We start from the raw sequence: 288,358 nt of genomic DNA on the forward strand, positions 1-288,358 counted from the left end.
TATGAAACGCTGTAAAACAAACTTATTGTTTTTACTTGGAAGAAAACACCACCCAGGGCTGGAGCCTGTGCCGGCTACCGCAGGGCGAGAGGCGGGGTGCACCTAGACGGGTAACCAGGCTGTCAGGAGCTAACACAGACGGACGACCGTTCACTCACACAGTCCACGTAGAATCACCAGGTATCCTAAACGCTTTGGACTGTGAGAGGAAGCCGGAGTACCTGGAGATAACTTCCACACAGAAAAGCTCAGAGGATTCAAACCCACATCCTAAACATTATTACACTAACTGAAATTTAAAATAAAAAATAACAAAGGATCATTTTTAAATGAAATATTTCTAATACTATTAGTGATATGTAAGAACAGCACCGCAGGTTGTAGGTTTTGTGAGATGTAATTACTGTAATTTAACGTATTTAAATGTGTTTCGTCGCTGTGGTTGTTGACTTCAACTACAGCTGTGAGTGTGTCAATTACACAGTTACCCACACAGTTCATGTTACTGGCGTTTCTCGTGTTTGCGTTGATGCTCTTATTGCGAAAAGCTCAAACCGGATACATTTCTCGGCCGTTGCTCGCTTGTAGTGGCGGTATGAAAAATGGCCATCGTCAGATTCGGTGAACTATCGGACCCTTTTCACTTAAACGGTCCGTCTCATTAACAAAGCGCGACAGCGAGCAATGCGAGTCGGAGCGGCGACCGGCCCAAACCGGAGCTAGCCGGCGGTAGTTAGCATGTTCCCCGGCCGCTGGAGCGGCTCTGTGTCCGGCTGAAGCAGATGGGAGCCGCGGTGAAATCAAGCAAAAGGCGGAAGACTGCGTATCAACAGACACGGCTACAGCTAACTGTTCGCTCCGACATGCAGGAAAACGGAAACCGACAGTGCAGGTAAACACGCCCGGGCTCTCAGCAGGCTGCTAGCGGCGTCAGCTGGAGCCTGCTGCCCGCTGCAAGCAGCGGAGCGTCGGCTAGCACAGCGCGGAGCGGCGGGGCTAGCTAACGTTAGCGGGAGGATGTTCAGTGAGGACAGGGGAGATTCGTAGAGCTCTAACATGTTTACGTGTGTGCTGGGCAGGAAGTACACCGAGTGCGAGCCGAGCCCCCACACCGCCGAGGCAAGGTACTGAGTACTGCAATCAGTGCTGAGCAGAAGTATCAGAAGTACCTTCCCTGCAGGAAATGTATCTCTGACTGAAGTAGTACTGGTAACGGTTTGTAAACCGGTCCCCAAACTAAGGCCTGGGCCCCTCTGAAGGGTCACCAGGGATCATACGATGATTAATAAGAAAACAAAGGAGGACTTTGGACTAATCAATGATCCCGATCTGAAGCTATCAGCTGTTTACAGCTGTTTCAAAGGAATAAAGCACAGACCTAATTAAGTAGAGGCTACAGTCAAAGTAGGGCAGCAACAAGTGCAAATATTTACCTCAGAAATGCAGTACAGCAGCAGTATAAGATTAGGATATACTGCAGTAAAAGTTTATTTAGGTCTGCCACTGTACCAGACGCATCTCCAGGGTGCACAGTAGCAAAGTTACACTGGCTTTGGTGGAAAACTCCTTTTATTCTTTTATATCTCCCTGATGTCCCACAGTGAGCTGTAGGGTTAGTGGTCAGAGTTGTTACTCATGGAAAGGATCCTGTGATCATCCCCCACACTGGCACTATTTTAATTATGATGTTGTTGTTGTTGTTGTTTTGTTTACAGTATTTAAAATCACGTGTGGTTTTCTGCATACTCTGCATTATTGCCCCTAAATCCACGGCTGAAAGGAAAATGAAATCTTTAGGGTCACCATGTTTCTGCCCAAACAAAGTCAGGCAGCTAGGAGCCTGACATAAACAAACAGAAGAAGAAGCCATCAGCTGACACTGACTCAGGCTCCTCCCCTTTCACCGATGTTAGTAAAAAAACGAATTAAACCAAAACTGGGACTATTGGCAACTTCTGATTTTATTAACAGTTAATAAACAAAACTGTAGAAAGCAGCTGAGGAGACAGACCCAACCAAGACAGCTTCAACACCTCTGAGTTTGTTTGTGTACGGGGGACGGCGGGTTAATTAAGTGGTAATAGAAACACAGTCACGTGGTCAGTAACACCTGATATGTAATATGACAGAATAATGATAAAGACTTTAGGAGTTAAATTTATCATCTAAAGGATCCTGCTGTCATACACCAAAGCTGTCTGTAGCTGTAGTTATGAAGGTTTATGTGACTAAACTATTTAACGCTCATACATTTGCTGTTTATGCCCAAAATATTCGTTTAAGTAATTATTGCTGTCGTCAGTGTAAGCTAAAGCCTCGTTAAATTATATAATCCAGCAGTTTGCAAAGTTGGACAGACCATGTCAGCGTAGGCTGGCCGTACTTTTCACCATAGCTTACAGGACAATGTGCTGCCGTCTTCCTGACCTGCAACTCGGAGCAACAGAAAGATTATTTGTTGTTGTTTTTTGTGTGTCTGTTTTTTTTTGTTTTTTTTTTTTTGTATCCTCTGAGAATCAGACTGATTTCTGCGGCGTGACACTGTTTGTGTTGCCCTCGTTGCCCTGTGGCTACCATGAGCAGTTGCTCTTCTGAGACAGGCTAGTTAACTAGTCAGAGCTGCGGAATAACGAGCTGTCGCCCTCCATCTTTGCTGTAAACGGACATTTTTTTGTGTGATGTGTTAACAAATGGATCGTTGAGTTTACGATACTGAGCGTGGTCGTGATCAAGCAATCATAGGAAGGGATTCACTGATGGTGCTGGAACAGTTTAATAACTGATTTCATCAGCATGAACGTGTTTCAGCATTTACAGCATAATAATTGCACAGTTCATTTAAAAACATGTTACTTCACTGTATACAAAGCCTCTGACAGACAAGAGCGATGAAGGAGGATGAAGGTGGAGCGACCCGTACGTGATAATTTAACCCTTTAAGACCTACCATAGAACCAAGTCCGCCAGAGCTTATATTATCCGGTTGTTCAGTGATGACGCGACGAATCCTACTTCCGGGCCTAAAGTAGTCTGCGTTTAATATGGCTTTTGTGTTGTTAACATGTTTAATGTTTTGTATTTTCTTCTATTTGATCTCAAAAAGCTCCTAAAACAGTCAGCGACCACTGTTGACCTCCCTCGGCTTTTATTACCGCTAATCATTTATTTAAGCTCAGTTTTTAAAACCTTACGATGTAACTACAGCCCAGCCCATGCAGCAGTATATGAATGACTAACCTCGTATTGTGGATGGATTATCTCAGTTGTTCTCCTGGCTGAAGTTTGGTCCTTTTACAGCATCCTGCCATGCGATTACATTTGTTCCTGACCACCGAGAACACTCACGTTAACTTTTATCGAGTGGAAAAAAAGTTAGCTTGTTTATATTATGCTAACATAGCTGTGTCGCTAGCGGTCACGTAGCAAATCATTATATACCAGCTAGCCCAACTTCAGTAACCCTACAAACGTCACTGCTGTTTAGTTTTCTGTCTTCATTTATGCTGGAAGTGATAACAGAGCTGTACGTTTGAATTTGTTTCCAAAACCCCGCAGTCAGGACATGCTATATTGTATTTAGATAGAAGCTAGCGAGCTAACTCCCTGCTAACTTCTAACTCCGTTAAATGTCATAAATTCTGTTTTCATGGATGCCTGGATGTTAAACTCAATTGTTACACCTGGTAGAGCAGAACGCTGATCATTTTATTAAAGATGAAAGACTTTAGACAGTTTTTCAACTCTCAGTAATCCCATAGTGATCGTTTGATATATGGACCTGCAGCGGAGTTTAGACCCAGACACGGCTAGTGACGTCAGACTGAACAACCGGATATTTTTTACATGCTGTGGAGCCATTTTCGGGAGCATTTCAAGTTGCTATACATCAATACAACTGTTATAGCCCAAATTCTAATAATATGTATGCATTAAGTCCATAGTAACTACATAAAATGCAAAAAAGTGCAATAAACTACAAAAAATTGGAAATCGTTTTTGTTTTTTTTACATATATTTCTACTTGGAGAAATTTTAAATACAAAAAGTTGCAAACAGTAGTTTACAACAACAGGAAATTTATTTTGAGTGTCTTCATAGTTTTATTTTTGTGATACACCAATTTTTATATACTGCAGAAAAAATGAAAAACAATCCTATGATGCAAATTTGCAAAGAAAACAGCATCAAAATAAACTATTTCCAGCAGTGCAATTTGAGTTCTAAGCATCCCAGCAAGTATTCAGAAAAGCATAAAGTCAAACATGACTTTTAAAAACACCAGTATAGGCTTTTAAGGCCTACAAGTAAAAAACTACATTTTCCGCGAAAATGACGTCACTTCCAGTTTCGGGCAGGTAATGGCGGACATGCGATAGTTCGCACTGACGTCTTTTCCAATGTAGGAAGTGTTACGAACAGCTGATCGGATCGGCAAAGCGTGTTTCTGGAATATTATGTTTTGTTCCTGCAAGTGCTTTTTATGCAATTTTTGCAAAGCTTTATGTGGAAGGAAACTGTGACCGAGGACAAGCTGATGGCATAAGATGTAAGTACAACTCCTCTGGTTTCATATGCAAAAAAATTACTGCGCTAGCTTACAGGTTCAGGTTCTACAGGGTTTTAAAAGTAGTTATGCAAAACGGAGCGTGCCCGCTCCGACCGGCTTTAAAGGGTTAACTGCTGATGTTTGATCTTAAAGAACAGGTGGCGTGATCGTGGGGATGTGCTCTGAGTAATGATGCATTTCTGTGCCACAGGGTTTAAAGACAGCGAAGGGAACATTTCGACTGGTGACCTCCTCCTTTATGGAGCCACGACAGGACGGCTTGAACTGAGTCGGCTCCAACACTCGGCTGAACGCGGCGCTCACCCAAACTCAGGATGGCGAGCAGGAGGAAGTCCACCATCCCCTGCATGGTTCCTCCCCGAGAAACTGTGGACTCGGACCAGGAGATGGAGGATGTAACAGGCGCGGCGGATCCAGAGGACAGCAACGGCGCGGCAACTGTCTCCTCAGAGGCTTCCGGCCTGCTGGAGGAGCGAGGAGAGGAGGCCGACGGCAGGCGTGAGGTCGCGGCGTCGGACCCCTACCTGGACTTGAATGCAGCGGAGGGAGGCTACGAGTGCAAATACTGCAGCTTCCAGACGTCGGAGCTCAACCTGTTCACCATGCACGTGGACACGGAGCATCCCGACGTCGTCCTCAACACCTCCTATGTCTGCATGGAGTGTGACTACCACACCAAGAGGTACCACGCTCACACCACCTGACAGGAAGTGCGTTTATTTAAAAAGAAATGTGAAAGATTAAGAGCCAAAACAGTCCAGATCCAGGCCCTGAAGGCAGGTTAGAGTAACTGATAACACCCAACACACCAACACGTGTCAAAGTTCATCATCTTCAGACAGAAAAACGCCAACAGAGCGATTATGGCTCCACTCGTCCATTTTTAACGTTTCATTTTTAAACCTCCTGTAAATGCACAGCAGCAGTCCTTGTCCCAGCAAGCAGAAGGAAACAAAACTTTCATTCACTTCCTTAAAAAAACACACAAACACAGCAGAAAGAGCGATTTTTAATCTCAACAAAGAGACGATTAAAGAAATCACTGTTTTAATCCCTAATTTCAGGGCTGAAAGCTGCTACTCAGTGACGTTTACGCCAAGATGTAAAAATGATCTGTAACTGAGCATCAACACTGTGGACTTTACCATAGTTTGAGTTCTGAATCTCCTTTTTTGCTTTATTTACCCATGATCCTCTGCTTCCAGCTACGACACGCTGCTGGCCCACAACGCTCGGCTGCACCCGGGCGAGGACAACTTCACGCGGACGATGGTGAAGCGCAACAACGAGACCATCTTCCAGCAGACGGTGAACGACCTGACCTTCGACGGCAGCTTCGTCAAAGTGGAGGAGGACGAGGCGGAGGAGACGGCGCGCAGAGGCATCGCCTTCAGCAAGACGCCCATCATGAGGAACAAGAGCCGAGCTGAGCCCAAGAAGTTCACCGCCGCGCACAAGATGGCCGTCGACGATGTCATCAAAGTGGAAAGCGACGACGAGGATGACGACAAGGAGCCGCCTGCGCTGTCGCCCGCGCCGACGGCCCCCGCTACCGTCGCCCCTCGCCTCATCCCCATCACCGCGCCGCTGCAGGTCCAGGCCGTGCCGCAGAGCATCGTGGTGAACAGCCCCAACGTGCTGCAGATTAAAGGCGGGGCCTCCCCCGCTGGTGGCGGCGTGCTGCCTCCGGGGACGCTGGCGCAGGTTCTGTCAGCCCTGCAGAGCCAGCAGAACAGCACGCAGACGCAGCTCCTCATCCCCATCAGCAGCATCCCCACCTACAACGCAGCCATGGACAACAACGTCCTGCTGGTCAGCGCCTACAACAGGTAAGCACACCTGAGGTACACCTGAGGGGCGCCGCACACGTGGAACCGCCCACTGATTTTAGCTTTTTGTATATTTAATCACTGTCAGACAGTTGGCTCGCTCTTATTTTGAAAGGCCAGCTGTCGCTCATGCTTTATCTTATTTTACTGCACTTCTCTGTGCACCTGATGATATGAAAACCGACCCGCCCGGTTACTACACCCGCATTTACTGCATCAGTCAAAGCTGGATGGAGGCTGGGTGGTAGCACAGACGGGTGGAGGTTACTGCTTTGCTCCACGAGCACACAGACGTGTTTCTTGGTGTGTAATCCCGCTGCCGTTTCAGTGTGCGTGCTTTTTGTGTCGCAGGTTTCCGTATCCCTCGGTGTCGGAGATCGTGGGCCTTTCGTCACAGACCAAGTTCAGCGAGGAGCAGATCAAAGTCTGGTTTTCTGCTCAGAGGCTCAAACACGGAGTCAGCTGGACGCCGGAGGAGGTGGGTGCTTCAGCAGACGCTCACACGCAGACTGACCGGCTGCAGTTAAACTTCCCGTCACGTCTGATGTTGTTCCAGTTACCACGCGAGAGTCTAATTTGATCAAATATCCTGAGTTTGTGTGCGAGCAGCCTGAAAGGCCACCAGAGGCTTCAAACTGAAAGTGGATTTTGCAGCAGAGGCTGTTCAGCAGTTTGTTTCAACGTGTCGCTGATGCTGCGTCTCCGGGTCCATCTGCAGTCAGCGTCAGCGACACGTTTCCTTCACAGTTTACAGATGAATCCTGGTAAAAGGAAGAATCTGCTCCTATGTCAGATTTACTCTCAGAGAAAAGCATCAGGAAACATTATTGTGCTGTTGAGTGTCACACTGTGTGAGTAGAAACTACATCATTAACTTCTTCCTGGGTCATTAAAAAAAGTGCTTGAGCACAAACGTGGTCCAGTTTTTAAGAACTGCAGTTATGAGTGTTTATTAACTGCTGCCAGACTCGTCAGGTCGCTTTATAAAACAGGTTTTTACAGGCCGTCACCGCCTCACTGATCACGTGACTCCCGGTCAGATTGTGTTGTGGCTGATGATGATGATTGTGGTTCAGTTTCCTGACAGGAAGTCGTTCTGGTTGTTTCGTAGATGTAGAATAAGTCTGTGGCTCTGAGGAAGCCTGAGGCAGGAACTTGAGCAGTTCTGAGAAACATCTTCACTGCAGCATCTAAACAATAACTCCCACAACTTTAATAACTTTAGAAAGTCGGTGATGTCACACCTTACCTTTGACCTTCTACTGCTCCTCTCTGCAGGTGGAGGAGGCGCGGAGGAAGAAGTTTAACGGCACAGTGCAGACCATCCCTCAGACCATCACAGTCATCCCCGCTAACATCGCTGCCACCACAAACGGCCTGCAGAACATCTTCCAGACGTGTCAGATCGTCGGTCAGCCGGGCCTCGTCCTCACTCAGGTGGCCGGGAACAGCGGCGCGGTCCCCGTCGCCTCTCCCATCACGCTGACGGTCGCGGGTGTCCCCGGCAGCCAGCCCAAAGCCGCCGAGCCGTCTACGTCCGAATCGAACGCCGAGATGTCGTCTTTGTCGGCCGGCGTGTCGCTCGGTCTGGACTCGACCACAAGCAAGCCGAAGAAGTCCAAAGAGCAGCTGGCAGAGCTGAAGGCGAGCTACAGCCGGCGGCAGTTCGCCACCGAGGCGGAGATCTCGCGCCTCATGCAGGTCACCAAACTCTCCAAGCGAGCGATAAAGAAGTGGTTCAGCGACACGCGCTACAACCAGAGGAACTCCAAGGACCACCACAGCCTGCTGCTGACGCAGGCCACGCCTGGCAGAGCCGCGGCCGGCGGCGGCCGAGGAGGAAGGAGCGGCGGCGGTGGCATCAGCATCAACGATAGCAACAACAGCGACAACACCTCCACCATCGTCATCGACTCCAGCGACGACGCCAGCGACTCCTCGCCGACCTCGGCCGGCGCTCCAGGCTCAGCCGGGTCCTCCAGCGACCTCCGCATTAAATTCCGCCACGCCTTCCCCGACTTCACGCCGCAGAAGTTCAAGGAAAAGACTCCGGAGCAGCTGCTCGTGCTGGAGGCCAGCTTCCAGAAGTCGGACACGCCCTCAGACGAGGAGCTGAGCCGGCTGCGGGCGGAGACAAAGCTGACGAGGCGCGAGGTAGACGCCTGGTTCACGGAGAGGAGGAAAATACCGTCGGCGGGTCAGTCGAAGGACAGCGACGCAGAGGGAGACGACGAGAAGGCGAAACCGGCTGCCGCGCCTTCGCCCTCGGCTCAGGAACGACAGGGCACGCCTCCCATCAGCAGGAAGTTGGTGAAGAAGACGCCGGAGCAGCTGCACATCCTGAAGAAGGCCTTCGTCCACTCGCAGTGGCCGACGCCTGAGGAGTACGACCAGATGGCGAAGGAGAGCGGGCTGCCGAGGACGTACATCGTAAACTGGTTCGGAGACACGCGCTACGCCTGCAAGAACAGCAACCTGAAGTGGTACTACCTCTACCAGAGCGGCAAGGTGCGCGCGCAGGAAACCTTTTTTGTGATGTAACACAAACGCCACGCTTCATCTCCTGGTAACATCTGACGTTTTTTTTTCTTGTTCCAGGTGGACGAGGCGTTGAACGGCGGCGCAAAGAGCCAGAAGAAGTCAAGGAAGCGTTTCCGTGGTTGGTCCAGGAGGACGCGCCGGCCGTATCCCTGCAAGCGCTCTCCACAGGGCGGCGACGGTGCCATCAAGGTGCGTTTTTAGAAAAAAAAGAAAAATTCCTACTCGGCTGGCCATCGTTAGGCGAGAGGCGGTACAACAGCCTGTCTCTGAACTGCTGGAGAGCAGCTGGAGAACTCGAGTATTCAGCTGGATTTTAGCAGGTCGTCTGCCAACCAGGGCGCTGGTTCGATCCCCGGATCGTCCACATTTCACAGTCCAGCCTCTCCTGGACTCATTGTGTAGCAAATGTGAGGATTACAAGTGACTGAAGGTGATCTTTGTTCCTCCTGCAGGTGAAGTCCGGTAAGGCTTTTCTGAAGGAGTACTACCTCAAGCACCGAGCCCTGAGCGAGAAGGACCTGGACGAGCTGGTGGCAAAGTCCAGCATGAGCTACGAGCAGGTCAGAGACTGGTTCTCCGAGACCGCCAGGAGGGCGGAGGAGGGCACGGAGCTCTTCAGCGATGAGGAGGCGGAGGAAGAGGACGAGGAAGAGGAGGAGGAGGCGACGGCGGAGCACGCAGACAGCGAGGGAGAAATGGAGGTGAAAGAACAAGGAGAGGAGGCATCGGACGACGACTGCGTGGAGGAAGACGAGAAGGACGCAGAAGAGGAGGAGGATGAAGAGATCCAGGAGGGATCTGAAGGTTTCAGCCAATCACAGCCTCAGGCAGAAGAGCAGACGTGAGCAGACAGGTGAGAAATGTTTTCAGTTTTATTCCTTTTTTATTTCCAGAGATTCAGCAGAAACTAAAACCAGGAAAATTACCGCACAGTTTGCAGACACGTGAGTCGACGAGCAGGTAGAAGCAGTTTCTGTTTCATGAAACCTTTTGTCCTCAGTCGACCCAACTACAGATAAGAAACAGATAAGAACCACAGCCTGTCAGCACAGGAGGAGCTGCCTGATATTACAGCTCCTGATTGGTTGAATCTGCTCTCTGCAGGGACATGTGCTGCAGTTCTGCTTCTACCAGCTTTGCCTCCTGACTTCAAATAGACTGAACTTTATTCATATAATAGTCGTTAACAGGAGACAGACTACATGGCCCGGTCTTTAACACTGCAGCTGTGCCACAGATTTGATGTTTGCTCCACTTTGCAGTGGTTGTTCAGGAGATTTCCATGTTTCTGTTTGATTTCTGAGCTTTGAACTGAATCCAGTGCAGTCAGTGTGTACAGCGCCGGCCCTCCTGTGGGTCCCTGTAGTCAGTGCACAGTCAGTGTGTACAGCGCTGGCCCTCCTGTGGGTCCCTGTAGTCAGTGCACAGTGCTGACCCTCCTGTGGGTCCCTGTAGTCAGTGCACCGTAGGCACGTCCATGATCCTGATTGGTCAGATGCTGCAAACTTGGCCTCGGGTGAAGGTGCTGTTAGCCATCTCACCAAACCTGGGGCTGACTTCCTGAGTCACCTCCATGTGACGCTGTTGGGATAACAAGATGAATCCTGAATGACCCGGCGTGTTTCTCCGTAGTTACCTGCCTCTCTTCTCCCCACCTGTCCTTCCTCAGGTTTATCGTTGCTCCCCCCGCGCAGAGATGACAGAGGATGTGGTGTTTCTCAGTTGGTGGTTCGGGACCCAAAGATGGCTGCGGTAAGGTCAGATGGACATTCGCTTGTCGAGCGGTGGGTTGGAGCCTCGGAGGCTTTGGGTCGCGGTGCAGCTGAGAATCGCCGCGACGGAGGACGGAGCGTGTGGATTTAGTCTGCCGGGGACCGAACGGCGCTGCGATTCAGCTCTGCTCCTGTACAAACGACAAGCTTTTACTCTGACAGCGACTCGGCTTTTACTCAGATTTTCATACAGAACTAAAAAGAAATCAGCGTTTGTACAAAGACAGAAGTCCAGGACATTTCTCAGAGGTCAGACCTCGCATGGTTTTCTCTTTATTAAAAGGACTTTTTTCAGAATAACGGAGGAACCGCGGGACGTTTTTTCCGGAGGGATCGTCCTCCGGCCCAGAAACACTCGGCTCCTCTGAAGATGAGGTTTTTAAAACCGCTCCGATCAGTGCCATTCTGTTTCTACGATTGTTTAAATAAAGACAAACGCAGCGCTGGAAAGAGACCCACAGCAGACCTTTTGTATTTTTCCAGGTGATTTCTTAAAGTCTGAACAACATAAAACATATAATGGAAGCTGAATCTGTTTTTGTTTTCAGGCGTTCGGGTTCAGTTTCAACATCATTTCAGTTTGAACCAAAACAACCAGAGAACACGTGACGCACCGTTAACGGGAAAATCCACTTTAAAACTCAGAGCGTGGTCAGTTTTACCCTCTGCGGGGTAACCACAGACGAGCACGCCTCGACATAAACAGATTTTTGATTCTCGCTGTTGTTTACTCGTCTGTGCCGACGGAAACATTTAACCGCTGGTTTGAAGCTTCTAATCAAACTACCTGCATCACGACTGCACCGCTCACACCACCAGCATCCATGGATGGTGTTCGACGGATGCCGGTCCAGAGGGTTTCAGCCTCAGGTGGGTCTCGCTCATAGATCCCAGGATGCTAGAGGAGCGATCCCGTTTGATCCTGGTTACAGAGCGCTGCTCCAGCTCGTCCTCCTGGGGTGGGGGCGGGGCGGCTCCGGTCCCTGCAGGGCTGCGGTGCGAGCTTGGTTTGTTCCCTTCAGTGGACGGAAGATCTGGGCTGAGCGATGGCCTCCACCTCTGGGTTGGTCCACTGGGTTGGTCTTCAGCCGCAGGTCAGCTGGGTCCAGAATCAGCGAATCAGCAGGCTGGGAGTGAGAAGCCGCTCCAAGTTTGTCTGCAGGAACGGGACAGGTTGTCTGTCAGTTTTCCAGATGCTCTGCGTTCCCTGACCCCTGCTGACGGGCTGCGAGTGGTGACCGCAGGTCGGTCGCCTCCTGACCGCCCTGAAAGGAGGCAGCCGAGGTGGCTCGGACTCCCGAACACCTATCAGAGGTGTGGCCAGGACACACTGGAGAGGTAACAGGTAAACAGCTGTGATCCAGCTCAGCGCTTGGAAAGAACAGGGACATCACCGGACGTGTCACAGAGCAAAAACTAAAAGTTCAGATGGAAGTGGATTTTTCCTTTAACGCTGTGCGGACACAGACTCGCTGCTCGGATGATTTTTTTTCTGGGTTTTTTAAAAAAAATAATCGGAACTTTACAAACCGATGAAGTTGAGAAACGTTTGAACCTGAGCGCCGCCTCCTCGTCTCCTCGTCCAAAAAGCAAACACACACAGGCAGGTGCGCTCTACTTCAGGAAACAGGCAACTTTACCTCAGTCAGTTAAACTACAAACTCGGCAAGATTGTGACATTTACACTCGACGACAGGTTTCTCCTTTACTGTATGCATGAAAATAATTATGTCTTTCAGACAGCGTTCGCCACCACAGGCAGCGAATCGCTTCAAAGAGGAACAGCAGAAGAAGACATAGTTATTACTGCGTTTATTAGCTCAAATACGGGTGAACTAGTTAAACGAGATCTTTCAGGTTTCCTCGAATTAAAGACGATATTTTAGGGACAATAAACCACCAGGCTCAGTTCTTACGGGAGCTTTTTAACTTTTCATATGGGGGGAAAAAGCTTTTATTTTGCTTTTCTGTGCTCTTCCTGTGGTGAGGGAACCTCGTAGGTCTCTGATAGGATATGCAACCATCAAGGAACAATCAGCAGGTGGAGGTGGGCAGTAAAATCTTCTCTGTAACCTTTCAACCACTCGTCCTCTTCTTCTTTAAATCGCTTTAATAGTCGACGGTTTTTAGTAGTTAATTTATTTATTATATCTGGACTTTCATGGATCTTTTTTTGTCTGCAAGCAAAAAATAAAAAGTGAAAAAACGAGTTTGTTTTCCTGTTTTATGTTTGTGTGAACGCGTTTTATCTTCATGTTCCATATACAGTCGAGTCTTTGTGCCTCTGAACGAACTTATAAAGATGTAAACGATCAAAAAAATGTCTCGAGTAAATAAAACTGACAGCGTGTTGGTGTTACTGAAGGTTAAAAAACCGGCACATTTAGCGGAAACGAGGAATAAAAAAGGAAAAACATTCGGAAATGTAAGAAAATCTCAGAAAGATGTGAGTGGGTCCTGGATGCTCATGTTTACTGACAGCATCTTGCTGCACTTTTAGTTTTCAGTGTAGTTTTATTTAACTGCATTTTCAGATATTGTTCTCAAATTATGTCTGAAACTGTAACTGCTGTAATTTACCTTTAAATTTAAAAAAGGAGTTTTTCTCCATAAATTCTTCAAACATTTGATGTTTTTTGTTTTTTAGAAATCATTTACAATAGATTGCAAACTCCGGTCTTTCAGCATCTTTACTCCAGCCCGCGGGTCACCTCGGTGTCTCGGCGCAGTGTTGGCTCCTCGGCCCGATGAGGACAAAGACCCTAAAATAAAGACGAACGCTACATTTTGACGTCATGTTTTTATCAGATGTTAAAACTAAGACCTGTTGTAACATTTAAAGACACACACAGCTTTGTTGTGTTTCTCTCTCATGACCACTAAAAAACAAACTCTGGGTTTGGGTGTTTTCACACCGGCTCCCAGGGCTCATTTAAAACCGCACTGGTGCTTCTGAAGGTCCTTCGTGGCCTCGCTGATGTCGCCGTAATGCACCAGCTGGAGGCTGAAACCTGAAGGCGGGGCTGTTGGAGGTGGAGCCCCCGAGGCTCAGGATCGACCTGCCCAAGGGACGTCGAGGCGTCTGAAAGGCGTTCTGATCTTTCAGGTTTTTCTCTTTAGTTTTGTTCTGCTGTGAAACAGGAAGGAGTCGGTGAGCTGAAGCCTGCAGACGTGAACCGCGGGCTGAGCAGCTCAGGTTTATCAGACCACCTTTAATGAAACATCCTCTGAACTCTGGTGGAAACACATGCAAATGTGAAATCAGCAGTAACATGTGAGGCTGCTGGATTTCTCTTAAATTCCTGAAACCACCAGCAGGTGTCGCACTGGCACCGGCGCTGCTGTGACGGCTCAGAGTGACTGATGTAGAGACTTCGGCAGGACGACATGAGCGTTCGTTTCAGATTAACGACGTGCTCGTCGGCCCTGGATGTGAGTCGCACCTAACCCCCTCCTCAGAGTCAGCTGGTTTTTTTTTTTTTTAGTTTTCTGACAATTTGCTGAAAAAACCTGTTATAAACTACTGTGGAGTCACATGATGCAGCAGCTTTCCTGGTCCTTGTAGCTGCTGTGGTCTGAAGCGGATTCTTGATGCCGTGCGCTCCAGCGTTACAGACGCTCCTCCAAACTGGGCCTTTTTAATGTTCGTGAGGTTCGGACAGATCAAACTGACACAGGCTGAAGTGTGCTGGTGGCCACCGGTGGGTTTTTGGTGATTCCCAGTGTTACCAGATGGAGATGACTGGAGCTTTATGACGTGGTGTGTTGGCCTTTTGGAAGCAGCCGGGCAGTGTTTCCTGGTGGTCTGTGTCCAGTTTTGTTGAGTCTGTATGAGTTGTAGCCTCAGTTTCCTGCTCTGAGCCGACAGGAGCGTCGCCGGTGTGGTTGTCTGCTGCTGTAGCTCATCCGCCTCCATATTGGACACGTGGTGCACGGAGAGATGCTCTTGTGCAGGCCTCGGTTGTCTCCTCTGACCTCGATAAGACAGATATGACGCTTACTGGATATTGTACACTAATCCCAGTAAATGAGTTGGTGTCATGTGATTGAATGATTAGATATCTGTGTTGACAGTCGGTTAAGTGACCGGTGCGAGCACACGTGTATGTTCACTTTGAGCTTTACGATATCTGTGTCTGTCTGCGTCTAAAAAGATTCATTTCCAGCGTTCTCTGATTGTTCCTTCTTTAACTTGCGGCGCTGTTTTCCCTCCTCGCTGAACCGCCTCAATTATTCGAGGTATTCAGCGCCGCCACCAAAAACACCGCCACCATAGAAACCATCAGCACCATAGAAACCAGCCGAACCAGTCCTGGGAACACGCTGTTCTCCTCCAGATATTCAAACCACTGTATTCTCCTCTACATCTTCGCTTTAGCCCTCATCGCTCGGCGTTTCAGCGCCTTTCAGAAAACATCTTTGCTTACACTCGGTCCGGGTTCGGTGTGAATTTGTGCCACATTTTTGGGAGCCATGATGGGGCATTTTGGCTCGTCTGTGTGGTTAAAGGGGGGCTTGTCCTCGCACTGTCGCTGCTTTCCAGCAGATGGCGGTGTGAGCTCAGCCACCCGCCCCTCTCTAACCTCTACTGTAAATCATGTAAAGCTGGCCGGGTTGGGTAATACACCATTTGTTCACAGATCTGGGTTTTATCCAGCCTTCCTGGAAGTTCACTGGCTCCGTTTCCCTCTCTCCTTAATTTCCCAGATTTTTTTTGGCCTCTGTTTTTAACTCGAACTTCGGGGAGAAAAGGCTGATTCATGTCCTGCCTTCACAGCGCCGAGCTTGGCCCCATTTTGTGGCGTCGGGTCTCCCTCAAAAACACCAGTTACACGCCGCACGTGGTCTGGCAGAGGCCTCGGTGAAAACACGAGCCGACCGCCGAGGAGGAACCTCGCAGAGAGATAAAAGTTCACTCGGAGCGGGAAGAGTTAACCTACAGGAGACCCGTCTGAACCAGGGGTGGGACCTGCTCCCCTCCTAATCGGGGCAGAGAGAAAGGGATGAAGGGGGAGGAGGAAGGGGGCAGTGGGAGGAGGAGGGGCGAGGAAGAGAAAATTGGAGTCGACGCGAGTGGTGTGACGGGCCGAGCAGAGGCCGTGCGAGGACAGCCGAGAACCCTTTCACTACTGACCTACTTCCACGCACATGTTTGAATCTATAGCGCCGCCGACGGGGCTAAACCTCCCGTTTAATGCTCCGCTCACACGCTCCGTCTCTGGAGCACACTCTGAAAAACACCGGTCCTGCTTCCCACCGCGTTAGCTTCACACACGAGCACGTAGAAGCACAGCAGAGCGTGCAGGGCCCTTATAGAGCCGAGGCTTTCTGAGGCTGGCAGCCTCCGCAGAGGAAGCCAAGCAGGCATTAAAAGTTAGCTGAATTCATTATGAACAGCTCCTGTTTGCACTGCTGCAAACACACAACTCCCACCAATGAGTGCAACACTAACGGAGACGCACACGCGTGTCAGGCACAATCATGGGTGTCACTGCTACTGGGGTCATTAGTACAAAGAAAGTAATCTATTACTAATAGTACTTTTATCAAAAGTAATGCATCATCTACCGAGTGAGTTGCTAGAGAAAGTAATTTGTTACTTTTACTCAGTACTTTTGTGTTCAAACTTTCCTTTTTGCTAAAGCATATAGTTAGGGCTGGCCCAGGTGACCCTGAATCCTCCCTTAGTTATGCTGCAATAGACGTAGGCTGCCGGGGATTCCCATGATGCACTGGGTGTTTCTTCTTCTCTCACTATGTGTTTATACACCTCTGTACGTGTATAACCCCAACTAGTCACAGCTGGAGGTTTCTTCCTGTTAAAAGGGAGTTTTTCCTTCCTACTGTTGCCAAGTGCTTGCTCACCTTGTATGAACCTCGAGGTGACTTTATCTCTAAGCCTCTGCTGCGTTGCAATCGCTCAGTTGTCCTGATGTTCGTGTCACGTGCTCTTGTAGTCATTTTGGAAGGCCGGCCATTCATTGGGCGACGTTCCAAGTTTTGTCCATGTGTGGATGACGGCTCTCGCATCAGCTGATCGGAGCAGAAGTGCGCATGCAGAAAGAGATTCTGTGCAGATAACTGAAGAACTTTGTGACTCATTACATTACTGTATTACTGAAAAATGTAATGTGATTACAGTAATGTGTTACTTTGGAACATGTTACACCAAACATGTTTGCTGTCATGTTTGAGAGAGTCTCGGTGTCCTCAGCCTGCTCAGTCACGTCCTCTGGATACGAACCACGAAACAAGTTAAACTAACGTTTTTTCCTCGGCTCTCCGGAGGATAAATCCCCGCGTTTATTTTATGGTGAAAGTCAGAAACCAACGGCTGCTTATTGGTGAGCACTCTGTCAGTCAGAAGTCGTCAGCCAATGAGGATGCAGTGTGCCTCAGAGTGCGGTCAGACCAAAAGGGCCAAAGTGCAGGTGTGAGCAGGTGACGTCACTGCGGCTCCGTGGTTACGGGGAAACCTCTGACAGGAAACGGCGAGTGGAAAACGCCCCTGACGTGGCACTCCCGACAGCTTCGTGTGCCGGTGTGAGGATGGTTACCGTTTCAGTGAGATTCAGCTCATGTTAGCATGAAGTCATGTGACGGCGTCAGAAAGGCTGTTTTGGTCAGAGGTTTGGGTTTAATGAAGTTGCAGATCACAAAAACACTTCCTGTATTCATTCAGCTGGGGAACCCTCGGGTCCCTTACTGAACCCTTCATGAGAGCGTTTTTAGAGTGCAGGCGTCCCGCTCGTGTTCCTCTGCTTTTTTTCCCCTCGCTTTCTTTTTTCAGCCGATTACGCAGCAAAGAGCGAGCGAGCATGAGGAGATATAGAGTAAGAGAGAGGGGGAGGGGGTGAAGCTGTCTGGTGCTGATGTGGGTCATTCTGAGGACATCTCTCCTCGCTTTACCCCGTCGCTCTCTCCATCGCTCTTCCTATACCCCTCCACAGACCCCTCCCATCGCGGCTTGTGCCCGCGGTCGCTGCCTGCTCGCTGCATCGCCCTACATATCCGCACGCCCGGCAGCTTATTCATCCGTTCATTCGTTCGTGCGTCCGCTCGTTTGTATCGTGAGGACGTGATGGATCCCAACTGTGCGTCTGTCAGAGAGGAGCTGAAAAACGAGGCCGCGTGCCGACTCGCCGTAGATCCACATGTAACGCAGCAAACAGCTTGAGGCGCCGACCCGACCTCCACAAACTCTGCAGATCCAAATCTGTAGGAGCGGCCAGACCCAACGAGACCCCACGGGTCAGAGAGGACCGGCGGTGCTTTTCTCATCGCGTCATATTGATGTTCCTACGGTAACAACACCAAGGAGAGCATCCACAGACGGGCCGGAGGGTGAAAACAGTCAAATACAGGCCAGAGCGACCCCCTCGGTGTTGATCACCAGGTCACCGAGCCGCTGACCCTCGTGTTACTGTTTCAATCATTTCTCTCTCACAAACTTCAAAGTCCTCTGAGGTTTTAGTTTCACCTGTGGTGTCAAATATAAAGAAATATTTTCACCTGCACACGGCAGCTTGTAGAGGCTAGAGCAGCCGCTTGATCTGAAACAACAGATTTAGTCTCCACATTTTGTTTGGCCTTTTTCCAGCTTATTTGACCGACACAGTGAAGGAAGGACAGGAGAGCAGGTGCAGGGAGAGAAGGGGGAAGACTTGCGGCAAAGGACTCGAACCCAGGCTGGCCTGTGTCAGCCGTATGGCATGTGGTCGCCCGCCCAACGCACTGAGCTAAACCTGCGCCAGTCTCCACATTTAAGCTTTATTCTCGGACCAAACAGTGTTTTTGTTCTTAATACTCTTTCGAACATATCCGATATGACACCAAAGTAAAGGCTGACTCGTTATATTCAGACTGTTTGGTCTTTAAAGTCGTGGTTTGGTTTTATGGCCTTTTGATAATAAAAATAAAAGCTGAGGCCTAAACTTTGTCCAAAGTCAATAAAGGAACAAATTTCAGCCTAAAGGTGGAGGAACGAGTCCCACCCCTGCCCTCCTGTAACGCCTTCAGCATCTACACATACAATCACTGTGAGAACTTTAAGTGGAGTTCCTCTAAACTCTCTCTGAGGAGAAGGCGGGACAGGGGGAGGGGTTTGTTTCCACGAACATGTGCATGACGATGACCTCATGCGACCCGCTGACCTCAGAGTGTAACTTAGCCTCCCTCCGCTGCGTCTGTGAGCGCGATACGTCCGACTCTGAGTCCAGGTGGCAGCTGTCCTGTATTTATTTGTCATTCTAAGCTGTCGGTCTATTTTTTCAGTGGCGATCTCTCATAAACGGAGACGTCAGTATCCACACGAACACGCTGGCTGGCAACCTGCTGACAGTCATCGCACCTCTCATTATATCCATTCAATCAGAAAAAACGGCACAAACAGCGTTTCTCTCCACAGTACGACTCTCTGTTAACTGTCAGAGCTCCTCCCCCTCCTCCCCCATAATCCCTCCAACATGAGAATAAATAATTCACCGCTGTCGGCTCGCAGACGCGTCACTGCAGCTTTTTGTGTTTTCTCCTCCCTGGATTCCTGAAGTTTACAGCCTGCACGTGCGAGCCGAGCGCTGAGCCTTTAAATACGACATCAGAAGGAACGCTGCTTAAAATTCATCCAGGATTTTCCTTCAATTACACATAATTTAATTATACATCGTTTTTTTCAATAGGAACACACGATAATAACTCATTAAACCGCAGTCATAAAAGGAGGGGATCGCTATCTGTCCGGCACACTGCACTTCATTTACTGGCAGCTCTTATCAGGGTCCCTACAAGTGTTTTAATAATATTGATAAGGACTATAAGTAGCCCCTAGAAGCAAACAAGTCCATTCTCTCTGATGATTATGTTCAGACCCGGCAAACATCGATCCTATCTTCCATGTTAGAGCTGGTGAAAAAAGACGCAGACAAACAGGTCCGGTCACATTCGTTTTCTTAACTGCACATCTGGCTCAGGGCCGCTGGGGGGGGTGGAGCCCGGTAAAGGCTTGATTAACTAGGCTCCACCCACTGCTGCTGGTTCATGGGTGATTCAAGTTGGCCAAACAGTCACAAAGAGAACAAGCTAACAGTAAGATACGATCCTTAGAAATGCGGTTCATGCAGACTATGATGCGTCTGAGGCTTGAAGCAGGTTAGAGAGACAAACCGTGCTGAGTAGAAACTTTAGATGCTGACCCTCGGAGAGGCTGTAACCTCGGTTTGGTCGCAGGCTTTTCAGCCCTGAGGATTTCCTCTGGATCTCCTGGATTCGCAAACTTCTGACGACTCAAAAAATCAGAAAACTTTATTTATCCCCAAGGGACAATTAACAAAAACAAAAAGCTGGAATTAGAAACAAAACACCGAATTTCGACCCACCCAGATGTACTTCGAGGGCCTAAATAAACCCTGTCAGTAACTCTGAAAGTGTTTATAGCAGGCTTTGTTAAATATAGCAGTTATTTTAAAGGATAATCAGCTGATTCTGATTCAGGTGGGATTCAGACTCAAACATCTCAGATTCTCTTGGCTGAAGTCTGAGTCAGGTTTTAGACTTCCTGCCTTACTGGACCTTTCTTCCTACTTCCTGTGCTCATGTGTCTACATATTGTTTGGTTTTTTAGGAATTGACAGTTGAAGTTGTGCCAATGGAGACGTGTGGACAGCTGCAGTGAACTTCTTAGAAGTTTATGTTAAGGGTTTTTTTCCCAACAGAACAAAAACCTGTGAAACCTTTAAAACATCAAAGAAAAACAAACTGCACACCTGACCTGACCTGTTGCTTCAGGGTCCTTTTCTTATCCATCTAACTGATGCAGACGTGATCGCATTTCAGGTTTATGACGCTGACAGAGACGAGCAGAGAGGCGACGGCTGCGACAGTCCAGACACCGTGCAGACACCATTTAGATGCAGATAAACAAAAGTGGTGTTGTTCATTTCTTTAAAAACAGGCTTCTGGTAACACCAGTCTGCATCTGATCACAGCCGCTTCATAACCACATTAGTTACCAAATGTTTTTTGTATGAAACAAACACGAAACAGATAAGCTGGACCTCTGTTCTCCGTCTGCGGATCAGATTGTGCGGTCTGGTTTTGGGGTCATAACCCTCCAAACCTGCATTTAAACATGAAGGACATGCATGGATATTGACACCTTTTCTTCACTGTAGGTTCACATCCATGACACACGTCTGGGTTTGGTGGGATTAGTGAGCACTGTCAGTGGTTTATATATCTCCTCCAACTTTGAATGAAAGAAAAACGGCTGAAATCAGGTTAAAAAGCCGCCGTTGTGCTGACCTTTAAAAATCTGAGAACTTTTTTGAAAAAAAAAACAAAAAACCTTCACTCAAAGCAGAGGAAACAGTTTGTATCCCGCCGCAGTGAAATATAGTCCCTCCAGCCCACCGCGCTTCCCTGGCTCTGTTCTCAGATAATCCCTTTAACATGAGAACATTTGCCGCGGCCTCCCCTCACCCAGCCGCCCCTCCCTGAATTAACTGATGGCCGCCTGTCCCGGATGCCTCAGCTCTGACAGATTGCTTGGCTGGACCGCCGTGTCCTCAGAAGACCCCTGACAGGCTGAAGTCTGGCCTTCGGTGAATGCTTACAGGGAGAGACAAATATCCAGCACTCACTGATTCAAATCAAATTCAAATTCAAATTTTATTTGTCACGTACACAGTCATACACAGTACGATATGTAGTGAAATGCTTGGACAACTGCTCGTGACCTAAAGAAAACAAAAAAGGAAAAGGCTATGAATAAGATAGGAAATAAATATGAAAAATTAAAAAGGGTAAATTTAACTAGGAAGGAATAAAATATAAATTAAGGTTAAAAATGAAATAACTGTACAACACAAATTAGAATGAAGGGTAAATTTAACTGGGAAGAATAAGATAAAATATATAAATTAAAGTTGAAAATAAAATAACTGTACAACAAAATACACAATTCTTTGTTTGAATTGAGCTCAAGACTGAACTGCATTTACTTTACTGCACGCTGGTATTAAAACTGTCTAAACCCAAATCAAGAGTCAGCCAGCTTCATGTGTAATGCACGCTGACCCTCTGAGACCGACCTGAAGCGCTGATTTATTCTGGTTACACCGAGGAACTCTAAGCTCACAGAAAATGTTCAAGACGAACCCAAACCACGCATAATTAGCAGAACACACAACGCTGGGGCTGCATGTATAAATTATGTGTACTTATATACGTCTTTTCCCAGCAAGAGCCTGAAGAATGAAGCCAGAAACCGCAGTGTCTCCGATGTCCACCAGAGGCCACTCCAAAAGTGAATCCGTGGGTGAATAACAATTAGCTTGAGCTGCATGCTAAAAGATCTTTTGTTAAAAGGGTTGGCGTAATAAGCAAATGCTTTGATTAGCCTTGTCTCGTGCTTTCTTGCTTTGTGGTAGATCTTTATTCTGTACTCACTGAGATATTTGAATGCTAATCAATAAATCAATAGTCAATACTCAATCGCAGTAGGTGTGACTTTGGCCAGAACGGGCTAGGACAATGGTCCAGTCTGTCCGACTGGATGGTTTTGCAGTGTGAAAGGACTCAGTTTGGATTTTTTATGGAGGTTTTGGCCTGTAACAACAGTCCTGGACGCCTGTTGAGATAAGTTGGACTTTTTCCTGGAGGGTGGTGGATTTCGCCAGGACTGATGTTGTTCTGCATCATCAGGTGGTGCCCTCCAGTTCATGCTGAAGTGGTTCTGAGGCCGTGGTCCTCAGCCAGCATGTTAACTCTGGGTCAGTGATGAGCTTCTGCCCCAACTGGAGAAAGGTAGTATCTCTGGGTCTTATTCACGAGAGAGGGCAGCGAGAGATTCACAGACAGATTGCGACGGTGTCTGCAGTCCATCGTGGTGAAGACAGAGCTGAGCAAATACATGAAGCTATCGATTTACTGGTCAATCTATGTTCCTACCCTCATCTATAGTATGGCGCAAGTTTTGATAGCGACTGAAAGAACGAGAATGCAAATACAAGCAACAGAAATGAGCTTTATCCGAAGGCTGGCTGACCTGTCCCTTAGAGAGAGGGTGAGGAGTTCAGTCATTCGAGAGGGTCTCAGAGTAGACCCGCTACTCCTCCACATCGAAAGGAGGCAGTTGAGGTGTTTAGGCATGACGATGGGTCTCCTGGCTCTGTCTTGCTTGTGATGAATAGATTACATTTTGCATCAGGAAGCATCATAAACCGAACACGACACAGCAAATAGCAGTCAGAGTCTCCAACATTACCTCAGTCAGAGGTGGTGGAAGTGTCCTCTGAGGACTGCATGGCTGGGTTGTTGGATCATCAGCTTCAGGTTGCCCTGTGACTGATTGGCCACCTGTCCAGGATGTAACCCCACCTCTCGATCTGTGACAGCTGGGATAGGCTCCAACCACCCGTGACCTTGGACTGGATCCGCAGAAGAAGATGGACAGATGGGCAGTTTCTGGGTTTAAGTGTTTAAGCAGCAGCTGGATCCAGAGTTCAGCTTTTAAGCTATTTTTTAGCAGTTAGTTTAGCTGCCTCTCCCTGAGCCTGGTTCAGCCCAGGGTTTCTTCCTTTTAAAAGGGAGCTTTTTCTTCCTACTGTTGCCAAGTGGTTGGTCATAGGGGGTCGTCTGATTGTTGTGGGTTTTCTCTGTATTACTGTGGGGTGATACAAGATAAGTCTGTTGTGAATTGGTGGTATAGAAAAAAAACACCTAAAACAACCTAAAATATGATTTCATAAATCACATTTCCACTTACTCTGCAACCCAAGGGCAGCACTGCATAAACAAGCATATTTGCTCCCAAAAGCATCGCTGACGCACAAAACTGGTGAAACCCGATGAACTCTCGGAAACAGACAAACAGCACTTTGCCAAATTCTGCTTCAAATTACACAAAATTATGTGAAAGGTCAGAAACATGAGACAGACGTCATATTCTGGCCTCCTCACTCACCGAGTCTCCTAAAACCGGACGAGTTGGTTATTCGCTTGCTGTCAGGCCCACCAGAGATAATTGAAGTTTATTGGTTCATTTCACTTCTGTATTTGTCAGCTTGTGTTTATGAATGTGCAGTGCTTAATTGCAGTTCCATGTTAGCTGCCTAATCTGCTGCCTCTTTGTCTTCTGGAAGCACATAATAAAAACATCCAGCCCCTCCCAAGCATCGCTTTCTGTGCATGGCATTGGCAGAACTAACACACAACAAAAACCCAATATTATTATATTTGCGCCTGCAAGCACGAAGTCGACTGTTTTCTGCTGCAGTTTTACTTTTTAATACATCATCTGTTCACCGGAGTCACTCGGTGCAGTTATTTATGAGACCAGAACAAACCCTGAACGTCTCGTGCTCTCAGAAAGATTTTTATCTCAAACTTTAAGACAAAAAAGTCGCCCTCACGTCGAGGTGTTTCCAAGTCTGACCCCGATGCTTCTTATTGGCTGCTGCACAAACAAACTGCACCAAGAAGCAAAGCGAACCAAGCTCCTTTTAATGAGACGGAGCAGGTCAGGTGTGAGCCTCCCTCAGACTCTGTTGTCCTGGTTCGATTCCTGTGACAGAACCACAGTCGAGAGTCGCTTCCACGAAATCAGTGTAGACGAAGGCTGATGTGTGTCTCATAGTCTGAACGCAGCTCCGAGAATTCAACCTTAATTAAACGACAGTATGGTGGCGTCAACTGATTTAACATGTGAATGAAGCTTTTGCTGATGTCACAAAATGTCTAATGTAAGCATTCAAACTACGACACGTGTGACCTGGACATGAAACGGTTATTCTGTTTTTCTCTTCTTCTGTTTTTATGTCTGTGAATTTAAGATCAGCGCCGTTACTGAAGCCGACTTTTTCTGTTGCACGATTTTGAGAAACTTTCAGCTGCAGCGAGGTCAGATAGAGGTCAAGCCGAGGACATGTGTGACTGCAGAAACGCAGGAGATGTAGCCGTGTGTGTGTGTGCATGCATGTGTGTGTGTGTGCATGCATGTGTGTGTGTGCGTGTGAGATAAATCTGCTTCCAGAGTCCCGCTGTAAACAGAAAGCTGCTCCTCATGATGGGAATCAGAACTTTAAGGAGGATGAAGGCTGGGTTGATGCGAGGGTAAAATTGAGGGTAAGTGTGTGTGTGTGTGTGTGTGTGTGTGTGTGTGTGTGTGTGTGTGTGATGTGGCGGAAAGCCGGCCTGTGTGACGGGTCTTCCCAGGATACCAGGCAGCCGGCTGAATGTACACACCGCCTCATGTTCTCTGACGCGCTCACGTTTGAGCGAACAAACACACTCCGGCTCGGCACGTGTGCACTCGCCGAGGCTATATGACCTCCATTTAATAAAAAAAGAAAAGAAAACATAAATACACTCCTCGGCGGGCGAGTCACCTGGTCAGGAGAGACCTTATATACTCTCACTCCTGTTTGTTCACGGCTTTAAAACCATCCGCTCACCAACTCCCAGTTTCAGGTCAGTGCGTCGGGAAACCTAAACACACGCCGGCCAACACGTATGCAGGCGGGGGGGGGGGGGGGGGCACGCATGAGCGCACAAACACACTCTGAGCCTCCACTGAGGAAAAAACGCCTCTGAGCGTCCTCAGGTGACCCCACATATGCCGCTTCTGCACGGTGGCTTTAAATAGAAACACTTCCATCTCAGGGAGTGACCGGCCCGACTGACACCTCCAACACCGACTGGTTGATTCACTAACCCGGTGAACGCAGCGTGACCTCTGCCGGACAGCTGCTGAAGCGGGGAAGACAAATAATCAACCTGGAAATACATGTGGGAGGAGCCAACATCTGGATTCAGCAGGAGATCAAAGGGAAACTGCTTTTCCTCACTTCCTGTCATGCTCCAGTGATGGCTGCTCCTATTAAACACGTCCATAAACTCAAATAATGAGGTCTGCGTATGTTTAATAATCCCTGAAGCTCCTCTTCGATCATTGCTGCATCTGCGAATTAAGAAAATATTCTGTGACCTGTGAGGCCGACTGAGACTGCTTCACTCAGACTGTAACACAGACCTGCATCGCTCACCGAGCTCAGCCGGTATTTATTATTTATGAACATATTTCTGTATATACGCAGTGCTTCCCACACGGACTTTAACCATCCACAGTAGAAAAGATGGACATTAGCTTCAGGGTCAGGAAGTGAAGCCTACGTGGAGCTGCACTCTCTCTGATGACCATCAGGGGGCGATACCTGCAGCTACAGAAGGACCTCTGGCCCTGACCTCTGGAAGCGCTGAGAGTCACCAGCTGTTCGTGTTTCTCTGTGATTTCACAGTCTGAGTTCAAAACACCGACGTGACAACAGGAAAATGCTCGGAGCTGTTTAACCAATGAGTGACACCGCAGCAGCTGCATCCACCCTTCAGGCTCTGGACACCTACATATATTACCCATTACTGCATGACTGTTTAAACCGTGAACATCTCTGCTTTGTGCCATTACATGATTTACTGATCTCCAAAATAATTTCTTTAGAAAATATGTAAACAAGCTGATATCCTTGATCAGCTGATCAGACAAAATAGCCCCACCGAACAGCCAATCAGATCTGATTTAGGAAGTGAGACACACGTAGTTACAGCTGCGCTCCATGAATCTGAGGACAGTTAGTTTGTAACAGCTGATCACAGAGTTTCCAGATGCGCTCTGAGGGTTTGGACCAATCAAAGGTTGGGGAGACGAGTCAGCAACCATCAGCTGAGAAAAGTGTGAAGACCCCACAACGAGTGGTTGCTGGAGGTGGTTGGCTCTCGCTAGCGTGAAATCTGAGCTTCATCTTTTAGGTTTTGTGCTCAGTGAAGTTGGTGAGAGCGCTGCTCAAACCCAGAGACCTGGCAGGCGTTTTTTGAATTATGCGAGACATCTTTGAGCTGCCATCAGCAACCAGAGGAAAGAGCTCAGGGTGGAGTTTGACTGTGAAAATCAATCTGGACCAACGCCCTGCTGAAGCTAACGTTAGCGACCGCTGCTCACTGTTGATGCAGCGAGGCTCTGGGCAGCGAGCGCACACGTCACACCTGTGCTTTCACTTGCACTGAGATAACTGCACAGTACTTCAAACAGTCAGTGAAGCTCTCATTATTACGTTTCTGTTCAGAAAGCCAATAAACACTAGAGATGGACCGATCCGATATTACGTATCGGTCCGATACTGACCTAAATTACTGGATCGGATATCGGAGAAAAATAAAAAATGTAATCCGATCCATTAAATATCACGAAAGCACCTCACAAAACTTGCAACACGCCGTAACTCACCTCAGAACGTTAGCACGTCGGAGCAGTATGCATCACGTGATAGAGCGGCTGTGGCATGCGGGACCTGTCGGTGGTCTGGATAGCATTTGGAGCTTCGCTAGCAACCTGGCATTTCATCTCCGACAAAGTTATCCCCGAGAGAAGTAAAGCAAGTGTGTAAGTCCATCTCTGAATGTTTGTAAAGCATTCCTGCGTTAAGCTTAACAAGCGATATATGGAGCGACTGCCTCTTCTTGCTGCTACTTCAATCATGAAACTGCTTAATGATCAGCTGATCGGCTTTTCTGTCGCGAGTCCGTGTCTCTAGTTTGCTTTTGGCCCACTTTGCACCAGAAAGAGGAAACCAGCGGCTGAACAACAGCAGCACGTTTAAGCTTGATAAGCTGTTGTTAGAATTTATTTAATATTACTTTCTACTCGAGGATCTTTTTCTACGCAGCTGACGCTGGTAACTGTGCAGGGGCGGATCTAGCAAAGTTTAGCCAGGGGGGCCGATAGGGCATTAACTGGGAAAAGGGGGCACAAAGACATACTTTTCTTTCTTATTCTCATTTAAAATGTCGAGCTTTTAATAAATAATTATCTGAATCTTACACCCAAAGTTTTAATTTGATGTAAAATGAATAGAAGTCAATTACTGTATATAGTAACTATTAAGTCTAATATATATACCCTAGTAAGCTATAGTACTTTTTCCTTTGGGAAGGTACCATCTGTGCAGTCTGCAGTTCTGTTGAAGAAAGATGTTGAATCTATTTAATATTTCTTGAAAAATAATTGATTTCTGTGCATTTTTTTTCACACTGCATCAAATTAAGGTTGATTACGTCGATTAAGCATCATGAGGTGGAGCGTGAGGGGTGGTTCCCTATTTTTTATTTATTTATTTTTGTTGTTGCTGGGAGTTGGAACCCTATTAGTTAGGCTGCTTAATATTTACGCTAAGTACTCTTTAAAATACCAGAATAGGGAGGATGGTGTAGGTTTAAGTTTATTAGATTGATCAGTATTGCTGAACTATGAAATTTTTTTTTTTTGCATACAGGTATAACAGAATAGCTTTAGTGTAGTTGTTGTTTTAAACTTGAGTATGAACTTATACAAAATGCAGCAAGATATTTAAAAAACAGTTTTGTTGATTAAAAAACACTATATCGGATTCATATCGGTATCGGCAGATATCCAAATTTATGATATCGGTATCGGTATCGGACATAAAAAAGTGGTATCGTGCCATCTCTAATAAACACACGGAGAAATGTTAAGTCCAATTGTTGAATGTGTCATTGTGTTTCTTAAATTTGTAAACTCTGAGTTCAATCTATAGGATCAAGACATTCCTTTGATCCTGAGCACCTCTGCAGCCACTCGGTGCTGGGGGAGGTTTTATTGCAGATACAGCCTATCTGACAGATCTGTTTCTTGTGTTGTTGCTTCCTGCTTTTATGACCCTTTTGGTGAGCAGGAAGTCATGCATACAGACACACACACACACACACACAGTGCCTTGTCTTAGAACCATTGGAGGTTTACGGTGGGAGGTGCTTTTGCTGTGATGTGTTTTGTGTGAACTGTTTTCCCAATAAAAGGCAGCAAGCGGAGGCCGTCGTCGGGGTCAGTCTGCGGTAGGATTCAGAGTGCTCGCTGAGACACCGGCGGGGCCTCCCTTGATGTTCGCCTTGTTTTTGTCGTTAGCGGGAATACGTTTCTAACCTAGCGGGGCTTGTGGAAACACAGACCCAACAGAAAGTTTCCAAACACACCTTTAAGTGTTTAGCGTGTTGGCAGAAGTGCGACCGCACAGAAACGTGTCGGCTGTATTTCACTCATCGAAATTCACAAAGTGTAGGACCCGTCACCGCTGCTCAAACGCCACCACATTACCACCTTTGTCTAATTGATGCAGTCGAGGACGCTGTGAGCACGAGGAGGAGGATGATGATCACCTGTCACACGTTCTGTTTGCATTCACACACACTCGTATATAGAGAGTCCCTCTGTAAAGACCTCAGACAAACTCCAGCGGAGGAGTGTTTGTGTGTCTCTCATCTATTAGTATTCTTTTCGTCACTCGTCTCGCTTCGTCGCTTCTCCCTCTGCTCGGTTTTGTTCTCTCCATCCTCTGTCTACACTCTCTCCCCCCGTCTCGCTCTTTTACGCCCTCCTCACTCCTTATAACCTGATCTCTGCCTCACCCTGCCCTCATTCTCCAGCCTTTCATTTCAGCTCTCCGCCTGTTTTTCTGGCTCCCAAACGTCACCAAAACAGAAAATGAGGCACTATTTTCTCTGCTTCCAGTTTCCTTTAAAAGCTGCAATTGAAGTGATTAAACTGCGGCACGGCTCGCTCACACAGCTTGCTTTCGATTTTCACAGTTTCCACGTTGCAAACCGAAGCCTTTCGCCTCCTTCGCTCAGGTGTGGCAGGGCCGTTCTCCTCCTTTGTGCCATTAAAAATATCCAGCTGGTTAGAACGATCAAACATAAATGTTTTGTGCAGAGAAATATGAAAATAAGAGTCAGCCCAGTTTAAAGTTTGAGCTGAGAAAGCGTTTCATGCATTTTCATATTCTCTGTGACGGCTGAACCTGAAATAAATGCCAGAAAATTCACATTTTTCTCCTTTTAACTGCAGTGTTTGTTGACAAATTAGAAATTAATTAAATAATGATTTTGCATATATGAGTAATAATTTGTATAATTTTCCTCCATCTTTTATTTTTCACAGTTTATCTTAAAGAAATGAAAGCATAAGAATAAAAAATCACCCTGATGATGATGGAGGATGATATCACATACTGGGTAATGAATTCAGTGCCTAAGATGGAGCATTTGTTATTTTCATGGGTAGCAGATTCAAACCTTTTATTTTGATTTTATTTTATTTTGTCGAACCTTTTACGGCTTCACTGCAGCTCAGAGAGCAGCTGTGAAACATCTGCAGACAAGTTGACATCGTCAGCGACCAAAGCAAAGAGCAGTTTCACCCGGTGAAACCAGCTGAGGGGTTTACAGAGGTTACCCCAGGTCAGGGGTCAGCAACCTTTAACACCCAAAGAGCCGTTTGGAGCAAAAGAAAACACTGTGAGCCGCAAATACATCTCTGCTGTTGTTGGTGTGTGTCGGGCTGTGAGCTGCAAAGCTACAAAGCTGCAAAGCGGCTGTATGCGTACAGGAACCGTGTGTGAAAAGTGGTCAATAAAGAGATGCTGTAAAGCGCGTTCATGGAAACATCGTCGGGTCTGCCGTGATATGTTTACAACGGGACTTCTGCTCCTGAACCTCTGCGCACAGCGTCTGCAGGTCGGGGCTGTACGAAGTCACTTTCATCTCTACAGGACTGTAAGCTGTCGTCTGTGAGGCGTGAGCGTGTTTGTTGTAACATCGTTCACGGTGGAGAATAACTGCCGCAGGTTGCCGACCCCTGCCCAAGCAACAGGCAGTTGGGGTCACTGACCTTATTCAGGTTACCTTGACAAGTTAACATGGAGTGGACACATGACTGCCATACATGGGTCAGCAGGGCAAATGTGTCCATATAAAAACTGTAAACACACAAAAAGGGGAAATAAATCTGAAGCTAAGTTAGCATGAATGCTCACGGCTGGTCCTGACCTACAGTGGACCCCACCCAGGCTTCAGGAAGTGGACTGGTACTCATACAGGACAACAGCCGAAGCACTTGTAGCCTGACGTTCACACTCTCGCACTCCTTTGGATGCATCGGGGCAAACCTGGGGTTCGGCATGTTGCCAAGGATACCTGCAGGCTGGAGGAGCTTCACTGGCTTTCTGCTGGTTAACGTGAGCTTACCTGAGTGAGCAGACGTCATATCATTGCCAATAAATAAATAAACACACCATTATTTATTGGTGTTTATACATGTATACATGTGTGGCTCCAAGTCCAAACTCTGATAACTGTGTTAGTATTCTAATGTCAATCATTACCTCCCGCCTGTAACGCACAGGGAACCCTGACTGCATCGCTGTGACACTAAAGGAAACACTCGTTACTCCTCACAGGCAGGTCCTGACGAGTCTTTTTGACACATCTAAGCTGATTTAATGATGTTTCCTTTCTTCCTCCCTCGGATCGTCCTGCTGATTATCTTGTACAAACAAGATCATGTAATTTTGAGAAGTTTAAAATCCCATCCGGATCAGTGCCCAGGAGCCACATCCACCTCCCCGGAAGGTTAATCCCGTCCAAAATAGGGCTTAAAGGATAATTCTGCTTTATTTCAACCTGGTGGGTTTCCCATTAGTGAGGCTATTGTGGCTCTGAGTCTCTGTGAGTTTGTGCTCTCCTTCTCTGCCGAGAGGCCGGGGGGAAACGAGGAGCCACACAAAACATTACAGTGTGTGCACAGAGAGTCTCGGGGAAGCATTTAAAATAAAAAGTGCACTAATCCAGCTTTTTACAGTCCACACACCACTGACCTGGACACAGTGACCAGCTGACACTGATGTCCAATCCAGCTCCGTGTCAGGCGCACCATCACCAAAGCACCAAGCGGGCCGGCGGGCCTGAGGAGTGACGGTAAGATGAAGCACACGTGCTAACTCCACCACCGTGAAGCTCGTCAATGACTCTTTTTGAAGCCGTTTGAATTTTGTGTCACATTTAAAGGACGCTTGTAAAATCAGGTTCAAGACTTTGGGTCTGACTGGAAGTTTGTACACGTTTCAACACTCCTGGATCTTTATGACTTTAGAAGGAATGGGCTTATATGGATGCTATTAACAAAGAAGCTCCACCCACCTGCTGTTCAAATGGTCTGTTTGAGGGGCAGCCAATCAGAAGAGAGTTGTCTTGGAACTGGGTGGAGCTAAAGCTGCTGGTTTGAGACAGGATAAATGTTTGTTTGCACTAAGACCCAGAGTGGGAGAAAGGAGGATTAGTTTAAAATGTGAACGGCTAAACAGTCCCAGGATAAGAATAAGGAACACCAAAATACTTCAGGTACAGGAAAAGCCCGAGGTGTGGGCTGAAGGTAACCTCAGGGAACACATCTGCTTCTGTTTTCATCAGCTGCTGAGTGAAAATACTTGAATGTACTTTTATTTCAGCGGGTTTCTATTCTTGCTGAAAGCATTTTATAACTTGATGCCAACTGAAGGGCATTCCACACCGAGCGCGTGGTGGATCTTTCCTGCAATGACGAGCTGTTGCTACACGAGAAAAGGAAGAAACAGATTCTGGTTCATCCAAATCTCAGCAGCAGGGAGGATTTCATGGTGTGTAAAGCGCTGCGTCTGAGGGAAAACACGATTTTAAAGTTTCTTTGTAAGTTTTTGTATTTTCAGTACTGCTGCTTTTTTTGAGCTACGAGCACACTTTCCAAACGCAGTCATCTGATTGGCCAGATCTGTTTATTCAGATTTAAAAAATCTGAAAGAAAAAAAGTCAAGCTTGAGCTAAAATAATAAACAGCGTCCTGTGACAGTGGCAGGTCTGTGTGAACGGCGGCAATAAGAATACGTGAGTCCGAAAAATGTTTTTAACGCACATTTCTGATGTGCAGCTCTCGTGCCCGTTAAGCCCACAGCCCGGAGCTCAGACGAGTCTGGGCATACCCGGGATTTATTTGGCAGGAAAATACTTTTTATTCTGCGTTTGGCCTTCACAGGGTCATCGTAACTCAGTCATAAACGACTTTTAAAAATGATGCGGTAGATCTGCACAGAGGAGGAACGTTTTAACAGAAACCTCACGAGCTGCTTTACTTCCACAAACTTTGCTCGAAGTGTTTCCTGCAGCTGCGACGTCTGGGGAAATGCTGATTGTGACAGCTGTGATTCAGAGTCAACGTGTTAATTATTTGGATGCTAAAATGCTACACAACACTGTTGGAGGCGCGACGAATTCCTGTTAATTTTACAGCTAAAACACTCTGAGCCACCTTTCAGTCGGTTCTACACGGCTGATTCTTTTATTTCTCAGAATAAAAGAATGCCCAAAAGTATGAGGACACACTTTTTTATCCAACTGAATCTTGGCCTTGGGCTATTTTCCAAGGTTCAGACTAAGCCCATCAGTTCCAGTGAAAGCTAGGCTCCTCCATACTATTGTGTGTGAGTCTCGAGGGTAAAGACCTCTCACATTTATTATGTTTTTCTTGTAATCCTTTTTTTTTTGTTAAGTGTGCCGCTGCTGTGGTTTTGGCTGCTCTGACAGTCAGTCGGCCACTTTCAGTCAGATACGTGAACGGAGAGGACTGCCTGCTCTCGGCTGGAGCAGCTGCTTCAAGTGGAGGAGTTCAAGTACCGTCAAGTCTGGCACACAAGTGGTAAAAAGGGACGAGGGACACCCCCACGTGGATCGAAGTGGGGAGCTGACTGTTTACTGCTGATCTATATTCCCATCCCCACAAACGCACCCCGCCGTGGGCAGAGCCTGAAAGAATCAGTCAGAAGATACAAGCTTCTTCCAAAAGCTCGTCTGGGAGCTCCCTACGTGCGTGGAGCGTGGTGGCTTTAATCTGATGTTCAACAAGCGGTGCACAATTTCACTGACGGCACAAAAACGTGGACACTGGCCCGGCCTCGGAGCTCCGCGGCCACCGAGGTGACGCCTACTGACGTCAGCTGCGACGAGGACTTCCATTATCCCGCGCGCCGTTTCTGCTCAGCGCTGCAGAAGTGCAGGCTGGTTCACGGAGCGCTGCGGGTGAAACGTTTCGTTGTGTCAACGGACGGTGAGGTCGGGGATGGACGACGGTCAAAGGGACCGGTGGACGCTCCCTCATCGAGGTGACTTTACCTCAGTGCTTTAAATGATTATGGGACTCCGCCGCATCACAGGGTTCATGTAGCGTCTCCACAATAACCGCACAGATGTGTTTGGGTGTGTGTGTGTGGAGTGATCCCTCATCATCACCATGAAAGAGAGATGGATGGTTACAGGGTGTCTGTGTTACGATGTGAATGACGAGATACACTTCATCTGAAGTGGTCACACATCCTGGTGTCCACATACTTCTGGCCCCACTCTCACCCTCTCCGTCTTCTCCCTTTGGTTTTATCCCGTTTTTCCTGCTTTCCTTTTCCTCATCAAGTCTCTGCGTCTCCTCTCTTCATCCTACACTTTTCACCCCTGCGCTACTTTCCTCCCCCTCCCTCCTCTCGTTCTGCCTCCATCTCTGTGAAAGGAGGTCCGTTACACAATTGCATCAAGGCTATTGAGGTCTTCAGCGCACAAAGACTGCATTCAAACCTCTGTGCTATATTCAGGGAGCCGGCTCAGCACAGTCGCACTAACCATCTGCTGTGTGTTTACAGTGTGTGTGTGTGTGTGACCTCTCTCACCTGAATACAGATCCAATTCAAATCAGCAATGAACCGAAATCCGCAGGGTCAAAACTTTTGAAACAATTGTGATAGGAGGATTGTTCAGCGTTCACAGGAAACTGCATGGCTGGGAAACTGGGGTGCAGTGCTCCTTTAACTTATGCACGTGCACACAAACACACAGACACGCACACACACACACACACACACACACACACACACACACACACACACTCTCTCTTTTCAATCCTGTATTTACATCTGCGAGGCGAACTCTCAGAATCTTGTTTCTGACCTCAGATCTCAAAAATAAAACCTTCCCTGAAGCTGCCAGACAACTGCCTCACAACTAGAGTAAACCCTTATCTCTCTCTCTCACACACACACACACACACACACACACACACACACACACACACACACAAACAGACTCACACACACACACACACACACACACACACACACAGAGCCATGTGGGTCTATTTGGGTCAGTGCTGAAATGAAAGTGTTGTCACAGGAACAGAGAATTACACCAGCTCGGATTCTGTGTGTGTTCATATATATTAATGTGTGTGTGTGTATACGTGTAGCCCGGTGTGTATACATGTGCGTGGTGCCCCTGTCAGCGGCGCTCCTCTTGTCGGGCCACGTTTGGACACGAGCGTCAGCGTTCCTCCTCTCGAGCTGTCACGTTTATTCTCGGCTGTATACCTTTATGTTCCCGTGTCGTATTAACCTATATTAACACCGCAAAGCGGCGTACAGAAACCGCCTGACTCCTCTGCATCAAAGCTGCCGCAGCTGTTTGAGTCTGTCACTTCTAACTAGACTAACGTGTTTTCCTTTACATTCCCTGCGCGCCGCCGGGTCGCCGGAGCGAGATGCAAACTCCCCTGTGTAATGTCTGAGAGTTTGAAGAGTGGCTCTCTGCCTGCATTAGGAGGCAGATCCGTGTGCAGATGTGAGCGCTGCAGCGGCGTTATATAATGTTCTCAGAATTTAGTGTTAGCCTCGGCGGGGCAGCAGGCGGGCGCCGATCGACACGCCAAGACAAACACGTGCCAGTTTGCAGCTTAAAGCAGCAACGCGTCAGTTTTAATGCCGTTTATGAAGATTCATTCCAGTGACTACGTCACGGGTCTCAAACATACGGCCCGGGGTTTAAAACTGGCCTGTCGGACGCCTCGATCCGGCCCACTGAAAGGACTCTGTGTGGTTTGTGGAGTGGATCACGTCACGAGCCACAGGTCTGAGTCACAGTTTTACCGTCTCAGTTTTTATCTGTGAGGATGACAGAAAAGAATGACACCTGGACTGTTGGCCCAGCCTCCATCTCTGTCCAGGAACTGCCTGCACACTCTCGCATAGGACGATCCAGGACCCCTGCACCAGCATAGGGTCAGCAGGTCCAAGGACTTCGCCCTGATACCTGATGGCAGTGAGGGTGGTGTAGCCTCCTCTGTCTCTACACGGATATGCCTCTCCGCACCATCACCGACCACCACCAGACCATGTGCTGGAACCATGCTGGGCAGCATTTCTCCAGACCCTGTCACATCTGTCACATGTGCTCAGGCTGAACCTGTTTCTATGGTAAATGCCACTCAGGCTCCACGGTGCCGGGCAGAGAGCACAGCGCCCCCTAGAGGATGTGGGGACCTCAGGACACCCTCATGAAGTCTGCCCCTTCTGCTACTTAACTGACCGGATCAATATCCCAGAAGTTTACCTGACATGACCTTGTCCTCTGATTAAAAAGCACTCTTTTGAATTCACTGCTCTAAAAATTACGTTTCAAGGGCTGTTTTTCTATCATCGTTTCAAAATTCCATCATCTAGAAAACTGTCCCTGAAACATGTGGACGTCTGACAGCAGGCTTGGAGGCCTGCAGAAACCACAGTTTAAGGCTGTTTTAGTTACAGTTTCTCGTATATTCTGCAGAATTTTCTTTAAAACAAATCAGGTGAATGCTCTCTCACTTATTAAAGCTTGAATATGTTTCAGAGATATTCCCCAGGTGTGACACCATGCACCAAAGCCAAAAATTGTCAAGGTGTTGTCTCCCATTTCCCCCATTATGAATTTTTTAAATGCTCATATTTATGAACAACAGCCAAAAATTTGTTTCAGAAGTAGAAAACGTTTTATTTCGGTTTCCTCATCGTCACAGCCCAGCAAGGAGTTTTATCCTGGCCAAGAACAGAGGACGCGTGAGTCCCTCCTTCTTCCAGGCAAATCAGGTGGGACACATTTGATGACACAAAAACATCCACTACAGTCCACACTCGCCCATTTTAACACCACAATTCAGTTTTTATCATCTTGCCTAAGGACACTCGATAAACAGTTCAGCAGTGCCGGTTCTACAGTCTGTCGTGGCCCCGGGCAAAAACTCACAGGGGGGCCCTTCAGCCGGGCTTCATCACATTTATTTAATCAATCATCTGACACCAGCGAGGACAGCAGCAGTCCTGTAACACTATACTACACCAATACTCTGGTTCATTTCAGCAGCAATGCTCAAAGGTAACCGACGTCACCATCATGAGATACTCGTGGAAGTTGTTCAAGCATCTCTCCGTCACATTTAAGGCTGAACTAGCAGCGTGTAGTCTCTCTCCATCCTCCTGCTCTTCCTGTTCTTTAACTCACACGAGGAGATCTCTTCTTTCCCACTGATGGACGGATGAATTTACTAAGGAGGTGCTGTGTCGGGTGTCTTTGCCCTTGTTGGGTTTGACTAAGCCTCAATCACACCGCCTACAGACCACCTGGTGACCCCTGGTAACCTTCAATCACTGTTGTGACAGATTTCATCCCCTGTAAAGAGGACACAGCTCCAAAACCCCACCATTACTGCTGTTGTCGAACGTGCTCTGCTGACCTGTCTGCAAACACTCGCCAACAGACCAGCGAGTGACATTTGGAAGACCGGGAAAAATAGAAACGGAGACGATTCACCTTCAAAGTGAAAGTTGTGCCTTACTGTTGAAACCAACATGTTTCTAAAGGTGCCGCTTTTACTCTGAAGGCAAACGTTTCCAGCGTGGTTCAGGATCTGAGCTCCATCAGATTTATCAGACTGTCTCGACTCAGGAGACCAAAAACGGTCCCAGCTGCAAAGACTCGGAAACACCACCCAATGAGACAAACACCTCCCTGAAACACCAGCTCACACGGTCTTACTTGGGTTACTCACACCCACATCAGGTCTGAATCATTTAAAATTAATAAACTTAAAAGTTAAATGCTAATAAACCTTTAATAGATCCCCTGCAGTATTTGGCTCTGGCTCTAAACGCACAGATTAACCAGGACTGCTGAGTCCCATCGTGCAAATCAGTGTTTCTATTTCTGAGATAACAGTTAAAATCAACAATAAAACAGTAAAAAATACTGAACCAGGGAAACAATAAACCTCTAATGATCATTACAACAAAGAAATCAAACATTGTGTCTGATACATTTCTGTTACATCTGAAAATCAGAAATGAGCTGAAATTAGAGCGCAGACATCTTTAATGTGTAAGCTGATCTTGTTTGACGGCGTTTCTGTTAGAAACTCGGAGACACGCTCAGGTAAAAGGTAAACGCAGCCTTTCTTACTTTAAGAGGATTAGTTGCAGGGCGACAAAGTGAAAACAAAATGTTCTGTGGAACATCTTCATCATCTTGTTTAGTGGGATTCACTCTGTGGAAAATAAGACATCAAACGCCTCCATCAGAGCAGCGTGAGCGTCTATTCACTCAGCCTTCAGTATTAATGGAAGACGATGGTTATTTATGTTAGGTCAACAATAATAATAAAAAGGATTCATGGATACAGGTGGAGGTGATGGAGGACTGAGGGTCATTCCATAGATGTCAGGCGTGAAACTAGCGTATGCTCTGACCATGAAGTCCATCTCGTGGAGAAACCGCTGGTCCTGCAGCCTCCACCTCAGGATGGCAGGGGTAACATGGAGACCCAGAGCTGAACACCAACCAACACCTCGGTTGTACACCACCCAAACATGGGGGTAGCTTCCGGGTCGGAACAATGAGGCTAATGTGGAAATGCCCTAAACCTAAAAAAAAAAAAAAAAAAAAAAAGGAAATGCCCTAAACCTGCATTCTGTCTGAAGACCACCAGATGGCGACAGCTGTGAGTACAAAGGCTTCCTGACAGGAAGAAGTTATAAAAAACGTCTTGTCAGCTCTGGAAACAGATTCCTGCTGAGCTCATGAGCTCAGGACTCGATACGCGTCAATAAAAAGTCTGGTTTATATTTCCTGTTCGTCAGAAGGACTCCTCTCGCGTCAAAAACAGGACTTCACGCCAGCGGGTGGCGTCACGGTCGCCACGTTCACGGGATACGAGCTTAGCATGGAGTCTTCTCCAAGCTACTTCCTGTCTCCTCCTAAAATCTGCCCCTCAGACGGCATTCATAAGCTCCTTCTCCATTTCTGGTGTTTGGTGAAGAGCTTTTCCCACCAAAGTTGAAATATTTTAACTCAAGCAAACACAGATTCACCTCTGTTACTTCAACCGGCATAAACTCACCTGACTGGACCTTGAAAATAATCGCACCGCCTTAAAAATTCGCTTCTTGGTCGACATCAATGTCCTGGGAAGAGCCGATAGTCACTTCCTGTATCCTTCAGTGACTTCAACTGATGACAGGAAGTAACTGCTGATGATGCAAATGTGGCGGTCCGAAATACGACTGATGACATCAAAGGATTCTGTCGACTATAAGACAGCAGGTTACCAAGGCAACGAAAGCCTGTAACGTCTGAATCGCTTCATCGTTTGTTTTAAATGTAATTCTCCAACAGCAGCACACGGAAACTAGCCAAGGTCCAAAACATTTTATTCTTACGTTTACTAAAAACTCAGATTTTCTGCATGAACAATAAAAAGTCGTTTATCTTTAGGGCAATATGGCCAAAAGTATTTATCACGATATATTTGAAAATTTGCGATAACAATAAAACTGACGATACAATTGATGCGAGACAAAATACTTTACAGCTCCACAACTTTATTAGTGCAACTTAGTGCACCGTCGATTTTTGAGAAAATGAAAGGCTTTTAAGAGCGCCTTATAGTCCGAAAAATACGGTAATAATGACGGCTCGCGTTCATGCTCTACAAAAACATGTGCTTCGGTTTGTATCTGATTGACAAAACTTAAGTTGCACCATTTTTACAAACCAATTCTGGTTCATTCAATGATCTGCTTTCGCTCTTCTCGTTCTCCGTCGCCGCCGTGCTTTTTCTACCATGTGCGTATGAAAACAATGCGTTTTACCCATATTCTATTGCTATTTCATTTTCTAATCATTGCCTAACAATATACCGGTCTTACCGTGAACGGCATAAAATGGCCCAACTCTAGTTCCCCCCGTCACCAACGGGTCAGACTTCACAGGTCACGCCCCGCCGCGAGGCTTCACCTCACATTTGGCGTAAAGTCAGGTGAAGTCCGGTGTGTTTGCAGTTTTTGCATCAGAAACTATTCAATAAACTAGATTTTTTTCAAACATAATTCTGAGACATTTCAGACAGTGAAGTTACGATGCTGAAGAGCTGCGGGAGATTGTCAGTTAAATTAACAATACTGTGCACCGATGTTGATGATTAGATAATAGTTTTAGTCATTTTGCAGTAAAAAACATTTTCCAGCTCCTGTGATAATAAACAGACTTGTTTCCTATTAAATTAGTAATCAATCAATTCAAATAAATTAAAAGATAAAAAGCAAACCTGCAGAATAGTCTCTGGATTCAGGATGCTTTCCTGTTGAACAAAGAAGTGACGATGACCTGGTGTTTGCTTTCTGGAGGACTTTCTCACATTTCTGAGACGAAACGATCAATGAGGTCTCCGGAGAACCGATCATCCAATTAATTAGATGTAAAAAAAAAAAGCGTGAAACTACTAAATTACTCGTCTGTCTAAGGCTGCTGTTCGTCCGTGCAGGTGTTTCTATTTTTTGGTGTGTGATCACAGCATAAAGACGCTTTAGTCTGAATCCCAAAAATAAAAAGCAAAGCATATGACAGAAACACACACACACACACACACACACACGCACACGCGCACACACACACACGCACGCGCGCACACACACACACACACACACACACGCACACGCGCACACACACACGCGCGCGCACACGCACGCACACACACACGCACACACGCACACACACACACACACACGCGCGCACACACACACGCACACACACACACGCAGCCTCATGATGATTTACAGGACATAAGTTCCTCCATTGATCACCAACAGAGACAGCCTGACTTCAGGTGCTTTAATGAAACATAAAACAAACCATAGAGGAATGTTTTCAAAGAGTATTTGATCAGAGCGGGAGACATTTAACCAAATCCCCAAATATAGAGAAGTCACAGCTGCAGTATGGGACAGATAATCCTGTAAAACCTCTAAAAATCAGCGAGTTCAGCAGGCGGCAGAGTAAATATGTGTGTGTGTGTGAGCGCCTGCACTTCTGTGTGTTGCTTTTTTGCTGTTTCTGACACCTTCTGCAGCGCCGCAGCCTGTCAGATGTCTCGTTTTCAGATACTCTGACAGATTGGGATGTTAAAACTGTGATTTCAGCCTGGTTACATCAACCCCCAACTCCTCCTCCTCCTCCCCCATCTAACAGCGCAGGAATCAGGAGCAGCCATTAAAGATGTTGTCAGAGGGAATTATAGCGTGTCCTCCGAGCGCTCAGGATGCCTCCTCCTCCTCCTCCTCTGCGGCTCACCTGGAGGAGCTGTGGGAGCTGCAGGAGGAGGTCAGGTGGTGTTTGTCGTTGGGTTTGCTGTACTTTCAGTTTACATTTGTCCCGTGAACAGGGCTGACAAAGGCGCGTCTGCTTTAAAAGCCGAGCGACGCCGTTTTAAGCGACTGTGACAGAGCAGGTTCGGGGTCAGGCTGAGACTCACCTCCCTGTGTGTCAGAAAATTTCACGTCAATTTGATGCGGGCGACTTTTTTTCCCTCCCTCGCTCTGACGAGAATACATTAACACTGTTTCATCAGTGATTATTTCTAATCTCCTCAGATTGTTTGAGATGTTATTTATTTGGAGGGAAATTGAACAAACTGGCAGGTTTATGTCTCAGAGTGGAACAAGTCAACAAACAGCAGCAGAATTAAGCAGCAGAGACGAACACGCCTGAAATCTGCTTCAGTTTCTGCTCATTGTTTTTCCTTTTGCCTAATTCTTCCATCCATGTTTCACTCTTTAAAACATTGAATATGTTTTCAGTTTAAACACAAAAACGTCTGAGGTTCTCCAAGTTCAGAAAAGCTCCTGCTTTCAGTACAGACAAAGATTTACTCTGATATTCAATAAATCCTGAAAACAGTAAACATCTAAACCACTGCAGGTATAAGCAGTTTGTTTTACGATTTAAAGCATATTAAAGGGTAATTCAGTTCAGTTTTATTTCTACAGCATCAAATCATGACAACAGTCGACTCACGGTGCTTTATATTGTAAGGTAAGAACCACAAAATAATACAGAGGAAACCCAACAATCATATGACCCCCTATGACTGAGCACTTTGGCGACATTGGGAAGGAAAAACTCCCTTTTAACAGGAAGAAACTTCCGGCAGAACCAGACTCAGGGAGGGGCGGGGCATCTGCTGTGACCGGTTTGGGTGGGCAGGATAAAGACAGGCTGTGGAGGAATTCCATATAAAATCAGTAAAAAGGTTCCCACCTGGTCTCAGAATCAGGAGAACCATATATAAGGTGATATTATTAGCGGAGAACAACATGATCTGTATAAATACATCTGTAATGATAGACAGACCACCTCCCCTCACAACTGATGAATCCCCAAACACAGTTCTTTATATAAATATACTGACTTAGACCCACTCACCAGACAAAGACTTTCATTTCATGATTTCGCCTATTATACTGTAAGGTAAAGACCTTAAATTAACAGTAACCGACCTCCACTTTGGAGAACCCAAAATAAGATGTTGACCCTGCTGTGCTGTGACAGGAGATCCAAACACGTAACCACATGTTCACCAGAGACCCAAAACACGAGGCCAAACAAACGTGGCCACCAGATGATCAAAGACACGAACACGTTTCTGATAAAGAACCAAAGATAATCCCGATGGAGAACCAAGCAAACCTACACAAAGAGACACGCCTGACTTTCCTGTCAGCCAACCAGCTCCACATATCAGAGAACCAACAGAGACGTCATTGGTTCTCCGTTATTTGGAGCTGAAAAACCAAAGAAACCATCCTGTCACCTTCATACGATAAAAACCTGAATCATGGAGCTCTTGACTGTAGGAGGAAGAGGACCTGCCAAATATTTAGCTCATTTACCTCTGGTCTCGTCATAAGAGCGTTAATAACTCACCTGGCCTGTTTGACTGACAGGTGGAGGCCGACACAGGCTGCTGTAGCTGCCAGCCTTCACCTCCGATGTGTTTGTGCTTCAGCTTTGGAGGCTGAGGTTTGAGTATTTTATTAGTGTCGAGGCTTAAAACTGGACGCTCGCAACTGAATTAACTACATCCATCGTTTTTAAGCATTCAGTGCTGTCAGATTTAATGCTTGAACAGACGGAGGCGCTACATCAAAATAATCCAGTCTTTCATTCTTGGGATTCAGGCGCTCTCTAACAATGAGAGGAAGTCATCACCGAAGACATGCGTGTTTAATTTCACTGAACACAGGCTGATTTTCTCCTCACTACTACTGAGTGTCAGCTCTGTGTAAGATTTCGTGTTGCATTTGCACCAAGAAGAAGAAGCTGATGCAAGCAGCGGAGGACTTCAGCAGGAAGCAGAAACCCTCGGCGAAGATAAAACTGCGGTTTGGATGTTTACTTGCCCCCGCGGCTGCAGAAACGATGAACACGAGGACGAGAATAAGACGTACCTGGGACACATCGGGAAGCCGGAATCACGGCCCCGCCTGTGCAAGAAGCACTTTATCACCGTCTTAAAGCGGAAGAGGAGGATGATGAAGGGCCGCTCCTCAGCGCTCGGCAGGATAAACGGTCGGCTGCACCATCAGCAGCTCCTGCACGCGAGTTTGATCCCTGAAGGGGGACGGAGCGTTATTACAGCGGCGGGTTCATTAACGAGGGCGCTCGGCTAATTGAAAACACACATTAAAGGAAATTCATTAAACGCAGGTTATCACGAGCTCCTGAATACAGGCGCGATATTAAAGAGACTAAATGAGAAGCCAAATGTGTTGAATCTTTACTTTCTGATATTCTTTATGAAGCGTTTGATTGCGGCTTCAAACAGACGTATATTCTCACTCACACGGTTTCGCTTCACAGGCAGGCGACAGATGATCAAAATACCCGCGGCTCACACACAATCGCTGCCGAAGGATTCGACCTGAAACGGGCTCGCACTGACGATGAATCACAGAAACATCTTCACTAACAACAGGTTCAGCGATCGATATGCAGCAGCCTAACCCCCGAGTCTTTATCGCAGCTTTGATCCGCGCTGGCATGCTCAGACAGCGCCTAATCAATACTGCATTAGAGCTGAATCAGGTGAGCTGGTGGTGGAGTTTAAAACGTACAGCGAGAGGCTGCAAAAACAAAGCGGCCCGACAAACAGCCTGCACACATCGGCTTTTAGAAATGTGTGATTGTCTTGATTTTTCTCTGCAGCGAGCGGTGAACGCTGGCCTTGACTGACAAACACAGAGGCTCGGTTTCTGATTACACATCCTCCAGGTGGATGCAGGTGCCAGAAATGCAGCACACAAAAGCAAAAACATGCGATATGGCAAAAAATGAAAGAAAAACAAACTTTAGCAGCAGGCAAGAATAATTTCTGACTAAAACCTTTACCTGACAAAAAAAGGTTTTAGAGGAAAGTAACCTTTACGCTCGGTAGGCCTTCGGCCATATTCCACATAAATACTGTTCAGGTTCCTTCACACAGCATCAAATCACAACAGCCGCCTGTAAGGTAAAGACTGCACAAGAACGCAGAGGAAAGCAACAACCGAACGCCCCCCTGTGAGCTTGGCGACAGTGGGAAGGAAAAAACCGTGACGTAAGGATGTTGTCTCACACTATCAGGAATAATGCGACGCCAACAGCGAGACCAGCGGGCACGTCTGGGGGAGAACCTCAGGTCAGCCTCCGATGACGGTTAAATACCCCAAAAATAAAGAAGAAGAGCAAATTCAACAACCTTCAACAAAGCGCTGTGCCATTACATTACCGCTAAATATTCAAGAAAACCGACAACCAGGCTATAAAGAGGACGCTGGCCTGTGACAGGAAGTATGGAGGGAAGCTGCTGATGTGGTTAAAACGCAGAACTTTCATGACTAAAAAACAAGAACAATCTGCAGGGTTAAGCGTTTGCATACAGGCTCAGATAAATGCTGGCAGGGCTGAGGCCTGTTAACTCCTGGGTAGCGTCCACGATCGGCTGCAGCTGGGATCCTCTTTGCAGCATAAAAAGGATTTGTTTGACAGAACAGACGGACGTTCCGGACAACGAAAAAGTCAAAGGAACTTGGATTTAAGTTTGGGAGGTCTCTTGGACCCGTTTCTAAAAAGATTTCACAATCATCAGTTCAGCCAATTATTCATAAGCAGAAGTTATTTGGATGTTTGTGCGCTTTGCCAAAGTCTGGAAGGAGATCCAACCTGTCGCCCTCAGATGAGAGGAAACTTGCTAGGATGTCCAGGAACCGTCCAGGAGTCACATGCAGAACTGGGAACAGCGTTTACCTGGCAGTGGTTCTGGTAGATGGAATAATGATTCTTCACCTCAAATCAGCAGCTAGACGGTTCAAACCGGGACACAGTTGGTGCTCCTACAGGACAGTGATCCCAAATAAAGGATACAGGATAACACTAAGCTTCTGGAAACAAACTCTGCAAACAACACTGGTCAGATAGCCAGACAGAGTTATTCCAGAAGCTTGCTCGCAAAAGCATCTGGCCGAGGTTTAACGTGCTCTGGAACTTTTAAGCAAAGATCAGCGGGGTGTTTGTGTTTGAGCCTGTGTGGATCAGAGAAAATCCAAAATGCATGAACGCTTGTGCACACAGTCCTTGTTTTTAAGGTCATTAAAGATGTTTACTGAACAGATCTCAGCTTTACAACGTTTTAAAGAAATATCACAAGAAATGCGAGCCGAAGAAACCCATCAGCACAGCTCACGCAGGTCTGTAAATCATCACCACACTGCTCCAGTATGAAAAATGGACATTTCCTTTAAATTCACAGAATTTTATCTTTTTAAAGAAAACTCCTTTGAGCTGCAGAAACTGTTTCTGCTTCCAAACTGTATTTAAAAATTAATATTAGTGAGAAAATGAGCGCGATCACAACCACAGATTTTAAATCTGTTTTGTTCTTCCTAAAAATATAATTTGGATTTGCTACCTGGTGAAATGCTGGTGTGTTTTTCCATATTCAGGTTTTAATCTCTGTGAAAGCATTCGGCTGATTTGGATTGTTTGGGGGGAAAAAATCTGTTTTCCGCTTACGAGGAAATAAAAAAATCAGCCCCCTTCCTGCCAACTGTGATTTCCACAAAGCTCCAAACATTTCAGGGACTTCAACCTGAGCTTCACTGTGAGAGCCAGAAACGTCCAAAGGTTTTATTGGACAGTCGGGACCTGAAGTTTTGCACGTCATAGATTTTATCTTCCCTCCCTGGTAAATAAGTCTGTGATGTCAGGTTGTTTAATGAGATGAGGCTGAGGTAGCCTTTGATGCAGCGTGGCAGGCTGAGGATATGAACGAGTGTCTCAAGGCCGTAAAGCTGATAATGATTCATGAGTTTGGGTCTGATTAAAGTTCAGGGATGACAAATCAAACACACACAGTCATAAAGAAACAAGGACTCACCGGGACGAGCGGCAGTGAAACTCGGGTGCTCAGTTGTCTCGTCTTTCCCACCTGCTGCTGATCTGCAGCTCGGGCTCTCTGCTGCCCCTGCTGGTGGGAAGCTGTAATACAACAACGCTGCTGAGGGAGCCAGGCCGGCTGGTTGCTTTTGGTTTTCTGGTTTTGAACAAATGATCAGAAACAGATCAAACATCCAGGCTCGTTTCTGCTCCTCGACGTCACGGACGTTAAACTGGTGCAGGTTTGGGGTTGAAACCAGCAGATGTCCCGTGATGCCGGCGCTCAGAGTTGGTTATGGAAATAAATCGTGCTGAACAAAATCCGATTTTGTCTTGCAACAGCAACCTGATCTGTTTACAGTTGTGAACAGAGATTAAACGTGTTTTTCAGCCCTGAACGTTTCATGTGGGTACTTCAAAGGCTCCGAGGTGAGAGGCGCTGCTGATGTTGTATTTTCTCCAGCTTGGATTCTGTTTTGCTTCCTTGGTTTCTGTAAGTGTGATGTGTGTGTTGCTTCTCTGGTGGGGTCTTGACTTCAGTTATCTGTTGAGGGCTGGCTTTGGTTAGGTTTTCAGTGTGAACAGGTTCTGGATCCCATATGAAGATGGTTTGCCAACGTGAAGGCTCAGATCTTCACTGGGAGTGAGGAGGATCTTTAACTTGATCTGCTGGAGAACAGCAACAGTTATTTGGCAGGTGGGGAAACCCTGAGATCAGATGTAGTGGTTTCTCATTACTCACTAGAAGCAACGATGTCTGCAGCACATGAAAAATGACCCGTTCAACAGTAAAATGGATTGACCTGCTCTCAGACTGAATGGCTGAAGGTGCCGGAGCGCCATTCAGTCGAACTGGTTTAAAGCCAGGGGACGATATATTGGATTAAAGATGTTCAATACAGAGCATCCCAGTAGGAGGGAAAGAGGAACACTCTGGGAAGATCCATGGATGTACTGGAGGAGGACGTGCAGCAGGTTGGAGTGACAGAGGATAGGAGGAGATGCAGATGATCTGACAGCAGAGACACTCGATGCTTCGCTGGGTTCATGTCTGTATACTGAGCAAAATCCCGTTTTGGTTGTCCGGTCGGGGTCTTTGAGGTCTTTGAATTTCATGTTTTGGTTGTTTTTGTTCTCCATTTCAAACGTTGGTGGTTATTTATTTAGTTCTTCAGATGTGATTTCATTTTTGATTATCCAGCAGATGTGTCCAGATGTTTGAGTCTTCGTGGTTCCAAAGGGGCTGTTTTTCTGGCCTTTCCTGTCATGAAACTTTTGGTTCCCTCTTAGAGTTTGAACCTTAATTTGGGCTTCTCTTCTTTAAAAGTCTCTGTGTGGTTGTTAGCGTTAGTCGGGCAGGAATGAAAGCTCCCTCTTCATATCTGTGTCTCCCACAGACACTCAGAGGTTCAGAGACTGAGGCTGTAAATGGGACTCAAACCCACAGCCTTCATGCTATCAGCTCAGTCCTGCAGCTGCTTCACTGGCAGCTTTTCAGTCTTTACACCGCCGCCGGCTTTCAAACAGCCTTTCAGAAGCAGAGATGTGACTTGATCTCATCACCTCTAAACCTGTCTGCTTTGCTGATTGAGCCATTGAGTCTTCATAAGCGAGAGCTTTTTCAAGTTTTTCCTTTAGATGCTGCCTCTTGATTGTCAAAAGCAAAAGCAGTGTGTCAACTCCAAATATGCCACAACTCAGCGCAGCTGCGTACTGCAGTGAGCTAATACTTTGCATAGCCTCAGCACTCTTCTCGTGAAGCTTTTCAATATTTCCACTACATGTAGGCTTTGAAAACACTTGCAAATTAGAAATTTGAAAGGAAACTTGAACCTGTGACCTTGAGTTCTTCATCCAAGCTCTTGGCCCATTCAGCCACTGAATCTAGTTATTTCTGAGTGTATTCTCTCATATTTTTTCTTCTCTTTTGGATGCTGGCACTTAAAATACAACCACAAATTTGCCATCGGCATATAAAGGATTGGATTCATCCTCTTCACAAATTAGCGAACAGCTCCTTCTTTAATGCCGGTGAATCGGAGGATGCTTCAGCTCATCTGAGGTTATTCTAAACCGTCTGTTAGCGCTCGGTTACAAAACAAAACCTTCTCACCCGGAGGGTCTGACAAACGTGACGGCTGAGTTTCTGACAATGTGCTGAGCTGCTTCAGTTACACCGCCTGATCGTGAAGAAACGTCTTTTCTTTGATTTCCCATCACGCTAAATATGCTGTGGTTTTTGTATCATGTGGTTAGTCTGTTGTCGTCATCTCGCCCGGGGTCACCGAGGCTTTAGGTCCAGAGCAGGTCGTACTGGGCGCGTGCTGGTGTTATCAGCTGTTAAAGTTTTTGTTGCTGCATCCAAGTGGAACACATTTAATGTTTCCAAGAGGAGCCACGACACGAACGACCTTCATTGTTCCTGGATTGCAGTTTAAGGGCTGAAATGCTTTGTTATGAATAGATGGTAGAAATGAAGTGAAGACCAGAAGAGTTCAGGGTAGTGGCAAAGATGGTGGCTCATCTGCCCCAAACAGCCAATCAGCAGCTAAAAGAGAAACATGTGATCAGACGGTGCAACGGAGCTGTGTGATAAAAGGCTTTGTTAAAACAACATGGACAGCATTTCTGACTCTGCTCTTTGTTCTTCCCTGATGAAACGTACCAGCTTAAATTTAGGGAAGAAACGCTTAAAGGGAGAAAAAACTTTTCAGTTTCTCACTGCAGTGTTTCTTCTTATGCTGTTAGCTGTGAATGGCTCTCTTATTTATTTCTTATTCCAAATACGTAGTTTTGATCCATAATCCTAAATAATGTGGTCACGCATGGCCACAAGCCTCAGCCGCCTGGGCGAAAGTCCAAGAGTTTCATTAACCTTTCAGAAATTAACAGAAGGGCTCCAAAGTACAAACACGTATCTTTGACTCAACCAGCCTCATATTCTTATTACTTACATGTTTCTGATTAATCTCAGAGGTCCAAAAACAACAGCTGGAGTCAAAGTAGGGCTGGGTATCGATTTCGATTTCTATAATCGTTTCAATTCGATTCACAAGGTCGATTCGAAACCCCTTAAAAAGATCCTGCAGTAGATCAAAAACTGAAGAAAACTACGAATCAACATCTGAACATTACCTGATGCTGCTGAAGTTACAGAGGTTTGATTACAGACACAGCTGAGCGTTCTGCATCATTTTAAAAAGTTTTCATTTCTTCAGTGTTGAACAGCAGAAACGAGGCTTTCTTGTCGGAGACCGACAGTGCTGTACACAACAGTAGACTGGTGACAAAGTGATAAAGGGTGGGTTGGATCTTCTTTTTCTGCCGGTTCAGTGAATTCTGGTCAGAGTGACGAAACCTGCATCATCAGAATCTGTGAGCCGTCGACTTTCAGGCCCGACGGCGTGTCTGTGTGCGTGCCGTCGGGTGAACGCTCCACGCTTTGTGTTTACACGAATCCGTGTGCCTGCTCTCATTTACTGTTTCAGCTGTTTGGATGTTGTTGAAATAGTTTTGTGAGCTTTAACCTGAGATCCTGGCGTTTCAGGCAAAATACGTTTATATTTAAAAATCGATTTGTGATTTAATGCCAAAGTGAATTTAGCGTTAAATCATGAATTGATATGGCGTTATTTAATTTAAAATTGATATTAATTGGGATTTTTTTAAACCCACCCCTAAGTTGGAGCAGTTTCCTCCATCTTTCATACAGTTTATTCTCACTCAGTGCAAATATGACACACAGAAAATGGGCAGAGGTGAGCAAAGGCAGCGCAGAGCCTGCAGGTGGAGACTCGATGTGCCGTTCAGACGAGGACGGTGTTGCACATTCAGTCTTTAGGTAATCGCTTTGTTTCCACAACTACTTGCAATCAATATCTTTGATGTGTTCACGAAGCAACCACGAGTCTTCCTATTCACATCATGACGCATCGCAGCTCAAGCTTCAACCAACTTACAGACTTTACTCGATAAATCACCTGAAGCCAGTCACGAATGCTGAAAGGACACATAATAAATGTAAATAGAGACCAATAATGACATCAGAGCCTGGAGTCAGAGTTCCTCAGTAAATAATATTGATAAAGACTGAGTTTGACCTTGTCTTACTTCCAGGGACAGAAGCTCCTCCACACCTGGAGGAAATATAGGGCACAGTCCAAAAATACTATGGGAGTAATGATTCGCCAAAACTACTTTATCTATAACCCTCGTCTGATGCGACTCCCCCCTCAGGACTCTACGTCTCGCTGACCGATTTGTTCTTAAATAAATGGAGCACGTTACACCATCAGCGGTTTTTCCAGCTTTTGCTCTAATTCTTGATGAAACGATGGAGCAAACGTAACTGTGATGAGCACCTTTACACAGAGAAAGGATGTCATTGCAGTCATTAACACTGGAGTTTACAAAGAAAGTGCATCCAAATATTCTCAGTGACCTTTTCTGTAGAATTATAACATTAATTTTGTTGCTTTGCATATTTCTGCCTTCTTTTGGCAGATTTCCCGACTGAGCAGGTGAAGAAGGCCGTCGAGACAAATCTGAGAGCAGCACGATCAAGGGCAGGCTGGCTGACAGTGAGCAGTCTTTACAGCTCCAGTCATTTTTCTCAGCACATTTTAAAGGACGTCCATTCTTCTGGTGCCTTCAACCAGCTGACCGCACCACATCAAACGGCGTGTGTTTAATCGAGAACGCTTTCAGGGCTGGAAATAAAGAAAATGCCTCTGAAATTAGAAAAATGACTGTGCAGAGCGATGCTTGTTTACCAGCAGTGAAAGCAAAGCAGACACTGAAATATTCAGACCTGAAGAAACTCGTTAGGGAAGTACTCATGTAAATGTGAACGGCATGAGTTACATTGCTTTGATGAAATCATTTAAAAAGTTACATTGCTCATCGGGGGAAAATGGTCCAGATTCTTTCAGCTGCCATAAAATGATGATTGCTGCTTTTCTCACGGCTGTTACCATAAAGCTTAAGATCCAGACACGGAAACGAGGATATACAGGTCTCAGCGTCAGACGGACGTCAGCAAGCCTGTTTCCATGTAAAGGAGATTCATGATGGTCACGTTTCTAAACAGATCCAGCTCTACACTAGTGTTAAACGACAAAAATCTGAGGTTTGGACGGTTAGTGAAGTCAGGCTAGCTGACGCATGATGAGCTGCTAACTGCTGCATAGCTACAGATGGTATGGCTAGGCTCATTACCACAGGGAAGATGGAGAATTAGGGTGAAATAATTCTCAGTAAATTTCATCTTGAAGGGCAGAGACAAAAGGCATCATGTGACAGGACGACAATGCTGACCAGACTTCATCCCAGAGAACAGAGGGGGTTGGTTGTGGCTCAGGTGGTAGAGCAGATCGGGAGGTTGGTGGTTCGATCCTTGGCTTCCCCAGTCTGCATGCCAAATATCCTTGGGTAAGATATTTGAAGCGTTCATCGGAGTGTGAATGTAGTTTAGTTTGCACTTGCGTTTAGAAGTGCTTGTATGATTGGGTGAATGTGGCATGTTATATCCAGCGCTTTGAGTACTCCAGGAAAGTAGAAAAGCGCTGTAATAGATAAATTACCATTTATCTGAGCTTAGCCCTTAAGTCACGCAGACTGGTTGGTAACTGGTTGCTGGCTGGAGGAAACTGGTCAATCAGAGATACACTGCACTGCACCAGAAACCTCCTGGTGGATGTTTTGGTTGCTGGCAGATTTTCACGGCCGTGTCTACTTTGGATGGAAGATGGCGATTTTTCTGCAAACAAAAGACGAAGCTTAGGTAGCGTGAACAGATGATTCACACACAGCACAGAAGGACCAACCTAGGCAGGCCACGGGTTGCAAAGCAGCTTGCAGATACAGCTTAAACAGCTGGACTCGCTTCATTGTCCTGTTGAACAGACACGACCTGACTCTGTTGTCAGAGGAAGACCTCGACTATGTTACACATGCGGCACGAAGCCGAGCCTTCAGCGGGCTGATGCTGATTTTCTGGATCTTCGTCTCGAGCAGGCAGATGACTCAGCATCTGTGCAGAATTTAAATGAGGACATTCAGGGTGATAGTCTGCGGTTCAGGAAGTTATGTCAGCTAACAAAGATCATACAGTTTGATGCATACAATATGTACTTGTATCAGGCCGTGTGTGTGTCTGTGTGACCTCTCGGTTGTCGTCACAGCTCCTCAGATTTCCCAGAGGCCTCGAGGATCTGAAGACCATCTTTGTTCCAGAAAGTTCTGCCAGCGAAGCCGAACCATCAAAGACTCATATTTATTCTTCACAGCTGGTTACGCTGCAAAAAAATCACATTGTTAGTTTATTTATTGTCATAATTTTCTTTATGAAGTAACTGAGAAGCAGAAGTGATAATTTGGTGTGTTTTTTAATTCAGCTTGACTTGTTTCAGGTGTTAGCAGAGATGAAGTGTTGACATTTTGTGATCAGGCAGCTCGTACTTGATTTGAAATACACCCACTTCAGCGAAGAATGAATTCCTGAAGCGATTTGTGATGCAATTAAAAAAGGAAATGAGTTCCCCTCAGTTGTAGATTGTTTGTTTCAACGTTGAATGAGTCCAGAGTTTTATCTGAAATCCACATTAAGAGACAAAATGCTGCAGAGACAAAGGCGCTCGTCTCAACAGAATAAACACAAAGTAAAAGAGAAAATAAACTTTGTTTTGAATGTTTTTATGAGTTCTGCTGGATTCTGAGAAGCGACTGTGCTTAAAGACAAAGCTGACTCCTCGTCTTAAATCACTTATCTAACGGAGCACTGTTTTAAAGTCACGGTGAGCTGATATTTCATGTGATTAAATCACATTTCCAAGGATTTTGTCATTTCTAAGTAATCTGTTTCTTTGGAGCAAACTGGGACAATCTCAGACTTTCAGCAATCAGCACAAAGTCCATGAAGTCCCTGCTTCGGGCCAACAAACAGTGAGGTTAAAAACTTCTCTTAAAACTCAGGACGACACTTTTACAGTAAAATCTTTCAGATTTATATGTTTGTTTCAGACTTTCAGACGGGCAGCAGACAGACCGCTCGCTGTTGTGAGAGATCTTCTGGTTGCATATGAATGTCCTGGCCTCGGGATTTGGACCCTGGTGAATCTTAATACGCTGCATGTTTGGTGTCTTATTGTTGTCGTGTTTTGGGAGTCTTTGAGCTTTAGAATAAACAGCAGGCAGTCTTACTTTATATCTCAGCATGGTTACACATACATCACTTCCTGCACAATCTTAAAGAAATGTTAGAAATGTTGTTCAGGTTTATTTCAACATTGTTTTGGATTTCTGGATTTCTCTCGTTGGTTTTGAGGTTTAGTCTGAAGTCTCTCCATCGGACAGACGGACACGTAGTAAATGGTTTGGTGTTTTTATCGTTCCTTTTACTCTTACTGAGCATGCAGAGCTTTAGAAAGCACACTGACATTCTCACAGTGCTGTATTTGATCACACTCACACTCAATTTAGACTTCAATATCTCACTCAAGGACACTTTCACATAGTAGATGACCTGCCGTACCTCCCGAGCCACAGCTAGGATGGACAGATGGATGGATGGAGTGGGCTCCAGGGGTGGATGAGGTTCACCCTAAATTCCCCGATGCTCTGGATGCTAAGGGGCTGTTCTCGCTGACATCCTTCTGCAGCTTTGCCCAGAGGTCAGGGAGTTCTACAGGCTTCATCGAGCGCTGACCTCCAGCTTGTGGGGAATTCACTGCTCCAAATCGACGAGTTCAAGAATCTCAGGCTCTTGTTTGTGAGCGCAGTAAGAGTAGAGACGGAGCTGTAACGATCTGTTGTGGTAAAGAGAGAGCTGAGCCTGGAAATGGAGCGATGTGGTGACTGAAAGAATGAAATGAGCTTGTCTGGATCTTAAGAGAGACGCTCATAGTTACTCCTCCACATCCAAAGTGTCCAGATGGTGGCTTCATGTACACCTCCTGGACAAATACTTCTGGGCACGTCCTGTAGGGAGGAGACCCCGGGGCAGATGCAGGAACACCTCAGAAGGTCTCAGCATCTCTGCTCTGCACTGAGCCGCTGCAGACAGACAGTGTTAGCCTTTACCACCACAGAATATTTGTCTTTCATTATTTAGTTCAGAAAAGTTTAGAAATTCAGACATCTTCAAATAAAGACAGGAAACCCTTGAAATAACTTTTATTCTCTTTTTTTAAAATACGTTTTTTAAGAACAGAAATTCTTAAAAAATCCAATTTCATTGAAGTTCGCTCCCTCTTACAAATATGGCACATGTGGACATAAAAACCCTGCAAAAAAAACTTTTAGAAAAATCAAGTCAGTTACCTTGAAACAGGTTCAATACTCAATTCTATTTGGTGCTCGGAAAGAGCATTCTTCTTCGATGCCGAAGAAGATGAGGCACAGTAAAATAAGACTTTCGGACTTTGTTGATGTCCTTTTGTTTTACCTCAGGTTTTTATGTGGCTCCAGATAACAACGATTGCCTCGGCATGCGTGACGCTGTAAAGCAAAGACTCGACAGTATTACAGTGTAAACCCAACAACCAGACGCTGCTGTGAGCATCACTTGGTCACAGTGGGGAGGAAGAACGCTGTCCTCCTCCTCAGCCCAAACCTGGAGGAGACTGATGGCTGAAAGCTGTGCCTGCAGTCTGAGAGTGTGTCAGCCTCCCAATGCATATGGACAGTTTAACCCTTCATGACGGCTCTGTGGGGGTGTGGTCAGACACAGGTGGCTGAATGTGACACGTTTCAGGGCATTTTTAATGTCAGAGTCTCCTGAATGTTCTTCTGGGTGGACTCAGACCGGACCCCCTGCAGCAGCCTGTGCCATGGTTGCCCACTCAACCAGTGCAGCTACTCTTGGATGCCAGTTTCACATTTCCTGAGAACATTGAGAAATTTCCAAAAGAAAAAATAGAAATGGAATATAGAGACATCACTAACACTACGTAAGTGAAGTTAAGTGACGCCCAGTCCTCAGGAGGAGAGATCGGCTGGTGTGCATTCTCCAAGACTGACCTCACAGCCCATCGTTGGTCAGTGGGCTAGTGTCAGTCATTGTGCAAAGGTAGTGATTGTAGGTTTGGGAAAACCTGCAGTCAGCTGAGACTGAAGAAGTCAGTTGGATGAGTAACCAAACGCTTCTGCCAGCTTGAAATCATCAAGACTTCTCCGGATGCTGACAGTCACTGTGAAATCTTCAGACTCATCGGTGACCCCCACCCGGTTCCCTGAAGTCGCTCGCTGTTGCTCTGTTGCCTGCACTTTGTGTACAAGACGAGGACCAATCAGCAGTGAAACTTTAAGCGAAGGCTCTGCCTTACTGGGGCATCCAACATGTTAACATGCAAATTAACTAAGACATAAGAGCCAAAAACAACAACGCCGATAAAAACATAATCCCTGAATACTCAAACGTCCTCACCCGTCACCAGACGAAGGCCGTCACCCACCCGCCTCCTGCTTAAAGATCATACCTCGCTCTAAGGGTAGCGTTCCTTGGCTCACTAACAAAGTTTACTTGACTGTTTGTGGTTTTGCCATTTTGATGTTTGATGCCAACCTGTTTCTCCTGTTCTAGACTCCTGCCTACAGTCGCCACTTTGCTGCCAACTTTTTACTGCTGCATTTATTAAATTCTGTCAATCATCAGTGTCTCCTGCAGCCTTCTCTGAAAACCGTCGCCCATCCACCAACAAAGAAGAGAAACCGTTTAGTGGGGTTAACAAACACAGATTCATGGGTTACATTACAACCGCTGAAATTTGATAATACATGTCCACACAAATCCACAGTGGAACGTAATAAACATGTCTTGCTGTCAACTCGCAGGAGCCCACAGCGCCTAAAATCAGACCCACACTGGTTAAAGTGGTTCAAACACAGTTTTCTTCTCAAACCACGTCAGTGGAGATGATTCAAGCCACATGAAGACAGAGGCGGGGGCGCCTGCCCTTTTTCATAAGATCGAAGCCAAAGATCGTGGCTAGTTTGATAAACCGCACATTATTTCTTTTGGCAAAGCGGAGCATCGGATATGTCGCCTAACACGGGAAGTTGAGCTGAGCAGTGTCCCATTTTTAACCCCAAAGAGCCCCAACGATCCCCACAGTGGTGTTCAAGGGCAAGCTAATGGCATCCAGATAGACAAACAGAGTTCTTAGAGCCAAATACACCAACTTGAGTTTTACCTGCAGGTAATAACCCAGGTTTTCATTAAAAACATGGAGTCTGAGCTTCCCGGGGATCGTGAAGTTTATTATCTTCAGCAATGACGCTTAAACTCGACAAAGCTCATTCACAAGCCTTTAAAACGTTGATTTCACCAGCTGAGTCTAACTAACCGCGACAAAAGGACGGAGACTTTAAAGGAAGCTTTCTCTCCGCCTTTAAGACCACGCCGCACTCCCTCTCTCTGTTTGTTGTGTTCTTGTGATCACAAGAAAGCAACTACTCGACCTCGACACAGCGAGCTTTTATCCCCACGTCCAAAAATAACCATCTCATGGAAAACAGTTAATTTATGATCATGTCAAAACAAACAGTTACCCAGTAACACAATGATGTGTCACAGCCACTTTTCCTGCTCAGTTTGTCACTTTAGAAGCAATGAAGACTTAAAACTCCTTTTTTTCTGAGTGGCTGTGAGTTCAACATCAGATAAACTCCGGCTGTGGATTTCAAAGCGCCTCGGTGTTAGTTTGTGTCTGACAACCTGCCTGCAGGCCTGTGAACACGGGAGTCAAGAGAGCAGCGGGACAACGACTCGTTTGTTGGTTTGAATGATCAAATGAGGAGGAGGCGTCGTCACGCTGCCTCTGACATTTATGCTCATTGGATCTGGACTGACGGAGGTCGAGTAAGATTTCAGATGGCGATCGTAGCGATTCCGTACTGGATGCTCCGCTGTGACCCGGTTACGACCCTTCCACTTCTTTGTTCGAGGAAGAGAAACAAAAACCTCCCAGAACAAACAACTTCTGTCTCCTCATTAAAACGGGACCTCTGCTGATCTAATTTTTCTGCTCTCCTTCTCATTTTCTCTTCTGTTCCCGGTCCCAGGTGTGATCGTTATGTGGAGACTCTGGCACAGCCTCCTGTACAGTTGGTTTGTGTCAATATTAGCAGATAAAGAATTCAGTGAGACTGGCAAAGAAAAGAAACAAAGACAAAAAGAAAGAAAAAGATGATGCCCAAAATACAGCCCTACAGTTCTGTGCAGTCTTCGGTGCAACTCTTTAACGTGCTCTTGAGCGATATTTCTCCGTTTTCAGTCCGGTCCTTGTACCTGACCACTTTCAGAGGCATGTAGCTCTGACCTAAGAATCATTCAAGCACAAAAATGCTCCTAACTCAGCGGATGAGGCAGCGTCTTACACGTAACAATTTAGCAAAGAATGCATTTTATTTGTATCTTTAGGCTCTTTGTTGCTAGCAGCCTGTCACTGAAACACATCTTTGTTCCCATTGCCTCACCCAATCTAAGACAAATACCAAAGATAATACAGTTTGATTCCCAAAGATCTCGTCATGGTGTGTAGAGCATCTGGACAAGTAGAGGACACAAGAAGTCTCAAGCCTGAAAACTATCTACAACACATGAACAATATCTGAAAGCTGATTCATATATGTTTAATTGTGCCTTATCTCCAAATGGTAAATAATCCTTCCTGCATCGGTCTCAACTCCAAAACCTACTGAGTAAACCTGCAAACAGAAACAGGTAATAAAAGCACTGTCCTCCAGTGGGTTTTCAGATGTTCAGAGATTTTGACCTTTTTAACACAAACACAGGAGTTTAACCGATTTTAGCTGAGTCTTACTCTTTCTGTCAAATCAACCGAGGCTCGTTCATGAACACATGACACTGAATCTGGAGACACAAAGCACCCTCTGCTCCCCCAGGTGGGTTTTTCCCAATGCTGGCAACCTCGTCAGTCCATGCAGGGGATTTTCCGTCGTCACTTTGAGTTTTCCATGAACATCACGTCACACATACAAGGATAAATGCCTTAACCCGGCTCACACCCCGTCACTAGCCTGAACCTCTCGACCGCTCTAACGGCGGCCGACTCGCTCCTAAACGTGGAGACACGTCGGCAACTCTGGCAGATATGTTAGAAACTCACCTGAATGCAACTTAAACGGGCCCTCAAAGTTGAGGTTTCAGAGCTCATCACAGCACAGAAACAGCTTTAGTGAAGGTTACAAATGATCTTCTTATGGCCTCTGACAGTGGACTCATCTCTGTGCTTGTCCTGCTAGACCTCAGTGCAGCGTTCGATACTGTCGACCATAATATCCTATTAGAGCGATTAGAACATGCTGTAGGTATTACAGGTACTGCGCTGCAGTGGTTTGTATCATATCTATCTAATAGACTCCAGTTTGTTCATGTAAATGGAGAGTCCTCTTCACACACTGAGGTCAATTATGGAGTTCCACAGGGTTCAGTGCTAGGACCAATTCTGTTTACATTATACATGCTTCCCTTAGGCAGCATCATTAGAAGACATAGCATACATTTACACTGCTATGCTGATGACACCCAGCTCTATCTGTCCATGAAGCCAGATGACACACACCAATGAGTTAAACTGCAGGAATGTCTTAAAGACATAAAGACCTGGATGGCCGCTAACTTTCTGCTTCTTAATTCAGATCAAACTGAGGTTATTGTACTCGGCCCTGAAAATCTTAGAAATATGGTATCTAACCAGATTCTTACCCTGGATGGCATTACCTTGGCCTCCAGTAACACTGTGAGGAACCTTGGAGTCATTTTGGACCAGGACATGTCCTTCAACGCACATATTAAACAAATATGTAAGACTGCTTTCTTCCATTTGTGCAACATCTCTAAAGTTAGAAATATCCTGTCTCAGAGTGACGCTGAAAAACTAGTTCGTGCATTTATTACTTCCAGGCTGGACGACTGTAATTCATTATTATCAGGATGTCCTAAAAACTCCCTGAAAAGCCTTCAGCTAATCCAAAATGCTGCAGCAAGAGTCCTGACAGGGACTAGAAAGAGAGAGCAGATTTCTCCTGTTTTGGCTTCCTGTTGAATCCAGAATTCAAAATCCTGCTCCTCACATACAAGGTCTTAAATAATCAGGCCCCATCTTATCTTAATGACCTTGTAGTACCATATCACCCTATTAGAGCACTTTGCTCTCGCTCTGCAGGCCTACTTGTTGTTCCTAGAGTATTTAAAAGTAGAATGGGAGGCAGAGCCTTCAGTTTTCAGGCCCCTCTTCTGTGGAACCAGCTTCCAGTTTGGATTCAGGAGACAGACACTATCTCTACTTTCAAGATTAGGCTTCAAACTTTCCTTTTTGCTAAAGCATATAGTTAGGGCTGGACCAGGTGACCCTGAATCCTCCCTTAGTTATGCTGCAATAGACGTAGGCTGCTGGGGATTCCCATGATGCATTGAGTTTTTCCTTTCCAGTCACCTTTCTCACTCACTATGTGTTAACAGACCTCTCTGCATTGAATCATATCTGTTATTAACCTCTGTCTCTCTTCCACAGCATGTCTTTTATCCTGTCTTCCTTCTCTCACCCCAACCAATCACAGCAGATGGCCCCGCCCCTCCCTGAGCCTGGTTCTGTCGGAGGTCTCTTCCTGTTAAAAGGGAGTTTTTCCTTCCCACTGTCGCCAAAGTGCTGCTCATAGGGGGTCATATGATTGTTGGGTTTTTCCTCTGTATCTATTATTGTACGATTTACTGTACAATATAAAGCGCCTTGAGGCGACTGTTGTTGTGATTTGGCGCTATATAAATAAAATTGAATTGAGCTGAATTGAAAGTTCTGGAGAGGAATCTGCAGCAATTTCACTTTTTTTGCATCTGTATGAAATACAAAATATCCAGTTTTGAGAACCTGATTTCATTTACAATAAATCCACGCCTCTGCCATTAAAAAGATTTGTTTGGATTTGCTTGGATCAGACAAGCAGAGCCTCAAGGTCAGCTGCTCGGGGTAAGTTCCCCACAGGAGCTCCACTTCTGCACAAGCCTCCTTTTCATTTAAGCCCATTACGTTCTGCAAAGAGCTCTCACAGTTTCATCTTTTCTCTTCAAGCAAAAAAACAAAAAAGGATTCTAAGAAACCAGCTCTGTATACATTAATCATATCCAGCATTTTAAAGGCCTTTTCATTTGGATTGTTATCCTGTGCTTCCAGTATGATGGTCTGGTATTTTATAGCTTATTTAATATTGTGTGCACCTGGCCTTGGACTGTAGATGGAAATGAGATACCTGGGCTCTTTTCTCTAATGAGTTTAGTGTTTTTGTGCAAAGTCCCAGGCAAATAAAAAGAATCAAAAAAACTAAAGTTCCTCATCAGGACGACAGCTTTTTATCTCCATGAGCGCATGACTGGGGTCATTTGAATATGAAGCTGCTGTATTGTTTATGATGGACTCAGTCGATCTGCTGCCCGTCAGATAAGGGCTCTTTTATCTTATGCTTGTTAAGTTGTTTCATTTGAGCTGTTTTTGTTTGAATTTTGTCCTTGAGTAAAACAACTTTATTAGATTATTATCTTTGCTTCTTGAGCTGAATACCACCACAGAAATGCCAAACCCTGCAGTGCCACTTCTAATGAACTCCCAGTAAAACTACATTTCTCTTTCTATAAAAACACTGAACGCTCAGCTGGTTTTCATGGCTCAGATTCAACAAAGTGCTGCAAACATTTTCCATGTTGACATGACATCGTCACATAGCTGCTGCAGATGTGTTGGCTGCATCCATGATGAGAACTCCACGTCCCAAAGGAGCTCTAGGGAACGGAGGTCTGTTGATTTTGGTGACCACAGGGAACTTTAAGAATGTGTTAGCGGTGCGTTAGCCTGCCTGAAGCAGTCAGGAGATGGTACACAGTGGTCACGGTTCTGAGCTGTCCCGAGGTTGGACGTGTTGTGTCGAGGGCTTGAAAAGAGGGCAGTGGGACGTCTTTTGGTTTGTGGAGATATTTTGCCTCTCATCCAAAAGGTTTCTGCAGTTTTAAAACAACAGTTGGAGTCCCTCGTATTAAACCGGGGGTTAAACAGGGGTTGAGGGGATCCTGTGGAGAGCTGGCCAGGAATTAATCACATGAGTCATCAAAAGCTGTGCGTCATTACCATCACCAGCGCTCAGGTGTGAAACCTCTGCAGGACGCGGACTGAGAAGCCTCACAGAGAAGGTTTGACGTGTTGTGCATTCAGAGATGCTCCTCTGCAGATGTTGGTCAGTCTGCAAGGCAGTCTGACCTCTGACCTCATGTCCTCCCAGAGAACTGCAGCTTGCTGCATATTTCCTATTTTCTGAACCATTCTATGTAATCCTCAGAGATGGTTGTTGGGGTAAATCGGCTTTCCACATCATTCTGGTGCTCAGTTTGAACAGGTCATCTCAAACATGTTCATGTGTCTAAATTAGTTGATTAGATATTTGTGATAATGAGCAGAAGAACATGTGTACCTAATGAAGTGACATGTGTAGGTATAAGTAGCAGCATAAAGTGCTTCGTTTCAGCCAAGAGTAACTGGTAATTAAAGCAAGGGTAGAAGTGTTAAAAGCTGCAGTTCCCCTGACGTCCAGCAGAGGCTCCAGCAGCGAGTCGGTCCCCCGTTCGCATGTTTAAAGTGTACAGCAGAAATAAAGCCGTTTACAGCCTGATGCAAACACTGTGAAATCGACCACGGCTGGGATCGCAGTAAAAGAAATGACTTTAAACACGAGCCCGTCGGTTCATCATTCATATTTGTTCAGCTTTGTTTTCAGAAGCCAACCGCATGATGAAACATGTATGCTGATATACGTGTTCCTGTTTGTGCAGTTTTGCTTTTACCCAATTGAGACCAGCAGTATAAGTGAGGATGCAGAGAGGGGGTGGCATTCAACAAAGGTCGCCAGCTGGAATCCAACAGAGGATGCTGTGGTTGCATGATCCAAATCTTACTATGCCCTTTACTTTTTCCCTGTGATGAATGATAATTTACAGTAATGGTCGTTTTCTGTTTCTCTGGTGCACTGAACCTGCAGGAGTTATAAGATAAATCTTATTTAACGTTGTCTGACTGCTCCCAACCGTTTGTCTCAACGTCAGATTTAAGAAACGTCACGTGATGGGCAGGTTTCTCTCACCACTTCTGAAATGTGTGCTGAACAAACTCAAGATGCTCTGCCAAACTATTCAGATCCAGTTCAACCTGTCGGCTCTGGCTTCCTGACAACCTTCCTGACAAGAGTCCTCTGAGCGTATTCTAACACCACACACACAATAAAAGCTGGAATGCACCACATGGTTTCAGCCGGGGTGTGCCATCTTCAGTCGCTCTGCCAACAAGAACCAGAAGTCTCGCCAGGATCAGAGCCTACATGGGTTTTTTGCACTCACGGTTTAAAATATCCAAAGTTATTGCTTTGTTATCATACCGAATGATCACATGGTCTAAAGCTACTAAAATAATTCAGTTATTAATGATGAGATTAAAAGTTGGTTTGAGATGTGAAAACATTTCAAAGAGCCAAAGTCTTTGTGTCAGCATCACCCCAAACATGGAAAAGCACATCGAGAATTTAAATGTTGGTTTTTGGTCATCCACACTCTGATGTTATCAAATCAGCTGATCAGTTCTGTAAAAGAATGTGATTTTTATTAAGAGACTCCTACAAACACGAACCTGTTTAAGAATCTGCTTCCATCCCGTTTATTAAGTTGTCATTATAAGATACGGAGAAAAGATGAAGACTTGGAGGCTGAAACCTCAGCAGAGGAGTGAAAATCAGATGGTGAGTGCGTGCCTCAGATTAATGCCACTGGTTAATGGCTCAGTCACACTAGAGTAACAGCAGGGCAGCAACCTGCTTGCAATAGGAAAACTCAGTGGTTGTCTGATTGCACTTGACTGCAGGTCCAGGTATCCTGTGCACAACCACTTTTAATCGCACATTTTTAATGCGTGCTATTATTTATTGCTATGTATTGTTAAAGTTCTCATTTTGTGTTGCTTTCCCTGCATGCAACAAAGGTTTCTGCTCTGGAGTCTGAAGGCAGCTGCACAGGTGTCCTGGCGGGAGGCAACCAGTGTCCAACCAGTCTGCAACCAATCTGCAACCACTCTCAGACAGACTGCCAGCACACTACAGCCAGTCTTAATGCTTTCTGTCATTTTTCAGGTAAAAGTCCAGCAACGACGTCACTATTCATGGGATTTCATTTCAAATCTAAGATGTTCTGTCTGGACTCAGTTAATGTGAATTTGTGTTGATTTTCACAGTTTCTTGTCATTCGGTCAGAAACAGATTGCAGACTCTGTTTCATTTTTGTCTCAATGCACCAAAGTTGCTTTGAATGAGGCGACTGACTGTGAACGTTTGCAGACCTGCTCCAGTCTCGCAGCCCGGTTGCACACGGATGCAGTAATTCGGTCCCGCTCCCTGTTTCAGCTCCTGCTGAGGTAAATGTTTATGGTACCATGTAAAGATGGAGCGTTGGTTGTGTACAAATAAAACTGAACTGATTATAATAATAAAAGACGGATGATGAGGATTATGATAAAGATGATTACAAAAGAAATTCCACTCGACTCGACGGCGTCTCTACTTTTGTTTCATCCAGTTTGTACATTTTTATATATCATTCTCTCTCTGAGCGTTTTCTTTCACCGCACGCTGCTGTTATCGTTTCGACATTTAGAAGTGTGAGGTTCATTAATATTTGTTGTATTGTGTCCCTGTGGCTTTATCAGAAACATATACTGAGGAAGGACAAACACAAAAACATCTGAAATTGTCTGAGAAGCTTTCTGTGAACTTTCTAAAGGTTTTCGCCTGAATAGAGTCGAGTGTTTGTTTAGTGGAAGCTGTGCCGTGTTTATTATTCTGGGCTTTCTCTTGTTTTTGAACCGTGGTTCTGATTCAGAGCAGCATTCTTTGTTTTGTGTTTCCTGACTCGCTGACGTATATTTTGCCCTTTCTTTTTGCTTTTGGCGTAGCTCAGCCTGAGGAGATAACTGTTCTGGGTTTCTTCTTGTGCCCGTGAGCTTTGTTTTTATTTGTGATTGTATAAAATGATGTAATTATGCTCATAACTTTTTTTAGGTATGAAAATAAGAGGATGATTTGGATCAGCCATTTTTCACTAATCTTTGTTTAAATGTTAACAGGAGGAAGCTCGACACAGAAAAGCCCTCAAAGGAAAAAACACAAGAAAAATGCAACAAATTCAGAAAATGACCATAAAATCCAAGACACACAAACATGAATATAGCAAATGTCAAACTGCAGGTGAATAAAGTAAATTATATATTAATAAGTCGCTGAAATTAGAACAGAAAATTACAAGTTTAAATATTTAATGACGTGCAGGATGCTTCTTCAGCATCCTGCACGCGATTAAAGTCTAATTTACCTCTAATTTCTTTCGGAGCCGCCGCTGCTTGGTTTGTATTGACTAAAGCAGACACGGGCCCGCTGTCGTGCAGGAAGTGCAGAGCGGGCCTCGCGTCACGCCGCCTGTGTGTTATTAGGTTTAAGTCACGACTGTGTTCACATCGTGTTGTTTAGACAGCGATTACAGACGTCTGAAAAACCGTCGAGTCCCTGACTCGTACGTCTGCGTTGGAGATAAGAAAAGAACTGCAGACATGTCAACAAACTGTTGGCAGAATGTATGCAAATACACCTGTTAGTCAGGGAAGCCGAGACATGCCTGCATTTCTCTGTGAGCACCGAGCTTTAATACTCCGGCTGTGACGATCGCAGGCGCGCTCTCCTCCGCCGAGAGCTTTTTTCCCCTGATCACATCCCGGAAAAATCTGCGTCTCAGCTCTGCACTCCTATCAGCCTTTTTCTTCCTCACATCACTCCGACGATCAGAAACAGTCTTCTGTATTCAGCCAATAGTAAGAGGTCCTGTTTGTCCCCAGACGTTCAGCCATTGATGCCTCTGTGCTGCACTGTTTGTTTGTGAGGATGAATCACCCGCAGACCTAATCCACCTACAGGTACCTGAACCTGAGAGAGGGCTGAATCAGGACGCTGAGGCAGGTTAAAAACACATCAGGCCCAAAGTCTGGATCATACAAAAACGAAATAAATCAAATAAATAAATGAAAGACAGGTAAACCTTTGAGTGGGTTTAAACAAAAACAGGAACCCAGACAAAAGCTTGCGGCCACGATTTCCCTTCGTCTTCAGTCTTTTTTCCAGTCGATGACGTCGAGATGTAAAGGAAGTGTAAGAGTCCTCAGAGAATCCAGATGAGACCGTGAGACTCTTCGACAGCTGTTGCTGATGGAGATCTGCTGCAGAGGAACTACAAAACTCTGGAAGAGGACCACAAAAAGCTCATCACTCAGCATGTCTTACTGCCTCGTTTCAGCCACGTCCAACAGTCTGTGAAATGTTCCTGATCTTTGAACTTTCAGAGTGGATGCGGCTCAGGAGGTGGAGCGGGTCACCTACTAACTGGGAGGTTCGTTGTTCGATCCCTGGCTTCTCCAGTCTGGATGGTAAAGTATCCTCGAGCCCCGAGTCGGTGAATGTGGAATAAAGTGCTAAAATAACCAGTCTGTTTATTCTGAACTCAAATTTGACATTTTCGACAGGAAGTTCCAAACGTTGCTTCATGTTCGGAGCACGATGGGTCTGGTGGTGTCCACATTTCCCAGTTCCACAAATCATTCTGTCGCTCACACCAAAGATCCAAGTTTACTCATACCTTTATGAATATGAAATACATTATTAATGAATAATAATGTGGTTAAGTTTAGGAAGTAACTGTGACTGGGTTAGGTTCAGAAAAATTTTATTTCAGGTAAAAATCCTTGGTTTTGTGGTTACCATGGTGATGTTCTCCACTTTTTCTGGACAAATATGTGCTTCTACCATGAAACACACTTACTATTGAAATACTTTACTGTGAAGTGTTCACGGACATGAAGAAAACATAAAAATATTAACTTTTATGTCAGTTTGTGACTTTTTACAAACTGGGCGGGCAGGTCGCCTCAGAGAAGGAGCAGTGAAAACCATCACTCCTTTATCAAACTTAGATTATTTTAAAGTGAAATGAAACGTGAGATTAGCTGCTCGTCCTTAGACGCTCCGGAGCATCTGAAGCCAAATTAATCTTCATCCTAAAGGATGCAACACAGCAACGGCCAAACTGAGGACACAAATAATTTGAGATTTATTACTGTGAACATCAAACTGTTAACAGAAACACACAGTTGTGGTCTGTTGGCGATTTCTTTGAACGCTTCCTTTTTCCAGGTGGCGCGATAACGATGCACACATCATTATCGTTCCACTTTATACAACAGGAACTTCTTGCATACATTTATGATTAGTTTGATCAGACGTTTGTTCTGGAATAATATCCGATCTCCGTTTTTGGCAGAATTTGTAGACTTCCTTTAAACTGTTTGGCACAGACCGCCTTTAAAGCCTAGCTCCAGGGTTGAGGCCGGGGTTTTGGGAAGACGAAGCTTAATGCTATTGTACAAAAGGGTTAGGGTTGTGTGTGGGATTCCCTATGCTCCCTGAATGCACCATAGGTGTGCATGTCCGCAGCTTCAGTTCAGAGACAAACGGCAGCCGAACAACAGTGTGTGCGTTCATGAGACCAAACCACACACACACACACCTGCGGGCACATTCTCAATTGGAAACACAAAGAAGGACAACCAGTGTGTGAATGTGAGAGTGAATGAATAGTGGCATTGTAAAGCTCTTTGGGTGCCTTGAAAAGCGCTATAGAAATCCAATCCATTATTATTTATTCCTGAACTCTGTTTGTTCCTCTCACATCTGAACATTTGCAAGTGTTCTGACCCGACACTCTGAAGCGATTGCTGCCAGCTCAGATTTCTTTAACCCTTCTAAACCGTTATCCTGCTTTTTCCAAATTGCGTGTTATCATTTAACCTGCCTCGGTTTGGTTTGGATTGTTGATTACCTGACAGGAAGACCACAATATGTACGTCTCCCACAGTGTGTGTCTGACAAGGTGATCAGCAACACAGGGGCACCACAGGGGACTGTCCTCTCCCCCTTCCTCTTCACCCTCTACACCACAGACTTCAGCCACTGCACAGAGACCTCCATCTTCAGAAGTTTTCTGATGACTCTGCGGTGGTTGGATGCATCAGCAGGGATGATGAGACAGAGTACCGGGCTGTGGTCGACTCCTTTGTCACGTGGTGTGAGCAGAATCATCTGCAGCTCAACGTGGCAAAGACCAAGGAACTGATCGTGGACTTCAGGAAGACCAGGAAACACTTGACCCCTGTTTCAATCCAGGGGGTCAGTGTTGACATTGTGGAGGACTATAAATACCTTGGAGTACACATTGACAATAAACTGGACTGGGCTAAAAACACCACAGCACTTTACAGGAAGGGCCAGAGTCGTCTCTATTTTTTGAGGCGACTGAGGTCCTTCAACATCTGCCAGAAAATGCTGAGGATTTTCTATGAGTCTGTGGTGGCCAGTGCGATCCTCTATGCTGTTGCATGCTGGGGGAGCAGGCTGAGGGTCGCAGATGCCAACAGACTTAATAAACTAATCCGTAAGGCCAGCAATGTTGTGGGGATGGAGCTGGACTCCCTCAAGGTGGTGTCGGAGAGGCGGATGCTGTCCAAGATAAAGACAATGTTGGATAACACCTCCCACCCACTCCATGACATGCTGGTCAGTCACAGGAGCTCGTTCAGAGAGAGAATGAGATTACCGAAAAGCACCACTGAACCACACAGGAAATCATTCCTGCCTGTGGCCATCTCCCTGTACAACGCATCCACTTAACACACTGTTTGCTGCTACAGCTACACATGTTTCTTTTCCAACTATTTATTTATAAGTGACTTATGTATGTATGTATGTATATATATGTATATATTGTACTATTCTTAGTTAGCGTATTGTCTGTCTTGTCTTAATGTTGGTTTAAAATGGAGCACTGTAACAAAAAATAATTTCCCCCAGGGATCAATAAAGTATTCTGATTCTGATTCTGATTACTGGGATAATTGTAGCTGATCTGACACAGGCAGAGGTACTGGTGTGGGAATGAATCAGACCTGTGCACCACAGTATCATTGGAGTAGTAATCTGTGTACAGACCTTGTCGAGACAAAAGACATTGTAGAAGCTCCAGCACTGCATCTTTAAGTGAGTTTTTGACCCTGAGGAAAAATCCAAATTAAATTCCAGCGTGTTTTTTAAAGTCATTTAAAGTGTTAAATGAATCCTTCCACGCTGGAACAACAGTTCAAAGAAATCATTAAAAATCATTAAGAATTCCTGTGACATTCATGTCCGTGATGAGTGGACGTAAACTTCAGACCACAGCTGTCTAATCTGGATGAAGAATTCCTCGCACACAAATTTTATCCCAGCGCGGCGTTCCAGCGACGACTCGTAACCAAACGTCAAACAGCGTCTGTTTTCATGCTTTGTGACAGCTTCATGTGTAATTGTACATTTTAACAGGACGGCTTCTGTCAGGAGAAGAGGGAGCTGGAGGTGTCACCATGGCAACCAGAAACAACAACAGTCAAAGACGTGGCGACCTTAACTGGTGCGTAGATCTTACTTGTTCCCAGTGCCCGACCCGTACCAGTCAACACATTTGAAATTTAGTCAAGTCTGAATCATACGACAGCGGAGAGACGAACCAGGGAACAATGTTCCTCCTTATTCAGCATTTATTATCCTGCAGATGTTTTCTGGTCACTTCATCAAAAAACCTGTTAACTGAAATGTGATCTGACCGCAGTGTGTAGACACACAGAGGGAAAGCAAGACGAGTGAAAGGAGGACCATAATCACAAAGAGAGGAATGTCCAAGATAAAGTAGGTTACCATCATCACTGCAACGTGACACAAGCACAACATCATGTCCTAAAAAGTTTGGATGCTGTTTGAAATATAAATAAAATCATTTAAAGCTGACGTTTAACTGATTGTAGCTCATTTCGAATCAACACGTCTCCACATGAATAAATAAAGTGTACAGGAGCGTGCGCTGAACCCTCTGTAAGTCGCTCTGGAAGCCAGCATTTGTTATCCGATATATAATTTCAGCTTCCACACTTCAAGGGCCTCCTTTGTTGCATTTCTTGTTCACAATGTGGAAGTGTTTTCAGGCAGTTTATGTCATCCTTATGAACAAGGTACAAAAACAACTTGATTAGGTTTGGGAGAAATACAGGGTTAGGGGTCAAAACAGGATGTTGCAATAATAACAACAAAACCTTTTAAAGTAAAAATGTTTAATTTTGTGTACGTAGATGTGAATCTGTACATATGCCGCGGGTCAGATGAAATAAAATTGTGTTCAGGGACAAAAAAAATGGTGGAAATTTTTTGTCCAAGAACTGAAAAAAGTGGAAAGATCGTGCCCATTAAGATGAATCAAACAAACCGCTGTGAGACTGTTAACACTTACAGATAGAAGCAGGAAACAAAGAACAACCCGGCGTTTGGTCTGACCCCTCCATCCGACTCGACCTCCTCACAATCCAGTCTTTAAGCGATGATGTATGAACCCTGCTTCCAGGTCCAACCGAATCTGTGTTTATTAAGCTGTTTTTTTACATGCTGGGCTTTTATTACCACTGCTCATTTTAAAGCTCAGTTTTTAAAACCTTAGGATGTAACTACAGCCCAGCCCATGCAGCAGTATATGAATGACTAACCTCGTATTGTGGATGGATTATCTCAGTTGTTCTCCTGGCTGAAGTTTGGTCCTTTTACAGCATCCTGCCATGCGATTACATTTGTTCCTGACCACCGAGAACACTCACGTTAACGTTTATCGAGTGGAAAAAAAGTTAGCTTGTTTATATTATGCTAACATAGCTGTGTCGCTAGCGGTCACGTAGCACACATATACCAGCTAGCCCAACTTCAGTAACCCTACAAACGTCACTGCTGTTTAGTTTTCTGTCTTCATTTATGTTGGAAGTGATAGCAGAGCTGTACGTTTGGATTTTTCAGAAATCTCTCAGTCAGGACATGCTATATTGTATTTAGATAGAAGCTAGCGAGCTAACTTCCTGCTAACTTCTAACTCTGTTAAATTTAATAAATTTCATAAATCCTGTTTTCATGGATGCCTGGATGTTAAACTTAATTGTTACACCTGGTAAAGCAGCAACGCTGATCATTTTATTAAAGATGAAAGACTTTAGACAGTTTGTAACTCTCAGTGATGCTGCAGCGTTTGTTTGACTTGACCAGACGCAGAGTTTGGACACAGAAACTGGTAATGACGTCAGACTTAAAGACCGGATAGCTCCTGTACGACCCACAGCGCTCCTGTTGTCATTCCCACAACGTCAAACACAAACAAAGCAGCGAGTAAAGTTAAAAAAGTAAAGCCTCCAAACTCCTGATGGGAACTTTATCTTCATGGTTTCTTTAAACACAGATTTGTATTTGTTTTCAGAAATAACTCCTTCCAGAAGTGTTGGCCAATCAAAAGCCTACAAACCATAACACAGCGCGCACACGTTTGACAGTGCAGGGCGATTGTGAAATAGTAAATGTTTTGTTGTCTCAGATGGAAAAATAAAAATAAAAACCAATAAAAACCAAAATCTGTGTGAGGAAGAAAAACAGCTTTTAAAGTCAAATATCTCTATGAGTAGTAAATATGAGCTTTTCTTTAGGGTGATGAAAGATCATGAAGGAAAAATATCTTAATACTGAACATGTCCATGTATTTGTTCATAATTTGTTAGTTTTGATGTAAACTAATGAATATATTTAATAAATAAAAGTCGATGCAATATTAATTTGACTGTATCGCAGACTGACTCAGAACCGTTGACATTTTTTAAACACAAAGACCAAACAAAGGTGACATTAACGTGAACGCAGATCTCTGTGTCACGTTTCAGCTCAGGTGTTTCAGTGATTAATCCTCTGATGAATGTCTGAGGAAGAAAATCCTCATCCAGCCCGACGCTGTCCACAGGCTCCAACCTCTTCCTGTTCCTAATAAATTGCTTCCTAAGTGTATAATTCAATACATCAAAGGACTCAAATTTATAACACTCGAATAAAAATACAGGTTAGTAAATGTAGAGCCTGGTAGAACTTGGCCGAACCCCAGCTGGGATCCAGGAACCAATCAGATCTGTTCTGCCATCCCGTTATACCGTCCATGTGGACCTGATGTATTTAACACAATCGTGTATTAACTGCTCGACGTAATAAGCAAACAGATTAAGTTTGATACCAGCAGACGTGCGAATCCTCGGAGGGAGTGAAACTGAACTGATCCGAGTTTCATCAAACTTCCTGTTCCTACATTTCACTTTTAATTTGGTTCGAGTTTGATTAAATTACATTTAGAGGAGGAACGATAAAAATACTGAGTCAAAGGTACTTCAGGAAAACGTGCCGATGGAGCTGAAGAGCCTCGTGGGACCGGCACCGCGACTGAGGCCTGATATGAAAATCAGGAAAATTAAGTCTCGGTGTCCTGGTGTCACTTAGTTTGTTGTTTGTGTGATTAAAGTTATTCCCTCCTCTCCTGTGTTCTGACAGCACTATTAAATCCTGAGTTTATAAAAAGCTGCGTTTCATGACACAGGATACGTGTGAGGAATGAGCGCCTTTGTTCGGTCCTCTCTCGCTGCTGTTACAGGTAGAAGAAAAGGAAAATGTCACCTGGCTTCTCTTTTCTCCTTGCAGCGACTCATTTCCTGTGTTTCTTTACCAGATTTCCCCTCGAGATTCGCTGTTTTATTGTCTCATCCTGCATTAATCAACTAGATTAGACATTTTAAGATAAACTCCTTTATCGCCACCTTTTCCTTATTAGTGTGGGATCCACTCCAGTTATTAACCAGCTGGGTGTAAGCAGAGACAGAGAGGGACCCAGCTGTATGGGAGGCTTTCTGAAACAGTGTTTCTGTTTTTGGCCAACATTCAAGTATTTTTTGTAAAACTCAGACTTAACTCGAGACTTCTATACATGCAGTTTGTGTCCTGCTGGCCACTAAATTAAAGATAATTTAGATAAATCTCATCAATTTTCTCAAAACATGAACAAAACAAATAGAAACTATACTTACTGGACACTTTGCACTGTGCTAATAACCAGGTTGGACTCTCATCTTCAGAACTGCTGTAGTTCATCAGTAAGATGTAGGAAACACTGGTCAGAGATTTTGGTCGATATCAACATGAGAGAACCAAACAGCTGCTGCAGATGTGCGTCCATGATGAGAAGCTCCCCTTCCATCACATCCCAAAGGAGCTCTGCTGGACTGAGATCTGTGACTGTGGAGGTCATTTGAGTACGATTACCTCGTCGTCTTGTTCAAGAAACCAGTTGGAGATGATTTAATCTGTGTGCGTTATCCTGTAGTAAGCAGCTATCAGACGATGATACTTTGATTGTATATAGGGTTTATCTGAGTTAGTGCTACAGGGATGTTCACAAGGACGAACTGCTGCTGACACTGTTTCGCTAGAAGCAGCCCCACATCAGCACCACATTAGTGGAAAAGAGGTCCAAAAGACTCAGTGTTACTGCACATGTATCATAGTTTAAGTCAACAAAGCACAACATCAAATGTAACTTGTGTTGGAAAGTTGTGTCAAAAAGCTTCAATGTCATGAACGTGAGAGGACGTGGACGAACAAAGGACGAGCTCGTATTGAGGCAGATTGAACCCAAAACAAAGTCAGAAACAAAGGAGACTCAGAAGATGGGAATTATACACAGGAAACCACACAACAACTACACCAGGAACAACAGCACAGTACGGCATTACAAAGGCAAACAGAGGCTTTTAATAGACACGAGGTTAAGAGGAAAGTTGGAAACAGGAGGGAAACCAAAGACATCTGAACACAATCAAGGTAAACGAGAGAATGCATAGGAATCTAAGCGAAACGGCAACACTGAGTGAACCTGACATAGGATAAAAAGATGAAGGGAGACACAAGGAATCAATCCAATACAAACAGAAGCTGGAACTAAGAACTAAAGCCTGAAAATACCAATGAAATATATGAAGATAAAGTAATGCATGAAATAAGAATCAAACAGAATAGTTATAAAAGTCCAGAAATTCAAAACCATGGGACCAAGGCCCAGGAGCACGACACAGAAGGCAGAGTTATTAATAATAATGCAAACCACAAGTTCCCAAATTACTTTCTTTAATAAATAATTGATTGTTCGCTTTATTAACTCAGTGAAAGTTGGGAAATTTGCCCTGAAGCTCTGCTCATATATTCAGAGCTGAATGCTTCCTTGTTGTTTTAGCTTAACAGTAAAAAACTTTCAAAGTTTAACACAATTGTTTACTCTCACTGAAAACTGGGAAAATATCAAATACTGACATTTAAAAAGCTTTTACTGGAGATTTTTTAATTGTTGATTAAACCATGATTTATCACACATTAAAAATATCTGAAATTTTCATTTTTTGTCATTTAGCTAATTGAAGAAGTGCTCTCAGAAAGTGCGGGCCAAACAGCGGCATAGTTTTCAGTGTTAAAACGAGTGATTTGGGGGAAGTGAAAAAGGAGATGCAATTCCTCTAATGACCACTGGAGGCTCCAAAAGTAAGTCAAACTCTGCGTTATCAGAGTTCAAGCAGAAACAAACACGATTCATAACAACCTTTACTGGGCTGAATGTCTTATAATTCAACTGTGGGGTGTGGCCTCTGTAACGCTTCACTTCAGCTAACTGCAGTGACTGAACCTGATGGAGCCTCTGAGGCATTTAAATACAGTTATCTAAGTAAGGATGTGGCTCCTACTTTAGTTTTTGGTTTTTTTGTGTCCCGTTTGGATCTTTACCATCAGAATTGTTGTCTTAAGGCCAAGAAAGATGCCAAGCGGATTTATTTTACCAAGTGGATCATCATGGCCTTGCCATATTGGTCCATTTGATTGACCTTTATTATAATTATGAATTTATTTTATTTTCAGTTGCTACAAACGGGACAGACATGACTGGGGGATAGGACAGGGAGAAAGAATGAAAGAAAGAGAGGGAGAGAAAGAAAACCAAAGGGGAGAAGAGACGGTGAGAAAGGGGGGAAGAAAAAAACAAAAAAAACAAAAAAAAAAACACCTGGGTCACCTGCATGGAGAAAAAAAACAGAAGAGAAAGCAAACAACAAAGAGCAACATAATAAAAAAAACACCATCACAATAAACTAGCTAGCAGTAGATATCAGTAGATACTGAATAATAAACGATATTGTGCAGCACGCAAGATAGACAGAGCACAATGTGCTTTGAGGCAGCAGCCAAGAAAGCTGTAGTCCGCGTCTGTGAATACCCATGTGTACACCTGTGTGCATACCTGTGTGGATCAGCATGCTTGCATTCCAAAGGTTTCTCCATGTAACGATCTGCTAGAGGGAGTGGGGGGGCCACAGCCCCGTCCTCCAGGGTATGAAGCAGGTATGGAGGAGATCCAGGCCCCAGATATCCAGAGGCCCCAGAGTACAAGGACCCGAGGAGGACCACAAAAACAGGGGCTCCTACTAACAGAGAAAAAAGTCTGTGCTGGTAAAATTCTTGGATTTTTAAAAAATAGATGCATGCTGTTTGGATGCAGTAATTAGCAGGCATCCAAAGAACACCCAGGCTATAAAACCCAATGCCGACACAGCAGCTACCAACACCTTTTCTATACTGCAGAGTAACACTAACCACGCTAACCACTGAGAACCCAAACTAGACTCCCGTTCCTCCAAGACTTTTAGAGGTGATTTTGTTTGCACGGTGAACCGATTTCAATGCAGCGGGTATAAAACGCATCTGATCACCAAATGTAACAATAGGATGGATACCATGAGGTCAGAGGTCACATGCAGAGAGCTTCTAGAAACTTGCTTGTCCAGCTGGAGGGCACCAAGCATGGCTGTTGATTCGGGAGCTTGTTAGCACTTTCTCATGTGAAGAACTGCTGGATGACCTTGGTGGAGAGGGAATACAAGTTTGTTTGATGTTTCTGTCTGTGAGGACGGCTAATGAGTTCACGAACAGGTCTGTGTGTGTGTGTGTGTGTGTGTGTTTCTAAAGCCATCACAGTGAGGAAATCGTGAGGCCAGTCCTTACAACATCAAAGGGGGTCGCTGCAGGGCTCAGAGTAGGCTTTAGAGTTTGGGCTCGTCCTCACAAAGATAGAAGTACAAGCGTGTGTGTGTGTGTGTGTTTTAGCAGTGCTTCTAGTTTCAGCTCCACCTTATTTATTATTTGCACACACACACACACTCTAAGCAGTTTTTATATCCTACACACACGCTTAAACGGACTCTCTCTCCATCACTCTATGACTCTCGCTCTATTAACACACAGTTGCAGCTCCGACTGTACGAGCCAATCACAGCGTGAACACACTGAGCACAGGTGAGCGGCGGTTTGACGGCGTGCTTGGATGAAGTCCTGCGTTTACAGTCTCAGAGAAGTGAGTGAGTACTGTCACAGATTACATGAGTGTGTGTGGGAAGCTGTGGTGTCGGACGTTTTTAGAAAGTCTCAGCTTCATGACAAACATCTAACATTTCCATGAGATGCTTTTCCGTGTGAAGCAGGACGGTGCTGACAGTACCGTCCTGCAGCTGCTGTAGACGAGCACTCAAAGTCCTTCAAAAATAAAATCTAAATTCACACTTTTATTTTGTGCCTTTAAGCACTGAAACTATCACAGACGCTCTTTATGGATGCATCAGTGTCTCTCTGCAGGACGCTTCGACATGCTGAGTGGAGAAGCCGGGGATTGAACCACTGACCTTCCAATTAACAGACGACCTGCTGTACCTGAGCCGCCTCCCAGCGTTCCTGGGACTTTTTTATTCCTGGAAGGTTTCGAGGGGATCTCGAGTGTTTCCTCAGCCCCTCGTTGGTGTGCAGTTCTACCAACATGAGGCTAATCAGCACACTGATGTGGCCACGGCTGCTTCCCACACATGACGTTATAAAGACGTTAAAGCGGGCTGCATCGCGGCGGTCTCTGTCTCGTGTTTTCATGTCAGAGCTGCAGGTCAAAGCAGCGACAGCAGGCGGGATGAAGCTGCGCCTCGCTTACAGGCAGCAGCTTCCTGCGGAGGTGTGGGCGGATTTATTCATGCTTTCGAACGCAGCCGCTGTAAAACAATCAGAAAATGACCTTTACATCTCTGATTCACTTTGTTTTCACTCCCTCTCTTCAGGCATGCCCTCGGTGTACCTTATCGGCGATTGGTTCAACTCGGAGAGCATAAACACAACAAATGTCACCTTAAAAAATCCCAGAAACCTCGTAGAAGACCGACGAGGAAGCGCAGGGACTGCTTTCGCTCCTGAAAACGGCCTGAAAGATGCCGTTCGGGGAGCATCTCACACAAAAAGCTACAGGCCGCCTAAAACTGCCTCACAGTGGAAGATGACCACGGCGCGACCGCAAAGTCTGCGCATGTAGCTGCTGGAGGAGAGACAGTAAATGTTAAAATAAAGAAGAAATCCAGCTTTCAAAGCGCCTCACACACAGACAACATGCATGTCCAGCTTCGTGGGGGAGGAAGACGAAGAAGACGAGGGAGGGAGAGAGACTTTCACAAACCTCCTCCCCCCCGGGACATCCCGGCATCTGACAAGAGTGTGTGTGTGTGTGTGTGTGTGTGTGTGTGTGTGTGTGTGTGTGTGAGGGAGAGAGAGCGAAAGTGAGAGTAAGTGAGTAAGTGTGTGTTCGTGTTGTGAGATTGAGAAAAATGGAAGCGTTAATGTGTGTGTGGGCAAAAAGAAGAAGAATGTGAAAATGAGAAATGTGTGAATATGTGTGTGAAACAAATGCAAAGTGTGACTCTGTGTGCGAGTGTGTGTGTGTGTGTGAGAAGAGGGGAAAACGTGTAAATATGTAGACGACAGTTAATGTGAACGTGCGACAGAACGCGAGCGTGTCCTCTCTGCTCTCTTCCAGCTGTTGTTTCTTCTTTTTCTCTCAGCGGAGGAAGAACAAAACTCTCCTGCAGCAAATGAAAAAACAAAAAGCGGCATCAAAAACATAAATTTATCTCGTTTATTTCTTCCCAAACGCACCCACACTGTCAGCTGGAAACCAAAAAGTTTGGCTGGAGCCAGATGGTGTGCAACGTTAGGAGACAATAAAAAATTCTAATACACAAAAAACATTTTGTTAATCAAACAAACGTCCTAAACTGTCTGTGATTTTCACACTTTCTGCTCTTATTTCTTTACAGATAATCATATTTTATTATATGATACAAAATCAAAGCCTCAGCAGACCCTACATTAATCATCAAGTCACAAAGTGGAAGAGAGGTCCTCTTGAATTTTTAAGTGTTCGACATTGTTGAAGTGTTTAAATACAGAAAAGTAGGACGTGGTTCTTCATGTGAGGAGAGCAGAAACGTGGCTGAGGTGACGCGTTACCCGCCGAGGACCAAACAAGGTAACAGAGACAACGCGGCAAAGAGGAGGGGACAGCGAAATGACCGAGACCCAGGTGAGGTCGGTTGACGCAGGTGAGAACAATCAAGAAACGGGAAGTAAAACTAGCCTGAAGTTTGAAGGCAGCTGGACTTCCTTTGTTTGCGTTGTTGACGATGCTTCTTCAGGTGTAGCAGCTGATGGGAGTCGCAGGTATTTAACCTCTTAGAGGCGGTCCTGAGAGTCGTTGACCCACCTCGTCGTCTCCAAAGGTTCAAAACCAGCACGAAAACAGAAAACCACCTTAGAAAAACCAGAACAAAACAGAGACTCCTGATATCAGAATCAACACTGGAATAACAGAAAATCCTAAAATCAGATTTATTCACAACAAACTCAAAACCAACACAGGAGGATGATGGGAATGGAGAAGTTTTAACCTTAAACATCCAGCTCACCAACATTAGCCGTTAGCCCACATTTCAGCCTAAACAAGAATAGTTCTCACACTGGGAGTTATCGTCTCTCATATCCGTTTCATCCATTTGGTTTTTCCAAACAGCGAGAGAGTCCACATACAGTGAACCTAACTGAGCCCTAAACAGGTAACTGGTGATCACAAAGTTCAGAACTCAGAGCGTCTCATGCCGACATTGTTTCTTTTACCGTTTTCACGCGGCATAGCGAGCTTTACCAACACCAGACAGAGCCCTTCAGGTACGCAGGGGACTGTCGCCTGTTGGAGCTACAGGTGAGAAAGCAGATCTCTGACCGTCATCACGTTCAGGGTGAACCTCTCTCTAACTCACCTGTGAGGCTTGAAGTTGAGGCACCACAGCTAACGTATGGTTTTAAAATCCTGGTGAGGACGCTCTGCTCGAGGCTCCAGAGCAGGACTTCACTAACTAACGGGTAACATGAAGGGGGCTATGTTCATTGCGTGTATGTGCTAAAATGGACCATTACAAGATTGGTGTATTTTTCAGTATTTGCTATGAGTCTCCCCGGGGAGCAAAGACTGGAAGACTAAGATGCAGCAGGTGAACATGACCACTAACATTTGCTGGAGAAGTGTAAAAGCATGAAGGCGGCACATTGTGGGAAATTGCAGGGCTTTTTAACCTTTTCAGTCCCATCATCAGTCCAAAGAAAATTTGTCCATTTGTGCTTTTAAATTCTAGTCGAGTATGTTTGGGTTAATTGGGGGAAATAATAAAAAATTAGCCACAGGACGTTAAGGAAAAAATCATTTGTCCAGGGGTGCACTATTAAATCTGATTTATCCAGGGCTAGCGCTCCTTCAGAGGAAACATTATAAACTCTTAAATGTTGTTTTTACTGAGTGCAGTTAAAATTTTAACGTACACGTGCGTCTTTAAAAAATTCAGCATCTTTTTAGCAGGTGAAGCAAAAGAAAGTAGAGCGTAGTTTAAAATGATTAATTTCCTTCTTCTGGTAAAGACAGATTCTCCGACACCGTCAGGTCATGGATGGAGTTTAAAAACAGATCGGGTTGCTGTTGGGGGGGGGCGTGGGCGAGCGGAGGGGTTTTGGGGAGGGTGGGGGTGTTTCCACGTCGCCTCACTCACCAGCTGCCAAAAATACTGATGTGTTCAGAGGTGTTTTTATCTGCTCGCGCTCTTCCCTCCGTCTTTCTTCGTCTCCTGAAAGAATGGATTGAAAAGTTCAGTGTGAAATCACGTTTCCGTGAGATATGGAGCTGCAGTCGGGAATGAAAGCTGTCGTGCCCCCAAAGCTGTGAGCGTGTGTGCGTGTGTGTGTGTTCGCCTAAGTGCTTCCAGTGTATGAGTGGGTTTTTTTCGTTCTGCCTTTTAGCTCCGTATTCATGCAGAGTGTGTGTGTGTGTGTGTTTTCCCCTCACTGAGCCGGAGATTTTCCTGTGAATTGCTCCATTTAACACAGGGCCTTGTGCGTGTGCAGCGACGCAGATGCAGTAACACTCTGCTCCCATATGGGTGCTGACACCGGGGAGAAGGGTGGAGAGGTTTGTGGGTGAAAACGCTCCTTTGATAACTTTGGGATGATTGACGTGTCGGGAGTTCAGGTAAACCTGCACAAACACCGCAGAGGGGGCGGGGCTTCAGGGCGGAGGCTGAGTGGGATTTTTAGCGACAGGAGAAACAAATCCGAACTGGGTAGTAATGGGATTTCCGGCTCTTTTTAGAGAACCGTCTCTTTCGGTTCGGCTCACTAAAAAGAGCCGGCTCTTTCGGCTCCGAACCGGCTCTTCAGGTTGTTTTGTTGCTTTAATTAATTTATTATTAACAATAATATAAAATTATGCACAAAAGTTATTACTAATGTAAAAAAAAAGTGGTTTTATTTATATATGTTTATATATAAATATATGCGGTGGCCCCTAGAGACAAAACACGTACAAACTCCAAAACATATTTCTAGCGTTAACTGAACTTCCAAAACAGAGCTACTAGATCACTTAAATTACACAATTGAAAGCATGAAAGCATATGTGTATTGTTTGTGAATTTATACAAAAGCATTCATATATAGTCAAATAATAAAAATAAATAAATAAATGTTAATTTACCTGTTACTACCACACACCAAATCCGGTCGTTGGTACTTGCTGGCTTGTGTAGCCACGAGGTAACAAAAGCTCGACACTGCCCCCTAGCATCCTGGAGCACGTCTTTTGTGTTTTGTACGTGTTTTGGAGTTTTTATGTGTTTTTATGTGTTTTTACGTGTTTTTATGTGTTTTTACGTGTTTTGGAGTTTTTAACGTGTTTTGGAGTTTTTACGTGTTTTTATGTGTTTTTACGTGTTTTGGAGTTTTTACGTGTTTTTATGTGTTTTTACGTGTTTTTACGTGTTTTTACGTGTTTTTATGTGTTTTTGAGTTTGTACGTGCTTCAGGGTTCGTACGTGATTTGAAGTTTGTATGTGCTTTGTCTGTAGGGGCCACTGTAAATATACTTTTATTTATTCACTCCACATAAAAAGTAATAAATAAATCATATAATACAAAAATCAACTATTTACATTCACGCTGTGATTCGTTAGTGGCATCAAACCCTGCAAACAATAACGCCAACAATAACGTTTAACGACGCCTGGTCCATCCATGGACTTCCCCACATTATTCCATCAGAAATCAGCAGCTGCACCCAATCATTGGTTACTTCAGTCCCATCTTTGCCCGTCTCCAGCTTGGTGTTACATCCCGGAGACTTCTCAATCACATTCCCTGCTTTATCACCCGTTTTACTTTTGTAGTTTATTAAATAAGACTTGAAGTGGGTGGTTGACCCCATAAACTGATCGGCACAGTTCGTGCTGAGGTCACAGAGCGAGGAAGTGAGCGGTTGCCGGATCGCTGGGCTGTTTCAGAGTAGGAAGCTACCTCCATATCGTAAACCACTGATGTTACAAAAAGAAGCAACTAACAGAAAAATGGGCCTGACAGGTGCAAGAGAGACATTGATGAACCTCCACCCATCATGGAGTCTCTGTAGGTGGTCAGTATTCGTGCGAACGGTGCATCAGTGCTCCAATACCAAGAGGAGCAGCCGGCGTCTGAGAAAGCATCTGCCAGCCCCACTTACCGGAATCGGATCAACGTGAGAAATGTTTCACATGTTAAATTTTAATCACTGGCACCACCTTAAAACACCTCCACAAACACACGTCTCAGCATTTGTAATGAAAACAACAAAGAAAATCCTCAGTGCATCACCGCTAACAGCCGGGCCTTTGCACCAAAGTCCCGCCCCCTGTGGCATCTCAGTGATAGAAACAGGAAATGACCCGAACCCTAACCTGTGCGCGTGTTTTAAATGTCGTTTTCTTTCCTGTGAGCTCGAGGGCGGGGTCTGGAGGTGTTTGAGTTATCGGACTATGTTTCGGCTCACTGTGCAGTGCAGACGGTTCTTTATCACTGAGCTCCTCCGTGTCTACTCGTCAGACAGCTTCACGATCTCTTTGGCAGTAAGACGTGATCCACATCCACCAACCGGCTGCTTTGGATCTACCTGTGCTGGTACAGCTTTACCTGGTTTAACTTATCTGGTAAACCGATGATTCTGATTGGCTGTATGTGTGAGTGTGAATACAGTTTCCTGCTAGCCCTGTTAGCCCTGTGATGGCCTGGTGACCTGTTCAGGTGTGATTCGAGCCCTAACCCCGAACAGGATGAAGCGGTTTTAAAAATGGGTGAATAATACGTTCATAATGATCCACTGAGGAGGACACAAATTGTCCCAGAAAAAAAGGAATCAGGACCTCTTTGTCTGTCTGTAATTTCCAAATTAGTTGTTGGTCAGGTGCCAGAAATTCTGTCCTGATTCTCTCAAGGTGACATCTTTAAATATCCTCACGTACTTGAATTTAACAAAAAGGAAAAATGATGAATGAATTAATCTAAGATTATTCTCCAGACTGATGAATCTATGTTTCCGGTCTCTGAGTTGGAGCACAGCCTCAGTAACTTTGTTGCCGAGCGACGCCGATCAGCATCTTCTCGATCTGAAAACAACAAAATTAAACCTGCTTTGTTTTATGTGAAAAGTCAGACTGTATGAGCTCTCGGGTAACTCTCCTGATGCAAGATTTATGATGGGGTAAACTCTGAGATTTATCCTCTAACCGCTGCTCCAGTGGATCTGCTTAGTGCTGACCTGGTTAAGCTGTGGTTATAATGGCCAGCTCCCAGTATGAAGCCGTGGTTGTAATGGGAGGCTCCCAGTGTGGAGCGGTGTGAATGTTGGCTGCGGTTCACAAACCCGCTGCGCGCAAAGGTTAAAAAATAATAACGTGCCGCAGGATGGCTCATCGCGGGTTCTCTGGCGAGGCCCCATATCTCGTCTGATAGGAGAAACGGCCTCTCTGTTGACGAGCAGCCGCCCATTAAAGCGTGATTCACACGCCCGTTCGACTTTTCATTAAATTTCTCATATCGCACGCCCTCGATTGCCCGTCCAAGAAGAGCGAGGCAGTCGAGAAACTTGGCTGCTCCAGATAAGAAATGACTTATATACTCAGAAAGCAGCATCTTAAGTGAGGAATTTGATGTGAGCCGAATGTATGAGCGGCGCTCTTGACCCTAAACTTTAAAATGAAGTTCCATCTGGCGAAGACGACGAGGAGCAGACATGAATTTTTCAGCTTTAATTTCTCCCAGACTATTTCTGCGGCCTTTTCTCTGCCTCTGTTTGTTTCTTTTCATATCAAATCGTAACTCTGTTCTTTTGTGACGTGTGTTTCATCATTTTGTACAAACTGTGATGCTCCGTGGTTGAACAGCAGGAAGAAGCTCAAAGGGAGAGAGACCAGCGTTGTATAAAGAAAAAGAAATCTTTATACTGAGGTACGTGCTGCACAAAAAGCTTTTCAAGCCTCCAGTGTGTCTTCAAACAGCTGAATGGGGCTGAAAAATGGAAACTCGGAGAGCACGATGACCCGCGATGCCACTAACGCTCGGAGGGTCGGCTTCCAGCTGTGCAGATAACCAGATGATGAGGATGATGATGCTATTATTGTACCCTAATCTGCATGCGCCGAGTGTACTGTTTAAAATCTGTTTGACAGGTGAACGCAGTCCGAGTTAAATTCTGGTTTAAAGAGACCGAGTAACGCTGCACCACTCTTCTCGCTGCATTTTTAAAAATCCTGAACGTCCGCATTCAGAGACACCGAGACACGCTCCAGGAGAGACAACACCCCAGACCTAAAACATCTATAAAGTTTGGAGTCGGACGTCTAAGAGTTCGTGTCTCGATTGGCAAATAGATAAATCATATCATACTGTGCACGAACAGCAGCTTCCCCAACAATACTGTGCAGGCTGGAGCAGCCAGGCATCAAACCTCCAACCCTCCAATTACTCAATGCCCCGACCGGCCGTCTGAGCCACAGCCTCTGGGACTTTTTCACGTGGTGGTCAGCTGTAGGCATCACCAGCTGCTTACCTGCCGACGGGGTCAGGGACGAGGGTCGGCCCGTGTGGTCCAGGCCCGTGGAAGAAAACCGTCACCATATTTTTCTCTCTGCAATCATGGGACAAAAATATTGTCAGTAATTCTGAGGAACACGCGTCAAAGATTTTGATCTTTTATTATCACCATGTAAGGTTTGGTTTCAGAGTAATTTTAACTGAGCGACGGGCTCGACCTCAGAGGGCTGAGGAACAGGACAAGGAGCTCAAGACCTCCTCACGCAGGAGTCATTCTTACCTTCTAACCACCACAGCAACAGCAACAGTTGGAGTAATGGCTCAACTGCTCAAGCAAGTGACAGCAGCAACTCAGTAGATGTAGACATGATCAACACAACCTGAATAAGATAAGATAAGATAAGATAAGATAAGATAACCTTTATTAGTCCCACACGTGGGAAATTTGTTTTGTCACAGCAGGAAGTGGACAGTGCAAAAGTTATGAGGCAAAAATTAGAATACAATAAGAATAAATACAGTACACAACTGTACAGAATAAAATAAAATACTATATACAGTAGAATAAAATAAAATAAATATACAATAAGATAAAAATAGAATACAAATACTATATACAACTGAGTAAAAATACAACGATGACAGAAAGGATTATTGCACTTAGTATTATTGCATATGTATGGATGTGTGTGCTTGATCAGTTAAAGTCTTTATTATGGAGTCTGACAGCAGTGGGGAGGAAAGACCTGCGAAATCTCTCCGTCCCACACCGTGGGTGCCGCAGTCTCCCACTGAAGGAGCTGCTCAGTGCTGTCACAGTCTGCTGCATGGGGTGAGAGATGTTGTCCATCAGGGATGACAGCTTAGCCGCCGTTCTCCTGTCACTCACCACCTCCACTAGGTCCAGAGGGCAACCTAGAACAGAGCTGGCCCTTCGGATCACCCTGTTCAGTCTCTTCCTGTCCCCAGCAGAGATGCTGCCGCCCCAGCAGACCACGCCATAAAAGATAGCAGAAGCCACAACAGAGTCATAGAAGGTCTTCAGGAGTGGGCCCTCCACTCCAAACGAATGCGCAACCAGGTGCTTCAGCAGCAGAAGACCGCTCCAAGTGCCCGTCCTGTCAGCTCAGACAGGAAGAATATCGGCTGCTCTGACTGTGAAATCATCTCAAACTGAACGTGATGCTGAGTTCACAACAGGCTCCATGGTCACAGATCTCAGCCCCTCAGAGCACCTTTGGGATGTGGGTTCAACATGGATGCAGCAGACACATCTGTAGCAGCTGTGTGACGCTGTCATGTCAACATGGAACAAAACCTCTGATGTTTCCTACACCTTGTTAAGTCTGCGCCATGAAGGCTAAGGAGACGTTCTGAAGGAATAACGGGTCAGACCCGGTCCTGGTGAGGTTTATCCTAGTAAGTGATCCTTTTTAAGATCAGCTGATTTGATTTTGTGTTGTTGACTTTTTAATTCTGTGCTGTTTTCTCATTTTATGCACACTGTGATTTTGACATTTAGTTTAGACATCTTTGGGTGTCTTGAAAGGTGCCTATAAATAAAATCTATTATTATTACCCAATAAAATGTCCCGTGAGTGTGAGACTTTGAAATGTCACATCTTAATGTGTCCTTTTCCTTCCCAGCATGTAGCTAAAACAAATCCACACCCCGGGATTAGGGGTTAAATTAGGTTTAGGGTTAACTCTGATCCTCCGTAACCTTCTCAGGTTAGACTTCAGAAGAGTTTGAGACTTGCAGACTCGAAGTTCCTGAGATCTCAGTTCGATTGAGCATCGTTACTGAATCGAGGCTCTGCCGCTCACAGATGTTTAGTGGAGCCTGATAGGTCGGAGCTGTTGGCACGGTGACCTGCGCAGTATTAGATGGTTGTTAAGGGCTGTATATTTACCTGGAACACAGGAACCTGATAAACACACCTGTGGGTTTCGGCGTGTGAAAGAGTCCGGGTCGTGTAAAGGTTGCACTTGTGTGTGCAGCGACTTCCCGAGGATCCTGCTGTGAATTAAGATGCGGCAATCGTGTAAAATACAGCCGGCAAAACGAGGCCGAATCTTTACCGGCTGTGTGGCTGCCGAGGCTGACCTCTGACCTCCGTGTGGAAGATGCCCAAAAAGATTTTCTCCACAAGGATCAATAAAGCGTCTGATTGTTATTCTGCACAGAGTGTGGACCCACTGGGAGCCGAGGAGGGGGCTCCGTCCCTGCTAATAAGAGTGGAGAGATCAACACCTACCTTTGACTGCGTTTTTATTCCCGCTTCACATCCACACGGCGCCGCGTTCGGCTTCTCGAGTACAAATTACTCTTTCAGTGTCTGTGGAGGAATTTCAAAAACAAATCAAGCTGCCGTGATTCATACGTGGACTCATGTTTGCCCTTTGGATTCAGGTTCAACTGAAATAAAAAACGGATTTTTGCAGCTGTAAAATATCTCGCGGAGGCCGGCGGCTGCTGGGAACGAAGGCCTTACAATACGAGCAGGACTCTCAGAGCAGCAGTGATGCAACCGAGAAGCAGCACCCAATTACAGGCTGAACGGTAGCGTTAAAAGGCCAAATTACACAATGACGAATTGCATAAGACTTTCTGAGAATCTGAGGTCATGTGCTGCGCGCGTCCGCGTCGTAGAGCGGCCAGCGAAGACGGGCGCATTACGTAACGGCGTTCCCCCCAAGCCTTGGTTTTCCTGGCCGGTGAGGTGCCAACTCGCTTTATATTTCGAAGGACTTCAGGACTCAGACATGTGATGCTCACTGTACACCGCGGCACAGCGCTGGAACATTTTCAAAGATACACAAGCCGCTTTAAATCCCTGGAGTTTAGGGAATGTAGACAGAGACTTCTCACAGGAGACCTCGCTGGAGCTTTTCCCCGCTCTTTGGTTTTTTTAAATTCATGCCGGGAAGCTTTTCCGAGCCCGTGTTCTGTTTCTCAACAACACCTCGATTCACATTCACACACTTACACTCGATCACACCTGGGAGCTGCAGAGTACAATCACACCCGGCTGCTGAGCGGCCTCGTTGGGGAAGCTGAAGGAAGCGAGGCCTCTGGAGTCCACGCTCCCTCGGCAGGTTTCGTGGCGGGGGGGCAGCTCGAGCAGCCCACCTTACCTGTGAGCTGCAGTTGTAAAGACAGAATAAAAAATAAAATCTGAATGGAAACTAACCCACAACATTCTTCACACCTCTATTTTGAGACATTAATATTTTACTTTAGTCACTTTTTACAAATATCTTGTTGAATATTTCATTTCTTTAACAGATGCTGATAAACCTGAACACAGATCCACAACGCCGCATTCGACCCATCAGGGTCCGGGGTCCGGCTCGGCTGTCATTCACGCCTTCATCCATCTTCTTCCCATCCAGGTCAGGTTGTAGCTGCAGCAGTTGAAGCAGAGATACCCAGACCTCCATCACCTCCTCCAGCCCTTCTGTGAGGACTCTGTCGTATTCGCACGTAGGACTTTCTCTGGCGTTTCCTGGGCCTGGCCCGGGGCCGCCTCCTGGCAGGACGTGCCCAGAGCACTTCTTCCCAGGAGACGTGCCCGGAGCCTGACCACCTCGACGGTTCTGGATGTAGCACCTCTGCTTTGACAGAAACCTCTCATTTCTGAATATTTTCCTCTTTAGCCTGTGGCTGAAGCAAAAGCCACCCTTAATGAGTCGCCAGTGACTCTGTGGATGTTAAAGAGCGCACCTCTGACTCCTGTTTAAATGCATTCATGTTCACTCAGACTAAAGTAAAGTTTTTGCTTAAAACCCTCCAGATAGCCAGATACTTGGAACGGGCGGCTATCAGAGTGTGAGGACTCTGTGAGGTCATTTATGACCCGGATATTTCCTAAAATCACACGTTAAACACGTACAACTGCTTTTGTTCATCTAGAAAGAGAGAGCAGATTTCTCCTGTTTTGGCTTCCTGTTAAATCCAGAATTCAAAATCCTGCTCCTCACATACAAGGTCTTAAATAATCAGGCCCCATCTTATCTTAATGACCTTGTAGTACCATATCACCCTATTAGAGCGCTTCGCTCTCGCTCTGCAGGCCTACTTGTTGTTCCTAGAGTATTTAAAAGTAGAATGGGAGGCAGAGCCTTCAGTTTTCAGGCCCCTCTTCTGTGGAACCAGCTTCCAGTTTGGATTCAGGAGACAGACACTATCTCTACTTTCAAGATTAGGCTTCAAACTTTCCTTTTTGCTAAAGCATATAGTTAGGGCTGGACCAGGTGACCCTGAACCCTCCCTCTTACAGGACCAGGGTTCTGGGGCTTTCCCATGATGCACTGACTGTTTATACGGCGTCTCCTTATAGCCTTCACTCTTCTCATTCACCCTCGATCCGGTCGCAGAGCCTAGTTCTGCTGAAGGTTTCCTCCAGTTAAAAAGGAGTTCTTCCTCCCCACTGTTACCAGTCAGGAATCACCTGACTGTTGGGATTTCTGCCCAATCGGATCTTCATCCAACCACCTTGAGGTGACCGTTGTGTGAAGTGGTGGTATGCAAATAAAGCTGACAGGAAGACGTTTTGCAGTGATCAAACAGCTCCAGGCGGTTCGTGAGTCATGTGAGATGAATTCTCCAGTTTGTGCTGTACTGTGTAACATTTTCCCCAGCAACAAAAATTTACATAACAGAGAAAATATATTCCAAAGAGACGCAACAGCGCGCGTTTGTTTTATGTTTATAATGAGGACATGCTTTAGCTCATCTGCACAAGTGCAAAAAGTTAATACCGAGGAAGCGTCTGCTAAACCGCAGCAGCACGCTTCAGTCATTTCAGCGAATGAGCCTTTCATGGGCTCAGAGATGGTTTATGACGCCAAGTGCTGTGCTCATTACCGCCTCTAATCTGACACACCACTCACCTGTGACACTTTAATGTTAACATACAATAAACAGTATATATGATAACAATCTTTCTTTTGCATGAAGCGATACAATATTTCTTTTCAAGGTTTGATCTTCAAGCCGTATTTACTGCTGCGAAGCCAGTAACACCAGTGTTTCAAGTAGAGACTTCATATTTAACCGGTTTCCCACGGGGCCTAAATGCAGCATCAGACACAAAAAAGTCTTTTCTGTAGAAATGTTCGTCTCTTCGATTTATCTGCTGAAAAAACGAGCTGGAAAGCCAAACACTCACGGCACGGTACGAATATTTAGGCACACAAACTGCACACTTCGACACGGCGAGCGCTCCGAGGCCACGGCAGCTTTCAATCCGCTGCGCGCCGCTATCAGGCCGAAATGTGATTCCTCACCTTTATTCTTATTCAGGTTTAATTTATATTTTTACAGCCCCCTTCATTCTCATTGTGATTCCAAAGGCAGAGCTTATCTTAAATTAACACCAGCGCCGTGATATCCTTTGAGAATACCGACCAGATATTACAGCTTGCCTGGGATGGGCTCTGCGACGTGGAGAACATCCACAATGAGCGCGGTGGAAATGCTAAGCAGGCGGGAGACGCCGCCCTGAATCAGGCCTCGACCGTTTCAAAGCCGCCGACATTTCTCTGCTCAAACCGTTTTCCTGCATCCGCGCAGAGCGGTCACGTGACTTCACCAGATCAGGATTCGGTAACGCTTCGTGATTCGACTGCAGGTCAGGACGTAATTCCTCTGTAATTGAACGGGAGTTTTTTTATTTGAACTTATAATGTGATTATGTTTACCTACACACACAGGTAAACACCAGAATAAAAGGTAAGTCTGGTTTTTACTGGAAACAAAATCATCATACTGGAAGTAAATTTAATTTAATATCGTTTGTTTTTTTCTTTGTTTCCTGTAGAAGACTTAAAATTACTCATGCAGTATATAAAAGTCTTTTTGGTTCAGACTGCTGGTGGTTTGATGGACACTTTGGGCCCCTCTGTAACCCCCAAGCATTATTTAAACACACCAGCCCAGCTTTTACATTACACTGTGTTTTTGTTTATACAATTATAGAGGTAAATATGTATTTTTGTTACGTTTATTACCAAAAAACTGAAAATAAATCAGAGAAAAACCGTTCTGTCAGCATGCGTAGGCCGACTGAGACAAAGGTATACGGGGAACTTAGAGCCAGCGTCTCCTAAAACCTGCTGAAAGACGAGAGACTGTCACAGTTTCATTATGCATATCAAAGTAGCTTATTTTGATTTAAGAACCCAAAACATTATAAACAACCCCTTATAAAAAAGTCATTTCTGCAAATACTAAACTAGATGGAGTTAAATCCGTTGTGTGTATGCGTCCATGCTCAGCACTGTTACTGAGGCCTAGCAAAGGCAGAATAAGACAGCTGCTTACCAGCAAACCTGAGCGCTTCCTTTTAGGACAGTTTGAAACTGTGAGCACTGACTTTTAGTGCCAGCCTCAAGTGGCCACTAGAGGAACTGCAGCTTCTGTTCAGTCGCGGTGCTAGGCCCTACCAGCTAGCTCACCACTGAAGACCGGTTCAATTCAAAGTTCAACAAACTCCTCGATTAAAGATACGTTTTAAAAAGTAAGGCTTCACAGTCGCAGGCAACCATCTGGCAACCACCAGTAACGAGGGTAAAATATGGAAAAGAGTGTATTCTGCAACTAGTTGGGGAATCGTTGCTGCAAACAAAAGTGCGACACAAACCGGAAACGCAGACCGGCCTTCAAAGTAAGAGTCGTGCCTCACGCTGTGGTGAACTAATTTTAAAAGGTGCAGGTTCAAGTTTGCATGCAAATGTTCTCTAGTCTCGTCACTGCGGCTCGTGAGCGTTTGCAGTCGTCCACAGCCAACCTGTTAGCGACGACGACGATGCCTCATGGTGCAACCTCCAGCAACCACTCACCAACCGGTCCAGTAATGCACATTTTTACCTAGCAACCAGAGGTTACCAGGGGTGTGCCATGTGGCTCAGGCGTAATTATATTAATTATATTAATTTGTTGTACAAAAATAATCTTGATTTTAGGCCATAATCAAGCGGCCCTAATGATCTGGACTAATAAATACTGTTTTTCGGACACTTGGCAGGGCGCTGATGTTGCCTGTGAAGCTGAAATAAAAGGACTTTGTGTGTGTGTGTGTGTGTGTGTGCAAACACCAGAGATTATGTGAAAGGCTGGAGCTTTTCCACGCCATCGGCCCTTCTCTGAAGTGGCTGCAGACCATTTCTCCCTCTGTTTTGTTGTAAAGCTGTCAGGATTTCACAATCAGGTGAGTCAGAGCAGAATGCAGCGTCCATATGATGCACGTGCGCCGCTGTTCGCTGCATTCAGACCACATCACACAGACACAGTGAGAACAGGGTGTACCCTTTGAAAAAGGCTGTGTTTTATTGAAATACAGCAGACATCAACAGGTTGTTTTGCTGGCCTGGGCGACAGAAACAGAGCTCGAATGCTTTTCAAACAACGCAAAAAAAAAAATATTCATGGCTCTTATTTTCTTTTAACCCGACGGACCCCAGAGACGCCGCCAGCCCACGAACCCAGCTGAGTCAGGACGAGTTCGCGTTTGGGCCGGGAAGGGAAGCGTCTTTGTGGCGTCGAGGACGAAACAAAAACAAGCTGGTGCTCCAAATCAGTTTGGGTTCAAAGATGCTGGTATGTGAAGTTAAAAATCGAACGCGCCTCGAGTGCTGGAGGATTTGAAAGTGTTCAGGCCTGTTTTTGTGCCCAGGGTTGTTGTTAGATAGTAGCAGTAGTAGAAGAAGCAGAACCTCAGTTATGAAGCAGGGCTGGCCTCAACTCCCCTTAAAAACACAATCAGAGCACCTGGTTTTCCCAAAAGTGATGCTTGGCTTTGTAAAGTCTTTTTTTCTCGGTTGATTACAATTTTTTTGTGCATTTTTTTGCAGGAGCGTTGGAGCACTTATCCCTTCATTTGACTTCTTTTCACACGTGAACCAAGATTTAAAAACACAGCTTGAAAGAATGCAGTGAGTTTGATGATTTGCATACGCAAAACTTCCAGAAACTGGATCTGATTCAACTTGTCGAACAGCGGAAGGTTTCTCTGAAACTAAAGTACTTTTGCAGAAGTCACGTCTTGATTGTCTCACGTCTTAAAATTCCTTCGCTGAGCTTCTGAAGTGAGCTGAAAAAGCAGTCAAATGAAGAAGATATCAGCTCTCTACAGCCTATTTTCTACTTTTTCATTCTTGGTTCACATGTGACAGCGACTTGAATTTCAAAACTGAGGACAGCTGGAGACTGAGGACGGATAAACACCCTTGAAGTTTGCTCGACAACAGAGTCTGGATCAGAGCGCAGATTTGCTCTGATAACAGGAATGACGTGCTCAAAGTCCAGAGTCTAGTTCAGAAAATCTAGTTCTGCAACTCTGATGCAATATCAATATTTCAGAGGTGGAAATATATCAAAGAAAACCAGAAGACTGCATTGCTCTTTAACTTTTGTGCTTGAAACCCGTAAACAGAAAACAACAGAGCCATCATCAGAGCGAACTTCAGGGAAGGTAAAGGAGTTCAGCCTCGACGTCGTCCCCCCACCCCGCCAACATCTGAACCTCGCTGCTCTTCAAAACTTGACTGTCGCTGCATAAAAAGCTTTTTTGAGGAAACCAGGCGCTCGCCACGATACAACGGAGCAAGTTTAAACGAAGGAAGGACGGAGCACACCGGTCGCACTGCGCGCCGCTTTGTGTGGTTTGTTCGTCCCCTCGTTGTGACCGGGGCAGTTTTCCCCAAGTTTACGCTCACAGGAAACGACGATTGCAACATTTAATCGCGATTGTCAATTACGTACATTTACAAGCCACCTGGGTGCTGCACACCGCCACTCGTCAGTGTGCGCTAAAAATAAACTAGCATAAATTTGAGACAATCCTCTTTAAGACCGCTAACCTACAAGCCGTCAGTTAGCTTCAAAGGCTTTTTAAGGCTTATTTTAGAGGTGCTTTAATTTTTTATCTGGATTTTTTATGAATCAAACTGCAAAAGTGAACCATGATTGTTGTGCTAGCTGCAGCAAAATTAAAGTTGCTGCTATTAGCAAGCCAGAATGACATCACCAGTATCGCTGATGTAGCCTTCTCTTATTGGCTAAAAATCAACTGGTGGTCCTGATTTCCATTACAAGCGACTCCATCCTGGTACTTTGGTACTCGTAGTGAACTACATTTAGATTTTTAAATTAACAATTGTAATTAGCACAAGTTCGTGATTTAGCTAACAGCTATTTTGATCCTTGGTTTTAGCATCTTACACATTCACATAAAAACGGGACAAGATCGCTCTTCGTCCCTTTGAAGGTAAAAAGTGCAAATTTATGTGGAAAAGTTGGCCAAAAATATTTTAATCAACAAAATAAAAAAGCTTAATAGAGTTGAAAGTAGACTACAGTAGAACTTGTGGCGTGTCAAACGTCACTGAGGCCAAAGGTTTGCTCGAGGCACCGGTCTGGGATAGCGGAAGCGTTCGAGCAAATTTAGTTCCCACACGATCATGTTTAACTTCTGCAGGACCGCCTTTGCTTTGGTGCCAGTGTGCTCAGTTCCCTCCTCTTTCAACATTCAGACAGTAAACCCACTTTCCTCCCCAAAGCAATTACATTCAATCATTCATCAGAAAAATATTCAATTAAAACTATACACTTGCAAAAATAAAACTCTCTTGGAAGCATGCTAAGGCTGAGCGTCCACCAGGAGGCGCTCTCCGCCGCGCTGCCAGCACTCCTGTTAGGCCCTGCAGCTGTGCGGCGAGAGCTTCAGTGCTGCTGAACGCTACAAGTTTAAAGAACTGCGAAGACTTCGAGCAAACAAAGAAGCATTTTAACCACCTCGGACGAGCGGTCGGAGCTACCGCCAAACCCCCGACAGCTCGACCGGCCGCCCCGCGGACGGAGTTGGAAACCTCCCCCTGCCGTCGTGTCGTTGAGGCCAGCCCTGGTATGCATTTGTAAATACAGTATTTCAGATATATGTAGTCTTATCATCTTTAAATCTGACCAGGACACTACAGCGGCAGAAGCAATACATAAAGAAGCTCATATTTTGTTTTTTACTATTATTCTTTTTTGTAGGAATGGAACTAGTTTCAACTAATCCTACCAAGCCAACATGTAGTAATGTATCGAATAAAAGGCTATTTATCTTTTTTTTGTCTGTTTTTGTTTATTACAGGTGTGTATGATGGTGTGCAGGACGACAAAGAGAGAGAGGGAGAGAAAAACGAAGGGAAACGGTGAAAAATGAAAGAAAGCGAGGAGAGACGAGAGAGACGGCGAAAGGGAGGAGGGATAGAAACAGAGAGAAAGATCAAAGTATGATTCAGGCAGCGTGAGTCTTGATTGCAGGTTTTTACTGTCGAGTTTGTAAGTTGCGTGATCGTTACCGTTGAATCCTTCTGCGTTTGCCACCGTTTCAAGTCTCTCGACTGTTTTTTTTGTTTTTATACTCAGTTTGTTCCTTATCGGGTTTGAAAACAAAGATCCACGACAGTCACTTGGTCATACAAGCATGTTCGTCGGAACGAGAAGTGCAGATTGGCTTAAGTTTCTTTTTGTTTTTTTCCTTTGCTTTTCTTCAAAAAAAGGGTTCCAGACAGTGGCTACAATAATAATAATATAATAATATAATAATATAATAATAATAGCACTTGACTTCACTTCAGCACAGTAAAAAAAAGGAAAAAGGTCCAAAGGTGCTTTTTTTTTTCTCCGTTTTGTTTTTTAAATCTGATTTGATGTGAAGCGAAGTCCCCCCTCTTCCTCCCTCCTCTCCCTCCCACCTCTCCTCTCCTCTCAGCGGGGAAGTGGCGGGCGGAAGTCCAGTGCCGGTGAGATGAACAAATGACTGAAGTATTGCCAACTGGTCCGTCTTTTTTTTTCTTCTTTTCCTTGTTTTTCCTTTTTTTGTAGTGGTTCCACTCCGGTTCAGTACAAAACGAGGAGAGAGAGATGGGAAAGAGCAAAAAACCCCACCAAGAACAAAAAAAGGAAAAGTGTTCACGCACACACTGCTGGCACTAGATTTTTTTTTAAAAGTCCAACAAAAATAAACCAAAAAAAAAAGCCGAGAGAGGTTTTTTTTTTTTAAAGGAAAAAGAAAACCAGGAGGATTTTGGGGGGACGAGTTGCTCCCATTTTACAAAATGTAACAAAATTTTTCCCGCAAAATTTTACAAATCTGTAGCAATACAGGAAAAACAAACAAACAAACAAACATATATATCCTATTTACAACGACACGAAGAAGAACCCTTATGTTATGTGTAGTGAGAATGCAGCAGATCCCAGCTTTGGCACTCGGCGTTTTTGTTCGTTTTTTTTCTTGTTTGTTTGTTTGTTTTAAATCCACCCTGTCGGTCTGTACTGCTGCTGCAGGCACACATTCAGTGCTCCGGTTCGTCTCCACAGCAACACGGGTCACACACAACACCGCCTCGGCCACGTCCGTCAGTCCCGCCTTTAACTCTGTAAAATACGGCGTTTGTGACGCTACAGATGGCCCCGCCCCTCCCTGAGCCTGGTTCTGCTGGAGGTTTCTTCCTGTTAAAAGGAAGTTTTTCCTTCCCGCTGTTGCCAGAGTGCTGCTCACAGGGGTCGTCTGATTGTTGGGGTTCTCTGTAGTATTGTAGGTCTTTACTTTGCAAGGGGACGGTTGGTGCTATATGAATAACACTGAACAGCTTTTTCTACCCTTGGGTCTGTGTGATGTCATAGAAAGGAGACAATCCTGCCCACCTTACTAATTTCCCGCTATAAGGAGCAGCCAATCAGGAGAACTTTCCCTTAAAGGGGAGGAGCTGTAGAGTCCAACAATGAAAACTAAAGTCTTTATAGTTTGTAACAGAGGTGATTCCCCTAAAGCCGTGAGGAAGTGAAGTAACAGGCCATTTGATTGGATAAAAAAAGTTCCTCAAGGTTAAACTCAGGAACATATTTCAGAGGTGTTGTTAATGAAAACGTGAAATGAGAAGGATCCACTGAAGTCTAACAGTTATAAATTTAACATGTATGTTGGAGCTCGATTAACAGAAATGTTTTCTTTTAATTTCTAACATTGGATAAAAAAATTTCCTCGGCACTCAGACTGAGTCACGCAGCGTTCCTTTAGCCGGCGAATCGTTTCTCACGCACCAACCAATCTGAGGAAAATGGAAAACATGAATAAACTCGTCCGCTTGCGCGTGAACAAAGCCTCGTGCGCCGTCACGCCGACCAAAGCAGCTTTTAATACGGTGCTGCTGACAACTCCACACTCCAGTGGAAAAACAACAAAAGGAAGTAAATATAGAAAGTTTCTGTGGCGCTGAAGGACTCGCTCGTCTCACAATGCAGCGCTGAGCCAACGTAAAGGCTGAAAACTGGCAGTTAACGGCTCCAGCTGCAGCTCGGCAATTCAATAAATACGTTTAACAATCATTTAAAAGAAGAGAAAACACTCTGAATAAAACATTCTGGTGACTTCCTCCGACTTAGGTGGAAAAATAAAGAGTTGCATAATGATGCAGGCGGACGGCTGTGACAAGGACGAAGAACGACTGGAATAAATCCTGATATGCTGCACGAGCGAAATACTAATTGTTCGTTTAATTCACCCAAAGCGTGCGCTGAGGAATTAATAAACGAATCCTACTGAGGTTTGGTTTGAAGGGACACGAGTTGTTTTTTTCAGGCATGTTTGTTGTTGCGGTTCACTTAAACTTGCTTTGTTTTCCAGCTCGTTTGTGGATTTATTCTCGGGGGGAGTGGAAGTGATCCACTTCACTTCTTTGAGGGAATGTTTGAATTTTGTCCCCCTGAAGACAAAACACATTTAAAGGGTCCGACTCTGTTTACGGCACTCTGCAGGACGCCTGTGCGACGGTGTTGTGTTATAATACTACTGTAAAACTGAAAGCAGCAGTTTGAAATCCACTGTAAAGGTGGGGGTGTGGGGTGGGGGGGGGTTTCAATTATCTTCACAGATCGTGACCCTGAATTTCTCCTCGCGCTCTTCAGATTTCAATTTGGGTGCAGCCCACAGCAAAGCGCAGCAGCGGCTCTGTCGTGTTCAAACTCGTGCTTTTGTGTGCGAGCGTCACATCTACACCGCGGTCGCTCCAGGTCGCTGACGGCGTGACGGAGGAGGATGTTGTGCGTGAGCCGGGATGCGACAATCAAGAGATTAAAAACAAAAACCAAAAAAATCTGAAAACACAAGAACAGGGAAAAAAAAATTAGATAATCGAGAAACTCTTCTTTTGTTGCTCCATTCTTCATGTTTTCTCCTCTTCTGTTTCCAGCAGCAGCGGCGGTGGCGGAGGCGATGGAGGCGAATCTTATTCACACCTGAAATGGACAGAGGAGAGGAGGGGGGAGGAGGGTAAAAAACACATTAAAATCTGTCAAATGTTCAGCGGCACAAATGTCAGTGTCACAAGAACTCGGATGATTCTCGGCAAAAAATGAAAACAAAGCCAAACAAAAAGAGGCAGAGAGCAGCAAGCGCGGGGGATTAAAAAGCAGTCGTTGATCCCGAGTCGGCGTTCCAGGCCGCCCGGTGCCGCCGGGAACTGGGACACGCTGTGAGAGAACAGCGGCAGACCTGAGCGGCCGCGGCGCGCTCGCTTAATCTGTGTAAGAGGAAAACTGTGCCGAAGATTAAACGAGGCCGGCGGTCGCTGTGATTACAAACACAGTTTTGTATCGTGGGACAGAGAGCGGCTCGTCAGCAGCAGGTGACCTGTGGCTAAACTCCCGCCGTCAGGCGGAGCCAGCTGCTGCTCGTCAAACAGTATCGAGTAACTGATCGTCAGCAGGTCTGAGCTGCTCTGTGCAAACGGTTTCAGTCTGCAGGACATTCAGGTGTCGCAGTTTTCACCTGGGTGGACATCCCAGCAAATTCACCCTGCGGTCACTCTACGGGCCTCGGTTAGCAGCTTAAAGGTTAAAGTTCATGACCTTACAGATATGAAAGGACTGAGTAGCTGTGGCTCGTTGCCAGGAGAAAGCCTCTTCACCAGCTGTCAGCACTGATCAGCTGATGATTTGAGCACCTCACAGTCACCGAGTGGACCGTGAGGTGCTCTCCAAAGTCCTCTAGAGTCAAACCCACAGATAAAGCCTGGGCTGACCTGGATCACACAAAAGGTGCTGCAAAGTGCAGCCTGACCGAGAGGCTGGACCTTCACGGAGCTGTGCAAACACGAAACCTCAATAACCTGAAGCAACGCTGTGAAGAAGAGTCCCCGCCGTGCTGTGAGAGACTGAGCCACCGCTTCAGGTCGAGCTACGAGCTGCTGCATCACAGGACCGTACGCAACCAGAGTTCCCACAGTGTCTGATCAGTGTGCTCGCTGTGTTTGTGGAGACTTTAAATAAAGACTGAAAGAACGCGAACATCACTGCGGCTTCCGTTTAAGCTCCTCTGAGCTCGACACAGATTCATCCATCAGGTCTCGAGTCAAAGAGGACAAACTGCTGAATGTCTTCTTCAGCTGCAAACAGCTGCTCAATCAGCTGTTTAATCACAACAGCTGACAAGCCACAACAAAACTGTATTACCCTCACATACGCAAACAGCGTGTTACTGAGTCAGGCCCAGAGTCAGGGCCCTCTGAGCTTCACCTAAAAGTTCCTTAAAAAGACACAAACTGACTACAAAAAGATGAAAAACAACCACAAAACACAGGTTAGAGCAGGCTCACAGATGCAGCGACAAAGAGAAAACAAACAACTGCAAAGACACAAAAAAGAGTCAGGCGCTAAGACGAGTACTGCACAGCTGCTACAGAGACACAAGAAACAGCTACAAAGAAACAAACGCGACACAAACGAGACAAAAACATCTGCAGAGACAGACGCTCCACATGTTCTGCACAGAGAACATAACTGAGTGCAGGTTGAACCAGGTTGAACTGTGACTCGAACTCGTCTCCTGTTGCTGGTTGAAGCCGAGGAGCTTTGTTGAGTCCAGGGACAGAAGAAATGACTACAGTGAATTTTACACCCATGACTGTTGAATAAAGACGCGTGTCTGTTTTAATAACTAGCTTGAGAAATAATTGGTGAGTGTCAGTGGTTTAGCTGTAGGAAGCTGCCTCTTTCAAAGACCGCTCAGAACCTTCAGCAGGAAAACGACAGCCTGATGTTCCTCTGAGCGCTCACAGATCCCCAACGTTCAGTGAAACTGGGGAAACTTATCCGCGTGTTCGCGTGTTGCTGCCAGTCCAGAAAACTGCTTTTGTTCAGCACGTCCCTGCAAACACCGCAGCTTACACCGTCTCTAGTGAGCGTCTTCTCCAGATGGAAGATGGCCGTGTTTTGTTAGACACCTGGTATGTTATTAAGCCAGGTAATACCAAGGAGGAGATTGCCTTCTCACAAAACTCTGTGGATGTCATAGCGAAGTCTGAACCCTGAGCTGGTGTTTGAGGCTCGTACTGTTAAACCCACAATGGTGGCAGAAATCACAGTGAAGGTCAGAATCCCCGACAAACACGCTCCTGGTCCGGCTCCTCACCTGACGCTCTGCCGTCAGGCTGACAAACCGCGGACGTGTTAACCAAGAACTGCTGGAGACTAAAACTCATCGATCCCGCCCACCACCTGTTTGACCTGCTGCCCTCTGGACTCCGCCTCAGGTCAATCAGGTCTCACTCCCACAGACTCACAAACAGCTTCTTCCCCTCAGACTGGAAGCTAGCACAGACCCCACCCACACTCGCACTCACTCTTAGCCATGGTCCTGAGTCAGCCTCATCCTTCAGGCCAATCACAGCCTGCAAACGCCACGTCTGACCCGAGCTCCCGTCAGCCTCACAGCAGACACACCTGTGGAATCGCCTTTAACACCCTGCGTCGCCTCGCTCTCAAACTGAGGCTTCGATGCCGCCCGGCGGGGTGACGACAGAGCCCCATCAGCCCGTTACAGGTGACGGGTAAAACTGATTATCCTATTCAAATGGACCAATCAGATGGGACCACAATAGAAAATAACACAGATGTGGTGCAGCATCAGGAGCGCTGTGTAATTAGGAAACTTCAAATCAAGAAATTTTAACTGGAAAAGAAAAAAAACCCTTTTTTTATTAAAAATGACAAAATGGAAATAAATGAATGTTCTTTAAGATTAAGGCGACCCGGGAGTGACTGTGATCGTCTCGCCGCTCGGTGTTTCGCATCATGATGATGACAGCGAGGGAGCAGCTCTGCAGCATGTCAGCAATTAAGGCTTCATCTATAAGGTACGACTGTTGATAAGTTATTACAGGACGCCGCGCTCCACTGATTAAATGAAGCCCGGAGCTGCTGTGATTAGTGAGACAGGACAATGGGTGGTGGGCGCACACACACTCCTGCACACACACACACACACACACACACACACACACACACACACACACACACACACGCACACACACACGAGCCGGGGACATCAATTAACGCTGCTGCAGAAATTTGTTTTTGTTCCGTCGGTCGTTACGACTCCCTAATATAATCTGGTTGATGCCATCACTCTTTAGCTCTCTTTATTAGTATCATCCTGCTGATGTGACCTTTGACCCCTAACCTCATGTGTAAAATGGAAAAGGAGGGAGCGCGAGAGCGAAAGCAGCTTTAAACGAGCCGATGTTTGGAGCCCTCGCTCCTCTCCATGTTTGAGACCTGTGAACGCGCCTCGCTTCATTTCATCCTCCCATTCTTCATTTTCTCAGCAGGCATTTGTCCCTTTCATCCCCCGTTTACCTTGGCCTCCTGTCCAACAGACCGGCCTTACGGTTACAGCAGAATGAGAAAGGGAACATATGTTTAATTTCTAGTATGTTTTGCTTAACGCCTGAATGACTTTTTTATTTTGACGAGCGGCGGCTTTGATTAAGCCGAACGATCGCTCTCAGACCAGCACCGGGGGAAAACGGTCGAGTTTATTTCTGCTGCAGTTTCTCCTCTCAAGGTCTCAAATTTGGATTTTATTGACTGGTGTGTGTTAAATTGTGCTTTTCTGTCTGTATTTCTGCTTTTACATTAATTACAGAATGCAATTTTTTCCTTGTTGCTGTGATATCGACCGTTTTTCACTGGCTGTGATTTGTGGTCTGTTGTCAGAGTATAAACATGCTTCTAATAGTTTATTCAGAGCAGCACCAAATCAATATTTTCATCTGAACAAAGGATTAAATGACTGTGTTTAATCCGAAAGCTGTCATTCGGAGTGGTTTAGCAGCCCACTCTTGTTTTCTATTAACTCTGGAGAGCAGTTTAGTGTCTTTCAGCCTGAAGTTTTGGTTTTCCGTCCACACGCTGAGCTGTTTTTATGTTACTCACGTTACGGCCTGCTCGGCATCAAAGAGGTAAAAATTAGACACAAGCTGGTGGAGAAAAACCAACCAGCAGTGAAAAGGTGGAGAAACTCCCTCCAGGAGTTTGTGGAGAACCCAGAGTCCCGAGTGTCTGACTATAGAGCTTCTACATATGATGTCATCGTTTGTCGTTGTTTAGGTTTGGCCCACGCTCTCTGATGGAAAAGGGTGGAGTGACCACTCTGGGTGGAGGGGAGTGGAGCAGGCGACTGGCAGGCTGATGGAGGCTGTGGTGAAGGTGAAGCTGTCTTTGCTGGTTGAGCTGCCCTCGCACATGGCCACGAGCTCTGGGTCCTGACCACAGGAGTGAGAACGAGGAGGGAAGCGGCCAAAACGAGCTTCACCTGAAGGGAGGCTGGGCTCAGAGCGGAGCCGCCACTCCTCCACGTGGAGGCGAGCCAGTGGAGGCGAGGATGCCTCATGGATGTCTCCCAGGGGAGGAGGTTCAAGCGTGTCCAACCTGGAGGAGACTCCGGACACGCTGGGGAGATGATATCTCGCGGCTGGCTTTGAAGAGGGAGGTGTGTCTGTGCTTAGACACCAGCGGGTACGAAAACAGATGGATGTGATGGATGGGGGTGGGGGTGAGGGGAGCAGTGTTATGGTTAGCTACGGCCCTGAGAACGGGGGAGGGGGGGTGTTGCGCAGCCCTCTCTTTAACGTGGCCTCGGCGATGAAGCTGTTACAGTCGCTGCACGCCGATCGACTCCTGTTGGAGGTTTAATGAGAAAATTCAGTTTCCTGTTGCCATGTTTTAGTCGGCGCCGCATATTTCCCAGAGTTCGAGTGTGACTTCTATCTGGAGCAGGTTTTCCATCAGCTGCGTTTGGTGGATTCCAGCGTTCACCTGCCACGCTCACTCGTCGGAGCGCCAAACTGATTTGGAGAGCAGAACTTGGCCTCCAGCAATAACTGGCGCCAGAGCCGAGCGTCTGGCAGAGCGGGCGAGTCTGCGGCCGCCGCCACAAAGTGCCAGGGTTTAGATAGCTGCTCGTGTTAATTTATCATCCCGCGCAGGGTCCAAATCACCAACCCCCCTACCCCCACCCCCCAGCGCCGCTGATGAAGCCACACTCTTCCTGTTTCACTGTTCTGCAGCGGCTGCTGGTGAATGAACTGAGGGAAAAGGACAGTTTGATTTGGGTTTTATCATGTTGGACATCTCATTTCTGTAACCGGCGACCTGTTCTGATGTGAGGGTTGGAGCAGAGGGGTGGAGAGTAGAGATGGCACGATACCACTTTTTTGTCCGATACCGATACCGATATCATAAATTTGGATATCTGCCGATACCGATATGAATCCGATATAGTGTTTTTTAATCAACAAAACTGTTTTTTTAAATATTTTGCTGCATTTTGTATAAGTTCATACTCAAGTTTAAAACAACAACTACACTAAAGCTATTCTGTTATACCTGTATACAAAAAAAATGTTTCATAGTTCAGCAATACTGATCAATCTAATAAACTTAAACCTACACCATCCTCCCTATTCTGGTATTTTAAAGAGTACTTAGCGTAAATATTAAGCAACCTAACTAATAGGGTTCCAACTCCCAGCAACAACAAAAATAAATAAATAAAAAATAGGGAACCACCCCTCACGCTCCACCTCATGATGCTTAATCGACGTAATCAACCTTAATTTGATGCAGTGTGAAAAAAAATGCACAGAAATCAATTACTTTTCAAGAAATATTAAATAGATTCAACATCTTTCTTCAACAGAATTGCAGACTGTACAGATGGTACCTTCCCAAAGGAAAAAGTACTATAGCTTACTAGGGTATATATATTAGACTTAACAGTTACTATATACAGTAATTGACTACATCAAATTAAAACTTTGGGTGTCAGATAATTATTTATTAAAAGCTAGACATTTTAAATGAGAATAAGAAAGAAAAGTATGTCTTTGTGCCCCCTTTTCCCTGTTCATGCCCTATCGGCCCCCCTGGCTAAACTTTGCTAGATCCGCCCCTGCACAGTTACAGCCGTCAGCTACATAGAAAAAGATCCTGGAGTAGAAAGTAATATTAAATAAATTCTAACAACAGCTGATCAAGCTTAAACGTGCTGCTGTTGTTCAGCCGCTGGTTTCCTCTTTCTGGTGCAAAGTGGGCCAAAAACAAAGAAGAGAGACGGACTCGCGACAGAAAAGCTGATCAGCTGATCATCAAGCAGTTTCATGATTGAAGTAGCAGCAAGAAGATGCAGTCGCTTGTTAAGCTTAACGCAGGAATGCTTTACATTCAGAGATGGACTTACACACTTGCTTTACTTCTCTCGGGATAACTTTGTCGGAGATGAAATGCCGGGTTGCTAGTGAAGCTCCACATGCTATCCAGACCACCGACAGGTCGCATGCCACAGCCGCTCTATCACGTGATGCATACTGCTCCGACGTGCTAACGTTCTGAGGTGAGTTACGGCGTGTTGCAAGTTTTGTGAGGTGCTTTCGTGATATTTAATGGATCGGATTACATTTTTTATTTTTCTCCGATATCCGATCCAGTAATTTAGGTCAGTATCGGACCGATACCGATACGTAATATCGGATCGGTCTATCTCTAGTGGAGAGAGCAGCTGCAGCAGACTGATGGAGCAAACATCTCCAGCAAACACCTCCAGCAAACACATGCGAGCAGAATCTGTGTCGAGTTTTCAGGTAACCAATCAGAGTGCACCTCGACTCCTGGCGAAGTCTGAACCCTGAGCTGATGTAAACGTCATGTCTGTACAGAAGACCCGCTGTAACCGTATGATGTTGGTGGAAAGATGAAAATATTACTGTAGTTAATGTTTTTCTGAGTTATTTGTTTTTTATGTGGTTTTTCATCTTCTTTGACTGCTTTAGTCTCTTCATCATCAACTTCTTTTGGTCTTCTTCTTCTTTGCTTCTTCATTACATCCAGACTTTGAGTAACATGAATGTTATGAAGTTTATACTTTGGAACAGAAGCTTTTAACAGAATGCTGAAGTGTGTGAAAAGCCTTATAACTTCTTCCATCTGAATTTCGGTCACTGGGTCTGAATCATGAAGCCAATAGGCTTTGAACCTGCTTTACTTGTATAGCACGACTTAACCGGCTCAGATCTGTGACCTCAGCAAACACTTTCCGATGAGTTTGCAGTCTCAGTTTCTAGTTTCAAGTCTGTTTGCAGTCAGAAGAAGACTAAAGAGAGGTAGGTGTTAGTGTGTGATTGATAAGTCCATTGGGCCCCTTCATTTGTCGTGGTGGATTCCAGAACATCGAGATGGTAAGACCCAAAGTACTCCACGCTCTGCTGCAGGGTTTTGTGCTAATTAGCACGCTAAACCCATGCATTTTAACCTCTGAGCATGTTAGCATGCCGTTAGCCTGCAAACTCTATAGTAACCATGTGCAGAGAAACTGACTCGTCTTGAGATGCAGTGATAGTGACAGAAGCCTAAAGGTTGATGGTAGCGCTATAACTTCAACTGTGACTGTTTCCAAGCCAAACACCAGAGACCAAACTCACTCCACTGTCTACGGTGCGTGAAGCATCATCTTCTTTAGAAATGTTTAATAATTAATAAGCGAACACGCCGCCTCATATTTGTTACCCAAACACCAGGCAGTGCCCGTGCCTCAGCGCCACATCGTCGGGCACCGACCACAAAGTCGAGCAGGAAGCGTGACGTTTAAGCGTTTGTCAGAACTTCCTGTCTGACGCAGTAGAGGTCAGCAGGTTTTCCTCTGTCACGGTTTATTTTATTGTGTTTTCACCGGAATCCGTCTTTATTAGTGCTGAGCAGAGCGCTGCGACCCGTTTCTCATTTATCTGAGACCAGAGTTTCAGTTTCTGGGCGTCTGATTCAAATACAGCATAAAGCAGAGAGTACGCTGCGTTTCTGAAAGGAAGAATAAGTTTTTACGCTGCTCTGGATCTTTGTGGCTTCTGTAGCGCAGTTGGTCTTCAAAGCTGTGGTGTAATTTATCCCCGGCGCCTCACGTGAACAGTGTTCCTCTGTTATTTTTATGTGGGAAGGAACTACTTTTTCAGATGTCGTATTATTATGTGCACGAGTCACTTTACCTCAGCTTTTTTCCCCTGTGGGATAAATAACGCCTTTTTTTGGACTGAAGCGAGGCAGGTAAAAGGAGCAGAAACCTTTTTCAAATTTCACTGACAGCATTTTATTTCCCACTCCCACACTTATTGTTGGTTTTTTAAAATGCTGCATATTGATTATTGATTCCAGCTGTCAGGAGCTGATTTTGAAGGCACCCGAAAGTGGCGACAGTCTTTCAAAAGTCAAAAGTGACACCGTAAGAAGTGGAGTGTCTGCCTCGTTTACAGCCGTTTGTCTTGAGGAAATCATTTGAACCGATTCTATTTTGATAAGCAGAAAGCCGTGTAGAAACAGTAAGACTTTCAATCTTCTGTCAGAACAGACAGAGGAGGGAACAACCGGCTCACTCTGTCATCACACTTTGCCCCAGGCGGAGCCTTTTATCTATCAAACTTTACCGCACCGGGGGGTCTGTTGCTATTTTTGGGCCTCCAATAATGTTTTTTTCCCTAAATTTTCCTGAAGTTGGTGTTTGTTGCTGAGCGGTTGTAGCCAAAACTCACACAGCTACACACACAGACGGTGATTGGCTCGAGTGGGTTTGTTTGTAGCCTGGGATCGAGGTGTTGGCTTCAACACTGACAGGCTGGGAGAGGAGGGGAGGGGGGACACGGGGGACCAATGAGGGCCTCGCTGAGTTAAATCAGTTCAGTCTGTAGGTGGTAAAACCTGCAGCCACACATTCAATTCACTTCAATCCATCCATCCATTTTCCTCGCCGCGCGGCCAGCTCCGGTCACCGCGAGGCTGGAGCCAATCCCAGCAGGACACCGAGAGGCGAGGACAGTTTATTCAAATGTGCCAGTTCACAACAATAAACACCTCAAGGGGATTTAAATGGTAAAATAAAGGCGTTATAATATTTATTTATTTATTTTTCCAATGTGAAAAAAATGTGATGGTGCCCTTTGAGTAGCATTTGGTGATGGTGGGGAGGAAGAACTCCCCTTAACAGGAACAAAGACTGAGATGTAAGAGTGAGAGGTGGAACAGATAAGACTCAATGATGTTTCAAAATAAAACAGGAAGTGAGTAGATGCAGGTGAGGGAATAAAGCTCAATAGTGTTTCAAAATAAAACAGGAAGTGAGTAGATGCAGGTGAGGGAATAAAGCTCAATAGTGTTTCAAAATAAAACAGGAAGTGAGTAGATGCAGGTGAAGGAATAAAGCTCAATAGTGTTTCAAAATAAAACAGGAAGTGAGTAGATGCAGGTGAGGGGATAAAGCTCAATAGTGTTTCAAAATAAAACAGGAAGTGAGTAGATGCAGGTGAGGGAATAAAGCTCAATAGTGTTTCAAAATAAAACAGGAAGTGAGTAGATGCAGGTGAAGGAATAAAGCTCAATAGTGTTTCAAAATAAAACAGGAAGTGAGTAGATGCAGGTGAGGGGATAAAGCTCAATAGTGTTTCAAAATAAAACAGGAAGCGAGTAGATGCAGGTGAGGGAATAAAGCTCAATAGTGTTTCAAAATAAAACAGGAAGCGACTAAACAGAGACCCAGAATGACTGTGCTAAGACTAAAGCAAATCTGGCCTCTGATTGTAAAACTTTGATCCAGATGAATTTAAGGTCTCCGTCGAGTTTCATGTAATGAGGTCGACTCTGTAGATTAGAGTGAAGCAGCAGACAGCCTCGGCCAAAAAGCTGAACGTGAGACCTGAAGTGTGTTTTAAAGACAGCCGCAGGAAGGCTTCAGCGAGCACAAACAACAGAAACACACAAGACACAAAAAAAGCACATGTTTTGTAGCTATTTGCGAGGGATGTTCGTGTCCGTGCGGGTTTGTTTGTTGTGGTGGAGATCCTGCCGCTGGACTGCATTGACCTCGAGGCAGCAGCGACGTACAGGGAAAAACATGAAGAAGAAAACTGCCGGAGAGCAAAGACGCAAACATTGCAGAAGTGGAAAAACATTCCACGTTTGTCAACGAAAGTTTGGTTTCTGGAGAAATTCCACCTTTTACACTCACACAGGAGGTAATTTGTGCTTCTCTCGCTATAGAAGAATGGCCAAAATCAGAGATGCACCACTGAAAGATGTGATTCATGCTTCATTTAATTGCTTGAAAGGAGGTCATTTGTCATTTCTGGCATTTTCTAAAATAAGTGATTAATCATTTAACTAAGAAATAGCACTTTTATTGCCAGTGAATGCAATTCAGTTACAGGTTTAATTAAAAAACGCTGCCCTTATAACACGCGTTAAATACTTTCTGCCGTGAATGCACCGTTCAGCGGCCGTCTGCTGTCGCTGAACTCAAACATTTCAGAAATGACTCGGGAGCATTTCAGCAGCATCCTCTGATCGGCGAGCAGGAGCACAAATAAAACACGAAGCATCGATGAAACGAACCTCACAGGCTCAGCGAGGCCCGCGGATCCAAGGACAGCTGCTGACACCGAAACACGCCGAAACTCAAACTCACCGTTTATCCGGTCAGCCTCCCAGACGCGTCCTCCGCCATCTTCTTCTCTCTGTCCACGAGCAGCTCCCGCCCTCGCCTCGAGTCCTCCAGCCAGGTCCCGAACACCTCCCGCACTCCTCCGAGGACGCCCCCGTTCTGTCCCCCGTTCTTCAGCTCCGCCACGCTCTGCTGCCTCAGTCTGTCGGACCGAGAGCGTCACGTTAGATGGAACACATAGCAGGAAATACATTTTAACATTTTAAACAGCGAGAGAGTCGACTGATGTGGGATCACGGACGCTTTAGGAGTTTAACGAGTGCCCACAGAGCTCTGCTGGGGACGCTTTGGTGCAGCCAGCAGTTAAAACCTGTGTTCAGTGTTACTCTTAGTTATCATCTGCACTTCACATCTGAGAAAAACCAACGCAGACATTTTTCAGAATAATTTTCTCTGTAGCCCTGAAGACAGGGCTCCTGTCGCTGTTTTCACCCGTCTCGTTAGAGTCACGTAGTGACGACCAGTCCTATAATGATGCTGTCTGTTCAAGATAAATAAAACAATAAAAAAAGATTAAAAAATAATTAACGGTGAGGTAAAAATGTGAAATTAATGGGAGGGGAAGCATAAATGCCGTCCTGGGCCTAAGATTGTTGAAGGTTTAGATTTTCTCGTCATTAAAAACAGCCTGAAGCTGTTAAAGGAAACTAAGTGTTTTAGTTCCAGTGTCTCAGTGACGAGCAGCCACACGTGAAGCAAACATGAAAGAAAGGTGAAAGTGCGAGCAGCCCACACAAAGAAACTGGACTAAAAATCAGTCGTTTGTCCTTCAGCACCAACAAGAACTGTCAATCAGGTTTTTTGAGATGCCACTGAGGTGATTGTGCACAATCATAAGTGGAGCGTTTTTAATTATAACGAGGAGAAACTAATCACCGCAATAATTTAAAACTGAAGGAGGAAATTCTGTGGAAACAGAGCGAACCCACACATGACGAGCCTCTGTCACAGCCACGGAAACACTGAGACGAGCTGCGCGTTCGTGCTTTAAATCAGGCTTTACATCGGCAAATAAAAGGACGCGATTAACCCCGAACTCCCATCTGAGCGCCGCTGACAGTTTCCTTTATCGCTCTGCATTGTTCGGCTGTACATCGCACGTCACGCGGCGCGCTTTGTTGCAGAGTTTATGAAATAAACAGCAGCCAGAAGGATTCGAGTGTGCTGTCAGTGCAGGTTCACGCCGTGGTGTTTTCAAAGGCTGAGCCAGAAACCCGGAGCAGGCTCACGGGAAGAATAAAAGGCTTGCCCAAATTATAGTGGAGATATTGGTTTCCAACGTAATGGCTGTGTTATTTGGCCAAACATGTCCCAAGCTCCTTGAAGGAGAGGCAGACTAAATAGAGTCATGTAGATTTGTAGGTTAATGTCCTGAAAACAATGTTAATGTGGCAACTAGAAAACAGCAGCACAAGCCCGCCGAGGGGAAGCGCAAATTTACTTTGGCTGCACAGGTCACCACAAAAGGTGCCAGTGGGTAGAAAACGGTGCTGAAAGTACCAGGGGTGCAGTTCGGTAAACACTGACTGCACGAATTATCGAGGAGAAGCGAAGGAGCGAGGTGGAATTTGGTGACTGGGATATAGGAATAAGATTGACTCGACTCTTTATGAAAATTTTTTTTCATTTCCATCATTTCATCTACATAATAAAGGAGGTGGTCACACCGAGAAACGGGGGAATTATAGAGGGCTGTCAGCAGCTGTCAGTGTAGGACTACGTATCCGTGATTTCAGGGCTTAATTTGCTGTTTCTCTGCCAATTGTGGCAAATTATTCAGTCACTTTACATATACTTACGCAGCATTGTAAGAGTCCTTCACTACACGACCTGCTTTTAAAAACATTTCAGTAAAAAAGCAAAAGCAGAAAAACTTCCACATTATATCTTCATCCTGTTCTCACCGAATCAAAGCGCTTCTCAAATGTAAGACTGAAACCTTAAATCACATCTCTGATCGACACACCGGGCTGAGACTGAGCGTCTCCTTCTTTGTGTTTTCACAGACTCGTATTGATGTCTTGATTAACTTGTTGATGCTGAATCATGATAGCCATCACTCCGCTTTAAAACCTTTAAAACCTTCTTGTAGATCAAACGAGGGCAGATAAATGGAGAACGACATGCAGCTTAAATTCCATTAACAGTTTAGTTTTCTTTATTCTGATTGTTTGCTTTATGTAAAAATGTAATCGTAAACATTTCACAGTAATTTTATCTGCCTGCATGACTGGTTAAACAAAGGGTTTCAACATTCATTACACAGGCCTGCAGGCCGGTCTGTAGGGAAGCCACCAACTGGTAAATGTTTACAGACAAGTCTGTGGCTTCCATGCAAATTACAGACAACTGCAGCAACCTGTTAGAGACCAAAACAATTCTAAGGAGGTTTTCAGTGCAGCACTGTGGACCTCTTTGTGACCAATTTGATGCTAGCATATTCCATCAAAGCCTCGCGAATGCTTGCAAAATACACACCTTTCCACTTACGACCAGTGGCTACCAGTGGATTGAAACGTACTATCCGGCAAAACGTGAACCGAAAGTCGTCAAGGGGAAATAAACCATGGACTCTTAGCTGGTAAAGTTTCAACTTTCAAAATTAGTGGTACTTAGACGATACCTCATAAGGTTGACATCCACAGCAAATGAAAATGCTTTTCATAAAAAAATCCTTCCAAAATTTTTAACTTAGGTTTCTGAAAATTTGCCTATTCAGCATGAGGTTAAAATAAAACCCTACCCTAACCATGGATGGGTCTGAATGAAAGGGTGACCGTGGTTCAGGGGGTTGGGAATCGCATCTGTAACCGGAAGGTCGCCGGTTCGATCCCTGGGCTCTCTGTCCTGGTCGTTGTGTCCCTGTTTACCCTACTTGCCTACTACTTGCCTACTACCCTACTGCCATATCGCGCCGATGGCGTGATATGGCAGCCTGGCTTCTGTCAGTCTGCCCCAGGGCAGCTGTGGCTACAACTGTAGCTGCCTCCACCAGTGTGTGAATGTGAGAGTGAATGAATAGTGGCATTGTAAAGCGCTTTGGGTGCCTTGAAAAGCGCTATAGAAATCCACTCCATTATTATTAATCCATTGTCTGTAGTGGTCCAGGTCTGGAGGTGACTAAGAGGCTAACCGCTAACAACAGATTGCCTTTCAATTATTTATTTGACCTATTTGGCAAACCCAAATGGAACTCTTAAAATATAATTTAAAATAACTTTTAAAAGCAAACATCTTCTCATTTCTGAATCTATGATTGTTTAGCATGTGGCTAAAACCTAGTTAACCCTACCCATAAGGCCATCTCTTGGACTGTATGAGGAAAACCACTTTATATTCTGTGTATTTCTTCTAAACAGAAAACATGTCAAAGTAAAGAACTGTGAATTAAGTACCTGCCAGCAAACTGGTCTTGGAGCTCATCGTGCTGTTGATTGTTGAGGCTGTTGGTGCGCTGGTCCATCAGCCAGCCCATCTCAACCTCCAGCACCTTACTGTTGTTGTTTGTTACGGCTCCTTCCTGACAGCGCTGGATGATGCTGGGTGGAATGTTTTCAGGGGAACACATAGGCAGCCCCTGTCCTCCATTCACGCCATTGTTGTGAAAAAGTTCTGCCAAGTCCATGCTGCCGCTCTGCAGCCGACTATCGGTGAACCAGCGGGCCAGTTCTCCGCGAGCCAGTCCTGTCCGACCCTCCAGCTGGCTGAACTCCTCAGGGGAAGGCCACCGCGTTTGAGCAAAATCGTCCTTGAGGAGCGCCAGGGATCGGCCGTCTGGAGGCACTGAGCAGGAATTCAGATTGGGGACGGAAGGTGCAATGGTGCCAGGAGCAATCATGGACAGGGGGTGTGAAGTTGGTGGAGGGCTTTTAAGGAGGCCTACACCGGTGCTTGGTTTGTGAATCCCATTCAGTTGCAGTGCTTGGTGCTGATGTAGCTGTTTCTCAGTGATGGCACCAATGCCATTGCCGCCCATCCTTTTAGTGCCCATGGAGTTCAGAAGGGCTTGCTCCAGGTTGTCACGAAGCGCGCGGCGCTCTGCAAACCAGCTGTCGATTTCCTGATGAGACAGGCGGGTTATGGCCGACAGATTATCCACGTCGCTGTGTGTAGGAAAGCTGTTCCGCAAGAAGTTCTCCTCCAAGATCTTCAGTTGTTTTGCCGTTTTTCCTTTCATCCTCTCCAGCAAGGGGAACTGGGTCAGCACCGAGGACTTATGTTGAAAATCTGGTTTTGGTACTGCTGGGATGTCCCCACCGTCCAAATGTAAGATTCCATTATTGTGACCAGGAGAGGTCTGATCAAAGGGCCATTTCCCGTCCATTCGAGACGTTCCATTGGCCTCTGGCAGAGGACTGACTACCTTGTCTCCTCTGGGGTAGCTGGCTTTCAGCTCCACTCCTTGCTGCTCTTTTAATTTCTTGCCATCCAAGGAGAACGCTGAAATCTGGGATGGAGCTTTAGCCGGAGCACGGATGGACTGGATAATTGTCGGCCTCCTTACCTGTGAAGTAATGAGCGGAGGGGAGTTCGGCAAATTTAAATCAGAAGCTGGCAAATTGTGAGAACTGGGGTGTTTTTCTTTGGAAGGGACGGGCACGGTACGGGGAATAAGTAAACTGTTTCTGAACAGAGAGACAGAGATCGGTGGGGGGGCAATCATTGGCCTTGTTAACGACTCTGGAAAGACTATGGAGGGCAGAGACACCACCGGCTTTGTTTTGGGATTTCCTGACGCCGAGAGAATCTTCCCTTTGGAAGACAAAGATGATGATGACAACGATGGAGGCGGTGGCATTAAAGGCACAGCAGCGGATGACCTCTTCATCTCTGTGGTAACCAGAGGAACTGCTACAGGTCTTTTCATCTCCACGGGAACAAGAGGTGGAGCCATTGGGAGGCGGCCTTTTGGGGGAGGAGGTGGTGGGGGAGGAGCCATTAGGACCTTGTCTTTAGGGTCACCAGAGTGGGGCGCCACTGCCATGATGGGTCGCTTGGACTCAAACACTGTTGACAGCTGTGTCGGCAGGGGTCGCTTAAGGGAGTGGCTAGAGCCTGCCGGGGAGTTTGTGGTGACTACAGTTAGCCCATTGGGCGCAGTCGTCCGGACGTGACCGAGATGCTCGACTGTCGTGTGGACGATGGGCTGCTGTGAGGCTTTGGCAGACGGCTGAGAGATGGGGCTTGTAGGCAAGACGGTGAACGTGTGATGAGCAGGAGGGATGGAGCCATTAAACATTTTCTTCCTGGCTTCCTCCACCTCTTCTGGGGACCAAGTGATACCTTGCTTCAGCCGCTGGGTAGTGAACCAGACTTTGATCTGTTCCTCCGGGTGCTTGGAGGCAGCTGTAAGCCATGACAGCTCAGCATGCGTTGGGTATGGGAATTTATTAAAGGAGGCGATCAGCGTCAGGTTGTTGTCTAAAGAAGGGTTATATTTGGTGGTGTTCAAGGGAACGGCTATTTTTGGTACAGAGTTAAAGTTGGGTGGACGCTGGAGCATTGGGGTGACATGGGAGAGCCCTTGGACGATGGTGGGTTCAGGGATGATGACTGTTCCGTTGATGTTCACTGCTGTGATTTGGTCCTTCTGGATCAAACCGTCCAGCTGGCTTTTCAGTTCGCTCCCTCCAAAGAGCGTGTGCACACTACCCAGAGATTTCACTGTGGTAGATATGCAAGGTGGAAACACAGAGCTACTGTGGCTTTCACCTTTTTCATTTGTCACGTCGCATTCAGCTGAATTGTCCTTGCCTTCGATTGTCTGCTCTAAGATAGTCTGATTGTTCATTTTTATCCTCTTGAACTTGAAGTTCGTCTCACCTGGGTGCCGGCTCTCGTTGTGCTCTGTGAGCGAGTCAAACTTCTTGGTGTTGAAGTTGCAGACAGCACAGAGGTACAGTGGATTTAGAATGACGTTAGGATGGCTCGAGTCCACGTGTTCTTTGAAGTCATTCAGGTTCTGCGTCGAAAACGGGCAGTATTTGCACTCGTAACCTCTTCCCTGCTTCTTCTGGGACACCGGGTCTGATTCTGGCGCTTCTTTGTCCTTCCCCCCTCTGGCTTCTACATCTTCGATGACAGGGGGGTGATCTTCACATCCAGACTGCTGCTCTTTGTCTAAGTGTTTTGGAAATGCCTTCCGGTCTGGATTATCTCCATTATCCTTCATGAGGTTTTGACTCTTTTTCGCAGATTCAGGTGGTTCATTTTCTCTCACATCTTTGCTTGCCAATATTTCCATGTCCATCACCTCCTCCGGGTCATCTTGTTCATCAGGCAGGTCGCTGATGACCCGGACCATGCAGGGGGTGGAGGACTTTCTACGACTGGACATGATTGCGGCTGCTGCTGCTGCTGGTGATGATGGTGGTGCTGGTGTTGCTGATTGTGTTGACGATATTGTTTTTGGCTGCTGCTGCTGCTGCTGGTGCTGGTCGAGGACGTCAGCGTGTCTGCGTTGGGGGGTCTTTACTGGGGCGGAACGGAGCAGGTGGTTGTGGAAAGTGGTAGGCGGTTGGATGTGGAGTCTCCAGTGTGTGAGAGGGAGGGCGAGAACCGGCTGACGGCGCTGGCCCAGGACCGGTTGTGCAGTGGCGTCTCCCGCTCACTGGCAGTGTCAGCTACCGACCTCGGCGTCATGGGAGGGCATCACAGACAGCAGCGGCGTTCAAGCTGCACGGGGACGAAGACAAAGAGAGAAAACGACACATTAATACTGTTTGTGTTCAGTGAGCTGTGAGGAAGCCACTTAGAAAGGGCTAAAAATCTGAGAAAAACATGTCGGAGAGAGAAAGACGTCACTATAATAATGTTTGTGTCTGATGTTCACTCCAAACAGGATAAACAACAGGGAAAGTGCATGATGGGCAATGAAAGAAAGAGGGGAAAACTAGATAATCTGCACTTTGGTAAACAAGCCTTTTTGATGAAACATCCTTTGTTTGAGGTGAAATCAGCACAGGAACAGGAAAAAAGAGTGGAGAGAATCACTTATAGGGATACAGTTTTAATCAAAAGTTTATCATCTTGGACATGAATGTTTTAGTAATGCTTTCATATTTCACAATTTCTGAGAACTTTTTCTGGAGCTGAATTATTTCACAACCTCTAAGATTATGAGAAAAAGAAACAAACTCAATAATTTAGTGAACAAGTTTTAATTTATTTTAGATTTCCTGAAATAAACACAGGGTGAAAATAATATATACGAGGTCAAGAACATTTATACACCCACTTAGATGTCCTAACCAGCCACGGTCGAGTCTCTGTGCCAACACATAAAGGGAAATCGTTCGACTGACTGATGCACGGCGACATGTGAAAATCTGGGGAGCTTAGATAAGTCAGGGATATCTTGGAGTCGTTTCTAAAGGACTGCATGTTCCAAGATCATCCGTTCAATCCACTGTTTCTTCTCAGGAAGTGCAGCTACTGTGCCAAGGTCTGAAAAACTATCCAAACTTTCACCCTGAGCTGAGAGGGTGAAAGCTGCTCTGGTTGGTCCGAACAGACCTGCCATGAACTGGAAACGGCTCAAACATCAGCGTTACCGCCTGCTGTCCAGATCCCCAGTGGCTAAAATACGGACACCTCGACTAAAGTTTGAAACTGACCGAGTGCACAGTGAAAAATGTCCTCTGAACCAAAGTTTTATGATTACATGAGGAAAAAAAACGAGTTGTAGGACACACTTGCTCGTTGGTTGAATCATCTTATATTAACTATATAATTGTTGCAGCCAGACCGAGCTAAACCCACAAAGTCAGCACTGCAAACCAGAGACGCTGCCTACCAGCGTCAAACAGCTGTTTATGCTGATGACGGGTGGTTTAAACACACAACAGGTTTCTGGATTTGTCGACCGTAAACAGACTCTATCTAGAACTGTGTAGTCCATAGACTGGACACTAAAGGCCTGACCCTTTTCTAAAGTCAAGTTTTCATCAATAGTTATCCGGAGAGCTGGGAAAGCTGTCACTGTGAATCTGCCAGGGCTAAACTTAAAAACTACCACCACAAAGTCCCAAAGCATGCAGACTGATGAAAGCTTACACAAAGAAAATTAAGTCCAGCCATGGGAAGGACGGGAAAACTTTTATTTTGCTTTTTTGCACATGGAGAACTTGGAACGGTCCATGCTAGTGTTTTCTCTAACATGCATGGATGTAGTCACCTATCGGTTATTAAAGTCCGGTCTTAATGTTTGCCGTGGCCACACACCTGACAGTCAGACGGTAGGCCCGTTAAGTTTTTACTGGAATGGGACAAAAACTTTACGAGGTTAATGTTTGTTCAGCGAGACGTGAAACTAGCGCCGGAGACCACAAACTCATCAGGAAAGTGTTACTGAGGCCGCAGATCAAGTGAGCCGAGGGCCACAGGCTAGAGGAGTCGCCCCCTGCGGGCCAAAAGAAAGAACGCAGGTTTATGGCACTATCAGGCCTAGATGTTGATTTTTCCCATACATCTGTAATTCAAACAGGGACTTATTACTTGCTCCTATGGTTACTAGAGAGCGTAATTACTACTCTACTGACCTCTAGATGCTTCTCGCAGGCTCTGCAAGGCTAATAATTTCAAGCATTCCCGTATGAAGAGTACCTATAACCATGTTAGGGAAACAAAGTCAGCCATTTTTACTGCCCACAAGTCATGGCGAAACCCTCTGGAGCAGATCTGATCATTTTGTAACTCCCCATCCAAAGATGGGAGGTTCCAAGCTTAATTAGTGACGTGATATTTTGCGTCTCCTTTCCTGTAATGTCCGAGCCAGGTCTGTCAGGCCTGTTAGCGCTCATCTTAGCATCGCACTGGCTCCGTCGGGTCCGGTCTAATCAGGCCCTGGCAGGCGACAGCGTTTGCTGACAACACCAGAAGGCCAGAAGTTAAAAATAAAGGAAGTCCGGCTGACAACTCGAGACGCCACGCTCGAAAATTATGATGAATCAGAGTGCCACTTAATCAGGACACGCCATTCCAGGCCAATCACATGTAAATGCGATAAATTGAAGACGTCCACAGCAACTACAAAAGACAAAAAAAAGTCTCCAAACTCCAAACCCCATTAAAAAGACATTAAGCGCCTTTCATAGATTCGGGCAAAGACAACTTCACAGGATAATTACCCTGTAATCATGTAATAAGAGAGACTCAGTGATGAGATCTCCTGACAGCTATCATCCACACAATGGAACGGAGAAAGTGAGGTAAAAACAGACGGGGAGAGAGAGGAAGATAGGTGTGAATAAATACAGAAGAGTGCAATAATAAAAGGAGGACAAAAGGAAAAAAGCAGGTAAATGGGAGGAGAGAGAGGAGAGAGAATGGCGAAGGCGCACAGAGATAAGGGGAAAAAGAAAGAAGGGAGAGTCTGAAAACTTCCAAGCTAATGAAAGAGAACAGGCACAAAGCAGAAGACGTTTTAACTAGGCCATGGCCTGGCAGACAGAAAGAGAGAGACGACGGCGAAAGAATGGAGGAGAAGAAGAGCGAGAAAAGAAGGCAGATAAACATGGAGGAGGAGGAGAGGAAAGGGACAACAGAGTGTTTCAGGAGGAAGAAAAAGGGAGACGGGGAAAGATAAGCAGAGAGCAGAGGAACAGAGAGTAAGAGGCACAATCGAAAGCAGATGAAGAGAACGAGAGAGATGAGAGGACGACGAAAACATTTCCATTTGACAGTAAAATTTTAACGGATAATAAAATGAGGTTTTGGTGCACTTTCTATCAGGAAAGTTGAAGCTTTGAAAAGGTGCCCCAATCAGTTGGGGGAAAAACACATTTGCCAGGGAAAAAAATGGGTACTTCAACACTTAATTAGTATTGGGCAAGCTGTTATTTGTCCCATGTGTCACTTAATGCTGGACATATTTCATGCTCTCGCAGCCTTGATCAGCTTCTCATCGCCTGCACGGGAGACACATTTTATAGCTGCAGAGTATCCAGAGCCCGTCTGAATTGTTGCACTGTGCAATGAGACTGAACTAATCCTATGTTATTATAAATCTCATGCATTTACATTGCTGCTTATTGCACGCTTCGGCTAATGGCGTTTCCTCAAACAACGAGCATAAAAACACCGACAATCAATTCATAAAAAAACGACTCGAACCCAAACGTGTCCGACGCGCTCGCCTCGAGGAGTTCAAAATTTCAGTCCCAAACCTCGTTGGAAAGAACCGAACGCACCGCGGGGCGAATAGATGCAATCCAGAGTCCACCTCCTCCCTCCGTCTGCCTCTAAAACCTGCTGCAGCACAGCATGACCCGACCCCGCGCCACCTGATTAGACTGAATATGGTTTTGGACCCAGCCCAACTCAAGTCCCTGGGTCAGGTCTCGGTTACTGGGTAACCAGAGGGGCCTGTGAGGACCTGTAGCCTGTAGCGCCCGAGTACCGCAGAGTTCACGAGTTTAAAAAGTTTCACTTGGAAATGATTTAAAAATGACTGATAGGAGTAAAGGGCAGGCCCGTTCTGCTTCTCCCGATTTAAATCTGTGTTGGTGCTCAATTATCAGTGAAGTCTGTGTGAGGACTTCTACTATGGTCATCTCAGCCACAGAAGCCCCACCCACCGTTTAAGAGGGGCGACCAATCAGAAGAATATTAGCTTAATGGACCAAAGCGCTGTACCAGGTCCCAGCGTAAGAGACGTGGCTCAGTCTGAGACTGAAAACACGGAGCTGGAAACGAGCCGAACGCCACATCACCGTTTACTTCCTGCTTCGCCGCGACGCTTCTCTACCAGCCATCTCCGCCCACACATCCACAGTGTTTCCTCTGTGAAAAGAAACCCACACAGGCACGAGGAGAGAGCCTCAGCCGGGACTCAAACCCAGGACCTTCACGCCGTGCGGCACCAATGATGACTGAACCACCGACCCTGCATCTGAAGGGAAGATGCAGTGAAGGATGTAAAAACATAACCATACAAAAGTCTGGCGTGGGGCACGGGAGAGACTCTAAAACAGGGGGTCGAACACGCTGAAGTGTCCGGTTCAGGCCTCACGGACGTATCTGAGCGTTTCACAGGATCCCAAACTGTAACGTGAGTTTAATGAGGCTGGAGAAACGTTTTTCTACAGACATCTCGTGCCGTTCGTCATCTGTTTGCTAATGAAATGCTCATTAATTGAGAAAAATAATCCAACAACCTGTCGTCTGGCTAATTTTAAACCGAGCGTGGCAGCGGTTGTTTTTCACCTGCTTCCAGCTTTTATAAAATCTTGGCTCCGCTTCAGGAGACACATTTATTTACGCTCAACGGGAAAAAATTTGGAATATTTGCATCGTGCATCGTTTTACTGACCCAGCCAGCTCACCCCTGCTTTAAAGGCGAGTTGCACTTACATGTTATTTAATGAGGCTTGATTAAACACTTTGTGTCCATTAAATTAGGATTTTATAGTTTAACGCAGAAATACATCCAGTAACCTTCAAAGAGAGGCTGCAGAAACGCTCTGTTGCTCTTTACACCCACACAAACTGCAACGCTCCAATCTGAGCCACACCCACATTTCCAGACACGGAGGATAACCCGCTGCAGCATCGGTCCGCCCTAACCTGTGAGAGCAAGCAGCTGATCACAGCTTTTAGAGATGCCCAGGTGCGCGTTTACGCTAAAATGGGAGTTAAGCTGCTCTTAAAAGGCACTCCAGGAAACGGTGCACTAATAACCCAATAAAGCAATCAATACGCAGCCCTAATACGGGCCAAATTCTAGCAAATACTTCAATCTCCTTTCAGATCCTCTCTCCTTGTGCGTTTGCTTAAAATACTTGGCCAGAGACCCAGCTGCTGCCAGAGGTGAAGTGGGAAAAGAGGGAGGGAGACGGTAAAGGAGATAAAACAAAAAGAAGAGTGTGGGAGGAGTTGGAGAGAACAGAGCAGGGAGTGCATGTATAGGAAGACGAGTGTGTAGGAGCCAAAAAAACAAAAGAAGGGAAGAAAGCGCGAGTGCTTAGCAGTAAAGAGGTTGAGAGAAAGGACACGAGAGTGTGGGAGGAGAGAGAAATGAGACGGATGGAAGGAGAGAAAAGGGGCGACAGAGAGGGAAAACAGAGCTGGAGAAAACAGATTGGACGAGGGAAAGTAAGAAGCGTAGAGGCAGACGGAGCTGCAGGCCCGAGCTTTTCATCCGAGCAGCGATGGCAGCCTCGCTTCCCGTCGACGAGGAAGAGCGCTGCGGCTGCCAGCTCGCAAAAAAGAAAAAAGAAAAGTAAAAAAAACAGAGCTCAGCAGTGTCATGTTTTGCTGCATCACTGGGTCGGCCTCGAGGACTCCGGGCCAACTTCTGACGAGGGGAGTCATATGCCGCTTGGCTGCGTCCCATTTTATTGGGCTGAGCTCGCCTCCGTGCATGCTTGTAATTACTCGTACAGTATTTGTGTGCAGGGGATTGTTTGGAGCACGGCAGTGCTTCGTAATTATTGAGGAAATAATAAAACTGCAGCAGTGACAACAGTGATTTGCAAATTGCAGGAAGCGGCAAATTGTCCTTTTGAGAGGCAGGTGAGTTTTTCCTCAATCAAAAACAAGCAAACCTTTGTTCCCTCCTTTAATTGGTGCACATTAGAGTATCAATTTTAGACGGAGGCAACAAAGTCTCCCAGGATTCCCTGCGTTTAAACACCACGACACAGAACTCTCCTCTGAAAGTGACACCAAGTAACTCGATCGGTGGGGTGGAGCAGGGTTCGGGGGAAAAAAGATCTGATTTTCACCTCCGCCAAGGGCAAACCGTCAGTCTAACTGCAAACTGTATCCATCCATCTAACTGACTGCATCGCAGCTCGCACGTCGAGGCGGCGAAGGGTGTGCTGGAGAGAAAAGGGTGTCGAGGAAGCCATAAAACAAGTCGGCGAGGAAAGAGAAGATAATGAGGAGATATCTTGGGAAATGAAATGACAAATTAGGAGGACGAAAGGCAGATTGGAAGGAGCCCAGTGTGCTAATAGGAGGGGTTAAAGACGTTTTACTGGAACAAGGGCAAACTGGAGGGGGCGAGGGCTCGTGGGGAGGGAGGCGATGTACATTTTGGCACAGAGGAAGCTCAGCTGCAAACAAACTGAACCGGCAGGCGTCTTGTCATCAGCGGGGATCTAAACTACTGTAGGGCTGGCCTGGCAGCTTGTAATTCATAATGAGACCAAAACAGACTTCGGGGACTCGCTCAGATGACTTTTTCTTCCCCCAAAGCAGCTCTGAAGCCGTTTTTAACACGTGAGCCGACATGAGGATGAGGCACAGAGACGTCTCCAAGTACAGCTCCACTTCACAAACCAAAGATCAACCTCTAATATTTTCAGTTTAGTTGATAAAATCTCTGAGTTTTTAGACAAAAATATATAAAACTTTTCAAAACGACCTCCAGAAACAAAAAGGCTCATTTCTAATGAGATGACAGCATAAAAACACCCAAAAGTTCAGGAGGTGCAACCTGCTGCAGTACATTAAAAACTATAATCTGCTACAGTAATCATGATGCAGTGTGATTGATGAACGAGGAGGCCGGGGTGGATGGATGGTCTCCAAAACATCAAAGTGTGACTCGTGTGCTTCAAAACGAAGCAAAGTGGGAAATGTAAATAACACAGAGTACAGTCTGTGCGGTCATACTTCCTGTTCCACAGCTCCCACAGCTGGAGCACGTGCAGAAAAGCACAACGTTCATGTTTCCTGCAAACTGCATCTATCGTTCAGCATTACTGAGGCCCTCACAGATGTGACCCTCACACTAACATGAACGGTTACAGGCCGAATCAGGTCACGATGCTTCTGTTTTATTTGCAATAAGAATCTATGAGTCATTTTCTTTTGGACCCTTTGAGAGTTTTCAGGGTTTTATGCTGTAAAGTTACTGTTAGATTCTCTTTACTGGTTTTATTTTGTTTGGAAAGCTGTTGATGGGATAAAACCATCATCAGGAGGTGGAAACGAATCAGAGGAAACACCTCATGTCCTGCTGTGACTGCAGGCCTGAAGTTGTCTGATACCGGTTTCTACGTTTGATCCTGCGCGTAGGTTTCTCCCTCTGATTGTTGATTAATGCGACCATGTGCAGGTCAGCGGGACGGCGGTAGGACAAGCACAACACTTCCAGTTGTTGGTTAAGTGCAATTGTTAGAATGAGGAAAAGGACAGCTCTGATGTGTAATGTAACAACAACAACAACAATCTTTATTTATAGAGCACATTTAAAAGCCTTGGGCATACCAAAGTGCTTTACATAAAACAATAAAAGGTTCAAACATTGATAACGGATAAATAAAAATAACGAGTTATGTTCATAGATAAAAGCTACCAATAAGAATGACTACAGCACATGGGTAATGTAAGAGCTGGTTGCACAGTGGTCAGAGCAATCAGCTTAATTAGGCCACTATTAGCACTGATGCCGACTGATCAGGACATGCCTAACAGATCTGAAACACCTGACATGCTAATGGTCCCTTTGGGAAGACGCTGCTGCCGGCGCGCTCGCTGTGTTCCCAGGTACGGTGACTAACAGGCAGGCGAGGAACATGCAAATGAGGCGGCTGAAAGAACCACCGGGGACTGAAAGTTTGGAGCTTTAAAGGCGGCGGCGGCGCTCAGAAACTAAAAGCGTCCTGGTTTCAGAGTCCCCGTGACCCTCCTCCCTCAGGCACACAGTCATCATGCAGCACAAAAACCGCCAGCTCTGTGTGTGTGTGTTTTAACATAAGTGTGTGGACGCTAAATGATTGATCAAAGGATGGCTTTGTGTGGGCACCTCGTGGTACTAATGCATCATTAACACAGCTGGTAGTATGACCCAGCTCTTCTGAGAGCTGCCAGGCTATTTCCAGCAGCTTTCTCTTAAGCTTATAGAGATCCAAATCTCACTCGTGTTATATAAGAGTTCTGCGAAACATACTGAAAGGACGTCACGACTAGTTTTACCTCAGGTTATTTTAGCTGGCCCCTTTACAGGAGAGGCAATAAAAGATGTTTCACCGCTACTGCAGTCTGCAGGAATTACTAACATGATGAAATTACAGACGGAAAACAGCACTCCCACCCGAAGGATAATCTGTCCTAACAGGGCTGCGAGTACGTCTGGGTGACACTAACAAAATCAAACACAGGTACCGCCATACTGACAACGGACGGGCGGGCGGCGGGATGGTGGTAAAGCTCAACTGTAATGGCCTGTTTGCACAGGATCTGTCAGCATGCAATGCATTCTGGTACTGTGGCGTTTGGAGAGACAGCACATCCTTATTTGCTTCATTTGAAATCCACTTCGTGTAAATGCGGGCGTGCGGTGCAACGTTACGGGTAAAAACGTATGCCGCGGACGTTCTACCTCTAAAATACAAAGACAACTCCTGTGACTCACCCATCAAGCGTCCAGTGCTGGAAGCGAACATGAACAGGTCACTTTGTTAAATCCTGAACTGTAAAGCTCAGAATTCAAATTTACTAATTTTGTGTTTTCAGACCATGAAAACGTGTAAAGCTGCTGAAACACTGTTAGCCCACAGGTTTCGTCACATCAAGCCTATTAACCAGTGTCCTCGATCCAAACCCAGTTCACTGCGGGGCACTCTGGTTTGCTTTGTATTGTGTAACGTACAGAAAGGCTTAGTTAGGAGTTGGTGATAAAACCAACAATCCCCGGCTCAAAGTGGGCCAGAGCGGCGCCGGAGTCAACCCGCCGAGCTCGCAGCGCCTCTCCCGTTATTCTTCTCAAATGAGCGTTTATTTTTGCTTTGTTACTTTCAGGCCAAAGGTCAAAGTGCGTTATTTATAAAGGTTAGTTTCACGAGCGCACAGAGTACATGTCTGTGCTTTAATGTCGTTTCCCCAACAATAAGCTGAAAGTTCAGAACATCAGCTGCTCGACTCAAAGTGCTGACAAGTTGATAAACCTCTGTCCTTACATCAATATGCATGCCTTTGATTATTCAGAAGAGCCACGCCCACGCACAGCTCCGGATCTGGAATCAATTCTTTTTTAAACTTAGTCTGCAGATGTATATGAACTTTTATCCTGTCAAATCCATTTAACGTTTGTCCAGCTTGTTAAAAGGTTAAAAGGTACAAACGGACCAATCGCATGACCTCATAAAACTGAATAAAGTAAAATTAAGTGAAAATGGCAGCTCTGATTCGAGCCTCAGACTCAAAAGGAGCAGAAAAGCAGCGCTGAGCGCGAGCGCATTTTATTTTGAAAAGAAAGGTCCACGCTTAGAAGCACGGCCCAAGGCCAAAAGGCCCGTTAAGCATTAGACAACTTGGAAGCGTTAAATGGAAGCGGAGACTTAATGACCGATGGATCTTATGAGGCAATTTGATGCACTGATGAGAACAGAGCTGTCTTTTCATTGGCAGAGAACCTTGAGTGCAGTTTGGGTTTCGGGTGATTGGCTGGGCGATTGGAACGGCGCTCTCGGTCACGTGACCGCGATGTGCGTGGAGCCGGCCAAACTCTCGTATCGTTGAGCGTCTCAAGGTCGACCTCGAGAGCTCAACACGAATGACATCGATCCATCTATTCATCCCTCCGTCACTGATCTAACGTCTCTTCAGCTGCCAATTCTCTGCCTGACCTGACGTCAGCGGGGCCTCCGCAGTAATTTAATACAACAGAGACGCAATCCACGAGTTTTACTTTCATTTCTGATTCCCGGTGGGAATTCTGGGAAGCATAAGGAGCAGCGTGGGGGACTGTCAACAAATCTAAAACAATCACTGAAGAATAAATGAATTTATTTAAAGGAACAAAAGAAGAACCAGAAGAAGAATCGGCTCGTTAGACCCAGAAAAATATTTAGAAACTTCTTTCTGTAAAAACGTGGAACTGTCGTCATAAACGTTTCCAATCACGGCTCGTTTGTGCTTCAATATTTAAGTTGTTATTTCTACTGGAAGGTTTGACATCATCCATCACATTCGGTCTACCAGGCTTTTTTCCCTCTGCCACGGCGAGGTAATTATCCCCGTGGCGCATGAAAAACAATAAAGAGGTTAATTAACGTCTGTCTATTTCTATTATGATTCATCTGGATAGAAACCAAATCAATTTGGTTCTAGTGGAATTTATTTTCCAGATAGGCAGGTCCAGAAGTTTCTTTAGTGCTTCTGCCTCCGCACGCCATCGCAGCTGATTTTACCCTGACCAATCCAGATGTGACGTTCAGCTTGAACTCGCAGCTGTTTCTACGCGCAGACAGAAAAACCAGCAGAAACCGAACAGGCCGACCGAAGATGTGCGGACCTGAGGCCGTGCGTCTGTGCACGCAGCTCACGCCGCTGAGCTCACGCCTACAGTGCGTGAGCTCCCACGCCTACAGTGCGTGAGCTCCCACGGCTCGCTGATACAGCCGATCTGAACAAAAATCTGATTCCAGCTCAATGAAACCAAATCTGTGGATCCTGTTTGACGTCAGTCTGTCGGAAACCTGCTGTTAGCTGGAGTTCGTTACAAAAAAGTTATTTTTTCACTCAAATTTCCATTAAATATGATTTAAGTGCAGGAGCAGAGAATCCCTTCCAATAAAAAATAAAACCAAAAACAATATTTCTTATGATTTTTTTATACAGAAGGAAAAAAATTGTAATATTTGATTTAAATGATCAGTTTTACTGACGTCTGTTTGCCCCCCCCCCCTTATATATAACCTTCATGTTTTTCTTCATTTCTAATATTGGCAGTTTTTCTATGCATTTACATCAATATTATAATAATAGTTCATAATAACATAGTATTATTATAATATCTAATAGACAGATCGATCCACACACACACACACACACACACACACACACACACACACACACACAGATAGAAATATTGCACCTTGTCCTGCATGTCTGAGTTATTGTAGTTTCATACGTAGTTCCAGGGTTGGTCATTCTCCAGGTTTTTATTTTGAGGTAACTGGAATAAACTCGCTCCACACTGCAGATTATAAAACTATTACTCAGGCTTGCATATATAAATCTAACAGCAGGTCCTGTATGAATAACAATCATCTGTATCAACAGAATTATTGTCAGTGTCTACACTGATAAATCAATAATTATGACCAAAAAACTACGAAACACAGACTTCTGTATGATGAGTACTTTTACTGTTGGTACTTGAAGTATACTTTGATGTACTACTCCTTCATCTAAGAGTACTTGTTTGTAAAACACTCGACTCTCTGTTGACCTTTCACCTCATTCAAAACGAGACTTCTGAAAATAACTTATTGATTCAGCATGTGGAGTTACAGCCTAGCCCCCAAATGCTGATGGACCTTATGAAAGTGTTGCATTATTAATGCGAGCAGGAAAAGCTGCTGTCAGGAGCTGTTGACACCACAGAGGCTCGTGTGCGAGTGACGCTTCTCCCCCCGACCACAGCCGGGCTTCCTCGCGCTGCATCGGCCGAACTTACGGAATCACTGCTAATTAGGGACGGCTGATGTGCTGCTCTGTGCTCGTCTTAAAAAGCAAAGAAAAGAAGGTGGAGGCGACGATCGGCAGCTACTGAACGAGCGGGAGAAGCAGAGGAAGACAATCGGTTCTGTGGTGAGAAATTTAGAGGCTGTTGCCATTAATTAAGCGTCATTTTCCCCGTTAGCCGCAGAGCCGCAAAGGAAGGATCACCCGGATCGACCCGCACAGCGCCCCTGGGGATTGGACGCCTCTAATATAAATATAAACACCAGTAAATCTGACATTATAAATCTGTTGCCTCGGCGGCTTCACGAAGCCTGGATGAGGTTTTAATTCCACTCTCACATTAGCTTCATTTCAGCTGCGACTGCCTGACATTTAAATAAATAAAGGCAGACGCCCGACTTATCGCTCCACGCTGACAATATTATACAGGAAAACACACGCCTGTATTCCTGCCACACACACACACACACACACACACACTGAAACAGAGTTTACAGAGGTCAGAGGTCAAGATCAGCGACAAGCGCGACACCGCTCGGCTGAAGGGAAACGTCGGAAAACTTGAGTTTTAATGAGCGTTGTTTTTGGTGAAATGGCAGATAGTGTACACACACACACACACACAGCATGAATATCTATGAAGAGCCACACAAATATGCTGATTCACACACACATACGAAATCCTCGTGACCTCCAGCTGTCAGACTGGACACGCACACACACACAAAGTCACACAAATACCCACCGGCTTCACACGGCCATGGTTTAGTAATGCAGCACACACACACACACACACACACACACACACACACACACACACCTGACATTCTATCAATTCTCCCACAGCAAACTGTCGGCCCCCCCGCGACCATGAAATATAAATGAAATACAATTAGCAGCTTTAAAGAACTTCATGAAGGCCAAGGCCTCGGTCCAAACACCCCCCGAAACCCCCAGCAAACACAAACACACACACACACACACACACACACACACACACACACACACACACACAGTTCAGTGAACTCTGTCAGGAGCTAAATAAATAAATAAATCAACAACAAAATAACTCCGTCCTTGGTTGCAGCGACTCATCGCAAACATCCATCTGAGCCTCCGATAAATAATTAAAGCTCACAATGACTATACGTTTTACACACACACACACACACACACTTTTTTCTTTTATTTTGAGGAAAAATAAAAAAGTTTTTTTAACGCCTCAAATTTGAGTTTTCTGCCTCGGAGCACGCCGCTTTGCCCTCGCGAGCGCCCCGCTGTCCTTCCATCCTAAAATTTAATGGATGCAGTGACTCATTACAAAGTGAAGGGGGAGGAAGAGGGGAGGCAGGTAGGGGTGGAGAGGGGGGCAAAAAAAAAAATTAGGAGAGAGATAGAGAGCGCTGTGCTTCATTTCCATGGCGTTACCATAGCAACAGCAGCGCAGGAGAGAGAGGGAGGGAGAGCGAGAGAGAGACGGCGAGGTGCCCTTCTGCCGTCGCAGCGCCTCGCCGCCGAATATTAACCAGGCCTGTACGCTCAGGTGCTAATTAGGAGGAGAGGAGGAAGGGTGGAGGAGGGGTGGGGTGGCGAAGAGGAGGGAGGTCAGGAGGGTGGAGGAGAGCGAGAAAAACAGGAGTGAGAGGAGAGGTCAGGAGGAGGCGACAAGGAGGAGGAGGAGGTGTAGAGAGGAGGTCAAGAGGGGCCAGCGGATGGAGAGGAAGAGGAGGAAAAGAAGGGAGGAGATGAGGAGATAAGGGGGCGAGGAAGTGAATTCTCTTCTTCCGCTTCTCCTTCGGCCGGCCTGTCAGGTTGATCTGTTCTGCTCCGGGAGGTCAGAGGAGGACAAAAGGAGGTGAAACAGGAAAAAACAAGAGAGGAAGAGGAAGATTAAAGGAAGAGAGGGAGCGAGAGAGCGGGAGATGAAAAGGGAGGTTTGCAGAGGTATAGAGAGAGGAAGCGAGTGATGAGAGGAGGCGAGACGGAGGAGGTGTAGAAAGGGAGCGAGCCGGGTCAATAAAACATGCATGAGACAGTCGCTCTGTGTACATCTGTGTGTGTTTAATTAGCATCCGTGTGTGTTCAAGTTGATCCTTTTTAAGATCTGGCCTCATCACGTGTGTCTGTGTGTGCGTCTATACGTTGTGATCTAGTGTGTCTGTGTCGTATTTAACGTCTGGTTTCTCCCCCCGTGTCCTCCCGTCACGTGTACATATTTCTGAGCGTACGTGTGCATGAATGTCTCCATATGTGGGCGTGTGTCTTCACGTGTGCGTGTCCTCAGCTAACACGGCGCCGTCTCCATCCAGTCATGAGCTGCTATAAGCCTGAGAGACTCTGAACTCCGACACAGACTTACATTCACTCGTATATAGGTCACTGCAGCCCGTCCATGCCAACAGCGCCGCCGCCGCCTTGCGGCTTCGACTCATTTAACCGCAGATGCCGGCGACAGGAAAAACAAGAAGGAGTGCGCTAAAGGAGGAGGAAAGTCTTAAGGTGTCACAGAGCTGCCTTCACCCTCCGTGTGATGATGGGAGAGATGCAGTGTTTATGCTTCGCGACGGCTCGCACCATAACCCAGAAAACATGGGCAAGTATCACTGAGCCACAAAGTCACAGGTCACGCTGTCACGGCCGCCACATCCCGATGTCATAAACCCGGGAGGTCACGACTTTCGAAACGCACAATCAAGCATTCATTTTGTTCTTTTGTTACTTTTAAAGTCCCAGAAAAAAGACGGAGAGATGACTGTTTGCTGAGTTGGCGGCCGGATCCATGGAGGAAGCATCGCCAACAGCATCATTTTTTAACCTGTATACGCCCACCAGGGCGACAGCCGTGTCCTCACTGACCAAAGTGGCCAAAACGCCGTCAAAGACTGTACACGTAACACCTTCATGCTTTTAAAACTCGGCCACGTGTCTGAAACCCTGACCCTTGAACTCACAGTTCATGGTCTACCCGTAGCAGCAGGATCCATATGAGCGTCCCCAAAGACTAACCAGTATACCCTTACAGACACTGAGGCAGGACCACCTTTGTCCACCTCAGACAGGTGAGCTGTACACAAACTTTTTTTGCTATAACATCATCTGGAGTCAATGGGCGTGGCCACTTTGACGGACAAGTGTGTGCCAGCCCGGCGGCGCGTGCTAGCCTTCATCCCACTGATGGGAGTTTTTCTGGTGTTTTTTGTTCAGCAGGTATCAGTGTGTGTGCGTTGCATTTTTAGTTTTTAGATGCTGATAATTTAGCACGCCACCCTCTCAACCAAGCGAGGTCACCTCCAGCTCCAAAAACCCAACATGGCTTCTGCTGGAACCCCATCGCTGAGGCGTCTCAGAGACACAAACGGGTTGTTTATCTAACCGGTTAGACCGTAAAGCATGAATAAGGCCACCCTGTGTGGATGCGACACAGTCGGGCCGGCATCATTACAAACGTATGCACTCGTTCTCCTGTAAGGCGCTTTGGATAAAAGGTTCCACCAAATGGCTGATTTGGCAAGTTAAATCCTTTATGGGGATTTAGTGAAAGGGCTTTCTATTTAAAAAAAAGTAATTTTATTTTTGGACTGCCTTTAATAGGATAAGCTTAGCCATAGGCAGCCCCCGGTTTGTTCTGATGAATAGGAATATTCTTGAGGCGTTTAACCTCCTTTTATTATATAACAGTCATGGGAGCGAGCAGTGAATCTACACAGGGCTGCACAATCGGGTCCATTTATACTTGTAAAACACTGGCATGTGTTGTTTTAAATGCTGTCGGTGTGGAGTTCACACTGTCACAATATTGAGTTCTCGTGACATTTGAAACCAATAATCATGACTGTTAACTGTCACCTCCACGTCTTATTGCACAAACAGAATTTCCTCATTATTCACGCTGCACATTTCTAAACCGCACCAAGCAAACTCGAGAAATATAAAGCCAGAGGCGAGGAGCGCCTTGTTCCCCGAGTCCTGCCTGTAAGGTACACAAACGCTTCCTGCGCCTTCTTATTTATTCTCCTTTAAGGTTAAAGCTTCTTGTTTGAGGTAGCGAGCCGGGCTCTTTCTTTTCCCAATGTTCACACTGATTCCTGATACCGAAGACAACTTTGAAGAACTTTCAAAGGGCACAAAGAAATCTCAGTTTTAATGACACTGGCAAAGTTTTTATTTTAATTGCAAACTGTCTCTTGTGTGGTTGGTACTTTCTTGAAAATTGTGCCAATGTCAAAAACTGTGCCAGCCTCTTCAGAGAGCGGCATGTTGGGAAATCTGCGGGGAGAACAAAGAGAAAAGGTTCTGCCCGTCGCACAAACTGCACTCGGATATTTTCTTAAAATTATGACCAATAATAATTTGTTCTGTTGAAAATGGTTAACGGGCTCTGCAGGGAATCAGAAATCGACAGCCTTTGCAACACCTGTCCACACACTTTTGGCACGAGTGGCTGATCAAAGTTTAGGTTCAAAGTCATCAGCAGGTTAAACGAGGTCAGAGGTCAGCCCTTTTTAGACCTGCAACACGGACCTCCTCCGTGTTGCTTCTGGACACACACGGGGCTCATTTGTGGTGACACCATGATAACTCTATGAAAGAAGGTGTTTATTGTGAGTCTAAGTAAAAAAGGAGTTTATTTCCCAACATGCACTGATGGCTACAGCGGGTGTGAGGAGGTTCGGTGATGTCGATCAGGCTCCACTCCTGTGGGTTCAGACTCGACACTTTCAAGATTAGACTTCAAACTTTGCGATAAAGCTCAGCGTCAGTGCGAGATCAGACCCGGGCTGAGGGACCTCCTCTTTCTTCCCTTTCCCCTCACCTTCCAGCGGGTCACGGCAGATGGCCGGCCCTCCCTGCGCCCACCTCTGCTGGATGTCTCTACCTACTGAGAGGGTGAAGACCTCCATCATACGAACATCTCCAAGGGCTGCTTGTATGTGACGGCCGGACTGTTTCCCCTCTAATTGATAGCCAGTGCCGCCCCCAGCCTCAAATGCCACGAGCCCCACCTGACGCACTGACCAGTCCAACAGTGTTCAGATGTCCACAAACATATGGCCACGGGAGAGGAACCCCCCTCCCCCACCACAGCTGCCCCCCAGGAGGCTTAATTCAGGGGCACAAAGTGGCTTTTTTTGTGGAGTGGAAAGGATTTATAATTACTGAGCGTTTAGGGGCTCCTCTGTGTTCGTCAGTGTGGTTTCCCATCAGCGTCTAACACCATCCATCTGCCTCTCTTTCACGCAGGACTTCCCTCTGCCTCGCTCGCTCAGAGATTACCGTGATATCGCTCGCTGCTTCCTTCCCGCTGTGCACTTGTTCTGCTGCTATTCGAGGAATTCAGTCTTCATCTGCCACCTCTCTCATGGCGCCTCGCCTCGCCTCAAATACAAATGTAAATGAAAATAACCGTCCGGCGATGGTACTTCTGAGCATAAAGGCGCTGTTGGGGGTGTGCTGCATTCTTTAGCGCTGGGTTGGGGGATGGAGGGGCTTCCTCCTCTTCCTCTGAATGGGCAGTATGGGACACCTCGCTGAAGAGAATTCCATTAGTGTTGGTTTCTGTGGAGGGTTTTACTGTCACACGGCGCTGACGCCGCCTCAGAGGGCCTTTACGCTCTGCCAAGACAGATTTCTGGAGCCAGGCGTGGAGAGAGCCCGCTCAGGACTCCAGACTCCACAAAAGCACTTCTAATAAACTTTTATCAGTCACAGTGCTTTGAGCAGATTTATTCCTGCACATTTCTCCATTTCCTTTTACGGCTGCTTTTACAGCGGTCTGGACCTCGGGCGGGTCGCTGCTGCCGTGCTCACGGATGAAGAAGAGGAACGAGACGTGAATCGTGTGAATAACTCGGGAACTTTTTATGTTTTGGTTCAAATATTTAGCCCGACAACAGCGCTGATTAATCCTGGACGATTTTAAGAACACACACACACACACAAACGTATAAAAAGAATCGGACACAGCTGTGAGAGGCCAACAACTCGGGGCTAGAATCAGATTTTCGGGGATAAAATGACGACTTGTGCAGCCCTTTACTTGACGGCTGACCTCCATCTAAGACTTCAGAAGCCTGAATCGAGCGCTGAGGTGGTCGTACTTCTCCCTGCAGTTTCACCGGTTTCACAGTTTTAGATGCATTTTCTCATCAGTGCCTCAAAGAGTTTATTTTTAGAGAGAAGGTGATATTTCACGATTTTAAAAGTTATCTTTTCGTCCTTTTGACCTTTCCGCAGTCACAAAAAGCTCCGAATTATTTTGCTAATCAGAGAGATTTGCTGTTTAATTTTCACCTCATCGTTAAGAGCTTGTTTGCCAACTAATCAGCCGCTGCTGTGAGCGGTTATCACTCGTCTGTCATATTTAAGAAGTCTTACAGCTTACAGCAGAGCACACGGCTGATCCAGACTTCCTGTTCCTATTTTTCCTGACCTGAAACCAGGACGTGGTCAAAGGTCAGAGCTCTGAACATTTATGTCCTCCACGTTAAACAGCAAAGACAAAAAATACTGAATATTTCTGTGATACAGGAAAAAAAAAATCACTTTAACGTTTTAATTATTTATTTTTTTGTACCAAGAAGAAAAAACTGATCGAGTTTGTTTAACTGGAACAACATGTTGATTTATTTCAGGGTTTATCATTTTGTATTTTTCATTAGTTTCACTTTAATTGTTTTGTTTATTTTCTGGATTAAATTTGCTTTTTTAAGATGAAACTAAAACGATTTAATTTCAGTTTGAGCCTTTGTGACTTTCAGTGTTGCTGTTGTTCTGTTTTAAACATTAAAATTAAAAACAACTAAAAACTTATACTTGATACTCAGGTAAGTCCCAAAAGGTCGATTCTGTTCATTGTGGTGTTTTAGTCGAGGAGGCCGTTTACGTGAAAAGGGAAAGACCATCTCTGAATCGAGGAGGGGGGGGGGTCACCATCTGACAATGCTGTGATTGCAGCCGTTCACCAACTCTCTGTGAATGGGACTCATGGTTATTGATCAGTGGTCACGAGAATTTGCATATTAATGATCAAGGAACTGACCTCCCAGCCTATTGTCAGTCAGTGGTGCTGGTGGGAAACCAGCTGAGACTGAAGGAGTCACCTGATGATGACGAAACGTTTCTCCCACTGAAAACGTCCAGAAGGACAGAATCAAACTTTTGGGATTTATTTCATTTATTTATTTCTTTTTACTTTTATTTAAAGTATAATTTGTATTTTTAATTTAGTCACCTAAGACTTCGAGTTTTTAGCAACATGTCTGATATTACCAGAGCAGTTTTAGGACTGAGGCACTGAACTGAAGGTGTGAACGCTCCAGTTAAAACGGAGTCAGGACTGAACCAGGATCAGCACCGAGGACAAGCACGAGTCATGACTGAGCTCCGACTCACGATGAACCCGCCGGTCCTGTGAATTTGTTTGAGCAGGGTTTGCTTGAAGTCCCGCTTTTTGGTCTCCACACAGACATGTTTTCCAAACTCTGCCTGGCCTCAGCCTGCAGACTGCAACACGGCCGAAGGCTCCGAAAACCAACGCCAGGATTTTCTTTTGGTTGGACATCCGGACGGTTTTAACCAGAGCCAAATGAAAGGATAAAACACACAGACTCTTTGCTGGACCACACTTATTTTGGATTATTACAGATTATTTTGGACTAAGACTCATACAGAGCTCCTCTGGTAGAGTCTCAGATTAAAACACGGAGCTGGAAAAAAGAGCAGGAGAGGTCATATTTCAGGAAAAAGCCCGATCTTCCTCGCAGCCGAGTTTGTGGATGCGATTGGAAAACCTCTCCACCTGTATTTGCCCAGAAGGATGTAAACGACCTGCAGCCAGGCAGCGGCGGGCAGCACGGGCAGCGACCTGAGCTGCAGATAAAAACCTCATTAAAAACAGAAACAGAGGAAAACCCGGAGCCTCGTTGTCAAACTTGTTTCTCAACAGGTTGCAGACGGTGAGTCACCATCTCCCATATTAACTCGCTCGTCGATATCCAATTATTACCTGCGACATTCAGGTATTTCACATTCGATTGGCCGCATGTAAACATATTATCTGGTTGGCAATAACTTGGACAAGCTCTTATCTCACTTATGAGAAACCCGAGAGTGATGCGTGCCTGAGATTAGCCGGGATGCCGAGGCACGCACACACCTTATCTTGTTTACTGTTCGGCTTCTGCAGCCTGCCTAAGCTCTGTTTCCATGGTAATATTAGGATTTTTCCATGCTGAAATATTCTGAATATTGTTTATTCGTGTATGAATCAATCGGATATTGCCGATGCTCTGATTGCATTGATTTCTGGAAAAGCTCTATCCGCCCGTCTCCCTCATTCTATTCTTCCTCCCTGATATTATTTTTACTTTGGAGTCTTATTATTATTAAAAACATGTTCAGCTTGTAGCCAGAATATGCTGCTGCCTCTAATCCTGCTCTCAAAAACATCCAAAGACCGGAGAAAATTCTCCTTCTGCAAGCCCTCATGTTGCACCGGGAGGTCAGAGGTCAGGGTAGGTATTCGGTGCCTTACTGAAGGACTCTTAGGCAAGAAAGGATGCCCGTGTACTCGAGCGCTCCCCTGGAAGAGCCTCTTTCTGCTCCCCACTCAATCCCCAACAACTAACCAGGGGAAATCAAAGTTAAATACAGAAAATGAAAGGCAAATAAATAATCACCGGTGCACTGAGCTGCACCTCCGTGGATCCTATTTTGATTTTAAGGTGGGAGTTGGGAGCGCACAAATAAGATAAAAGAAAGGATGGGAGGAGGAGGAAAGAACTGCAGAGAGGAGGGAGCGATTAGGAGACAAAGATGGGGGGGCAGGAGGAGGAGGGCTGGGGGAAACGGGGAGGAGCAGGCGAATGAGAAGACAAATTGAGAAACACGAGGTCGGTGACACGGCGCACAGACGTTTGCTCTTTTCCTCTCCGTTTTATCCCCATTACACTTTAATGCACGAGGCGCTCCTCCTGCTCATACCAAACACCTGCCAAGAGGAGGAAACACTCGGGAGCAACGGCACCACGAGGAACTTCCGCCAACCGCTCGTAAACCAGGACGTCGGTGCAGGAAGAGCCGGGTCGGGGCCACGATGAGTGAAATCACCTTTGAACTCCAGGCTCGGAAGCTCGACTCCTTAAATCACATTAAAGACTTCGCTGCACAGAATGTATTCAGTCCACAGACACAGTGTCACGATCCTGGGTCTTAGGACCCAGTGTTTTGAGTTTTAGTTCATCTTAATGTGTATAGTATGTTAAGCTCATTAGGCCTATGTTCATTTGCTTATTAGTTCCCCCTTGTGTTTCCAACCTATGTTAAGTCTCCCCTGCTCTTCATGTGTTTCATGTCTGTGTCTTACCTTGTCAAGTTCTGGTTGTCATGTCTGCGTCTCATTATGTTTCCTATTTTATTTGGAAGAGATCCTGCGCTTTTATATCATGGTTTATGTTTTGAGTCCTTTGATGTACTGTTTCTTGTTTCCCTGGATCTCAGTTATGGTTATCTTAGGTTTAGCTCTTTGGCTTTGTTATATGGCTTCCCTGTGTTCCATGTTATGTCCACTGTGATGTTTTGTACCACGTCTCCCCAGTTGCTGTTAAGTTTGCGTGTTTTAGAATTCAGTCAGTGTGTTTCCTGTTTTACTTTGAAGGTCCATGCCTCATGTGAGTGTTTCTAGCTTTGCTTGTCTCGTCAGTCCTGATTTCTCCCAGCTGTGCCCTCCTTCTGTGTCATTCCCTCGTTATCCCTCTGTGTATTTAAGCCCTGTGTTTCTCTTTGTCAGTGTCGTAGTCTCCCTCATAGCTGTGTGATTTTTCCCTGTGGCTCCTCGTGCTTTAGTCTCCCCAGTTTAAGTTTAGTACTGTTTTTTGTGTTTCACTTTATGCCAGCATTAAAGCTGTGTTTTTGAGTTTACGTTTCGTCTCCGTGAGTTTGCGTTTGGGTCCTTCTCCTGCCTGCCACACAGCCGAATCATGACACACAGTTAACAACCCCTGTAAGAAACAGCCGGTCTACAGACCAGCGTCTCCTCTGGAAGACCCGACTTTAATAAAAAGGCCGAGGTCAAAGTCGAGTTCCTGCCCCGAGTGGAGGAACGTGGGGTGAGGATTAGGGCGAGCAGGAGCAGGGCGGCGGCTGTACCGGTACAAGTGTCAAAGCAAAGCACCAGATTTATCGGTCTGCCTTCGTCCTTACACTCAGCGACATTCTCGAGCTCTGGGTAATGAGCGAAAGAACGAGATTACGGATACAAGCTGGAGAAATGGGCTTCCTGCAAGGGGGGGCTGGGCTCTCCCTGACAGACCGGCTGAGAGTCCAAATCAGCCAGTTGGGGTGGTCTGTGCATCTGACACGGACGCCTCCTGGGCCAGGTGTTCCAGACACGTCCTACTGGGAGGTCCCAGGGTAAAACCAGGACATCGGATCCAGCAGAGCCACAAAGTTCTCGCAAAAGAGCCGGAGGAGGTCTGGATATCTCTGCTGGAAAATCCGATGTTTCAGGAAATGTAGGAAATAAATGGAAAGTCTGCTACAGTTACATGTCCCTATGTGTCCTTGCTATGAATGTCGCCTCTCTGAGCTGAGTTGACTCACAAAGACGAGGGCCACGCTTCACAGAGTTTCAGAAAAACAACAAGTTTGAGCTTTTGTTTGGAAGACTTTGACAGAGGTGTAAACTTTGTGTGCGTCTTCCATATTTACCTTTTAAATCTGTAATGTGATTGGATTTTATGCCCAGTCTTATTTCTTTACTGCATGCTGTCTGCTTCATTTCCTTTGCTCTCTTCTGTGAATATTGTTGTTTTATTCTTGTTTTAATGGCTAATTTAACATCTGGGCAATGAACAACCATTCCAGACAAGCCATTTGGTTAACACTGGCACATTTACAGTAATGCTGATGGATAGTCAGCATCCCAGACCTTCAACGCGAGCTCATTTTCAGCCAGAAGTAATCATTGCTTTACATGATAAGAAACAAGGAAACAAAATAAGAAGCTGCAAATCGAGTTTTATGCAACAAACTGAAGATTTTTTCTTCTTCTCGAGCATGACTTCAGCTTCGGTACATCGTGTTCTGAGCTCTCGAACACACTGTTTTCGTTTTAGCTGTTCTTCAGAAACATCTTCAGATCACAGCTGGACCTCTGCTCTCAATGTTTCCAAACACGTCATTATAACCAAACCCGGCTCCACCAAATTAGAACCAGAGTCCACAGCCGGTGTGACGGCGATCGCCTAAAAAGTTATATGTAAGTATATAAAACCTGAGTGGGCCCAGCAGGGAGACCTACAGGGTCATTAAAGGGCCAATCTGAGGGGTTTTTACTCCTAACACATGTGCAGAGAGGGCAGGTGAACACATATCAATACACATGACCTCATTTCCTAAGCAGGTGGTGTTAAAAACTCACCTTCTGGCCCGTTCTGCAGTAAAACAAACATGTCTGCGGTCGTATTTTTAACGGCTCCATGAAAAAGGACAAACCTGCGTTAACACATCTTCTAGCGGACTCGGCGGTTTGATGGACACTCTCCGGAAAGACTGTTTCCCACGATTCCAACACCGCGGGCGAACCAGGCTTCGTGGTGGTCCAGCACCTCATTTGACAAACACAAAGTTGTTGTTTTCTCTGTCATTTGTCACCCCCGTGTGCGTTACGTCCTCGCTCGTGGTTTCTGATTAGCGTCTTTGTGCTGATTACAGGCCCCTTTAATGTGCACGCGAACGCAAACGTTGCTCTGCAGCTTTTAATCGCTGATAAGAGTTTGATAACGATCACGCGACTGTGACTCGGCGCTTTGGAACATTTATTTAACGGATGTTTAAGTGACGAAGACGCTTTGAACAGAAACAAAAAGTTGTTTTTTAAAAATCAAACTCCGAGCAGAGTTCACAGCAGATGTGGCGATGAGTCACGGAGGAGATCACGGGTTTCACAGGGAGACAAACAGACTGGCGAGAACGCGTTTAAAACTTTAAATTACACTTTGAGGGGATTTGAAGATCCTTTGCCAGTTTGGAGATTGGACCCCTGCTGCAGAGACGACTCCGTTTCCACTCATTTCAACCTGCAGGGCTGAAAAGTGAAGCTGAACCGCCTCTAATGGCCGCTTGAGGGTGGCTCCAGCGGTGAGTCACTCCTCAGAGTCCCACGTTAAAATGTCCGACTTTACAGCAGAAATGAACCCGTTTACAGCAGAACAGCATGTGTGGAGAAGTTCTGTAGAACTCATCCACTTGGTTACGGGTTGAGCGGCGATTACACGCGAGTCTGCTCAGGTGACATACGCTTTATCATCAGACCGCGAGCGCCACGGTGCGTGCAGCCGTCAGACTTTCCAGTGCGCTAAATACCATCATGGTGCCACTTATTACTCGTTGATTCTTCAAAGTAATGCAGCACGTTCTTTAGTTACTCCCAGGAGGAAAATTATTGTTCTTATGCTGCAGGCTTCAGTCCCACACACCAACACAAATCCCTGTCCTAACCAGGACAGACATGATCTTTCTCTGCATATTTAGCTACGAACGCAAAGCCTAAAAAACAAAAACAAAGATAAGAACCGCCCCGAAGAGACTTCAAAGTGATCGCCACGGTGATTCTACTGTAGAAGCATGGGCAGGTAAAAACGGAGGCTGCAGCCTGGCTGCTCTGGCTGCAGTGCCGGGGTCTGCATACACTCGGCTCCACTCCGAGTTCTTAGCTAGCTTAGCGTTAGCATGATGGCTGTGCTAGCAGTATAAACGCAGCTGTTTCAGTCCTGTTTGCACTTTAGCTTTGTGTTTTCATCCTTTAGTGCAGGGGTCACCAACACGGTGCCCGCGGGCACCAGGTCGCCCACAAGGACCACATGAGTCGCCCGCGGGCCTGTTCTAAAAATAGCTCACCATAACAACTTACCAGTAAGCTGCATCTATTTTTATTTTTTCTTGCTATTTTTTTTTAATCACAATTGCATTGGCGTTAATTTGTTAGAGATAATATATAAAAAAAATGTTTATTATTAAATATTAGATCATGATCTAATATTTAGTGCTAGCTGGTCTCCACGGAAACAGTTGCCGTGAAGACCAGCAAAGGCAAAGGTGAGGAGATGAGGAAAACATGGCGGAAAAAAGGAAGAAAACATATAATTTTCACAGTGAATGGGAGGAAGAGTTCTTTTTTACCACTGTGAAAGATTCATGCGTGTGTCTCATTTGCGGGGCAACTGTGGCAACGGCAAAGCGGCACAACGTGGAGAGACATTTCCGAACGTGTCACACAAGCTACCATGCTAACTACCCAAAGGGCAGCACACTGCGAGCGGAAAAGGCCCGCGAATTAAAGGCAGGTTTGAGCAAACAGCAGTCTTTTTTCACGAGACCGGTGAAAAACTCTCAAAAAGCAACCGAAGCCTCATTTAGAGCTACACATTTCATGATTAAGAAAAAGAAGGCATTTTTAGACGGGGAGTATTTCAAAGAAGCAATGATGATAATTGCAAAAACTGTGCTTAAAGACGAGAAATATGGAAACGATGTAATCTCCACTCTCTCTGATGTCCAGCTGGGGGCAACTACAATTGTTAGAAGAGTGTCGGCTATGTCCGGGAACTTGGCCGATCAGTTGGATCAGGATCTGGCAAAGTGCAGTTGGTTTAGCATCCAGTGTGACGAGTCCGTCGACAGCAGCAGTACAGCACAGCTGATGGTCTTTATCCGGATGGTATTTGATGGTTTCTCCACAAAAGAAGAACTTCTGACACTACTGCCGCTAAAGACAACAACGAAGGGAGTTGACATCTATAACGCGGTGAAGGAGTTTTTCGCGAAGAAAAAGGTACCGTTGGAAAAGCTGGTATCAGTGACTACCGACGGGGCTCCTGCTATGATCGGCCGACATACGGGATTCATCGCTCACTGTAAAGGTGACACAGAGTTCCCAAACTTCATGCATTACCACTGCATCATTCACCAGCAGGCGTTATGCGCAAAGGTGATCGGCTTCGAGCACGTCATGACTCCCGTCGTGAAGATCATAAACAGCATCCGCTCCAGAGCTAAACAGCACAGAACATTCAAGGTGCTATTGGAGGAGCTGTCAGCTGAATATGGTGACCTGCTACTACATACGGAAATCCGATGGCTCAGCAGGGGACGGATTTTGCTTCGTTTTTTGTCACTTTTGGGTGAAATCAAGGAGTTCATGCAATCCAAAGGGGAAGACACATCTCTGCTGGAGGACACTGAGTGGACACTTGACCTTGCGTTTTTAACAGACATTACTGGGAAACTGAACCATTTGAACTGTGAGCTGCAAGGCAAAGGTAAGACTGTTGCTGACATGATAAGTGCTTTAAATGGAAATAAAGCCCAGATGAACATTTTCTCTGTGCATTTACAGAGAAAAAAGGTGCTGCACTTTCCCTCTGTGCAGATGGTGCTGAAAGACAATGCTTCTGCATCTGAGACTTTTGACAAAGTTGCAGAAAAGTACACTCAAGTCATAAACCGACTTGGTCAAGAGTTTGAGAACAGGTTTTGTGACCTTGATCAGCTTGAGCCATGTGTCTCATTTGTTTCCAATCCTTTCATGAATGTGGACACAACATGCATTGCTGAGCAACTAAGTTCAATGTTCAGCTTGGATGCTGGACAGGTGGAAATCGAAATTGTAACATTGCAAAATGACGTCCACCTCAAAGCCTGTCAGGGTGCACCAAACTTTTGGTGCCTTGTTGACACAGAAAAGTACAGTGGTGTGTGCACAGCAGCTATGAAGGTTGCCAGCCTGTTTGGTTCAACCTATCTTTGTGAATCAGCCTTTTCTGACATGAACTTCATCAAGAACAAACACAGAACACGCCTCTCCGATGCACATCTGCAAGACTCACTCAGAGTTGCAGTGTCAAGTTATACCCCAGATTACAACACACTGGTGAACAGCATGCAATGCCAGGTTTCCCACTAACAGACAAAGAAAGCCATATTAGATGTTCTCAGTGGCAACATTACAGTGTCATGTCAAAGTTTAATTTAATTATTGAAAAACAAATGTGTTTGTTAAGTGTAACATGTGACAATTTGCTTTAAAATGCTGCCAATTTGGTGAAAAGTTCTGTAAAATTTGAAAGTTGATTTTTTGTATGTTACATACATACAAAAATCATGTATGTAACAGTGCATGATTGTTAAAATTTGTTAGTGGTAAGTGAAAATGTTGTAGAAGTGATCACTTCAAAATGTAAATACTTGCAGAGATATATAGAAATAAAGCGTTGCATATTGATATTTATGTTTCCTACCTTGTTTCCTAATTGCATTCTTTATAATTATGGTGAAAAATAATTAACATAATTAGTGTCCGTACATAGATGAATATCATTAATTATTAATGATAACACATAATTAAGTTAAACTGAGGAAATTTGTTATTTGAGAAGTGTGTGTCAAACTGGTAGCCCTTCACATTAATCGGTACCCAAGAAGTAGCTCTCACTTTCAAAAAGGTTGGTGACCCCTGCTTTAGTGCAATAAAAATCAAAGTAATGTCCATGTAGACTGCTCCATGATTTTCCACCTCCACACAAACTGAAATCAGCTGACTGTAGTGAAATGAGGAGGACTCAGGACGACTGAAGAACATTTGTAACGCAAGTAACTGTAACTGTGATTACTGAAGTTAGCGACGTGTTACTATGTCGCACCCAACCACACATACTTCCTAGGCGGATGTCAAAGAAGTTCAACAGGAATGACTCTGCTGGCGTCGAGGATTTAGGCTTAATGTTTGCAGTGTTATAGGTGTGGCCTCTTTGATCGACAGGTGGATACCGATACAAGCCCTGCAACTCAGCTAACTGAAGATGGAACTGCCAGGAAACGATGAAGAGCTTAGAAAAGGCGACCCCCGAAAAAGAAGGAGATCTGACGAACCGCGAGGCTCGCTGTGAGGTTACTGCACCAACAGACCGTCCACCGTACCTGAGAGACGCACCTGCACAGTCTGCTCTTCTGTTTCCAGCAAGCTAACATGGCGGCCGTGACATCCACTCACACTCAGACTGAGAGATAAAATAAACAGCTGTCAGAGACGAGGGAGGAAGGGGAGGAGGGGGGTCTTCAGTTTGCATGATGGCGCACAAACACTTGACTTACATGAAGACAATAACAGCAGCTGATATTTATGCCTTCACATGATGACTGATGATGGTTCCATTTTGTTTTTAACTGATGCTCCAACTTTTCTCCCTCCAAAAAAGTAATATTTTCAGTTTCCACTCGTTCCTCTTGAATTTTTTATGAGCAAATTGACAATGCCTAAAAAATAAAATTGCTGGTAAACAGCACACTTAAAGTCACTCGTTATTATCCGTCTGCTTTCTAAACATCCTGAATCTAAATGAAGTGAAATATTTAAACAGAGAACACCGTGTTTCTCCTCTTTTTGAACGTCGGCACTAAATGGAAAATTCTTTCAGAGCCGTCCATCACGTCTGCAGATTTCTCTGACATCCTGACAAAAAGCGAAACATAATTAAAGTGCATTTGTGGAGTCTCCTGGCGACAGGTCGGCGGGGTTCAGGTTAATGAGGTTAATATTCACTGAGAGTACAGTTTGTTTTCGTGTGTGAGGAAGAGCAGCGAGTACCCGGTGTTCTTCTGCTCCATAATGAGAGCGTTAACCTGCTCTGGAAATGTTTGACTTCCAGGTGTTTGTGCTGATGAGCTCGTTCAGGTTCCCGCCGCACGGATGCCGGCGCTCCAGCCGCTCGGGGTTGGAGGTTTGAGAGGGTTTCCTCGCGCGAGCTCTGCAGCTATTTTAATCAAAATAAAGTGATTAGGAATATGCAAATCGAGCCATTTGCTAATTGTCGCAGCCAATCCCTCCCCGTCTGCGGCTCTGAATAAAGCTGAAATTGGGGGGGAAAAAATCTCATTGTGGGACCAGAATAAGCGCCGCCGGTCACGCCGATGCTGGAGGGTCAAAGGTGTCGCGGCGGCCGCGCTCACGCCGAGCGTCCTTGAGCGAGAAGCTGAACTCCGTCTCCGTCCTCCCCGCGGCCCCATCACCTCTGACCGCGGAAAAAACCCAGGAAACAAAAGGTGGATCATCACGAGTCACATTTCAGATGAAACGGTTTGAAATTTTCTCTGAAGCGCCACAAAAATCTCCCGTACAACGACCCGCTGAGCGTCTTCTAACGCTCGGGCCGCCGCTGAGACGCGGCGACCGACTTTATTTACCGAGCCGTTTGTGTAATTTTGGCCGAGAGCGGCGGGGAGCACACAGCAGAGGACGGCCCTGAACGGTTGCTGGGTTTAATCACACACACACACTGAGAAACACACACGTGTACACATTAATATGCATGCACAAGCAATGGGAAGCACGCAGGGATGCACACACACACACACACACACACACACACACACACACACACACACACACACACACACACACACACACACACGTTAAGCCGCTCACTCTAATAGGCTAAGCTTTACTCCATTTGGTTAAATGTTTTGTTTAAGAAGAGCTACACCAGTGGAAGGAGGGAAGGAGTGAGGAGGAAGAGGAGGGTGGGTGGGTGGGTTGGTGGGGGGTTAATGGTGAGGGACTCTGGGTGGAGGAGAGGAGGAGGAGTAAGGAATTAGGTGAGAGGAGAGAAATAAAAGGAGGGACGGTGTGAAGAGGATTTTGAGAGGGAAATGAAGAAGGGAGGGAGGATGAAGGAATGAAATAAGGACTGAATGGAGAAATTAGGAAAGGGGAAATAAAATAAGCATGGGGGAAAGGTTGGAAAAAAGAGAGGAAGGTGGGAAGCAAGGAAAGGTAGGAAAGGAAAGAAAGGTTTAATGAGAAGCACAAGGAGAAATGAAATAAGGATAAATGGAAGGAAGGAAGAAAGGGTGGGAGGTAGGAAAGAGGATATGATATAGTAATGTGAAAAAGAACGAAGGAAAAGGGGTTAGGGAGGGAATTAGGAATGAAGGAGGAAGGCAAATTAAATAATGTTGGAGGAAGAAAAGAAGGGAAAAAGGTGGGGAAAAGGATTTAGTTGCAAAGGTGTGAAGGAATAAAGGAAAACAGGTTTAATGAGCAAGGTGGGAAGGTGAGGAAGCGACGAGGGCAAAGGGGAATGAAATGGGCATGAAGGAAGCGAAAAAAAGGAAAGAAGGAGGTAATAAACAGGAAGAGAATAAAATGAGTAACAGCTGAGGAAAAGGTAGGTAAGTAAGGATGAAGAGCAGGAAGAGACGATCCAAACGGACGTGAGAAATGGAAAGGAAGACAAGGAAGAAGGAAGTGTGGGATGAAAAGAAGGATGGAAGAAAGGGAGGAAGATGATTTTGTCTAAAGTGAGGAAAGGACGAAAACGGGGTTTATGGAAGAAGGGACACAGCTGCAAAGAAGGAAATAAGGAAGAAGGAGGCGACTGAGGAGACTGAGAGAAAGGAAGGAATCACTTTCAAATGAGGAAAAGAAACGGGATGCAGGGAAAATAAATGAAGAGCAAAGAAAGAGAGAAAAGTGAGGAGGGATGAAGTTGGATATAAATATGACTGAAAGGAGGAAGAAGGCAGGAAGAATCCAAATGAACATAATATATGGAAAAGAGGAGGAAAAGAGAGGGAGACAATGGGATGGAAAAGAGCAAAGGAAAGGAGGCAACAAGGAAGAAAAAAGTAGCGAGGGGAGGAAGAAGAAACAAAGGAAGGAACGAGAGAAAAGAGGGGAAGAAGTTAGAGACGAAGGAGAGAGGTGGAGGAATGTAGGGAGGCGAAAGGAAAGGAAGTAAGGAAAGAAGGAAGGAGGTGTGTCACAAGAGAAAAGAGGAGCGAGGGAGGAGACGAGGGATGGAAGGAGGAGAAGTGTTGGGCTGGAAGGCCAAATAATGGAGCAGCTCATCTCATGGTGAATTTGAATGGAGGCTGAATTAATTTAAATCTCATCACGGCCCGCCCTCTAATACCTTATCAGTTCTGCACGGAGACAAGGGACGTAATCGCATTAGACCCGCCACTCTGCTCTACTGCGCTGTGCTGCGCGCGCACACACACACACACACACACACACACACACACACACACGCTACCTGTGCTGGTATGAGCTGCTCTGACACAAACACACATTGCTGTTGTCACGGCGCTGGTGGGTGTGCACGCGACTTCACGCTGTGTGTGCACGTGCATTAAATCCAATACACACACACGGTGTGAAGACATGCCCCGTAAGTACCAACCAGCAGGACACCATGCATGTAACACACACACACACACACACACACAAGCAGCTCTATCTTTGCCAGAAGATCCAACAACATCCCCCAAACCTAAACGTTATTCCAGGCTGAATCCTGAAGCCACGTCTGGATCCTCAAACCGCTGCTTTGAGACCAAAATGTCTTCAGTCCACAGATGTCCTCACTGTAAACATGTAAGTCTCCGTCTTTACAGCTACAAACACACACGTTCAATTTTACCTTCACGAGGATCTTTGACTCACAGAGCTCCTTCACCCTGAGGCAGAGTCTGCACCTGCAAACGGCCCTTTGAGGACAAAATGTCCTGACGCAAAGGTTTAAACTGCTGCTTAGTCCTCAGAAGGACAACTGCTGCAGTTCTGTCTGCGTAAGGACCCCCTGTGGCTCAGAGGCCTAAAAGTCAGGAAGACAGAGATCCAACACAGAAACACACATCATCATGTCATCATGTCTATCTTTCTGAGCACCTCTGACCATCAGACCCCCCGCAGACCTAAACCTGAACTCTGGACCCTCAAACGCACCACAGTGTCCTCACGTTACACAGATGTCCTCACTGCACAGGTTTAAAATTCCATGCAGTTTTCAGAAAGACAGACAAGTACACACACACACACACACAGAAACAAATGTCTCAGACACACACAGCATGCAAATGCACACCCATGGGTGCTACAACACACATTCACCATGGAGACCCACTGACAAATGGGTGTAAAAACAAACACACACACACACACACACACACACACACACACACACACAGCCCTATGGAGCCGGACTAACAGAGCAGCCTTCCAGTTACCTTCTAGGGGAAAAGGCTCATGGGAAGTTATGCACTCGGCTGTTGACATTGGCTGCGGTGAGACGAGCAGCTTTACAGCGCTGACTCCTCATACTCACGCTGAAATGTACACACACACACACACACACACACACACACACCTCGGCCGTGGCCAAAACCTCACAGTCACATGCACACACCACGTGCGCGCGCGCACACACACACTCCAAACAAGATGGCGGGTGAGTTATAGGGTCCTCACACGAACTCACACTCCAAACAAGATGGCTGGGAAAGTGTGCAAAGGTTTTCCATCATCGTGGATTTCAGGGGCGACTGATAAGAAGAGGACAACTCCACCCAGAGACGCAGATAGCGCTGATTTAAGAGGCGTTTCTTGGCCGCATCGTTTGGCAGATGTGAAACTCCTGCAGTGAGCGTAGAGGACGTGACGCATAGAAGCACGCGGTCACATTTCAGAGTCAGGACGTCCCTTTTAACAACGGTAGCTTCATGTATTTGACAAAAGAGGCACAAAACTGATCAAATATTCAGACACCAGACTGCTCATTAACATAAACAGGAAGTAGGAAACACCCACAAAACGACCTCTGAAGGAGGTTACCCGAATTCGTTTTTGGTCTGGAGGTCCTGCTGGCCTCTCGGTTTCATTTGTAGATATTCTTAATCGATTTGCAGCCTGACTGTATCCACACAGGTATTGGTTTATTACTGCATACAGCCGGATGAATCCCTTAAAGCCGTCTTCTAGGCCTCCAATTCGACCAGGTTGCCCAAAAACTGCCAAAGATATGCGATTCATGCTTTTCTTCCTGCCATTAACGGCTGACTCATTACTGGACAGCCCCCGTCTTATTTTGAAAGTCCGATGGCTGCTAACAACCTCTCAAGCAGGACTAGGTCTAGGCCTCTCCATGGTTGGATGAGCTCCAGCTCCACCCTTTTCCACAGTAATCCTTCCTCCTGCTCTGGAGCTGGATGGTCATTGTTCCGAACTGACCGAGGCTGCAGAGCAAAGACCTCCATCCGCAGTCCAAGTCGGTGGAGTTGGGGTTGGTGAATGAGTGCGATTATGAAAACCAGCTGATTATAATACTCCGTCTTTCATTCATCATGAAGTACTTCGTAGCTGAAACAGCTGTGGAGACCTTCGTTATTAAAGAAAGCCTCTCATGAAAAGCTCGTTTCTGTTTTCTCATGTGTTCAGGACTTTGAGAGTTTTTCTCGTCTTCTCAGAGATCTGTTGGTCGGTTTGTTTTTCATTCCTGTAGGTAACCAGACAAACATACAGCGATGCTGAAAGCCGACATTGTTTGTGCGATTCCAGCTCCAAACATTTTCGGGTTTTTGGTGTCGGACTCTCAGGATCAACAAACAAAGGCTGGACTTGTATCAATACCGGGCCTTGTATGTTCAAACTCGATGGCCCTCGGTATGTCATACCTGTGTAATCCTATTCTACTCGTGTGCCTGAGGGGAATTTTTGTGGTCTTCTCACAGATCTTGAGTTGCATTTTTGGACCACGGTGGTCGGTTTTGGCGTGTTTGTTTTTCATTCCTGTGGGCGATTGGACAAACATGAAGGGTCGTGACTTCCTCTTGAAGTTTGAAGGCTGAAATTCTTTCAGTGTAATAGATGGTGAGATCAGGTTTTGGTGTTGGACCCGCAGAATGAACAAACAGAGTTTACGTAATATCCATCAGTCAGAGCAGAGGTGTGACGTTTCTTTGTTCTTTGAATCAAACCGAGGGACGGCGTTTTGCCAAAGGTAGAAACACTCGTGCTCCGGTAAAGACCGGCCGGGTTACCACACTTCCTAAACCGTCTTTCAAAGACACAACACGTGGTGACAAATGCACTCTTCACATGAAGCCTTCTCCTGGGTTCATTGATTCTTATACTGAGAAAAAACAGTATGAGGCTTTTGAGTTGGCAGCAACTTAAAACAGCTTCATGGTTCTACTGGAGGTCTCTTCCTGTTAAAGGGAGTTCTTCTTCCCACTATCACCAAGTGGTGTTCACAGGAGAGATTTTCCTTCAATATCACAGTGCCTTGAGACAACTGTAGCTGTGCTATTTGGAAAAAACAAAAACTGACTTCTTCCATTGAAAACAGCCATTTGGTCTCTGAGTTGTAAACAGAGACCCAGACCTCACCACGGGGACGATCCTCAACACGAATGCCGGGTCAGTCAGGAATCGATGTTTGCTTTCTGTTCAGGTTTGGTGGTGCAAGTGGTCAAAACGGGACTTTCACCCAGTAAACATAATATAGAAGTGCAGAGGTGCACGAGGAGACGACCTATAAGCAGAGATAAGCCAAAGTTAGAGCACTTCGCTCTCGCTCTGCAGGCCTACTTGTTGTTCCTAGAGTATTTAAAAGTAGAATGGGAGGCAGAGCCTTCAGTTTTCAGGCCCCTCTTCTGTGGAACCAGCTTCCAGTTTGGATTCAGGAGACAGACACTATCTCTACTTTCAAGATTAGGCTTCAAACTTTCCTTTTTGCTAAAGCATATAGTTAGGGCTGGACCAGGTGATCCTGAATCCTCCCTTAGTTATGCTGCAATAGACGTAGGCTGCCGGGGGATTCCCATGATGCATTGAGTTTTTCCTTTCCAGTCACCTTTCTCACTCACTATGTATTAACAGACCTCTCTGCATTGAATCATATCTGTTATTAACCTCTGTCTCTCTTCCACAGCATGTCTTCATCCTGTCTTCCTTCTCTCACCCCAACCAATCACAGCAGATGGCCCCGCCCCTCCCTGAGCCTGGTTCTGCCGGAGGTTTCTTCCTCAGTTCAGTGGTTGCTAAAAACCCCACCAGCCGGACTAGGTGACGTTGTGGCAGTTCACATTATATTTCCGCTGCCTCTCCACAGAGTCCATCGTCCAAAGGTTGGATGAGCTCCAGCTCCACCCTTTTCCAAAGGAGGTGGAGTTGGGGTTGGTGAATGAGTGTGATTATGAAAACCAGCTGATTATAATACTCCGTCTTTCATTCATCATGAAGTACTTCATAGCTGAAACATGATTATTTTTATCATTATTATTACTTTGATGGATGAATACACAGAACGTTGTGATTGCTAAATAATAAAATCAATGGACGGGGGGACTACAGCACTGTACATACTGTAAATAAACTATAATGCTGAAGCTCAATCACAGATGGTGTCAGAATGGCAAAGTAAAAAAGTAAAACTTTTATCGGACCGATAAGGAATATTCCAAATACTTTTTGCAAATATCAATACGACTGAGAGCAGAGACGGTGACTCTAAGCACTTTAACTAGATTAGCTCCAAAACAACTCTAACAACATGTTTGCAGCACCAAAAGATGCCTAACAGGGGGGTGTACGTCTAAGAGTGGACAGGGAGAAAAGGCAAGGTCACCACAGTTTTTTAACCTTTTTCACAAACTAAATTGTACGGCACAGCTAATTATAATTTGTGAAGAAATGTCACATCAAGCCACGAGGCAGGGTTAGCAAAAAAATTAATGACTGTTAGCCTTGAAGCAAATTATTCTAATGCTGAGGGGAGAAAACAGTGATTTCATTTCTTTATATTGGAGCAAAATCCAAAAGAGAGTCGAGGTCAATCCAGAAATCACCAATTTACCTCTGAAGTTCTTTTTCTGAGCAACTAAATGTGACACGAGTGCAACAGGCAGAGTAAACCTCTCAAACTACCAACTCGAAAAACAACTAACGAGGAAGAAGTCAAAGTTCAGGGAACAAGCTCTGCTCAGACTCTCCGGTAAAGAGGAAACAGCAAACAGGAAGTGATGAGTTTAAGCTCCTGTATTTATTCCCCCTCTCACAGCACATCGTTCCATGCCGGGAACGCGACGCTGGACCTTTAATAACCGATGAAAGATGGGCTACAATGCCAAAGAGCAGCTGAGCCGGAGAATTCCTTCAGATTCCTCGAAGAAGGCAAAGTGTTGGAGGGAAAAAAAGTCCGTCTTCATCAAGAGCAGATGTTCCAGCTTTCTTTTCATTCATGTATTTATTTCCATCGTTTTCTCCAAATAAGAGAGAAACTTTCTGAACAACACACCCTCACATGAAACATGTGGTAATAATACGATTAATGTGCAAATTTACTTTTTGTTATGTTTGAAAATGAAATATGGAAAGGCGGTCCCTTTGTGAACTATGCAGCTCCAAAAAGCCTTTAAGCCTGTTTTAGAGCCTAGTTTTGACTTGGCAGCACAGTTTCTGCTTCTTTTCTTCCTGATTTTGTGTAACGCAGCGGATCAGGTAACACAAGACCTGCGTCCACATATGTGGACATCACATTTTTGGTTATTTAGGCCCAAATACTCAATTTTGCTGTACAAGGGCCTGATATCCACTTACGAGGACATTAACCTGCTACTGTTCTGTCGAAATTTTAAACTAATATCCTCATTTTTGGCTCTCACTTTTCTTAGAAACAAAAGTCAGCTAAAACAAAAAAATCTGGTAATTGTTTGTTTTTACATTGATCGGGCAGCAATCAGCCCAAACATCAAAGGGAAATCTAAAATGCTGCTGTGGAAGAGTTCGAGTCTCAGGAGGTTAAAGAGGAGAAACTGTGCTGCCTCTAAAACAAAAGGTGTAGCAACGACAGATAAACAGAAATAAGGAGACCAAAGTCCACAAGCACCTTATCAGACACACGATCCAAAAATACAACCCCCTTTGCGGCAGGCCGAGTGCATGCCCGATTACCATCATTAGCATGAGCCAGCTTCTCCACTCAGGAGGGTTGGAGAGTTTTGGTCCAGCTGAAGGGAGACGAGGAGCTCTTCTTTCTGTCGGTGGTGGGTCACCTGTAGCACTTGTTGGTTTTAGTTCGCAAAACACAGAGATCAATTTTCACACTTTTTAAATCCCTTCCTGTCAGTCAGATCGCCCCCTGCAGACCTGACTTAGACACCAACCACATAAAGCCTGCAGCTCGAGACCTCCACCCATCTGTACCAGAACAGTCCTCTTTCCGGGTGGATTCTCTCATGATATTCTCAGTACGTTTCCAGCCATCTTAAGCACAGATGTTCTACTGCACAATTACATATCTGCAGGGTCGGCCAAGCCGCCCGTCGAGGAAGACGGTCTAATCATGGCGCACAGGTCAAAGCTGAGAAGGGGGCGGGGCTAATAGAAACTACAGCACCCAAACAATCTACTTGGAGACCTTGAAGGAAACTTAAACGACGTGTTGCACAAGAGAGAAAGAAAGTGTTTGGATTAGACGGCCGTCAGTCAGAGCCTTTGATGTGTCATGCTCTCATAATCCCCACCGGCAGCTGCAACAATAAAGTACAGGTGCTGACAACACTAGAGCACGCAGTTATACTGGACCTGACATCAGTGCCACAGAGTTCTCCTCGGCCCTCTGCTCTGACCCAACATCACAGAGGAAAAAAAGATGCTCTCAAAATACTGTTTCACTTGGAATTTGAGTAGTAAATTCCTGTGGCGGCATCATTTTAAACGCATTAGACGGCACATATTTTAAGGATTACCGCACTGGCTCAAGTGTAAATACAAGCTTCCAAGAAAGAGCGGAGAAGAAGGAGGAGGAGGGAAAGCTCACATCTCCAAGCTGGCAGGTGAGGATATTCTGAGGTTGGAAAATTTTCATCAAAACCAGATGAACCTTCGAAGGTGTCGTAGAGCGAGGCCGGCTGCTTGTTTACTGGGCGGAGGGGCGTAAAAACCACCGATTCTTCCTCGAGTCCGCCGAATCCTGTCGAACGGCTCACACGCAGCGAAAACACATGTGCATGACCTAATGAACCAGCCAATAACGAGCGCGTACAAGCTCGTCAAACTGTGAGTTTGCACTGCGGTTTACTCTCCATCCAGAAAAGCTGCTGGCAGCGCTCTGCGCGTTTAAACAGCGGACGCACGTCAGCGCGCCCGATGCGCTCGGATTACAAAACGGTTTCTAGGAAAGCAGCAGTTCGAAACTCACATTTTTCAGGAATAACTACAAGTCACTGACAGTTACTTTACTGTATTTTATTACCAGCGTCCACTCGATGTAATCTGCAGATCAGCCACAAACAAGCGGTTAAAGTTGATGAAAAAAATTTGGCTCTGATGTATCGTTGTATGACCGTTTGGTTCCTTTTAGTTGCCAGAAAATTAAATTCATTTTTGATTTCTTTCCATCCCTGTACCAGCTGATAATAATCCAACATGGAGGAAGTATATTGTAATGAAATCTAAAACGCATAGCTGAAACGATCCAGTTTCCTTAATTAAACATTATCTTCTGCTAATGTGGTTAAATTACTTGTAAAACCTGACTGACATCAAAGACGCCGAACACGCCGAGGCATCCACAGCCCCAAACGTCTGCGTCAGACTGCAGCGTGTGGCTGTGCAGTCTCTATGAACATGGATGCAGCCGTTAGGGCCCGATCGGCTGCTTTGTTTGTTTGGAGATTAGAGGTTTAACTGCCTTCTTTCTGCTGCTGATGTTTACAATTGTATGTTCTGAATGCTGAGAATATTGTCTGACTTTTCCTAATTCTCATCATCTGTTGGTACACACTTCATTCTACATGTAATCGTATTAAATGGTTTTCCACAGCAGATGGGGTTTGAGTGGGAGGTTCTTTTTTTAGTTTGAATGCATTTTTGACATTTTACTATCTGTGCGGTTTGAAAATAAAGCCTCCGTTCGCCGCGGTATGGTTCGCCTCCAACGGAGCTGGACTGATTGATTGGCAAACGAAGAAAACAATCGCACATATTTGATGCCATTTAGTTATTGTGATTCACATTTTGTGAAGGGGACAATGTGCTTTGGTAGGAAAATAACTCCAAGGATGCAGCAGCTCTGTGTGTGAGCGATCAGACGTCACAGCGGAGATCTGAATGAAAAACCGAAGAACCCCGGGTCACACCCTGCTCTGAACTGGACCGTGACTGGATGAACTTCATGTTCAGTGAATCAGTCTTAAAACTAACGATGTTAGACTGAGATCCAAGCTATCGCCAGTGATGATCCCACGGATGAGGACCTGCAATTGAGGGATCAAAGACAATAATCACACTAAACGACCCACATTTTTATCACTACTTTATTTTCCTGTTATTTTACTGCACGTCTGGACTCGGGACGTTCCCAGCGACTAATTTCTAAATGAGGAAAAAAGTTGGACGACTTCTACGAGTAAACCTAACAAACACTGAGATATTTTAAAAAGTTACATTTGAGGACTTTTTAATAGACTGCCAAAAACCATTAATGACATTGATCTTCAGTAATGGACGGTACGTTAAATACTGTGAGGCAGCTCACGCTGTGCATTCAGAACACTGCAGCTTATACTGCGAGCAGACATCGCACCTCGAAGCGAAAGGTAGCCACTGTTCAGACAGAGCTCATTACCTCATCTCATCATTCTTTCGCCTTCAAAACTAACTAACGGTAACAGGTTTAATGGAATGATCAGGCCTAGATTAACAGACTTATGCTGATTTTCTATGACGATGTCAGGACTGCAGCGCCACCTGGTGGCAGCGAGCCGCATAGCATAGCATCAATTAAAATGCTAACAGGGATAAACGACGCGTCCAGCACCGATGATTAGAAACGATTGGTTGACTAGTTGCAAACATCTGGCTTCAGTTTGTAGTTTCTTACTTTATTGCTACTTTACACCTTCAGATTCTTAACTTAATCGTCTCATAACACTAACCTTAAAGTTTGGAGAAACTATGAAAGTGGGTTTGAATTCACGATCTGTTTAAATGTTCTCCCCGTGTCTGTGTGGGTTCTCTCCAAAGTCCAAACACATGCAGTTTTGAGGTTAGATCAATTGGTGCATCTAAACTGTCCATAGGTGTCTGTCTGTCTGTGTGAGCCCGGTGACAGGCTGACCTGTCCTGGGTGTGCCCCGCCCTCTACCCTATGGTAGCTGGGCTAGGCTCCAGCCCCCCGGCCACCCTGAACGGAGGAGAATGGATGGATGCGAATATTTTTCATGTGTCAGTGAGAATGATTATTTCACAACTTGGGAGAACAAAAAACAAAAGCCTCCCCAAAACGCCGTGTTCTGTTTGCATAGGGTTAGGGTCGTCACCAACTATGACTTACACCTCGGAGGGTTAGCCGCCATCAGAGGCCACGAAAACAAAAACTGTGAGCGCGCGAGCTATTACCAACACGATCATAATTATGTTTTTTGCCATTATTGAGCAACTCAGACTGAGCGAAATTCAACATAAACTCTGGCTGAAAACACAGAAGCACACATCAGCACACCGGCAGCACGCAGGCAGGTCTAAACCCTGTGAGCCAATCAAGTGTCACTGACACGAGCAACGGCACGGGCGCTCAGGTACACTGACCTTTTCTTGCACTGCTCTCTTTAAACGTGTAGACACTCTGTGGTTAAAAACAAAAAGGTATTTTTAGGAACCGTTTCATTCCACAAAATCCAAACATCCAGCTTAATGAACCTTTTCCAGTTGACACTTCTGACATTTCCCAGACGGAAAGATAAATCAATCACAGAAACCGGGGCCCGACTCTCCAAAACCCAGCCCCAAACACACACACACGCACACACTCCTTTCTTTTGTAATAAAGCATCAGTTAATAAGAGATGGATTCTTGTTGGCCGAGCCGGTTGGAGACTGAGGAAGACGCTCTGGCTGCCAAATCAGTGTTTTCACAGCCTGAATCACAGCTTACCACGGATACTGGCCCAGGGAGGAGCGTGCACACACACACACTACACTACACTGGATACTGCAGGAGTGATACATGTGCACATACAGAAACAACCCTCAGATATAAGGAAGCCGTCCTCTTAGAAAGCGTCTACTGTGAAGCATGCATCTCACATAAACACACGAGGACTCCGACCTTCACCCCTGTACCCAACCTCCGCTGAATCTAACCCGAACCACTGGACACTTCGTCTCAGAGGTGGGAGAGCTCATAGATGCACACATACACCAGTCTGTGCTTGCTTACATACTGACGTTCTGTCGCTGGCTCACGTGTCCCCACATATGGCGATTTGTTAAATTACCCTTATGCCCACGGGGTAAGCTGACAGGTTATGTGTGAGTGAAAGTGAGCCTGATCAGCCTTTAGCAACAAAGAAAGTGAGAAGCACGTTTTTGACACACTGCGATGTCGAGCACGCCCTGTCAAGCTTGTTGGCTTTGGACGGGGAAAATATCTGCCTGTGTTTAGGCTGCAGACCCGTTTGGTCACGGTTCAAGCGCAGGAACATGAGTTATTAGATTCTTGTGTGGGTTTAGAAAAGGCTCGTCATTTGGGTCAAATTACACCTCTTCAGCGCAGTAACCAGTGCGCTTAAACGTGACATCGCAGGCTCTCCTACCGTCATTAACATGTGCCGAGTTACGGCTGCGACACAGACGCCAAAGGTCACTTTGCTGCTTTGACAAAGCGCAGTATTGGACGCCGCAGTCGCCCCTTAAAACGGGCGATCTGAAGTTAGGAGGCGCGGCTGAAACGTCCTCGCTGCGATTACCTTGAGCTAAAATTGCTGCATGCGAACACGCACAGAGGTGTGCACGCTGAAACTCAAACAGGACACACAAAAGCACACAAACGCAGACAGTCACCTGCATTTTTTTCTCCTCTCCCCGCTCTGGGCAGTCTCATTCTCACACACACACACACACACACACACACACACACACACTCACGCACGCACACACACACACACACACACACACTCACACACACACTCACACACACACACACTAAACTGTTCACATTGAGTGGAGAAGAACAACAGTCGCCATCAGAAGGCCTTCTTCTAGGAGCGAAATATCTCCCTCTCTCTCTCTCCCTTGCTCTCTCAGTCTCCGGCTACCTCTCTCGCCCTCTCTCTCTTTCTCCCCCTCTCAATCACTCCTCCGGTGCAGTTTGGGCTGTTTCCATGGCAACTCGCCGAGTCCCATGGTCGCTGGAGGGAGAGAGCGCTACCCCGCTCGTCCTGCCCAAAAAAAAAGAAAAAAAAAAAGGAAAAAAATCTGCTAAACACTCTTTCAAACTGTGGACTTCAATCTGTGTGTGTGTGTGTGTGTGTGTGTGTGTGTGTGTGTGTGTGTGTGTGTGTGTGTGTTTCCCAAATGACTGGAGTGGCCACAAAAAAAAGAAAAAACACCAATTTCGGCGTGCGTCTGTCTGAGCCTTTGTCTTTGTGAGACAGAAACACATTCCTCTGAGCCGCCATCACCATGATAGATTATAGATTATAGATCCGCACACCCTCGCGTGCTTTCATCACACACATTATCGTCATTATCGACAGCCGAGCAGATCTAATTCACTTTGATCGATCGTCAGAATATGAAGCGATCGTATCGGCGTTATTAGAGGAGCCGCTCTGAGCTGAGATCTGGCTCTGATTTCACGTTCACGTGTGAATTTGTTTTGTCATCGCCGCTCTGTGTTTCTCTTCGGGGCCCCCATGACGGTTTCACACCCCGACAACGAGAAGATTCTGGATTTCTAAATACATTTATCAGGGGGGAAAAAGACGGCCAAAGGCAACGCAATTAAAGAAAATCAAAACTGCGGATCAAGCGCCTCCATAACAGACATGATTTCACACATAATGATCAATATTAAAATGTTAATGAGCACCCGTTACTGTGTCACACACGTCTCTAAAACACGCCGGCATTTTTGTGTTCTCACTCCACGAAGGCACAAGAAAGAAATAAGGACTGTGAGCGATTTCATTTTTATTCATTCATTCATTCGTTCATTCAACAGGCAGCCTGGGAGGAGGAGGAGGAGGGTAGAAGGGTGAAGAAAATGAAGAGGGAGGGAGGAAGGAGATGGAGGAGAGAGATGAAAAAAGGGGGGAAGAGAGAGGAGGATGAGGACGAGGGGGGAATGAAGCTGAAGATTAGGAGAGAGGGAGAAGAAAGGGGAAGAAAAAAGAAAGTGAGGAGAGGAGGAGGGAAAGGATTGAAATGATAAACAGGAAGAAGGTGTGAAAATGGAAAAGGAGGAAAAACGGAGTAAAGGTGGAGCAGAAACAGACTAAAAGCAGGCAGAAGGTGAGAAGAAGATTTTAGGAAATGAGAAGCAGCAGAAATGAAAAGGAAAAAGAGGAAAACACGGAAGATGAAGGATCCGAGGGACGCGAAGGAGAACTGGAGAGGAAGAGGAGGACATGACGAGAAGCTGAAGAACCAGAGGATGAAATAATGACACTGTGGAGGGAAGAAGAGCAGGGAAAGGAAAACATGGAAAACGAATGAAGCAGAAGAAAAAGAAGAAGGGAGGCGAAGACGTGAAGAAAGCAAAAACGACAGGAAATGGAAGAATAAAAATAAAAAAGGGAGAGAGGGGGAAGGAGGACTGCAGATAAACGACAAGGAGAGGAAGAAGGGAAAAGTGAGAAGAGCAGGAAAATGCTGTTGATGAGGAAGCAGAGAAATGACAAGAGCTGGTTAAAGGAAGAAGAACGAAAAAAGAGAAGGTGGACGTGAAGATGAAGATGAGGAAGAAAGAAGAGGAATGTGGAAAAGGAGGAAGGTGAGGATGACCAATAATATGAGAGAGAGGAAGAAAGGGAGGTTAGGAAAAGGAGAGAAATCCCCCCCTCCAACTTTCTCCACTTTCCTCCTCATCTCATCTCATCACTTTCCTCCCGCCTTTGTCTCATCATCTTCAGCCATTTACCTCCCTCCCCCCCTCCTCCCTCTTTGATTCGTTTTTCAAAAGCCTACCAAACTCCCGCGTCCTCCCGCAGCGTCTGTTTGTTTGTACATCAATAATTTCTGGTGACAAACAGCGGCCTTTTCATCGCTCACATGCCAACCTGAAGCCTGACACACTCACTTTCTTATTTCTCTTCATTTTCGCATCTCCCTTCCTTTCCCTTTGTGGAGCGAGCGGTCGCGTCGACAGGTAGATGTCAGGCTTTCTTTTTCTGTTGTCTGTCGAGATAAATATTCCTCCTCCTCTTCCTCCTCCTCACAAAAAAATATCAGACAAAGAATAATAAAAAATGAAATAAATAAAAAAATACCTGGACTGCTTCGTGGAAAATTAAAGCAGTAACTTTTTTTATTAGAAAAAAAAATGTTGGTTTGCCAAAAGCTGAAGGTGTCTGAGCCAGGTCATGTGACCGAGGCTGTAGCTTTCTTTGGACGTCAGTGGGAACACACTGTCCAAGGACAAAAGCAAAGTGTGTGCAGTGCGTCTGTGGCTGCTTTGGTGTCACTATGGCTGAACGCGGCGCCAGCACAAACGCTAACTAAAGGAGCCTCGAGTCACGACTGGCCCGTCCATCAGCCCCGACCTCCTCGCTCACTACAGGCTTTCATCTCTGAATTCATTCTGACTGTTAGTGGTCGAGTCCCCGGACTTCGGGTTATATCTGACCCTAACGCTACCCCTACCTGACGGCGAACGGTGTTTTAACCACATCATCTCTGGGACCACCATCGTTGTAGGTCCACAAAGTTCACGTTTACCCAGTTTGGTGCAGATTCTGACCCCTCACCCCCTTCCAAAGGTCACGGCTGAAGGTCATCCCCCGACTTTGGGAGAGCACGTTTCATCAGAGCCTGTGTCCTGTCAAAGGGGGCGTGTCTAAACGGCCTTCATTTCATTTACTTTCAGATCTCACTCTCACTGGTGTAGCGACCGGTTAGCGACAGTCTGGTAACCATCAGTCGTTAGGAATAAATGATTATTAACTGACTGGTCGCATGCATAACCCAATCGGTTGGTGATTGATTGTTGTCGTCAGGTAAAAATGGTTGCAAGCACGTACACAAAGCTCGACCAAGGTCGCCCCCGAAGTGTTTGCAAATGCTCTGAAACAGCTCGTTAACCGATAGTGAAATCGTGAAGAGTGCAACACGCAGTGGAGTCTGTTTACGTTGCTCAACAGCACAGCTCAGTGTTAGCTAGTTGACTCAAGTCTGCAGTCCGAGGAGTGTCTTTTGTTTGTTTTTACCAGAGACAGCCAGCAACCATTTCCATATTGGTTGGGGACATTTTTCCCTAGCAACCCATCTCCATGCCTGTGTGACTGAGGATTGGATTTAATTTGCTAAAACATAACGATGTACATGCTTTAAGAGGTTGCGCAGACTAAATCCTGTGCAGTCATTAAATATATATCAGTCATATCACACTTCTACATTCATATAGTTGAGTTCAAGCTCAAAACATCCTCTAAACGTTCATCTCTTTCAGACCTTTAGTGGAAGTTTGTGAAATTTTCCCATGCAGCCCAACAGAGAGTTTATGCTACTTTGCTAACCTTAGCTTGCTTGCTAAGTGTATTGGGAAAACTTTATGAAATATTAAACAGGTAATACAAAGGGAATTAAACTTTATCGTAAAAGCACTAGAAACAAATGTTTACTAATTATTATTAATTGTATACTTTATGTTTTGAATTAGTCTATAAACAAAATAATAGTTCATATCAGAGCCGCTAGTAGCCCAGACACTTTAGCATTATTTGGCTTTGGTCCATTTTCGGCATCGTCTACCTGGCATACGTCTGTGACCATCAGGGACTCTCAATTAGGGCTGGGCGATATGGCCTAAGACCCATATCACGGTATAATTTGAAGCATATGCGGTAACGATGTACATCACGATATATTCTTTTCTTCAGGTCCCAAAGTCAAACGAACACTGCAGCATCACTGAGAGTTAAAAACTGTCTAAATTATTTCATCTTTAATAAAATGATCATCGTTGCTGCTTTACCAGGTGTAACAATTAAGTTTAACATCCAGGCATCCATGAAAACAGAATTTATTAAATTCAACGGAGTTAGAAGTTAGCAGGAAGTTAGCTCGCTAGCTTCCACCTAAACATGATATAGCATGTTCTGACTGAGAGATTTCTGAAAAAATTCAAACGTACAGCTCTGCTATCACTTCCAACATAAATGAAGACAGAAAACTAAACAGCAGTGACGTTTGTAGGGTTACTGAAGTTGGGCTAGCTGCTATATAATGATGTGCTACGTGACCGCTAGCAAAACAGCTACATTAGCATAACATTAGCACAGTGAAGCTGGAGGATGAACGCTGGACAAAAGTTAACGTGAGGGTTCCTGATGGTCAGGAACAAATGCAATCGCATGGCAGGATGCTGTAAACGGACCAAACTTCAGTCAGGAGAACAACTGAGATAATCCATCCACAATACGAGGTTAGTCATTATTATACTGCAACTGCGAGAGAATTCAGCATTAATGAATCAATGGTAGGGAAGTGGAGAGAGCGCAGGTTTTGGCTTTCTCCATATTCCAAAAGTGCTTCGTCTCTTTGCCATTACTGCCGCCTGCATAATTTGCAGATGATGTTGTTTGCAGCCGCTGCAATGATTTTAACCAAAATAGGCGCAGCTGGATGACACCATCAACATGCACTATCGCGGTAGAGCGGTATAGTCAAAATCTCTACCGTTGGCCAGTTTATCCCTCATCTGCTCTCTGCTAATGTATTTATATTAGCCTAACCACAGCTCTGTAGCTAGCTGCCAGGCTAACTAACAACTCTCCTAACCCTCTGAACCTCTCTTCTACAACCAACCTGATAACAGTTTTTTTTAAACAATATTGAAGTCATGATATCTCATCTTTAGGTGAATACTAGCAAGCTAACTGCCTGCTGCTAACTGCTTTCACAGATGTTATTGTGACATCCGGGAGGACAGCAACACCGGTGCTGAGAAAATACGAATTCTTCTTTGAGTTTGAAAGAAACGTTTGGACCAGGAAATGGTTAATCAGACACAATCAGACCTAAAACGTGGACACAGTCCATCTTGCATATACAGTCTATGCTTTCATGCCACGTGTTTGCTGGGAAGCTGGCAGCGCTGCTAATCTCGGTTTAAAAGTGCCCATACGCAGCACGGCTTTAGTTGCACCGCAGATCAAATCATATTAAAAATAGCTCTGTACCTCTGAGGTTACACGCAGTAAATACATCAGCTGAGAGTCTGAAGATGTTTCAGGTGACGTGTTTCTCGTGTGGCTGCAGTGCGAGCGACTGCGGACGCACCAGCGTGCAGTTTTGTGGACCCGACGCGAATGCACGTCCCTCCCAGCTGTAATGGTAAAGAAAACAAGTGACATCCATTCAACCTCACCCCCACCAAATATCTGACACACATGCACACACGCACACACAGATTCGGCAGCCAACCAGAGAAAATAGTTTGGCTGCACATCCTGTACTGCTTGTTTAAGCTCCACACTGAGAAACACCAAACTCCCTCTCTCTCTCTCGCTCTGTCTCTTTGTCTCACTGTCTCTTTTTCACCCTATTTTGTTCTCTTTGTCCTTCTTTCTTTCACACACTTTACTTTCTCTCACACACACACACACGCACACACACACGCACACGCACACACACACACACACACACAGCTCTCCATGTGGACAAAGCCTTCATTCAGAGGAGGTTTTGGTCAAGCGGCTCGGCCTGCTGGTGAAACTGAGGAGCTGATCCAGATCTGACCGACTGATTACAACATTTGCAGGATTTGTTTTGGTTTTTTCTAAGCATGGCCTAAATCAGGTGTTAAGCTGGCTGACTGGTTTTTCCGTGTTTGGCTGACTTGTTTTAAAACTGGTTTTTTGGTCATGATGTTTGAGGGATTCTTCTTTTTGGTGTGACTCACTGATCGTCCGTTTTTAAATATGACATTTAAATTTCAGGTTTAAGGTAAGAATGGGCGGAGTCACTGATCTAATTAACGGTTCCACACATGACTGACCCACGCTAAGGTTTAGGTCACCGCTCTCCCACCTGATAATCCTGTTTTCTAAGTCGGTTAGATCTTCCTGGTCACCCGATATGTGTTGACAGATTTTCAGTTTGGCAGATGTATATTTGGAAAATCTTTATCTGTATGAATAGTTTCTTTTTCTTTTACTATCTTTTTAATCCAGGAAATTAAAAACAAACTACTCTGACTGAAGGCCGTCTTTATGCCGATGTCATATTCAGAAAAGCGTTGGTTTCTAACAACGAGCACCAAACCCCAGACAGTTCACACATATTGCCAATTTCCAACCTTTATCCCCATTTTGGCTTTTATAAAGCCAATAAAAGATTAAAATGACAGTTTTCTGGCTTTAAACTGTTTCTAGGCAGAGTTTTCAAACACACGTGGATGATTTGTTGAGTTTACTGACTGATTTCAAAACCAGCAGTGGATTTTCTCCGGTAAGAAGATTGGCGGGCAGATATTAGCGTTTGCTTTCTTAACTTTATCTGCCTGCTTCTTTCACTGCATGGCTGGCTGATTTCTCTGCTGGTTCCTCGTTTCTTTTCCACTTTTTCCAGTCCTTTCATTTTTGGTTTGGCTGACTTTGATGTCTGACTGGTTTATAAGATTTCACGGCGGCTCGTCTCCGTCTGGCAGACCAATATTCAGACTGATGTAGCTAATTGTTAGAATAAAACGGCTTCCTTTGTGCCTTGTTTACCATCGCGGTGAGCGGTTTGAGGCCTGACCGAGTCTTCAGATGACCGACAACGCGCTGCTGGATTTACACACCTCTGGTACGGAGCAGCGGACTCTCTCGCCCATCGAAGGCATTCTGGGGTCTGGCTTCAGGCTGGACTCCACTGATGTCCCAATTTTAGACTTGTTATTAAAGATGACCAGCCCCTCAGCTGTGCACCTCCACTTCTGTAAACTTGGTGGCCTCTTAGGTCCCTGCCAAAAACTCATCCGATGGTATCGGTTCCAAACTATTGCAGATTATTTCGTTCTATCAGCTAAATTCTCTAATAAGCTGACATACTGGTCTGTCCTTTTTATGGCAGCGCAGTGGTGCAGGGACTGACAACCAGCAGGTTAACCTGTCTGTAGGTGCGCGTGTGGATGGGCGTCTGTCTCTCGGCGTTAGCCGTGCGATGGCCTGGCGACCTGCCGGCATCTAACCCGCCGCTCGCCCTATGGCAGCTGGGACGGGCTCCAGCCACCCTGAATGGATGCATTTGTTTTATTTTAATTAGATCTGACCTCGCTTGCTTTTAATTTGTCATTAATAAAGCAGCTCTGGAATTTGTTGTCAAAGGCGATACAGATAAATGCATGAGGATCATAATTCCACTGTTCTCACACGTGGATGCATGAAGCAGCGGTTTGTCCGTCTTGATGAATAATTTGAGGTTTAATTGTATTTGAATTTCACTCCCAGGTTTCCGGATCAGCTGAGCGGTTTTTTAACTGACGGCTGATTTTGAGTAAAATCAGGACATTTTTCACGTTTATTGTGTTGAGCTCCAGTCTGGGGTTATTTTGGGTTTCCCGGGTTTTCAGCTTTAGTGACTGATGATGTTTTTGATTGTCGTGTTTATTTTCCCAACTTTTCTCCTCTCTGATAACCGGAGCTCAGGTTCGACCGGCTGTTTTTCCGCTCTGGTTTCAATCTAACTCTGAGCCACCCGAATCGGACAAACCAGTCATAAGCGTGTTGACGGTTTCTGGAGTTTCCTGTCTGTGACAGACTGCTCCTTGATCTTACCGCCTGGTTCGTGTGTCTGTGATTAAAGTTGGGGGAACTATATGACGCTCGCTGTCGGACTGATAACTGATGCAAGCCGTGGGTAAGTGCGTGCACGCGTGTACGTACAGCTTCGCAGCATGATGCAATCATCTGTGTGTGTCTATAGATCGTTTTCACGCATACATACAGCAGCGTGTGTGTCTGTGTGCATGAGTGTGTGCGCGTGCAGTATGATGCAATAATCATGCAGAGCAGCCAGCAGAAATCAGCTACGTACTCCAATAAACAGATATCCTGGCACGGGGGATGTGTGTGTGTGGGAGAGGGAGTACTGTACTACTGCAAATGTGTGTACTGTTGGTGCGTGAGCGAGTGTGTAAACAAGTGCGAAAGACAAAGACAGTGTGTGTGACTGAGTACTATTACACATGCAAAAAGGAAAGATTTGTAGCAGGAGGCTTGTTAGAGCAGCAGGGGAGACGAATGCATGTATTTGTATGCATGTGTGCGTGTGTGTGCGCACGTGAGTGTGTGTGCGTCCACCAGCTGGTGTTCCACATGTGGACATGTCCTACAGAGCCAGGGACTCCTCCAGCAGAGAGACCAACTCCTACAGTGGATCTATGCCCAGGGAGCGTGTGTGTATGTTGGCAATGTGTACGTGTGTGTGTGTGTGAGTTTGTAACGGGCCTGCCAGTTGGTGGGTGTGTTATGAATGTGTTAAGTATGTATGAGTCAGTGTCTTTGTATATGTGTTTTTTCATCCACTCACTATCAATGCAGTGAATCAGAGTTGGAGTAGAATTAACTGTGGACACGAATCAGCGTCGATACCATAAACTGAAGTTATCAATAACATGTTCAGGATAGTCTCAGTGTTGGGGGTCACAGCGCGATTTAATATCAGCACGGAGAATGCAAACGGAGGCCTGCAGTCACAGCGAGGACGCTGTGCTGCAGGTAAACAGGATCAGCAGCCAGAGCCTGACTCCAGCAGCCCACACAGTCAGTATCAGTGTAATCACAATATGATATGCAATCAATAAGAGAGGTAAATATGTGTGACTGTGTTAATATGGCCGCATATAGAGTGAGTCACAGACACTGTGTGCAGGGTTAGTGCCACTGGAGACAGCACATCGTGAACATTTAACTTTCCGTCAGTAACATGAAGGTGACTGTGACGAGTGTGAATACTGCGTACACTCCTGCACTGCATCTGGTGCTGTAGTACTGCAGTACTTCATGCATGAACCAGAGCATTTGTTGTGTAGTATCTGTTATCACGGAGCTGTGGCGCCAACCAATATGCTGCTTAATATTGGCTGCTTGCAAGGTCGGATATTTACCGTGTGTGTGTGTGTGTGTGTGTGTGTATGTGTGTGTGTATGTGTGTGTGTGTGTGTGTGTGTGTGTGTGTGTGTGTGTGTGTGTGTGTGTGTGTGTGTGTGTGTGTGTGTGTCTGTCTGTCTAGAGGCAGTGCAGTGGACGGAAGCTAATCCAGTAAAGTAACAGAGAACTGACAGAGTCAGAGGTCATTATCATTCACACACCGCCGACCAACACACACTCACACACAATCCATGCACAATGCTTAATCTGCAGCACATCCCCCCCACACACACTCACATATCAGATTCTGTTACACTGACACAAACACACACACTTTTGTCTTGCTATTCATGTTGCCGTTTCTTTTCTTGTTGCTTCTTTCTTTCTCGTTTACACACATGTGAGGCATGAAAAAAAAACAAACACTTGTTCGCCAATTCTACCCCCACCCCCCCACCCCCGCCCATCTCAACCAAACCAAACCTACAACAACCCACCCACAAACTCAACCACACACACACACCAGATGGGTCTTAATCTCCTGTTGCCATAAACACAAACAAACCATTCGAAGAAGCAGACAGAGAGACCACTGTGTGTCGGTGTAACTTCTTGTTGTCTAACATCCTGTTAATTCCTGCAACGCCGTCAAACAAAAGTCCTCTGAGTCCCACGCACGCACAAACACACGCACACACAAACACACAGGCGCTGGCCTTACACAGAGACGAGCAGAAAACAAGCTAATGCAGCACAGATGTAGGGTTGATCGCAGGCCTTTGGGTTCCACGCAGCGCTGTAGTAAATATCAGATATCTGTCAGTGTGGTCATTCTCAACACAAAGCAGGCTGGAAAAACCTCACAGGTTCCTCAGTCGGGACCGATTCGAGTTTTTGAGTCACGCTTTCTGGAAACCACTTGTCGCCCTGGTAGCTGTTGGCTCAGTCCAACAGTTCAGTTTCAGCAACTGCAGCAAAAGGCTGAACTGGCTCTAAAACCCAGAGACCTGACGCTCCAGCCCTCGCCAACGTAGCATCTGCTCGGTTAGCGTTTGTAACTCGGCGGCTTCTTCAGCTGCTGTTTCTGAAACATTAAAGATCCCAGAGACAACAGCCAAGGTCATCGGGCTTTTATGTTCATGCACGCCTCCAAGATAATAAACCCTTCCTGTTCCTGCCATTCTTGAAGATTCAGAGTCACACATGAATAACTTCTGTCCAACCTTTAACAAGTATCAAATGTAAACGGTCTGAAATGGTCTTTTGTTCTTTTAAATAAGTGAACAAAAACAGATCAGCTTCATCGAGCAACCACCTCCCCTGTGATGTGGCGTCCACCTCTGAGGCGATGGTTCTTCCTCCGTGGGTTTTAGCGGTCCAGGTTGGGGAGGACATCTTCTCCTTCACGCTCACCTCTCTCTTCACTGAGCATGAAGGAGAAGCTGTTGATCTGGTGGTTGATTTATGTTCCTGGCATCATCTATGGGCATGAGCTGTGTACAGCGACCAGAAGAATATGGTCAGGGATAAAAACGACAGTAATGAGCTTCCTCCAGAGGTCGTGATCGTTCGCCGTACGTTGCTTTCTAGCTGACAACTGTGTAGTTTAACTCACTGATGCTGATGTCAGTGGTAGAGGTTTTCACATTGACCACTCGCCTCAGAGTTTACATTTATTGATTTTGGGACCGCCCACTTTGCGTCACTAATGGTTATTTCTTCTGTTGTTGCTAACTGGTTGAATTCCATTGATATTTAACAGTCTTGAGCAGACAGGTCCATGCTGGTCGCGTCTTCTTTTTTGAAACACAAACACGGTAAAACTGCTGATCATCCACATTGAAAGGAGGCACCCTGGGCATGTCCAACAGGAGGACACCCTGAGGAACCCATGTTGGAGAGGTGGCTTGGGAACACCTTGGTCCCCCTGGAAGAGCTTGAGGAGGTGCAGAGACAGAGGGAGGTCTGCTGCCACTGCAACCCTAACCGGGTTAATGAGTTGAGAAAGGAGGGAGTCGGATCAGTTTGGAGGTTTCTGAGCGTACGGGCTGGTACCATCCAAAATTTCATGTTGGCTGTTAAGAAAGCCCTGAACTGAGGGGCAGCCAATCAGATGAAAGCTAAAGCTAAAGCAGAGGCTGCCGCGACCAACCTGGACCAGCGTTACCAAAGGTTACCGAACAGGTCGAGTGCACCCACCGACCCAGGAGCAGCCTCTTTATGAAAGACATGCACCCCGCTCGGCTGCGAGTCTTCACGCACCCCGGGGGGAGAATGATTTGGAAAGAATCAAGATGTTACAGAGAAAAACAAGCTCTGGCCTCTCAGAGAAGATTAACAAGTGTAATGCTGCACAGATGTAGGCTCGGTACAACTCCCACTCTCCGCTCTGCTGAGGAAGCTGCTCAGCAAATGTAGCAGCATGTACGTAACATACATACAAACACAGACCTGCGAACCCATTTGCACAACCAGCACGCTGCAGCACCGCACATTAGCACATGTCACCAAATCTGCTCGCCTCCACTTCTGCTACTGATTTACTACATTTCCCAGAAACCTTTCATCAAACACAGAGATGACGTGCATGAACTCCAGCTGAGGGTACAATATAACCTCACGCTGAAGCCATCATTCAAACATTCAAGACTTCAAATGGGTACTACAATACCCATGAACCTCAGCGACCACTGAAAAAGAGACAAAGTCAAAATCATAAAAGATCAGTTCCTGTGGTCAAAAATTCAAACATATCCTTGACTTCAGCCAACCAACTCTTCAAATCTCAAACTACAGCATGACGACGATCTGCACGTCAGCTCATGAATAACTCCCACAGAGAAGTGGCTTCATCACAACCTCATCATTCAAATAAGGTCAGAAATTAGTCTGAAAAAGTTTTTGCATGTTAAATGTAATATTTATGCAAAGCCCTTACCTGAATAAAGTCACCTAAATGAGATGAACCTAAAGTGTTGAAAGAGCAGTGCAGCTGCAGTCTTTAACCTTTTAAGCACGTGCACGCTCCGATTTGTGCAACTATTTTTAAGGCCCGGTAGAACTGCAAACACATAAGCTAGCACAATATTGTTTTTGCATATGAAACCGGAGGACTTATTTCCATAACATGCACTGAGCTTGGCCCGGGTCGCGGTTTCTTTCCACAAATAGCTTTTTGCAAAAATCGCGTACTGTGGACAATAATATTTATTTTAGTTTTTCCTGCAGTTGATAGAAATGAGTACATCTCAAAAATGAAACTATGAAGACACTCCAAATAAATTTGCTGTGGTTGGAAACTGTTGTGTGCAACTTTTTTGCATTTACAGTTTTGAGGGATAAACCTCTGAAATTTCTGTAACTAGAAATATGTGTAAAAAACAACAACGAATTTTCAATTTTTTTGAAGTTTATTGTCCTTTTTGCCATTTATGTAGTTATTATGGACTTAATGCATACATATTAACAAAATTTGGGACATATCTGTTGTATTGATGTATAGAAATTTGAAAACAACGGCATGTAAAAAATATAAAGATAAGCTCTGGTGGACTTGGTTCTATGGTGGACTTTAGAGGAGAGGGGACACTGCTGTTTCCTGACTGGCTAGCTTGATTAGAAAGTTGCATCCATAAAATATATGAAAGCGTCACGCAGACAAATGAATTTACCGAATTTAATTGACCTAAACCTGTTACACCAACTAACGGTCTGATGTGATGGGTCGGCGTGCAGAATAAGCAGCGATAAGAAGACGCCGTAATGATGGAAGTTAAATCTAGCACTGGTATTCTGCAGTGGATGGGAAGCCTCATTCAGCTGTAAGACATAAAAATGTACCCAACATGCCAACTCGCGCTGCAGCGGGCTGTAAACACGTGGACGTTTAACACAGGAGTCTATGGAGACCGACTCACTTAGACTGCCTCGAGTGGATCCGAGAGGAACTGCAGTTTTATATATTCTGCACGTTTTCCACAGCAGAGACTCAGCATGTGCAGCTCAGTGGAAAAAAAGGGTTGTGCAACAGCGTTCAGGAAAACAAACAGTGGGTCCACGGCCTTCTGTTTCTGCTGTTTTGACCCTCGAGGAGGATTTTTGTGGAAAATTTATGCAGCACTAATGCAAAAGAGACTCTCAGAAATCAAGCTCACAAAGGGGGGAATGAACGAGGGTAATACTGTACAGATGGAGCCACGGTCCAAGTCCCACTTCTCCGAGCTCTCTACGCTGATATTGTTTCATGCTCCGGCAGAAAAACCGAGCGATCAGAGGGGAGTCGAATTCGGTGTCAACACAAACAAGCACCAATCTTCACATGATTACATGAAAGAAAAAACTGCAGTGCAAAGCGCGCTGAAGTGGCGTCAAGAACACACCACACTCATCAGCAGCAGCAGGCAAAAATAGTTTGAGGAGAACTCCACGAGCGCCGAGCCGCTCTGACACGAGACGCATTTCGCTTTCTGTCTCTTTCCTCTCCGTTACACCGCCTCCGTCATCGGGGAATTGCTTGGAGAAATCCTGCACTACAAATGAATTGTTGATATTTTTTATTTGTTAAATCAGAGCATCTCTCCATCCATCACCAACCTCTCTTTGCCCTTATCCCCCGTCTCCAGTCCCGCAGCGGGACCCCTCCGGATTCAAAAAGCCCAATTTAAACGTTTTAAAAAGAGCTGTTTTTAAACACTACTCGGTGCGAAAACACAGAAACACAAAAGCACAAACGTGGTGTCAACAGATGACAGGGTGAGCTGTGCGGGAGTGGCCTGACTTCCCACGTTTGTCTTGTATCACGACTCACAAACAGGAGGAAGCACATTTCACACAGAAGCTGCGAAGCTCATTTGGAGCCGAATCTTCATCGTTTCTGATCAGCAGGCCAACTGGACACGACCGGGCTGCTCCCCGTAACTAACAGTGGCCCAAACCGGCCAATTACAGCCTAAGGCACGAGGAGGACGAGGCGACCGTCTTACAGTCGGGTTTGTGAAGCTTCAAACTGGCAACACACTCTCACTTCATCGCAGCGTGTTGATGTGAATATTTTCTATTTTTTTGTTCTTTTGGTAACAAACTTTCTCTCTTTGTTTTTATTTAATTTAATCGTTAATTATTATTTATCTCGGCTCTCTTCTTCCTGTCTCCGTGGCCCCGCCCCTCCCTGAGCCTGGTTCTGCTGGAAGTTTCTTCCTGTTAAAAGGGAGTTTTTCCTTCCCACTGTCGCCAAAGTGCTGCTCACAGGGAGTCGTCTTATTGTTGGGTTTCTTTGTATCATTGTGGAGTCTTTACCTTACAATATAAAGCTCCTTCAGGGAACTGTTGCTATGAGATGTTATCTACACAGAGAAACCTCTTTAAGTAACCAGGGCCGTCGCCCCCTGCTGGTCATCAGAAAGGACGCAGGCTTCACTTTCCTCAGTTTTCACAACATCTATAACAGTCATACAGCATGAGTGTTTTTATTCCTGGAAATGAGGGTTAATAAAGTCCACTTATGTTTGAGGAGCACAGTTTCCTGTCTTTACATCATCATATATGTTTTTTTTTTAAAAAGGAGAAAGTGCTCGTGCCTCAGAGTTTATAGAGACGTTGAGTCCTGACAGTGTTTGTTTAACCTGCAGGCGATCCTTTCAAGGCTCGTGTACCGCATTCGGTTTCCACAGAAGAAGAAATTCCTGAAGTTTGTAAATTCACCCGTAAAGCTGTGAGAAAATCTATCAAACGGACATGAATTATTCAGCGATGAGAGTGTGCTTCTTCTTTAAATGTGTTCTCACACACACACAAAAAGCATCAGTGCTTCTTCCCCCTTCGTGGCTCACTCGTGGCCCTGGTGACGAAGGCAGAGGGTTAACACTCGGGCCCAAAACGTCGCACACATCCTCGGTTAGTTTGTCACCCACCCATCTATTCTAAAGATATCTCTCCTGCAGTTGTTATGAAAATTGTGAAACCATAAATGGACAGAATCAGAACACACACACACCAGGAAATTAAATATTTGGGAACAAAAAGCCCATCTGTGTTCACCAAAGCAGGCAGTAAGCAGATTGTGCTTCTGGATTAATCAGAGTGGACATAAAGAGAGGAGCAGCGTGCAGCTACACGGTGAAAATCAGACGACGAGAATATGTTCGAGTGCGTTAATCTTAAACCCGTAAACCCGGACGTCGGGGATGTATTAGAAGCAGCTGTAGGTGTGAAAGCTGCCGCGCCGCCTCAGCCTGAAAGAGCAGGAGCGCTCGGCTCGGCGTGCAGGTTGGGGAATCCTCCATAATGTTTACCGAGTTTACCGACTTGGCTGACGGCTGTGTTTTCTTATCCTCTAACAGAGAGGGTGATTTGACTGATGCTCGTAACAGATTGCATCACAGCAGGAGACGAACTAAAACGGTTTACGCACCGCAGCTCTCCCTAAACTGTCTAACAGTGGCAGCGCTCCACCTTGTAAATTTGGAATAGCAATTTTAGAAATTTCCCAGCAGTCTATCTCCAATTGGCCTTCACTGGGAGTGCTGTTTGATATCAGTGAAGTATCGCAGCTTTGACTGAGGACCACCTCTGAGGAGCAGAAATGTGATCTCAGCTTTGTGAAACCAAACACTCGCTGCCGTTTTCAAGAAAACACCTGAGCGCATTAAAAGCTTTCATTCATCACCTGCTCGGTGAGCCGAGGTTTCCCTCCCCTCGTTCAGACGTGGCTGCTGCAGCCGCTAACACCCTTCACGCACGTCAGAAACGTGAATGCAGACACGTGACCCGCCGAGGCGTTCCTGCAAACTCAAATTAACACGCGCCGCAAAAAATACGCTGATGTCTCGCCAAAAGAGGCAAGAGCCAAGCTCAAGCTCGCACCTTCTCATGTGATAACAACAGTACATCACTGCTGGTAAGCTAACAACCTGCTGATCACAACTTCCGATGGTGTCACTGGAGCGAGGGGGGTGAAACTTTTACAGGCTGACTTTGGCTTTCACACTCGGGCTTCTCCTGTCAGCAGCCACGAGGAGCTAACGAAGGAGCTCGCTCATCGGGGCGTACCTCACTTTGTACGATTCTGTCATGGCGGTCAGCATTCAGGCGCCTTTCAGCTCGCAGAGGCGGAGCCTGGATATGAGCCTGCAGCACGAGTCTGAAGCAACAAGGAGCCATCGATCCGTTTCACGGTGATTGGCAACAGTTTCATTTGCTAAAGGGGGTCTTTGACAAATCAGCACAAAGGATGGAGAAAGTGCCAATTATCCCAAAACTGTTACCAATGAGTGACATCACGGTCAGTCCCGCTCACTCCATCACGGACGCCCTCTGAAAAGCAAAGCCACCATGCCTTAAATCTGCCAGCAGGGGGCGACTGTTCAGGAACGTCATTCTGTAAATCTTTATTTTAAGAACGAGACAACTTCCCAAAAGTCAGAATTCATCTGGAGGCTCCTCCTCCACGCTCTCCTCACCTGGAGGCTCCTCCTCGGCCCCTTTTTACCATAGCAGGTGCATAAATGACAAAATCAATGTCGCGCTTGACTCAGAACAGTGATGACTGACATCACAGATCCTGGGAGTGATGGGCGGTTTTGAGACCAGGCTGATCGCCCCCTGCTGGCCGTTACAGTGCAGCATCTCCTCATCCTTCAACTCCAACTGCGTGGAGCACTCACAGTTTAACGTCTGCAGATTCACTGATCTTGCATCCTGTTGTTTCACTGGGCATGTACGGCGAGGGGGAGGTGACGAGTGGACACGGGCGGCTCATCCAACAACAGGACATTTCCTCTTGTTAAACTTATTCTGCGTTTCTTCTTCCACTTCCAAAATTCACTATCCAAATTTTCAGAAACGATGTTCCAGTTTCTACCAGAATTTCTCGTGAACTCTGACAGACGCATTTAAAAATGGAGTGCTTTGTTGATCGTTAGCAGGATGGCTAAACGCGGGTCGCTCGGGTGCTTCCTTCTCCTGCAATTAGCTTGTTTCCCATCTTCAATTTGAACACAGTGAGCACATTTTCTTCATGCGTAATTGGATTAGTTACCTTTAAAATCTCCATTTCTACTGTCACTTGAGCTTTTAAAAATGTGTAAAATGTGCACCTTGCTGACACCTCCCATGAAAATAAATAAATAAAAAAAATGAAAAAGAAAATCAATTTTGAGATTTTTTGTTGTTTTTGAGGAATACCTCTTGAGTGGCACTTAACAAAATTGAACAAATGTGTTGCGGATGGATGGATGGGTGGGTGGGGGTGTGATTTGGGGGAAGCTGTGAGGCAGATCTACCTTCCAGACTAAAACAGTCTAACACTCATTACTCTGAAAAACACTTGACTTCATCATGGCCTCAATTATGTGCTGCTGGATAAACTCCAACGTTACTGAGCGGCTGCGTCCGATGGGGGTGTAGGTGTGTTCAAAAATAATACGAAAAGCATCCAAAAACTGTGGCAGGAAGCAGAGCGGGAGTCTCTGTGGATGAAACCGTGGCTCTTTGCGTTTCCAGGAGCGCCTCAGAGGCGATCGATGCGTCGGTGACAAAGCGCTCGGCGTATGCGTCGGCCCGTGTGGGCTGTTCGACTTCACCGACGCCCGATCGCCCGGGGCTGGTGACAAAAAGCAAAGTTGCTGTTAGCGTTTCCATCTACCTGTGAAGCATGCTGGGAGAAATTAAGCCTCGCTGACCGTTTTTTTTCCTACAATCGCTGTTTTCACATTAAAACAAAATCACATCGGACAGATGGAGACGCTGGAGCAGCTGGTGAAAGACGAGATGTTCCCAGGAAAAACTCCCAGCAGAAGCCTTCATGATTGCTTTGCTTCCCATTTTGACTTCCAGCGGCTCCCCCCACCCCCAACATCAACACCAACACCTGTCGAGGAACAGACTGCAGCGATCGACTCGGGTTTACCCTCCAGGAACTGCAGCCCCCTTCTGTAGAAGCAGAGAGTGCTGCAGAGCTTTCTGAAGGTCTTCCAAAGCTGTTCTTTGGACATTGGCTGCTTTTTTCCCCCACACTGTCCAGTCCTTGTGCTTCAGTGCTGACCTATGAACCCTGCAAGCATTAAAAAGCACATGCAAGTTTGCACAGTTCTTATTTTCTTGGTGGTCCAACCTCCGAAGTGTCACAGACTCGTTGGGCAAAATGCTCAACAAGTTTCCCCCGATGCATCCTCAGTGTGTGTTTGCTGAGGTATATAAAAAAAGCATGTGTGTGAATGAGGCAGTACTGTATACGTACCTGTAAGTACTGAACACCTGTGTGAGGTGAGGCTGCTGGACAGGTAAAAATCACAGTCGTTCATATTTGTAACCACAGTTATTTGAAGCGTAACCTAAAAACCAACAACAGGGGAGGTCACTGAGATTTGAATTCAAATGAAACTCACATGAAAGGCGGGGGTGGGCGTGCGATGACCACGGCGTCAGCGACAACCGCAGCATTACGTTCTCTTATCACAGCAGGTCAGCCGAGTCACTCGCTGCGCTCTTACACTCCTCGTACCGGCAGCGCGGTGGCATCAGTGCCTCCGCCACACAGCTGGATTTTTTTAACATTCATGTCACTGCATTAAGAATATTTACTCGCAGCTCTACAGATACGACTAAAAACATTTTAATAACCCCCCAAACTGAACCTCAGGACGTCTGAAGCCCCGAAGAGACCTGGGGAAGGACGACCGCGCGTCTGTCCGTGTTTGTGGTTAATGATGAGGTGGCGTTCTCCGCACAGGAGGGAGACTCAGCGTCTGTACGGTTAACCAGTGACAGGCGAGCGCATCCTGCCAACGGTAAACTTGGAACTAAACAAGTTAATGTTTCTGTGTTTCTGCGTTAACCAGCCTAGTTTCCAACCCCGCCTCCGGCTGGTTAGAATTTTATGAAACGATACATTAAAGACACAAAAGTACAATAAATACACAATAAAACCAAAGTTTAACCCTTAGGATCAAAGGTGCTGTTTGTGAACACGCACTGTGAGACCAGCGATGGGATGGATCTGAGACGCTCCAGGCCGGGCATTTATAAAGCCACTTTATTAGGTACACCTGTTCAACCGCTCATTACCACAAATATCTAATTGTCCAATCACATGGCAGCAACCTAGAGCTGCTGAAGCTCATGAAAATGATCTAAACCCTTTAATAATTTTAGAATATCTGTCACCAATAAAGGAACGAGTGTATGTAGGTATGACAAGCACGAACAAATCGACGTGTTCGGTCATTAAAAACATTCAGTTGAACTTTTTCTTCACGCACACTTGCAGAAATCCAGGATGCAGAAAACAATCTGCAGAAGAAGAACAGAGGAGGGGGGAGGGGTTGGATGTGATTTCAGATGACACATTTCTCAACTCTGAACACCCACAACCACAAAACATTTCACAGCAGAGGGAGGGAGACGAGCGAGAGAGGAAAAACAACCTAAAAGTTCCCAACGTAACACCGAGACCTCAGAGGAAGCGCAGAAATCGCACGAGCGCCGAGCTAAACAAGTGAATCATCGGCGAGTGAAACGTCTCTGATACGAGCCGCTCGGCGCAGGTGTGTTGGTGGAGAAACGCACAAAAACAAACATATAGGAGAGCGAATAAACGGAGCGTTTTGGCGATGGCGGCGGCTCGGTGAGAGAGGCGAGCAGCAATCTGCCCGGCCACACTGGCTGCCCACACACACCTCCTCCACAGGTGTGTGTGGACTTTTTAGGGTGAGTCACTCTCTCCCACGTAGTCGATACCTCCAGCAGCGGTTGTGGAGATCCCATCAGCCCGCGCGCTCTACCTGCACCGCTCCTCACGCTCCCCCCCCTCTGCAGCAAACGCCGCCGCCACCATGCAGACTGGCGTGCAGCATTTGGAGGTAACAGATGGCGATTTTATGAACAACAGTATGATCAGAGAGTGACACAACATTAGGGCATCGCATTAATCATGCAGCCTTTGTTTTCCACAATTAATAAACAGACATACCAGGAACGTTCAAACATTTAGACGCCGCTGAACTGATGATGTGATGTGCTGTTAAATATTTTGATCCTTCGCATAATTAAGACTAATGATCTCGCCGACGATCGGCATCAGAACAGCGCCGAGCAATAACCGCGCAGCCATACGTACGTCTCAGCGGTGATAAAGGCCCTTCATTATGAAATTATACAGTGGCTTTTTTAATGAGGTTTCAGCGCCGGAGGGTCACGAAAACAAGCGAGCAAAGTCTCGGCGCCAGTAAGACGAGGAGGATAAGCCCCCGCCGGATTATCAGGTGCAGAGCCGCCTCTGCAACCCCAGCGCCGTGCCGTTTGGTGGATGCTTTCATTCGAGCTGCTTCACGCCACCTTGGATGCAAATATTTTTAGCCGGGATGACCCGTGCGCAAACTGCACCCGTCACCCTGCCAGTGTTAGCACGGTGCTCCACCCCCCGAGCTTCACACAGCCCATTCAACAAAGCAGAAGGGGCCATGAAAACAAACCTTCCCGAGCACCCGGTGGGGCTGGCAGCGGCCCGCAGGCTGGCTGCGGCCCAGCAAAGCGCTGAAAAAAGCCTGACTGGACAGCAGCCAAGCGCTGGTGAAATTCTGGCTTCAGTTGGTCAGGTTTTCTGCACTAGCAGCTCCTCAGACTGGTGACTGTGATTTGGTGCTGGAGCAGAAATATCTTATGCATATGGAAATGGTGAAAGTTGCTGAGGGCTTCAGAGATGCATATGTTGGAAAAGTCTGAATATTTTAAACGGCGCTGCTGCAGAGAGTGCTCGTGTTTCGTGCGATACGCCAGCCTCTGGAACTGCTGCGAGTCTGGCGGGCGTGAACGTCAGCGACGGTACTGCTCTGTGCGCACCGGTGATGTTCAGGCACCACCAGGTGAGCCTAAACGAAGCCGAGGCAGCCGTACCAAACCACGCAGTTCCCCTGATGACCCCTGGAGGCTCCGGCAGCGAGTCGGTGCCCACAGTAAGCTGCTGAGGTCGCTGTGATCGACAGGTGACCCCGAGCTGCAGCATCAGGCGATGTGTGATGTCACCACAGAGCGAATCACCTCGCACTGATCTGCACGGTTCTGACTTCAGCAGGGTCAGTGTTCGGGTTTGGTCCGAGCCATATTTTAGGAACCCAGCGGTCAGAGTCAAACCCTCACTGCCGTGAGGCGACGGTGCTGATGCGACCACGCCAAAAACAGCTTCCACGTTCTCAGGTGACGGCGGATGGATTTGAAACAGAGTTCGAACAAACGCCAACTCTCTGTGCACCAGTTCGTGATTGGTCAGAAGAACTCGGACTACAGAGGCACTCCAGGACACATGTGGCCTCCTGCAGAACTTTCAGATCTGTCGTCTCGAGGCAGAGAAGGAAGTCCACTCAGACTACAGAGCGCTCGGCGCAGATTCCCGCCGCACGTGCGCGTTTCAGAGTGACTGGATCACAGCTGCGTGCGGCCAGGCTCGCGGGGATGCTTTGACTTTAAGCAGCTCGGATTTTTAGGTTAGAATAACATAACCCTACATGCGCTGTAACTCAAAGCTGTGTGCCGTTCCCACTGAAAGCGCTCCTTTTATGTCTTTATTTAAATATTTGTTGTCGTCCTGACAGCCGTTTCTGCACTTCGTCACAATTCATGACGCCAGCGACTTCGGTCCTTTCAGAAACGAGCAGGAGGCGAGCGAGGCGACACCGGCGCATGGTTTTAATTCTGCTCGGAGACACAAAACTGTTTCCACTGTTTAACCTTTTTCATGTGAGAATTAAAGAAAGCAGATTTCTGGGAAATTGGAAAGTTGCTGCAGTGCATGCTGGGAGGTGTATATAAATAATATAACAATGTGTCTAAATAACTTAGCGTGACGAGTCCACTGGACGTTCATGTAAACCGAGCTGAAACAAAAACATGGAGTTAATAATGGAAGGAGACTGTGCAGGACAAAGGACGGACGCGTAATCAGCCACAGACGAGCTGCTCTTTCGCAGTTTTTACCCCGAGTGCGAGGACAAGCTGTAAAGTATAAATAGATCACGTATCCTGGTCGCAGGGATTAGGACTCAGGTGCTGGGACCTCGCAGCGGGGATTTACTGGCTCATCTGCATTTTTTAAATACTTTTGAGCTTGTTGATCATGTGACACGGTTACCGAGCCACCGGCAGCATCTGCAGGTTCGACCGGTCGTCACAGAGCGACGTCACTGAACTGAAAACGTGTCCTGGCGACCGCTCACCGCCAGGTCACATCACGAGCCCAAGTAACGAAGCCGGTTACCCGCTTGAAGGTTTATCGATCGACCAGTAAGTAACGGGAACACGTCCGCGGAGAGACGGCAGCGTTTCTGTGTGAAGCCAGCGACTGTTCACAGCTGGATCGTTAGGACGCCACAGACTGACAGACGCCGTCCCTCCATTAAATGAACATTTACATGTGCAGATGATGGCTTCATCCTGTCATCGCGTTAACGGGCTGACGGCGAAGATTAATTATCAACACGCAATTCAAACGGGGTCATCGTTATCGTTTGCATAAGAAGACAAACGAGTTACTGAAGCTCATCAGACCCTGCTGCCCGTGCTCAGAGGTGCTGGGGTCGGCGGCCGCGCCTTCAGGTTGGGTCTGCAGCACGAGTTGCCACGGCGATGCAGCCGGCTGGATGCGGCCAAACGGTGGTTCGTCGTGCAGAGCTGCTCTTCAATTTCAGGTGCTGTCGGGATTGTCGTAGATATCTGGTTTGTGCCACGTGGACTGGACTTTCCCATCATCCTACTCGCTGAGCCTGAATCCGTGTCAGATTTGGACGCAGGCTTCCACAGCCACGCCCCTCGCACACATCACGACTTATCCTGTACCCCGGCGACACCTCTGAGAACCGCCCCGTAGACCCCGGCGGTCCTCCATGACGGCTCCAGATGCGGTGCCCTGAACTCTACGCAGAGCCTTGAGCTTTGTTGAAAACGCTCCCAAATACGTGGCGGCCCAAATTACACCACCGTGTGACGCAGCGGCGGGTCCCTGCAGCAGCTCGGACTACAAAGGAGGTTAAAATGAGAGCGGCGAGGGCACCGGACGCCGCCATGTTTAAACTGTTACAGCATGAACCTGCTGAACCGAGAGTACTGGTTCCAGCTGAGGAGGAGCCACACACACACACACACACACACACACACACACACACACACACACCTGATTGAAAAACCAGCCCGTCGTTCCCTTCGCCCATCCCGACTGTATTTACGGCGTCTCCTCGCTCATCTCGCCGTCCCGCTGCTCTTTTCTCTCGTCTGCATGTGTCAAATCTCCTTCCTCCTCATTTTGTTCTTTCTGCTCTCAAATATCATTTCTTCCCCCTCAAACCTTCTCCTCCTCACTTTTAGACTCCGGAGAGGCGATCCTGCAGAAAACAGGACCTCTGTTTTGAATTTGGGAAATTAAATGTCACATCTTTTCAAAGTGCCCCTCTGACTTTTTCTCTTTCAGTACAAAAAGCTGTCTCGGCCTTCTCGTCCAAAAACATGTCTGCGCTCTCCAGGAGGTGCTCTCCAGTCCTTGTCCATTACTCGCCCCCTCCATCTCCTCTCTTCACCTCTTCCTTTTACACACTCCGCATTATCGGCTGCCTTTACAGTGATTTCCACACGCTGCTTTTAAATCAACACAGCAAATTAAAGCCTGTAAATTATACATGAGCAGAATAAGAAAGCGGGGAATTGATTAGTAAGTGATGCAGGAGAAGAAGAATAAACACGTTTTACAGTGAAATCTCCGGCACGCAGTCAGACCTGCACAGGCTGCAGCGAGGACGAGTAAATGCCTCTCGAGGCCTTGAATTCAGCCAAGATGTGTTTATCGCCCTCCTCTTTCACTTTCTGAAGGACTGAAGGACACCGGAGGGACAATCAGAGCCCAGCGATGTGAGGCTGGGTTTGATTTCTCTTCCCGATGAGCGAGAGGTGACACCAGGAGACGATTTCTGTAAAGAAGCTTTAAAAACGGGGCGAACGCCGAGGACGACGAGCTGTTTCTCACACCGAGGTTGGTTTTTTTCCCAGTAAAGCAAACTCGACTTTCACCTTTTTGTCGCCTCTGAAATATGATTACTTCTGCCGAGTCTTCCTGTATGGAGGACTGGAAACGCCACAAATGAAATGCAAAAAATACAAAATAAGAAAAGAGAGAAATGCAGAAACATCCGTGTAATTAAATCTAACAGGGACAGAGCACATTAACCCTTTAAAGCCACAATACAACCCAGACTGCCAGAGCTGATCTTTGTATTTTCACCTGCTGTGGTGCTATTTATGGGAGCATTTCACGTTTCTATACATCCGCACAACCGTTACATCACAAACTTTAATGACATGTATGCATTACGTCCATAGTAACTACATAAAAAACAAAAAGTTCAACAAACTACAAAAAAATTGAAAATCAGTTTTTGGATTTTTTACACATATTTCTACTTACAGAGATTTCAGAGGTTTACCCTGAAACTGTAAATGCAAAAAAGTGGCACACAACAGTTTCCAACCACAGCAAACTCATCTGGAGTGTCTTCATAGTTTCATTTTTCAGATGCACTCATTTCTGTAAACTGCAGGAAAACTAAAATATTATTTTGCACAGTTTCCAAAAAACAGCATTAAAATAAAAGATTTCCAACAGTGCAGTTTGAGCTCAAAGCTGAGAAACTGTACAGAAAGTCAAACATGACAACAGTAAACCTTTGAAAGACCCTGTAGGGGACAAAACTCCATTTCCCACCTAAAGTGATGTCACTTCTGGTTTTCGCAGGTAATGGCGGACATGCAACCCACGCTGACGTTTATTCCAATGTACGAAGTGCAATGAACAGCTGATCGGATCGATAAAGTGCGTTTCTGGATTATAATGCTTTTGATGTTGCGATCACTTGTGCAAAGAGCAGTTTGTGGAAGGAAACTGCGACCCGGGATGAGCTGAATGCGCGTTATGCAAGCACAACCTCGGAGTTTACATTGATGGTTCTTTTAAATTGAATAAGCAGGTGAGTGCAGTAGTTCAGTCCTGTTTTTTTCAGCTAAGACAGCTAGCCAGGATAAAGCCATACCTTCCGGCTGACGTCTTCGAGCGTATCATCCACCTTTTTCTTACTTGCAGATTGGACTACTGCAATTCATTGTATTATGGCCTAGATCATGCCACCATCCATCGTCTTCAGATGGTTCAAAATGCTGCTGCTCGCCTGCTAACCGGTACCAAACGGAGAGAGCATATAACCCCAATTTTAGCCTCTTTACACTGGCTCCCTGTCCCCTACAGGATCCAATTTAAACTCTTACTTTTTGTTTTTAAGTCACTCAACGCCCGAGCCCCCCCCTACTTGTCAGAGCTCCTCTCTGCCTATGCTCCAGGAAAACCCACGAGATCTAGTTCAAAACTATTGTTGTCCATCCCACGGACTAACCTCAAATCTCGTGGTGATAGATCCTTCTCTGTGGCAGGTCCCAGACTTTGGAATAGTCTCCCCTTTAATATTAGATCTGCTCAAACTCTTGAGCAATTTAAATCTTTACTAAAGACACACTCTTACGCTCTGGCTTTTAACACATTATGACCCAAGCATTTTGGATTTATCTGAATTAGTTAGTATTGTTTCAATTCTTCTATTTTATTGTTTCTATTGTTATTATTGTATTACACTGTAGTTTTTAATTTTATTGTTATTGTTAAGCACTTTGTGCAGCATCGGCTGTTGGAAATGTGCTATATAAATAAATCTGACCTTGACCTTGACCTTGACAACTCTTCCAAAAACCCCTGTTGCACTAGTTTATGTGGCTGCATTTCTACCGGGCTTTAAAAATAGTTACGTAAATCTTTTAAGATGGACTTAAAACCTTAACCTCAGAGTTCGCCATTGTCCCCGGTAACATCAAAACCAGAGCGCTCAGTGAATTAATGCGACCGCAGGATTGGTGACTCATTTGTGATGTTTCAGGCTGCGGCACATTTTACTACAGATCAACAGTTTCCCACAGAGAGCCGAGCAGCACGTCATCTCCTGACACCAAAGTAAATGATCCACACGTTTGTCCATCCAGTGACAGGAAGATGACTTTAGACTTTATACATTAACTTTTTATAGGCGACGGTTTAGTTCGAGACCTAAAAGATGTTCAGTTACTGTTAATAGAAAACAGAGAACATCAGCGAACAGTTACATTTGAAAAGCTGGAATTAATCTGAGCTGTTCACAAAGACGCAGCTGCTTATGCAACTTCAGCCCATTTGGGAGCAATAACACGTCTCCCAGGAAGTTCAAAGGGCCTGAAGGTAACTCCTGCAAACGTGCACATTTAGCCAAACCTAGAGGATGAGCATGGAAACCAACAGGCAGCGTGCTGCAGTCGACCGAGTCGAATAAAAGTGAGAAATGATTTACGACTTATTTCTGTTAAAAGGACCAAAACGATTTTCCACAGGAGAAAAAAACACGAGCTTCATCTGTGGGTCAAACTTCACCCCAAACCTCTGCACATCCTCGACACAGGAAACAACACGTTCACTATCAGTGTGATGAGGAGGGCTCCTACACATACTGTGTGTGATTCACTGATGTATTTATTTTCTTATAGTTTATAATGCTGTAATTTTCTGTATCATTTCATTTACTGCTCGCACGGTCCGGGAGGAACCGTGGCAACATAATTTCCTCTGGGATTAACAAAATATTCTGATTGATTGATCGATAGCTCACTGATGTTTCTGCCTCTGTGAGGAGCTCAAAAACATAAAGACCGGACCATCGTTCTGCACTGGGTCCAAAAAGCTTCTGATTTCTAACTTTAATTTATACAGAGTTAGTGACAGCAGTGGTCAGCTGCTTTAGATGAAACCTGAGCTTCTTCTGGATGCAGAACGTGCTTTTAAATGATACGACGACACGATCGCATCCCTGGAGACCGCCGTCAAAAGATGGCGTTAAATTTAATGCTGTTGTTAAACTTCAGATTAAAATCAAACTTGACTTGACAGAAACTGGCAAAAAGAAAGAAAAGCAACACGAGATTTCAACACTTCACACAGCTCCGCACCACAGCCCCACAACATTTGGCTAACCTCACTCAGAAAAGGAAAACTCTCACACACTCACACACACACTCTCTGTCTTAATATCTTTGTGGGGACATCTAATTGACATAATGCTTTCCCTAAACCTAACCATGAAAAATGAATGCCTAAGCCTGACCCTTACCCCAAACCGAACTCTGAAACTAAAACCACATTTTGGGTCTTCAAACTTATAGGGAAAAACTCCTCGTCCCCATAAGGACTGTTGGTCCCCGCAAAGATATGTAAACACACACACACACACACACACACACACACGTTATAAACAACGCGCTCCATCCGGAGATGGACCCCAGAAAAGGAGGATGCTCTGAGAGACTGCTATGACACCACAGACTGGGATGTGCTCCTGAGCCCACATGGTGAGGACATAGAGGGGGCGACACACTGTCTTACAGACTACCTCAACTTTTGTGTGGACACAGTCGCCCCTGCTAAGACGGTACGGTGTTATCCTAATAACAGACCGTGGGTAACACAGGAAGTCAAAGCTGTCCTCAACATGAAGAAGAAGGCTTTCAGGAGCAAAGTGAAGGAGGATATGAAAGCAGCACAGCGGGAGGTGAAACGCTGCCTGAGGGAAGCAAAGGACACCTACAGGAGGAAGGTGGAGCAGAAGTTGGAGAGGAACAATATGAGGGAGGTCTGGAATGGTGTGAAAACCATCACAGGCCACAACACCAAGAAAAGCACAGTGGGGGGGACTGTGGAGAAGGCAAACGAACTCAACAACTTCTTCAACAGGTTTGACCAGCCCACAACCCCCCCACCCTCACCTTCACTACAGAGTCCTCTCCCCACTCTCCTGCCTCCCTCGCTTCCCCCCCTTCCTGACACCATGACACCCCCCTCCTCCAATCCCTCTCTCAGCAGCAAGACATCTCCCCCCCTCCCCTCCTCCCAAACATCTCCCAGTGTCACAGTGGATCAGGTCAGGAGGCAACTGAGGAAGCTTCGCCCCAGAAAGGCAGCAGGCCCAGACAAGGTGTGTCCTAGGATGCTAAAGGCGTGTGCTGCTGAACTTGGGGAGCCGCTACAACGAGTCTTCAACCTCAGTCTGCGACTGGGGAGAGTGCCCGCCCTATGGAAGACATCCTGCATCGTCCCGGTCCCCAAAAAGAACCGGCCCAATGAGCTGAATGACTTCCGACCGGTGGCACTGACGTCACATCTTATGAAGACTCTAGAGCGGCTCTTCCTCAACCTCCTCCGACCACAGGTACAACATGCCCAGGACCCACTACAGTTTGCATACAAGGCGGGTGTCGGAGTGGAGGATGCCATCCTGTACCTCCTACACAGAGCCCACTCACACCTGGATGGGGGAAAAGGCACGGTCAGGATCCTGTTTCTTGACTTTTCCAGTGCCTTTAATACCATCCGGCCCTGTATGCTTCAGGAAAAACTGAACAGGATGGAGGTGGACCCCTGCCTGGTGGCTTGGATCTCCGACTACCTCACCGACAGACCACAGTACGTCAGGCTGAAGGACATCACGTCTGACACAGTGGTCAGCAGCACAGGAGCACCACAGGGAACTGTGCTGTCCCCTCTTCTCTTCACCCTGTACACCTCTGACTTCTGCTACAACTCTGAATTATGCCATATTCAGAAGTTTGCAGATGACACGGCCATCATGGGGTGTATCTGGGATGATCAGGAAGAGGAGTACAGAAGTCTGGTGAGGAACTTTGTCGCATGGAGTCACACAAACCACCTGCAACTCAACACCTCAAAGACTAAGGAACTGGTTGTGGACTTCGGGAGGTCCAGAGAAGGTCCACTGCCGGTTCAGATAGAGGGGGAGGAGGTGGAGGTGGTCAACAAGTACAAGTACCTCGGGCTGTGGGTGGACAATAAACTGGACTGGTCATGCAACACAGAGCACCTGTATAAAAAAGCCCAAAGCCGACTGTACTTCCTCAGGAGGCTGAGGTCTTTTAACATCTGCAGGAAGCTCCTGAGGATGTTTTACCAGTCGGTGGTTGCTGGAGTACTTTTCTATGCTGTGGTGTGCTGGGGGAGCAGCACAGCAAAGAGGGACTCATGCAGGCTGGAGAAACTGATCAGGAGGGCTAGCTCTGTGGTCGGCATGAAGCTGGACACTCTGGTGACAGTGGCAGAGAAAAGGACATTAAAGAAACTGCTGGACATTATGGACAATGCTGGGCATCCTCTGCACACGGCCATTAACAACCAGAAGAGTCTGTTCAGTGACAGGTTGCTTCTCCCCAAGACAAGAACTAACAGACTTAAAAACTCCTTTGTCCCACACGCCATCAGACTGTTTAACTCCTCTCTGGAGGGGAGAGGGAGGGGAGACAGGAGGACAAAGGAGGGGGGAACAACTAAGCTGTAGTGCCTCTTCACCTCACCGTGCAATACCTTGTGCAATACTTTTGTAAATAGTCAACAGTGCAATAGACTCAATACTTGAAATGTGCAATTCACTTGTATTTTTATTTTTTATTCCTATTTATTCTATTTATCCCCTTTGTATATTTTATTTATATTTGTCTCTGTATTTATATATGTGTGTGTGTGTGTGTGTGTGTGTGTGTGTGTGTGTGTGTGTGTGTGTATATATATATATATATATATATAAAACAATTCTGTAACTGTAACTTCGGTCGTTGCTGTGCTTTTTGGAAGTCGAATTTCCCAGAGGAACCCACCCGAGGGATTAATAAAGTTCTATCTTATCTTATCTTATCTTAAACTAACCAATTAAATTTATATTTGAGGCCGTCCTGTTTAATCAATAAATGTATGCAGTGATCCACAACCGGCTTTGAACCACACCACAAATCAGTGTGAATAATTACAACTGTGCGAGTGTGGAGAGCTGCACGATGACTAAAGTGCAACCCAAACGAAAGAGCAGACGCACCTTCACCAGGTGCACACACGTGAATTTCACACCAAATGTGTTGGAGCCCAATTTACTTTTAAATGAAAGAATATATACAAAGAGTCCGAGACGTCAACCGAACTGGAAACAAGTCCGCGCTGTACTCTCATGCAATGCCAATCTGAACCACAAGGTGGAGCTCACGCTACTATCATCACTGTCACTTCTGTTGGTAGCTATGAGCACAGAGACGCTAACATCAAATGCTTTTTGGTAAACGCTGCGACGCATCTTCAAAACTAACCTCACAAAAACTGGAGAGCGGCTTCTTTCGGTCAGATCTGCGCTCCTCAGAAACGCTACGTCTGCTCTAATTACAGCAGAATTAACAGGCGGGTATGAGCGCCCAGCAGGGTAACATGTATACGTGACAGAAAGCACATTTACCATCAGAGAAAGCAGCAACAAATGTGTCCACAAGATCTGTGCAAGAAACAGAGGAAGGAAAGATAATGACCGACCGATATGAAAAAATGGGCAGCAGGCAGTGGTAACGGTACAGTGTGGTCTCAGGGTATGAAATGCATTCTGGGATATGACCTCTGGTAGTGAGCAGTAGTGGGATGGTGACATAAAAAGCTGGTACTCACTGCACTTCCTCTAAAGGGAGGGGCTTCACTGGAGGGGGAGGGGCTCTTCCTGAGGCTCCACCTCCTCCTCCGAACTCTGTCCGTTCTCCTCTCTCTCCTCTTCCTCTTTATCTTCTGGAAGCTCAGGCCAGCAGCACTCTGGGTAATCTCCCGCGGGGTCTGAAAGAGGAGAGAGACGTCAGCCAAGTGTGAGAGAAAACTAAAGATGGATCACATCGAGAGTGTGTGTGTGTGTGTGTGTGTCTGTGTGTGTGTGTGTGTGTCTGTGTTTGTGTGTGTGTCTGTGTGTGTGTGTGTGTCTGTGTGTGTGGATGGCAGATGCAAACAGATCATGTTGAGGTGTTGATGATTGTGAGTGTGATAGCAGGTGTTCCTGAGTGTTGTGCGACTGTGTTTGTGTGGTCTGAACCCAGCACGGGCCTTAAAAACTGCACCACAACTTGGCCCAATAAAGGAGGCAGTGGGTTACCGTGGTAACATGCCAAAATCGAGAAGGGAGGAAGCAACGGAGTGAGAGCGAGACGGAGAGAGAGGAGCACAGAAAAAATAAATGAAAAAATAAGAATCAGAGGAGAGACCGAGCGGCAACCTGAGCACGGAGAAATGAAGCCAACACAAAGCTGCAGTTCCCCTGACGGCCACCGGAGGCTCCACCAGTCAGTCATGCTGGAACAAACATGTTTACAGCCTGGTATGAAAAACTGTTTACCCCTCTGGCACATCAGTTGAAGTAATGCAAAACTCTGAGTTTCAGGCCGTCTGTGTGCAGGGGGCGGGGCATTCTTTCTTTATTTTTTACAGTATTTCCGAACCCTCATTACTTTCTAAGTGCAGGAGATTTCTATGTGAAGTTTCCTGGGCTGCAAAACACATTTAAGCAACAAAACCTATTTAACAACTGCATCAAGTCGCTCAATCTGGTTTTTGTTCAGCTGGATTTGTTCCAGAGTCAGTCCAATCAGAGTGAATATGGGGGCGCCTTGGGGCGGGGCTACTTTGTTTCTCTTTCCTCGCTCATTATGTTCAGTTTTAATACACAGGATATCTGTGTTTGCCACTAGGGGGCGTCTCTCCCTCCATTAAACATCTGAAATATATAGAAGCAGCAGTGACTGAGGCCACAGGTGATCTACCTTTGCCACACGCTGTCGCAGCTGTGCTGCGCTCTGCAGACGACTGTTCGGCAGGAAAACTCGCAGCTCGTTTAATTTAACGAGGCCGCAGCGTCGCCACGGCGGGGAGGTGGCAGAAACAGTTAACCCCGGCTCAGCTTTACGGCAGCGCTCAATCAAATGAGATCAAATGAGACGCCCGGCAGTGCAACGAGGAAGCGGTGCCAGACTTCCTGTCCGGTAGAGGTTCTCCTGAGCTTAATGTAACACAAACGATGGCGTGACTTGGACCACAGAGCCAATCAGCTGTGCCAGGCTGTGCGTGACTACTGAACCCCACAGTTAAGGCCGTTAGCATCCACGCACGAGCACAAGCCAATGACAAGGAACAGGAAGAGGAGACATGAAGGAGGCAATCATCGATCGCTGAAACCCGCCTGCACACGTAAACGCGCTTCATCAGGGTTTGCAGCTTAACAGTGAGCAGTCCTTGGTTTGTTTCAGTGTGTGTGTGTGTGTGTTTGCATTATTTTAGTGCCGTGCTCAGGTTTGAATTAACCACACTGAATCCTCATCTTCAGCCTGAAGGCAAAGCCTGAGTTTGGAGGACGCACAGCAGCTAAAGAGCAGCCAGCCTTCACTACAGGCTGCACTCAGCAGTTTTTCTGCCGCGTGGATCGATGCACTAAAAAAAGCCTTACTCATATAGAAACAAGTTTGTTTTGCAGGGTTCACAGTGTGAAAGCGCTGCTGTAAAGACCTCAGAATCAGCCAGAGTGCCAGCCGCAGTGATGGCGCCCGCAGGTTTGTGAAGCTTTTATTTTAGCATTTTATCCGCTGCCATGTTGGACGAGAGGGTGGAGCAACAAGCTCCTCCATCCATCTCTTTTCTGACACCGAGACGCTCGGGCCTCGAGCTCTTCTGGCGGGACACAGAGGCGTTCCCGAGTCAGGTGACAGTTATGATCTCCTCTGGCATGTCGGGGTCTCCTCCCCGCAGGACGTGGTTGACCGCCATCGCCCGGGAGGCGTCCTAGTCAGATCCCCGAATCACCTCAGCCAACTCCTTCCAGTGTGGAGGAGTGGAGGAGGGGTACTCCGAGCTCCTCCCCCCTCGCTCTGAGGCCGAGCCCGGCGCCTGCTGCTCGTGCAAAGTAACGGAGGAAATACTGCAGTTTCACTCAGCACTGGAGCGCAGCCTCAGCTGCACAGCAAGCTCAGTATTTGGCAGAAAATTGGATACGTGTGTACGAGCACAGAGCGGAGGTTAGCGGAGGTTAGGCCCATCGGAAACTTTGGCCCCAACTCTGCATCACGCCTCGCGTTTAGATCAGCAAAATGAGACTTTGGCTCGACGGCGTTTACGGCAGCCGGCTCGTCGCTCTGCACTCGCGGTGAAACGAGGAGCAGAGGACGAGCGTTCAGGTTCAGCGTACCTGATTTTAAGCGTTATTCGTTTCAGGAGTTTTGACCTTTAGAAACTTTCGTTCCTGCTTTCTGTGCAGCACAAAGTCTGACTCATGTTTAATATAATCATTATTTACTCACAGCCAGCCTGGTCACAGATTAACATCGAAACATTATGAAGCTCCTCTAAGAGGGAATCACCGGCTAGGGCTGCTCGATTATGGCAAAAATGATAATCACGATTATTTTCACTGAAATTGAGATCGCGATTATTTGACGATATTTATTTAACCCTTTAAGACCTACTATAGAACCAAGTCCGCCAGAGCTTATATTATTTTTTTTACATGTTGTAGTGCCGTTTGTGGGAGCATTTCAAGTTGCTATGCAACTGTTATAGCCCATATTTTAATAATATGTATGCATTAAGTCCATAGTAACTACATTAATTGCAAAAAAGTGCAATAAACTACAAAAAAATTGAAAATCGTTTTTGTTTTTTACATATATTTCTACTTGGAGAAATTTAAGAGGTTTATCCCTCAAAACTTTAAATACAAAAAAGTTGCAAAAAATAGTTTACAACAACAGGAAATTTATTTTGAGTGTCTTCATAGTTTTATTTTGGAGATACACCAATTTTTATATACTGCAGGAAAAACGAAAAAACAATCCTATGATGCAAATTTGCAAAGAAAACAGCAGGTGCATCAAAATAAAATATTTCCAGCAGTGCAATTCGAGTTCAAAGCATCCCAGCAACTATTCAGAAAGGTCAAACATGACCAGTATAGGCTTTTAAGGCCTACAAGTAAAAAACTACAATTTCCGCGAAAATGACGTCACTTCCGGTTTCGGCCAGGAAATGGCGGACATGCGACAGTTCCCGCTGACGTCTGTTTCACTGTGGGAAGTGTTACGAACAGCTGATAGGAACGGCAAAGCGTGTTTCTGGAATATTGTGTTTTGTTCCTGCAAGAGCTTTTTATGCAGTTTTTGCAAAGCTATATGTGGAAGGAAACCGTGACCGAGGACAAGCTGATGGCATCAGATGTAAGTACAACTCCTCCGGTTTCATATGCAAAACAAATTATTGCGCTAGCTTACACGGTTCTGGTTCTACAGGGATTTAAAAAATAGTTACACAACACGGAGCGTGCTGCTCTGACCGGCTTTAAAGGGTTAACAATGACTTTAAAAAATAATATAAAATAGTGTGCAACACCACTGAAGTTTTTTTACCTCTCTTTTCAACCAACAGCAGTCACTCTCCTCTCCAAATAACTTCTGTTTAGCTTTCCGGGCTTTCCTCGGGTCCTCTTAATCAGCGGTCTCCAACCTTTTTTGCGCCCGACAATATTTTCACGGACCGGCCTTTAAGGTGTCGCGGATAAATGAGGGAGGGGCTAATAATCGGCTCAGTCATTTTTAATGATCGTTGAAAGCCCAGATCGTAATCGTGATTAAAATTCGATTAATTGAGCAGCCCTATCACCGGCAGCATTTTCCCCGCGATGAGCGCCTGTGTGTAGGTTGCTAAAGCTCTGCGAGTGAGTGGATGAGATCATCAGAGGACTGCAGCGCAGCAGGGAGACACACACACACTCAGAGACAACAACAGGTCTTTTCCACAGAGTCTGGATCCCCCTCAGGACTGACCTCATCCTCCATCCATCACCAACCTGATACGAAGCAGCTCTGCTCTGGGACCAGTGTGTGTGTGTGATCATCTCCACTCTTACTGTGTTTATTTGTGCTCTCCTGTACAAATGAATGGGCTGTTTGTGTAACGTGTGCATACATATATGGAAATAGAAGCAAAACAGAGTGCGGCGTGTTGGCCTGAGCTCTCTTACACAAGCTTCCTTATCATTTCCTGAAATCATCTTCGGGAACAGTTCTCCACGCTTTCCAGGAAAAAGGGAGCTGCTGTCAGTCGATACCTTCCAGAAGGTTCTGGTGCGATGCTACTTTTCTCTGTGTTAATAATTCCAGACATTGTAAAAAGAGCTCCGACACCACCGACTGAAATTCAGCCTCAAATCCTGACGGAGCCTCCACCGTGTTTCCCAGATGACTCACACAGATGCTCCATCAGCCCCGTTTCCTCCGATTATCTGTCCTTCTGTAACTTTCATCCCTCAGCCTTTTCTTCCCGTTTCCCTTCCCTACAAATGGCTTCTTGACAGCCGACCTTCTTCAGACACTGCTTTTGTCCTCCGATTTCTTTAAACTTTTAAGGACACTGAAATATGCCAACATTTCAGCTAACAGCTCTTCAGGAATCAGCCTGTTGGTGCAAAAACACTATTTTATGTCAAACTGTATTATCTTTGGTATTTGTCACAGATTGAACTAAAGAAATGAGAACAAATGATGTGTTTCTGTGACAGGCTGCTGCTAACAAAGTGCCTAAAGATACAATTCTTCTGTTGTGTAGACACAACACCGATTCATCCTTTTCATGCCTGAATGACTCAAATTGCAGAGCTAAGTGAAGGTGATCAGGTACAAAGACCGGAGGGAAAAAGCAGCCCAAGACCAAAGAAAATCTTTGAAAGACCTTCAGAAGGCCGGCTGTGCTGTCTGAGTGACGTGTATGATAATAAAGCACACTGCTCCTCTGCATGCAGCGTCCCAGGTCTCCTGGTGTCTAAGTAAACCGTCGCCCAGGTCATCTGCACGAATGAGCTTGAGCTTGTTGGACCGGAGCCTCCTCAGACTCTTTGCTCTCAAACTCAGTTTCTGAGACTCTGACTCGTGCACACCTACGAGGGCTCTACACCTGCCCGTGTGCACTAACCCTAACCCTTCCACGACACGTTCGGCCGTCCCTGCTCTGTTAATATAAAAGTGTCACCGGGATGAATTCCCCTACACGCTGCACTTCCTGCTGCTGTGGCGTAGCGACTCTCGGATTAATGCCCCGCCGCAGGACGCGGCCTCCGTCTGTTTTGCCGTCCGTACCTCTGTGCCGCCGAGCCGCCTAAAATATATTTAGGCGGCAGCGTTCATCTGGATATTTTGCATATCTTAATTAGTGCTTACAAAACATGCAAATCAGCCGGTCGGCCCCAATTAATTAGCTTTGTGGGCTTTCTCCTGAAGTGGCGGTACTGAGGGGGCGTCTGTCTGTCTGTCTGTCGCTGTTTTTGTCCTAACCTGAATTTAATCAATCGGGTCAATTAAAGCGCAGATTCCTGTTTACAGTAACAGCAGAACAGATCTGAAGGTGCAGGGCTGCTTCCTGTGAAACAATGTCCTCTGATTCGTTTCACACGAGGTTCGTTTCAGCGCCACAGCTCCACTTGTTATTTGTTTTATTAAAACTGAATCACAGTAATTTCTGCAGTGCAAGAAAGATCAGCCGGCTGCAGCGGGAGAGAGGTCCAGGTGTGTGCGGCGAGCACGCCATCAGTGCATGCACAAAAGTAATGTTTGAATTCCACTTTGTCTGCACTCATTTAGCAACATGCCGAGGTCGACCGTACGGCCAGATCCATCCAGCACACAGGACGCGGCTGGATTACAGAGTGCAGCTGACGCTAGCAAGTTAGCATCCGCATGGTAACCCATCACAGACAGACAGGGGGCGCTGCAGCGCCAGCATGTGGTGTGTGGCACCATAACAACTTTTAACTGGCGTTAACATTAAACATCCTCTAGAATAAACTATGAATGATTTGTTTGTGGGGATAGGTTAATTGATTAATCTACATTGACCATAGGAGTGAATATGAGTGCGAATGGTTGTCTGTCCCTGTGTGTTGGCCCTGCGACAGACTGCCGACCTGTCCAGGGTGTACCCCGCCTCTCGCCCTATGACAGCTGGGATAGGCTCCAGCGCCCCCTGCGCCCCTGAAAAGGATAAGCGGATGGATGGATGGGTGATTTGTTTAACTGCTACCCACTTTTTTTGTGGTGCAAACTCTGACCCACCAAGCTGTAGACGACTCTGGGTACCAAACATCCTTTAGCAAAGACACAATTTGTCTTTGGAAGTATTAGCACAGGTGTGATTAAAGCCAGTGAGCTACAGAAAGTTTTCTCCACATGTGCAGTTCTGCGGAGCCTCTTTAAAGTTCAGCTCTGGTTCTGCAGCTCATGCAGGGTGGGAACAGAGACCGCAGCAGGCCGCAGACTGACGGGAGCTGCTCACATGCTCGGAGACCAGGAGTTACATCCAGTAACCGCCCCTTCCCTGTGGCTGCAGAGAGAACAGCACACCCCCACACTTAAACTGCATTTATCTGATGAGTGTCTTTTATACCTGTGTGCAGCCACGTCTGCATAAGCACATGAAAATAAAATGACTGAACATCAGTGACATCACTGCCGTCAGGCCTGCTTCAGTCTCAGCTTCCATCCAGCCTTCGTGATCCTGGTGTTCAGTACCTGCCCGGCACTGAGCAGCGAGCACACAGCCGGAGAGCCGCCGGTGCAGAAAGTGGAACATCTCGCAGCTAAAGATCCGGATATTTTTCCTCAGGAGTTGGTAGCGACCCAAACTGGGAACTCCTCGGCTCAACAACCATGGCCTGATGGCTTCTGGAGGTTACGGGCAACAGGAACAGGAAGCCAAGGCCCCAGCATCAATCCCTGCTGTAAAACAACACCAAGTGGCCATTAGAGGAACTGCAGCTTCCTGCAAGTTTGGCTGCTTAAACTCGATCCTCGGAGTAACCGGCCGGTTTGCAGAGCAGAGTTTCAGGAAGCACAGAATAACTCTCAGCATGTTCAGGAATCCAAGGAGGATGTTTAATACACGGCCTTATTTTCACGGCGGTGAAACGTCGAGGAGCTCTGACAGGCGTTCTCTTCACCTTGAAATCTGCTCCACCAGTCTGACTGGTGCTTCATCGTGCCAGCAACTCCAGTTTGCTTTTAGAGGGAATTAACTCTGATATACAGCTCTCTGACTTCACCTTTTGTTTTACTTTACTCGGCTAAAAACATCAAATGTGGCAAAAATCTGAAGTTTTAAGGAAGTGAAGAAGAGCTGTGTTTGTTTTTGGCTTAATGACAGCATATTAGTGACACTGTGGGGATTTCCACACAACGACGGTGACACGAGACCTGCTGACAGACAGTAAGCTCAACGTTTCTCAGTGAAATCTGAGCGTTTGTGAACGCGGATTCAAACAGGACTTCATTTATTCGCTGCACTCCTTCCTGCTTTAGCTCTTCCTGAAACACGCCTCCAAAGACTATCTGTCTTTCATCTTCATATCTGTCAAACACCGGGAAGCTCGTCGGAGGAATGCAAACGCCCCACAGCAGACTCGGTTCAGGTTTGTTTAACATGCCTAAAGAGATCTCAGCGATGCGGGCCCGTCACTGGTCTTCATGTTCTCCTGTGTGATGTCGTACAGCTGACAAGTTTGTCTTGAGATTCTGGTATGTCTTGATTTGATTACGTGGCTCCAGTTCTGACATCAGATCATTAGATAAAGCTTGCTGATGTGCTTTTCGCAGACTTTGAGTGTGGAGAAAAGTAGGCAGAGCTTTCACAGCTGCACTGCTCTCCAGGAGTTTTTTTGACGTAGTTTAGGCCGCACAGAATATTTATTTCTATTTCTATTCATTAGCTTTGTTTATGGACACTGATGGAAATATCCCAAAGCAGCCAGTGTTTTTTAACCTGGCATTACTTCAAATCCAGTCCCCTGTTGCTCTCCAGAACCCAACTTTAATATACACATGCTTTGTTTATGCACAACAATACACAAGGAGCTCAGGTTTGGGACATCTTTCAGGTCCAACATCGACCCCCAAACACTCCCAAGTGTCACAAATAAGCATGTTACAGCCTGCTATGAAAAACAGCTTTGGTGCGTACAGGTAAACCCACTCGCCCGTCACAACAGCTGGAAGGGGTTACATTTCTACACCTCTCACTTGTTTGGAGTTGGTGCCTTTTTAACAGAATTAATAGATTTTTAAAAACGTGGCTCGTTGTGGATTTTACTAAAAGAGCATCCAAGAAGTTTACAACATCCCCACACAGCGACCGGGAAACTCCCACTCCACCCTCCAGAACCTCGTCCCTGGACTCAGAGGTGCTAACTCCCACCCCAGCTGCCCCAGCTGGAGATCGTTGCTGGATGAAACCAAATGACAAACATCTGTGAAGAGCTGAGATCCTGAGAACACCGAGCCCTCCACCCTCAGCTTCACATCAATTCAATTTTATTTATATAGGTAAAGACCCTGCAGGAGAAACCCCAACAATCAAACGACCTGCTGTGAGCAAGCACTTGGTGACAGTGGGAAGAAAAAATGCCCTTTTAACGGAAAGACACCTCCAGGCTCAGGGAGGTGGGGGGTGAGGGGAGGACGACAAGACAAAGACACGCAGTGGACGAGAGCCGGAGGTTAATAATGACGAACGCAGAGGTGTAAACACACAATCAGGGTCAGCAGAGCCAACGCCCACGAGTCTTCCTTACTGCCCGATCGCTGGGACCAAACATCCACATCAGGGTCGATGCCCACAGACATCCCAGAATCCAAAAAACACATGCAGGAAAGTCCCACGCACCCCAGCTGGTCCAGCATCCAGAGCTGGTCCAGAGTTCCAGGACCAGGACAAAACCGCATCTCCTGAATCGGAGCTTCGCCTAACAGATGGACTCTCCTCTCAGCACGCTGAGGGTTTTTGTTTTTGGACAAACTGAACAATAATGAGTGTATCTTATTAGCTTCATGGGAAGCAGCCAGCTCAGCTCGCGACAGCCACCGTGACTACATCTGCGTCGTACATTATCTGTACCGCATCTGAACGCTGGATTCATCTAAATAAGAGAAATGATCACGAGCTGAATGTGTTCATGTTAAACAACAATGAGGGAAAAGCATCTGTGCTGCGGAGGCGTGCACGTCTCACCCTTTATAGGCCGTGTGCAGGAAAGCAGCAGCATCATTCATTTCCTTTAAGCGCTCTTTAAAGGCCTTTAACATCCACATTAATCTGTGCACCCTCCCCGGGCGAGCAGCGAGCATGTACACTCTCGCAGTGAAAGCCGATACGTCACGCGCTCCTCGCCTCCTATTGGTGGGTGCGAACACACCCCCTTCATTTCACTTTCGCTGCTGTATCTCCATATTAACCTTCGTGTAAATGTGACACCTCCCTTTCTCCCCTCCCCTCCGCCTCGTCGGTAATCCGGCGGATTCATCCAGATGGATCGTGGTGTTAAAAAAAACAAAAAGAGCGCCTGACAGTCTCGCTGCTCGTGGTTTTTGTGTGTTTTAGCTAATTAATGTCTCAAGATTAATGTGTGAAATGGTGTGAAAACATTACACATTCTGTATTTAAACAGCCACACTCTTTTGCCTCCTTCCAGCGCGTTCATTAATGTCATTTTTTGCAGCAGTGCGAGCCGCTCGGATGTGGGGAAACAAACTGTTAAAATGGTGACAAGTCGCCGGACTTGGAACCAGACTGCGGGGTCGGGTTAGTCTGCAGTCTGGAGGCTTTCGTCGGGTTTTTTCTGGTGAGGGGGAGAGGTATTCGGCTGGAGCCTGGCTCCTCCACTCATCTGCATCTTATTTGAATTTCCTGCTTGCATAATTCCTCGGTTAATGGGGAACTGCTCGGCACCGGCACAGCTGTTTTGCCTTTCCTGCCTGGCAAGACGCCGCTCGCTCAGTGAGGGGAGGAGGGAGGGACGGGAGAGGGGGTGAAGGGGGGGGAGGAAAAAAATCTTCAAAAAGAAAAAATCTGCAAGTCATGTGGTGCAAAAATACAGTACAAACAACGTGTGATCCCCCGAGGACGGAGGAGGAGGAATGGAGTCAAACACCCACCCACTGCCTGCTTCACCCCCCCCCCTCGCATGTACATACACACACACACTTTGATAGCACCACACCCCCTTCGCCACAGCCACACTGAGCGCAGTGATGGTGATGAGCCTCTCCTCTTCCTCTCCCACCTCCCCCTCCCGTCCGCCTCCTCACCCAATCCTCAGCTCTGCCATGCTGGTCCTATAATTGGTTAGTAACAGGCTTGGGCAGCACCACCGCGTTGCACCAGTCGGACTTCTACCAGCCGCATTAGCGTGTTTATGCATTCGCAGCCCTATTAGAGGCTGTTTGTTCGCTCATTAGCAAACCTGAGCTGGAGCTTGAACCTTGCCACAGCCGCGTTAATCGCCGAAAGAACGGCCGGCGTGCTGGAATCTGTGGCGGCGACCTGTGGAACAGTTTGTCCTGAGCCCACGAGTATTTAGATCAAGCTCCCACTGTGAGGCCGATGTACAGTTTGTGTGTTTTTGGTGGCCGCCTCAGAGGTTTTAGCCTGGAGAAAAGGAAAATCCCCAGCACGGTTACTTGACTAACACAGATTTAGTCAGAAATAAAATGCAAGGATTTCAGTTTAAAGTCGAACCCAGAGAAACGCTGCCAAACAAAAGCCTGATGCGTGGATTCGATTTATGTGATGTGTTTTTAAAGATGGGGCTTCGTGTCTGCGTTAGACACACACAGGCTGTGTTAAAGAGCTAACAAATTTCCTGCTGCACATTCTGCATTCGTGCATCCATCATGTTGACAGAGCGGTTTTCCTTCTTGTTTTTCGTGTTTGCCGTTTCCCAAAAAGATACTTTTTCTGTTTCAGCCCAAGAAGCATCACCATAAAATTACAACATGTTTCCATCCATCATCTTCCACTTATCCAGTCACACCAGCAGCAGGCTGAGCAGGGTATTCCAAACATCCTTTCTCCCTAGAAACACTTCCCAGCTCCTCCTGGGGAGGACATCTCCAGGCATTCCCAGGACAGATGAGATACATAATCTCACCACTGGGCTCTGGGTCTACCCCAGGGTCTCTTCCCAGTTGGGCGTGCCCAGAAAACCTACAAAGGGAAGCACCCGGGAGGCTTCCTGTGTGGCGGGAAAGCTTCTCCGAGCATCCGCCAGATATCCGAAGTCCTCATCCGTCTTTGAGCCGAGCCATCCTCCAGAGGAAGCTCGTTCAGCCGCTCGCATTCGTGACCTCTACCCTGCATACCCACCACCGACGGGGGCATGCAGGGCAGGCTGACCCCCATCATCGCAGAATAAATGCTTATGTTAAACTTGTATTAAACCATAAACAGCCCAACCCTGCATCAGCACTGTGCAAAAGTCCTGAGTCACCCCTCATTTTTGATGTTTGGTGGAAAATTAGAAATGGGTGCTGTGATTTAAACATCAGAGACACAAACAGAGTTTGTGCACTTCTAACTTTAAAATGAGTATCTGATGTGAGCAGCTCTCTGTCAGCTCTGAGAGGATCTTCAGGAACATTTCTCCAGACTTCCTGAAGCTCTTCTTTGGATGTTTCTGCCTTTTGTTCTGCTCTCTGTCAGGATGCTGAGGCTCTGCGGAGGCCCATCCATGACTGATACACGTGGCTGCAGACTCCTCCCCCTGACGACCTCGTGCATGCTGACCGTGACTTGGACCCATCACTCAATCAGACCTGTTACTCTAGCCAGTGTTGGGTGGGCCAGATGTGGCCGCACTGTCACTGCACACCTGACATCTGGCCGTGAAAGGTGGACGTGCGGCTGTGACATGACATCCTGGTCACATTTCAATCATTTACTGGGTTTTTGGGGATGAACCTGTTAAAGTGACATTTTGATTTATACGTCAGAGTGTGCCGAGTACTGCTGCACTCGTTTTGAAGTGCAGGTTTTAGTGAACCGCTTGTTTGAAAAGTGAAATAATCTGGGGGTGTAGAGTTAAAAAGGAGTGTGCTTACTTATTTATCCCCCCTGTTGCTGCTCATCTGCGCTGCAGGCTATTATCCACGAGCTGCAGAGCACACCAAACACCAAACCACAGCTCTGTGGAAAGCAGACATCAGGTTCTCACGAGGAAGATGATATCTCAGGTTCTGGTGAATTTTCATAATTCTTCCTGGTTGAGCGCAGGCCGCTGGAAAGTGACCAAACAAGATCACACCGCGTACAGTAGGACGATGAGTCTGTGTTGCATGTTTGACAAATCTCTCTGTGATCTGCTTCAAAGCAACTAATAAACCAAACAAACCTTGTTTCAATCAAGAAACACTGCTGTAAGTCTCACAGAGAGGGAACCGAAAGCTCCTCACATCAGTGAAATCCTCCAATCAGGCTTTGGGGATTAGCCTCCAGCAGCCATGAACTGTAATAAATGATGGCTGAGCTGTTGGGAGGAACATCTTCAGACTTCAGATGACCACTTCGGGCTTCACGAGGATGCAGAGGAGCACACGTGACCTCTCCACTCAGAAATCACACACAAAAGAATGTTTTTCTAACCACATTTCCCCATAATAAAAAGGCGATCCGCCGATAGCCGTCTGTACATTTATGGGAATGCTGCAAAGAGGAAATGCTAACAGCTAATTCAGCGTGCCGAATTGGCCGATTTGGCAGTTTGCCCAAAGATAAACAAATACAGGCTTTAAAAGTCAGCTGGGTTTACACTGGAGTGATTTACAGGCCGGCTCTAAAGCTGACATTTGAAGCTGCTGTTATTACACATTACACCTCGCTCCTCTTCCAGCCGTTATTCTGGAGACGTGAATGAAAAGCTCGACGCTGACGGGTCTGCTCAACTTTTTATTGTTGCTGCACAATTAAAGCAGGATTCCTGCAGCCGTCCGCACACTTTAATACCGCACGTTGTGTGCGTGCGCCGGTAAGCCTTTTGCACACTTGCACAGACATAATATAATCAATGAAACCTTATTAGATGTTTTTACTGTGTGTGCGTTTCCAGATCAGTCACAGCTGTTGTGTCTGTTTTTATTACTTTCTCAGCAGGTGGGGAAGCCTCTTTTTTTCCTATTCGCTCTTTATTCAGCTCGTCGCCTCTTTGTCCCGTCCTGTTATTAGCTCGGTCGAGCACCGGTCATCCAGACATATTGAGTCCTCAGCAACACGAGATTTCTGCTTTCCCCTCACCAATAACTCGAGGGGGATTTCACCGCCGTCCAGATCAGTAATGAAATCTGCGGCGTCTTTGTTATTCAGCTCCACTCATTGTTTTTGGTTTAAAGGCAGAAAGAGCAGATTGAATGTGAGGCGCTCCATCTATCACAGCGTTTGTTAATAATGCAGTAACATCCAAAAACACGGTGATCTGTACCTCCCTAATTAAAATCAGGCTTGCAGATGTTTTCCTGCCCCTAAAGTCCCCCGTTTGTTTTTAAGGTTTGACTTAAAATGCAAGACTTTGCTGGCTTCACTTGATAGTTGGCTGAATATCTGTGGAGGTTTTCTACATATACTTGGCCTCCAGATGTGCTCAGAGTTTTTGCAGATGTTTTCCCTGCCCCCTCAAAAATGTCCCATGTTGGGCTTCCTGTACATTTTTATGCCACTTAAAATGCACAAATTTGCCATTTTTCCTACTTTGAATTGATGCAAACACGGGCGCGTCCCGCCGTACTGACGCCGCCAGGTTCCTGCTGACGCATGAACATGCTATAGCATGATATGAACATTAGTGCAGCGTGTTTACTTTACGACAGCAGCGACACACATGGCTGAAAGCTGCTGGCTCGGCTGTGGAGGAGTCGGCTCCAAAGGCGCGAGCGCCTTCGGTACAGATGGTTCTCCCGTTTATAAGAAAGAAAGTTCCCACAGTACCACGACAGCTTGTTGATGACCGCTTCAAGCACTTTAAATGAAGGCAGCTAGCTGGAAACCTGCAAAACTAATGTTTAGAGGGAAAAGCATTCACCCACACATCAACTTCAGACATCTGTCCTCTTAACTGTGGACTGCAGCCACAATAATGAGGACAAAATGAGGTTTTTTCCACTGGTGGACACGAATGAGCCGATAAAAGTGCAGCTTAGAAAAACTACTCATTCTGCTCAAACTCCATTTTTCATCCTTGGACTACAGAAGCTTTGCACGAGTCAAAGGTCTTCATCTTAAAGACAGCCAGTCCCAGTAACTTTAGCTCCTCCCCCTTTGAGAAAACATCTCTTGATTGGTTGATACCTAAAAACACAACGTTTGAACAACAATCATTCAAGTGGGTGGAGTTTTTTGCCTGAGATGACCATATTAGGGATATCCCCTCTCGATGACGTCGAGACTGAGTGTTTCGAACAATCTGAAGTCCAAGCTGCTGGCTAACAGACATTAGGACCATTTTAAACGCGCCCTGCGGTGCCTTGTGAGCAGCGACGTGCAACAGTTGTTGTCAGCACCTTAGCTCCTAAATACAGTTCTTGCAGGTTGTGCAACTTTTTTAACCTGGTGTGGTGAGTTGCAGCTGGGCTGAGTATGCGATTGCGGCAGATGGCCGCCCCTCCACGAGATTTTCCTTCCTACTGTCGCCGAGTGCCTGTAGGCAGTCGTCTGACTGTTGGGGCTTTTCTGTACTACAATACAAAACGGTGTGAGGGGGCTGTTGTTGGGATTTGGTGCCACAACAATTCAACTGAACTGAATTGGAATCATCTTGCATGTTAATGATTCAGTACAGAAGCTCAGAGACTCGCAGATTATACAGGAGATGAAAACATTAAACTTCATCCTCGCTATATATAAGAAACAGCAGAGCAGGTCCTGCTTACCATTAAAAAGCTGCTTCTGTTAACCACATCATCACACCTGCACTTGTTCCTCGGGTCTGTCATCTTACCCACTGAGGCTGTTTTGGTGCGAGTTACACATTTAGAGACACGGGCTGCTCTCTTTTGAATATAATGGACCTAAATGGCACTCGCCTTGATGGGGAGGTGCTCGAAGCACCAAAAGCGTGTTTGAAAACCTCAGCAGCAATCTCTCTCTCTCGCTCTAGAAATCATGATGCTGCGACCCAAAATAAATCCACAAACTTGTTGTGAGCAGTTTCGTTTGGGAACCATTTTCTTTACAGAACCAGAGCCTCCGACCGACGCGTCTGATAGGTCGATATAATCTTTCTAAACATTAACAGAAGTTCTTTAACTGCTATAGTGTCTGTTTTCATGTATAACATCTATTTAAATCAGAGAAGGCTGTCCTGCCTTTGCAAACAGAGGAAACTGCTGACCTCTGACCTCCTCTCTTGTTGCTTCTTCTCCCTTTGCAAACCTCTGAGTCTCTGCATTGTGACATTAAAAAAAGGAAAATCAGCCAAGGTCCCAGATGACACAGCCGACTGACCCGACTTATCTTTATCATCTTCCCCTGTAGGATGAAGCGCAGGCTAATAATAGCAGTGTGAAAACTTGGCCTATAGCCGTACGTTCGGCCTGGTTTCAATGTCGCGCTGCACACGACGCTGCACACGACGCTGCACACGACGCTGCACAAGCCTCACAGTAGCCTCGCTTCTTGCCTCCTATGCTTTAATATATCTTTGTTTATTACAGCGTGTGTGTAATGTGTGTGTGTGTCAGCTTTAATATGGCTGCACAGACGCTAACCGGAGCTAATACAGAACAATGTCCTGAGCTACAGGATAATTATCACACAATGATGTTAAAAATCAGGCAACACTCAACTCGGTGCTGTCGGTAAGGATCACAGTGATGACACACACACACACACACACACACACACACACACACACACAGTTTAACAGCATGAGTGCGCTCTGATAGGCTGGAGAGCAGCAGGGAGTGAGGATGGAAAAGCAACCAATGAGGGTCGAGGATAGGTGGTCAGCCTACAGTGGAGAGCCAATGGAAAGGCATCTGGGGCTCCCAGGAGGCGGGGCGTTTGAGCTCTGCCCTTCTTGTTTTGTGTTTTTGGCTCAAAGTGGGAGCCACATTCCTGCCGTTCCCCCTGCTCCATTCCTGGGCTGGTGGCAGGGTTCAATAGGTGAAGCAGAGAACTGTGGGAAACTCGGGAGGAGGAGCGGGGAGCGCCGTTAGCACGAACATGCATGTCTGCAAACCTCAGGAGGAGGCAGCCGAGCAGAAATCAATGCAGAGAAGAACAGACGACCAACATCAACCTTGGCAAAACTATTAAAGGACGATGAGAATGCGTTTCAGCTCTGCGAGGGCAAGAGGAAATACTCAGATTACAATCACAGGCTGCTCCGCAGGCCTGAGCTTTACTCATTAATGCAGCTGAAACTTCCGCCTTTATAAAAATCAAACAAATCTGACAAAATCTCACTTTTCCTCACGTCCAAACTTTCAGTATCCAGCTTTTTATCGGCCATTAAAAGAAGGTAGCCCTGCAAAAGTAAGAGAAACCTTCACCACCGGGGGCAGCGTTTATCCAGCGTGGTCTGAGACACCGTTATCAGAACTTTAGATATTTCGTTTTAACTCTACCCGTGTCCTGAACACGCTTTGCCTTTTCACAGCCCACCCAGCGACTTGGTTAAATAAAGGTCACCAACTGCTCAACAACAGGTTGCCAAAGACAACTGTTTACTCCTTCAGCGTTTGCCAGACGTGGCAGAAGGCTGTGGTTGCCCATAGTGTGAAGATGTTGACTTGACTGCTCAGCGAGTCGTAGTTAAACCGTGAGAAGCATGTGTAATTCCAGTTTGTGTTTTCCCAGCTTAACTGCAAGTAGTTAGCAAATGTTTGCAGACCAGTCAGTGACCTGCTAGCAACCAAAGCAATCACGACAAGGTTTTATGGTGCTGCACTCTCTGTATGACCAGCTTCCCCTAGCAACAGCCAGCAACCACTCACAAATCACACGAGGGATACGCATTTTTCCCTAGCGACAGGAGGTTGCTGACCGGTCTGCGGGTCTGTGCGACCGAGGTCCTAACGTCCACCCTCATTAAGATTTTTCACCAGCCTTAAAACTCAGACGAACATTTTAAACAGACCCTGAAACACCAAAGGTTTGAGACTTTGTTTGAAGTCTGCTAGTTTCCCCCTGCAGTCCTCACCTGATGCTCGCTGTGTGATTTTTGTCTGTGAAAAATGTTCTCAAAAGTCTCAGCAATCAAAAAACACCGTCACTCACTTTCACACAGCACAACTGCTCAGGTTAACTCTGACTCTAATACATTAATGGGATTTGTACGATAATAATCTTTCATAATGCATTTCATGTAGGTTCAATAAAGAAAATCAGCAGTATTTCTGATTCACGGTGGAAAGAATGTGTTCTCTAAGAAATATGAAAGGTATTCAGCTCGTATCATTAAAGAAAAACCTGAGAGGAACGAGAACATTCAGTCCCCGAATGCGGCTAAACGCTGCTATGTAACCATCGGACACATCGCAGAGCCTTAGATCCAGGACAGAGAGGTCAAAGGTTAAAGTCTGCCTTATTAAACGATCTTGGAAGAGCGAGAGAAATGGAAAGAAAATTGGAAACGGCGGAGCTGAGGAGAGGAAGGATTTTATTTTTACTTCAGGATGGTGGAAAGGAGGAGGAGGAAACTGGAGACGGGTGGATGATTGAGGAGGAACAAGACGAGGACGCGAGGTACTTCTCGAACAGATGAGTTTTCAACCTCCGACACTCAGAGGAAAGTGACTGCGCTCTGGAGTGGGAAGGTCATTTCGGTTTGGAGGAGACAGGTGGCGGAGCGGCGAGCGCTGATGAAAGAAAAGTCAGGTTTAACAGGCCTCGGTCAGACCTTCACTTCCACTTCATCTTTATTTTCTGCACTAATTCAACACCCAGTTTGCAGTCTGATGGCAGGCTGTGAACGGCTAAGCGATCGCTTTGATTTGAACCCCTCCGGCTGATACCAACAGCCAGTTTGAGCTTATCGCACATATTTTGGGCAGATGAAAATACACCGGCCCGCACGTACCGGGAGGATGCAGCACGAGGCCGCTCGTCTCGTTCTTACACATGCCGATCACTGCACGTGTCGGGGTAACACTTTAAATGAGCACAACTTACCATTTTTCTGCAGCTAAATCATCGTTTTATCCACAAAGTGTCAGGAAAGGTTAAAGATTGCCAATTCTAGGGGACTGAGAGGAAATAAGTTTGGCTCTAAAAAAAACCCCTCAAATTATTAACTGATTATAAAAATTGCTGTTCTTTCGGTCCGTCGACTAGTTCACTTCATATTTTAGCGTTTAATATTTTTACTGATTAGCGTTCAAATAATTTTCTTGGTTAAATTAAATCAGAACGTAATGAAAATCCCACCAACAGTTTCCTTCAGTTTGATTTAAATTGTTTTTGTCCAAATTACAATTAGAAAGAAACGAGTCTCTTTTACATCCAAACACAATTTGTTCATGTTTTTCCAACGTTACCTGTAATGCACCAAAGAACAACAGTCACATGAAGGTCCTTTATACTGCAGAGACCCAACGATAACAGGGAGAAACCCCCAACAATCAGATGACCTCTATGAGCAAGAACATGGTGACGGTGGGAAGGAAAAACTCCCTTTGAACAGGAAGAAAGCTCCAGCAGAGCCAGGCTCCTCTGGTGGCCGGATGGGGACGAGGGGACAAAGACACACCTGAGATTCAGAAACCAGGAAACATGTTTACCTTCAAGAATTTTAAGGCGGTCCAGCAGTTGGTTTGGTTTTTTGTTGGTTTTAGTGGATTCGGTTGTTATAATTCGGAGGCTAAAGGTAATACAATATAAACAACCCTTTATATAAACAACCTCTCGCGTCCTCAGGTGTCTGAATGACACCTGAGGACGCCTCTTCACAAACTCCCTATAAAATTTGTATTTACAATTATGCATCAAACAAATGGCGCCCAACAGCAGAAGTTTTGCCCCTCAAGTCTTCGGCTTTCCACCAAAAACAACGTTTAAGGTAAAAACGAACCAGTTTGGGCTTCTTATCCAGAGTCCAGAGGGAACATCTCCAAAACCCCATCAAATATCGACAACCTTACTTTACACGAGCCAGAGAATAGCAGCCTTGAAACAACGAGTGAGCAAACAATAAGATTACTAAGCCCGGACTCTAAATAAATCCTGGAGCACAGCCTCCGTTTTAAAATCACGCCAGCCTCCTCGGTGAATTATAACAGACTCTTCCGGGGACCTCCGGGGTGGAAGAGGTTAACCGAAGGTGTACTCGGTAATTTGGGTTTCGATGCAAATGAGAGACTTGCGCTGAGCAGGAAGTGATGTTCCTACCAGCCAAACTGGCTCGGTTTGATTACATCTGGTAGGTTTCTCTGCTCCGCTGGTGATTCTGGCAGTTTGGCAAGAAACCAGCCACTCAGGGGCCTGCACGCCGTTTGGAAAAAAAAAAACATTTAAATGAAATTAATTTGGCTAGTAAAAGAGCAAGGAGTGGCTGATGGATTTGGAAAACCATCTGCTGCTGTGACCGGCGAAGAAAGACAGAAGTTCATTTCCTGTCGTGGTGATGAGTCAGGCGGAGAAATGGCAGGATGGTGCAAGCCCTGCACTGCCGCCCGAGCCTATAAATAGTCCCTGTGGTTTACGCCTTGTCTGCACGTCACCAAATCGTGGAATTTTCGACCACATTAAAAGCTGAAGTAGGAAACTGAGAACCAGAGTTTGACTTGCTCTGTGCCCAAGTTTATACCTCCCTGTGTGTCTGTATACAGACTGACAACAGCACACATGCCACAGCGAGGCCGGGAACAAAGGACAGCAAAGGTACAAAATGCCACTTTTGTTTGTGTTGGACGGGCTTTCTGTCCAAGTTTACATTTGGCTTCCTCTCCCATCTTCCCTGTGAGTTTTCCACTGTATATACACCGTCTAATGAAGCAGAATGGAGGAAAAGCAGCCTGTGAGGCAGAGACGCTTTCAAACGCGCCCCATTAGACTAAATTCAACAGTTCTTCAGACGCCGTTTGATGAATCTCGAGAAGACGGCACGCAAACCGCTAAAAATGTCTTTTTAAGCAATTACATTTGGGATGTTTGTCTTTAGACCCGTGCCGCCTGACAAAAGACGAGCCAGCCCTGCTCGCTCTTATTTTGAAGCCCCTTCGCTTCCTTTGACTGGCAGAAGTGACAGAGAGGTGCCGTGGAGTAAAACCTGAGCACTTTAATGGCTCTTTACTCAGAAACACACACTCGGGGCGTGCACGGGCTCGGTGTGAGATATTAATGTGAATGTTAGGTAGCAAACAGCGGGAGCTCGGCTCTCTGCACAAACCCAGAGACTGTCTGTTCAGATTTCTGTAACAGCCGCTCTGCAGACGGAGAAAGAGGTCACTATGACAAATACCTGCAGTACACTGACCTGCAAACAGCGCGACTCTGCAGGGTGGCAACCAGGAAGAAGAAAAAAGCTCTGTCCAGCTGCTTTCAAACACGGCAAAGCAGAAAGACTCGGCTACAGTTTAAAAAAGAAAAAGGACTTTACAGATTTTACAGTTCAGGACGGACGATTGATTTCGCCAGTAGACTTTCTGTTGTCAGGAGGATACCTGGTTACTCTGGTAACCTCTGATTACCCACCGGGTCAAGGGTCAGGCTATCAGGACAGCGTCGAAGTGTGGCACAAAAACACAAAGATTCATTAGGCTTGAATGTGGACACAGCTCACACAGTGCTAATACGGGTCTGTGGGCCATTCCACAGGATCCTGGAATACTGACGGTCATCAGATGAGCAGCGCTCGGTGCTCGGACAGGCGTGTGAACGTGCGTGCCTGCTGGTGTTGGTCAGAGGGGCCGATGGCGCGATATGGCAGCCTCGCCTCTGTCAGTCTGTCCCAGGGCAGCTGTGGCTACAGCTGTAGCTGCCTCCACCAGTGTGTGAATGAATAGTGGCATTGTAAAGCGCTTTGGGTGCCTTGAAAAGCGCTATATCAATCCAATCCATTATTAAAACGATCAATAAAATCTTTAAATGAATTCTGAAGTTGACAGGAAGTCAGCGGAGCGAAGGTAAAACTGGAGTGAACGTGTTCACGTTTTCTCGTGTCAGATGCAGAGACGGTGACTGTGGTGAACCCACAATAATCCTGACCTTTCATAATAAGAGCGTGTCCTTCAAAGTCGTAAGATGGATCGTTTTGAGTTTTTACTGTTTATCAAAGGTAAAGAGCCGTCACCAATCACAGCCAATCACAGACCTTCAGCTGGTCGGCGCTGGTCAGGTTTTCTTTTCTTTTAATAAAGAACATTAATATTTAAGCAGTTCTGAGTCTTTAAGGCAGATTATTCAACATTAGGCGACACCAGTCAAAGGTTTGACCTTGTTGTGGTTTCTCTGGAAGCTTAAAGTGGAAACGGAAAACAGCTGCCTTCAGAGTAAAAGGTTTAAGCTTTAAGAAGAAACTCTTATTTTGAAGGTGAATGTTTCTTGTTTGTGCTTTTAAAACGATGATAAGAATTGTGTGCAGTAAATGTGCACACGTCCTCCTTCAGCACATCCAGCTCCTCTGAGGTCTTCCTCTTTCCCTCCTGCCTGGCAGCTCCATGTGTCCACTCTCCGTCCTCTCCACGTGTCCAAACCATCTCAGCCTCGCCTCTCTAACCATGACCCCAAAACTGAGGGGAGGCCTAAGATTGCTTTTTGAAACTAAAGGAGCATTTAGCCCCAGAAACGACGCCAACAGGCAGAAACAAGCCGGCAGTTTAAAGCACTTCTGCGGTGGCTTCACCTTTGAGGCTCACGTAGAGTCTGAAAAGGCCCGAGTACGAGAATCAGAACCCGTTTTCTGACACGATTCAGTCGATTGAAGCTCAGCTAAAGCTTCGCTTGCAAAGGTTCAGTACGCATTCACATCTGGAGCTCCGGCACAAAAGAATCACTCACGCTTTAAGGAGCAGCCCTGGTACCATTCACAAGCCTCGCTCACAAACGCCAATTTAAGCCAAGAAAAATGAAAATTTGAGTATTATGGCACTGAACCCGCTGAAGGCCACAGTCATCTGGTGTAAGCAGCTCCAGTCATTTGAGAGTTCAGCACTTTGCTCAGGGGAAGTCGAGGAATGAAAACCTGCAGTTAATAGTGATCTGAATTGGTTCTAATTTCAGACTCATTTCAGCTCAACATCTCGGCCGCTGAAAGGAAACTCTGGCCTCGTTCGCTCTCTCACACTCGCACACACACTCTACATTCTTCATTTGTATGTTTCCACACGTGCGGGGCATACCAGGACCTGTTTGCTTTACTTCCTGAAGCTTTTCAGCGCGCACGTCCCCTGCCTGTTTCTGTAGATTTGTCCTCTCAGCGGCCGTCCGATCCCGCTCGCATTCGATCCATTTCTGTTGACGGACGGATCTTATCGGGGATCCTGCAGCTCAGGTGTACTCTCATCGATCGCGGCATCGTTTTTCGACTTTGAATCCCCTGATATTATTTTCATCTTTGCAACAACTTTCCTTCCAAAAATGTAGACGGGACAGTTTGCTGAGTGGAGGAACGTCTTCATCGCTGCGTCTGAAATGGATTCTTTCATATGAGACGAATAAGCCTCCGTCGGGGAGTATCGCATTGAGCGCGTTTCGGTGCGATGGCGGCCTCGGCAGCGGGGTTTGTTGAGAGTTAAGAGTGAGTAATGTCTATTCTGAAGACTCTCCTGATGCTGGGGTACATCAGAGGGCAAAAGTAAAGTAGCTCTACCAATCAGGTTTTAAAAGACAGTGCAGGCTGGATGGATGCATCACCAGCTCTTAAGAGTCGGCGCACATCATCATGGAGCAATCATCGCTTTTTCCCTACTGCTTCTACTGAGAGTCGTTTTCAGGACCGCTGGCTGCTTAAACACGGAGACTATTTCAAAACATATTTGTTGGAAAGAAAAACTATCCAGAGAAAAAGATTTTCACTCCAAGAACATAAAAAACCTTCAACTGCTTTAACAACACTTCTTTATTTTGTTTTATACCGTCCTTCCAGCTTCTCATTATCAGGGTCGCAGGGGGGTGGAGCCTATCACAGTCTAACACAGACCATCATTCACACCTACAGCCAATTAAACCAACATGCGCGTCTCTGGTCTGTGGGAGGGGCTTCAAATACCCCACTCTGGGCCTGAGCCTGGAGTCGCAATAAGCAATTTTTTTAACCTGCTTTTTTAAATCTAAAGAGAATGGCGCCAGCAGAGCCGCGGCGGTTCACACCGTCACACCTCCGGGCTGAGATACGGGCCACGTCATGCATCAATATCCACTCACATCGTTCAGCAGCTCCTCGCTATGACTGCAGCCTTTCCATCGGGAAACTTTACGATTCCCCAAAATGCTTTCACTACGAGCCATTTAAGCAGAAATATTATAGAAATTTTACAAGTAGCGTCCACCTCGACTCTGGTAATACAGACATTATGTCCCACTCCTCCCATTTGCAAACCCACCTGAGCTGCTCTGATTGGTCGGTTGTAGCTCAGAGCAGTTTTCCCTTTGCTGTAATGCTGGAAGTTCGGGGCTCCCGATTTGCAGATTTTCTCAATAAAAGTCTTCAAAGGAGAGCTTTGGTCTCACAGTGCTGCAGCTGTAAACCATTTCCCGTTTACACTGAATCCCACAGGATCCAGATTCCTGTGATTCCTGAGGAGCAAATTCAGTCGGTGCAAACGTCTCCAAAACTGGAACTTTCTTTTTATCGAGTTCATCCTGCAGGACGGCGTGTAAAAGAAACAGCTGTGCCACTCGAGTGAAATGTTTCTGCTGTTATTTAATGGGATAAGAGGGGCTGAGTTATGATATGTAAATAATAATCTTATTACGCTGAGAGCTTCCACATTAAACACCAACACAAAGCAGGCTGAGCTCTGCTGTCTTACCAACTTCAAATAAAAAGGGCTGAATTAATCTAAGAGGCGCAGACCTATCCTCACCAGATTTACTCCTGTTATCAATATTATCACCATTATTATCATCGTCTAGGATTCATTTCTAATTCCCAGCAATTTAGGCCAAAACTCGTCTGGGAAATAAAAGGGGGGAGCAGCATGTTGGGTGCCAGTTGGCCTCCTCCAAACTGGCAGCAAAGACACAACAAAATGCAAATAAATCAAAAGAACACCACAGCTGAACGAGGAACACGTCCCACAGGTAATCAGCCCAGCCAACATTCACTTTCTCTTCTTTTACTTGTTTACCAGGTAATAAAAAGACAAACATTAGGAGGATAATAGTCATAATGCTGCTAATTTATTGTGATATTTTATGGACAAAATGCTTTTTGGATTTATTACAATTAATAATAAAGGAGCTCTGAATAATTAGTGGGGATTAATTCAATAATTACAGAGATTATTTGATTATCTGAAGATGGGACGGAGCTTTGTTTAAAGGGGAAACATCCCGAGTTCTGTCTTTGTTCTGCAGATCTTTGGGTGTCCAACGCTTCTGCAAGTTTTTCATTATTTATTAAAAAACAAACAACAGCCGAACACGGTTTTAGCTGCTGGAGTTTTGGGAAAACATGTTACTTCTTCTTCTGCGATCATGACGCGATGCCGGAAGCTTTCGTCCCTGCAATCACTGGGAAATAATGTTAGACCAGAGTTTGATCCTCTTGGCCCGACGACGTTTCACAAGCCTGTAGAAGACCTGGTGATTAATTCCTCTTTACTCCGCCCGCAACGCGTGTCCGAGGAACCGGCAGCTCCAGAAGCACCGCAGACCAGCTTTGCTCTCCATTCATGTGAGATCTTCATTTTCCAACCCTGCCTAAACAACACGCAGCTGCAGAGGTTAACGGTTCGATTCCCGGTCCCACCTCTGCAGACAATGAACGGAATATTTTAAGTAATGCACTATTTTTATGTTCCCCATCCCCAAACACCAGTGAGCGGCCACGTTCTGTCCAGCTTGCACATGTTTAAACAGGAACAACAGTCTGCAGAGCGGCAGTCGTCTGCAGGCACATACGAACTCGCTGATGTTCAGGACCGAGACCCGGCCTGGACGGCACCTGGACCCGCCTCCCTGCATGCAGAGCTACGAGCTCCACGTTCCACCTCAGAGGCGTGCAGACCACTGACGAGGAACCGGTTAATGTTCAGCCCTCCACACCAAGGTGTTCAACTTTAACTGCTTTAACTTTAAACATTATAACCACATGGGAAAGAGGCCGACCCGGGGCCGACACTCAGTGACCTGAAGGTCGACGCTTTGGTTAATAATCCTCCTTTTACTCTGCTCGAGCTAAACGAGTGTGTTGAAAAGCAACACAGATCCTGATACTGAGCTTCAGGCTACGTCCACACTCATGTTTGAAAACACATCGCTTTCTCCCGTCCACGCTGAGACGCCGTTTTCACTCATGGAAAACGCAGCGTTTTGAAAACGCTCTCACAAACGCATAGATTTGGAAACAGTGCTTTCGTGTGGCAGTGTGGACGGCGAAAACAGTTTCTAAAACGATGACGCATGTTTGTCATAATCATGTGACCACTTAAACTAAGATAGCGGATCTTGATCTGCTTTGAATGTTTAAAAGAGAAATAAAGACGGGGGGGGGGCGACAAAGCTGGTGGAGAGCGATGAAGCACAGTCTGAGGCTCAAACTGGGCGATGAAGGAGGTGCACCCCGCCCCAGCATGGTCAGAGTCCATACCTGATAAAGCGGCGTGCCCGCTGTAAGCGTACGTGTCCGAGCATCATCAGCTCTCAGTTTGAGTGAACGCGTCTGAGCAGAGACGCTCGCTCGCCACCGGCCTGCTGCAGCAGAGTTTTTCACTTTGTTGCAGCAGCGCGAGGCTCAGCTGAGGAGTTGCTGTCAAACAGAAACGGAGACAAAGAGCAGAAAACGGGCCGAGGCCGACTCGCACAAACGGCCTCGCGCCTGGAAAGTTGCTGGCCGCGACTGCCGAGCAGCTGGGAAGATCAGGAAATGCTGGAAACCGTCGCCGCAGCGCAGAAATTCAAAAACAAAGAAAAGCACTGCTGAAGTTCTGCCGAGCAGGGCAGCGCCTCGCTGCGGCACGAGCCCGCGGCCCCCAGGTGCGAGCGCGGGGAAACATATGAATATCAATGAGGCCGGTGATGGAAAAGGGGAAACTGTGCTCAGCGAGCTTTTTCTGGATAAATGTTTGAAACAAGGTTCAAATTAACGATGCAGAGGCAGGGAGGAGGGGAGGGGGGGCCTTCAACAAATCACAGCTCTGGGCTGGGGGGTGGGGTGTGGGGGGAGCTAATCTAAGACGTTTTTTTGTCTGATGAGCCCATCAGTGCTGCTGGTCACTCATGTGTTGAGTAATTGAGAAACGCACACACACTGCAGGCTTTAATGAGAAAATAAGCATTCTTTTCTCCCTTCATGAATAAAAATGACTTCTTGGAGGTTTAAGAAGGAAGAAAGAAGCAAATCTAAATAATATAAGCAGCGGTAACAAACGCACGGCGTCTGTTTTTGAAGTGTTTTCGCTCTAAAAAATGAGATAGCCGAAAACAAAAGTGACACCTACTTTCACCGGATGATTGATGGCATAAAACAGAAACAAATTTGGCGACTTCTTTAAAAAGGCTGTTCAGTAAATTATGTCAAAATGACACACTCGCGCACACTCGGCCCTGCATATATTTCAGATAATGCGCTTCCTCGGAAAGAAGGACCTGCAGCGGTTTGGATAAGATCTCCGGATGAGAAGTTTGATGCAGGTTTGCTCCGCTACAGCTGCAGCCACTTTAACACCAACTCCACCCGCCGGGCCGAGCGTCCGCTCCGCATAATCAGATTCTATCAGTTTTAGCTGTAAACATTAACTCGTGGTGTTGCCACCACGAGTTAATGTAAAGCTACCAAGAACAACAACTTAAAGCCAGAGATCACTGGATGTTTCCAGATGTTCGTTCGGCCCAGATGTTGTTACCGACAGCAGCAGCAGGTGTTCCTGCCAGCGTGGACTCTGATAGGAAGATGAGTGAAAACACCATAAACACACATGTTTAAAAGCTCACCTGTTTGACTAATTAGGGGCGTGGCCAGTTTACTGTCAGGTGGATGTTTTGGGGGTGATTATATTATCAGCCTGTCAGTCAGCGCTCATCAGCAGGTTTAGATTTCTGTGATTATACAGTGGAACCCCAACTTACGAATACCCCATTTCACGAAAAATTAAAGTTACGAAGGCGCTGAACGGCAAGATTTCTGCCCGTGTTACGGCAAAATGCCCGAGTAACGAAATCCACTGGCTCCGATTGGCTGAGCCTACAATGCCCACAATGCTTTCTGAATCATGTGACAACCCCGTAATTGCGCTTCGCTGTTCCAATTGAAGGACGCTTTGTTGTTCTAGTTAGCAATTAGCCTATAGCCTATCGTTCAGCATCGCCTCACTGAAAAGGCGCGATGGGTGCTTCGACTTACGAAAGACCCTCGGGAACGAATTAATTTCGTAAGTTTCCACTGTATTAGCCTTAGCGGCTAACGCTGCTCTGTTGTTAATGTGGCTCCTAAAAGCTAACGCCTGAGAGGCCGAACACCAAAACTGAGGCTTCAAAACATAGATCCTAAAAACCAGTATGTGTGTCGTCTAATGCAGGAACACCCTGGGAACCCCTTTAGAGTTATTTTTAGGATATTGAGTCCCTCTGTGCCTGAAATAAGAGACAAGGTGAGAGGTCGGGTCTGTAGGGCAGTCACTGTTGACACAGGGCGTGTTTAACCCCAAACCTCTCAGTCACACTGGGAGGAAAACGGATAATAACGAAATAAATAACTTTGTTTGCACAGTGATCGTCATTTTCATTGAGCGCGACTGGTTGCTCAGATACAAGTTTCACATCTCCTGTGACTGCAGCACAAACGTAGCCGAGCGGGTTTATCTACATCTAAAATACACAACTTTTACTTTGTGCTGTGTTTAAGGAAAGAAAACTAGTTTTGACTCAGGACTCGACAAAACATGATCAGATTAAGCCTAAGATGATTTAATCTAATGAATTCATGGATCTAATGGAGGGAGTACAAGCAGAGAGCCGTCTGCAGCCCTTTAATATTTCCATACTGCAAGCCTTTAGTCTCACTGCACATTGATCTGTGTGTCCAGCAGGACGAAAATAAAGTTTCCTGATCACTAAACTGAAGTCATGCATGTTTGTGAGAGCAGCGTCACGGCGCTGCTAATGCCCGGGCTGGACGGAGCAGTGACCCGATGGCAACTTTCTGATCAGTCAATAGTTCACAGAAGCTCCGCTCCCAGAAAGCGTGTGAACATTTCACTTTGTAATAAACAGTTTCTTTTTTCCTCCGTCACGTGACCTCCCTCAGGAGCCGTTTCAGATGCTGTCGACAGAGCAGTGGGCGGGACCGAGCTGCAGGTCAACATTAAACCGATCGGCCCAGAGGCAGAGCTGCAGCTCCGGCTCAGAAACAAGGCGACACGTTTGTCAGCGATCGGCTCACGCTTCATCGTCGTCGTCACGTGGAGGACGGGGCGCTGTTTATCAGTCACGTGACTCCCCGCCGGGCCGGACCCACGCCAGCTTTCTATACCGCCCATCCTGCTCCAGACACGAGTGAAGTCTGGTTTATTTTCATGTTACATTAATATTAATTACTTACAGGGCTCACAGCTGACAAGCTCGCCGTCTTTTCTCATCTGGAAAAATAAGTCATTTGCATTTCTCCTTCTTCTTTGGTTCTGTCACGTCTCTGCGGTCTGATTTTCTCCCTGCATACATTATTATATTTTTGGGCGAGCGTCATTAGCATGTACAGTAGACCTCAGAAGAACGAGCCCGCTCTGCTTTCTTGGTTTGACCCATTCCAGTTTTTCCATCGCTGATATTTTTGGAGCGAATCTGCTTTTTTGTGCCAGTTTTCAATATCTGAGAATTTGGCCTCGTCCTGCCAAAAACTTCAAACAATTACAAGTATTCAGTGTTTCCCCCAGTTATTCTTGGCAGTGTGGAAAAGCCTGTGAAGCTGCGTGCAGACCGCAGGAAGCTGCGCTGCTATTAATACTCTGTTCGTATACCCACTTCTCAGCACTAAAGACACATCAGTGTTTTTATATTGATTAGTAATCAGACGAGGAAGAGCCTGAGAACAGCCAGTCAGTCACTGCGCTGCCGATGAAGATGCAGGTTGGTGCTAGCACACGTTTCTCCAGGACTTCTTTACCCTCGACCGTCAGACCGGGCTCACTTTTTACTGTTTCTGGGTTTTCTCTGACTTTTAAACACGTCTGTTTTTCATGTTTAAAAAACCAAAAACAAACTACTAAATGAGCCACCGGGAGCATCGCAGCAGACGCTGGTAAAAACAAGAGGAAATTTCTATTTTTCGGTGCATAAATGCTTCAGTCTTTACAGATAAACGACTGTTCAGTATTCAAAAATATGATCGTCTCCGGTAACTGCTCATTAGAGATGCACAAATCGTGACATTCTACAACAGAACAGATGTTTAAAATAAAAATTTGGTTGACGCTGTTCACAGTTTGTTTTTTTTTCTCATTTCTGACACAACAGATAAAAATAAATAAATAAAACACAAAACTGACTTGAACAAATGTCATCTAATCTGCGGGGCGATATTTGCAGATTCATTTGCGGTTTATTGCTGATGTCTGTATCTGCCAAAGATCGAGCCAATATTGTCCAACACACCAGTGAATCCTTAACATCCAGCTGTTCCTCATAACTATTACAGATGTCATCAGTAGGTAAGACTTGGTCGCAAGTTTTTAGATTTGCCAACACAGGCACTCGAATAACGCACCCTCCACCAAAGCCTGTGTGTAATTTCACAGTTTTAAATCAACATATTCAGATCAGCATCTAAACGGCACGTCTTCTTCCTCTGCTGAATCTTCATCGTTCCGCCGAGTGTCCGAAAATTCAGCTTGACGAACTCAGTTTTCTCTGAGTTCGTCAAGCTGAATTTTCTGCTAAAACAGACAAAAGAAGCTGTGCTGATCACATAGCTTTACCGAGGCAGGAGCAGAGGTGCAGGAATGAAAGAGGCAAATAAATAATCAATAGATATATTTTCAGCCCCGTCTGCACCACACAGGTGTCGGAGACAGCTTACATCTCTATGCAGCTTCAGCTCTGAGCTGCCGGTGCAGCTTTACACACTCGACGGGCCTTTTTAAAAGTTATCCTGTAAAATAAAACAGACCTTTTGCACGATGAGTTCATTAGACACATCAGACTTGGTCTGGGTGATATTAAATCAGTAATATCAGGGTTATCCTGGCTCAAACTGGGCCTTTGAGGGGACTATACACATAAGAACAATCAGTATGCGTTTGGTTATAGCGGTAATCAGCGACGAATGAATGAAAGGCGATGAAAGCGCGCTCGAAAAAGTCTGGTTAAAAGTATTTTTATTACAGTCCTGATGATTTTCCTTTGGGGGAAGACCAAAACCAAAGCCTCTGAATATCATCAGTGACTTTGAGCTGAATCATGCAGGATAACCTGCTTCCACTGCTCTGAATCACTGACCACATCTCACTAGTCTTCAGTCATTGAAGAATGCCGGCCGTTTACTCATTGACGAGCGCTGGCCGTCTCTCAGAGGTCGCGCGTTTCAGGCGGGATGAACAATGAGGACGTCACCGTGAAAACAGTGAAAGGAACATTTCCAGAAAAACGCAAACGTCAGCGGCGCCGCTGTAAGAAGACCGCTAGAGAAAAACACTCACAAATCAACGTTTTCTTTCATTAGCACCAGAAAAAGACACTTCTCAGCCACTTTACAACATGGACGACTCCTCCTAAAAAAACCTTTATGTAGTCGAGCGACCGGCTTCAACCCAACAAGGTCGTCGCCAGAATGGAAATAAAAGCACCAATTACACACAGCCCTCCACAGAGACAATACACCGGAGGTCAACTCTGTAACAAAGTTGACTCAAAGCATTGTGCCTAAAGGATGTTTTCATTTCTGTGACCAGTCCGCCTTGAGGTTTCCTGGATTCAGCGCAGGTGAAAGTAATTCAGCTCTCACCGGGTCTTTTAATATTTCTTCAATTGCCTTTCAAAAAAAGAAAAGGAAAAAAACTGCCACTAATAAGCGCTACTCTGAGCAGACGGCGCCAAAAGCACCGACTGCAGCGAGAAGTGGATGTGACTGAGACCCGACGGACGGAGCATGTTTGATCACATGTGGACAAAACACACACCAACTCAACAACAGCACACGGGTGAGAGTCTCGATACAAACACAACAGCGAGTCTGTTCCTGCCGGAGACGCTGAGACCGTGGCTCGTTTTAACGGAACGTAATTAAAATTGTTTTTCTAATTACATCAAAATGCACAAAATGATCAAAACCTTAAAGACATCCGGAAAATTCAAGCAAGAAGTCAAGCGAGCAGCGAGCTCTTTTTCCTCATTGACGTATACGAAATCCGACATCTTTCAGCAACCACAGGAGTCGCCCCCTGCTGGCTGTTTGAAAGTATGCAGGTTTAAGACTCTTTCACGCTGTAATGCAGTTTTTCACATGTTAAAACTTCCTGCCTGGCTACACACTGAAGACTAAATACTGTGGAAATACTGTAGATGTTATTTGAGAGCATGCTCACTGACGTCCCACCAATCCGATCCCAATGTGAGCACACACTTTGAACCCCAGCTGCTGCAGGTAGCTAGTTTGGATTTTGTGTAAAAGCAGTTATTAATTTTAAGTAGTCCACATTTTTCTAATTTTACCGGATCTAACATGTTAGTGTTGGTAGGAAATGCACCTCTGACCAGTTTCTCAGCTACCATTAAACACTAGAGCAGAAGAACAACACACTACCCGATGTTGGATTGGTAAAATGTAGGATAATACAGCGGGGGAGGGATCTTTGAGGAACAGCCAAACTCTTCCCAGCGGTCACGTCGTCTTTCAGATAAATTAGTAACCACTATTTCCCAAAATATTCTGCTCTGAGGCAAAAGTGGGGAGCCTGGTTTAAACCTTTGAATACTGAATACGGAACTGCAGGACAAAAGGGACAAAAATTCTTTGGTACCGAAAGCCTTCAGGGCCTCAATTCACCTGTGCATTGGTTCATTCGGAGAGCTCAAACGCCAAACTGCAGTGAAACCTTCAGCCATTGTCTCTGTCTGATTGGTGCCAAGTATTTAGATGACCAGTCATCACCGAGCAGGATTGAATGGAAGCAGGTAAACGGCCCATGTTGAGAGCAGAAGACAGAACACACTAACAGAAAGGACAGCTTCGCTTCTTTTTAGCTTTGCAAACATCTCTACATGTGACTGTTTCACAGAACAGGAAGTCTTAGCACAGACAGCCCAGAAAAAATGGCCACCGTCTCCAGACACTAAATAACCCGACTTTAGTCAGCGAATTTCCAGCTTTATGGGGCAGAGCTGGAAGCCCAAGCACAGCATGACATTTCCTTACATCCTCTGTACCTGTCAGCTGAATATACAGGTATGATCAAGCTGCACCGAGCAATTATCGACCAATGAATCAGCCTGGCTGCTTTGTCAGTTTAGCCCTAATAACTACACAAGCTTCGCCGTCTGCAGGTGATTTACAAGATCAGGAGACGTATAAAGATGTGTTTCCGGAGGGAAAGCAGGTGTAAAAATGGACTTAAGTTGTGAAAATGAGCACCCGCGAGTTCAAAGGTAGGAATTAATGTTTTACTAAAGTAGCAGGTCTGAGCTGAAAAATGACCGTATTTGGCTGAAAGCCTTTCCACAGCTGGAACAAACAGCAGTGGGACTTTTCACACACACAACTTTTAAAAATACATTTCATGGCGAGTAATGAAAGCCTTCACTGCAGCGCACGAATGTTTGCACAGCAGAAAAAAAAGCTGCAAAAAAATATCACTTTTAATTTCTGTACGAGGGAAAAAAATTACCAAGACATAAAATCCTTGGGCGAGATTTCCGCTTTAGCACCAAGAAATGAGGAATAAAAGATTATTAAAGCAGCGAACAGTGAAAAGAAGGAGCTTCATCTCTGGTCTGGAGTTAAATCTGATCGAATGGGGATCCCGGTGCTCGCGCTCAAACTTCAACCTCTGAAAAGCCTCCAAGTCGACGTGGAACGTGGGTTTGATCCAACAGCAGCAGCAGCAGCAGCGCACATCCAATGCACCCGCTGTGTGTGTGTGTGTGTGTGTGTGTGTGTGTGTGTGTGTGTGTGTGTGTGTTTCCCTGTGAAGAGCTCCAGCAGTGAGGCAGGAGTGGACAGTAACACACACACACGCAGTGACTCACAGAAAATCACCCCCACTTCACTCACGCACAACCTGGCATGCTCGTACTCTTTCCCAAACACACACACACCCTCTTACTATTTCATAAAGCACCCAAACTACAAATGTGTGTGCGCCACAAGAGCAAAAAAAGGAGTGACTGAATGTGTGTGTGTGCAAAGATGCAGCTGTCATGCATGCTTTCTGCATGTGTGTGTGTGCATGTGCGTGAAATAAATAGCAGTTTGACAGAGCGACAAAGAGTGCTGCATAGTGTGTGTGTGAGCTGTCACGACTGAATGCCACTGAGGGCAACACACACACACAGACACACACAGAAAGGGGTCCTTTTCTATCGCTACAAATAATGAAAACACACGAGTGGAGCAGCAATTTTCTGCAATAAAAAACCAATGATGTGAGCAGTGCAAACGGTGAAATAAAGCACACTATGGCTGCGTGTGTGTGTGTCTGTGTGTGTGTGGGGGACTGGGGTGACAGGTCAGGTGGCAACAGCAAATCACAGCTGCACTTCCCAGGAAGCGGCAAAATGTGTGTGTCAAAGAGAAAAAGCAGCGTGTCAGGGCAGGAAGAGGAAAAGCGAAAGTGTGTGTGCGCGTGTGTGTGAGAGACGCGAGAGTAGTAGTGAGGAAGGGAAAGCGCACCAAAGCTGCGTGCTGTGTGTGCGCCTGTGTGTGTGTTGGCGTTTGTGACAAATAAATAGCAGCCAGAGAGCAAGCGAGCGTGCTCTGATTCGGAGACTGGCAGCATGACTGACTGATCCCTGCATCCATATCATAGGATTAAAAAGCCTGACACGGCGCAGATACAATAGCAGCAAAATATGAGACAAAAAAAGTCGGTCAATGGAAAAGGAAATGTGATTATGAACCAGAACAGGCGAGAGGGAGATAATATTAAAAAAAAGAAAAGGAGAAAAAATCCTGACACACTTTCAGCGGGAGCGCACGGTGCAGCGGCGGGGAGGAGGTGGATTTTAAGGCTGTCACCGGGCAGTATAGAGGAAGGAGGAAGAGGAGGAGCCGCTGCCAAATACGAGCCTCTCCAATGATTTCCAAGAGCCAAGACACACTTCAGTCACACTGTCAGGGATGTGGTGGAGGGTGAAACCTGCCCAAATTCAGTTTACACACCTGTTCGCCTAAGCCTGACAGAAATCTTCCTCCTGTACGTCCTTCAGACTGCAGGGAGTCACATGAGGACAGCAGGGAAAGCTGCAAAACAAACACAACTACGCCTTTTTAGAGATATTTCTCAACTGAAGGGGGGCCATGGGGCGGGGGGAAGGGGGTCACAGGTCAAAATGGCTTTTTGATTTCCAACCACGTCACCGCGTTAGGTCTGAAGCGGCATGCGAGCCGGCTGCATCCAATTATTCATGATTTTATGTAACAGGGCTTGGGGTAGGAAATTAGGTCGGGGAACATCGTGAACACAGGCTGGGCGAACTTGGAGAAGTTTGACTACAAGAAGAAGGAACAGCTGCCACGTCCACGGGCGTACGCGGGACTTTTTTCGAATGGGGGGCACAAAGGAAATAAAAATATTTCACACTCATGTTCAGTCCTGAGCCATGATACAGACATTTATTTTAAAGGAAGAAAACTAGTGTGCAAAGAAGCAAAACCAGTATGAAAAGCCTTAAATTACACTGCAAAATATACTCCCAGTACCTACATACAGACCACTCACTGTGCTGAACGACATGCATCATAATATTAGATCATAATGGTGTGCAGACTTTAATGTTGCAGCTGGATATGATTTTCTGTACCTATATGCTGCTGGGGGTGTTATTCAAAATATTATAGCACCAAATATGAGTAGATTTATATTTTAAAATCTGCAGCAGCCCTCTGAAGCTTTAAAACAAAGCCTAGAGCACAAAGTGCAACACAAGCATCCAAAATATAGCTGTTTGGTTTTATATAAAACCCACCAACAAACATCTTTCTTTAAAAAAAAATACTTTTAAACAGTATTTTTTAAGTGTGGTTTAATTTTCCCAAGCTTACAATTAATTTTTAATAATCAAACATCCCAATTTTCTGTTAACTAAGGTTAAAAGGGGAACTCTGTGCCTTGATTGCAAGTGCAGTAAATCCTGCAAAGGCTCATTCTGAGATTTTTTTTAAGGAGAAATCGTTAAATAAATTGAAAGTTTATTAAATGTGCACTCAAGTAAAGTATCTGAGTAAATGCACTAAGTTACATTAGACCGCAGGACCTGTGGGGGCGAGGCACTGATATTTGAGGGGGGCTGGTGCCACCCCACGCCCCTCATGTGGATACCCTCCTGGCCGTGTCACATACGGGGCATGCAGGCAGTCCCGGTGAGTAAACGGGCGCTAATAAAGCCGGTTTCCCCGCACGGTCGGGCGGCAGCAGTGACCCAGTCTGTCAGCAAACACACGGCGCTGGATGTAAATACACCGAGCGCGTATTTGCAAAATTATGCAAAAAACGCACACATTTCTGCTTAACCGGAGTAAAAGCAGTTCAATATCAACGCGGATCCTTATAAATGCAGTTTAAAAACACAATTGTGCAAAAAGAACAAACACTGACGGCGTTTCCCGTGGAAAAGCCGAGCGCTGTGGATTCTGGCAGCCTGAAACCAGTAGAAAACCAGTCTGCCATTAACTGGCACGAAGTCAGCGTCTGTCCACCAAACAGGCAACCCGTCCTCGGAACCGGCCCGGCCCAAAAGCCCCTCTTAAACTACTTCAGCCTCACATTTGAACACGTTTAAAGCACCGAGCGGAAAACTGTTTAATACCAAAGTAAACGGCAGTTCGCTTCAACATGCGACCGCCAAACAGTTCGCTCATCGGCGGTGAAAACAGCCCGAAAAGACGATCTAACGGTAAAGACAGTTCGGTGAAAGGCAAGTATAAAGCGGAAAAGCTGGGAAAGTGTCGGTAAAGCAGCGGGAAGCGGCTCTCCGCAAACAGGCAGCGTATTTCTGTGCACCCCGCTGACGGAGGCTTCACCTCAGATGACCCAACCAGCCAGACTGGCTGTCTGCTAGCTAGCCCCGTTTGAACCTAACCTACAGCGGGCAACAACAACACTTGAGCCGACTCTTTAACCGCACTGTCATCGGCTCCGCGGAGACCGAGGCGCCGACAAAAAGCGGATTTATCCTCCACTCGGGTCCGCGGAGCAGCGCTGTAACTCCGAGGGGAAGACGGGAGAGAGGAGGGGGAGGCAGCCAAAACAAATGCGTTTCCCGACATGAAAGCACAACATCCAGAGACGGGCAGCCACGTTTCCCGCTGCTGTGTGCGGGGAACGGCTAAAGCTAAAGCTCTTAGCTCCGCCGGGTCGCCCGTCATTAGCAGGGGCTAACTGGCTAACGGCTAGCCCCAATGGCTAATAAATTTATTATGTGCACTTTCACCGGGGGTGGAGGGGGGACGGCAAAAGTTGGCTACTAGAAGAAAAAAAAAACAACGCGAACCGGGTGACATTCACTTGTCTCACAACTATCCTCAAATACACCCGGAGAGCAGTCACCCCGCAACTAAAGTTACCTGACAGCCAGGTGTCTAAGTATTTCCATCCCAGCCGGGCTGCCGAGGAGATCCGCGGGGTGAGAGCGCCGTGGTTCCCACTCCGAGAGGCTGTGATGGAGGGGGACGGTCGCTAGCAGCAGCCGCAACAGCAGCAGCCTGGGCAGAGAGAGGGAGCCAGGCGGCTAGTCTGCCTGCAACCAAGCCGCTTTAATAACTTCACTTTTGCGGTCACTTTGGTCAAAATTTATCCCCGCGAGTAAAAAAACGAGAAGTTTCCCTCGTGTCCTACCTGTGTGGAGTCTGTGGCTGCACGGTGCGACAGGCTGGAAGTTGATTATTCCCAGAGATCCAGAGTGGAGCGGTGCGGGGCGCATATAGCTAGCGCTGGGTACAGTAAAGATTGTAGCATAGCTAACCTAAAGACAACAGTAGAGAGGAGAAAAAAAAGCCTGCTCGTTGCTCATAGGGGGGATCGACGACAAAAACCACATGATCTTTTACGTCAGCATATATTTGCATAGGATGCCAGGTGACGTGAAAATGTACAGAAAAGTTGGACCGCGACGCTGCCGGACTCTGGCACGGCGGAGAGGCGCGACCACGCGGCGGCCATGCACCCCCCGAGCGTGCCCCCCTCCTGCAGCGGCTCAGCCTCAGCACCCCGGCAGCAGGCAGGCACCACCTATACATCCACACACACGCTCTCTCACACACACTCACACACCTGTGGTCCTCTGCACCGACTTTATTCTCATTTTAATCCACTTTCCTGCACTCTTACCCTCACGCCCGCTCACACACACCATCACCGGACTCGTTCCCGTCTCGTGTGTGACATGTTCGTGATTGTGACACCGTGCAGCTCTGATCTCTGTGAATTCTCCTAAACTCGGAGAAAATGTTGCAAAAGTTCCCTTTCATGAACCCACGACATGTAAATAAAAATGTAAAATCTGAAATAAAAGCGATGTGAGCGGGAACAAAACCCACGGCGCTCGGGTGTTTCTGTGACACCTGTTTGATCCTGGAGCTGACCCGCTCACAGCACCGTGCTCACGTGCGGCTGGAGCATCAGCACCCACCTGTTCAACCTGGGCTCATTTAAAAGGAGTTTCGGTGGGATCAGGAGGGCGAGAGTGCGTGGGAGTGGAAGGAAAAGTTTATCCACGATCACCACACTGCACCGAGCTCGTGCATTTTGATAATGGGCTTGTCGTACCTGATCAGATGCAATAAACGTGCAGACGAACCCTCGCGCTTGTGCGAAAACGTGACGGACAGCGACACCAACAGGCGGGTTTAGGAAGCACACCCTGCCTGCTCCCACCGGTGGTTATGTGTAGGTGAGTTATGCGATCGGTTTATGAGGACTTGGGCGATTTAGTGACCTTTGACCTCTGTGATAATATGTCCAACGTCACCAATCAAACATCCCGAGTGTAAGTTTATGATCGGCTCTGATTCCTGGCTCCTTATCAGTGCTGATAAAACCATTTTAATGCCAAATCTCAGTCTGTTCACTTAAAACAGAAAGAAAGAGCGTGGCCGCTTTTCAGGCTAAAAGAACAAATTATTAATGCGTTCTTATACATAAGGTCAAAGGTCAAGTATAAAAAAGCAGCTGCAGGAGAAACTGAATTCTAACATCTTTGATGTTCATTTATTTTGTTTATTTAATTTTCAATTTTCATCATTTTCTTGAATTACTCGACCTTTTAATATACAGTATGTTTCTTGTTAATTAGCATTTTTAACAGTTTTATTGTTTTTTTATAATTTAAAAATTATTACACCTTACTTTGCATTTCTCATGAATTGTGCTCATTTAAATGATCAGCCTCTCAGGCCTCTGCAGAGATGACTTTCTATGTTTTATTCAACCCATCCATGCAATTTTATTTTTTTATTTTTCTGGCTATATCTTAATATTAAACATTCATCATATATCAGATCCTCTATTCCTTGTGAATTTCTGTGATTTTATTATATTTTACTTCCATTGTTTAAATATATTTCGGCTTTTTTAGCCTTTATTAGACCACGATAGGGGAGAAAATTCAGGAAAACTGGGAGAAAGACACTAATTAAATGGCCTCAGCGCAGAGTTGAACCCATGACGCTGCTTTATGGCAGATGGACACCTGCACTACCCAGAGAACTGAAACATTTATTAGCTCACATTTTTATCTGTGTTTTAATATCATGAATTAATACAAATTTTGTGTCTTAGTATCAGCTCGTGCCTGTGAATACTGTGGGCACTGATGAATAAATAAAGTTTGATTGATGCGCTGCCCTGCAAAAGGTGGACTCTCTCTTACAGCATGTTTTTTGTTTCAGCTGTATTTCAGTTTATTTCGTTTTTATCACAGCCACCGTCTTAGTAAATATAGATGGTTAATAAGGGAGGAATGTCTGTGTTTGTTTAGCTGAATGCAGTGAAATCTGAGCCCAGGTGATTGTCAGTAAATGCATCGCCCCCGATAGGCCCGGACGTGCACGTCAGCCGGTTTCTTAATTAACCCTGCCCCCGTTCAGTCCTCTCCGGTGAAGGGCTGCAGCTGTCTGCCTGCCGGTCGGGTTGTTATCAAAACTCACATTCCCTGTGCCGTGAAGTACGCTGCTTATTTCGCGGCCCCGCCCCCTTTTCTGCTGTGTTGTTCAGATGCATTTAAGGACGAGCTGCTGGAAATAATAGAGGGCCTTCAGAGCAGGATCGATGCCACAGCCTGCGCCATCTTCTGCAACTGGAAGCTCTCGCCAGCGTCTCCAGAATACACAATCAGGTAATGTTGCCAGGCAAAAGTGCCAGCTCTAACCAATAAGCAGAGTTTTGGTCAACATTGCTTAGCAACAAAAGTTAAAAACTGAACCAGTCAAGGCTCAAAATAGTCTTTAAAATAGTGATCAAGCACCGTCAGTGTCACAAATTTCAGCAGATAAAAAGCTTTGGAGACAAGAATCGTCCGGCTGGAACACCAAATAACAGGACACGTTTGTCTCCTGCTGCGATGGAGCCATTCTCACCGCAGACATTCATTTCACGTTTAATAAAGATTACAGCGCTCTTCTTCACCTTCCGGACGCTTAATGTACAGATGTGCCAAAGCCGGACGTGCAGCTGCATCTTTTCCTTCCCTCTGAGTGTCACCGTGGCTCTTCTGCCTCTCAGTTTGTGGATTTGAAGCCAAATTTATTTTCCAGCAATGAAAATTATTCAGTTATTCCATAGAACCCCTCGGCCTCCACCAGGCAGCAAAATGCCAAAAACTGCAGTTCCTCCGATGACCACTGGAGGCCTCAGAGACACAACAGTCCCCACAGAGCCCCATAATGCTAACACTGAATCACTGATTCACAGTGATTGTTTGAGAAGGAAGTTCTCAAAGCAAATGTGTGAGGACTCCCAATGGATGTAAACTTCACCCTCTCGCCAAATGTGCTCACTTGTGGCTCTGTAAAACAACACAGCAGCAGCAAAATACTTCAGAGTAACCAACTGGTGATGTCACAGTGGGCACAGCCATCTTTCATATACAGTCTGTGACCCTCCCGTGCCTACAACACGTTTGAAACGGTGACCTTTCACACAGAGAAAAGAGAGAAGTCCGCTTTGGCGACCCACAACTTCCAAAACCAAAAGAGCAAGCGGAGCCGAACAAAACCGCAGGAAGCACCTATTTTTGTTTCAATTCACATCAAGCAGGTGGGCATTTGAATAATGCAGCCACAAAAAACAGGAAAAACTGTGGCACACCCTGGGAGAGAATTTGCATATCATTGTGGTCAGAATTAAAATTCATGTAAAAGGAAAAAAAGTCTTTTTAAACGTGTGGATCAGAAATACAAAGGCGTGCTCTCACCAACAGTCACAAAAGTCCAAATAAAACCGAAGCAAACTTTCAAAGCGCACATGAAACGGTGAAAAGTTTTTTTGTCTCGTGACAGAAGCGCTCACAACCTCTGGACTCTTTCCCGCAATTAATCAAATGAAGCCGACTGAAAAAGAAAAAATAAAGTCATTATTTGGTTCACAGTTCAGTACTCGGTGTGTGTGTGTGTGTGTGTGTGTGAGTGTGAGTGTGAGTGTGTGTGTGTGAGTGTGTGAGTGTGTGTCTGTGTCTGTGTGTGTGTGTGTGTGTGTGTGTGTGTGTGTGTGTGTGTGTGTGTGTGAGTGTGTGTCTGTGTGTGTGTGTGAGTGTGTGTGTGAGTGTGTGTGTGTGTGTGTGTGTGAGTGTGTGTGTGTGTGTCTGTGTGTGTGTGTGTGTGTGTGTGTGTGTGTGTGTGTGTGTGTGTCTGAGTGTGTGTGTGTGTCTGTGTGTGTGTGTGTGTGTGTGTGTGTGTGTGTGTCTGTGTGTGAGGGCTGTGGATTAAACATCAGGCAGTCAGTTTACTGTACCATAAAAGTGATAGGGCCTAATTACAGGGTTTATATTAATAACTTATGTTGAAGTAATAGGAAACAAACACACTGATATCTCCTGCATGACCAAACACTCACTTAATAGTTTGATTAAAATGTGAAAAACAGCCTGGTGAGAGTGAGGATGGAGGAAATGAGCGTAAATGCTTGCAGACGGCTCTCAGTGTGCCGTTAAAAGGCCGGTTAAGTTTTACAGTGCGAGCGCACACTTAATGCGATCAATAGCAGTGACTCAGCATCGCTTCCACCAGCTGCACCAGCTTTCCTCCAGAAACCTCTGAGACGAGGGTGCTGGAAGGGTTACACAACCTACACACACTCTACAGACAAGTTACTCACACACAATCTACACACGCTATACACATGTTACACACACACATGTGCTACAGACACAGAAACACAGCTCACCGGCTTCGTCTGACATTAAAGGTAGAGTCTGTATCCCAGTCAGACGCAGGCGTGGGGCACTTGTTTTTTAAAATGCCAACTGCACAGTGAACAGTTGGACTACAACGTGACACACACACACGCACGCGCACGCACGCGCACGCACGCACGCACGCACGCACGCGCACGCACGCACACACACACAGTTCATTGATTCCCTGTTTTAAACTCCATGAGTTTGGCAAAGATTGCAGATTATTTTATTAAAAGCTGTTTACAAACCCAGAAGGCCTGCAGTTGTTCACAGATAATGATCATATTCATGAATATATATTATTCTCTCTGTTTTTATTACTTGCTCGGTCTTCGTTAGCTTGTGGTCCCAAGTCTGGATAAATGGGGTGGTTGTGTTGTGTCAGCGAGGGCATCGGGCAGCATGTGGCGTCTGTGGCGACCGCCTGGAGCAGCAGGTGAAAGTGTGGCCACATGAAAAGAAGGTAAGTGGACTTCCTTTGGTTCATAAAGGTGTTTCACTCCATCCAGAGGTTTCCTCAAGTCTAAAACAACTGATGAAGAGTCCCAGGTAACCTCATAGTCATCCTCAGGGTGGTCGACCCTCACTGATCACGTGACACGCGTCACTGCAAACCACACGAGGACGTTCGGGCCGCTCATCGGTCAGATGTTTCTGGGCAGGATGAAGGTGCTGTGCTCTGAGAGCATCGAGAAATGTGTTCATTTCATCCCAGAATGCAAAACATACGAGACTATGAAGGATTTTCAGCTCACATTTGCATCATATACGTGTACGAAACCTAATCAAAGACATTTTATCTTCAATTCAATTTCTACTATCAAACTTTAGAATTTGACCAATTTGTTTTTTTTCCGTCACTCTTCTTCTTCTTCTTCTTCTTCTTCTTTCTTTCTTTGACTGCACTTCCTTCCTCTGCACATGTCCAAAGCCATCTTAGGCTCTCGAGCTTCGCCTCCAGGGTACCTGAGCTGTTTCAAATGTTGTCTGTAATGTTTCATGGTGATGAGCTTCATGACTGAAGCTGCTGGAGCTTTAACCTGCGAGTGTCTGACGCTGACACACAGCAAACAGGACCATCATGGATCTGTAAATCTGTGGTAATGGTTCCCATGTCTCTGCTCCGGTCCAAGTACCACAGATTTTATCATGAGACAGTAAACGTGAGGCCACGGAGACGTTACTACACATGCACCCTCGCAGGTATGACAGGAAGTATAACAGTGGTGAATATCACACGTATTACTGGAACTGAAAACTACGACTGAAACAGGAGCTCCTGTTGGAATATTTATTCTATCCAAAGACAGGCTGCATGTTATCGTCATTAAAAAGACTAAACTAACTGACTCTATCAGGAACTAATAACAGCTGAACTGAAACGAGTGACACACGGAGTGTGGAGCGGCCCGGCCGGCTCTCAGAGCGTGCTCAGGAAATCATCTATTTGTTTGTGATCATGGAGTCTGCAGGTTTTTCATGCTGTTCTGCACATCTGTGCGATTTGTTTCAATATTTGCAGGAGTCTGTCACACAGAGACACACAACCACACCCACAGGTGATGCAGAGTGACCAGTTACCCACCAGTTTGGACTGTGGGGGGAAGGACGCTGCATTTAAATGAAATCTGAAGATCTGTGATGACTCCAGCACCTCCAGTTTGCGTCTGTGGAGACGAATCGGTGCGTTAGAGGTGGCGTCTGCTTCATGAACTGTGCTGAGGGCCCTCTGTTGGAGTAAAACAGCACCGCAGCCTGTTTAAGGAGAGCGCGGCACACCTGCTCCTCATCACTTGTTGCCGTCCTGCAGTATTTAAGAGAGCGGCTGCTCTACCAGGTTATTATAGCAGTGGAAGCTCACTCGTGTTCCTCAGCCTGTGAGGAAACCTGCTGCACACTCTGAGTTTGTCAGTAAAATCCTTGACTGAGCCTTTGTGTCTGCTTTTCTGAATCCAGCTGTTTGTGTTGTGTTCACGACAGAGGGACGGATGCATGTATTCTAACTAACGAGGGGGCTGTGTCCCCAGCATCCCCCTGAAATCTCTGTCTGTACTTATTGGCTTTCCTACCTGAGCACAGCCAGCCGGTGACTGCGTGACCTGGATGTGGTCGATGGGTACATACTGAGCAGCTTCCTGAACAATTCCCTCGGCATGAAGGCGCTGGCTGAGGCTGAGGGGCCTTTAATATCCACAGCAGCGCTGAAGCCCTGCCACACTGCAGTGCTCGCATCTTCTGCAGAAAGCTGTTCGTCTTCACTGTCAGCTCATTAGTGTTCAGCATGAAAACATGCGACAGCGTTAAAATAAAAGGCTTATTGTTTAGGAAGTTATCATATGTCAGGCAGTTGATGTTTTTATTCAGTTATGGAGCGAGATAAAAAAGCTGGAAGACCACCAACACATCAGGATTCATTCTCAGCATCAACGTCCCTGCAAACACTCTCAGCTGTCTGTCTGTGTTTATCAGACATAAAGCAACCTCCACCAGAGATTACCTTCATAGTTTCCATTAAATCTGTGGAGATTAGGCATAAATCTCACTAATGTTTCAGAGGATGCGTCGCGTGTGGTTTTATCCTCGTGTTTCCAAACTGTGCTGGCAGTGCCTGCTGCCGAGTGTGATATATGGAGGTTAGGAGCTCTGGCTCCGGGCCTGCTCGCTCTGACTTTGCTGACTTTGTGTCTCAGGCAGAAAGTCAAAACCTTTTCAGAGGGACCGGAGCCAAAACGGCTGCAAAACGCTGCTTTACAAAACAGCGAACAACAGCCGCTGCAGCTCCAGATGGAGGCTTTCAAAGTCACCTCCACTCTGAAAAGAACATGTCATCGCCAGCTTGTGTAATTGTGCATTCATGTGGCATTGGAATAATTGGGAAACTGAATTTGTGACTGGGAAATTTCTCATAAAAAATCTCCAAAACAGAAAAACAAAATCAGCTGCCGACTCAAAAACATGGTGGGTGAATGCAAATACTCAGTTATTAACAAGAAAACTTTGACTAAAAGTACTGCTTTGTAAATTATTATTTTTTTATACTTTCCAAAATGAACAAAATCTATGAACAGAATTTGACTTTATGTCCAACTCACCTGTGCGCTGTACTGAAGAGATATCAGGTGAAGTTAAACTAGGTCTGAGCTGTACTTTTGTGTAATACCACTTTCTACCACAAGGGATTTTTTTAACCTTTAACCTTTATTTAACTGGACAGATTATTACAAACACATTGATATTGATGATGATAGTCTGCAAAAGGTAAAACCTGATGAGGAAATGAGGGACTATCAAAACTATCAAAAGTTAAAGGTGGTCAAATGCTGCCCCCTGGTGGTGATGGGTCTAGTTACATTTTGCAGAGGAAACAAAGTAGCTCTAATGGTGATGTTCCCTGTACTGTCACTCTGACCCGTGAGACTTCAATAAGTGAGCTGTCAGCTTTTACAGATAAAGATGAGAGTAGCAGAGAGGGAACAAGATAAGATAAGATAAGATAACCTTTATTAGTCCCACACGTGGGAAATTTGTTTTGTCACAGCAGGAAGTGGACAGTGCAAAAGTTATGACGCAAAAATTAGAATACAATAAGAATAAATACAGTACACAACTGTACAGAATAGAATAAAATAATATACTATATACAGTAGAATAAAATAGAATAAAAATATACAATAAGATAAAAATAGAATACGAATGCTATATACAACTGAGTAAAAATACAACGATGCCAGAAAAGATTATTGCACTTAGTGTTATTGCACATGTGTGGATGTGTGTGTTTGTTCAGTTAAAGTCTTTATTGTGGAGTCTGACAGCAGTGGGGAGGAAAGACCTGCGAAATCTCTCCGTCCCACACCGTGGGTGCCGCAGTCTCCCACTGAAGGAGCTGCTCAGTGCTGTCACAGTCTGCTGCATGGGGTGGGAGACGTTGTCCATCAGGGATGACAGCTTAGCCGCCATTCTCCTGTCACTCACCACCTCCACTGGGTCCAGAGGGCATCCTAGAACAGAGCTGGCCCTTCGGATCACCCTGTTCAGTCTCTTCCTGTCCCCAGCAGAGATGCTGCCGCCCCAGCAGACCACACCATAAAAGATAGCAGAAGCCACCACAGAGTCATAGAAGGTCTTCAGGAGTGGGCCCTCCACCCCAAACGACCTGAGTCTCCGCAGCAGGTACAGCCTGCTCTGCCCTTTCCTGTAGAGGGCGTCTGAGTTATGAGTCCAGTCCAGTCTGTTGTTCAGATGAACACCAAGGTACCTGTAGCTGTCCACAGCCTCAATGTCCATACCTTGGATGTTCAGTGGTTGCAGTGGAGAATGCTTGTGCCTGCGGAAGTCTACCACCAGCTCCTTGGTTTTACTGGCGTTGATCTGGAGGTAGTTCAGCTGGCACCAGTCCACAAAGTCTTGAGTCAGTCCTCTGTACTCCTTGTCGTCCCCATCAGTGATGAGGCCGACTATTGCAGAGTCATCAGAGAACTTCTGCAGGAAGCACTGGGTGGAATTGTGGGAGAAGTCTGCAGTGTAGATGGTGAAGAGGAACGGAGCCAGAACCGTTCCCTGTGGGGCCCCCGTACTGCAGACGACCCTGTCCGACACACAGCCCTGAGTCCTCACATACTGTGGTCGGTCGGTGAGGTAGTCCAAAATCCAGGTAGTGAGGTGATGGTCCACTCCAGAGTTCTCCAGCTTGTCCTTCAGAACCGAGGGAAGAATAGTGTTGAAGGCACTGGAGAAATCAAAGAACATGATTCTCACAGTGCTTCCAGCGGTCTCCAGGTGAGCGAGGGAACGATGTAGGAGGTGAATGACGGCATCATCCGCTCCAATGCCAGGCTGGTAGGCAAACTGAAGTGGGTCCAGTGATGAGCTTGTTAGGCGCCGAAGCTGAGCCAGGACCAACCGCTCCAGGGTCTTCATCAGGTGGGATGTCAGAGCCACCGGCCTGTAGCTGTTGAGGTCCTTGGGGCGTGAAGTCTTTGGCACTGGTACAACACAGGAGGTTTTCCAGAGCTGTGGGACTCTTCCCAACCTCAGGCTCAGGTTGAAGAGGTGCTCCATCACCCCACACAGTTGGTCCGCGCAGGACCTGACGACCCTCGAGCTGATGCCATCTGGGCCCGCTGCCTTCTTGCCATTAATCCTCCTCAGTTCCCTCCTAACCTGGGTGGTTGAGAGAGACAGGCTGGAGCCTTGTGTTGAACAACAGGGAACTAACAAAGGTAAGGGAACATAAACTACGGTGCTGACTGAGGGCTATGGAGCTTCAGCATGAATCCCATCTAAAAGGAAAACCTTGACCCCACAAACCCTCTAAACCCTGGACCGACCCGGGAACCTTGAAGTCAAGAATCTCAAAGAAACCTTAAACTCACTGAAGACTCAAACTGATAGTTTCAGGTGGTTTTGACTGTATTTATCAGTTATTGAAGCTAACTTTGATAACCTTGCTGCAGACTGGTCTGTGGGTCACACACACAGGCTGGTTTTACCTTCGTCACGCTGTGCGTGGACGTGCTGCCGATCAGCATCTTGGACATGTCGTCTTCATTAATTAGGAGCCTCATAATTTCTAACAGGAAGTATTTTTGTTGGAAAATCAACACGACAAACATGACTCGATCAATCCCGACACTTTCTTATCTTGCAGGTTGAACAGTATCCACACCGGAGTTTGTCGATGGCGCTGGCACTAAACGCCAGAGCAGAGGAAACCGAAATGAAACAGAAAAGCTGGTTTTTCTCCATCGTGATTTCCACATTTCTGAGCGTGATCTCTGACTGCAGCTGTATTAATGTTTAATGTCAGCGGTTTAATGGCAGCCACCTGGAGAATCTGCATTCATCTCCACGAATTCAGCGCTCACATAACCGAGGGAGCGGGAGCACACATTCATTAACATTTTTGGGGCTGATTTCCCTGAATTTTGGTTACTTCTCGGCTTAATGAGCATCGGTGGAGAAATGTCGCCTGTTCCCCGACTCTGAATGTGAAATATTGAGTTTGCTGTTTGCAGGCTGACGCTGGTTTCCTGCACAATGAGCGCAGCTGATGGACAGTTCACTGGTCTGGTTTTATTTCCCAACAAAGGGAACAAACACTTGACATGTGAGTCATTATTTCACAAAGTGGAATGCTAAACGAGCACGAGTCACTGCAGAACGATATTAGCAAAATAAACAGAGTCTGAAGCATAAAGCTCATTAACACAGAGAACAAAGTGTTGCTGCTCATCACGCTGTCAGTTCCAGGCTCGTCCCCCTTCCCTGACTGGTCCAGGGTAACCCTTTCCTTCCCGCTCTGCACAGCAGCGAACCCAGACCGTCTTCACGTTTAGAGAAAGCCGACGTTTAAAAAACTGTTTCCACGACTGACGTTTCGCAGCAGTGATACCTCCACCTGCAGCCGCTGTGTGGGTGTCAAAGACAGCGTGAAACCACAGACGGGTGTTGCACTTAATTAGTCGGAGCAGAGCAAGCTGAGAACAAATATGTTTGAGGAAAAAAATGTCTCCGGGGCGAAATCAGCCAGAGCTGAGCTTGAATGAAAGAATGCAAATGAAGTTATTTAAAGGACGGGTTCACATCTTTTCACATCAAAGATGGCTTACCTGCGCGCCCCGTGGGTGAGAGGTTAATCACGTGATGGTGAGTATGACTGCAGGTGTGGATCCGGGCTCGGTTAGCCTGTGATGGACGGGGAGTGCTCCCACGGTTTATCTGCCTCCTGCTCCTCTGCAGTTCCTCTAACAGCCACCTGAGGCCGGTCCACTCTGCATTCACTCCCACGTTAGGATGTCAAACATTACAGTTACACGTTCACATCCTGCTGCTGTTGTTGTCTGCTAGGTTTGGAGTGTTGGTGACCAGTTTTGGTCAAGTTACTTGAAAAAAGTAATCAGTAACTAATTACTGATTACTTCCCCAAAAAAGTAATCCCGTTACTTTACCAATTACTTATTTTCAAAAGTAATTAATTACTTAGTTACTTAGTTACTTTTAAAAACACGATTTACAACCTGAATAGGTGATAAAGCGATAGATCTTTCAGCCCAATTCTACTTTTTCTGCATAATCCATCATACAAAATGTAATCAAATGGAAAAGTCTCTTTTTAACTTGTTTTATTAGTTTTAATCTTTTAACTTTATGCATCAAGCAAAAATTTAATTATCTGCAACATTCTCTGACTGGAAGAAATTAGTTTAACATTTAAACCTATTTTCTGCACATTCCAGCACATAAAATAAAATATTTTTTGTGTTTACACTCACTCTTTGAAATAGATAAGATAAGATAAGATAAGATAAGATAACCTTTATTAGTCCCACACGTGGGAAATTTGTTTTGTCACAGCAGGAAGTGGACAGTGCAAAAGTTATGAGGCAAAAATTAGAATACAATAAGAATAAATACAGTACACAACTGTACAGAATAGAATAAAATACTATATACAGTAGAATAAAATAAAATAAATATACAATAAGATAAAAATAGAATACAAATACAAATACTATATACAACTGAGTAAAAATACAACGATGACAGAAAGGATTATTGCACTTAGTATTATTGCATATGTATGGATGTGTGTGTTTGTTCAGTTAAAGTCTTTGTTGTGGAGTCTGACAGCAGTGGGGAGGAAAGACCTGCGAAATCTCTCCGTCCCACACCGTGGGTGCCGCAGTCTCCCACTGAAGGAGCTGCTCAGTGCTGTCACAGTCTGCTGCATGGGGTGGGAGATGTTGTCCATCAGGGATGACAGCTTAGCCGCCATTCTCCTGTCACTCACCACCTCCACTGGGTCCAGAGGGCATCCTAGAACAGAGCTGGCCCTTCGGATCACCCTGTTCAGTCTCTTCCTGTCCCCAGCAGAGATGCTGCCGCCCCAGCAGACCACGCCATAAAAGATAGCAGAAGCCACAACAGAGTCATAGAAGGTCTTCAGGAGTGGGCCCTCCACTCCAAACGACCTGAGTCTCCGCAGCAGGTACAGCCTGCTCTGCCCTTTCCTGTAGAGGGCGTCTGAGTTATGAGTCCAGTCTATTGTTCAGATGAACACCAAGGTACCTGTAGCTGTCCACAGCCTCAATGTCCATACCCTGGATGTTCAGTGGTTGCAGTGGAGAATGCTTGTGCCTGCGGAAGTCTACCACCAGCTCCTTGGTTTTACTGGCGTTGATCTGGAGGTAGTTCAGCTGGCACCAGTCCACAAAGTCTTGGGTCAGACCTCTGTACTCCTTGTCGTCCCCATCAGTGATGAGGCCGACTATTGCAGAGTCATCAGAGAACTTCTGCAGGAAGCACTGGGTGGAATTGTGGGAGAAGTCTGCAGTGTAGATGGTGAAGAGGAACGGAGCCAGAACCGTTCCCTGTGGGGCCCCCGTACTGCAGACGACCCTGTCCGACACACAGCCCTGAGTCCTCACATACTGTGGTCGGTCGGTGAGGTAGTCCAGGATCCAGGTAGTGAGGTGATGGTCCACTCCAGAGTTCACCAGCTTGTCCTTTAGAACCGAGGGAAGAATGGTGTTGAAGGCACTGGAGAAATCAAAGAACATGATTCTCACAGTGCTTCCAGCGGTCTCCAGGTGAGCGAGGGAACGATGTAGGAGGTGAATGACGGCATCATCCGCTCCAATGCCAGGCTGGTAGGCAAACTGAAGTGGGTCCAGTGATGAGCTTATTAGGCGCCGAAGCTGAGCCAGGACCAACCGCTCCAGGGTCTTCATCAGGTGGGATGTCAGAGCCACCGGCCTGTAGCTGTTGAGGTCCTTGGGGCGTGAAGTCTTTGGCACTGGTACAACACAGGAGGTTTTCCAGAGCTGTGGGACTCTTCCCAACCTCAGGCTCAGGTTGAAGAGGTGCTCCATCACCCCACACAGTTGGTCCGCGCAGGACCTGACGACCCTCGAGCTGATGCCATCTGGGCCCGCTGCCTTCTTGCCATTAATCCTCCTCAGTTCCCTCCTAACCTGGGTGGTTGAGAGAGACAGGCTGGAGCCTTGTGTTGAGTGTGTATTGGATGCTGTTGTTGGGGGTGGGGGGGAGTGAGCAGGGTGAATAGAGGAGGTGTGAAGTGTCTGAGGTGGAACAGCAGCAGTGGGGGTGGGTGAGTCTGCAGCCGATGTTGCAGACTGCCTCATGGTTGAATCAAATCTGTTGAAGAAATGATTCAGTTCATTTGCCCATCTCACATCCCTCCCAGGCAGAGAGTTCTGCTGTTTGTGGCCCGAGATGGTTCTGAGGCCTCTCCAGACTTCACCAACGTTGTTTTGTTGAAGCTGGTTCTCCATCTTCTGCCTGTAGCTCTCCTTCCCATTCCTTATCAGTCCCCTCAACTCTCTCTGCACCCTTTTCAACTCCTCTTTGTCTCTGGATTTGAAGGCCCTCCTCTTCTGCTTGAGGACGGTTTTAATTTCTGGGGTAATCCAAGGTTTGTTGTTGGAGAAACACCGTACAGTCCTGGTAGGTACAGTGTTATCCACACAGAAGTTTATATAGTCAGTAATGCATGTAGTAAGGCTGTCGATGTCCTCTCCGTGGTCATCACAAATCACCTCCCACACAGTCGACTCAAAACAATCCTTAAGAGCCTCCTCGCTCTCCTCTGACCATCTCTGCACTGTGCGGGTGGCTGGTGGCTCCCTGCGCACTAAGGGCTCATACACAGGGACAAGGTGCACCAGGTTGTGATCAGATCTGCCCAGGGGAGGGAGAGGTGATGAACTGTATGCCTCTTCTGCATTGGCATACAGTAAGTCCAGTGTTTTATTGACTCTGGTTGGGCAGGTCACATACTGGGTGAAGGTGGGCAGTGTGGAGTCCAGTGAGGCATGATTGAAGTCCCCTGATATTATGAGAAGGGCTCTCGGTGATTGTGTTTGCAGTCTGCTGACCACTGAGTGGAGAGAGTCACAGGCTGCATCCGCGTTGGCCGAGGGGGGGACATACGCTGTTATCGCGATAACATGTGAGAACTCCCAGGGCAGGTAGTACGGACGCATGCTAACGGCTAACAGCTCAATGTCTCTGCTGCAGAGTTGCTCTTTTACAGTGATGTGCCCAGGGTTACACCATCTGTCGTTCACAAAAACTGCCAGTCCCCCTCCTTTCCTCTTACCGCTGTCTCTGGTCCTGTCCGCTCGCAGCAGCTGGAATCCCGGTAGTGTCACGCTTGTGTCCGGAGTTAGCGATGTTAGCCACGACTCCGTTAGCATCATGATGCTACATTGCCGGTACTCCCTCTGTGACCAGGTTAGCGACGTGAGCTCATCCATCTTATTGGGCAAAGATCTTACGTTTCCAATAATTACAGAAGGAAGAGATGGTCGATAACGTCTCCTTCTCGGGCGACGGCGCTCCTTCCCAGCACGACACCCCCGTCTTTTCCTCCTCAGCTCGCTGGGAATATCGGGTCTGTCCGCCGGCAGTACCGCTGCAGGACGCAGCGCTAACAGCTGATCCTTACTGTAAACAAAGGATCTCTGCTCTGGGTCCCCAGACACGGGTGAAAAAAGTAGAAATAAACTGAAAAAAACGACCAGGACTAGCACAAAACGGTAGAACATGGTTGCAGAGTCTAATTACTAATACGTTAGTTATAAAAAAATTACGAGAAAAAAGATAAGAAAGAAAGAAACTCAGATGCAAGTAAAACACAGCAGAAGATAAATAAAGTCAAAGACTCAGCGGTCCTGTTGCTCTATTTTCACCTGTAAAGCAGGAGTGGGGTAGGCGGAGGTTTACCCTGGTGCAGGTGTGCCGCGGTCAGTGGAAGAATCCGCGAGTTTCTCTGTGAGTTTCCCATTACGTCGTAGCTACTCGGTGCTTGTTGGAAGTTTAGGGGTTTTTTCGCTGTAAAAAGAAGTTTTCTTCCCACGCACAGCGGACACTAATGTTTTTGTCACTTTTTATGGAATCAAACTCAAAGTAAGGTCAGTACTTCCACGCTTTAAACGCTGCACGCTCATACTCTCTCCTGCACTCGATATATGATCCATTGTTGATCTGCACACAGCTGCTGTCACGAACGTCGCACTCGCTTACGTCACTGTCGTGAGACATTCTCGCAAAAAATCACGGTTTTAGTAACGCAGTAACGCAGCGTTCCTACGGGAAAGTAACAGTAATCTAATTACCGTTTTTGCAATAGTAATCCCTTACTTTACTCGTTACTTGAAAAAGTAATCGGATTACAGTAACACGTACTGCCCATCTCTGTTGGTGACTCCACTCACCGGGCGCTCAGAGCTCGGCGTGGAACATCATGGCTGAACTGCTGTGGTTACTAATAACATCACAGCAGCTCATCTGAATGTCACACCAGGGGAGAGATGTCATGAGCTGACTTGTTGCAACAACAGTGTCCTGTTACAAATTTAGGGAACTCTTTAGAGCAGGGGTGGGGAGCTCCAGGCCTCGAGGGCCGGTGTCCTGCAGGTTTCAGATGTGTCCTTGATCCATCGCAGCTGATTCAAATGGCTAAATGACCTCCTGAACATGTCCTGAAGTTCTCCAGAGGCCTGGTAATGAACTAATCATCTGATTCAGGTGTGTTGACCCAGGGTGAGATCTAAAACCTGCAGGACACCGGCCCTCGAGGCCTGGAGCTCCTTACCCCTGCTTTAGAGGGATCCTTTCTTTCACAGAGGTTTGTAGAGGCAGACTCCTGGACTTTACACACCTGTGTCAGCAGGACTGACAAGATTAGGGTCCAGATTTAGGAACTGGATTCTGGCGTAAATGGAAGTAGTGCAGCGACGAGATTGTGTGTAAATTGTGGGAACTCTGAGATTTTTGGCCCTGCTGCTTATGCATTTCTGTGAGTTCATTTGTCAACATGGAAAATTTAAGGAGTAGGAGGATAAGGATTTAAAGTACAAAAAGGTTGCAGGCTCAGCCTGTGGTCTGCTGTGATTGTGCCCATGCACTACTTTGCCCTGTTTGAATCTGGCCCTGAGAGCGATGCTTTTATCCGTTTAATGTATCAACAGGATGTTTTTCTACAGCTCTAAACGTCTCCATCTGCAGCTCCTCCTTCTTTCTCCTCCATATTCTTCCCCTCCACTTCTTCATCTCCACAACCTTCCTCTCCTTCTTCTCCTCCCATACTTTGTTCCGTCTCCTCTTTCCTCTCCTTTTCCTACCACTCCTCGTCTTCCCGCTTCTACTTTTTACCCTCCTCTTTCTTCGCTGTTTACTTCTTTTCTACTCCTCCCCATCTCTTCTTCTACTTATGCTTTTTAAACTTTTTAATGCTTTTTTCCTCCCCCTCCCTCCTTCCTGTTTGAGTCACCTGCCTGACTCTTCCTCGTTCCTCATTAGTAAGTCACCTGCCTCACTCTGGCGCTCTGCGGTCCTCCTTGATGCTTTATTCATCACAAGGAGGAGGACAAGAGCGTTGCGCTGTCTGGACACATTTACATACAAATGAACTGAGGATTCATTATTAATGCGCACACACACACACACACACACACACACACAGACACAGACACACACACACACGCACACACACACACACGCACACACACACACACGCACACACACACACACACACACACACACACACACGCACACACACACACACGCACACACACACACACACACACACACACACGCACACACACACACGCACACGCACACACGCACACACACACACACGCACACACGCACACACACACGCACACACGCACACGCACACACACACACACACACACGCACACGCACACACGCACACACACACACACGCACACACGCACACACACGCACACGCACACACACACGCACACGCACACGCACACACGCACACGCACACACACACACGCACACACACACAGACACACACACACACACACACACACACACAGACACACACACACACACACGCACACGCACACACACACACGCACACACACACACACACAGACGATCATCCTCTGTTGCATTGAGTGTCAGTAATTACAAACATCAGAAACTCGGCACAGTATCAGCGATAACTCAGTGTGTGTGTGTTTGTGTTTGTGTGTGTCTGTGTGTGAGAGCAGGCAGCAGTTTATCAGATGTTGTGAGGTTGATCATCCCGACTTGTTTACACTCGGCCCGTCTTGTGAGCTCGGGCTGTGGAGAGATGGAGGCAGGAGTTTTCTGCTCGGCTGCTTCGTCTTTGTTTCCCTCGTTTTTGTGTTTATTCACATTCAGCTCAGAAGCCGAGCTGCTTCACCTGCTCTGCATAATAACACCGAGTCAAAGCTGGGGTTCATTTACACACAATGAGCGTTTGTAAAGCTACAGTACGAGTACACAGAGGTGAAGCCCGAGTGGAGATCTGCGGTGAGATCCTCCCTCCTGCCTTCAGAGCAAAGTCTTCCTCATATTGTATGATTAAAGAAAGCACTTCTTTGATGTGCACATTGGGGGACATGTCCAGGTCAAAGACGAGTCCAGTGTTACTGCAGGCCAAGAGGCCGCCATGTTTCTGAGGTTCTTAGGCTCAAATTCTTGCAATGATCAGAATTTCACCTGAATTTAACTCATTTAAATTACACGTCATACGAGCCTTAATGTCGTTAAGACGTGCCTGTAATTTAACTAATAGATTTGTGTCTGTTATGAGTTTCATCAACTATTATTTGATGAAATCCAGAAGGAAAGAAAGCTGTGAGTTACAAGCCTGAAACAGAGACACAAGCAGAGGTAAGCAGGCACCGTGAGACTGAACACAGGACTGTGTACCCTCACAGGGCTAATAGAAACACAGCTGGGAGGAAGCGAGACACAGGTGAACACAATCAACACAATCACAGGGAGGAAGTAAAACGCACTACGAAGCACAGAAGATTACTCACTAACAAACAAAACAGGAAGTAAGAAACAATGATAAAACAGGCAGACTCGGATGAGAAAGTAAAATTAACACGAGGAAAGACACACAGAGAAAAGACAGAGCTCTCCATGAATGACTGGAGGAGGGGTTTGTGTGTCCTCTTTGTCCTTGGAGCTATTCTGTGGAGAGCAACTGTCCATCGCGCCTTTTGAGTGAATGATAGGCTACAGGCTAATTGCTAACTGCAACAACGTACGTCGTTCAGCGAAGCATAAGTACGAAAGCCAAGGTGTTGTCACATGATTCGGAAGGCATTGTGGGCATTCTGGGCTCAGCCAATCAGAGCCAGTGGATTTTGTTAGCGGGCATTTTGCCGTAACACGGGCAGAAATATTGCCTTCGTAACTTGAATTTTTCGTTAAATGGGGTATTCATGAGTTGGGGTTCTACTGTATGTGTGTGTATATATATATATATATATATATATATATATATTAGGGGTGCAACGATATTCGTATCGATATTGAACCGTTCGATACAGTGCTTTCGGTTCGGTACGCATATATATCGAACAATACAAAATAAATTTGTAATTTATTTTATCAACTTTCCTTCTGACGATGCTGTCTGTGTTGAGCGCTCAGTGGATCTGCACTCGACAGTGCAGCCTAGGCGGAGCAGTCGAGTGCAGATTCAATGAGCGCAGGGCAAGCTAGCGAGACAGAAGTTAAGCTCTCCTTGCAACATGGCAAATTGAACCTCCCCCACCCTCATTCAGATCTGGCGTTTGGAACTATTTTGGTTTTCATGTGACGTATGACCCTGAAGGTAAGCGCGTCATGGACTAAAGTAAAACAGTATGTTGGATGTGCCACGCAATGCTCAATTACATGGGTGGGAACTAGTGTGTTAGCGCAGTTAGCTCGTTAACGTGTTGGCCGTCTAGCCCCATGCACGGGGCGATCCGCGGTAGCTCGTTAACGGAGATTTGCCGTGTTGTGGCGTTAAGGTCATTTCAACGAGATTAACCTGAAAGCACTAGTGGAACACAACGAATATGACTGCACATTTACGGCGACATCATCCTAGTGCAAAGACAAAAACAACAAGCATGCTACTAACTTTAGCCGAGTCATTTAGACAGCTGTTAGCACGTGATTCTCCTTATGCTGCTGAGAATATAGCCCAGAAGAAGCGGATAGTATAGCTTTTATTTTGGAAAGAGACGTTTCTCTGTAATAAACTCTCTTTTCCAAAGATGAGTGATTCCTCAATCAGATACAAGGCTCGCAAAATTTTTCCAGTCGGGCTACCAAAATCTCTCTCTGCCCTGCCCGTCGGCCTATCGTAGGAAGGAAAAATATATGTCAATGCTTTTGCATTCTTTCAGAAATGTAGCTGGGTAATTATGTCATTGGCATCGGTGAGCCACTGTCAATATGTGACATATTGAAGTCGCATTTGAATTTGCGCTTGTTTTTTGCTTTCACTTTGCAATCGTGCGAACTGTGTATAGAGAGCGACAGCACTGATCTGTGAGTGATGATAATTTGTGCACCAATTCCTCTGACATCGTCTTATTAATCGTTAGCTTACTATGCAAACATGACAAGTGAAATCTCCCGCAGCTTAAACATATGAGAGGTTGATCGCTGAGCGTTATGTGAGTGCGCGTGTAAAAGCAGCAGGATTTATATTTTAGTTCTGCTGAGCCAAATAAGACAGGTCAGGGTGAAGAAGTGACAGCCAAAGAAAAGCTTACCACAAAACGGAGAAGTTATGACAAATCAGACTATAAGGCAAAAAGAAAGTGCAGCTTTATGGTTTCATGGACAAAAGAATTTCTGTGGCTGCAATATGACGAGCTAAATAACCAGGGCTGCACATAAGTGGTGCGCAGGTGCGCATTCGCTGTCAAAATAAAAAATGTGCACAAGATAAGAAGTTGCAACGCGTGTTTGCGTACATAAGATTTTCAGGAGGAGGACAGACATTTGTTTAGAACTCTTAAAGATGTCAAAGAAGCTCCTTTAAGCAATTACTGTGAGGTTCCTCCACCTCCAAAGAAATGTCAGGAGTCCGAACCACAAAAGAAGCGCGTATTCTCGGAAAAGTAGTTGCAGGAGGTGAGCTGGCTTCAAACAAATGATGAACGCACAGAGATGTGGTGTGGAATGTGCCGTGAAAATTTAATAAATGACAAATTAAAAAGGCATGAACATTTTTTTTTGTATCGAAAAAATATCGCACCGTGACACCAAAGTATCGAACCGAACCGAACCATGAATTTTGTGTATCGTTGCACCCCTAATATATATATATATATATACACACACACACATACATACACACATACATTCCAGCACATAACAGCAGGGTGTAAGATGCTAGCAGGCAGGGCGGGCATACATGGAACGCCATAACCAAGAGGCCGGTGTAGTGTACAGGAACATCTGTGCCGATTATGGCCTGGAAGTCCCGAGGTCAAAATGGGAGACGCCCTCAAGGGTGGTGGAGAATGACCGAGCTAAGATCCTGCTGGACTTAGTTCCTGAGAGGACACAGATAAGTGTCACACAGGAGACTTAGAACACGAAAAATGTATAAAATGTAGTATCGAGGCTAAGCCTACGCTTGAAGCCACTGAGGTGGTTGTCAACAGGGGTGACGCGATGGCACTGGTATGTATGGATTAATTAAACAGTCCAATAACTCCAGCAGTACTTATCTTGTCCTTTTTTGTCTTTATTCCAATATCATCTTAACATAACAGCGCAGCGGTCTCAAGCTGTTTGCCTTCTTACAATTAATGACACACCTGACGCCGATTACGTGCGTCTACCTTAAATACCTTTACATGAACAAAGCAGAAAAAGGTGACCTCTAGCGGCCACATAAGGTATTAACCCAAAAATGGCTCCTACATTTTGTTTTAAGAACATCTACTATAGCAATGCTAATATGTTAAGATTTAATTATGAAAAAGAGATGGGAAAATATATAATACTGAGAGGAACAGTTTATGTATGTGGTGGAGATTTTAATGTGACAATGGATCCTAAATTAGACACAAGGAGTAATAACATGAATAAAAACAAAATCAAAAAACGTGTTCAGGATACATGGGAGGAAATGGGACTCTTCGATACATGGAGACAATGACGTACGTAAAGATTAGAGTCACTTGTCCAAATATGAGGCTGTAACATTGGAGTGCCAGAAATTTAAACAAAAAATGGTTTTCCTCATGTAACCGTGTTTTTAAATTAGACACAAGGAGTAATAACATGAATAAAAACAAAATCAAAAAACGTGTTCAGAAATACAATATGGAGGCTGCAGGAATCTTGAATAATGAAAAAGTTGTTACACAAATCCAAACTGAAACACAGAAGTACTTAGGTCAAAGCAACAATGGTGCAGTGATATGGGTAAAATACTTGCAATCTCAAGCAATCTTAAAAAAGAGAGAATAAAAGAATTTATGAATCTTTACGATGATGTGAAGCCTTTAGAATCAAACCACAGAGCCCAGAAAGAAGATTCACAACATACCTGACCCTGACTCATTGATACTGAAACTAAATTCAATTCAATTTTATTTATATAGCGCCAAATCACAGCATCAGTCACCTCAAGGTGCTTTATATCATAAGGTGGACCCTACAATCATACATACAAAAGAAACACACATTTTACCACTCAGGGCCTCAAGCTGCAAAATTTGTGAGAAGAATATGAAAACACCAGAACCATCAACAAAATCTGAGATCTGAACACAAGTCAATTAATTGACATTATGAACATTTTTAGAGGTTAGTACAGGAACTCGACACACAAACGTCCACCTAAACCAAGAGGAAACACTGGATCTGCCCACCATAGGTGCACAACAGAATGGACTTATCAGAAATAACACCAACAGAAGTTCAACAAGCAATAAGTGATTGGGTTTCTATCAGACAGCTGGCTGCAATACTTCAGACCACATTTAACTAGATTTAAAATAGGAAACTGTCCCCCCCTAGTGGAGGGAAGCAGTCAGTACCCTACTTCCTAAACCAATAAAGAAACATGTAAAATGACCAGTCGTTATCCAGAGTGTAAGATACATGCCTGTATAATGTCAAACAGGCTTCAATCCTTTGATAGGCACAGACTAACACAAGACAATATAAGGAGAACATTAAAATACAGTGAAATAAAACACCTGCTGCTTTCATCAGTTTAGACACAGAAAAGGAATTTGACAGAGTTAATTGGGAGTTTTTATATTTAATATTAAGAAGATTTGGATTTAATGAAAAGGCAATTCAGTGCATTAAAGCAAATTACAAAAATCCCACTGCTAGACTTAAAATGAATGGAAAAACATAGAAAGAAAATAGATTCTATCTTTAAACGATGGGCCGGAAAAAGTGAACAGACATGTGCTCAGTGATCAAACAGGCAAAATTAAAGGTTCCAAGAATTAAAATGGTAAATGGCCTGTATTTATATAGCGCTTTACTAGTCCCTAAGGACCCCAAAGCGCTTTACATATCCAGTCATCCACCTATTCACACACACATTCACACACTGGTGATGGCAGCTACATTGTAGCCACAGCCGCCCTGGGGCGCACTGACAGAGGCGAGGCTGCCGGACACTGGCGCCACCGGGCCCTCTGACCACCACCAGTAGGCAACGGGTGAAGTGTCTTGCCCAAGGACACAACGACCAAGGCTGTCCAAGCCGGGGCTCGAACCAGCAACCTTCCGATTACAAGGCGAACTCCCAACTCTTGAGCCACGATATTAAAAAACAAATATGATCCTACAAGTAAAGATCTGTGTAGGTATTTGCAGCTAACGGACTATTAGAAATATACAGACTGAACCGGACAGTATACATCCATCATTACGGTACGTGTACAGGCCTATAAAGATGCTTTACCAAGAGTGATTTTAGTACTTTATGGCTGTATAATGGAATATAAGAAATTTTAAATGTGAAGAAAAGTTAGGAAGGAGGCTATCCCGCTACGCTATGTGGAAAACACACCAAACAACCACCTACTCGCAGAAATGTGGAGAATTTAATCGGAAGAATCTTTTAGATATTTTATAACGCCTCAAATCAAAAGTAAATATCTTAAAAATTTGCAACCTTGCTGGTGTCAGTGTCATCGTGTAAACCCAACCACTCAAATATCTTTTTGAGCTGTATAAAAATACGTCTTTCTGGGATAAGATCCACTCAGCCATCTGGGGCCTATCAGGTTATGGAATACACCTATGTCAGGTGTTATACCTCGGTTATTTGGATGTGTGCAGGTGAAAGATCAATCTGATCAAACTTTTTCTGACAGCTGTAAAGAAACACCAAGAACTGGTTGAACGCAGAGACCTTTGGATACAGAGTTTAGAAAATATCACGGTAACGGAGAAACTGACTTACAAAGTAAAATTAAAAGGGGATTGTTTTAAGAAAGACTGGGACAGATGGCTTGAATACAACGCAAAGGAGGCGAGAAGGTTGAAGAAAAAGGGACAGGACAGCAGAACTGATAACATTATGTTAGACATTAGAAAAGTAGCTGCTGAGTATTTGTATATGTGTGCACGAACATCTCAGCCCCCTCGGGTGTGGGGGCCTAGCTCCCCCCACCGGTTAGTGGTTCTTGGTGTCGGGGGCTGGGCACTCAGGTATGTACTGGCTCACTCCCGCTGGCTGCTTGGCCTGGCGCCCTTGGCTCGGTCTGGCCCCTTCTGGGTGGTGGAGGGGCCTCAGGTCTCTGGGCCCGGGGACTCGGTCCGCTCTGGCACAGCCAGCTGCCACAGCCCCCTGTGGCTTCTGCACTGTGACCCCCTGTCTGGGGCTCAGCTCTTTCCAGGAGGTTGGCCCCTCCGGTGGTCCTCCTTGGGCTCTGGGGGGCTTCTAGATGTCTGGGCCCTGGATCACCTCCATGCTTGCTTCATGTCCTGGGGGGCAGGGCTATGGCTCCCCACACCCTCTGTCAGGTAGTTACATGGAGAAACCTTTTGAATACAAGCGTGCACACAGGGGTTCTCAGACACACACTGTCTTCCTTATCGTGGGTTGTGGGTCTTGTGTGTTGCTCAGTAACATTCAATATTTATTATTTACTGTGAGTTATGTTTATCTGGCTTGTTGCTGTACTGTGTTATTCTCTTTTGGCTTGTTTTCTTGCTTTTCTCTCAGCAGGTGATCCAGCGGATTTTTAGTGTCTTTTCTTTCTGTCCCTCTGTTTTTCTTTCCTTTTCTTGTCTGTGTCTTTCCCTTTCCTATCCCCCGGTTATGTCTGTTCCGTAATAACTTCAAAGTAAAATAAATAAATAAATAATGAAGATCAGCCAAGTGGACCGCAATGATCCACTTGGAAAACTAAATCTGTCAGACATTTAATTAATGCCAATTTTTACCTTTAATACTGTTGACACAGAATGATTAATACATTACTAATGTGAATAGGATCCAACTGATGCTGTTCTGTGTATATCACGTGACTGGCCTGTGTCACCCACAGCCACCAAAATGAGACACTCGTGGAGCTTTGACAGGAGGACCAGGAGGTTTTAGTCCAAGCATGAGCTGCTGTGGATCGAGGTTGGATCAGAGTTTGGCCTCTGCAGCATCAACACAAGAAGCCACCATGCTGACAGTCCAGGATGCTGCTGGAGCTGTAATGTGGTGGAGGCAGTTTTATGGGCACACTTTGTGGTCTTTAATACCAACCAATCAGGGTTTGAATGGCGCAGTCCTGGAACCATCAGTGAGGTCTCCTACTGCTGAGTGTCATTACTGACCACATGGATCCTTCATGGCTGCGGTTTGCTGTCTTCTAATGACTGCAGGAGAAACATGACACAGACCGATTTCATAAACCTGACAATGATGCAGCGCTGAGTGTGTGTCCCCACAGCAGCAGTAACACACACATGCACACACACGCATGCACACACACACACACACACACACACACACACACGCAGGCTACAGACTCTTCATTCATGCAGCTGAACTGAGGACTTCCAGCTCTGTGATGCTTCCATCATTTCCTGTTTGTAAAGCAGAGGATGTTAAACTGTCATCCTTTAAATCAGTCACATGTCATGATGTGTGCTGTGTCTCTGCTGACATAACTGTATCTTCATGAAACAGACTCTTTACGAGCTTCAGTCACATGTGTTTAATTTCGCCGTGACGCCACTGAAACCTGCTGTAATGTTATTTACTTTGGCAGATTTTGACCCAAATGTGAGCCTCGTGTGTCAGATTAAAGATTATTCCTCTGTGGTTATAAATATCTCACATGGCATCTCACGTTCATTACATTAACTCCCCTCTTCTCGTCCTGGGAGCTGTCTCTGTGCTTTGGTGCAGAGTTTGATTATAGGAGCATAAATGTTTCCTCACATCCTGAGCTTCAGCTTAGATTTGAATGAAGCTTCTGTCCTTTAGTATCATTTGTTCAGTAAATCGCTGACATGTTAAAGATCCAAAATGCAGCTGGTTTTTCAGAGGAGCAGGATGGGCTTCATGAGATCTGCTGAATCTCTGAAACATAGACGAGTCAGAGAGTCACAACATGCACATCAGGAAACAAGTGACTTTGAACGTGACATTTTTGTTAATCTGGGGGTTTCAGAAACTGTAGAGTCATCAACAGAGTTTACAGAGAATAGTCTGAAAAAGACAAAATATCCAGTGAGTGTCAGAAGTCTGGGAAAAACTCTCAGTGATGTCAGAGGTCAGAGGAGAACTGCCAAACTCCTTCAAGCAGATAGGAAGGGAACAGCAAGTCCATAATATCGTGTCTGCAGAAGAGCATCTCTGAGTGCACCATGTCTTGAAGCTCGAAGCAGCTTCCTCGACTGTGTGATGCTGTCATGTGACTACTGTCATGATTCGGCTGTGTAGCAGGCAGGAGAGGACCCAAACGCACACTCACGGGGAATAAACTCAGAGAGCACAGCTTTAGTGCTGGAAAGGCAGATCACGGGTAATACAAAACTAAACTGGGAAAAACTAAATATAAAGCTCACCAAGAAACACAGGGAGAATCACACACAGCATGAGGGAGAACGCGACACCGAACTGAGGGAGACGCAGACATAAATACACAGAGGGTTAACGAGGGAAGTGGGAGCACACGGGGAACACAGCTGACACAGATAACCATAACGAGACAGGGCAGGAGTGAACACAACATGACGCATACTGACGAGAGACTGTCAAAGTAAAACAGGAAGTACACGGAGGTTCAGACAGGAGGAGAGAGAGCACGGGGAGAACACAGACATAACGGGCTGGGGAAAACATGGAATAAACACAAGGAGAGACGAGGGCTCACAGATACACAGGAGGTAACCAAATAAGGAACATCTTAACTAAATAACCTAGGAACCAAGGCATAAATAGGGAACAAAATACAAAACACACAAAAACTAAGAATACTGGGCCAACATGGCCCAGGACCATGACAACTACGGAACAATTGTTTCCAGAATTAAACAGTTACATGGAGAAACCTTTTGAATACAAGCGTGCCCACGCACACAGGTGTGCACACAGGTGTGCACACAGGTGTGCACAGACACAAACTATATCTTCCTTGGCTGTTACCTCAAAGCACACTGTGCTCTGTCGGTCTTGTGTGCTGCACAAGAACATTTAATATTTAGTATTTACTGTTACTTATAATTATCTAGTTATTGCTGTGGTGTTGTGTTTATTGTGTTGTTCTCTTTTTGCTTGTTTCCTTTTTTTTCTTTCAACAGGTGATCCAGTGGATATTTTTTGTGTCTTCTCTCACTGTCCTTCGTCCCCGCTTTCTTCCTTTCTCTCGTTTCTATCCCCCAATCATGTCTGTCCTGTCTATAATAACTTTAAAAATAACTAATAACAACAAAGGTCAATTAAAAGACCAATACAGCTTCAGACAATAATTCTGATGGCTAAAAAACCAAATGGGACAGACAAAAAATTTAAAAAAAATTTAAAAATAGAAACAGCAGATTTGTACATTTTAAGCATTTTTATTGAAACATTTTTCTGGACAAAATTAAATCAACAGGTTTAAGTTAAACTTGTTTCTATAAAAACAGATGAACAGAAACACAGACGTCATGATGAGACAGAGTACCGGGCTGTGGTCGACTCCTTTGTCACGTGGTGTGAGCAGAATCATCTGCAGCTCAACGTGGCAAAGACCAAGGAACTGATCGTGGACTTCAGGAAGACCAGGAAACACTTGACCCCTGTTTCAATCCAGGGGGTCAGTGTTGACATTGTGGAGGACTATAAATACCTTGGAGTTCACATTGACAATAAACTGGACTGGGCTAAAAACACCACAGCACTTTACAGGAAGGGCCAGAGTCGTCTCTATTTTTTGAGGCGACTGAGGTCCTTCAACATCTGCCAGAAAATGCTGAGGATTTTCTATGAGTCTGTTGTGGCCAGTGCGATCCTCTATGCTGTTGCATGCTGGGGGAGCAGGCTGAGGGTCGCAGATGCCAACAGACTTAATAAACTGATCCGTAAGGCCAGCAATGTTGTGGGGATGGAGCTGGACTCCCTCAAGGTGGTGTCGGAGAGGCGGATGCTGTCCAAGATAAAGACAATGTTGGATAACACCTCCCACCCACTCCATGACATGCTGGTCAGTCACAGGAGCTCGTTCAGTGAGAGACTGAGATTACCCATGATGCACCACTGAACGACACAGGAAATCATTCCTGCCTGTGGCTCCCTGTACAACTCATCCACTTAACACACTGGTTACTGCAACAGCTACAGCCTTCTTGCACATGTTCTTCCTTTTTCAGCTATTTATTAATAAGTGACCTTTATGTATATATATGCCTGTATATATGGTGCTATTCTTAGTTAGTGTATTGTCTTTGTTAATGGTTGTTTATAATGGAGCACTGTAACGAAAAAGAATTTCCCCCAGAGATCAATAAAGTATTCTGATTCTGATCACCTGTCTTCACATTAATTACAAATTGTTAAATTATATTAAGGTATAAAAACAAGTTTATTGATTGTAAATTTACATGATGTGGTGAAACAGTGATGCTGTGTTTACGTCTGTGTGAGGCGGTTTTTATTTTCTCCGGTTAAAGAGAAATAAATAACAACTTTAATAACATCCACTCACTGGTTTCTCTTTAACATCACTTTCACCACATGATGGCAGCATTAATACAGTGAAGCAGCCGAGCGACGACGACACATCTGCTGCCCAACAGCTCAGTCAGAGGTCAAAGGTCACTGCAGGCAGTGGATGTGCCAACAGAAAAAAGAAAAACATGTAAAGATGAATCTATTTTTTCATCTTTCCATTTGTTCTGCAATAAAACTGAAACAAAGAACAAATATCTTGGTCGCACGCTGGAATCTGAAGCTGTAGAGGTAACCATAATCAGCCTGTCAGACGCTGGCTGTCCAAACCCACATGGAAAAGAAATAGAAAAGACTGATGTGGCCTACTTCATATAGTGAATCATATAAGGCTGATATGATTTACTCATGAAAGTGACCACTTTCATATATTGTTTTAGGAAGTATCCAAAACATAAAAGTTTCATTTATATAATTTTCAAGGGATCTTATATCTGTTTTCACTCTTGTATGTTTTCATACAAGTTTCACACAGACAGATACAAACTTTGTAAGATTTATATCTTTTCCATATGGGAATTCAGGGTCTGCAGCCTTTACGGTCCACAAAGGCCGCGTACTCAAAGACCGAGAAGGCCGGAAGTGCGAGGCTTGTGAAATGGGACGGTCTCATCGCGCTGTTCAGGTTGCCTAGCAACCATGATACTAACCGCTGGAAACGTTTCATACAGCTTTGTGTGACAGAAATGAACGAGAACATATTTTGTTCATTTGTTTCTACATGAGCTCTGTGTGATTAGAATAGAATAGAATAGAATAGAATAGAATAGAATAGAATAGAATAGCCCACTGAAGGAACAATGGATGGTAATCATGGCCATTGATCAATGGGTTTTGGTCAGTGGTTGTTGATCAATGGTCATGAGAATTTGCATAATTACGATGAAGGACCTGACCTCCCAGCCCATTGTTCCCTCAGTGGGCTGGTTTCAGTCATTATGCAAATGTCCTGTTTATAAGATTGAAACCTGCAGTCAGCTGAGACTGAAGACGTCACCTGATGATGACGAAACGTTTCCCCCCCTGAAAACGTCCAGATGAACAGAAGCAACTTTTGGAGATTTACTTTCCTGGAGGGATGAGCATCAAGACGAAATATGGCCAATATTATAGTTATTATATTAATCATTATTAGTTATTACAGCAGTGAACTTGAACTCGTGTCAAACACTGAGCTTCAGTAAAGATTCAAGTTGCAGTTGTTTATATTTCCTATCACCTTAACTCTTCACTCAAAGACGAGTATCTGTGACAGTGCATATATAGATGTTTTATACATAAGAGACAAATATTGTTCGTTTAATATGTTGGCATTACTAAATTTGGCTCAATGCTTACATACATGTGTAAAAAGCAAATGTACGAGCTGTGATAACTGTGTCTGATAGAATGAAGAGTCGACTGATATATGAAATATTCCTTTATTGGGTGAGAAAATCAGACCATGTCATCAAAGTCAAAGTCAAAGTCAAAGTCAACTTTATTTGTCGATTCTTCCACATGTACAGGACATACGGAGAATAGAAATTGCGTTACTCTTCAATCCCTAGATAAATAGCAAATGAACATTTAAATATATTTAAATATAAAAGTGATTTAAAAAAATGCAAGTAAAATAATTAAAAAGTAAAAATTTAAATAAATACAATTTTACATATAACAAGGAAGCTATACAATATACAATATAATGGGTAAGTGACATTGAGTGTAAACCAGGCAGAGTAGTGCAAATAGGCAAATAGTGCAAATGGAGATTTAGTAGTGTACGGTAAGAGAAAGTGTAACAACAAAGTCTTATGAGGTAATGGCAGTCCAATGCTCCACAAAGTGACTGGTAACTGGTGCAGGCCAGTGAGTGAGTCAGAGAGTGTGTGTGTTTGTGTGTGTGTGACAGAGTTCAGTGAGACCGTGGAGGAGAGAGGGGAGAGGGGGCAGAATCGGGAGGGAGTTAAGCTTCCTGACAGCCTGATGGATGAAGCTGTCCTTCAGCCTGCTGGTCCTGGCCTGGAGACTCCGCAGTCTCCTCCCCGACGGCAGCAGCTTGAAGAAGCTTTGCATTGGGTGTGTGGGATCAGCCGCTATGCAAAGGGCTTTTTTAGTGAGACGGGTGCTGTAAATGTCCTGGAGGGAGGGGAGAGAGACACCAATGATCCTCTCTGCAGCTCTCACTATGCGTTGGAGGGTCCTATGACAGGACGCATTGCAGGCTCCAAACCACACAGTGATGCAGCTCGACAGGATGCTCTCGATGGTGCCTCTGTAGAAAGTGTACATGATGGGGGCTGGTGCTCCTGCTCTTCTTAGTTTGCGGAGAAAGAAGAGACGCTGCTGTGATTTCTTGGCCAGTGCTGTGGTGTTGTACGTCCAGGAGAGATCCTCTGTGATGTGCACACCCAAGAACTTGGTGCTGCTCACTCTCTCCACAGACGCTCCGTCAATGGTCAGAGGAGCATGTTGGGTGTGCATTCTCCTGAAGTCCACAACAATCTCCTTCGTCTTCTCCACATTCAGAGAGAGATTGTTGTCAGCACACCACGTGGCCAGGCGTCTCACCTCACTTCTGTAGTCGGTCTCATCCCTGTTGCTAATGAGACCCACCACCGTTGTGTCGTCCGCAAACTTGATGAAGAGGTTGGAGCTGTATGATGGAGTGCAGTCATGGGTCAGCAGAGTGAAGAGGAGGGGGCTCAGCACACATCCCTGCGGGGCCCCCGTGTTTAAAATGATGGTGCTGGATGTATTACTGCCAACCCGTACTGCTTGAGGTCTTCCGGTGAGGAAATCCAACAGCCAGTTGCACAGTGAGGTGTTGAGCCCCAGCTGGACCAGTTTTTGAATGAGCTGTTGGGGGATTATGGTGTTGAATGCTGAACTGAAATCTATGAACAGCATTCGAACATATGAGTCATTTTTGTCCAGGTGTGTGAGTGCCGAGTGGAGTGCAGTGGAGATGGCATCATCGGTTGAGCGGTTGGGCCGATAGGCAAACTGGAAGGGATCCAGGGAGGGGGGCAGGACAGTCTTGATGTGTTGCATGACTAGTCGTTCGAAGCACTTCATCAGGATGGGAGTAAGTGCAACAGGACGGTAGTCATTAAAGCAGGAGGGAGAGGACTTTTTTGGAACCGGAATGATTGTGGTGGCTTTAAAACATGTGGGGACGACAGCCTGGATGAGTGATATGTTGAAGATGTCTGTGAAGACATCAGTGAGTTCCACTGCACAGTCTCTCAGTACACGACCAGGAATGTTGTCAGGACCCGGAGCTTTACGTGCATTGATCCTGCTGAGGGATCTCCTCACGCTGTCCGGTGACAGAGTCATCACCTGGTCACCAGGAGGGGGTGGGGTCTTCTGTGCAGTGGTGCTGTTTTGGACTTCAAAGCGAGCAAAGAAAGTGTTCAGCTCGTTCAGCAGGGGGATAGTGCTATCACAGGTCTGTGGTGGGGGCTTGTAATCTGTGATGGTCTGAATGCCCCGCCACAGGCTCCGTGAGTCTCTGCTGTCTTTGAAGTGATGAGATATACTGCTGTATATACTGCTGTATGAGTCATAACTGCTGTAAGTCACACAGAATAGACATCAGAGCCTTAAACAGGCTGACGTCTGCTAAATGGGTCAAACTGGGCAGACAGTACACAAACACATACTTTTGACAGTTTAATCTTCGGCCGCTCCGCTTCTGCCGCTTTTTTCTGCAAAATTATCCACACCCACCGCCGCGCTATGAATTGTGGGATATGTTGGGCCATGTAGGATAGACAGACCCATCCTTAAAATTCAGGGAAATGAAGGACGCATTTTGAGCAGCCTTTGAATTGGGACAGCCTTCATCTCGTCGCTGTGACGTAATCGGCCTTAAATGAGGCCTTTAAGGCTGCAGGCCCTGAATTGTGTTACAGCTGCTGTGATGACTGCATTTATCCACTTGGAGCTCTGATGATGATGACAGCTTATCACGAGTGTCCTCCCCACAAACCACTACAACAGCCAGCAGGATGAACAGCTGCTGATCTGCTTGTATCTGTCGCCTCTGTGCAGCAGACAGGCTCGGTGTGAGGGCGGTCGGATCGGCTTCACATTTATGCTGATTAAAAACGCTCAGACTTAAAAAATCTCAGTTACTTAAGATGAGAAACAGGAGCGTAACACAGAGCTCTGGGTCCTGTGCACCAGCAGCCTCTGTGGGCCCCTTCCCTTCCTGACTGCACTAAAACAAAATCGTTCTACAGCAGTGTGATGATCTTGCAGATCAACTGGATGATTTAGAGCTAACAAAGCTAAGTAAACACATCCATCACCACAGAAGTGACTGCCTATAAATGTATTTTAAATCGAGGTATTTCAAAATGCTGTTTCATCTTCCTGAAACACGCCGACTTCCTCCACGTGCCTCTCTTACCTCAGAGCACAGCGGTGAAGAAACACTGGCTGTGTCTGATGCAGGGACAGAGAAGACGGCCGTGTTCATGTTCACAGACGGATTCTTCTTCGTTTACATGATGGAGCTTTAACCTGCACGTGTGGACGTCTCGCTGAGACGCTGATTTCTGGAAGTCTTTCTGAGCGCGTGCACAGAATCATATTTTTAATTCAGCTGAAGATTGCAAACATCCACTTTCATTTAGTGTATGAATGGGTGGATGACTGGATATGTAAAGCGCTTTGGGGTCCTTAGGGACTAGTAAAGAGCTATATAAATACAGGCCATTTACCATTTTACCATTTAATGACATTATGAACTGTAGATGAGACATTCAGTGTTGTGATGTTGTAAAAGAAATATGTGTTTATGAGCTTTACAAATCAATGCATTCTGTTTGTATTTACATGTGTCCCAGCTGTTCGTGCAGTTATAACTGCAGCTGGAGCTACGACCGATCTGACATCATCATCACTTTCATGGCATCATATTTGATCAGCATCAGTGGATTTACAAGCGTAGAGACCGGACAGTATGTTAGCATCAGTAGGAAAGAAAAACAGACTGGAAACCTTTAAGCAGTGAGTCAGTGAGTCTGTGCTCACTCTCATACGTCCTCAAAGCTTCTTCATGTAAACAGGAAGCAAAGCTGCATCACTGAGAGCAGCATGAGTACAGAACAACACTCTGTCTACCAGGTACTGTTTCTCAGGTTGGGGAAACCTGCAGTCAGCTGAGACTGAAGAAGGATGATGATGATGATGAAATGTTTCTCCCACTGAACATGTCATCTACCAGTGTTAGCACTGCACAGCTGTCTCAGTCTGTCTTCCTGTGTCTATTTATACTTTTTCCTTCATTTTGTTGCATTTCGTGGATTCTGTTACTTTGAATCTGAAACTTTGTTTTGCTTCAGTTTTGGATTAAATTTGGACTTTAATCAGCCAAATCAACAGCTCACCTATTCTCTATTCTCACGTGGTTCTATCAGGCATCACATGGACTTTCACTTAACCTTGGGCCTTCTGTCCTGAGCTGCAGCTCTGTGAGTAAGACAGGCACGAACATCAGCCAGCGTTTAGTTTGCAACAGTTAATAAAAACCTGGTGCAACCATCGTCTCTCAGGATCAGCAGTATTTGGCTGCTTCACTCACTCTGTGATTCGATGACACCGAGAGCTTCATTACCTCCAACTCCTCCTTCAGTGCAGAGAGAAACATCTCCGGACCTCTGAGTGATTTTGATACCAGGGATTCGCCCCCTGCTGGCCAATGAAAGAAACGCAGGCACTTCCACTTTGGCTTCACTTTTCAATCACAGAAAATAGATCCATGTTTTACACAGTTGATTCATATTTCTGTTTTCCTCAAAGTATTGACAGCAGTGCAGTGAAAGCATGCAGTTTGTTCCGCATGTCGTCTTCAGGAAAGATCACAGAGGGAGCAAAATAGCAACAAATACAACTCATAACACGTGAAATAACAACGTCTGGCCTGATGGTGACAGTACTAGAAACACGAGGATCACAGCAGCATCATGATGGACCGACTGAGAGATGATCTAATATGAAGTAACACATCTAATCTTGGACAGTTTAACAGTTTGTTTCTTTAAAGTGCAGCAGAAATAAATCTGTAAGTGACAAAGTGACTTTTCCTTTAATCTGAGCTGTGAACGTGTTTGTGAAAAATGAAGTTCTTCTTGTTCCAATGCTTTAATATTTGATGTCAGTGACTTTACAAATATAAAAACTGAACTGCGTTCTGCACGGAGGAGTTTGTGGTTTGTCTTTCTTTGCCACTTCCTTGAAGCTTCTTCCTGTACAAAAGCAGGAAGAAGGCTGGCCAGAGTGACAGCAGTGTGCGGACAGGATGTCACTGTAGTACTGCACACCTGTTAGAGTACAGCTTAAACTCCTGCTCAGCGTCTCCATCCTCTCACGATGTCCTCAGATATTTATGCTGAACCAGATCTATCAAAGAAGGTGAGATACAGCAGAAAGGAGGACGGAGCAGAGTGGGAGCAGAGGGAGGTGGATATCTACGAGAGTGCAGATGCAGGAGGAGGTGAGTGAACCGTAATAACATTTCATTTCTGGTTTGTTACAGTTAAGTTTTCACAAACTGCCATCAAACGTCAAACTTTTTACCTGACTCGCTGTTTCCTGTGATGTACGATTATTTCCTCTTACTGACTTTGAAACAGACGCTCTGCACAGAAAACAGATTTGGACACTTTATAGGGACCAAGGAGGCTCTTTTACTCCCTGACTTGTATATTTAAATGTGCTATTGTTACATTTTCATTTGTAAAAATAAACAGTGAATCGTGGATAACAGCCCAGATTCAAAGATATCCTGAAGTACACGCTGCTTTACGAACGCGTGAGCAGTGCAGAGAGGAAGGCTGTGGGCGAGCGTTTGGATGCTGTTTCTAACCCAGTTACACAAATATCATCTACCTGGTCCTTTAAAGGGAAGCTGCAATATCAGGAAATACATCAGTTCTAAAGCACACGTGTGTCAAATTTTTACCATGAAAATGAGAGAAAAATGCATTTAAAGATATGAGAACATTTCTGAATGTGTGTCGTAGATGAACACATCAGTCTCATGGTATGTTAAAGACATATTTAACTAATATATGATCTCATCCATAACCCCGTTCTGTTGCTGTAGTCACGTAAAGCGTTTGGACACTTGAGGGTTAAACACAATGCGGATGTCATATTTTGGTGTCTGACTCTTGTGGAGATGAGCTCATGAAACCACAGGTCTATTAAAGACAGAGAGACAGGAAATAACAAACAGCTCTACCACCTGAGCCAGAGCCAGGTGGTAGAGCTGATCAGCTGATAGGAAGGTTGGTGGTTCGATCCCCTCCAGTCTACATGCCAAATATCCTTGGGCAAGATACTAACCCCAAGTTACCCTCCGATGTGTTCATCGGAGTGTGAATGTAGTTTAGTTCGCACTTGTGTTTAGAAGTGCTTGTATGAGTGGGTGTGAATGGGTGAATGAGGCATGTTGTATCAGCGCTGTGAGTACTCCGGGAGAGTAGAAGAGTGTTGTATAAGAATCGGTCCATTTACCAAACCAACATCCACACTGCTTTCTAACAGGACCACAGACTCAGAATCCTCCTTCAGTCCTGAAGGGCTCTTTCAGATGTGCTACACTGGGTCTAAGAGTGCTGTGCCTCCTGATGTTAGCTGGGATCATCATCCTGTCCATATGCTGTAAGATAAGATACAACCTCTGAACTTCTCCTGCAAATGAATGTATGACTGATACTGAATCCCAGCAGCCAACAAACATGCAGCTTCACAACCAGAACGTGTCCTTCTGCCACAGCAAATACAGGAAGTACCTGATCACATGGAAACACCTTTGATATGAGGAAGTGTTGAAGCCTCAGAGCAGCTTTGACTGAATGTAAAAAGACATATTTTCAGTGAGAACAGGCACATGTCACATGAGTCAGCATCTATTCTTTCAAAGCATGTAGATAACATCTCTGACTACAGGTGTAGAAATGCTGTTTGACTCTTCACCTTCTTCCTCCACACTGAAGCACAATTATTCTGAATCTTGTCAGTGGTTTTTGTTCACAGTTGATACGTATTTAGCTCATCAGATTTCCTGTAGTTCTAACACCTCCACCCACAGGACATGTTAAAGAACAATGGCTGCAAGTTTCTGACTCTTATTGATATTTGACAAAGCAGAGGAAGAAGATTATTTCTGTTCAACGTTTCACTCATTTTATTTTATTTTATTTTATTTTGGTTTCACTGAAATATTTCAGTTGGTTGGAGTAACAGTCAGTTACAGGAAGAAGTGAAGAAGCTGAAGGAGAAGATAGAAGGTAATAAAGTTTGAATAACTGATAGAAAACATCAGTGTTACACAGTGATAACCTGATTGTGTCTTTGTTTTGAATCCTAAATGTTTGATGCTGTGTAACAGTTTCTCTGTATAAATGTAAGTTTCAGTTCATTATGAATAAGAGAGAAAACCTGAGTTTAAATGAAGCATTTACAGGGAAAATGACAGGAACCAAAGATTAATGTGATACAACAGGACACAAAGTCTGACTTTAAAACATGTGTTTGACTTTAAGAGAAGTGTCCTGATCGATGGACGAGATTTGGAAGCAGCTGTTACTTTAAATCCACTGAGAGTAAAACTTGGCCTGACAGCAGGAGAGCCTGTCAGGATAAAGGAGCTGATCTGGTGATGATAAACAGCAAAAAGGAACAGGTGGGTGTGTTTGTTCATGTCTGTGTGATCTTTGATGGAGCTGACAGTGAGTTACAAAGTTCTTCATACTGTGAATTAAAGCCACACATTGATGATAAGTATACATGTGCAAACATACAGACACATAAACAAAGCAGCACATTCATTCCATCAGAAACACAACAGTTAGAAACTATGGAGGAAAATAAAGGGGAAAAGATTGAGGGAGAGCTAACCTGTAAAAATGAGTTTCAGCCGTTAACAGTCAGCTGACCTGATAGTCTGAGGAAGGCTGTTCCACAGTTTGGCTGCAACAAGCTCAAAAGCACGATGGCCTCTGGTGTTCAAATCAGAGCGAGGGACAGTTGGGAGACGCTGATTAGATGATCAGAGAGGCCGGCTGCAGTGATAAGGTCCAAGAAGCTCTGCTATATAAGCAGGGGCCTGTTCATGCACAGCTTTATATGTTCATAACAGGATTTAAAAGAGGATTCTGAAGTTCACTGTAAGCCAGTGAAGAGAAGCAAGAATAGGTGAGATATGAGACTGCAGGCCAGGTTTTGTTTGCAGCCTTGCTGCTGAGTTCTGCACTAACTGCAGACCAACTATGGAGGACTGAGAAATGCAGGTGAAAAGTGAATTACAATAATCAGGCAGGAGAAAGTATGAACTCAAAGTTCCAGATGATTGAATCACAGTAAAGATTTGATCTTTGCAATATTTCTGAGCTAAAGGAAACAAGACTGGCTGACCTTTGACATGTGAGGCTCAAAATGCAGCTGTTGGTTCAAAATGATCTTTAACAGGTGATTGGATGTTACTGGTGAGGGGGACGATGTACTGACTGACCTCCTCAGAGGAACTGAGCCAAACAGCACAACTTCAGTTTGAGATGAAGGAAGTTTAAATCCATGAAATGATGACAGAGAAGCATTCACTGAGGCAGGAGAGGCTCGACAGAAAAGCATTAGTGTGTGTGTCATCTGCACAGCAGTGCTAGGAGATCCCATTAAAACCATTAAGCAGATGTCACAGGGGCAGCATTTATAAAGAGAACAGAACTGGTCCAAGGACTGAGGCATGTGGGACTCAGATGAGGACACACATTGATTAATATGAAGTATCTGTTTGATAAGTATGAAGAAAACCATGTGAGAGCAGCACCAGTGATGCCAGTTTGTAGTGTGTTAATAAGAGGAGCACCATCAACAGTATGAAGGCTGCAGAGAAGTCAAGCAGGACTCAAATGGAGTCTTTATCCCAGCGCAGAAGAATCTGGTTAGTAACTTTCATGAAAGCTGTTTCAGTGCTGTGGTTTGTCTGGAACCAGGTTGGAATTGATCAAAGATCTGAAGGAGCTGATGAGCAACTTGATTTAAAACAGTGGGATGTAAGGAGGGTTGATCCCACTCACAAAGACTCTGGCTGTTTGAAAGTCAGCTGAAATGAAAGGGACTGGTTTCTAATAGAGAGAAGTCAGGGGGAGATGGCAGCAGGAAGGAGTTTGAACTCCAACAACAGAACTGGAGGAGAGACTTGGGGCGGTTGAAGAGGTACAGACTTGAACTCTGACCTGATACTGTTGATGTTGCCAGTGAAGAAATCGAAAAATGTCCACAGTCATTAGAAGACATGGGAGTGACAGCAGTTTGTCTCTGGGAAGACAACACTGACTGTAAGCCTGTCAAAGATGATACATCTGTGATTGGATAGTAGGTCAGACATGTGGAAGGTCAGCGTTATGTGTGGGGCCGACAACATGATGCACTACATGAAATGATGCTGCAGTGTTCATCAATTGTGTGGCAGTGTTGTTAGAGGGATCATCAATAAGTAAATTAGACTCATCTACTAAAATGACTTTATGAACAATAACAGATGAGAGAAGATTAGAGAATCCATTCAGGAAATGATTGCAGGATTTGGGAGGTGGATCGATTACAATACAGCAAACTGGAGATTCACATTGAATTATGAAGGAGAGGAATTCAAAGCAGTTAAAGAACCAGGATTAAATGGGAACCAGTTCAGATGATCCTTAGAAACCAAGTCAACACAAAACATTGAAATAACAGAAATGTTATAAAATGAGAGAAATCCTCATAATCCAGATTATTTTTCTGATTCAATCCAACTGAATCAAATGATTTGTTAACACTGATTCCACTGCAACACTGACTGAGCTACAGGAGGAGCTGATATTCATCGATTCTTTGGCTCTTTCTGATTTCTGCACAATGGAAGAAAAGTTTCATCACAGTTATTCTTCCTTCAGACATGTTCACAAGATGATGTCACTACAACAGAAGTGCTGAATTATGACTGGAGACAATATTTGTGTCTCTTCTCAAACAGGAATTTCTCAGTAAATTTGGAGGATACTATTGGATTGGTCTGAGATCCAACCAGACATCAGGAGGATATAAATGGGAATGGGTGGACGGATCAGCGCTGACAGAAACGTGAGACATTAGTTTGTTTCTATTCCAGAGTTATTATTTAGAAGTGAAACACTGATGTTTTGGAAGATAGATCAGCAATACATGAGCTGAGCTATTTTCCAACAGCCCCACAAACTGAATGTAAAGAAAAGCAGAAATCCTCCTTTGAATGAACAGCTGTGCTTGAACTCTCTTCATCTGCAGTCTGTGATGACGTTCAGTTACAACAAGTCAGTTTGAAGGAATCAGGATTGAAACATGTTCAAAGCAGCGACCGACACATTTCACTTTGTTCAATTTGTCTTCATGTTTTTGTGCTGTAATGTTTCTTTTCTCACAGAACAAAAAGTGTTTCAGAGAATTCCTGTCTCTTCTTCTTTGGTGTTTGTAAAACTTCAGAACATATGAAGGAAGAAGCTTCAGTAAATATGACCTGATAGACACACATTTCAAAGTGATGTCTGTAAACAGCTGACAAAACAGTTTCAAACAGCAGAAAGTCAGCTCTGACTTCTTTTTATTCTCCATTTTTACAGCAGGAAGATTTCATATTCATCAAAGCTTGAAAGCTGTTTTAGTGTGCATGATGATTCTCAGAGAAAAGTCTAAAGGAGGGAAAGTGGGCGAGAAACCTGGGAAAGAAATACAGCAAATATTGGAAATATTCCAAAAGAGACGCATATTTATATGAATGTGACAATAGTTATGAGTTTAGTCCAGTTTCTTATCAGATTTGATCTCTCTGACAGGTTCTGGGCAGAAGGACCAAAAGAGCCATGGTCAGATCACAATGTAGTTTACTGTATTTATGACGGGAAATGCCATCGTCACGATTCTTCTGAATCAAAGCCCTTCATCTGTGAGAAATGAGTTTGGTGCTTTGATGTAAATGTTTGAATAATCCAACCAAAGACACCTCACTATGAAATGTCCTGCATGAGCCTCAGACTCAGCTTACAGTCTTTACTTGTTCATTCTGCATCATATATTGATTACATATATTGTCCCTCTGTGCTCTGTGCTGTACAGTAAGGTTGGAAGTCATCCACACAAAACCTTGAAGTACTTCATTACTCTGTAGTTCCAGCAAATTGTTCTAATAAAAGTCAAAGTGCAGCTTGTCTTTACTTTGCTTTACTTGGTTTATTCATCAGCCTGTTGGTCCTAAAACTTCAGTAAACGTCTTCTTCAGTTTCTCTCAAACAGCTGAAAGTTGCTGCTTCTTACTTTTAGCTACAAATCAGGAACCAAGAGACTGAAACCAGCACAAATTCAGTTTGTCAAACTTACAACGTGTGAATAAGTGAAGATGAATCCGTTTAAAACAACTTTCCTTCTTCTTCTTCACTTACATCAAAACACAACTTTACCTTCCTGCTTAGTTTGCAGCGAGCTGCCTGCACAGCGTTAACACACTGAAGGTCAAAGTTCATTTCAGCATGGCAGAAAGGAAAAGTCCAGAAACAACAACCCTCACAGTGGACACGGTTAAAGTCTGTTGATGACTCTGAACATTACTCGGGTCTTTTTGTAATGTGGGCCTTAGTCGTCTTCATGAATCAGACAGTTTCAGAGCCAGTTTCCATGTGACACACTTCCTGCTTTGGACCCTTTACCTGCAGCCTGTATGTGTCCACATGTGATTGGTGCAAAGCTTTTAACTAATGACCACAGACCCTGGTTGTGTTTCGCTTCAGATGATTTTCAGCATTTCATTGAATTCTAACTGCATCAAAGACATTTCAGCGTTTCAATTCATCAAAATGACTTCAGATCTTGTTGCATGCTGTGAGTTTCTCTGCTGGTAAACTCGAAATAACTGAAGTTCACACTGACGCCATATTTCCTGCATCAGAAACATTCGCTCATTACTAACAATATATATTGTGTGATGACAGCAGCTTCTGAGAAAGCTATTTTTAAGTTGCTGCTGCTAAGTTCAAGCTCAGTGTCTGTGCATTATGACAAACATTTCAAATACATTTGTGTCTTTGCTTGTATTGGTGTACAAGTATCTATGTATTAATGCATGTAATGGAAAAGTTTTCCAAATAAATGGAGAAAAGTATTTAAGCTGTCTGTGTTTGTGCTTTATTCTGCTGTTCGTTTCTGACTCGTTCACATTTGTAATTAATCACAACGGCATCAATGAAATCTCAGTAATTAAACTGATAAATCTGAACTTCAGGTCTTGTTGAAATCTGTTTGTTTGTCTGTTTCCAACTGGAGACGGTGACAGTGACAGAGCGAACCTCTGCAACGCCGTGACGCCCCGTTAGCTTCTCTGCAGGTCAGAATCAAAACCACTCAGCAGTTCACACTGACGTCATATTTCCTGTGTCACAAACTCTTCTTCTCTCTTCTCATTCTGTGGACTTACAACATGTAGAAACTCATGAAAGCAGCATCTAACAAAGGCATTGATGTGCATGTTGCTGCTGCTGAGTTCAGCCTCAGTGTCTCTGAGATATTCAGACAGGAAATGTTCAGAATGTTCTGGAGGTGTTTTAATGACTTTTTGAAGTCTTTGTTGTGTTCGTGGTTTGTTCTGCTGTTTCTGACTCGTTCACATTTGTCATCAATTAAAACTGCATCAGTCAAAGTTTTGCATTTGAAGTGAACTGAACTTCAGATCTTGTTGGATGCTGTTAGTGCTCATAAATAACTCAGCATTTCACACATCATGACGTGACAGGAAAACTGTGGCTCTCTTCTGGTTTGACTTCCTGGATATTTTCAGTTCAAAGCTGCCTGACTCAAAGAAACAGGCAGACAGTGACGGACGGTCAAATATCTTCTTAGCTTAAGATGTCGACACAAACTCAAGGTGTCCATGACTCCAGGGTGAAATACAGCAGAGGGACCCATGAGGATGGAGGAGGAAGAGAGCAAATCGAGGTGGAGATGTTAGACGATGGAGAGCAGAACCCTGCTGGTGGATTACAAGAAGCTGGTAAGTAGGAACGAACTAAAAATACAAACTACAGATAATAAAAGGGAGGAAGAAGGAGCAGCTCCAGAGCCCCTCATTAGTGCTCCATGAATGGACTCTTTGTGTATTTTCTCTGTAGATGAACACACCCAGAGAAAGCTTCCAGCTGTGGACAGCAGCTGTTTCAGAGCGTTTGAAGTGACCCTGGGAGTGCTGTATCTGCTGATTCTGGCTGGAATCTTAACACGCTGTGAGCAACTTTATTTATCATGTTAGATTTGTGATTTTTTAACATTTTAAGGGAAATTATTTGATGTTGTTGACCTGATTCTGTTCACTTCCTGTTCTCTCTTCATGTTACAGTTAGAAACAGTCACTCTGCAGAGTTTTCTTATATATGTTACACTACTGCTGAAATATGTTCACTACCTACAGGCTGGTTACAAATGTGCTGGGGCCCAGCTAACTGATGAGATCTACACTAAAGTAAATTAACTTAATACAAGGCTGTCGAGGCTATCGAGGCTATCGTGGCTCAAGAGTTGGGAGTTTGCCTTGTAATCGGAAGGTTGCCAGTTCGAGCCCCGGCTTGGACAGTCTTGGTCGTCGTGTCCTTGGGCATGACACTTCCCTCTGGTGGTCAGAGGGCCCGGTGGCGCCAGTGTCCGGCAGCCTCGCCTCTGTCAGTGCGCCCCAGGGTGGCTGTGGCTACAACGTAGCTGCTGTCACTAGTGTGTGAATGGGTGGATGACTGGATGTGTGAAGTGCTTTGGGGTCCTTAGGGACTAGTAAAGCGCTATACAAAAACAGGCCATTTACCATAAGCCTTTAATGTTAGTAGGGATGGGAATTGTTTAGGCTTTATCCAATACCAGTACCAAACCGGTGCTTAAAGAATGGAGAACACACACTTTGTCCAAAAACCTCTCATGTTCAGCTGTTTTTTGTATAAAGATAACAATGTTAGCCTTTTCTGCAGCTATGGGGCATATATGGTATCACTCTTGGCTGGAAGCTTAAACAATGGAAAAAACACAAACTTTTTCTAAAAACCTCTCATGTTTAACTGTTTTCCACTTTTTCTTTGGTCATTTTAGCCTTTTTGGCCAGGGTGAAGGGAGTATCTGCCATCAAACAAGAAGACAGCCGCATGTAGCTATGATGATGTTTGCTAGTTCACCTTACATGCATTAATGTAATAACGTGGTTAGCCTACTCAATGTAAATTACACACGAACAGCATTAAGCTACTCACGCAGAGAAGAACGGCTGCTGCTGCATCATCATCCTCATCATTTCTGCTACACTGGCAGGGCTAGGGGCCAGGACTCTCCTCTTCGGGTTTTTGGGGGATGTTGCTAACTCTGGGTCCGATAACAGGCACCACACCCGCAGTAGATGTGCACGGTGTGAGCTCTCGCAGCAAGCTACCAAATACGGCGCATTTCTCCGGATACCGGTACCCATCCCTAAACATTAGTGGCTAACCACCAGCAGCTAAAGCTGACGACACACTGGAAAGGATTCACTCGTCACGTATCACTTTGAAGATCACAGCTGGCTCCAGTTTTATGTAACCTAATGTATTTAATACTAAATCATATGTCAGGCTTGATGTGCTCTCATAGGTAGTCGCTTCGATCTCTGTCTCTGCCTGGAAGTAGAGAAACATTACTCTTCAGTTCCCATCGTGCTGATTTTGAACATTATGGAATTTAAGTCATGTACTAACAGAGACTTGGAGGAGAGACACCTAATATTTAATAATCCACATTTCACTGTTTTACTCTTTGGTTCATATGTGGATACTGTATTGTTCTTTCTTTGTGATTTTTTATGTTTTAGTCATTTTTTGCTGGTCCTTAGTTTGGTTTTTTTGTCTGTTTGGGAGTTGACACAGTCTCTTTGGAGATGTTTTTTTTTTTGGGGGGGGGGGGGGGGGTGTGTAACAGGAGGAGGGAAGCTGCAGAGAGGCGTGTAAGACTGCAACTCTGCTTCCTGGTCCCAAATCTGGATAGCCATGGTCTGGGGCATTTACTAAATTTGTCTATATTTTTAGAAATGAGAGCTGCTCCATCCAAAGTGGAGGAGTGGGAACAAGACCAGGTTTCCTTCAGAAGGTTTGCCAATTATCTATGAAGCCCACATTGTTTTTTGGACACCACTCAGACAGCCAGCAATTTAAGGAGAACATGCGGCTAAACATGTCACTCCTGGTCTGATTGGGGAGGGGACCAGAGAAAACTACAGAGTCCCACATTGTTTTGGCAAAGTTGCACACCGATTCAATATTGATTTTAGTGACCTCCGATTGGCGTAACCGGGTGTCATTACTGCCGACGTGAATTACAATTTTACTGAATTCATGTTTACCCTTCCCCAGCAGTTTTACATTCCTCAATGTCGACCTCTGCAAAGACTTTTGCAGCTGATCAAACACACACATCCACACATGTGCAATAAGACTAAGTGCAATACTCTTCTCTGACAAAGTTGTATTTTTACTCAGTTGTATAAAGCATTTGCATTATATTTTTATCCTATTGTATATTTTATTCTATTTTACTCTATTCTTTACAGTTGGGTACAGTACATTATTCGTATTATATTCTAAGTTTTGCTATATAACTTTTGCACTGTCCGCTTCCTGCTGTGAGAAAACAAAAAAAAAAAGGTTATCTTATCTTATATCAACAAAGCAGACAGGCAGCAGCATCTGCTGCAGACTGATACAGGTGCAGTCACACTACGTTAGACAGTGGCCTGGTCTGTCATTATGTCAACTAGTTAGTTCACTTGGTGTATTAAACAGCTAGCTAACAAGTTCATGTTAGTTCCATTCATCTAAAGTGAGAATAAAAAAGTCCATCTGGGAAAGTGCAATGATTTTAAATTAATTTCCTGTTTTGTTGCATTTCTAACCAGATATTTTAGTGAGTTTGGAAAAAGAGCAGCTGCAGAAAGAAGTGAAGCTGAAGGACAAGATGGAAGGTAAGAAACTATTAAGAAGTATTAAAGTTGGAGATGACTGTATTTGAGAGTGGGCTAATTTTATGTTTTAAATCAGATTCTTGTGTAAAGATAATCTGATAAAAAGAAACAAAACAAGTTGCAGCTGCTGACCTCCCAAACTAACATAATCAGGAGAAAACTGTTCAAAGTCAAAGGCAGCTCAGCCCTACAAACTATCAGGTTATGTTGTCCACGGTGTGGTGGAAGCTTCAGGACCCAAATGCAGAACATGGTGGACAAATGTTAAACATAAAGTGTGTTTATTCCAGGAAAGTACAGATGGTCCGGAAAAGAGAAACAAAAATCCATGAGGTACAAGAAAAACAGACAAAAAGAGTAGGAACAGCACAGCTAGTGAGACGACTGGACAAAGGGCGAGGGAAACAATGGGAATGAATACTAGTGATAGGAATTCTCTTTTTAGAGAACTGGCTCTTTCGGCTCCCAACCCTCTCTTTAGGTTGTTTTGTTGGTTTAATTAATTAATTATTAACAACAATGTAAAATTATGCACAAAATGAATTACTAATATAAAAAATATGTTTTATTTATGTATGTTTATTATAGGCAGCTCAGTCTATAATTATAAAATACAAAAACCAACTATTTACAATTCCAGTTTTATTAACGATTTAAGTTTTCAGCTTTTACCTTTTAAACTAATTGAAAGTGAAACGACAACAAAAACCCCACAACACAACAAAATATAAATTAACATGCAAAACAAAAAGAAGATGCACGTTCTCTGTCATATAGGCCCGGGATGATTTTTTGGGAGAGTGTTTTCCTGCTTGGAATTGCATACATAGGATTCAGTGCATGAGTAAACTTTCTGAAAGTGCAATCATTTTTGCCAGCTCTTTATCAATTGAGTTCTGTCTTGCTGGGGTCACAGACTTCTGCAAAAACTGTTTAACAGAGCTCTGCGTTGGTTTAGGCGGTGGACAGTTCTCAGGTGCCTGTGCAGGTTGTTTGTGGAGCCGGCTCTATATGATATCCTTTTCTTGCAGACTCTACACTCTGCCTTTTGTTGCGAAATCAGTTTCACCCGGTTCTTTTTATTCCTCGGGCATCCAGAGACGGCACCAGAACTCAGTAGTCATTTCACAAAACCTTTATTCATCTTCATTTAAGCATGCATCTTCTAGAAGGGAAGACGTGCAAGGCCGGTGTCCCTCTGCAGATCTTCACTCCTTTGTCTGTTACAGCCAGCTTTATAGAAGTGACCCCATCATAAAACCCCCACGGTGTGCTGCAAACTCTGTGTCTGTGTGTATGCACGAGCACGTGAGTGCCTGTGTGTGCGCATACCCGTGTGTACATGAGTGAGTGTGCATGTAGGTGTGGGTGTGTCGTAACAGTCAAAGCACTTTGTGTCTGTGTGTCTGTATACGTGACGTCCTGGGGGTCATAAAAGTAATCTCACCCAAGCTACACCAAATTCCTCTACACAACATAGAAAACACAGTTAACATATTACAAACACTGAGACTCCCACTCTGCATCCACTGGGCCAGTGGCCTCTTGTTGTCTTACATTGACAGATAAGGTGGAGAGTCTCCTGCAAACCTACTTCTAAGTTTAGAACAATTATGAGTTTTATTAAAGGTACAAACATCAGCATCAGCAACCCCCAACTGTAGCTTCCTGACTCCTTCTATGGCAGGCAGACCCCAGTGTCCATAAATTCCTTTCCTTCTAAACAATTACACTCTCAGCCTACAGCTAAGCCAAACTGAAACACAGACCAATCCTTCCTTATTCCTCTGATCTAAACAAATTTAACACATCATATTATAATAATTATTTTCTTGCACTCACACTTTGTACTGTCAATGAAATATAAATGGTTCCAGATTGTGCTTCTTTTCTTGATGTCACTCATTTTCATTACTACACCTTTCTATTGTGGTGATGTTGTCTATTGTTGTTGTCCCTGGCTCTCTCTCTCTCTCTCTCCCTCCTGCTCTGTTCCTGTGCTGCTGCGAGTGTAACTACCGCCCCTCCCTCCTCTGCTCAGCGCAAACACAAGGCTCGCATGTGGAGTGAAGCAAAAAAGAGATGAAACAGGAGGGGAACACAGCTGAACCTAATCACAGAAAAACAGACAAAGAAAGTAAACTAAATACCAAACACAGCAGACACAGGTTAAACAAAGGTTAAAGAGAAAGTAATCAAACAAAGGCAAAATCAGGGACTGTAGGGCCAAACATCGCTAATCGAAGATCAAGAAGATGAGTGACAGGTGCTCTGACCTGTGCAAAGTGTCCATTAATCTTTTGCTTGAAATTAAAAATTTAACCTTTATTGTTCTAATTTCAACAACATCGATCCAACATTTGCCTCAAGCTCAAGTTTCCATATTCCAATTTCTGAAGATGACACCAAAAGGATCTCACACGACCTGATTCACACTGATACACGGTCAAAACACTGTTTGCCTCTGTCCCATCTCATCACACCTGAGCACCACTGAACCTGGATTAAAAGGTTATGGCGACAGTGGCAAGTAGGGTTACTACTCCCTCTTGTGCTGAGAAATTGCAATAGCACCAAAAACATAAAATGGCTCCAACACTGACAGAAACTTTACACAAAAGGGCAGAACACTGAAAATATAACATGCAAAAGTAGCATATGAATATAAAGCCAAAGAGTTAAAGTTACATGAAAATAATAGAAAGGCCAAAAAAAAATCTAAATCACATATAACAGACCCAGGACCATAACACAACCTGCTTCAAACTCATCAGGAAACACAGAGTGAGAGCTGCACAGGTGTGGCAGGTTGGAACAAGGAAAAGCTGAATGAGTCGTCTGCAGACGGCGGCCATCTTGGCTCTTTATGTAATCATAAAGCAGCATGTTGGTGCACCAATCACAGCAGAGTACCTGCACATGCCCGTTATCATCCTCTCATTCAGTCACAGCTGAGGCGCAGCATGCAGAGCTTTGCATGAAGGACAGAAAAACACAGCAGTTACACAAAATGACACAAATATGATGACAGTCATAACAACAGGTCAAAGTTCAGTCTGTTACTGTATCATAGACACTGATGCTGTGTGTGCTATATGAGATGCTGCAGGCAGTCAGTGTGAGTCTTCAGCAGTCTGAGCTACAAAGATGGGATCTTGGCTGCAAATGAATGTATGACTGATACTGAATCCCAGCAGCCAACAAACATGCAGCTTCACAACCAGAACGTGTCCTTCTGCCACAGCAAATACAGGAAGTACCTGATCACATGGAAACACCTTTGATATGAGGAAGTGTTGAAGCCTCAGAGCAGCTTTGACTGAATGTAAAAAGACATATTTTCAGTGAGAACAGGCACATGTCACATGAGTCCGAATCTATTCTTTCAAAGCATGTAGATAACATCTCTGACTACAGGTGTAGAAATGCTGTTTGACTCTTCACCTTCTTCCTCCACACTGAAGCACAATTATTCTGAATCTTGTCAGTGGTTTTTGTTCACAGTTGATACGTATTTAGCTCATCAGATTTCCTGTAGTTCTAACACCTCCACCCACAGGACATGTTAAAGAGCAATGGCTGCAAGTTTCTGACTCTTATTGATATTTGACAAAGCAGAGGAAGAAGATTATTTCTGTTCAACGTTTCACTCATTTTATTTTATTTTATTTTGATTTCACTGAAATATTTCAGATGCTTTGAACAAGAGTGAATTCAACAAACTTCAAATCAAACACAATAAACTGAACCACAGTTACAACGAGCTACAGACTGAACATCAAGGTAAGAAAGTATTTAAAATTAACAAGAAAATACTAATGTCAGATAAAATTTATATTTACATTTTTTAACATGTTTTTTTCTACAGAAACAAAACGACTCAACAGTCAGTTACAGGAAGAAGTGAAGAAGCTGAAGGAGAAGATAGAAGGTAATAAAGTTTGAACTAGAAAGCGAAAATTTCTGAAGAAATTTTAAGTGTGCCTATGCCGCCGCTAATCAGTATAGTTTGCCATTCAAACGGCTACAGAGAGCAAAACTCAGCAGAGCAGCCATTCTCCACCATGAACTATGGTAAAACCAAACACCGCTCGCGCCTCACAGATGACAGCTTACGGTTTTGTGTAAAGATGAGGTGACTTCGTACAGCCCCAATTTGTAGACGCTGTGCACAGAGGTTCATAAGCAGACCCGACAATGTTTGCATGAACACACTTTGAAGCATTACGTTATGTACCACTTTTCACACATAGTTGCTGTACCCACACAGCCGGCTGTAGCTTTTCATCTCATAGCCCGACACATACACAAAAAAAAAAAAAAAAAAAAAAGCAGAGAGAGCACAGACTTTACACCTGAGAGGCGTGGTCTGCAGATGCCGCTGAGGTGGGTCCACCTCCCCTGCAGCGGCACTGCAGACCACGCCCTGCCACACACATCAAACACGTAAAATAAATATTTATGCACTTTTCATTCACTCTTTGTTTTTTGTTATTTTTACACAGTGTTCTGAATGATTAACAATGGTCTACAGCCAATCTTGTGTATTATTATACAAACTTTGGTTGTAAGATTCAGATAACTATTTAATAAAAGCTAAATATTTTATATGAGAGTAAGAAAGAAAAGTATATCTTTGTCTCATACTCTCATCAGACAATACATGAACCTCTCAATAAACAAAATATATGCTCGGCTTAAATGACAAACCGCTATTTTACACAGTGGAACACTTATTTTTAAACAAAACCAATGCAGTTCGCCACTGACAGTGCTTACCTTTGCACATCACAGTAAACACTGAACCAAGATGGCGCCCACGCGAACGAGAAATCTGAACTACGGTGTCCTTGCAGAGGACAAATGGTCAAAATTGCTAAAATTTACAACATATATGCAGCTCAACAGCGACACCTTGTGACTTATTCCAGTCACTACCTTACATATACATAACGTCTTACCTGACATTCAGTTCACCGGACACTCATACTGAATCACCAGCCCATATAAATGAAAAATAAGTCCAGCAGCCAACCAAGAGTCATCACGAAAGACTAGGGGTGACACGACAGCGTGAGCGGGCCTGGGTGTCAGCCAGCCCAGCCTGGGTGTCAGCCAGCCCGACCTGGGTGGCAGCCAAGCCGCGCTAGCCAGCTAGCCGGCTAGCTGCCATGCGGCGGTGAAACGAGAGCGTGAGCCGGCCTGGGTATCAGTCAGCCCGGCCTAGGTGTCAGCCAACCCGCCCTAGCCAGCTAGCTGCCATGCGGCGCTAGCAGTAACATCGTGAGAGATATGGGACTTCTTGATAAAATATGGGACTTCTTGATAAAACGAGCAGATATTTGAAGTTTACACCCCTACATTCTCGCCTGAAAATAGGGGAGGCTGTCATAAAGTTCAAAATCAGTAACTTAGCGCGCACAGCTGTATAGAAACTCCGTCGTGCTAGCTAGCACGCAGTACAGTTATTGTAACTGTCAGCACAACGAAAATAAACTACACCTAAACTCGGTTTATATCTGACCCAAATAGAGTGCAGTTAATAACGTCTTACCTGAAATTCAGTTCACCAGCCGCCTGCTTCTCCTGCACTGGGTTTCCCTTATCCACGATTGAGCTCCGCGTTAGCCACCACCGGTCGATCGGTGTTTCTTTCCCCGCATACGAGGGGAAGAGACATATACCGGTGGCTAACGCGGAGCTAGCTAGCCACCGGTATATGAACAACTCAGTTATTTTTTCCACATCGACCAGCATCATCGGCCCATATAAACGAAAAATAAGTCCAGCTAAGACAAAGACTGTTTGCGGAGCGATCGGGGGTGAAAGGAGTTAGAGACGCCTCACTGAAAGCCAAGCCTGGGTGCTTTTGAGCGAAGCGGCGCTAGCTAGCCGGCTAGCAGCAACATCGTGAGAAATCTGTTGCTAATATGGGATATTTTGACAAAACGAGCAGATATTTGACGTTTACACACCTACATTCTCACCTGAAAATATCTTAAAAGTTTACTTTGTGACCTAGAAACACAAATAAGAGGAATATATTAAACCAAGTGGCAGCCGCCATTGTTTGACTGGTAGAGGCGTGCTTTGAATTGTGGGATATGCAGTTTTCCACCAAGCATACACCCTTGCCGTTACCGTAACTATTCAATGCTTCGTGCAACCTTAAGAATTCCAATGGTTCCTGAAAGCACCAACGCTGTGCGCGCCGTTCGTATTGTTGTCATTATAGTAATCCAAATACGGGGACATACCACTAGAGTGAGCCAACACACCACAAATTAAGTGAGTGAGCAAACACACCACAAAGTAAGTAAAGTTTCACTTTCGTTCGTTCCCATTCATTTGAATGGGCAAAAACTTGCATTAAAATATTCATATTTAAAAAACTATAGAAGTAATAAACACCAAAAGTCATAGCACACCATTCCTGATCCAGCCGCACAAGATGATATAACATATATGAAGCTTGTGTCAAAACTGTGGGATGAGTTACGCGCGGAAATTTCAGGCTGAAAAAGGAAAATAATAATAATAATAATAATAAGAATAATAAATCCGAGCAATAGTAATAAGTGTGCCTTTTGGCATAGGCACACTTAATAACTGATAGAAAACATCAGTGTTACACAGTGATAACCTGATTGTGTCTTTGTTTTGAATCCTAAATGTTTGATGCTGTGTAACAGTTTCTCTGTATAAATGTAAGTTTCAGTTCATTATGAATAAGAGAGAAAACCTGAGTTTAAATGAAGCATTTACAGGGAAAATGACAGGAACCAAAGATTAATGTGATACAACAGGACACAAAGTCTGTCTTTAAAACGTGTTTGACTTTAAGAGAAGTGTCCTGATCGATGGACGAGATTTGGAAGCAGCTGTTACTTTAAATCCACTGAGTGGAAAACTTGGTCTGAGAGCAGGAGAGCCTGTCAGGATAAAGGAGCTGATCTGGTGATGATAAACAGCAAAGAGGAACAGGTGGGTGTGTTTGTTCATGTCTGTGTGATCTTTGATGGAGCTGACAGTCATCTGTTACTTGTGTCTTTGACCTGCTGTCAGTCTGTGACCTGCTTCCTGTCTCCACTCTGATGGATTTCTTGGATTCTCCTTTTTTGTTGCAGACACATTCAAACGTAAAGTTTTTACACATTTGACAAACATTTAATTTACACAGAAATGTTATAAAATGAGAGAAATCCTCATAATCCAGATTATTTTTCTGATTCAATCCAACTGAATCAAATGATTTGTTAACACTGATTCCACTGCAACACTGACTGAGCTACAGGAGGAGCTGATATTCATCGATTCTTTGGCTCTTTCTGATTTCTGCACAATGGAAGAAAAGTTTCATCACAGTTATTCTTCCTTCAGACATGTTCACAAGATGATGTCACTACAACAGAAGTGCTGAATCATGACTGGAGACAATATTTGTGTCTCTTCTCAAACAGGAATTTGTCAGTAATTTCAGAGGACACTCTTGGATTGGTCTGAGATCCAACCAGACATCAGGAGGATATGAATGGGAATGGGTGGACGGATCAGCGCTGACACAAACGTGAGACATTAGTTTGTTTCTATTCCAGAGTTATTATTTAGAAGTGAAACATGGATGTTTTGGAAGATAGATCAGCAATACATGAGTTGAGCTATTTTCCAACAGCCCCACAAACTGAATGTAAAGAAAAGCAGAAATCCTCCTTTGAATGAACAGCTGTGCTTGAACTCTCTTCATCTGCAGTCTGTGATGACGTTCAGTTACAACAAGTCAGTTTGAAGGAATCAGGATTGAAACATGTTCAAAGCAGCGACCGACACATTTCACTTTGTTCAATTTGTCTTCATGTTTTTGTGCTGTAATGTTTCTTTTCTCACAGAACAAAAAGTGTTTCAGAGAATTCCTGTCTCTTCTTCTTTGGTGTTTGTAAAACTTCAGAACATATGAAGGAAGAAGCTTCAGTAAATATGACCTGATAGACACACATTTCAAAGTGATGTCTGTAAACAGCTGACAAACAGTTTCAAACAGCAGAAAGTCAGCTCTGACTTCTTTTTATTCTCCATTTTTACAGCAGGAAGATTTCATATTCATCAAAGCTTGAAAGCTGTTTTAGTGTGCATGATGATTCTCAGAGAAAAGTCTAAAGGAGGGAAAGTGGGCGAGAAACCTGGGAAAGAAATACAGCAAATATTGGAAATATTCCAAAAGAGACGCATATTTATATGAATGTGACAATAGTTATGAGTTTAGTCCAGTTTCATATCAGATTTGATCTCTCTGACAGGTTCTGGGCAGAAGGACATGAGAATCCCAGTTATGATCACTATGGAGTCTGCTGTGACGGTTATGGGAAATGGAGACGGTCATATTATTCTCATTCAAATACCTTCATCTGTGAGAAATGAGTTTGGTGCTTTGATGTAAATGTTTGAATAATCCAACCAAAGACACCTCACTATGAAATGTCCTGCATGAGCCTCAGACTCAGCTTACAGTCTTTACTTGTTCATTCTGCATCATATATTGATTACATATATTGTCCCTCTGTGCTCTGTGCTGTACAGTAAGGTTGGAAGTCATCCACACAAAACCTTGAAGTACTTCATTACTCTGTAGTTCCAGCAAATTGTTCTAATAAAAGTCAAAGTGCAGCTTGTCTTTACTTTGGTTTACTTGGTTTATTCATCAGTCTGTTGGTCCTAAAACTTCAGTAAATGTCTTCTTCAGTTTCTCTCAAACAGCTGAAAGTAGCTGCTTCTTTTTATAGTTAAAAAATAGGAACTTTAAAAGAGATTGAAATGCAGAAAAAGCATGTTCGGCAAATCTAAATTTAATTCTTTATTAAATTTAGATTTAACATTGCATTCAATATGGAAGTTGTTTTTCAATTTTCTTGTAAGATGGATATGGAAGCCAAATATTTCGCATGAGGTTTTTTGTCTTGATGACTTTGTATAGTTGTTGTTGTACTACAGCATTAGGTCAGACCACAAGTGTGTTGTTCTTTTACAATAAACAGCAACAATCAGAAAGTGTGTTTGGATTGACAACAACTGTGATGACACATTATAACCTGTTATTAAAGTTCTGCCCCTGCTTTGATCAAATGTGGGTTACTGCTGGTTAGTTAGTGTGACTTCATACAAACCTGTGTGTTACACCAGTGGAAGAAGCTTTTCCTTCATCAGTCTTCTTGTTTCTTACTATAGGGCTGAACAGCTACACTAACACTCTCTGGCTCTATGCTGCCCCCCTGTGGTCACAGTTGTAGTCAGTGTTGGTATGAAATGTTTGAAAGCTTCAGCACCACAGACAGCTGCAGGCAGCTCCACCCTCTCTGTACCATGTCTTTCTTAGATGTGAATAAGAAAATAAAAACAGTGGAAGAAAACTATAAAAGGTCTATTCAAATATGAAATAGACTCAGCGGTCTGCAGCATCAGAAGTGACACAAACAGGTGCTGAGATGAAGTGAACATAGAGCAGCATCATTATTTTTCAGACTAGTGGATTTTCAATAATACATACAAATATTTAGATGTTTATTTCACTACATGTTCACCACACACACACACACACACACACACACACACACACACACACACACACACACACATATACACATATATATACATTAGTGGTGCAGCGGATCACGGTTGATCCATAATCCGAACTGATCCCACTCCACGGTTCGGCACGCACGTGATCCAAAGATTTGAAAAAGAAGGAAAAAAACTTTGTGTATGATGTGCGTTGTCAGTCTGTCTGGACCCACACCAATTCACATACTAACAGATCGAGACCGAGGACGCTATAACCAAAGGTGAGCTCTGGCCCAGGGCTCACCTTTCCCTGGGCTTAAATCTCCTTAATTACTGACATGAGTCAGCTGTGTAAAAGGGAAAGGTGGCACCTCAGGCAGAAGAGGAAGTGTGACACGCCCACACAGGCACCTTCAGGAAGAGAGAGGCCCTGCTAGGGCCGTAACAAAAGATAATCGATTTAACTGTCCAGGGAGTGAACGCTGGAGAGCGGGATGGATGGAAGTGCCCGGCGGAGAATGGTGTGCATCAAACAACCTGGCACTTAACACCATCAAGACGAAGGAACTCATCCTGGACTTCAGGTGGAACAGAAGTGCCCCTGCCCCCCTGCATATCAACAGAGAATGTATCGTGTGAGTGGAGTCCTTCAAATTCCTTGGCGTCCACATCTCTGCAGACCTCTCCTGGGCAGCTAACACCAGGGCCCTAGTCAAGGAAGCCCAGCAGCGGCCACTCTTCCTAAGGGAGCTCAGGACGGAGCAACTAAACACCCCGTGTTTGGTGACCTACAGATCCACCATCGAGAGCCTGCTGACCTATGCAGTGACAGTGTGGCACGCCAGCTGCACGGAGGCAAACAAGACATCTTTTCAACCTAATGCCCTCTATAGATCCATAAGGGCCACAACAAACAAACTCAGGGATTCTTCTTCCCCCAAAGCCATCACCATACTCAACACAAACTTGTACAAAAGTAATCTGCTCTGAAATATCATCACTTCTCTGCCTGTCTGTCTGTCTCTGTGTCAGCACTGTACTGTGTATTTATATTTATAGTAAGTGTATAGTTAAATTATTGTATAGTTTTTATGATATGCTATAACCCCTAACCCCTAGGTTAACCCTTTGCTTTGCCTTCTGACAATAGGTCACAACATGGTCAAAGGTCACACATTAGTACAGCAAATAGTATAGTTTTTTGTGATAACCTTATGATATACATGTGAATAATACTTGACCTAACTACATCAAATATATGGGTTAATTGCATTATAAACACTCCAGTGTAGGTTAATAGCAATATTAACAACAGCTCCCCAAAAATGAAGCCAAAACGTCTCTATCGCCCCCTGGTGACTGGCTGCTGTATAGGTCATAAACCCCGCCTCCTCCCTCTTAGCGGATGGGACTGGGGTCAGACTAAAATAAATTAATTCTCCACAGATAATATTTTCCAGAGATTCTTTTTTTTGTTATCAATAGTTCTCATTACGCCGATTTATGTCCAACGGTCTCCTTTCCCATAAGTTTGATTCTACTTCCTACCACAGTGATGTTAAATTGGGGTGTAACGTCATCATAACAGCTTTGACTGGCAGCTGCAGTCACGGAGAAACTTGCGTATCTCTGTTCGGGAATAGCAGATAGAGCGTAAGCTCTGAAAGGCGGGCCAGCGTTCATGCTACGAAAACATGACCGACTGTTTTAACCTGACAGCCTGAGGTGTTCTTCAGTAAACTGGACTACCGACAGAAGGACCCGAGGCCCCGCTGCACGTTTTCGGTAAGTTAAACGTGTTTGTAAGCTAATCTGTAACTACCGTCCTTAGCTAGCTCCTGAGACCTAGCTAGCTAAGATGAGCACTTAGCTATTTGGAAACTTGTTTTGCAAAGTTCGTTTAGCTAATCTGTGCAGGTGAATGAATTTACCCTGACTAAAGAAATCAAGACGGGCTGCTCAGTCACTGTTACTGTACTTTTATTACAAGTGTTTTACTGTAAAAGCAACAGGCTGCATCCTGCTTCAGCTCCTGTGCAGAGCTGATTATTAAATATGTGCAAACAACAGCATGTTTTCAGTCTCCACATGTGTAAAGACAGTAACACCATTTTTTAAGCTTGTATTTCAGTACCTCCTCATTAATCTGTAACGATGGATTAAACTGTAGAACTGAAAAAATGTAAGAGAAGAGCTTCAGATCCTGAGTGTGTGGGACAGAGAAGGATCAGCTTTATTTCAGATTTGAGAGTAGGGCTGGGCGATATATCGAGTTTTTTTTTAAATATCGATATATTTTCATACAAGATATAAGATGTGACAATATCCTTTTTTATCGATATAGTCTATGTTACATTATAATTATACTTGTGGAACCGCAAGTTTGCCTCCCTTCCGTCCACTTTTGTCTCTACGCAAGGTTACTCGGCCTCGCCTCTCCTTCACTGAACACGATTCCCCCTCCCCCATAGCTTCACCTGCAGGCAACTACAAGATGAACACGGCAAATATCGAGCTACCGCGGATCGCCCAGTGTTGCCAACTCCTCAGTAAGGAAAATCGCTGTCCTAAAAGTCGCTAGAAGTCGCTAAATGAAGTCATCGCCTAATTTGCATAACTGGTCATGCTAATGTAATTGTAACCTATGTTGTTGGAGAGAGAAATAACATCGTGGAAGAGACATAAAGTGAGTAAAAAACGTCCTAAATGCATTTAGAGTTTATTTAGAACTACAAATTACATTTCTTTTAGCAATTATTGCTTTTTTTAATGCCACAATTCCAACCCTGCTCCTTTACCCGGGCTTGGACCGGCAAAAGTGACCCGAAATAGGCACTCTGGTGGAGTTACTTTGTGTGTGTGTTTATAAGTAGTTTTAAACCTTGTGATCCACAAAACAACATAAGAGTAAAAGAAGAACTGACTGCGTTACAGCACCCGCTGCTTTTTGAGAGTAAAAGCGATACGCGCTTTCACGTCTTTTTTAGCGACTTTATTTTAGAAAAAAAGTTGCTAAGGGGTCTGAAAACTCGCTAAATATAGCGACAAAGTCGCTAAGTTGGCAACACTGGGATCACCCCGTGTGTGGGGCTGGACGGCGTCAATGTGTTAGCGAGCTAACCGCGCTAACGAGCTAACCGTACTAACGACATGCAGGGGCTGCATGGCCTAAAATCCTTTCATTTTCAGCAAACCTTATGTATGAATTCTGGTTGTGCTTACTGACCGCGAACCGATTTTATGTGGTACACGGCGCTCAGCAATCTGTCAAAAAAATTTTAGCAAGGCAAGCCAAGTTTATTTGTATAGCACAATTCAACAACAAGGTGATTCAAAGTGCTTTGCAGAGACATTAGAAACAAAAACAAATAAAAAGCATGATTTTAAATTGATTAAAACTAACTAGCTTACTAACAAACAAACAAACAAAACAGTATATAAAATCAAAAATCAAAACAGATAAAATCAGAACAATAGATAAAATCAGTAGTTAAAATGTAAGTTTTGAAATTTAAGCTTAAAAGTGTGGATTTGGTGCTTTATTCAAATGCAGCTGAGAACAGGTGAGTCTTCAACCTGGATTTAAATAAACTGAGTGTTTCAGCTGATCTGAGGCTTTCTGGGAGTTTGTTCCAGATATAAGGAGCATAAAAGCTGAATGCAGCTTCTCCGTGTCTGGTTCTGACTCTGGGAACTGATAAAAGACCGGATCCAGATGACCTGAGGGATCTGGAAGGTTCATACTGGGTTAGGAGGTCACTGATGTATTTTGTAGGGGTGCAACAATATTCGTATCGATATTGAACCGTTCGATACAGTGCTTTCGGTTCGGTACGCATATGTATCGAACAATACAAAATTTTTAATTTATTTTATCAACTTTCCTTCTGACGATGCTGTCTGTGTTGAGCGCTCAGTGAATCTGCGTTCAACTGCTCCGCCTAGGCTCGACAGTGCAGCCTAGGCGGAGTAGTCGAACGCAGATTCACTGAGCGCTCAACACAGACAGCATCGTCAGAAGGAAGAGCGCAGGGCAAGCTAGCGAGACAGAAGTTAAGCTCTCCTTGCAACATGGACCTCCCCCACCCTCATTCAGATCTGGCGTTTGGAATTATTTTGGTTTTCATGTGACGTATGACCCTGAAGGTAAGCGAGTCATGCACTAAAGTAAAACAGTATGTTGGATGTGCCATGCAATGCTCAATTACATGGGTGGGAACTAGTGTGTTAGCGCAGTTAGCTCGTTAACGTGTTGGCCGTCTAGCCCCATGCACGGGGCGATCGGCGGTAGCTCGTTAACGGAGATTTGCCGTGTTGTGGCGTTAAGGTCATTTCAACGAGATTAACCTGACAGCACTAGTGGGAACACAACGAATATGACTGCACATTTACGCCGACATCATCCTAGTGCAAAGACAAGTGGAAGCAGAAAAAAAACAAGCAAGCATGCTACTAACTTTAGCCGAGTCATTTAGACAGCTGTTAGCACATGATTCTCCTTATATGTTTAATATGCTGCTGAGAATATAGCCCAGAAGAAGCAGATAGTATAGCTTTTATTTTGGAAAGAGACATTTCTCTGTAATAAACTCTCTTTTCCAAAGATGAGTGATTCCTCAATCAGATACAGGGCTCGCAATATCGCTAGCCCGACGTCCCGGGGCTAGCGATCTTTTCAGTCGGGCTACCAAAATCTATCTCTGCCCTGCCCGTCGGGCTATTGTAGGAAGGAAAAATATATGTCAATGCTTTTGCATTCTTTCAGAAATGTAGCTGGGTAATTATGTCATTGGCATCGGTGAGCCACTGTCAATATGTGACATATTGAAATCGCGTTTGAATTTGCGCTTGTTTTTTTGCTTTCACTTTGCAATGACAGCACTGATCTGTGAGTGATGATAATTTGTGCACCAATTCCTCTGACATCGTCTTATTAATTGGTAGCTTACTATGCAAACATGACAAGTGAAATCTCCCGCAGCAAGCTTAAACATGTGAGAGGTTGATCGCGCAGAGAATCGCTGAGCTTATGTGAGTGCGTGTAAAAGCAGCAGGATATATATTTGACTACGATGACCTTCACAGACAGATATATATTTTAGTTCTGCTGAGCCAAATAAGACAGGTCAGGGTGAAGAAGTGACAGCCAAAGAAAAGCTTACCACAAAACGGAGAAGTTATGACAAATCAGACTATGAGGCAAAAAGAAAGTGCAGCTTTATGGTTTCATGGACAAAAGAATTTCTGTGGCTGCAATATGACGAGCTAAATAACCAGGGCTGCACATAAGTGGTCCGCAGGTGCGCATTCGCTGTCAAAATAAAAAACATGCACAAGGGTTAGGGTTAAATTTAAAAACTGTACTTTTGAGTTAAAATATATATTTATAATTTTAATAAATGACAAATTAAAAAGGCATGAACATTTTTTTTGTATCGAAAAAATATCGAACCATGACACCAAAGTATCGAACCGAACCGAACCGTGAATTTTGTGTATCGTTGCACCCCTAGTATTTTGGTCCTAAACCATTCAGAGCTTTATAGACCAGCATCAGGACTTTAAAGTCTATCCTCTGACGGACAGGCAGCCAGTGTAAAGACCTCAGAGCTGGACTGATGTGGTCCAATTTTTTGGTCTTAGTGACAACAACAACAACAACAATCTTTATCTATAGAGCACATTTAAAAGCCTTGGGCATACCAAAGTGCTTTACATAAAACAATAAAAGGTTCAAACATTGATAACGGATAAATAAAAATAACGAGTTATGTTCATAGATAAAAGCTACCAATAAGAATGACTACAGCACATGGTAATAGCAAGTTAAAGCTGTACCACCATAATAAAAGACACCAATAGAAAGATAAGAGGGAATTAATACAAGAGGTCAATAGGTCACAGCAACCAAACAAACAAACAAACAAACCAGCAATTAAAAGGTGGAGAAGGCAAGTTTAAAAAGATATGTTTTAAGCTGAGATTTAAAAGAATGAATAGAATCAGATGCCCGGATGCCAATCGGGAGATTGTTCCACAGCACAGGTGCGACAAGAGCAAACGATCGATCACCTCTAGTCTTAAGTCGAGATCTGGGCTGAGCCAGCAGTAACTGTGACGATGACCTTAAAGCCCTAGCAGGAGCATAAGGGTTTAAAAGGTCCTTAAGGTAGCTGGGTGCAGTGTTGTTAGTAATTTTAAAAGTAAACAACAAAATTTTAAATTGAATACGATATTTGACAGGCAACCAGTGCAGATCGGCAAGGACAGGAGTAATGTGGGCAAACTTGCTGGTTTTAGTTAGAATGCGAGCTGCAGCATTCTGAACTGTCTGTAATCTCTGTAAAAGGGAAGAGTGGAGACCACAATAAAGTGAATTACAATAGTCTAGCCTCGACGTTACAAAGGCGTGGATGAGCTTTTCGAGATCTTTATGCGGGATATAGCGCCTAGCCTTAGAGATAAGACGAAGCTGCTAAAAACTAGATCTGACAACAGCAGACACTTGTTTGTCAAGTGAAAAGGAGCTGTCAAATAAGACACCCAGATTCCTGACAGTATCAGAGAGAGAACAACTAAGAAAACCAAAGGCATCCCGGAGTTTGGCACGAAGGGCGTTACTACCAAAAATCATAATCTCGGGTTTCTTCTCATTAAGGATAAGAGAATTCGACAACAACCACTTCTTGGCCTCAGACATGCATTCTCGGAGGCTATTCAGAGACGGAGCAAGATCGTCGTTTAGCTCAAAATAGAGCTGGATATCATCTGCATAATAGTGATAAGCAATATGGTATTTCTCAAAGATGGCACTTAAGGGAAGCAAGTATAATGAGAAAAGGGTAGGGCCCAGCACAGATCCCTGGGGGACACCACAGCAAACAGGTACAGCCGAGGAAGAGGATGTAGCCAGATGTACCGTAGAGAGCCGATTGGAGAGATAGGATTTAAACCAATCCAGGGCAGCGCCCTTGATGCCTACAGTGTGCTCAAGTCTCGCTAATAAGATATTATGGTCAACCATGTCAAATGCCGATGATAGATCCAAAAGCACTAAGACTGAGGGGCGTCCGTTGTCAGCCATTAGTAGGAGATCATTGAAAACACGAAGCAATGCTGATTCTGTGCTGTGATGTTGTTTGAAGGCCGATTGAAATTTATCATTTATATTATTCTCATCAAGGTAGGTCTGCAGTTGGAGCAGAACCACCTTCTCAAGTATTTTAGCCAGAAATGGAAGCTTAGAAATTGGCCTAAAAGTGGCAAAATCACTAAGCTCAAGGTTCCTTTTTTTTAGAACAGGTTGGATTATGGCATGCTTGAGAGCTGAAGGTACATAGCCAGAAAGCAAGGAGAAGTTCAATATGGACAATAAACAAGGTCCAATTACACTGAAACAATCCTTAACAATACGGGATGGGAGAGCATCATGTACACAGTTAGTGTTGTTCAATTTATCAATTAGACGCTTCAGAGTGGAGAGAGAAACGGGTTCGAATTGATAAAAAGTGGCCGAACAATCAGGGGTAGACATACAATCAGTCACCAGAGGAAGAGTAGATCTAAGGGATAAAACTTTATCTAAAAAATAGTTTGAGAATTTTCCACAAAGACCCGGGGAAGACAGCAGTGGGACGGGGGTTCACCACAGAGTTAAAAATTTTAAATAGAATTCGTGGATTATCACCATTAGTGGAAATAATTTTAGAGAGAAAAGCCGCTTTAGCCGTTCTGGCAGCAGTTTGGAACTTCGAGCGGCTAATACGTAAAATATCATAAGAAGACTGAAGTCTATCACTCCTCCACTTCCTCTCATCACGCCGACATATACGTCGAAGGGCACAAACAGAATCATTTAACCAGCATTGTGAGAAAGTTCTAGGGCGTTTCATTTTGATGGGTGCAACAATGTTAAGAATCGAGGAACAGGTGGTTAAAAGAGTATTAGTAGAGTTCTCAAGTGTGTGTGGGGAAGAACAATCCAGCATACTAAATGGGGAGTTAACAAAAGACGTAATAAAGTTGACCACAGTATTGGCATTAATAGTGCGCGTAGGATAAAGAGGAGAGTTTAGGTATTGTCCAGTATCACCCAGGTCTACATCGAAAATGACCGGGGAATGATCAGAGAGACCAGTATTCCTGATTTCCTTAATGCAAATGTCCACATTGAATGAAAAAACCAAATCAAGGGTGTGGCCTTGAACATGGGTAGGCTCATTCACCCACTGAATAAGATTAAAGGAATCAGTCAGCACAAGAAAATCTTTAGCCAATTGGTCATTCATACAGCAAACATGAATGTTAAAATCTCCAGAAACAATAACAGCATCATATTTAAAAAGAACGGATCCCAAAAAATCAGCAAATTCAGAGATAAACATCTTATGATATTTAGGCGGGCGATAAACCACGACACACAAAGTGGTCCGAGAGCCCGTCAGTTCCAATAGCTGAACTTCAAAACTGGAATAGGTTGGAGAGGATAGCAGCCGTGCATCATGTTTATTTTTGAAAACCGAGGCTAAGCCACCACCTCTACCAGTTAGCCTAGGTGAGCTAAAGAAGGCACAGTCAGGAGGTAGAAGCTCAGAGAAGGGGATGAACTCACCCGGAGAAGTCCAGGTCTCCGTTAGAAATAGGACATCCAGTCCCGAGGTGAGAAAAAAGTCATTTAGGAGGAAGGCCTTATTTGAAAGAGACCTGACATTAAATAAGGCCAACCGAATCCGGGGGGCCAGGACCTTAGTAGTAGCCCGTCGCAAGGAGCAAAGGTTGTTATGTTGAACACCGCGGCCAGGCGGTGTTATCCAAAATCGGGCAGAGTGGTAAGCCACTGGGCGAGCAGGGTAGGTTTGAAGGCCGACGGAGCAAATCCAACGGTGGGTTAGCAGTCTAGCCGCAGAGTGGCTGCTGAGATAGTGGAAGAAACGGGATAGCTCACGGCCTGTAGAAGGGAAGTCCATAGCCATGGCTCTGATATAAGCCTTAACGCGGACACGGACGCCGCTCCTCCTACCTCCTGGGTTTTAATTGCACCTTAGAACACACATGCATCAACACTACAATGAGCGGGTGGAGGGAGGCTTGGAGTCTTCTCTCACCCCCATTCTCTGCGGCCTACTGGAGCGGGGGGGCTAGGAGGAGTGGGCCGTCCGACTGCGGTCTGGGGCCTCCCTGCTGCTGCGGAGTCGGGGCGGTCTGCCTCTCCCCACCGCAGGGAAAAGGGTAACACCACCTGGGTCTGGGTGCAGTTCCCCCCTCCAGGGGCAAGGGTACCTAGACCCGGTTAGTAGAGTACGCTTGGGGAGTGTGATCGTCCCTTTATGTCTGTCTCCACGTCGGTTGAGTGTGAAGTACATATGAGAGCATGAGGGTGGGAATGGATGTTTGTATCTGTGTGTGCCTGTATGTCTGTGTCTATATGTCAGGTTGGGTATCAGACGCCACCTCTCTGGGGACATCTCGGGCCCTCCAAGGTTTGGAGGCCTATCTCCACCCACCACCACTTCCCCTGCCGGTGGCGGACTCCCTCAGGTATTGGTGCGTTGGTGGTTCTTTGTATCTGGGGGTGGGCGTCCGGGTACA

The 288,358-nt window shown here is 45.5% G+C and overlaps 4 protein-coding genes across 6 annotated transcripts; 3 read left to right on the forward strand and 1 right to left on the reverse strand.

Moving 5' to 3' along the window:
* Positions 1 to 584: 584 nt before the first annotated feature.
* On the forward strand, positions 585 to 12,860 carry LOC146609109 (zinc fingers and homeoboxes protein 1-like). Its single transcript, XM_085346630.1, has 8 exons — positions 585 to 892; positions 4,758 to 5,249; positions 5,773 to 6,396; positions 6,748 to 6,874; positions 7,675 to 8,904; positions 8,995 to 9,126; positions 9,390 to 9,790; positions 10,607 to 12,860. Exons 2-7 carry the CDS (start codon positions 4,882 to 4,884, stop codon positions 9,780 to 9,782), a joined length of 2,874 nt encoding a protein of 957 aa, XP_085202756.1. The 5' UTR covers positions 585 to 892; positions 4,758 to 4,881; the 3' UTR covers positions 9,783 to 9,790; positions 10,607 to 12,860.
* Positions 12,861 to 90,837: 77,977 nt separating this feature from the next.
* On the reverse strand, positions 90,838 to 223,947 carry LOC146609110 (zinc fingers and homeoboxes protein 2-like). 2 transcript variants are annotated; one of them, XM_085346121.1, is made up of 5 exons: positions 223,616 to 223,947; positions 186,312 to 186,470; positions 110,788 to 114,067; positions 107,357 to 107,534; positions 90,838 to 96,813 (listed from the first exon to the last, which is right to left on the reverse strand). In XM_085346121.1, exons 3-4 carry the CDS (start codon positions 113,727 to 113,729, stop codon positions 107,360 to 107,362), a joined length of 3,117 nt encoding a protein of 1,038 aa, XP_085202247.1. In that variant the 5' UTR covers positions 113,730 to 114,067; positions 186,312 to 186,470; positions 223,616 to 223,947; the 3' UTR covers positions 90,838 to 96,813; positions 107,357 to 107,359. The 2 variants fall into 2 exon arrangements, with proteins under 2 accessions (XP_085202247.1, XP_085202249.1); XM_085346123.1 differs by having other exon boundaries at positions 223,345 to 223,947.
* LOC146609111 (general transcription factor II-I repeat domain-containing protein 2-like) lies at positions 139,296 to 140,272 on the forward strand. Its single transcript, XM_085346949.1, has 2 exons — positions 139,296 to 140,130; positions 140,241 to 140,272. The coding sequence occupies exons 1-2, from the start codon at positions 139,296 to 139,298 to the stop codon at positions 140,270 to 140,272; spliced, it is 867 nt and encodes a 288-aa protein (XP_085203075.1).
* A 34,608-nt stretch (positions 223,948 to 258,555) lies between the features above and the next one.
* On the forward strand, positions 258,556 to 277,633 carry LOC146609112 (low affinity immunoglobulin epsilon Fc receptor-like). 2 transcript variants are annotated; one of them, XM_085346522.1, is made up of 8 exons: positions 266,104 to 266,248; positions 266,367 to 266,477; positions 269,153 to 269,218; positions 272,912 to 273,001; positions 273,087 to 273,149; positions 276,063 to 276,202; positions 276,679 to 276,785; positions 277,513 to 277,633. In XM_085346522.1, the coding sequence occupies exons 1-8, from the start codon at positions 266,104 to 266,106 to the stop codon at positions 277,631 to 277,633; spliced, it is 843 nt and encodes a 280-aa protein (XP_085202648.1). The 2 variants fall into 2 exon arrangements, with proteins under 2 accessions (XP_085202649.1, XP_085202648.1); XM_085346523.1 differs by lacking the exons at positions 266,104 to 266,248; positions 266,367 to 266,477; positions 269,153 to 269,218 and adding exons at positions 258,556 to 258,679; positions 259,690 to 259,851.
* The last annotated feature ends 10,725 nt before the right edge of the window (positions 277,634 to 288,358 follow it).

The sequence above is a fragment of the Diplotaxodon limnothrissa genome, linkage group LG22, assembly GCF_057381915.1.
Source record: "Diplotaxodon limnothrissa isolate DT_005_m linkage group LG22, D_limnothrissa_male_GT1.1, whole genome shotgun sequence".
Lineage (NCBI taxonomy): Eukaryota > Metazoa > Chordata > Actinopteri > Cichliformes > Cichlidae > Diplotaxodon > Diplotaxodon limnothrissa.

Excerpts from the sequence above, each read along its gene's own strand:
- LOC146609112 (XM_085346522.1), top strand. The coding sequence starts at position 266,104 with ATGTCGACACAAACTCAAGGTGTCCATGACTCCAGGGTGAAATACAGC. Across the intron at positions 273,002-273,086 it reads GCTACAGACTGAACATCAAG|AAACAAAACGACTCAACAGT; the intron begins GTAAGAAAGTAT and ends TTTTTTCTACAG. Across the intron at positions 276,786-277,512 it reads GGATCAGCGCTGACACAAAC|GTTCTGGGCAGAAGGACATG; the intron begins GTGAGACATTAG and ends TCTCTCTGACAG.
- LOC146609110 (XM_085346121.1), bottom strand. The coding sequence starts at position 113,729 with ATGTCCAGTCGTAGAAAGTCCTCCACCCCCTGCATGGTCCGGGTCATC. Across the intron at positions 107,535-110,787 it reads CAAGACCAGTTTGCTGGCAG|ACTGAGGCAGCAGAGCGTGG; the intron begins GTACTTAATTCA and ends TCGGTCCGACAG.
- LOC146609109 (XM_085346630.1), top strand. The coding sequence starts at position 4,882 with ATGGCGAGCAGGAGGAAGTCCACCATCCCCTGCATGGTTCCTCCCCGA. Across the intron at positions 8,905-8,994 it reads ACCTCTACCAGAGCGGCAAG|GTGGACGAGGCGTTGAACGG; the intron begins GTGCGCGCGCAG and ends TTCTTGTTCCAG. Across the intron at positions 9,127-9,389 it reads GCGGCGACGGTGCCATCAAG|GTGAAGTCCGGTAAGGCTTT; the intron begins GTGCGTTTTTAG and ends TTCCTCCTGCAG.
- LOC146609111 (XM_085346949.1), top strand. The coding sequence starts at position 139,296 with ATGATAATTGCAAAAACTGTGCTTAAAGACGAGAAATATGGAAACGAT. Across the intron at positions 140,131-140,240 it reads CTGTGAGCTGCAAGGCAAAG|ATGGTGCTGAAAGACAATGC; the intron begins GTAAGACTGTTG and ends CCCTCTGTGCAG.